The sequence below is a fragment of the Ursus americanus genome, chromosome 17 (assembly GCF_024610735.1).
Source record: "Ursus americanus isolate L20-20 chromosome 17, mUrsAme1.1.p, whole genome shotgun sequence".
NCBI classification, from domain to species: domain Eukaryota; kingdom Metazoa; phylum Chordata; class Mammalia; order Carnivora; family Ursidae; genus Ursus; species Ursus americanus.
The window spans coordinates 1,631,701-1,916,327 of NC_142143.1; the positions used below are offsets into that span (position 1 = coordinate 1,631,701).

Sequence of the window (284,627 nt, forward strand, 5' to 3'; positions counted from 1 at the left end):
CGGGAATATGATTACTTTATCCATTAATCTCCGGGCGTTTAGGCTCTGAGCCAACCAGGTCCCTGCTGGGTGGAAACCACGGGTGCGTGCTGCGTGGAAAGTGGGCTGAAGGAGCCTGACGCCCGGGCCACGCTCCAGCGGCTCCTTTAAAAATGATCCTGAGGCCCTCACAGCTCGCTCCCTGACTCCCAAACCCACGGACTTCGGAGCCCGGAGCCATCCCCACGCCTCTCTCACGGCTGAGGACACAGGCACCCGTCTGAAGGACGCGCAGCCTGCACTCTGGGCTCAGCCCGCCGTCCGGCCTGCGTTCTGCCCCCACACACCTGGCTTCCTTCAGCAAAACCCGTGCCAGGCATCAGCTGTGGCGGGTGCGGGGGTCAGCGGAGACCCTGCTCCTGGGGTTGCTCAGGGGTCAGGCGGGCACGGGGCGGGGGGGCAGGGGCAGCTCCCTTCTGTCCTGGAGAAAGCTCCCGTAGCAGGAGGAGAGGGGAGGGACGGGGACTGTGTCGCGACAGGTGGGGGGGGGCAATCTCACATGGGCTCAGGACCTGGGGCCCTGGTCACAGCACCAGAGGGGGCGGAGGAGGGGGTCCAGCAGAGGGGTGCGGTCAGGCGTGCGTGGGGGCAGCCCACCATCATCAGCCCCCGCAGAGATGCGTCTGCACCTGGATTTGGACGTGTCTGCACCACAGTCCCACCATTCACCTGCCAGACCAAGAGCCTGGCGCCCTCTCCAGCCCGCTCTCCCTCGCACAGTCCTGCCCCTGGTTGGCCTCGGCGGCCTGCCCCGCCAGCCCTCCCCAGGCTCTCCGCTCCAGGTGGCTGCTGCCTGCTGCCGGATTCCCGCAGGGGCCGTGGCCTGTTCCCTGCACAGAAGCGTCAGTCAGACCCCGCATCCCCCTGCTCAGCTTCCCGCAGCGAGGGCATCTGAAAAAGAGGGAAACCCAAGACCTCACATCATAGCCTGCGGGACCTGCCTGAACCCGTCGCCCCCTCCAGCTCCACCGGCCTTGTGCCCCTTCCTCTGGAAACAGCCAGATCCCCAAAGCCTCAGGGTCCTGCCCCACTGTGCCCCGCTGTGCCCGGCTTCCTCCTCCAGCCCAGCCACGTGACTTGCTCTTGCGAAAGTCATCTCCTCAGAGAGGCCCTCCGGGACTTCAGTACGGAATCTAGCCCCTCTGCCCCGCCGAGCTCCTCCCCCACTTTTTCTTTCTTTCCCGCACTTTGTCTTGTTATGTTCTTTATTTGACCTTTGCCTCACTGACCCAGCTGCTTCCCTCCTGTCCTACAAGCTGCAGGCGCAAATGGGCACGTCCACCCCACTCCGCACTCCGCTGGGAGCCTTCACAGGGGCTGCCCGGAGCTCTGATGGATGAACTGGATGAACTGAGCACCTGCCGGGGACTGGCACTGGACCGCACCGCGTCCTTGAATCGTGCCGACAAACCTGAGCCGGAGCTGCCTGCATCCGCGGATGGCGGCCCCCCCAACCTCCACCCCGCCCCTGCTCACTGTGGACTGGGAAGCCTGGAGACCCCGGGGGGAACCTGGTGAAAAACCCCACAGTGCGAGGCTCCTAGGGCCCCGAGTGACACATCCGTCTTCATATCACTCGGCCGACAGCAGTCCCAATGTCCCGCTGCGTGAACACTGCCGGGAATGCAAACAGGACACCAGGCCGTAATCGCTCCGTGAAATCCGTGTCCTCCTCCTGACATGCATTCTGACCACTCGACTAATCATTAACTGGTAGGTTGCTGCATGGAGATAATATCGCTAATATGTAATGCAATTTACAGAGCATAGAAAGTGCTTATGGACAGAGCAGCTATTGGGGTCAGTGACCCACATGGAAATTGATGAGGAAACTCCATTGCGGAGCCTGAAACAGGCGTCCCCCCCGCAGGCCTGGTGGGCGGCGTTTATCTATGCAGAAGACGTATTTGTAAATCAAGGAGAAAGGAAAATCGATGCATTTGCATCTTTTCTCTCTCAAAAGCCCATTAGATGTACTTTATTTAATGTGAGGCTTATTTGCCGTCCATCACTTTGCGTGATGCACACGGGTCGGGACCCACCAATAATTTTAATCTCCTAAAAGCACATTTCTATGCTAATTTTTAATTACAATTAGTGCCAATGTCAGCTGTTAGCTTTGGTGACTGACTTAATGACCCACCCGTGCTATTCCTCTGATGAGAGGTTCCAGGGAGAGGTCCCCGGAAACAGCCACGTGGATTTTAAGTGGCACGCATGACACAGCTCACGCACTTGACGTGGTGCCTCCGTGGAAAGGCCCGCACGGCTGGTCACCCCCTTTCCATTCTCAGCGCCATGCCATCTTCTCCTCGTGAACCCACTCAGCTTCTAAGGGGTTCTCGGCCCACCCTTGTCACCCGGGCCCCAAGCAGGACCTTGGTGATGCCGGCTTTGCTATGGGCCATGGCAGAGCCTGGTTCCGGTTCTCAGGGCTGGGCCCTGATCAGCCCCCCTGGCCTCTGCCTTTGCAAAGGAAAATCCAGAAGCAAAGTGTACTTCTAGCCCCTCAGCAGGTCACCGGGAACTCTGACTTGAAGCTGACACTGTGATGGGTTCTTGAGTGAAGGCCTGTCACGTGGTGGGTGGAAAGGGACACAACCTAGAGTCCAGGCAGATGGTCTTCATGGGCGCTCGCCTCCCTGCCCTGCTTGTCTGCTCGAGAGCTTGAACTACCCCTGCTCTGGCCTCTGGGCCAGCCGGGGACCTGCTACGGGCATGTGGTCAGTTGGGACCCAGAGCATAAGGAGCAGGGGAGGCCCAGAGTCTGGGGGCAGCCCATCCAGACCATCCGCAGACCAAAGCCACATGGACAACCATGCTCTACCCACAGCCGGGGCACCTAGGACGGCCCAGCTGCAGGTGCACTGAGCCCCGTGGGGTCAGCCACCCTACAGGCCGTGGGAAATGATAATGTGCCATGGAGTTTGTAGGCTCTTGTCCCCCAGCGTGGAAAGCATGAGGGGGACACTGCATGCCCGGGGCTCTGCTCCTCTGCCCGGATTCCTGCAGGGATGCCAGGAGAACACCAAAGTGGTGGAGACACTGGTCTCTGGCCTCAGATGCCGGGACGGCAAGGAGGGGGATAACAGTCCCCTTGCCTGCTCGCCAGGGCTCTGGGGGTGGGGACAGGCGGGGGGACAGCAGGTCGGCTCCTCCGCCATACCCCCCCCACCGCCCGGGCCAGCCCAGAGCCCCCCCACTCCCTTCAATATCTGAGGCTCCCTTCATAATGGAAGCTGACAGAATGCAAATGAGTTTCTAAAGGAACCAGCAAAAGTGGCAATTTTTCTCATTTAATCTTCGGATGAGCTGTCTGTCTCGCGGGCGCACAGTCTCATTAGAATTCGGAGATTAATTTTGTCCATCAACATGAGATTATTGGTTTGAGTGAGGTTTGGGGAGCGTCCTGGGGGTGAGGCCGGCTCCCCCTGCAGAGGCCGAGACACGGCCGGCAGAGCGGTCCTGACGGCGACGAGCCCCCCTTGCGGCGCCTCCGTGCGCAGGTCCTGCATCCACGGGAGAAGCCGCCTGACACTCATGGCCTGCCGGGCAGAAGCACAGATGCGCATGGGCCCGGGGTCCCGGCTTCCAGCCTGACGCCCCACAATGAGGACGGGGGACCCCAGGCCCACACCTCTGGCTCATCCCGCACCTGCCACGTGCTGTCTTCTAAGGATGGTGAGGGCCAGGGACGCAGACCGCCAAAGAAAGGCAGAGGACATCGGACCCTGTGGAGCCATGGCTCCCTGGGGGCCTTAGAGACCCTCCCACACCGGCTCATGGCCCAGGGACGAGGTGCAGCTCTGGGACCCATTAGGTGCCCCTCGTGGACTCCTTAGTGGTCGGTGTGCGCCAAGCATGTCACTTCCATTACCACGTTCCATCCACACAAAACCCTCTGCAGGGCAGCCCTGACCCCACTTTACAGAGGCCGAGACCCCGACTCGGACAGGAGCAGCCTCTCCAAGGGCGCCCGGCCCTTGTGGTGTGGCCGAGCTGGGATTCCAACCCTGATCTGTGTGATTCTAAAATCCACGCCCTCGGTCTCAGTGGACAACAGCCAGTCCTCAGTGCCGTGGGGCTCCCAGGGGAGCCATCGAGGAGAGAGGGAAGCTGGTCTTGCAGGACTAGTGTAGACTGCCTCAACGAGTGTAGACTGCCGTCATGGCACCGAGAGGCGAGCTGAGATCAGGCACCACGCAGGCCGCCTCTCACAGCACAGCCAGACCGTGGTGCTGAGCCCCCACCACGTGCCCCCAGCCCAGGGCTGCACTGTCTGTCATCTGACCGTGGTCTTCACCTGCACCAAGACAGTGTGCACACGCGGGGCTGTGGGCACGGCGACCCTGCACAGATGTCTCCCTGAGTAAATTCACATGCAACACGATCCACATGGGCTGAGAAAACTTAGCGAGGTCTGAGAACAGCAACGGTTCGTGGAGGTGCCAGCAAGTATGCTGCCGGGATCCACGGGAGGAAGGGGTGTTTACGGAGCACCTTCCACGTGCCACGGGCTCCACTGTCCAGGGATCACGCCGTGCCACCCCTGCAGTCCCCCGGGGGACACGGGCCATCATCCGCCAGGTCCACACGCGGAGGCCAAGTCATAGGAAGCTGCCCAAAGTCCCACAGCGGAGGCATGGCAGCACCACGGCCACGTCAGGACATGGCAGCCCAGTGGACAACCCACAGCGTAGGTTGCTGTTCTGAGCTGCTTCTTCAGCAGAATGCACGGAAAGGGTGAGATTTGTGGAATGTCTCAAAAAGCCAGCAAACCAGACATGATGACAAGGGTTTCCATTTTCATGAACACAAAAAAGCTGAATAACCTGGAAATTCTCTAACCACAGAGCCCTGGAGACACGGGGCAGAACAGCCGCATAAGTGAAAGTGTCTGTGGTCAGGTGGGATCCCAGTGGCAGTGTTGTTTGTCCGTCTCCAGGTTGCCCACGGAAGCAAACGGGCAGCTGGGTGTAACTAGGACAGCCACAGACAGAATCCCATGGATGACCTGAAATGAAGCCACTGAGCCGGGCACGTCTGCTCATCTCAGGATGTGGGTGGATGGCGTCGGGACCACATGTGCCTCAGGGACGCGTGGACGCAGAGACGGAGGAGGAAGGGCAGGGAGAGCCCGGTGCTCAGAGGCACAGATGCAGAAAGACACACCTGTTGACAGAACATTCTTTAGATGGGTCTTGACCTGCTTCCGAACTTCGAAGAGCAGGGCTGAGGCCCTGGGGGGCCCACCCAGCAGCGGGCCCGTCCACAGGTCCACGGTAGTATCCCAGACGGATGTGCACCCTCACAGCCTTGCTCCTGCACCTGGCAGGCTCTCAGACCCCCACCCGACACACACACACACACACACACACACACACACACACACACACACAGTGCTGTCGTCTTGGGGCTGGCGTGTGCAGGCAGCAGGCACACACGCACCGGCCCCCGCTAGCCCCCACACTGAACACATCCAAACATGCCCGACTGTGACCCTAAGAGAAGCCGGGGTGCAGGCACTCCCTGGGCCCCATTTGCCAGCACGAATGTCCACACCTTGGCCCGTCCCTCTGGCCGGGTCTCATGACCCCAGAGGGGGCCTCTCCGCCCTGCCCATGGCCTCCCTACACCACCTGGGACGAAGGGCAAATAGGCTGCTGGAGGGGCCGCCCTGGGTTACCGTGACGGTGGGTCTCACCCAATTTGGGAAAGTCACGAAGACCTCTAAGGACGGAAGTCGGTGGAGAGCGGCACAAACGCAAACATCTCCGAGTGAACGGGCTGGTCGGCTGGTCTGTGCGGTCAGGGGCTCCTGGAATCCTGTTCCGACAGCCCATTAAGGAGCTTCCCGGCCACTTTGCTGCATCTGAGCATTTTATTTTCCTGCCCTGATTGAGCCAGGCACTGTAGTTTCCCGGCTCGAGGCTGTGGCTGAGCACTCTGATGGACGGTAACGGGCAGCTGGAGGAGAGGATAATCTTTTAATGTTCTCCAAGAGGCTCGATTGAAACCCTGCTTTATTAATACACCCGAGGCGTCAAATCCCTGCTTATCCTCCATTCAGAAGAATGCTTGATGAGAAGGTTTTGTGACTGGCTCTGGGGGGGACCAGCAGGCATGAACCCAGCTCTTTGTAGAGGAGGATGAAGTGGCCCAGCTCAGGGGCCTGGGGGTCCGTGGGCCGGGCGGCGCGTGGGGTCCTGCCCGGGGTGGGCACGCGCCTGCGGGAGCAGACAGGAGGCAGACCCAGACTCATTCGCTGGGATCCTTGCGGCTCAGGAGTGGTTGGGGGCTCTACCAACACCTGGTAGCCCACAACGAGGCTCCCACCCACCCCAGGTGCTGGGACCTTTAACTCCTGGGAGGCTGAGGTTCAGACCTTCTCAGGACCGGGCTGATGAATCTGGGGAGGGACGCTTCCTGGAGGAGGTGGTACAGGCTGAGGGCCAGCCTGCTGCTGGAGGGCGCCAATGGCTGCCATGCCCTCGGCCAGTGCCCTTCCCCTCCTCGGGGATGGGTCTCAGGGGAGTCCTGGAGAAGCTTCTAGAAGGGTCTCTTGCTTCTTGTCCTCATATGCATTTGCTCACTGGGCAGGTGTGCGAGGTGGGGGATGCCCGCTGGGGGCGGCTCCCAGAATGCAGGGGTACCCGGCTGGGACACCCACCACGAGGCACTCCCAGACGGGGTGGTGGGGAAGGCGCTAAAGGCAGCTAACTGGGAATGCGGCAGAGGGAAAGCGGTGAGGCACGGCTGGGAAACCCAGAAGCAGCCGTGGGTTTTCAGATCATCCGGCCAAGCAGTATTTTAATCCCAGAAAAGCTGACTCACTGATGACCTTGGGCACGTCACCTTGTCCCTGAGCGTCCGTCGTGTCTCTTGCCAAAGCTGCCAACGGCCTCCGCCCAGCCATGAGCACCAGTCCCCGGACAGAGCCCAGGACCCGGCTGCCCTCCTCCTGCGGGCGGCACAGCCGGGGAGCCCAACGGCCCCACCCCGTCTCCCTGAGAGGCCCGTCGGCTGCCGCCGGGCTGGAGCTCTGAACGCACTTGGCCCGGGAGAAGACACTGGCGCGGCGGTGGGCCAGGGCCATCCATCTCCTTAATGAGCCCATTTGTCACACGAGGGGCTGCATTGTTCACCTGCCCGATGGAACGGGCCTCTTCCAGCCAGACGAGAGCCGCTGGCCCTGGCTGTTCACAGACACTTTGCAGGCTGGTCGAGGGGCTTAGTCAAGGCTGCGTTGCTGGTGGAAAGGGATCTGTTCGGACCCCTTGGCTTGCTCTAGACCACGGGGTTCCTGGAGGTGCCCCTCAAGGGTCTGCGGGTCCATTTGTCCAGAAACAATGTGGTAGGATTGGTGCTCACACTTTCCTCACACGGGGGTCCCCACATGCCAGGTCTGTTCCCGGCTGTCCTAACCTGCGGTCCGCAAGGACATCGGCTGAAGGCTGCCCCAGTTACCAGCCATGGGCAGGGGCCCCTAGGCAGGGGACAAGGTTTAGGAACGAAGTGGTCCCGCTGTACCCCTACCTCCATTGCTAAGCAACCTTGGGGAAGTCAGCCAGCCTCCTGGATCCTTCAGAAGGCTCTGAAGGGCATAGCGAGGGGCCCGCTACCTGGGGTGCTAAGATGCTGAAATGTCAGCCAACACGAAGGGCTGTGTCCCTTCACTGAGCTGCAAGCAACTCAGGCCAGGGACCCACCCACATTGCAGGGGGAGGCCTAGGAATACATGGGTAGAAGCCTCAGTCCCCAAAGCGGCCTCCCCCTAGAGGCACCGCTCCCGGGCACCTGCCAGGCAATTCCACAGGGAGTGTCCAGCTGGCCCTGCACGGGCAGACTCGCAGGGAGCGAGAGAAGGCAAGGTCTGGGCAGTGCCGGGTGGGGTAGTCGGAGCAGGAAGTGGCCCCCGCCTAGGTGGCCGCCGGGCCCTCGGGGGATGGGCAGATGGGAAAGAGGAAGACCTTGTCCCTGAATTATGCATCTTCTCCCCGCCCCTCGCCATCCTGCCCTCCTCCTCTTCTCCTGGAGGATGGCCGGGCCCCCCAGGGCACGGGGGGGGGGGGGAGCAGCTCAGGTAGCCCAGAGAAAGAGGGATTTGGGATAAAAAGAAACACAACTGTGTGCAGAGTCCCTGCACGGAGGCGCTGGGTGGCTTGCAGGGGTGAAGACCGGTTCAGGTCCTAGCTCCACTCCACTGTCCCCCGTGTCCTGGAATCAATGGGGTAGGACACCCCCACTGTAGCCGGACCGGCCTGGGGCTGTGGCACCCAGACTCATGTCCCACTCTGCGGTCTCAGCCCCTTCCTGGGCACCTGCCGGCCCACGCTTTAGCCAGGCTGGTGTCCCCAGGTGACGGCCTCACAGGTGCACAGACGCCTCATCTCCCTTCCCAGCTGCCCTGCTCAGAGACCCTCCAACTGAGCAGAACCCCCCACTGAGCAGAGCCCCCCCCCCCCACTGAGCAGGGTCCCCAGGGGCTCTGCTCCAGAAGATCCTCTGCATCTTGCTCTTCTCAGGGAGACGCACAGATGCTAAGGGCCCATGAGCCATCGGGGTCCCTGTCCCCATTTCTCCTGAGTCTCCTTCCCCGAGTGTCTGACCAATCAGACAAGCCTCTGTCCATGGCTTCTTCTCTGTCCCCGGGGAGCATGGCCTCTCTCTCAGGGCCACTGAGTGGGGATGCCGTGCAGTGATAGCCACATACTGAACAGACCACGCATCAGAGATCAGCTCTTGTCGCCTCCAGCAGCTGGCCACGCAGCTGGACATGTGGGCCAGGAGAGGGGTGCAAAGGGTTCAGGGCCGTGGTGGATGGACGGGGGCTGCTCGGATGCTTAGGCAGCCCCTCCTGCCCGCTGGACCCGCCTAGTTTGTGACGGGCAGTTCCGGCTAACTGCTGGCCATTTGCTGCCCCAGGCTGACGCTCCGTTCCTGGCAGCCCCCAAACTAGGCCAGACCCCTGGGGTGCACATTTTGGACCTCTTATCTGTGGCTCTCTATAAACCCCATTGTTAGCTTTTCCCAGCACCAAACCGTCCACCACAGGGGGCTGCTGGGCTGACCGGCTCACCCCACAGCGGCTCTGGGCCCCACTCAAATCCGGCAGCCATTAGTGTCACCAGGCCAAGGGCTGGAGCCCCTCAGTGTGGGGACCCCTTCGGAGGGGGGGTGCATGGTGCAGTGACCTGATGTTTACTCAGTGGGGTGGGGTGCGGAGCCAACCACCTCTGGGCCCCGGGAGCTCTGGTGTAGCTGGCCCTCGAGCTGATGTAGGGTCTGTCTCCCGACGGCCAAGGCTCCCATTCTTGTCTCTTTTTGTCCATCCAGCCCACGGGATGGAGCCATGGGATGTTCTGGGTAAAGCCCAGGTGTTAGGACAGCAGGTAAGAGTTTTCCACAGCCCGGGATTGAACTGTGGTCCATCCCAGTGACCAGATGGGAACTGTCCCACGGCTCCTTCCTGTCGGTGCTGGGACAGATGGCGTCCACAGGAACTGGACAGGGACCAGGCCCGGCTCCTCTGCCCCTGGTAGCCCAGCCCTGTGACCGATGTGGCCACCTGACAGAGTCTGTCTGTCCGTTGTCAACCCCGGGGACCCATCTGGTCAGCCAGCCAGACTGGACAACGGAAGAAAGTGTGTGGGGAGCACCTGGTCTCAGGTCTTCCGTTAGGAAATGCAGCACGTCCCCAGCGGGCTCTGTGGCTCCTTCACCTCGGTGGTGGTCTGGGGCCTGAGACAAGGCGCTGACCCTGGGGTAGGTGCTGCCTTGCACCCCTTTGAACTCTTCAACCACTGTAATTTGCGGGGGGGAGGCCATCAAGCAAATTCTAACTCTGGATCTGTCTGATCTCTGGCGGGGACAGCCTGTCTCCCGCAGGAGTTTCGGGGTGAAGCATGTCTACTCTATCTGCCCTCCCTCCCCCGTGACCTTGGGGTGCCACGCGGTGTCCCTTCTTCACATCAAAACTGTCTCCACTCAGGGCCCAGACTCACTTCAGTTTTCTTGTGTCTGTGAGGTCAGGGACCCTCCCCAAGGCGGGGTGCAGCTTCTCTCCCTGCCCGGGACAGCCCCTGGGGGGACAGCATGCATGGCAGCCTGAGCCCTTCCCACAGCCCCTGTCCCCACGCCCCGCACTGCCCTCAGCCGCAGACTCTGGTAAGTATTCCGAGCAAACATCCCACATTTCCTGCTCACGGTTTTCCAACCTCCTAATGCAGAATGATGTTGTTTTCTCCTGCTCAGCACCCTGAACCCAGAACCCCGAGTTCGCTCAGTCTGTCCCCCAAATCCCAAGTAGCCCTCCACACACCCGCACGCACAGCCATCTGTCAGCGACTGGCAGCCAAGGAGAAGCGATTACCAGGAACCGTTAAGAAGGAAGGAGAGGGCGCTGTCCCAGGAGCGCGGAGGCTCTGGGAAGAGAGCTTCCCGTCCCAGGGGCGGCCCACACTTCCCACGTCTGTCCCGCTTGGGGGGCCCCGGGTGACCGGAAGGGCCCAGGCCCAGGGTCACACCGCGTGCATGCGTGCCTGATGACAAGCCCCTACGTGCATGCCCCCTGGACTCAGACCCAGTGGCGCGGACACGCTGTCCTCCCATCCCCCATGCGGTTCCTGGTGCAGCCGTCTCCCTGGGATTGTCCTTGGCACGCTCTCTGTCACCCCCCATCCTCTCCCCTTCGTCCCTTCACCCCATTCTCGCCGCCCTCGTCTGGGCCCTGCCCTGGCCCGCTGCCCCGCTGCCTCTCTCAGCCCGCAGTCCATTCTCCCACAATCGCTTTAAACTGCAATGTAAGCCTGATCAGTGCAGCCCCCAGCTGAGCCCGTCCACACTCGGCCCTACAGGAACGCATCGCACCCCCACACCCACCGCGCCCCTGGCGTCCCATCAGGATGCCGTCCGTCACACTGGGTCTACGTGACATTGGGCTCAGCTCCCATGGCCACTGGCCCCTTCCTGGTGGTCATGCCCAAAACACAACCAAGAATTTGGGTGCCAGTGATGTTCCCCTACTGGAGGGGGGCTGGACAGCTCCGGGTGGAACAGTGTGTCCCCCCCCCACACCCGCATGGCCTGGGGACGTGGACTCCAAGCCTGGGGGCTGCAGCCCAGTAGTGACCCACCCCCTAGGGCAGCCAGGAATTTCCCAGGACCTTCTTGCCCTCACCCCCACCACCCCCCAGCTCCAACCCATTCCTCACAGGCTGGTGTGGATCTCCTCCCTGAGCAGAGGGTGGTCTCGATCAACACAAAATCTCTTCCCAGCCAACCCCCATGAAAGCTCCAGCTCCCAGCTTGGTTTGGGAGGCCCATGGTGGGGTTTCCCTCGGCAAGAGTCATAAGACAAGACACATGCTTTGTCCGTGGTCGTTGCTGGACGGTTATGCTGCCACCCGTCATCACCATGCCCCGTGGTTAATCTGGACACCTTGCTGGGCAACCCTGGCCCCCACAGCCTTGGGAGGGTGATCTGCCAGCCAGGCGGCTCGTGGGACCCGGCACTGTGCTTCCTGTGAGAAGGAATTCACGGGCCAGAGTCCCAATCCCGGGGTCTGCTCTCTGCCAACTCAGCAGGAGTTCAAAGGACACAGTGTTAAGGCTGCTGGGCAGCAATTCACAGCCTTTAATTTAGTCTTCAAAGCACACTGAGGTGGGTTCCCAGGGCTGGGGACGATGGGGGACAGAGAAGCCCAAATCAGGGCCCATGGGAACGTCCCCAGCACGCTCTCCACAGGAATGCTCTTCCTTTCCCGGGGGACAATTGTTTCCTGTCTGGGCTTGGGCAGACACACAGACTGAAGCGGACAGATGGGCCCGTGGACTGAGCCATGAGCAGAGGGACTGGCAGGGGATGGGTGTCACATGCCTGCACGTCTACCTGCCTCGCAGAAAGCGGTGCCTCTGAGCACCTTGGCCACAGCTAATTACTTGTCATCGGAGCCTCCTTACTGTGTTAGCATGTTTCCTGAAGGGAAAGATAAACATTTGCCCTACTTCATGGAGCGCGTCCAAGGCAACAATAGCAGATAAGATGCTTCCCACATCACGTGTCTCAGCGGGTTCTGTCCCCGTGCTGTGCAATGCAGCAGGCTCCCACCTTGGGCACCCAAGGGCCCATGTGACGCCCCGTGAAGCCATGCTCCATAGGCTCAGAATGGCACAGGGACCAGGGAGGAATGCGCCGTCCTCCTTGTCTTGCGCAATGAGCCCTGACCCTTCAAAGTTGGAAACAGAGAGGAGAGACATCTCAGAGAGAGAGGGGGACTTCCCATCTTCTCGCTGCCAGAGGTGATGTGTCCTCCCACTCGGCACCCAGGACCCAAAACACCAAACTCCTCATCCTCTCCCAAGCCCCAAGTAGACCCGCATGCAGGTGAAACTCACAGTCCTACCTGGAAAACCATGTCCCCTGTACATAATGAGCTGTGCCTCTCACAGGATAAGGCCCAATGTTATGTCCTGGGGGGCTCCTGTCTATCCCCAGGGACCCCAACTGAAGCAAAAGTCCTTTCTGAAACTCTTGGGACTAGAGATGCCTCCTGAGAGATTTGCTCAGATTTCAAATGTTATGGTTTGAATTGCATCTCCCCCAAATTCATATGTTCAAGTTCTGATCCCCAGAACCTCAGGATCTGGCCTCATTTGGACATAGGGTCTTTGCAGTTTGCAGATATAATTAGTTAAGATGAGGTCATACTGGAGTAGGTGGGCTCTAATGCAATACAAGGGAGGCCTTAGAAGGAGAAACATTAACACAGAGAGAAGAGGGCCACCTGAAGACAGAACACGTGGGGTAGACTTGGCCAGAGTCAGAGGTCAGAGGGAATGTTGGGGGTCACCAGACTCCGAAGGGGCCAGAGGAGGGAGGCTGGACCTGCTGAGGCCTCCAGAACTGTCCAAGGACTAGTTACTGTGGTTTTTAGCCATCATGTTTGTGATCCTTGGTTACAGCAGCCCTGAGAAACTAGTACAGACACTATATACAAGAACCCCACATGTGAGCAGCGTGTAACCCAAGGACGGCCCTCCTGGAGACGCACGCAGGAGAAGTGTGCACATGTGAGGGCACACACAGCAGCATGAGCCTCAGAACAACCTGAATCAGCACCAACAGAAGGAACAAAACCATAGCATGTGATGACTACAGAGAAGACAGGAACCACGGCCACACACAGCACGTGGAGATTTCACCAACGGGTGCTGAGGAAAAGAAGCCAGACATAAAAGAAAGACGCTACATAATTGTATTCATATAAAGAGAAGGCAAAATGGACCCCAGTGTCAGAGGTCACGGTGTTGCAGACTTGCAGGGGGCATCGCCAGCCAAGGTGCCAAGTGCCCATGGTGCTGAACTAGTTACTTGCTGGAAAGACATAAAACACACTGAGCCAGGGGCGCCTGGGTGGCTCAGTGGGTTGAGAGTCAGACTCTTGGTTTCAGCTCAGGTCGCGATCTCAGGGTCGTGGGATTGAGCCCCACCCTCAACATGGAGTCTGCTTGAGATTCTCTCTCCCTCTGCCCCTTCCCTCACTGTCTCTAAAATAAGTGGATAAATCTTTAAACACACACACACACACACACAAAACAGGAAATGTGGCTTTACGTGGCCTGAGGGGTGGTTACACGGATCGGCCACAAAACCTCAGCAGGCTGGACTCTTGAGCTCTAGCACCTTCTCGGATTAAATATTTTGACCCCGGCCCTGAAAAGCACCTGTGACCCCACCTTCTCCCTCCCTCCACTGACTATACAGTCTGATGAACAGCAAAGTCTTATTTACTGGGCCTCTAAAAACCCTGACCCCAACGTTAAATCCTATAAAACCTGACCAAAAAAAAATACAGGACAGAGTCTGATCAGCCCTGTGTCTGGTGAGGGGTCTTTCGATGGGACACAGAGAGCATGGACCTCCAAGGAAAGGTTGTCAAGTTAGACTTCACTCAAATCAAAACTCTGTTCTGCCAAAGACACTGTTAAGACCCTGAGGAAGAGATGCCGCATGCTGGAGGACACATTTGCAGAACACATTCTGATAAAGGACTCGTATCCCCAATACACGAAGAATTCTTGAACTCAGCAAGGAGGAAACAACACAGCTGAAAATTGGAAAAGGATCTGAGGAGACTCCTCGCCAAGAAGACGCAGGGATGGCGACCAGGCATGTGAGCAGAGGCCCCCAACGCTTGTCTTTAGGGAATCTCGAAGCAACAAGACAATGGGACAATGACGTCTGTCGGTCCATCCATGATGGGGTCGGGAAGGGGACGCATACGGTGGTGAGACCCTAGCTGTAGGATGGCCGCGTGACACTTCTCTGGAGCGGCCATGGGGAGACAGGTGCAGAGCTAAGAAAGTGGGGGCGGGGCTGCGGGAGTGCAGGCTACAGGCAGAGGAGAGCGCCGTCCTCCACCCGGCGAGGCCGTGTCTGTGGGATAAGGTGAGAGACGTGAACTGTGAGCACACAACTGAGCACACAGAGGCAGGCGGGGGCACAGCCTTCCCCCCGCGGTTGCAGGGGGAGGTTACATCAGCAAGGGCAGAGGCCGGAGCGATCCACGCGGTGATGGACTGACCCATGTGGAGACACAGTGTGAACTTGGAGTTATCCGAATAGACATGAAGACAGTCGCGTACATGCGTATGTCTGCACACTCATACCTCCTCGCCCTGAGGGTACCTGCTGGAAGCAATGAGACCCCAGTAACAGTAAGCTCACCTAGACCTCAAATTCTAGCTCCTTTCCCCACGTAGAGGAGCCAGAGTGTCCAGGGGAATGGTGGGTTGCGGGATTGGGGTGGAAAAGAGTCAGTCTACAGCATCTTGTAGTGCAGGGAAGTAAGGAGGTGATGAAGAGGAAGGAGGGAGGGGGAGGCAGAGAGGGAGGGAAGAGGGAGGGAGGGGGGAGGGAGTTAGAAGGGAAGGAAAGAAGGGGGAGGGAGGAAGAGGGGAAGGAGGGAGGGAAGAGAACAGGAAGCGCAGGGACGAGGACACGCTAAGGGACACAGGACACAAGGGACCGGGCACACAGTGGACAAAGCAGGTCATCGTGAGCAGCCCCGAGAAGCCGAGCGGGACCGGACCCGAATCTAAAGCAGCTGTCCGTGGATTCACAGTCTAGTCAATAGATGACGAATAAACACATGAGACAATGTCGTGTGCACAACGACAAGTCATTTCTGCAGAAACCCGCCCCAGGAGCTGGGGCAGACCCCTCCCCAGTGTGGGCCGGACACACGGATGCCCTCCAAAGAGGACGGGATGCAGAGCACGGAGGCCGAGCTTTGCGCCAGGAAGGCCGACAGAGGCGCGTCAGCCACGTGACAGGGCAGACACCCCAGGAGAAATCACGTGGACGGCGCACACTCTTGGTGCAGTCTCTGCGGGCTCCCCCCAAAGTAACAGCAGCGCCAGTGAGAACAGCACCAAATTCCGGGAGATGCCTGCGGCACAGAACACCTGCCCCGCAAACCACCAAGGTCGTGAGTAGCAGGACCCTCTGAGAGGCTGTCCTGGCCAGGAGGAGCCCAAGGAGACAGGACACGCGTGTGTGCGCGGTGTCCCAGGTGGGGCACAGGCAGAGACAAAGTACCATCAGTGGAAACTAAGGACACCGGGATAAAGCACAGCCTTTGGCCCCTTAGAAGGACCGTGCTCAGTGAGGGGACCTCAGCGGCCCCAGGCCTCCCCGTGTACCCGTGGGATCTGGGGCCCTGTGGGACTCGGGGAAGCTGCCCGTATCTGGGAGGGGAGCTCCAGAGGGTCCCAGAGTTGGCCTCCAGAAAACCCTCCCTGCCCTGGTGTTCACCTTGTCCCTCCCCCCATAAGGGACCTCCAGCTCTTCCCACCACCCCGTGAGCCCCAGGGCCCTGCCCGCCTCACCCCTGCCCTTTCTCCCCCTGCACAGCTCAGACTCCAATCCACAGTCCCAGCAACATCCAAACTCCTTCTCCATCTGGTTTTGCCCAAGCCCATGCCCACCATCCCTGTCACCACCACCGCCGCTAGCTCGCTAGCTCCTCCTTTCCCAGGCCTCACCCCTCCCTCCCCACTCTGGCTTTGCTGCCTGGTGGAGCCGGAGTCTTGGCAGGTGAGTGGCTGGCCGCCGGCCGAGCACTTCGGAACACCTGGCCCAGCTGCGCCTCTTGGCAGAGCATCCCCATCCCATGGGGCAGGGACCCCCTCCTGCTCCTCTCAGGAGACAAAGGCTACACCCCACACTGGGCACGAGGCCGGCTGCGTTCATGGCGGAAGCCCCGCGCCTTCCAGCCACGGAGCAGAAATTGCACCCAGGTGGCGATGCGCTTGCCAGGTTCCTCCACGCGGTGCGTTCCGTCCTCGCTAATTGTCTGAGCTGCTAAAAATAAGAGACGGTAAAGGACACAGTGCCAGTGCCCGCGCTGACAGCGGGCTCCGGGCAGGGCTGAGGCACAGGATCGGATCCTGGCTGCGGGTGTGGGATGGGGGCAGCACCGGGTGCGGTCCCAGGAACACGTGACCTCCACCCCTCCACTGAGGGGCTGCTTCTGGTGCGCCCACCCCCGCCGTCCAGACAATCCCCAAAGCTCCAGGAGGCCCGGGAGAATCGGGTCACCTCGATCAAGCTCCCGTCCCGCAGGTGGAGAGCATCGGAAGCCAAGGACACAGCGTATGGATGTCGTCAGCCAACCAGGCCGGAAACAGTCCCTGCCACTGGGAGGCCGTGCCCTCACCGGAGACAGAGAAACAGCGGGAAGGACGCGTCCCCACGGCAGATCCAGCTGGGGAAGGAGGGGTGGTTAGAACTCAGGCTTATTCCTCCTTTTATTCCTTCATGGGCCTCGGGAGGGTGGGGGCACGGCCACTTCCAAACCCAGTACGGGAAGCCCCTGACCTCCCGTCAAGGTGACGTCAAGGAAGACCAGCACAGGCGTCCCGAGGAGTCCGGCTGCCCACCCTCATCCAAGGAAGAAACTCCTCCAGCCCACCCTGTTCCTCCCCCAGGGCTGTCCCTGACTCCAAGCACCTGGCTCCCCTACACGGCCAAGGCCGGACTCCAAACATGCTGTCTGTTCCAAAACAGAAGCATCATGTCGTCATGATGGTCGCGTGTTGACCGTCCCTGGGACAGGCCCTGGCTCTGTGCCCGCTGGTCTCGCTGGGAACGGCTCCACTGGGGGCCGGGTGTGGTGAGTCTGTGCGTCCTCTGTGAATCCCACATGCAGTTCTCACCCCAAGACGGTCAGCACACGTCTCCAGTTGACAGACGAGGAAACCGAGGCTCATCCTACATGTAAGTCAGCCAAAGCCCCGCGCTGTAGACCTGACTTCACGTGTGGGCTGAGTGTCAACCCGGGGCTGGGAGGGAGGACGGGAGGGAAGGGAGTGAGGACCAGGAGCCCACGAGACAGAGCCACAGGCACGGGTCTCTGACGCAGGGGAGAAGAAGGAGGACGTCCAGGAGGTCGGGCAGCACAGGACCTGCCGTCTCACAAGGAGTCCTGGGCCTCGGCATTTATAGACCAAGGGGACCAAGGGCACAGGGACACGCTGTCTCCACGGCAACCATTGTGGACTCCTGCCATGGACACCACACCCCCTCCATGACTTGGCTCTGCTCCCAGGGTCAGGGGCACGTTCCAGAAATAGGGTCACACTTTTTCCATCAGCCCAACAACACTGTGGATTTGGGTCAGATCTTGCAATGAATGATAGAAAATAAAAGTTATATTCATGCATAACTCACTTTGCGGACTGAGCCCTGTACCCCTGAGAGAGAGAACGTGTGTGCCTGTGTGCACGTGTGTGGGTGTGTGTGCACACACGTGTGTGCATATGTGTGCAGATATGGGGGTATGTGCACCCGTGTGCGTGCTTGTGGGCGTGTGGGTATATATGTTCCCATGTGTATGCGTGTGTGGGGGTGAGCACCTGTGTGCACTTGTGAGGGCGTGTGCACGTGTGTGGGCATGTGAGGGCGTGTGCAGGTGTGTGCACAGGCACACACGGGTGTGCATATAAGAGGAGACAATAGCCTGCAGGCAGTGCCCCGAGAGGTCAGAGCCCCCCAAGAAAACCCCCTCACCCCCACACACCCTGCCCTGCGTGCTCGGCTCTCGAGGCCCCTTCTGGGAGGAGCCTCAGGTGAGAACCACAGGCCTCTTTCCTCGTGTTGCTTGTATTTGGAAACTTGACTTTGTTCCATGTGGACTTTTCAAGAGGCTGGCGTGTTGACTTCTCTCCACGTTCCATGTGAGGGTCAGGCCTCTCTGACCTGGGCCCGGCCTGAGTGCCCTGGGCTCCCACCCCAACGTGAATCCCGCCCTGGGACCACGTCCTGCTGAAGGGCACCTCCACCTCGACGGGGTCCTAGGCCGCTGCCTTCCTCCCGCGTGTGAAACCACCCTTCCCTGGGACCTTCGTGAGCCTTCCAGGGATGGAGCGAGGACGGCAGACCTCGGGGACACCCACCCGAGGTCACTAGCCTCCCGGTGGCGTCCAGCTCCTGGGGACTGAGGTATGAGTCATCCAGAACCCACAAAAGTCCTGTTCAAAGAGGGAGCAGGACCCCCAGGGACAAGTCTGCTGCCAGAAAGGAGTGGCGGGGGATCCACTCAGGCTGGCGACCTTGGCAGGTGGCCTGGACTGGGCAGTGGGGACGAGGGACTCACCCACAGGTGCTCAGGAAGTGCTGACCCTACAGCACCTCTACGGAGGGCCCCAGAGCCCTGTCTGGCTCTGAGTCCCTTCCCTGCCTGTGCCTCAGTTTCCCCAGCTGACAGGGGATCAGCCCCGAACACAGGGCGGCTTTAGGTTCCACCACCGCATCCGTGAATCCCTTTGAGCCAGAGAACCACCTGCTCAGCCCCCCCCCGCCACTGACTCTGTGGCTCGAGACAATAAAGGAAACCCGGTCCCCCCAGACACCCCACCCCGCTCAGGACACAGCATCTCCTTCTCCTGGTCGCAGGAAGCTGTGTCTCCTTCCAGACCCTCCACCCCTGCCCAGCCCACCTGGACCAAGGCTGTTCCTCCTCTCTGCGCCCTGCTCCTTCTGCGGTCTCCTCCCCTGCCCAGGCACCGCCCACCCCTGGAGGAGGACAGGAGCCTCCTGACTCCGGGCCCACAGCTCCCCAGGCCGGCCCTCCCCCACACTGCCCACTGGTGTCCTGGGCCCTGAGTCTGGTGCTCCTCCGTTCCCCAGTGCCCAGCGCCTGCCTCAGGGCCTTTGGACGGGCTGCGGCCTCTGCCTGCAAAGCTCAGCAGGGGACTTGGGCTCTGGCACCCGCAGCCCCGGACCGGTGGTGACCATGCGTGCGCTGGCTGGACACTCCCCTCGTCCCAGGCTCTGTCTTCAGAAGCAGCGTCCACAGGAAGGATGGCTCCAGGAAGTGCTCCTGGCGGAGCCCTTCCGTGGACGTCCAGCTCCGAGACCCACGCGAGTCAGCAGACAAAGGCCATGGAGGGAGCCGGCGTGGGCCCCACCCGGAAGGGGGCCCTGGAACTCTGACGAGTGGGGTCCCATGTACCTCACCGATGGCCGCGGGGCCTCGTCCCTCCATGTCTGGGCCAGGACGCCAAGGTCCTGCTCCTGGGGCCCCTTGGGAGGTCACTGACCCCGAAGACGGAGGGAGGCTCTGAGCTCTTGCATCTGGAGCCTGTCTGGGGGCTGGGAGGGCATGTGTCTGAGCCCCCTCCCCATCCCCGTCCCCCCCAAGGCCCGTTCTGCAGGTCAGGCCCTCCGGCAAGGCCCTTCGCATGGCTAATGTATACCAGCCATTGAGGGTGTTAAATGGGCCTTCAGGGCAGGGGTGACGGAGAAGATGAATCCCCTCCCCCGACGGCGGCCTCTGGGTGGGGACCCCTGCGGACCTGCGGGCCACCCTGCTCGCTTCCTATGAACGGCTCACTTTCAGCTCTGCGTAGGGGCGCAGCCTCCCAACTCGCAGTTACGGAAAATCCATACCCGGCACCTCTATTCTGAGGGGGCATCTCCTGCGCTCCTACGTAATCAGCAGAGCGCTGCTTCCGCCATAATTAACCAAGCTGGACGGCCCAGGCCTCGGACACAGGCCCCGTCCCGCCTCCGGGGGTCCCTAGGCCGCCAGCTTCTCCAGCAGCGTCAGTCGCCCCCTGCCTGGCACAGCTCCCTCATTACCAGCTCGTCAACTTCTGTCCCTCCTCAGGCTCGAGCGTCCAGCACCTGTGACCCTGCTTCCGGCGCAACGAGGGCATCCCGATCTCTGTCACCTGGGAGGCCCACGGGGGGAGGCCGAGAGCACCAGGCGCAGCCCAGCCTCCAGGAGCGCCTGGCGGGAGGGACGGGCACGCTGGGGGCCGCCATCCCCCACTGCCCTTCCACACCCCGGCCCCTCCTCTCCCCCTGTGCTTCCATTCCAGAAGGCTCATCTCGGAGCGGGTTCCCTTCCAGGAGCCTTCCCTGCAGACCGCCCCTCGCTGGCCCGGCATAGCCCCACCGCCCTGCTCGGGCCTCCCGGGACTCCTAACCTTGGCCCCAGTGCTGGGATGCCCTCCGAGGACACAGGACAAGGGGAGCAGTGAGGAAGGAGAGCGTTCTGGCTCTGAGGGCCTTTCTCGGGGGCAGACACACTCAACACGTCCAGTTCAGAAGCTCAGGGTCAAAACTCACAGCGTGGCCAGGGCTCCAGGTGAGTGGGGCGCCATTCACGGAAGTGGGGGCCGTAGGGGGCAGAGCAGGTGTAGGGAGGTGGTGAGGATTTGCTGGGGCAGGCTTACCGTGGGGTGACGCGGGGGACTGTCCTTTGGGCACAGTGCAGGCGGATCGCCCAGGCCGCGCAGCGTCCCCCTCACCCGTGTGGGTTGGGATGCCCGAGGACCGCGATAAACGCCGATTTCTCAGACGCTCTCGGAGGCCCACACCCCCACGGGCAATCCGTGTTCTGGCCGTTCACGTCCACAGGGAGGGCATTCCCAGCGCGGCATGAGATGGGACAGGGACCAGGGATGGAGTCTGGGGCTGCCGGCCACTCAGTCTGCTCGGGCCACAGAGAGATACCACAGACCAGAGTGGACACGTACTCATCCGGGTCTGGAGGCCACAAGTCCAGAGCCGAGGGCCAGCTGAGCGGGTGTCTGCTAAGCTCAGGGCCACCTTCTCTGTGCCCATGGGGCAGAGACAGAGCTACAGGCTCCCGCTCTTCTTACAGGGACACCGGTCCTATGGGATTGGGGCCACCGCCTCCAGACACGGTCACCCTGGTGTCAGAGTGTCGTGTGTGACAGGACTCAGCCTGTGACAGGCTGCAAGCCCACGGGACAGACGTGGGGGTGGCGGGGTCAACGGGGAGGGGTCGCCAGACCCAATGCCAGGAGAGAAGACCCCGTCAGCCAGCGAGACCGGGGACACCCACCCCCTGGGTCAAGCTGTGGGGCCAGCACCGTGGAGACGGGCAGCCACACACACCCCCAGCTCTCCAACACCAAACGGGCCGGCCAGGGGGCTTGTGCTGGCTGGTGTTTATTGGAAATAATGTCAAGCTTATAGAAGAGTTGCACAGACAGCACTAAAAGTAGGGGGCTCCCCACCCAGGGTCAGGGTGGCCATCCGCCCGTGCGCACACCCCTGCTCCCTCCCTCCCCACCCGCGGGCTCCTGTTTCCTGAAGCAGGTGCCAGTCCTCAGCCCCCTTGACCTGACATTCGTCAGTGTTTCCTGAGGTCAGCACTCCTCTCCGCAACCCCAGGTGCGACGGGGGACTTGGGGACATCCCATGAGGATGCGAGCCCTTTTCTGCTCTGCAGCAGCCCCTCCCTGGGTGGAAGGACATCGGAAAGCCCCAGCCGTCCCCTGGGCCCCGCGGAGTCACCTTCTCTCCCTGCCTGTGGGTCTGCTCATGCCACTGTTTTCCGGGTGTCTTCCAAACGCAAAGACCCTGATGGACAGTATGCGAGCTCACCGTCTGCCTCCAGCAGCGTCAGGCCCCAGGCCCCACGTGCACGTTGCCCGGAAGGCTGCTGCAGATACAGAGCTCCCGGCCGCGGCCCACCTGGGGGATGGGGGTTCAGGGCCTGGGGGGTCTGTAGGTTATCAGACCCCACCCCCCCAGCACCGACCTGGTCGGTTTGAGAACTACCCTCTTGGCCCTAACTGTGGTCCTCAGCCAGGAATGGTGGTCTACCTGTGGTTGGTCACCCCGGGGCCTGGGTCCCCAGGACATGTCTGATGCAGCCAATGAGGGAGACACTCTGGACCTGGAGGTTCCCTCATGGGAGTCTGGTCCAGGGCAGCAGGTCACAGCTCCACACGTGGCAGCCACAGAGCCAGTCCTTTGGGGGGACCAATGGCATTGCTGCCCCCTCGAGGTCAGGCCCAGAGGGACCCTGCCCTCTGGGCCCCCGAGGTTTTATAGACACTGGATGGGTTTTATGGACAGACCATGCATTTCATTGCTGGGATTATTATTTTTTTAAATTTTGGAATTAATAATCCAGGATTCCTCTACATATTTCATGAAAAGCCCTATCTTCCATTTAATGAGCTCTGGGTGACTAATCAGAAAATAAAACTCAAGAGGCAGCATGATTTAGCGGGTAGAAGGAAGGTGAAGTAAGCACGCAGGGCTGGCTGGGCCCAGGGGGGGTCAGGAGGGAGGGTCTGTGGATGGAAGGGAGGGTGCTGGGTGCACCTGCGGGTCAGGAGCCCACGGTGCCCTGGCGCAGCCCGGGGCTGCCTGGACTTCAGGGCCCTGGGTCCATCCATGCAGGAGACTGCGCAGCCGTCTGGCCCCGCTCTGAATTCGGGAATGGGCAGTGAGGCCCCGCCGCCACCCCAGCCGCGCACAACTAGCGGAGGAGGCTGGGGGAGGCCCACCGGAGGCCCTGGCCTCACTGCCAGCCTCCAGCATTTGTTTTTTGCAGATTGAGCTTTTAAAGGCTCCGAGCCGAGCCCCCTGCGCTCCTGCTGCTCTTGGATTCTTTAGCTAAGAGCAGAATCGCTGTGAAGGTGCAGAACTCCCAGAGCCCAGGCGGCCAAGTGGAGGTCGTCCAGCCATAGGACCCCAGGGAGGCTGGTAGGGGAGAGTGGAGGGAGTGGGGGCAGGGCACGGGGCCGGGAGGCGGGGGGGGGGGGGGGGGGGGGCAGATGGGGGGGGTGGTACTGTGTGGCCTGCTATGGGGGTGGTGTGGGGTGGTGCAGGGAGGCCTGGTATGGGGGCACGGTACCGGGTGGGGAGCGTGCTGGGAGGGCATCTAAATTGCCAAGCCGGGCCTCTGCCCTGGGCCTGGAGCCTGGCGTGTCCTCCAGCCCTGGCGCATTCGGAGCGCCCCTGATATCGGAGGCCGCCAGGCATTTTAAAAGGCTTTCCTAAATGCTGAAGACTTATTTACATAAATGGCCAATAAACATATGAAAAGATGTTCAAACTCAATAGGAATCAAAGATATGCAAATGCAAACAACACCGACTGGTACCTTTTTCTGTTTAGCAAATTGGCAAAGATGAAAAAGAAGATAATCCGGGGTTTGGGCAGCAGTGTGGGAAAGGCGGGCCCTCTCCCATGGGTCGGGGGCTTCTGAAAAGCTCCTGCTTTCCTGGAGGGGCGTCTGGCAACGTGCCCCTCATGTAGAAGCGAACGGAGCTTTCATGCTCCTGCCCCCCCAGTCCCAGCCAGGGTGGCTCACGTCGGGGGTCATTCCGTGAGGTGCCTGGGGTGGCGCACGCAGAGATCCACCAGGACACGGTCATCACAGCCACAGGGGCCGTGTCGGGGCGGGCACGGAAGGCTGCGAGCCCTCCCACGGGCCCTCGGCCACCCTTTGAAACTGCAGGATGCATTTCTATTTATTAACAGGGAACAAGGCGGAACACAGAGTCCACTGAAAAGAGTGGGTACAAGGCCCCGTGCCTCTTGCCCCACCATCTCCCCAGCCTACTGTGCGCCTGGAAAGTTCTAGGTGCAAGATCGCAGCAGAGGGCAGGACAAAGAAAGCTTTGGGGCAGGTGCAGACAGACAAGGTGTTGGCTCCCACTGGCTGCCCAACGCAGGGCCACAAACTGGTGGCTTACCACGCTGGGAACGGATTCCTCCATGGTCCCGGAGGCCAGAAGTCGGAGCACAAGACGTGCGTGTGCAGAGCGGGTCCCGTCCGAGGCTCCAGGGAGCGCCCTGCGCTGTCTCCTCCGGTTCCGCGGTTTGCAGCCCCTCACCCCAGCCTCTGCCTCCGTCTGCACGGGGCCTCCCCCGGGGGCTCTGTGTCGGGGCCTCCCCTCCTAGGAGGGCCAGTCACGGGGCTCAGCACCCGCCCTGCTCCGGTCCTTAGTGTGACCTCATCTGGCCCTGCTCAGAGCTGCAAGGGGCTGTTCCCAGGTGCTGGGCTCAGAACTCCAAGGAGTCCCTCCGGGAATGTGATCCAAGCCACACCAGCAGCTAATGGTGGCCAAGAGTCCCTGAGGACACGGCCGCCCCCTTCATCTCAGGAAGATCCTTGTCAGTCCCGGGAGACAGACCGGGGATGACAGACGGGGGATCTCAGACAGAGGTCAGGAGCTCACCGGGGGCTGCGGAGCCCACGGTGGTGGGTGTTCAGGGCTTCCCGGGTCTCCAGGCTCAAGGTGCAAGCAGGCCGCCCATCACACATCTCTCCCCTCTCCATCCCCTGCACGGCCGCCCTCCTGCCCCCGGGGGTAACCAGTCTCCTAGCTGATTGAGTAACTGGCTTGTTTCCCTCAGTGTCTACACCTCTGAGAAGCAAAGCAGAGCTTTGTGTCTTTCTTTTTTTTTTTTAAAGTCTTTTTTCTTTTCTTTTTTTAAGATTTATTTATTTATTTATTTATTTATTTATTTATTTATTTATTCGACAGAGATAGAGACAGCCAGCGAGAGAGGGAACACAAGCAGGGGGAGCAGGAGAGGAAGAAGCAGGCTCCCAGCCAAGGAGCCCGATGTGGGGCTCGATCCCACAACGCCGGGATCACGCCCTGAGCCGAAGGCAGACGCTCAACGACTGCACCACCCAGGCGCCCTGCTTTGTGTCTTTCTGAACTTTATAAAAATGAAAGCGTACGTCACGTATACTTTTGATGCCCTATTTCTTCTGCTCTCATTATTTAGGATCAATCCCTGCTTTGCCTAGTTTTGTGCTGAATTCCTCCTCATCACTAAATACACCACAATCCATCGATTCATTTGGCTGCTGACGTGCCGTTGGCCTGTCCCCACTCAGGGCCGTGACGGGCAGTGACACTGGGTGCCAGGACCCCTGTGGCCCATGTCCCCGACGTGTCGGTGCCCCTGCTCTCCGAGGTTGGGCTTCATTTCCTCCTCTCTATTTTGGAGGTTTGCGCACATTTCTAAACATATACTATTTAATAACGAAATTATTTTGGAATAATGTTAAGAAAGAAGCCGTATAGCGTGTGTTGACACGCTGGACCGGGCAGCCAGGTGGACAGTCCCCCACCTTCTGTCCCCGCGTGACGCCGGGCAAGTGCCGTGCCTTCTCTGAGCCGGGGTCCTCCCGGGGCTGCCTCGCGGTCGGAGGGGAGATGAGAGGAATCAGGGCGCACAAGACACAGATCGGGGCCCACTGTGCCTTCAGACCTGGAGCGGCTGGGCTTGTTAGCATCACAGAAACAAAGCCGTTTTCATTTTGGAAAAGTAATAAAGCGGCAGCAAAGAGCGGATGGACACACGGCCCGGCGATCTTTGTAGGTCCGACGCTGTGCTGGGATCACCCCCGGGGACTGTGTCCCGCTCTGTCCCCCCCCCCCAGCATGGGTGCCTCCCACCCTCACAGGCCTCCCTGTGGGACAAGGACAGCTCCCCCAGGGACAGCCCTGTCCGGGGTCAGCGTCAAGGTCAAGGTCAAGTGTCAGGGGCTGGCTGAAGATTTGGAGCTGCACCGAAGCCCGGGGTCTAAGGAGGCAACCGTGTGGCCACAGCGCCCGTCCTTCACATCATCCGCCTGCTTTCAGGGGCTGAGCTGGGCCCCCCAAATTCACAGGCTAGACCTCAGGCCGTCCCTGGGCTTGCTGGGGTCTTTACGGAGGTGATGAAGGTCAGTGAGCATGTGGGTGGCCTGGAGCCAACGTGACCGGTGTCCCTGTAGGAAGAGGGGACCGGGATGCAGACACACCGTGGAGGGAGGCCCTGGGAGGCAGCTGCCCACCCGCGCCTGATGTCGACTCCAGCGTCTAGAGCCGGGGAGGAGAGAGGACGCACCTGTGGTTGTCCCCCCACCCCCCTGGCGGCTTGATACCCAGCCCCCGAAACTAACACATCGGCACAACGTTCCTCTTTCAAGCTCAGCTTGAGGTTCAGCAAAGCGCTTCTGTTTTGGTCCCCAGAATAGTCAATCCAATCCCTTTTCTTATGTGTTCCTCTCTCTTCCTCTTCAAGTGGGTTCCTGTGGCCACTTTGTCGCTGGGACAGTTAACTTTGTGTGTCCAGATGACGGGGCCACAGGATGCCGGGAGAGGCTGCACACATTGTCCCAGGATCTGCAAGGGCGTCTCCCGAAGAGACGAGCATCCGAGGTCGTGACCCGAGTCCAGCAGCAGCCCTGCCCAGTGTGGACGGGCCTCATCCGATCCGGGGATGCTGTGAATGCCCTCCCTCTGCCTGAGCCCAGACCCCCCCCCCCCTCGGACCCGGGTCTCCAGCGGGCAGATTGGGGAACTGCCCGGCCTCCATAGCTGTCTGAGCCAGTTCTGGTCATACGTCTCCTCGGATTTAAACCTGCATGTCTCCTCTGGGCTCGGTTTTTCTGCAGAACCCTGACTGATACAGCCACTAAGCCCCTGTCCCCTCGGGGGAGGCCTGGGCTGCACTCCATGCAGGGGAGCGCAGAAGGTCACTGCAATCCAAGGGACTGGGAGCAAATCAGGGGCTCTGTGTGGCCTTGCAAGGGGCCCGCACGTCTCCCTAAACCTCTGTTTTCCTCCTCTGTAGACAGGAGGCCAGGCACTGTTCCCCGGACGGCTGTCCCACGGACGGAACCAGGTGAGTGCTGAGCCCGGCGCCCCGTGCACTCCAGCCCCGAGCACTGCTCTTCGCCCCTGACGAGATGGGGTCACCTCTACTGTTCTAAAAGCAAGAAGGGAAGCCAGCAGGTGCGCCCGCACCAGTCCATCTCGGGGTGTGCATCCCCCCCACCCCGGGGATCTGACGGCAACAGCTCAGCGGGCAAGAAGACGGGCGACTGGACTTGGGGCCCGTGGACGCCACTGAGCCAGGCATTTTGCTGATGTTCAGTTAAATTCCAAGTAAGTTATTCAGAGAGTTTTGCAAAGTCCAAGGTTATAGGAAAATAAAGGCAAATGGGCCATTTTATGATTTTACATCAGCCACCATCGCATGGTAAATGGGCACCTCACCGCGGGAACGGATGGATAAAAAGCCCTACATCCACATCTGTCCTGGCTCAGGGAGCAGCTCCCTGTCCTTTGTCTTCTCTCACCGGCGGGGGCGGGCGTCCCTGGCACTGGTCAGTGAGACCACAGTCCCGTCTCAGGGAACAGGCTTCCGGGGCATTCAGCTGGGCACACGGGCCCTGCCGCGCAGCTCCTTGCTCCCCCTGGGGGCCCCCCAGGGTCTGCGACCCCACACGGCCAGGGAGCCCATGAAGGCCCAGACGGAGCGTGCTGCTTCTCTGCTTCAAGGCCTCCCCTGGCTCCGTTCATGCAGAGTAACAGCCAGAGTCCTGCCGTGGTCCCCAGCCCCCCAGGATCTGTCCCCCATTGCTTCTCTGACCTCACCCCCTACTGCCCTCCCCTGCGAACCCTCCACCTGCCCACTCCCACCTCCTGGGTGTGCCTGGAGCACATAGAGCTCCCTTCCTCCTGCGGCCTTTGCACCAGTGCTCACACCTACCTGAGCCCAGTTATCCCCATGCCTCCTTTCCTTCGGGTCTTACGTACTGACCACCCCCCACCCCGTCTGTTCTATGTCCCCTGGTGCCTCTTCCCATCTGACAGCAATGGTGGCCTCAGGAAGGAGCAAGTTTGGGTCCAGGTAACCTTTCTTCTCCCTCAGTGCCTAAGACTGGGATGGCAGGGCCCCGCGCTGGGTTCTCTCCTCTAACCCGGAGTCCTGTGAGACCCTCTCAGGTCCAGATGGTTTCACCTCTCTAACACACCTGAAAATGTGTAATAAACACCCTCCTCTGGGGTCACCCCTACAGCAAGCAGGCTGCCTTCTCTTCTGATGCAAATGAAAAAAGGAGAATAGAAAAGAGGTGGGATCATAGTCTCCTGCAATGAGGAGGCATTGATTACTTTGGACTCCATTATATTTATAATATCTAATGACTAGGGGGGGCAGCAACTCGATGGGGTAAGAGATGACCCCCTCCCTTGCTTCTGCAGACTCAGGGAAACCCACACGGCACACATGACCTGGTTTCTGCAGACTCAGGGGAACCCACACGGCACACACCTACCCCCTTCTGCAGACCTCAGGGGAACCCACACGGCACATACGCCCTGGTTTCTGCAGACTCAGGGGAACCTGCACGGCACACACCCACCCCCTTCTGCAGACCTCAGGGGAACCCACATGGCACATACGCCCTGGTTTCTGCAGACTCAGGGGAACCCACATGGCACACACCCACCCCCTTTTGCAGACTCAGGGGAACCCACAGAGCACGCGTTTTCAAAGCAGTCAGCACACGGAAGGGCAGCTGCTCATGGGAAATGATACAAAGAAGCACTGCGCTGGCCACACAGGCTCCCCTGCAACTCCTGACACCATAAAGGGTCATAGCAAGAGGCCACCTTTGCAAGAGGCTGCCAGTCCAACACGTGATCAAAGGAAGGAAGATTGTAGGTGAGAAATGGCTTTGAAACCACTGATGTCAAGAGAGGATGTCCCGTGCAGACCAGTGTTGCTCACAACACCACATGTGTGCCCGCCCACACACCCTGTATTACACAGGGCTTAGCCAAGTGCACAATAGGCCCCTGGCCCACAGTGTCCCTCTACCGACATCTGGCTTGGACTTAGCACTCCTTGTTCAAATCAAAATAGCAAGAAAATTTAGGATTGATATAGAGAAGGAAACTAAAAATGTACAGCAGAAAAATTTGGCCAGAAAACCAAGAATAACAAATATTATCAAGGAAAGATAGTATCTCATGGATTTAAAGACCCTAGTTAAAAAAAACAAAAACAAAAAAAGTTGTGATGAGTCAGGGTCTTAAAGCCAAGATACAAAAGAACAATGGAAGTGATAATAAAAGAGAAAAATAAGATGAAAATAGATTACTAGACCTTGCCAAGGAAGGGCAGAGGACAGAAGAAATGTGCATCACTGAGAAGTCCATATTGAAAGCATCTTAAGGACCAATAGCCATAATCAGGGGGGAATGAGTGTGAAAAACTTGACCAAAATGAAATACGTTAAGTGTTTGACAATAATAAAGAATATGAGAGCTACATGAGACAAGGAAGATTTCCAATGTCCATATAGGTCTTAGCCCTCATGAGGAGGATGTGAGATCCCTGCATTTGTAAGATATCTTGTCCACCTATTCCCCCACAGATTTGGGGGAAATGTTGAGCTCTCTCAGGACTTCTCCATGGGAGCCTTCAATGTTGAAAGAGTGTGGAGCAACATCCACAAAGATGTCAGTGAAAGAAAATGTCACACAATAATTTTATACCCAGCTAAATGACTATTTGAGTAGAAAATAAAGAACAGGTCTTTTCTCGAATATGAAAACTCCCATCAACTTTGCTAAAGACCAAAGCTAGCCAGCAAGGAGATGAATAAAGAAGCTATGACAAAGTGAGCTGGTGATAAGCCCCTTACAGAACCTCATAAATTTAGCAGTAAGGATAGAACAACTGTACAAATGGTGGTTATGGGATTGTCAGTATTATAAGCTGTAGCAATGTAGAAATGGTAACACAACTCACCAAATGGTAGGTGGATGGGGAGGGCAACTAGAGATTGGATGAAGAGTGATCTCATTGTCAGTCTTGGTTCTGGAGACCACAGGTGCTCGGAAAGCTCATAAATCAAGTAACAGAAGTATGATCAAATTGTATGAGCACACAGTGATAACTTCTAAAATAAGCCAGAATAACTATGTAGCCAGCAATGCTGGATATCTTATCCTTACCACCCAGGCTCTTGAGCCCACTGGCTTGCAGCTGAATTTAGGCACTCGAGAGGGTCCAATGAGAGATCGAAGGAATGGAAGAGAGTGGGTTCAGGGGGCTTATTTCCCAAGTTTCCTTGCTTCAGGTCTCCTGAGCTGCTGTGCTCCTTGACACAATGCTACTGTCAAGAGGGGGCCACCTCTCAAAGTGGGGTCTACCTCGCCCATCACTTATTCCTCCCAGGTTCCAGGGAACTGTCCCTGTCCTGGTCCCTTTGCGTGTAGTGCTGGCTCTTCCAACATGAAGTTCACGGACACATACACACAGATCCTGCTTCCAAGAGAAAGAAAGAAGGGAGAGGAAAAAAGCAAAAAACTCAGATAAAACAGAAAAATAGCATGAGGAGTTTTATATACACAGAAAACATTCAAATATAACTAATTATGACAATATCGTGGTGCAAGGAAAACAGACATCTGACCTACCTACAACATAAGGGAGCAAATGTTGAAAGCGAAGAGAAGGACGCAGGCTTGGAAGCTAATGAGACAAAAGGTATCTTGGTGTAGCTGAGTGAAAAACGGAATAAAAGCTACCAGAAGTGAAGAGGGTAGCTGTACAATGAAAACGTGAAATTCATCAGGGAACATTAAAAAGTCCGAATACGAATGCACATATGTATCTCTGCCTTTTATAAAATCAAGGAGAGATAGGCAAACCCAGCCCCACACTGGAAGATTTTAAAAGCCCTTTCACAGTAAATCAAGATGCAAACATATTTATTGACGAGTATATAAAAGATTGAAACAACACAATTAACAAATGGATCAAATGAAAATATAGACTGCAAATCTGTGCACAAAACTGCAAGATACACTTTCTTCTTAAGTACGCACAGAACACTTACGGAAATTGACCTGTATTCAGACTATAAGTCAAATCTCCACACATTTCAAAGCCAAACCATTTTTTTACCTTGAAACAATATATTTTATAAACATAATTACATTGCAAACAAATGACAAGGTAACTCAAAAGCCCAAACATTTAGAAGGTCTAAGCAAACTGGGGTCCATCCTCACCCGGAAATACTCCTCAGCGGTGGAGGGGAACGGAGGGCTGGCCATGCATCTGCTTGCATGGGTCTCCAGGGACCTGTGTGGAGCAAAAGGTCCATCCCAAAGGATGGCATAGTATCTGAGTCCACGGACATGACACTTTTAAATGACAAAGCTTTAGAAACGCAGGAAGTGTTTGCCGGAGGGAGGTGGGCATGGTTAGAAAGAGCCGTGAGTGTGGGGACTGCTTGGCATTCCCTCTGTGCTGCTGGGTGTGTGGTGTTCTATGCCTGTAGGCAACAATGCCTAGAACTGAATGCACACACTCACTCATGCATGCACGTGAGTACAATAAAAAGGGGGGCGTCTGACTAAGATCAGTGGATTATGTCACTTCGTTGTCACATAGTGCCGTAGTTTTGCATGATGTTTTCAGTGGAGAAAAGGCAAAATATACACGGGATTTCTCTGTATCATTTCTTCCAACTCCGGGTGAATCTCCAATTATCTCAATAAAAATTTCAATGAAAATTTCTCTATATTAAAAAAACATAAACATACTTAAAATCACTTATTGTCCAAAGAATAAGTAGTAAGGGAAATTATACAATACATAGATCTCAACAGTAGGAAAACACTGTGTGTCACAACTTCTTGGGTGCAGCTAATGTAAAACTAGAGAAAAGTTTGTCGTCTGAAATACTCATATTGGGAAGAAGAAAGATTGAGAATCAAGAGTTAGGAAGTTAGGAAAAATAACAAAAACCAATGGTGTGAAAATCAAAAAATAAGAATAAAGGCAATTTAAAAAGTGTGGAACTTAATGAAATCAAAGTCAAACTAAAAACAGTGACGAACCTCAAAACCCGAAAGCTAGACTTTCGAGGAAAAAAGAAAGAATGATTAAAATTGACAACTTCCATGAAATTTATTTAAAAAAAAAACCCACACCGCCCCAAAACAAAAAGACCAGTGCATTGTCAGACAAATAAACCAACGCTAGGAATATAAAAGGATCATAACTATGGATGTAGTGTGGTCCTACTATCTCTTTAAAGATCAGACAATTTTCAGATTAAGATGGTAGAGCACACGTTCCATTTTTTTTTTTGCAACTTCCCCAAAACTTCACTAATACTGCATATTTTTTTTAAATCTGAAAATCTTTTCAAAAAATCTTAACAGATGGGAAGAAAAGGAAAAAAAATTAAAGCTGAGAAACAGACCAATGACCAATAACTAATTGAGGGAGCCTGAGAAATCTGAATCCCAAGCAGCAGCCAGGAATGCTGAGAACCAAGCTGATTATCTGAGAGAATTCAAGAGGGAGGAAGAGGGAGGGGGAGAGGAGGGAAGTGGAAGGAGGAGGGAAGGGGGTGGGGAGGGAAGGGGAAGGAAGGGGAAGAGGGAAGAGGAGGAGGAAGGGAGGGAAGACATCCCCCAGGCCCCGGCTGCACTGGCACCCCCTCCACCTTGGACCTGGGAGCTGAAAGGGGGCTGGAGGACACTGGCTGAGATCTGGTTGGGTGTCCAGCTTTCCGCTCCCACCTCATAGCTTCTCCTGGAACCCTGCTGGCATCTGGAGGTGTATTTTCTCTACAGGGCATAACTGAGATGTATAAGAACTACATAAAAACAAAAATAAACAAACAAAAAACCAAAACTGGCAGACACACCTTCCCTTTTTGGCAAAAATGAGAAGACAATTTTCTGGGGAATAAGAGTGACCCAAGAGGAAATATCGAAAGAACTGACACAAGGTGGGGATTTTCCAGCAAAAAGCCCATCCCATTCCTCTGGGAGCAAAATTCAAAGTCAGTGATTTCATCCATGTACAGAGGTTCCAAACAACATTCTAGACCCCTACTCTTCACCAGGAGCCATCCGTCAAGGGTCCTCAAGTGTAGGGAAGTTCTCCCACATGGAGGGGAGAAGACAAAGTAGACAGAGCCGCACTGCTGGAGGTGCTTTTCAGAGAGCGGAGATTCTCAGGAAAGTCATCCAATACCCCAGAGAAATAAGGAGAAGATTGCAATAATAAATCAAAGAACAAGGGCTATCTGCAAAACAAGAGCAGATTCTGACAGCAACAACAAGATAGCTATTGGGAATTGAAAACATGGCAGTCAAAATGAAAAACTCTATAGAAATCTACAAGACGAAGCTGAGATGACCTTATAAAAACTTAGCAGAGATAAAAACAAACAGATGAAATGGAAGAAATGAAATTTGAAGACCAGTCCAGAAGGTCCAACACCCAGATAATAGAGGTTATAGAAGAGATTAAGTCATCAAACATGTTTTTCAGACAACGTTCTCAGAAATAAAGGACACGGGTTGATGGGTTTGAAAACTGCACTAAATATGTAGGTCCACCCCCAGGCTCATCTTTGTGAAATTTTAAACCAGAGTACAGAGACACTCCACTTCAATCATGTTCAGATAAAAGGGTGGGGAATCAGAATGGCTTTGGGTTCCTCAAAGCAACACAGAAAACAACGAGACAATGAAACATTACCTTCAAAAGTCAGAAGGGAAATGGTTTCCAACCAGAATTTCTTTACCCATCCAAACTCTTCAATATGTTTTAAGATTCAATAATGAAATACATAGACTACGTGGAATAAAATTAAGCATTACTGTGGATAGGTGGGATCTCAAAACATTGCTTCTGATGAGCTCCTTCTAGAATGTGCACTGCAACCTAGAAGAGCAGACCCACAAAGGGGTGATGTGGGCTACGGGACACGGGGGATCCGACACGGGAGGACGGCGGCCGCCATGCTTGGGAGGCTGGTGAAGGATCGCCGTGTGTGGACAGCTATTCATCAGACACAGACATTAACCACCCAGCTGGCGCACGTCCCATGGACAGGAATTTTACGGTGAACCGAGAACCTTCGCCACCACCCTGCCTTCTCCTTCACCCAGGGCCACATGCCTGGGGGTGCTGTCACGGTTCTTCTCTGTGGCTTGCCTCGGCTGTGTGCTCTCCTCTCCAGCCCTGAATTCTGGGCCAGGTGTGGAGCCTGCATTCCACCCCACGGCTGCATCTGCTTTGACCTGCTTCTGGGAACTGGAGGACGTGGCCAGCCCATGTTCCTCCAGGCCGTGCAGCTGCCAGTCTATACGGCAGCCCCTCCACGTGCCCCAACCACGGTGGGCCCTCAGGTTTCAGCCCCATGCATGACCTGCTCCCAGGATTCTGCAGAAAGCTCAGATAGCCTCTCCAAGACCCCAAACCAGGCTTCCACCCAGAAATTCTCTTGCGTTTGTTTCCTTGGGCACCTTCACCCACATAGTGGAGATACGACTCTTGCTCATAAAGCCCGCTTTGTCTTTAACACTCACATTTCAAATGAAACAATAGAATGTTTATGGATACATTCTTAGAGCACAAAACTATAAAGAAACATAAGAAAATGATTTTCACGAAGTCAGAGCAATGATCCCTGGGGACTGGGCACGGGGCTTTGGAGGGACTGCCTGAGATCTGACACCTAACACAGGAAGGATGAGTGTACCATGTTTTACTGTCCTTCAAACCCTGCTATGCAATGTGGAATGCATGATAAATCTCACAGGAAAGACGGTGAAGATAGGAGAACTCTATAAACAAATTTGCACTGATAAATGTGCAAAGTTGAATAAGCTGAGAAAAAAATTGCTGGAAAAGTATAACCTCCACAAAATGACCCAAAAAGAAAGAGCAAGCCCACATAGACCTATAACCATTAAAGAAACCAGGCAAGTATTTTAAAGTCCACCCACACCATATTTTCAATTTAAGAAGAGGCACAGATGGTTTTATGGGTGACTTCTACCAAATAGCCAATGAACAGATCATTCCAATTTCATAAAGAATTTTCCAGACAATAAAAAATGAAAGAACTCATTTTATGGGGTGAGTATAATCTTGATCCCAAGCCAGGCAAGGACAGTATAAGAAAAAGAAAATTGCAGGTCAGTATAACTTACGAGCATAGATTTTTAAAAATCAATCAAAATATTAACAATTCAAATGCAGTAATCCATTAAAAATTACTCGTGACCACCTTGGGTTTTCTTAGGGGTAAAGGTGATGCATTAACACCACATGCTATAATTTACCACATAAACCTGTACAATTATTGGAAAAGATGCAGCGAAGTACATTTTAAAAAATTTAATCCCATTCTTGATAAAAGCTCTGAGAAAACTATCAAATCTCTTAACTTGATGTAGGTGATCTATAAACATTGACAGCCAACATACTTCAGGGTACAACTTGTAGACACGTTCTCTTTAAAACCCAGGGCAAGCTAAGGAGACTCTAATCTGGTGGAGTAAGACAAGAAAAATAAATAAAAGGCATAAAATTTAAACACAAAAACATTGACACTGTTGCCAACAGATAGGTTGTGTCAACAGATATAATATTCAATTAATAAAACTTTCTCCAAATGCTTTGTGTAAAAATAAAAGGGATAAAACCTTAAGATGCAAAAGTCTCTTAAGGAGAAACTAATAACATTGAAATATTGAAGGAATATGAGAAAATCTGACTAAATGAAGAGATCTATTACGTTAATTTATGTAAAGTCTCCATTCCTCAAAGATGCCAGTTTTCCCTCATTAATCCTTAAGCTCAATGCTTTCTCATCAAAATTCTAGTAAGATTTTGGTGGATCTGGAGAAACCGAGCTTCACACGTGCGTGCTCAGATACGTGCCGTAACACGTGACTTGTCTCAGTTACGCGCCAGGAAAGGTGCAAAGTAAACGGTAAGATGTCAACCCGAGGAACGCAGCATGACTACACAAACGACGCGAAATAAACCCCAGCACACAATAGTATTTGTAATAGAGAGGATCACAACATAAAGATAAAAGTTTTAATTTAATGATACAATACAGCAATATTTATCATGCTTAGTCTTAATAAAAGAGCTTCCAGATATATAAAGAAAGAAATGAGCAGATACTAATCCCTCAGGCTGGGGGGTATTTCAAGCCTCCTTTGTAAAGGCCAGGGGGAGAAAAGACCAGCAAAGACCAGATTAGATTTAGGGAGAGAATAACTATTTTTTCCAAGCACACATCAAAAAAAAAACCACAAAAATCCATCAGCACGAGGCCGTGAAGAGGGTCCCGATATCTAACTAGACAGATCCGTAATGCAGCACCTCTGACCACCACCCAATCGGGAAAATGTAAAAACAAATAGATAAAATAAAAATCACCTGTAACTTTAGAAATTGAAACACTATTGCTAAGTAACTCCTGCATTAAATCTGTTACAACAATTAAAATGGGAAAGGATCCAGAGGTAATTTAAAATAGAAATAGCCCATGTAAAACGCAGTGAGCACATGCTTCTGGTATGGCAGCGTGAGCCCCCGCAGACCGGTCCTATTGCTAAAAAGAACTACGAACCCCCAGCAAATGCAAAATGCAACCACCTGAGGATACAAAGAGTGAGTGGGAAGCAGGTGGTTGGTGCAGAGTCCTCAGAGCACGGGGAGGCCCCTGACACGGGAGAGCGTCTGGGCTTCGGTGCCTTGTCCTGAGTGTGGGCACGGCCACGGACAGGTGGACGCTTGCAGCTACAGCTCTTTCTGGCCTGGGAACTGGGAAAAAGTCTGGGGAACTGACACGAGTGATGGGTAAGGAGCCAGAGCAGAGGAAAGAGAGGCAGAAAAGGGGCCCCCAGTCGGTGCACAGCCCACGTGTTTCCGAGGAGACGTGGCGTGGGCGCCGTAAGTGAATGAGTGCAGGGGTGGCGACGTGAGTTTCAGATGACACGGGCTGGGTCAGCATTGCCTGAGCTAAAGACAGACCTCCAGCAAATGATAAAAGGGTCAATTATTCAGGAAAAGATAAAAAATATAAATCTGCATGATAATAACAGAGACTTTGGATACTGAAGCAAACATTCACGTAGAATCAAATGGAAAAATATACGCCCCACAATCAAAGTAAGGGACTTCACGCCGTCGCAGAGATTCATAAAGCAGCTGCACACGGAAACGGCAAAGACATACAGGATTCGAATGAGGGTATCGCACACTTCCATCTAATTAATATTTATAGACATTAAACAAAAAATATCATAATTAAAAGAAAAAGAGCAATTTCATAACCATGGTAAAGGGTGTTCACGTGTGTCTTCCAGCAAATTCATAGAAAACTTGGCAGAAAATCAGTAAAGACAGAATATTTGAACCTCCCCAACCACCTTGCTCTGATTGATATTTACAAAACACTAACCCGACGTTTCCAGAATGGACATTTATTTCAAATTAAGATAGTACGTGCCCCCAGATAGAGCATGTGACGAGCCACAAAGCGCAGAACGCCCACACACTTTTAAGGGGACCGAAATCACTGGGACACGTTCTGTCACCACAACTCCAGGTCTAGACGGCGATTATACTGACATACCCGAAAAATCCCAACGACTTAGAAATTACACAACACATTTCTGAACAATTCATGGGTCAGAAAGAAATAACCAAGGATATTAGAAAAATGTTCTGAACAGGACAATTATGAAAATCCGACAGATCGAAATACGGGTAATGCCTCAAAACCAGCACTCAGAGCGACGCCTACGGCTTTAAACACTTCTGTTAGAAAAGCAGAAAAGCCCAAAATAAAACCTGTAAACGTCCATCTCAGTCTTCCAGAAAACAAGAGCAGAACAAACCTAAGTGGAGGAGGGGATGGTGGCAAAGGTGATGTGAACAGAAAGATGGGAGCGAGGGCGAGGAGGAGGACGGTCCCACGGCGGTGGACGCGTTCCTGACCGTGGTTGAGAGACCCTCTAGGTCCCCCCAGGTTCCCAGGTCCAGGTGCCAACCCCAGTGTGGCAGCGCTCGGAGATGGCGCTTTGGGAAGTACGTGGGCTTGGACCTGGCCACAAGGGTGGAGTCTGGTCCCACGGTCAGTGCCTCCATCCCAGGAGATGCAGGCGTCTCTCCCGCCATTCGGGACGCGTTGATGGGAGGACATCCGGGAGGCAGGAGGAGGCTGCCAGCACCTTCGTCTTGGACTTTCCAGCCTGCAGACCCCGGGGGAAATGGATCCCTCTCATTTGAGGCACCCCGTGCATGGCGTTTTGTTACCGCAGGCTGAGCAAAGTGGCCGCGAGGGGCGTGACGAGCTGAGCTCTGGATTGGGTGCAGGTAATCACCTGTCAATCATAATTCAGGAAACAAGCCTCGGGCTTCGTTGCTTCCCTCTGTTATTCGAACGCTTTCCTTTTCATTGATGTGTGCTGTTATCTGTGATACATCTTTCTTTTTACCAACAGTTTACTCTGCTCTCCTTTTTGAAGTTGCATAAGGTGGGAGCTTACAACGCTCCGGACTTTCTATTGCTTTTAATAGACGCTTCCAAAGCTGTATCATTTCTCTAAGCATTAGCAACATTGCACAGATTTCAGTATTTTGTGCTTTTGTTACTTACCATTCAAGTCAAAATATTTAAATTAATTCAATTAAATATATAACATTTAAATTTATATTCTTTTTGTCTTAACCCATGGGTTGTTCAGAAGGGATTTCTGAGTATTCGAGAATTCGCCAGACATCATTTTCTTACTGATTTCTAACTGCCTCCCGTGTGGTCAGATGGTCAGAGAACGGACACTGCGGGATTTTCATTCTTTGACATTTTTTGAGACTTGCTTTGTGGTCTAATATTTGGTCTTAGTTCATCTTCCAGGTGTCTTGAAAAAACTGTGCAAAGTTAACAATGTCTGGATTCTAGAGTGGTTAAATTCAACAAAGACTGCTCGGACATAGGACGGCCACTTCGGAATGCAGTTTGGCAATTTTTGAAGACCTGTGCACAACCCCGTCATGTGTACCTGCTGTTGGCAGGTGCTTGCTCCTGGACCAGGGGTTTGGAATGTTCTGTGACTGTCTGCCACGTGTCAGCTCCTAGTGTCCGCGTCTCCGGGCACTTGTTGACCTGTCGTCTGCTTGTTCTGTCGGTTACTGATAGACGAGCACTGAAATCTCCACGGGAAGCGCTCACCCTGTCTGTCTCCTTTCCCGTCTGTGTGTTTTTACTTTATGTACTTTGTACGTATCCCAGGTATATACGTTGTACACATACTGTCACTCTCATTTTCCTGCTAAATTGACACTTTGTTACTGTGAAACGCTCCTTTTGTCTGTAGTAACCACTGGTCCTGTCTGAAAGTCCGCTTTCCCTGGCGCTAACGTCCACTCCAGACTTCTTCTTCTTTTTTTTTTTTTTTAAGAGAGAGAAGAGAGAGAGACAGAAGCATGAGAGGGCGACAGGGGGGAGGGCAGAGGGAGAGGGAGAGGCAGAGGGAGAGTCTTACACAGACTCCAAGCCAAGCACGGAGCCCGACTCGGGGCTCCATCTCAGGACCCTGAGATCATGACCTGAGCCGAAATCAAGGGTAGGACGCTCAACTGCCTGAGCCCGCAGGCGTCCCGCTCCAGACTTCTCACGCTCCAGGTCGTCCCGCTCCGTCTCCCTCCCCTCACTGTCCGGGGAGCTGCGCTCAGTGGAGAAGTTGCTGAGAGCACACGTTGTGTTCCTGCTCCTTTATCCCACCCGCCCGTTCTCGCTCCTGGACTGGAGTGTTTATTCCATTTGTACTGAATGTAACTGCCGACAGGCTTGGAGTCTGCGGTCCCTTCGTGATTTCTTTTCTCTTGTCTCATCTCGTTTTTCTGTCTACATTTTTCCTTTCCTGCTTCCTTTGTGGTCGTCGATATTTTGAGCGAACCACTTAACTTCCACTTTCCGCCTTTTACGTAAAATGCCCTCGCACTACTTTCCAGGGGCTATCCCTGCAATGTGTTAGGGTACCACAATCAGCTGAAGGTCAATATTAAATTACCTATTTCTGAAAAACATGGGAACCTTGGGACAGAATATTTTCTCTCTGTACCATTCATCCCTTGGGCTGAATGCCTGTATAACAGAATAAATAAAACCTCTGTACGCTTAAACCCAACGGCACGGTGATAACAGTGTTTCAAGCAGCCGCATGTTTTCTGCAGGAGGGGATGGCGCACACACGTATTTCTGTAATACTGCAGGAGATCCTGCAAGGACGAGCCCCGGCCAGTGACGTCCTCAGCTTTGTTTTACTGGAAATGTCTTTATTTCACGTTCTGTGAGGAGAATAGTTTTTGGGATACGGAGTGTTTGGCTGATAGATTTTCCCCTCCACACTTTGGAGGCAACTGCTCCATGGCTGTGGGCTCCGTGGCTCGAGGAGGGAAGCCCGCCCCTCATGGCATCCTGTCCCCTCTGCGGCAGGCGTCCCCCTTCTCCTGTGTTCTCGGGACCCCTGTCGTCTCCGTTGTTTGGCAGTTGGCCTGACCGTTCTTGGCAGCGGCTTCTCGTGTTTATGCTGCTTTGGGTTACGGGTCTGGATGGGTCTGGGTGGGTCTGGATGTCCACGCTTTCCCCAAATGTGGGAAGTCTTGGCTGTCACTTCTACATCAAATTCTCGCTTCCGTTCAGGGCTCTAATTTCACCGATCTTGGACCAGTTAGTGTTGTTCCAAGGCTCTCTGAGGCGGTGACATCTTTCTTCAATCATTTTTCTCTCAGGTTGGATCATTATTATCATTTTATCTTCAGGCTCCCTGCTTCTCTCGTGTTTTCTACAACCTGCTGTGGGGCCCACGTGGTAAATGGCATAATAGTAAGGGGCTGGTATCCAAGATCTATAAAGAACTTCTCAAACTCAACACCAAAAAACAAATAATCCAGTCAAGAAATGGGCAGAAGACATGAAGACACTTCTCCAAAGACATACAAATGGCCAACAGACACATGAAAAAATGTTCAACATCACTCAGCATCAGGGAAATACAAATCAAAACTGCAACGAGATACCACCTTACACCAGTTAGAATGGCCAAAATTAACAAGACAGGAAACAACAAATGTTGGTGAGAATGTGGAGAAAGGGGAGCCCTCCTCTTACACTGCTGGTGGGAATGCAAGCTGGTGCAGCCATTCTGGAGAACAGTATGGAGGTTCCTCAAGACCTTAAAAATTGAGCTACCCTATGACCCAGCAATTGCACTACTGAGTATTTACCCCAAAGATACAGACGTAGTGAAGAGAAGGGCCATATGCACCCCAATGTTCATAGCAGCAATGTCCACAATAGCTAAATCGTGGAAGGAGCCGAGATGCCCTTCAACAGACGACTGGATAAAGAAGTTGTGGTCCATATATACAATGGAATATTACTCAGCTATCAGAAAGAACGAGTTCTCAACATTTGCATGAACATGGATGGAACTGGAGGAGATTCTGCTAAGTGAAATAAGTCAAGCAGAGAAAGACAATTATCATATGATTTCACTTATTTGTGGAACATAAGGAATAGCAGGGAGATCATAGGAGAAGGAAAGGAAGAATGAAGGGGGGGTAATCAGAGGCGGAATGAAGCATGAGAGACTATGGACTCTGAGAAACAAACTGAGGGCTTCAGAGGGGAGGGGGTGGGGGAATGGGATAGACCGGTGATGAGTAGTAAGGAGGGCACATATTGCATGGTGCACTGGGTGTTATACGCAAGTAATGAATCATCGAACTTTACATCAAAAACCAGGGATGTACTGTATGGTGACTAACATAATATAATAAAATAAAATTTTCCATTTATTTTCTGATACTGTATTTTTTCACCTCCAGAACCACCATTCCATTAAAACAAATTCCACTTCTCTGCTGAAATTCTCTACCTGTTCATTCATTAATACCACATTTTCCTTTAATCATTTAGACATATTTATAAAAGCTGCTTTGAAATCTTCGCTAGTACAACATAAGGACTGGCTCAGAGCTGGTTTCTCTCCCTTTATTTTCTCCTAAGTACAGGGTCACTCTTAACTGCTCCTTAACATTTCAGTGGAAAGATCATCGTTCTAATTAGTATGTTGTGGACACTCGGAATGTCTGTATTTTCCGAGGGTTGTTGGTTTTTGTTGCAGAAGGGCCATTATCTCGCCCACGCTCACACTGTGCGATCGTCTTCCCTGAAGTGTGTAGAAGCTGATGTCTCTGCTTCGGGCTGCTGCTTTCTGGTTTTGGCTCCCGGCCGCCGCTGTTCTTTACGCCGACCCCATGTGTGCGCCCTACACCTGCATGGGGCGCCCCACGCCGGAGCATTTGCATGGGGTTTATACTTGGGTTTGGGGGCTCGCCCACTCTCAGGTGTCTTGCTTCTGAGATGACCCCCTTCACTTCCTTCGGCCACCCCGCGCTCTTCCTTTGACCCCTCAAACCGGAAGAACTTCCTCCCTCGGCTGCCCAGACGGGGCAGGTCCAGGGACGGACTTGACCCAAGGCACAGAGCTCCTGTGCCCATTGCCAGAGTCACTTCCTCTCCGCCCTCTGCCCCCGTGCCGCTCAGCCAGGGATCTGGGCAAAGTTCACACAGATTTGGGACCCTGACCCCTCTGTGCCCCTTGCTAGCACACGCCATCCTGACACCTGCAGCTGCCCCGCTGCCATGAGCTCTGACACCTGCTGCCTCTGGCCAGCGGGGCTGTGCTTTCCTACCAACGCAGCTGGGGTTTGGAGGGCAGTCCCAGGTAAGAAAGCACGAAATCGCAGTTCTTCCCCGACACAACAGCATCCTTGCAAAAGTATGTTCTCCTCCACTTCTTCCTGCCTTTATCCATCCGCCCAGAGCCTTGAATGGTTGTTTTGAAGATCTGGGTTCACACTGTGACCTGGTCCTTCACCCCTCACCTGGTCCTTCTTCCTCCAGCATCCCTGCCTCCGGTCTCCCTCTATTCCTTCCTGAACCTCCTGGGTTCCACACACCTCCTGAAGGCGGTGGGTCCTGGGTGCCGGGCCACTCGGATCTGTTGCAGCTCTGATCCTCCGTGGCCGCCGCATCCCCCTGCTTGTCCCGTCTCGGTGGGGGGAGGGCCGTCTTTCTGGGCTCTCATTCTCGATGGGGTGGCTCTCACTTTATGGAGAAGGAAAGGGGTGGACAGAGCCCAGGAGAGGGTGCTGTGCCGGTGCCCCTGTTTCTGCCGCATCCCACCGGGCTGTCCCAGGCATCGTCACGCAGACATGAAGCACTCCTGCGCGTGTGGCTGTGCGTGCCTCCGTCATGGGTCCCGTCTGTGCCCGGCAGGGGAGGAGGGCTGTCTGGCGGAGACGTGGCCTGAGGCATGGTTGGCAGGCATGGGGGCGGAGAGGCCGGCCGCGAGGAGCGGGCGTAGCTGCCTCTGGGGTCTCAAAGAGCTGGAGTGGACAGGAGGGCAAGCAGAGCTGCAAACTGTGTTTCCCGCATGTCCTGGGAGCAGGACATTGAGGGTGCAGCTTTTGTCTCCACGAGATGAGGACACATTCCGTACTGGGGGGCAGGGCGCCCAACCCCAGAGGTGCCAACGCTTCCCGCTTCCCATTGGGGCCTCTGGGGACCTGGCGGTCCCCTCCCCAGATCTGGGCCCAGTGCCCATCATGACGGCAGGAGGGGTCTGGCGGCCTGATTCCTGGGAAAAGACACTCATCCCACCTTCCAGCAGCCTGGCCAGGGCCGTGGGTGCCCCTCACCCGACTTGCAAGCCGCTGCCTCTTCTGCAACTCAGGCCCAGGGACACGGAGAGCAAGAATGTATTTCTGATGGATCTCCGTGGTAGCCGGCGCCCCAGGATGCCAAAGGCTGGGGCTCGTGTGCCCCTAAAGTGGCACCAGTGACTTTGCTAAAAGAGTCTGAGATCTGCTCTCAGCAAACACCAAAGATGGCATTTTTTATGCCCCAGCAGGGATCACTCAGACATTTATGAGCAAATGAAAGAAGACTGTTAGAAAGGAAAGCATCTTTCAGCCTCATCTCTGCCCTCGACCACCTCGCGCCATCTGCTGCAGCGTTCGTCCCGGCCCAGAGGACACGGGGTCAGCCCGGCACCGAGCGGGCAGGCGGAGCTTGCCGTACTACAGACCCCTGTCATCAGCGCACAGACTCCCTGTCGTAGGCCCGGCCCTGCCTCAGGGCCTCGGTACCTGCAGCTGCTTCCTCCAGAAATGCCCCTCTGCGGACACAGCCTCAGATCCCTCACATCCGGTCACAGAGGCCCTCCCGGCCGGCCGTATCCAAGGCAGGCTCCCCGCCCTGCCCAGCCCCCCCACCTTGGAGGCTCCATGGGCCATCTGCTTGTGGGTCGGCTGTCCCCCCGCCCTCCCAGCCGCGCCGCGTTGGAACGTGGGTTCCGCGCGCACTGCGTGTTACCTGCTCTGCTCCCTGCTGTCCCTCGAGGCCCGTGTCAGTGCGGAGTGCATGTCACCTGCGCGGTGGGCGTGTGCGGGAAGAAAAGGTGAGCAGTGAATGAATGACGCCGGCAGTCAGGGGTGTGCAGCAGATGCTGAGGAAGGCCTGAAGGAGGTCACACACCTGCTGGAGTCGCGGCCCTGGGAGCAGCCGGCCGCCAGCAGGAGCAGCGACAGCCCGTGGGGAGCGATGACCCCCCTCTGGCTGGCCCCCAGGTGCACCTGCTCCCGACAGACCTTCTCTCCAGCCACAGTTTCTTCTCCTTCTTTGAAACAAGAGTTCCTTTGGAAGCACCGGTTGGGCAATGCTCCCAGGGCTGATTCGGCCGCAGGCCATGTCTGTGAGGTGACTGCTGGGCGTGGTCCCCTCTGTGCCTTTTGGTTTGGGGACCCGTGTTTGGGGGACTCGTGGGAGGGTCCCAGGTGGCCACGTGGGGGGTGTGTCCTTGCCACACGCCCAGGCTGGAGCAGGCCAGGCCCCACCTCCTGGGGACGCGGCTGGTACGGGAGGAAGACAGGCAGACACTCACATGCAGAGACACAGACTCCTCCCAAGATCGAACTATCAAGGCTAACAGGAGAACAAAAACGTCTGTAACTTAATCTGGTAAAGCGAGGATCTGCTGAGGATATCCCAATTCAGTGGCTGCGGCCAATGTCCAACCACTCCCCCGGACCCCACGGCTGGCGTTTCCTGGAGCAGCGGGTAGCCTGGCCTGACACCCCCCTCCAGACGGGCCCCCAGAAGGGCTCTTTGCAAACAATATTGGCCAGAGAAGGGAGACACCTGGCTCCCCTCCCCCACTGAGAGCTTTGCAGAATGACATTCGACTCTGACATCATCTTTGCACCTGAGTAAACCTCAGCTCCTCCTGGGGCAGAGCCCACCTGCCCGCGGGCCCCTCCCCTGCTGGTCTTCACCAAGGGGTCCTGGTTCCTGCAGGCTGGAGGCGCTGGGGCTGAGGGCTGGGCCCTGGGGGCTGCAGAGAGAGGCCTGGACAAACCTCTCGGCACTCAGGTCCTGTGGCCTTTGGCCTTGAATACGGACTATTGAAACCAAGGCACCTGTGAGCAAAAGCAGACTTTTCTGGATAAAAGTGACCAGTTTTTCGGCGGTCCCCTGACCGCCTCCCGTAGGAGCGCAGAGAAGTCCCCGGGAGGCACCCCAGTAGCGTCCGCGGTGTCAGAGGGGTGTCTTCCCTCCCTGCCGGTAACCGTCCTCCTGTCTTCCCGAAAGCCGAGCCTGCACCCGCAGAGCGTGAGCGCGGACGGCCGAGCTCACGGCAGGAGCCGCCCCAGGGCTCCCCACGAGGACCCCGCCCCTCGGCTGCACCCACACTGTCCCCCTCGTGGCCCAGACTGGGTGATATAGGGGCTCTGCAGTCGTAATGAACGGGAAGTTTATGAATCCAAAGCAGAAAAGTAAGTTTAATTATTTGGAAGTCAGAAAGCTCATTCTCTCGCAGTGACTTACGACATTGGGCCTCCCAGCCTCGGGAGCCTACGTGAGGGTAAAATTGGGCTCCATTTTAGGAATTAAATTGATAACTTGACCAAATTGATTTCATTAGTGAATGTGTCATATTTGCAGTTAATGATGGCGATCCCCGAAATGGGAGCTGACAACCGCCCTTGAAAAACTGGGCGGATGGAGATTACATCAAGCCGGCGGCCATGCCATTCAGCCCTCGGCTGGGACCTGCCTTGGCTCTCGGCTCGCACCGCGGCCCGCTCTCCGTGCCCAAGCCGTCATCGGCCTTTCGTCCTACTGTCCCGGGTTCACCGGCCCAGAGACCGGGAGGAGCCTCGTCTGGGTCCTGGGAGGTGCCAGGGAAGGTGACAAGTTGGGGCCGCCCCCAAGCAGCACGGGGTGAGTCCTGAGGGGGCGTCCCCATCCTCCCCACAAGCACAGCCGCATCTCAGCTGCTCCCAGAAGATGACGTCATTTCTAGAAGACTCAGGTGCTTCCTTAGCGCTCACGAAACCCAGGCCCGCTGTGCCTTCCTCCCTCCAACCAGACTGGGCAGAAGGGAAGCCATTAGGTGGACACTGGGGGCTCCTGTTGGTGTCTACTGTTAGCAAGAGCTCCAGGCTCCCCTGGGCTTTCAGTCTGCTGTGGCCCCGCCATCTCTGGGACCTACCGGAACAAATCCCAGAGACCTGGGTGCTGGGGGCCTGTTAGCAGGTGGCGATGCTTCTCAGGGACCTGTCTGTGGGGGGACATGGGGCCAGGACTCTGCACGTGAGTCTAGGGCTCCTCCGAACCCTGGAAGGGAAGCCAGTCTGTCCCTTCTGCCCAGTGCTGTGAGGCCTTGTCTCTGCGGGTGGGTCCCGGGAACCACAGCAGTGTGGCCCACGTGGGGGGCATCTGGGCCAGTCCTCGGACTGGCAGGGCCCAGCCTGGACGGGCCCACCAACCTGCACTTGTCGCCCATTGGCTGAGGCGGGTTGGCCCTCCCAGGGAGGGAGGGAAGTCAAAGGCTTTGCCAACGGGCCGTGCGGCCACCCTCTGGCTGGGAGCCGACCTTGCCACGGTCTGCACGGTATCAGACAGAGCGTCACCCTCCTCCCCTCTTCTCTCAGGAGGAGCGTCCGAGCCTGGCTGTGACCACAGGCTCAGCACGAGTCACGCCACCCCCGGGGAGTGGGAGCTCTTCCTCGTCCTCTACCCCCAGGAGTGAGGCCGGGCTCAGGAGAAGGGCGCCGGGTCCTTCCGCGTGGAAGTCAGTGTGTCGTGTGTGAGGAACGCTCCCCTTAGCACATTGTAGTCAGGCTCCTGGGGACCCCGGCCCTGGCTAGGTGTGACCTGGGGCTTCCACACACCCTTGCTGAGACACTCCCTGCCCTTGGTGGCGATGCCCTCGGCCCCACCCTGAGGTCACAGGCTGTGGACCTGCCATCTGGGAGGGACTCTGGCGCCCTGTCCGTCCCGCGGCTCTCGTCCTGCACACCTTCCCTAGCATCTCTCAAGCACAGGCAACGCCGCCGTCTGCAGAGCGTCTGGGCGCCCTGGCGCTGGAGGCTTCCACGGGCTCTGTGTTCCACCCTCGGGATGGGACGGTGCGGCAGGCCTGGGGGCGCTGCCGGGCCAGACCGCAGGGGACGCAGGGCGATAGCGCCAGCAGACCCACCCACCCAGGAAGGAGACCGGTGCCCTCCCCGCGGTGCTGGTGGGAGAGATAAAGGGGGTGACGTCCGTAAAAGCAGAAAATAAATGTGCTTATAATTTGAGAGCAATTCCATGAGTCTGGGCACAGAAGGAAGAGACAAAGATACTGAGGATGCGGTGTATCCGCTATATTAGCCGACAACTGATGGACACGATACCCACGCCCAGGAACGTGGACCCGCCAGCACAGGGAAGGGGCACCTAAACCGTGGATGTCCACGGGACGTTTCCAAGGGACAGCTGGTGCCTGAGGCTGGTGTCCGGTGCTGGGCACGCGGACTGGGTGGTCAGATGCTGGTGTGCGGCCGGTGGGGGGCAGGGGCTAAGAGACAGACGGACACACGGACGTCTGGAAACAGACCACGAGGCTCAGGCATTAACCCCGAGAGGAGTGGCCATGGCAAACAGCATCAGCAGAGGGCCTGGGCAAGGCAGGCGGGAGGGTACGTGCGATCCACCCTACAGCCATGTCCCCCGTCTCCACGTGTCCCTCCCCACCCTGGGGGCCGGGGAGAGGCCGGGGGCAACACTGAGCAATGTGTGCCCTTGTGAACTTTCAATTTGGTGTGGGGAGGCCATCCGCGGGTCATGGCGAGGGGGTGAGTGCTGGGTGGGTTACATGGGGGGCCAGACACCCGATACGGGGACTTCAGAACATGTGTGCTTGGGGAGGGTGGGCTGCTATCCCCCGCTGTCCGGAGGTCCCAGCCCTGCTCCCACCCTGGCCAGTCCCTCGCCCATGGTGCCACCCCCTCCCCGTCTCCCCCACCTGTGCTCACCTCCCATGACCTCTCTGCTGAGTGGCAATGGCCCCTCCCTCACGCCAGCATTACTTCTCCCTGGATTGGGCCCAGGGGCAGAGGCAGTGGCTCAGGGGTCATCTGTGGACCCCACAGTGGGTCCTCTCCACAGCCACACAGGGCCCAGCTCACTGGTCCTGCTGGGACCTGTGACCACCTCCAGAGTGAATGAGCTGGGGCTGGGGAGGGAGGCACGGGGCCCCACCGCTTCTTGCTGAGCCCAGCACCCTGAGAATCTCTGGGTCTTTCCATCCACGAGGAGTTGTCAAGAGAAGCACGCTCCCCACGGGCACCAGCTTCTCATGGTGAGGGCAGCTCAGGACAAGGACAGCCAAGTGGTCACCTTCTGAATGCCAGTAGGATGGGATGCCCAGCAGGAGAGGATGCCGCCACGCAGGGTGGAGGGGAGGCATCTGGCGGGCTGGCAATGTCCACTGGGACAGCCCAAGGTTCTGACAGTGGGCCCCCCAAGGGAGAGCCTCTGAATGTGACCTTGAGGTCCCTGGCCACGGTGGTCCTGGAGGTCCGGAGTCGTGGAGGGCTCCTCCTTGGAACCCTGGCTCACAAGGTGCTCAGGACATGAGGGTAGTGGTGAGAAGGGCACTCGTGGACGCACACACGTGGACACACACTCAGGCACGCACACACCACGGATGCAGTCCATGCCCCTGGAGGCTGAGTGTGTCCACTCTTGGCCTGGCCGGTCCAGGAGCGAGGCTGGAACAAGAGGGCCCCCCTGACGGCTGCTACAGGGTGACACTCTGGCCACGGAGCCTCGCCCGACTGTGGCAGTGTCCTGGCAGAGGCCCCGTCCCACTCTCCCAGAACCCAGGCCGACATCAGCACCGGGTCAGAGGCAGACAGGGGGCCGCGGAGACCAGCCATTCACGCAGCTGCAGGACGGGGTTCTGCGAAGGGGGTGCTAATGCGTAGAGCCACCATGAAGGGGGCCACGTGGTGGGCTGCAGGAAGCATTTCTGCTAGGTAGGGAGGTCCTGTGTGCCACGCTTGCCACGACCGCCATCTTCCTTTATCTTCAGGAAAACCCGGTGAGCTCAGCACAATTCTCTCTACTCCACCAGAGAGGAAATTGAGGCACAGAGAGCAGGTGTGACCTGCCCACTCCACACTGCCAAATAACAACCAACCCCGCTGGGCAGCATCCACCAGGCCTGGGCCGTGTCCAGGGCAGCGTGACCTCTGCTGCGCCACTGCCATCACTCTGGCTCAGGCACCGGGGCTGGTAGGGCCGCAGGAGCGGCCAGTGCGTGTGCGGTGTGGAGGGCTGTCCCGCGTCCTCTCCTCCCCGTGGCGGCCTCCACACACCACTCAGCCCCTGCTCATGGCATGGCTGGGAGAGGGCCCCCGCCGAGGGAGTGCACACCGTGCAGACCACGTGTGGATGTCCTGCAGCAGTGGGGTGGACCTCACACACCTCGTTCGGGCTTTGGGTGTTCAAGCCAGAGAGGACCCTTTCCTCCGCCTGGAAGTGGGCAGCAATCGTGACTGTCCCGTTCGGTGCGTGAGCAGACTGAGGCCAGACCGCTCGAGTCAGCAAAGGACAGAGCCAGAGCAGGTGGGCTTACTTCCACACAGAAGCCTTTGCTGCTGGAGGCTCGGCGTGTCTCCCCAACCATGGAGATGGACGCACAGGCCGCTTCGCCCCACGAGGCACCCTGGCTTGGGACACGAGGGAGAGCCGTGCTTACGTGGAGGTCGGCCTCCAAGTGTCTGGGCTGTTTGTTGCGGCAGCGCGACCCAGCCCGTCCTGACTGATAGACCTCTGGCTCTGGTTGGAGGCCATCACGCTTATTCGTACAAACCCTGGCGGTCATGAAGCTCATTATCCTTTTCTCTAGCTTCATGGTGTGTGTATTTCCCTGCAACGCACCCAGAAGACTGGGGAACAGTGACGTCGGGCCCACAGGCTGTGCAAGCAGCTCTCAGGTGGCCGAGCCTCCCGGGAGCTCCTGCTTGAACCACGTTTCCTCCCTGTGGACAGACGCCACTCGGGCACCTCCAGCTTGTCCTTCCTCTGCATGGACGGAGGAAGGAGGCGTGGGGGCCCCTGTCCTGGTCACGCTGGCCTGCCCCATCTGTGCTCTGACGGCAGAGCCCAAAACCGCCCAGTGAGGTTCTGCTGTTGGGGTTCTGCTTCTCTGTGTCCAGGACTTGGCCTCTGTGTGGGAGGGGGTGGGCGCTCACACACAGGGCGATGGAGGCCCCCAAGTAGCTGGGGGCCGGGCGCTGCCCACCCGCCAGGGCCGGGCTTCTGGGAGCACCTGGGCAGGCCCGGGAAGGAGGTCCTGGCCAGCCACGCCTGCTACGGCCCCCTCCCAGGACACCCCAGCCCGTGAACAAAAGCCATGCTTACCAAAGGATTTTTTCTTTATTTTCATAATTTAGCTGAATCAACACAAAATTGAATACTGTAAAACAAGGAAAAAACGCTATAACATCTTAAACCTCCAGCGTCTGCCTCTGAAGGGGTCTCCACTTGCCGTGGGAAGACACAGGCCCAGGGAGGCGGCAGAGACCCTCCCGCGGCCGCCGCCGCCTCGTCCGCGCTGGGAACCCAGCGGCCGCCATGTCTCTCCCTCCAGGACACTCAGACTTCTGCACGTGTGGTGACAGGAAAGGTAAATTAAATACTCATGGAACTCGAAACGGGTCTTAAATAAATGGGTCTTCTCTCCTATCTTTAGTCTATGGGTTGCTGGGACAGCTTCTATATACTTATTATTTTTTTTTTCTTTCTTTTTTTTTTTAGTAGCATTGAACTAGCATAGCGTGCCTGTTAATTGGACCATCAGGTAGTATAGTTTGGCACAGACTCGGGAGGATGAAGGGACCCCGGGGGACGACGGCCCGGCCCGGGGGATGGAGACGCGGAATTGTCCCTTGCTCGTCGGACCCGGTGACCCCGTGCTCCAGGGAGGGCGCGGGAAGGTCAGGCACCTGCCGTGCTCCGCGGGGCAGCCCGCCCCAGCGACTCGGCCACCCGACGTGAAGACGGAGAGGGCACGGGACATCAACTGGGAGAGGAGGTCGGCGGCAGCGGCCTCAGGATCTGCCCATGGGGGAGGGTCGGGAAAAGGGACACGACATCCGTCAGAAGAGGTGTGACCGACAAATCGCACACCGGGTCTTCACCGAGCCGGGCCCGAGGCGGGTGAAGACGCCCACCTCCCCACGGGCACCCGCCGCAGCTCCCGTGGCCTCAGGCGCGTCCTTGGCTGCCGTCCCCAGCGTCCTGCCCTTCCGCGCCCGGCTCCCCCTGCGCCCACCCCAGAGCCCTTCAGAGACACCAGCGCTCCGCCCGCCGTGCGGGCTGGCCGGGGGCTACCACATTAATTGTTAAATAGGATTTTCTACAAATATACAACATATAAAAACTGTTAAATATATAACTTTAGGCTTTGCAAAATACATTTAATGATCTCTTTCAAACAAGTGTTACTTTAGGTTTCTTTAATTTGCTTTCTGGAGCTAAATGGTGTGTCGGAGCAGACAGCAGTCACGGGAGACCCACATGCTCTTGGCGAAATACTGGATTATCCCACTATCAGAAATGAGCTGTAGAGAGGCGTGTCTAACTGGTTAAAACAGAAAGTGATTTTAGTCGGTCAAGTCCATCTAAGCACAGAGGAGTAGGCTGTGTGCGGCGGTCTGTGTTCCCGGCGAGGGGCGCTGCGCGGGGTCTGTGTGGGGCATCGCCGGCCGGGCCGTGGGGCAGCCGCGGTGTCCTCCGCCGGCTCGGCCCCTCTCAGCGTGCCCCGCAGTGTCCGTGGAGGCGACGCCTCTGCCGGGGCCACCCTCCGCGCCCCACCGGGGCTGCCGGCATGTCTCTGCCCCCGCGTCCCCCCGTCGAGCCCAGGGACTCTGACGGCGAGGGCGAGTCCAAGTTAAAATAGATTTTGCTCTTTGGTCTATCGAGTATACTGAAAGGGTACGAAAATAAAAGTGATTCGGACAGTCTGGGGCACAAGGAGAGGCCACTTCTGTGCCCGAGGGCTGGTCCTCCCCCGGGCCCGGCGCTGTCCTCCTCTCCCGGGCTGGCCAGGCTGCAGACCCCTGCGGCCGCCACCTCGTCCTCCTCGGAGAGCACAGCCCAGGCCGTGGCCAGGGAGGGCGGGTGAGGCCAGGCTCCCACGGACGCCCGGTGTGTCCCAGGCCAGACTCCTCGCTGCGGCGGACACACTCAGTTCAGGATGCCAAGGACGCGGGCTGTCCTTGACAGGCTACAGAGAGACGGAGGGTGGGCGGATGGCGGAGAACAGGTGGAGCCCACGGCGGACAGAGGACCGTGGCTGAGGTGTGGACTCTCCAGGGAGCCAAGGCCACTCCCGGGGCCCCACTGGGGCTGCGTTTGTCAGGAGACCTGAGGAACAGAGAGAAGATAGTGTCAGCCCCACAGACACCAAGGGTCCTACTGGAAACGGACAAGCCCGGACATGTCCCGCAGGCTGGCCTAGCGCATGGGGCAGAGCGCATCCCAGAGGCCGGTCCTCATCCCTCCGCCGACTCAGGCCGGCACACCTGCTCAAGGACATGACCCTACACTTCAGGTCTACACCGGCCACAGGGAGTGGCTCCGGGAAGCACGGCCCTTCCTCTGTGTCCCCGGTGGGGGCCCGGGCTCATGCCCTGAGCACTGCTGGCTCAGGGCACCAGCGATGTGTCCTCCGCCCTGTGCTGGACAGCGGTTTGGCTCTGAGTCCCGCCCACCTGTTTCCCTAACACCGTCTCGCGCTGTACCATGTACACAGCAGGTGCTGCATAATTGCACGGTGACAAGCGATGGGAATGTATGTGTCACATCCCTGTGGAGCCCCCAGGAGGCCACAGAGGTGGGGTGGCATGCACATCCCTGGTTGATGAGGCCCGTGCATCCCAGAGTCCCAGGAAACCACGGCCACGAAGTGTGGCATGATGGTCCCAAGCCACAGCTCTGGGGCGGGGGACAATCCCACCCTTAAAAGAACGAAGGCAGAAAGGTGGGGGGCATGGTTGGCGCAGACCAGCACAGCCTCACCCCACAGGGCCCCATGACCAGCAGCCTGTCACACCAAGACCCCACGAGGCTCCTGTCTCACTTGTCCTTCCAGGTGGCCCCAGTCCGGGGCAGGGCCCTGGGGGCCAGATGAGTTTCAGGATCCCTGGGGCTTGGGTCAGGCGTGCAAGGGATGCCCCGACCCCCGTGCAGACTCCCCACAGGGGCCCCCAGTCAGGGGAGAGGAAAGTATCATGGGGGCTGGTCTCCCCACATGTGGCAGAAATGGAACACAGCATGGGGGTGGGCCTGTCCTTGGCAGGTGGCAGCCCAGGTCAGCCTCCTCTCGCTGTGCGCTGGCAAATCCCACCTCCAGCTGGTCCCCATCTGCACCCCATTTGGCGTGAGCTCCCCAGCCCCGTGGCTCTCACCACGCTCCCAACCAACCCTGCCCATGCCACAGGCCCCCGTCCACCCATGCTGGCCTCACCATGGCCCCTCCGCCTTCTCTCACTTTCTCGGTCCCACCAAGTTGGGTGTTAGCCATCCTGCTGCCTGGGCCTCTGCCCCCAGGTCTCCCCGCAGAGGGGGCCCACCCCAATGGTGTCCCCTGGAGCTGTTCATGGGGCAGTTCTGCTCATGCCTCACTGGTCTTCTCCAGAGGGCCAGCTCAGGCAGTCTGGACGCCTGGATCCACGGAGCTGCCCCGGCACAGATGAGGCCTTCTCCCGGGGACGGCCGGCTGCACTTGTCACCCTCAGCCCCCTGGGCACCGCTGAACAGCAGAGCCCTCCACAGCACCCAGCTCCCCCGCAGTGACCCTATTCTCCACCCGACGCCAGGCTCGCTCGTCTTCTCTGATGAAGGCCGAGGCCAGAAGAGGGAGGACCTGTGTCCAGCCCATGAGCCGCTGAGGGTGGGCTGCTTGCTTCTAGCGAAGCGTCTAAGCCCAGACAGAGCGCTGAGCCTCCCTCCACCCACGACCCCGACTGCCAGCAAGCTCCGGGATCGCAGCGCTTCCTGCCAGTAAAGCCGAGATCCAGCCCCCTGCCCCCTGCCCCACAGGCAGAATGGAGTCAGCTGTGGGGCCTGCATGCGCCGGGACCGCACGATGAAGGGGATACGACGGAGGTGCCTGTCGACCCAGACGCACACGCAGAGCTGGGCTCCCGTCCCAAAGACGCCGTGGAGCCCGGATGGGGGGCTGGTACCGACCAGGAGCCCTCACCCTTGAGAATCGGCCAAGCCCGTGGGGCCAGTGCAGCCTTGGGCTACCCATGTGCGTCGTCCCACCGTGGCCCGGACAGCGGAGGGGGGTGTGGCGGGGGCGAGCGGGGAGGCCACTGGCCCCGAGCACCTCAGCAGCCACGCTGGCCCTGGGGAACCCCCCCCGCCCGCAGTCCGCCTGTGCAGGATCTCGAGGACCGTGGCTCCTCGGGGATGTGACTCGACAAGATGGCCGGGGGTGTCTGAAAGCTTCAGAAACCCAACCCTGAAAGCGCAGAGGTCCCTACTCGCTGGCGTCCGGTCACAAGATTCACTCTGTTCCCTAAAGCTGTTCTGGGAGCTGCTCCTCTGTCTCGGTTCTTTAGTGACTGGTCTCTGCACTTTCTAGAAAGGAATAACGAGACAGGTCTTAAAGCAACACGCCCCCCAAGATCTGAGCCACAGTTCACTCCCTGCACCCTGGACGCTGGCCCCAGGGCCACCCGTGGCTCCCCACTCCCGTCAGATCCAGACCCCCCAGCACTCAGCCTCTCCTTATGGGGGCTCTGTCCGACACCCCCTTCCTCCACCTGAAGCCCCCTCAGGGTCTGGCTGTGGTCACCTCCCCTGAGGAGCCCGCCTGTGCTTGCGGCCTCCGGGTGCCCCTGTCACAGACACTCAGGACACCTCCCTGCATCCTGGCTCCGTGGGGAGTGTGGCCCATCCCTGAGCTAGGCCTGTGGGGACAGCATGAGCCAGGGGCTCCCAGGCACTGGCAGCCCAGACCACAGGCCATGCCCGTCCACACGCGTTTATCGGGTCCCGTAGAAAATGCGAGACAGCCCCTCCCCGACCGCTCCGACTCCTGGCCACAGACAGGGGCTCCCACAGCAGAATTCACCCTCTTGCAGTCTGAGGCCGGCATCTGAGAGCGAGGCGCCGGCGAGGGGGATCCTTCACGGAGTCGGCCCTGGGCCGCTCTGCCCGTTCTGGATGCCGTCAACCACTGGGCTCCCTGGCTCACAGCTGCATCTGTCCTGCACCTGTCACACGGCCCTCCTTTGTCCCCAACCTCCCCCTGGTCTCTCTTACAAGGACACCTGTCACTGGATTTAGAGCCCAGCCAGGTCCAGAGCAGCCCCATCTCAAAACCCTTAGCTTGCTCACATCTGCAAAGACCCCATTCCCCTCAAAGGCTTCACTGACCGTTCCAAGTGGCCACATCATTCTGGGGGTTACCATTCAACCCAGTCCAGCCCATCTGGGCTTTCCTTTCTTCAGGGCTGACCAGCTGCCCCAACTCAGCCCGTGGACCCTGATCCTGACTCTGGTCCACACCCTCCACCTCCAGCCGCCCCGAGCTTAGCAAAGGCCCCACTGTGCGCTCTGTGCCCAGCCCAAGAAGGCGGCTTGGTGGGACCCCCACCCGGCCTGGACCCCGCACGCCCACCGGTCCCGGATCCCTCCCCGCGCTGCCCGGAGTGCATGGGGGCCCTGCCCCCACCTGTGCAGCCAGGTCAGGGAGGGCAGGGGCAGCCCCTCCAGCACATTCACGCACGGGCCCCCACGGGGCTAACCAAGGAAGGACGCACCGACTTGACTCTTCTCTGTTTCTGGAATTGTACAGACCGCACTCCCCGGTGACAGGGGAACGAGAGAAGAACAGAACACAAAAACAAAAATCCACCTACACTTCATTTCCAGACAGAGGTAAATATTTTGAAAATTCCAGCCTATTTCCTTCCCTCTCCGGCAGCGTGTGCCCGCGGACAGGGCGGGTCCCGTACCGGTGGCCACGCACACGTCCTTGGGGCGGCCCGCTGCCCAGCTGCATCTGTCTCCCGCCTTTGTTACACCAGACACACGAGGTTGTTTTCACGCAGTGAGCACCGCGAGCTTTCCTCTGGGTTCCCCACCACTGCTTCCAGCAACGCGGTCGCTGCATACGTTCTAGCAGTTTCTTAGAGCCACGGATTCCAGCACATCTGGCATCAGGGTCTGGATTCTCCTGGGTGTAACAGGGCCAGAGCAGGGACTGCGGTGCCGGCTTCCTGGGCGGGGCCGCAGTGATGGTGACGCTCGGGGAGTGACCCAGCCCCCCCAGCCCGCCACGAGCCCACCACGAGCCCGCCACAGGCCTGACCCCGGAACCCTGTCTTTTCTCAGATCCTCCCCCTCGCGACGCACTCACAAGGTGCTAATTTCCATATGATCCACGCGGCAGGGGCTGCGGCAGCTCCTGAGAAATGCCGACTTCCGCGGGGCTGGAGGAGGAATCCCTCAGGGTCCCCAGCAACACTGGCCCCTCGCCGGTCTCCACAGCGGCCACTCTCCTGGGACACGGGGGACACCTGGCATCTCGAGCTTCCGTTATGAAGCATCATCTCCTCCTGCATTGCTCGCCACGCCCACGGCCCTCCCCACAGGCTGGGAGGGGGACCCCGCGGGACAGCGCTGCCCTGGGGGCCGTACCCCGTGCCGGGGGAGCCAGTGCACCAGTCCCCCGCTCCAGGAGCGCAGGCCGTGCAGCCTGACTCATGTCCTGTAATCCCCCCAGGACGCCGCCTCTCTCCCCACACCCCCACCCCTGCTAGCGCCCAGACACCTGACCTCACCTGCACGGTCATTCATTCACTCATTCTGCGGATTTCAACAGCAGCGGCACCCCCTTCCCCCCGCCCCGGGAACAGAACCACAGGAGGCTCAGGGCCCTTGTGGAGTGCTTCCCAAACTGGGAGGTCCCAGTGGCCGTGGGGTGATGCTGGGCCTGCCCACGGGGAAGGGAGGTGCCTCCGTCAGGCCCCACGTCCACCAGCACATGGAGCCGGCTCCACGTCAGGGTCAGAGCTCCAGGGGGCCAGCTGCTCCCGTGGACAGTGAGCTGGGGTGCTGCATGGCCGGGACACACCCTCTCCCCAGCCCCCACTTCCTCAAGGAAGGACAGGAATCGGGTTTCCCAGCCACGGAGACCAGGAGGGGGTGACAGTCCTCCTCGGGGGCCTGGGGGTGGTCAGTGCTGGTGTCCTGGCCAAGGCTTCCAGAGCATCCTGCCCAGACACTGAGCCGTGGTCCCAGGCACAGACGGAGTGCAGCGTCCATGGCAGCCCCGGGCCTGCCCACTGGCACTGGGGCCAGGCAGCTGCTGGACAGGGTGTCCCGGGGCAGGACCACCAGGACAACGGCAGGTGGATGCCTGGCCACCGGGGATGCTGGTGGGGCAGCGGGAACAGGGCCTGGGAACCCACGGATGCAGGGGGCATGTGGTGGTCTCAGGAACCAGGCATCTGCTGCCCAGCCGCCCTCCCCCACGTGGGGCCTTGACGACACAGCCATCACCAGCGGGGGGAAGCACGTCCTCCCCAAAGTTCCTGCCACTCGCTCACTCACTAACCATGGATTTCAGATAACGCAGCCCCTGGCCTCCAGCATTTCCAAGTGCAGATATTTTAATTAGCAAAATCGCTCTGAATAGTCCGGGAACCCAGGAAACTGTAGCAAAGTCACACTGAGCCCCAGGCAGAGGGGCAGCCGGCCGCCCTGTGTGGTGTAAGCCCGGGGCCCTGCTGGGGAAAGTGTCCCGGGAGGTGAGAGCCTGCGGTGGCGGGGGGCAGGTCCTGCCCGAGGGTGAGGCCACGTCTGACTTGCACCTGGCGTTCCCCGCCCCCCCCCCCCGATCTTGTACAGACACGTGGTTCCGTGAAGCCGGCCTGTCTCCCCTGAGGCTGGGCCTCGTGTCCTCTGAGACAGGACCTGGGCAGCAAGCTCTTCTCTCCTGGCTGGCGGGCCGTGTTCTGGAGGATTCTGAGGCCCTTCACAGGCTTGGTGCAAAGGCTGCTGTGTGTGACTCACAGCGATGGCCCTACTGCAGGAGGGAAGCCCAGGGGCATGAGCCCAGGACCTGGGGTGCTGTCTGCACCCCCAGACCCCCCTCCACCTGTAAGCCTTTGCAGCTCCATGGTCCCCACCCCCAGCTGTTCGCACACCAAAGCCTGTCCTGTGTCCGCATCTGTCTGTGCCGACTTCTGTGGACCCACCGGCTTCTCAGCAGGCGTGCCCAGCACTGGCCCCCACCTTGTCCCAGAGGACCCTCGGCCCCCAGCCGCTCCTCCCTGTCTTCCTCTGCATACCTGGCCTCCCACTTTCTGCTGCTGGGCAGACCATGGGACAGACACCAAGCACGGCAGAGCTGACGTGTCCCCAGGCGCCTGTCTGCTCGGGCCGGGCTTCCCCAGCAAAGCCCAACCCACACTGGACAGAGGAGCCCTGAGGCCGGCGCATCGGACAGACGCAGACGCAGGTCTGGCTTCCATCCTCAGTGTCCAGCTGTCCCCTTCCTCCTGCCTCGAGGCCCAGGGCAGGACAGCATGGACAGGGTGTGCTGCAGGAGGCAGAGCCTGGGTCCTGCTTCCCCGGCATCCGCCTGACCCCCAGGAAGGGACGCCCAGGCCACAGTTCCTCCCCAGGCCTGGTGACAGGGACTCACGCTTGCCGTCCGACCTGCGGCAACAGGGTCCAGTGGGGCCTGGAGGCAGGGTCCTCACTGGTGCTGGCAGAAGCCAGCAGAGCCCTTCCGGCCCCGGGGAGGCAGACGCACCTGCAGCTTGGGAACCTTCGGTGGCGGCCCATCTTGGGGCCCGTGCCAGCCACCGCAGCTCCACGGAAACCGACGGTGTGCGGGCCTCTGCCCCAGGAGGGACGCTGCTGCCCGGCTTCACTGGCCTCCGGCCCCCTTCACAGGAACACTGGCTTCTGTCACATCCTGACGTTGGCCGGCCCACCCAGGGGACGCGGGGAAGCCCTCCTGCGACCTGGCGGGTGCCCCTCACCTGTGGACCGCACGGCTGGGCTCCCGCAACAACAAATGTGAGGTGAGTCACACCCGCGTGAGGGGCCACCACCAGCTCAGAGACACGCTCAGCCTGTGTCCCCCGGCTTGGAGGGACCGTGAGGGCCATCTGACGCTCAGGCTGAGGGGACAGTCCCTGTGGATATCCCTGCCTCTCGAGAGCACGCCCTCGCTGGGGGACCCCTTGTCACCTGTACACAGCCCCTGGGTCAGCGGTCAGCAGGTGGGGTCCCTCCAGCCACGACCCCGTCTCCCTGGGGGAGGGTCCTGCGTGGGCGGTTCCTGTGGCCCGTCGGCCCCAGGAGGACCCGGCCAACGCTGGACACCTGCCTGCCTGCGATGGCGCTGGGGGCATCCCGGGGGTCCCTACCCAGGGGGTCGTTCCGCCCGCCCTGGAAAGCACGTGTTCTCCACGACGGCAGGCGGGCTTCTCTCAGTACTTGGACGCTACAAAGCAGTGTTTGAAAAACAAAACAAAACTTCCCAGCCTCTGTGAGTCCAACGAGGGCTGTTCTCTGTTCCTCATTAAAAGCTCGTGTGTGATGTTAGGTCGGGACAAGTGTTCTGTAGGAAGGAGCACGTTGTTCTGGATCGAGAGTCCTGAACAAAAGGTCCTAATAAACAGCAGACACATGGGCCCCGTGAGACGCGGAGGTGACGGCAGGCTGCTCTGACAGGCTCAGGACGACGAGAGCCGTTGCCATGGGAAAGATAAAGACAGAAGCAGGGAAGAAGCTTCTGGAAAGGCTATGCATCACCCCACCTGTGTCCTGTCATCCGTGTGGCTTCTTCTCTGGGACCAGTCCCTGAGACTGTGTGGCCGGTCCACGTGCGAGGAAGCCCGGACCGCACGTCCTCCCCAAACCCGAGCTCACAAGAGTGGCTGGAATGGCCGTGGTCTGCGGTCGGGTTTTTCAGAAAGACAAATCAAACAGCGTGACGTGGCCTAGGGCAGCTCCCTCTGGTAACCCGGCGAGTTCACGATCTCAGACAAGACCCCGCGCCCCCTCCTCTGACCTCTGAGCAGCACGGGTGCGTCTGGGCCGGGGGGCCTGCTCAAATCACCCCCAGAGTTTGCTCACTTGGTCCGCGCCCCCGTCCATCTGTCCTCCCGGCGTGTGACTCACTGCCTCCTGGGCTGACTCTGTGGGTACGGGGCTGGATGTGCAGTCCCGCTGGACGCGAGGTCTTGGCCCCGGCCTCTCGTGGGGACGGGGCTCCAGCGCTGGCCTGGGGGGCCCGGCCATGGGGATGGGAGCAGGTGGCCTTCCCAATGCCCTCAGATGACAGGCTCGGAGGTCCCTCCTGATCCAGCCCTAGAATAAGGCTGGACCAGCAGCCACCCCATGGGTCTTGGGGCCACGGCCAGGCCACTGCTTCCCAGGGCCTCTTAGTGCCAGGTGAGGGCTCACGTTCAGGGTCCCAACGCTGTTCCGCCACATATGATCTGGACATCCTGGTCACTTCACCGCTGCCTGCCTCAGTGTCCCTGAGTAAACACTTCCCCAGCTCAGGGGTTCCCGTTCATAAACTGTTCGAGCAGGTCTGAAGTAGAGCCAGCACCATGCACGAGTCTCTAACACTGAAAACGAGACAGTGTGAGGCTTTAGGTCCTCCGCATGGGCGGCGAAGAGCCCGGGTCCAGCGCACAGGGGCCTCAGCCAGCTCTCTGGCCGTGTGTGCACGTTGCTCCCGCCTCCTCATCTGGAGTGGGGTGGGGGAGGTCCGCGGGCTGTTTCAAGGCTCGAAGGGGAGGACCCATCCCTGGACCAGGCTCTGCCGTCCAGGGCAACTCCCGCCATTTGTGGAGAAGGCACCGGGGGTCCTGCCCCCCGGCCACGGGTCCGTGCACTCCCAAGCATCTGCAGAACCAGGCCGGATGCTGTGGGGTCCTCACGGTGAAACAAGGGTGGTTGGGAAGCTGCCAGGCTCCGCTGCTCGGCCCACGGCAGAAAGGCAGAACCCAGGAGGCACTCCTGACCGGGAATGGCCGGGACGAACTGTCCCAAGAAGATGCTAACAGCCCGGCCGGGTCAGCCTGGGGCCCCCAGGCCCGTTCCTGGAACAGCCCCTGCGTTAGAGTGGGGCTCAGCGGCTCACACCCCATGGAATTTTCCAGGTTCAGGTCCTGCTCACGACGCAGGCTCCCGTCCCCCGACGAGCATCCCTCCCTTCGGGAGAGTGGAGGCAGGGTCTCCCCACGGTGCTGGCGGGAGGAGGTGCCTTTGCCGTTACGCTGGGGTCAGTGGGCCCGTGGCAGGTGGGCCAGTATTCATGCCACGCCGGGCTCCCCCCACAGGGCTACTGCTTCATGGAAGCCACACAAATCGCCCAGCAAAGGAAGCTCCGTTGCCCCGAATTACCAATTGTTTGCTGAGATGGAGCGTGGAGTTAATTCTGGGACCTGGGTCATTCCCGCAAACGCCAGCATGCAGGTCCGTCCCCCGAACATACACAATGTGTGTCACAGCTTCGATGGCCTGCGTGCTCCTGACTGGGATGGATGACCACACGGCAGTCGTGCCCCGCGCGCCCAGGCTCCGAAGGGCGGGGCTCGCGGTCGCCGGCCCAGAGACGACACCACCCCCGCTGCCTCGCGGAGCTGCAGGAGAATCCCGCGTGCAATGTTGGTGGGCGAAGCGCTTTGTGAACGCTCACATGTGCGACTCTCGCTCTGACAGAGGGCGTGACTCTGCCCACCGCCCCCCAGAGGGTATTTACCCAAGGCCTCGGGGGGAGGAAGCCATGGGTGGGACAGGGGCTGGACTTGGCCGCAATCCGGCCGCCCTGGGCCTCCACCTTCTGTCTGTCCGGGGGTCTGACCTCCCTGGTCGTCCTGCAGCCTGGAGAGCCAGGGAGGGTCTCGTGGATAGGCCTCGGGGGCCTCAGCGCCAAGTCCTGGCGGCTTGATTCTTCACCAGGCATAGGAGCCCCTGGGTTGGTAGGGTGAGGAGGGAGGGTCGCCCCCCCCCCCACCGTGGAACAGGTGCCCCTCCCCACCAGGCCCTGCCCAGCATCTCCTGGCACTTCTGAGGGCAGCCGGAGGGCACGGCCGGCCCGGGAGCCGAGGTCGTGGGCTCCGAGCAGCCTCGAAGCCAGGCCAGGCCTGGCAGAGCAGGAGCTGAGCAGGTGACTAGAGCAAGGAGCCAGGCCCTGCTGTGTGTTGTCACCCCCAGAGCACAGGACAGGCCTGAGGAGCCAACGGGAGCGGCCGGGCGACCCCAGGGCCCACGTCCTCAGTCTACAAGCCCGTACGCCATCCAGCTTTCCCCGGGTGTGAGCAGACGGGCCGCGAGATGAGCTGCTCGCTGAGCGGGTTAGGGTCCAGCAAGAGGTGGGAGGACGGCCAGCGGCCCGCGCGAGGGAGGGAACGCACTGAATTGCAAAGTCGGCACGTTGGGTGATAATACGACTCCCACTTGCAGAACAGACCGGGCGGTCCAGGGACAGGCATGGACGCAGGGTCCCCGCGCTGGCGGATTCGGCACTCGCCTGCCCAGGGCACGGACTGCGGCCACAGCGCATGAAGGGCCTGAACCACACGGGGAGTGAAGGGCGGCGTGCGTGTGAATACTGGGGTGATAGCACGAGAGAGGGGCAGGACCCAGGAAATCAGGACAGGGAGGACGGGCAGCAAGCACGCTGGGCGCGAGCGGAGCCACCACAGGCCCCTCCCCCCACACCTGTCTGACCGTGGGTCCTTGTTGCTGCTACTGTGTCCAGCTCAGCCCTGCCCATGACCTCATGGCCTCCCTGCGCCCACCCCTTGCGCCCCGCTGGTCACCTTCAGCCCTCTGCCTGCAGGAGGACCGACTGGCCTCCATCCTCCCTAAAGTCTCGTGTGTGTTTGCAACGGCCCAGCTTGCCAGGTGGCTTTTCCAAAGGGCGTGTTGACAACTGCAGGACAGACCTCACTGCCTGGATTTCTGTCCTCTCTGTCCCCGCCCCAAGGCAGCGCCGGTTTTGAAGTCCGTCCCTTGGCTGAGCTAATCCAGGGCAGGTGCCCGCCAGCACCACCCTGGACCCCAGCCAGCATCAGAGCAGCCACGGCCACCTGCCGCCACAGCAGACCCGTGGCCCACGTTCACAGGCGCGCGGGATCAAGGGGACGCAGAGACGACAGGTGGGCGGGAGGTGCTCTTCAAAGACGGCACCAGAAACGCTCCGGCGGACACTGTGCCATCCGCAGTGGCGAGGGCGGGCCCCGCGTGCTCAGGGAGCTCAGGATCAAACCCCTCTCCCAGTCCCCTTCCTGGGTCCACTTCCAGGGAAGGTGGCCATTCACGGTGGGGAGGTCACCTCTGTGCGGTGTGTCTGCGCCTCTGAGCTGGACCAGGTGCTGCCTGCACCGGCACGGAGCCCTGCCAGGCCGCTGTCCGTCCGGGAGCCAAGGACCAGGTGGAAGACTGGCCACGAGGACAGCCCATCTTCCCGTCTGCTCGCGGCAGCTTCACCACGATCGGGGGCCCACATCACACAGTCACGCTTCCAGAGCGTGGAGGCCATGCCTTTGTGTAGCCAACGCCTCAGCCCGAGTGGAAGACTCGTCCCCAGGAGGAGCCCCGACCCGTCAGCGGTCACTGCCACCCCCCGCCAGCCCCCACGGCCCTCGGCAGACTTCCTGCCCCTATGGGGCTGCCTGTTCTAAACGTTTCCTGTACATGAATCACACTGCACGTGGCCTTTTGCGTCTGGCTTCTCGCCCTGTGTGCGATGCGTTCAGGGCTGGTCCACGCTGTGGCCTGCTGACAGTGGTACCGCTCATCAGCAGGTGGGCTCCGGGCCACTCCCACCTGCCGGCGGCTTTGCTTAGTGCCACGGTGATCCTGCATGCACGAGTTCTTGTGCGCACGTGGGCCGTCACGTCTCGCGGCTGGACACCCACGGTCCCACCAGGACAGCAACGGCTGGTCATGGGTGACTGCATGTTAACTTTGGAGCGACGGCCAGCCTGCCCTCCAGGGGGCCCAGGCATGTACTTCTGCTTCTCTTGATGCCTCTCCCCTGAGCACTTTCCAGAAAGATCGGCAAATCCACATTCTTACCCACACCCTTCGTGAGGCCTCGAAATGAGACCGGATGGAAACACCACCTTCGTGGGTCAGCCACCGCTCCCTGACCGCGAGTCTCTGTTCCTATTCCTTGGCTGTTTCCATTTGGAGTTTCAGGACCTCTCTACCCGTGGGCTATACTCCTCTCTGCCCGCGTGCCGTCCCTCCACCACGTGGTTCGGAACCAGCCGTGCTGCGTGGGCTCCAAAGATCCCGACCTTGTGACGTGGCCCTCTGTTTCCGGGAGGGCGGGTTTGGGAGATGGAGGTGAGTCAGGGCTGCCCGTGGGACACGGGGCCCAGCGTGGGCTCTCGGTCTGTGGCTGACTCAGAGCACGACTGGGCCCTCCGTGGCTCAGTGTCCTCGTCTGTAAGACGCGGACGACAGACGGCAGCTCCCGGCGGGAACAGCAGCTGAACAAGTGCCGTTGGCGTCGGGGAGTCCATGGTTACGCTGGGTTTCCCAGCCCTCTCCTCGGCCTGAACCCAGACACTCTCCCGCACTTTCTCCGCCGTCCCACGGTTTCAGGCGCCATAGTCCAGTCTGTAATCCCCCGGGAATTCAGGGTGGGACGTGGCTCCAACTTGAGTTGCCCCCAAAGATGAAGCCCCACCCGCTGCTGGGGACCCATCCCTTCCCCACCGGTCTGTGCCACTCGCTGCACCCCGCAGTCCATCCCCCCTGAGGCCGGGGTTCCACTCAGGGCCATGTGGTCTGCTCTGTGGAGCAGAAAGTAACAGCAGGAAGCCCAGCATTTTCTCAGGTTCTAAGTGGGTCCTCAGGACTTGGACAAACTCTGTCCCTGTATCAAGGACAAGGTGGGTACCCGGTGGGGGGCGGCCAGGGGCTCAGCCACTCACAAGCTTCCCCTGCACACCCAGGCGCCCACCAGCGGGACGTGGACACCGGGGAGGCCTCTGTCCCAAAGCCTTCCTACAACGTGACGGGTCTACACTCCCAGCTAAAACGTAAAACCACTTGTAGTGTTCCCAAAACTTCACCGGGGATCTGACTGAAACTGTATTAAACCTAAAAACTGTATCTGAAAGAAAAGACAACCGCACAGGGTCTGGGGACTCACTGACCTTATCGAAGTATGTGACCGCTTTCTTTTTATTTATTCAAATCTCTTTAATTTTCTCCTAGTAAGACTCTGCCATTATCTTTATACAGGTGATCAGCCTTTTCTTACGGAAGTGATTTCGAGTTTCCATACGTTTCCTGCTGTGTTTAGCGGAGACCTCGCCTCCCTTATTTACTCAGGTTTATTTTACTTACGTATTTTAATTAAACCATTACTCTTCTGAAACCTATTTGCCTGGAAGTGAGAACACAACTGACTTTTGTCGAGCCTCTCCTCCCTGGCCAGGTAGGCAAGTTTCTTCCTAAAGTCTGCCGGCGAGCTCACCTGTGTTCACCTTCAAAGTGACACATTCACCTGGCCGCTTATTTCGCGTCCTCGTGGGCAGGCTCGATGGACTTCCATTATTCTAGTCCGGATTTGGCAAACTCATGCTGCAAAGGGTCAGGGAATGCAGATTTCCAGCTTTGTGAGGTCTCTCCTGCAACTACCCAGCTCTGCATTGCAGCACCGACACATCCCTAGAGCGTCTGCAAGTGAGAGCACGGCTGTGTTCCAATAAAACTTTATTTATAAAGATAGGTGGGGGCCGGATTTAGCCATAGTTTGCTGGCCTCTGAACTAGAACATGACTTGTTTGTATCTACGAAAAATAATGGCTGAATACAGTAGAGAACTTTCTGTATTCATACTTGATCCAATTTAATAAACTCTTTAATTAGTTTCCAAGGCATTTCAGCTGCTCCTGCAGATTTTTGGAGGCACCTGTTTACCTCATCTGTAAGGAATAATGATTGTATTTTCTCATATCAAATAACGATGTGATTGCATTTGCCAGATCTTCCAAAAGGTCATCCCGGGGATGGCTGCAGGCCTGCGCATCCAGCATGCCTTGGTCCTGATGTGTACAGGGCAGGGGTCCAGCGATAAGGGCAATGTTGGCTTCATTTCAGGTGGACGTTAGGCTCCAGGGGGCCTGCCTTCTCCTCCAGGTTAACTTGGAGATCTGCTGGTCCTGATGCTGTTGCCTGATTGATATTTCCTTAGGAATATGTGTGGTGCCTGCCTGCTGCCTTTATCAACATCTGAATTAGAGCACATTTTTATCTGATCATCCTTTGGGGTCAGTCATCCTTCCCGATTCTGAAATACTAAAAATGTATTTTTCTTTCTTACATAAATCTACTTTTGTGTTGTTTTAAGGACCGCAGGATTCAGTGAACCGTTACTTTATGCAGGTATGGGTGACACTTGTCCCAATCACGCCTGCACATTCCAGGGAGCAGGGATTCCCCAGATGTAGCCATAACCTCAAAGCAATGTGAGGTACGCGGGGGACTCAAGGGCACTTTGCTGAACCAGTCCAGTGCCTGGCACAGTACCAGACCCATGTCACAGACTTGGAGTCTTTGTGGAACACAGTGTTTCCATGTGTGCTCTCCTACCCTTAGGGAGACTTCCAGCATCGGCATTTCGCTAGTCCCTAAATTGAACTGGGCAATTTTCCAGTATTTGGGGAAAGGACACCTGCACATTAATATTTTCAAGACTGTGCCTGTTAAGCCATTTCCGTCCGGGATTTCTACTGGAGGATGTTAACATCTTTCTACTCCTTAGTTATGGTGGTAATTTTTACCCCAGAAAATCACATATGTGATGAAACCCTGCAGATATAGTGACTGTTACACTAGCCATGCATGCACTCTTGAATGATCTGAGACCCCAGTACAGGCTGGTTTTCCCTCCTTCCTATCAGATTTCTTTCTTTTTTTTTTTTAAAGATTTTATTTATTTATTCAACAGAGATAGAGACAGCCAGCGAGAGAGGGAACACAAGCAGGGGGAGTGGGAGAGGAAGAAGCAGGCTCCTAGCGGAGGAGCCTGATGTGGGGCTCGATCCCATAACGCCGGGATCACGCCCTGAGCCGAAGGCAGACGCTTAACCACTGTGCCACCCAGGCGCCCCAGATTTTTTTTTTTTAATATTTTATATATTTATTTGACACAGAGACAGACAGCGAGAGAGGGAACACAAGCAGGGGGAGTGGGAGAGGAAGAAGCAGGCTCCTAGTGGAGCACGGAGCCTGATGCGGTGCTTGATCCCAGGACCCTGGGATCATGACCTGAGCTGAAGGCAGATGCTTAACAACTGAGCCACCCAGGCGCCCCCAGATTTATTTTCTAACAAAAAAATTTGCACATGACAGAGGTCAGAGGGCATTTTTATGGTTTTGCCAGACACACAGTGAATGATCACGTCCACGTCTCTCTTTTAAAAGTTCACTAATGGGGCGCCTGGGTGGCTCAGATGGTAGACCATCCGACTCCTGATTTCAGCTCAGGTCGTGATGTCAGGGTGAATGGATTGAGCCCTACGTCAGGTCTGAGCTCAGCACAGAGTCTGCTTGAGATTCTCTCCCTCGCCCTCCGTCCCTCCCCCCACCCTGCATGCAGGGGTGCACTCTCTCTTTCAAATAAATAAAATCTTTTTAAAAAAAGTTCACTAATATTCCTGTTTCGTGTTTAGTCTCTTTCTCTTCTCCTTTTGAGGGTGGCTTTTCCATAGCTTAGGCTTTTTATTTTCATTCTAAAATAAAGTTATTTAAAGACATGCGTATACCCAAGTCCATATTTCACTGTGCCTGTAAAGACACTGTGTGTTCTTCTCATAACATGCAGAATGCAATTCAACAATGAAGACACGTGGAGTCTATCATCCAGGACGTGCTGGCTTTGCTCTGATGGTGTTAGCGTTCTGACCCCTTCAATCCTAAGGCAGCCCTAGGAGGCCAGGAGCACCATTCTGCCCATTTTACAGATGTCGACACTGAGGCATGGAGAGCCAGGTGACAGGTGCTCCACCAGCAGACTGACTTCAGACCCCACACACTGCTGCACGAGCATGACTCCACACCTTATTTGACCACCACATTGTGGGAAGGTACTGGCTGCTAAGGTTATCGTTATTATTATTTTTTGTTACATCTTAAATATAATGTAAAATCCTGGAAAAGAAGGTTGCCACATTTCTCTTCTATGCAAGTTTGAATCATGACTTGGATTACGGATTCTTCTGCACAGATTTCATAAATGACGGGAAATTAGAAGCAGCCTGTTTGTACGTTAAAATGTTCAATACGTAGATGCAAAATCAGTCATGATACATTTGTTATTCAGAAGATCTATGTCCTGGTTCTTTTAATTGTTGTTATCAGTGGTTTTTTTTTTTTACTTGACCTTATTAATGCAGACTTAAGGGTTGTTTAAATTTCAAACTAAAAAGTGTGCTCCCAATCATTTTGTTAATTTGCAATTGAGCTCGCTTCATATAAATGGAGCTAATTCGTGCATAGAGGTTTCTGTGACACTTCCACTACTGTGAACTGTAACGTACCAATGTATGTCAAAGATCATATGCACTCGTATGATCTTACATGTATCAATATATGACCTGTTGTTCCAAGTTAATCATTTTACCTATTGATTTCCTTTTCCTCTCCTTGGCCTGGTATACCTTGATTGATTCTTTGCTTTAAAACTTTTCGTTTATAGAGATGCCCTTAGAAAACAACATATATTTGGCTATTTTAAAGGTCTGATTTACAGTCTCTGCTTTTCAGCAGTGGAGATTAACCCATTTACATTTATTGTCACCACTGGCACAGAAGTTCTATCCTAAGCAGGATATGCCCCGTCTTGATTTCCGGTTATGCTCCTTTCATGGATCATTTCTTCATGCACACACATAGCATTTCACCTGTTTTCTCTTCTGCCATGGTTTGAAGAAATCATGTTCTTATTTCCATTAGTGGCGGCCTTTCTGTTAATCAAATGTACTCTTAATGATTAAGCCATTTCTCTAATGACTTAAGTCATTATGGCTCCTTCTACTACACAAATAGACATTAAGTGGCTCTTCTCTTCCTCAGCAGCTGCTCCCCCACCTCAGCCTTTATTAACGTAGCCAGAGGTTACAAATCAGTTTACTATTACACAGAAGGCGTTTTTCACAATAAACACAGCATGTTACATAACACGTTATGGATTTTGTGTTCAGTGTTCTAACCAGAATCACAGGAATGATATTTACATTTAGCTCCATATATTTCTTGGTATCAATAGTCACCATGATTCTTTTCGTCTATGACCTTTTCCATCATCAGCCCCTGATTTTTATTTCTTTGATTGGCTTGAGATTATCTTTCTTTTTTTTTTTTTTTTCAGGAAAGCTTTGTGGGTGGTACAATTTCTAAATCCTTGCAAATCTAAAACTGTGTTTTTTAGTCCTTTGGTGTGAAAAACAACTAAAAGTAGGATTGAATTCGTAAGTGAAAGCATTTTTCAGCCGAATCCCTGGCTGTGATCCTTCCTTTCCTTCTGGTCCAGAGGGCGGCTGTCTGTGCCTTCATAGCTTCTGTGGATTCCTGTCTTCTTGTCTGAATTTCATTTCCCCAATTTAACCTGGATTGTGATGAGGCAGCTTTCTTTCATTCTTTCAAATCAAACACGCCCACGGGGTGTGTGGGTCGTGAAGCTGTTCTCTTGTTTTTAATTGGGGGTTTTCTTTCTGGTCCTATTCTCATCCTAACCTGATTATCCCTCCCATCCTGGTCACGGTGGTTTTGCTCCAGAGCACTCACTTTTTCAGATTAGGTATCTGCCCTCTGTCCTCCACACCTACCAACTTTTTTCTCTCTGACTCTATTTCTTTGCTTTCTCCAACGGTCCCTTGGCTGAAGACTCGCCCACATCACTGTGTTGCTTTTCTGCAGGGACAGTTCCTTCGTTTGCAGCTTCCAGTACATATCTCAATTCCACTCATATTTTGGGTATCTTAGTATCTGTTCCTCAGGTCACCTAGCAAACCCCCGGATGCTTGCCTTTGCCCCAGCTTGTCCTTTCTCTGTGGCTCCTGGCTCCCGGGTCACAGAAGTCACAGACCCTTGTAGCTCTCTGATACCAACAAGCAGATGCTCTCCAGACGTCTCCCCTGTCTATGGCAGAGGACTTTCAGAGCTAACTCTGCCTTTAATCCTTCAGAAAGTATTCCTTCCCATAGTGTGCATTTTCCCACAGGCTCATGTTTGAACTTTGGCTCTGATGCTTTTTTAATCCCCTTTAAACAGGCAGAGTCCCATCGGGGGCTGGAATGAGCCAACAGGCCCCACAGTGAGCAAGTCTTCATCCTTCGTCTCAGCTCCCGGGGGTGTGGGAAGCCCTGCCCCTCCAGGCTGGCCTGGAAGGTCTGGATGTGCAGGGACCCTGAATCTTCATGTGACCCCCAACAGGCTCTCAAGTGGGAGAGGGGGTGGCTCCCAGGAGTATCTTATCTCCCTTGGGAGGTCAGGAGCTCTGCCTTGGCTGGACATTCTCTTGAGAATGGAAAACGAAGTGGGTAATACAGGCCCCTGTGTGCCCCAGTCACCTTGTTGCTTCCTCCTGCCCACTGGAGGGGCTCTTCCTGCTAACTCTGCCCCTTCCCGTGAAGCACACCTCCGCCCACCACCTTCTCTCCTGCCATGGTGCTGGGAGTCAAGTCTCCGCAGTGGGACAGGGCGAGCTCCTGCTGGTCAGACCCCACCTCTGCCTGCTGCCTTCCCGGTCAGTGCGGCAGCGTCCAGGCCCTGAGGTCAGGCCCAGGCACAAGGAGGAAGTCTCAGCCTCCTTCTGCATCTCTGGAGGTCTTCATCACTGCTGGGGTTCACACAGTAAAGCAGTGGCATGCCAAGAAGGTGCCTCCCATCCACCTGTGACACGCCCACCGGGATGTTACCAAACCTCTGCATGTGTTTCTTTTCTTTGAGTCACAATGTGATTGCCAGTTGTTCTCATTTCCAAAAATATTTGGAATTGGAAGCTGGGCAGAGGCTGTGTGGCTGGCATAAGAGGTCCACAGTCGTATTAATCCAGAACACCAGGCCACGTCTTTACAGACTTGGTGGAAGGACCAGACTGTTCCTCTCTCCTCCAAGTGTCAGACCAGCTTGTTTCCTCACGGCAGGGAATGCCATGGTTGTGGGGAGGAGGGACACTACCTCCCCAACTCACCCGGTCCTATGACAACTGAAGGCACATGGGCTGTGACGACGCACAGTGAGATGCAGCCAGAATTCAAACAAAATGGAGAGACGCAGTAACACAACCAGCTCTCTGGGGCTTTCCTGGACGGGCAGGGGGCTTCCCGGAGAGGGCCATGGGAGTGGTTTCTTCCAGATGCAGCCACTGGGGATGTGAACACTCCGAATGCTCCGGGAGGGGCCACACAAGGAAAACAGCAACACTTTTACCCTCACAGAGACTCCCCTGGTCTTTCATAAACTGTTCTTTCCCTTTCCTACCACCCCAAGGACCTGTGAGGCCAGCCGGGGGGCACTCTTATGTCTTCCATGGGTAAGGAAACTGAGGCCACCCACGTGTGCACCAGAACTGTCACCCCGTGGGCAGGGACACAATCCCAACCAGGAAGTGGAGACGGCAGCCCCAGCGTGGGGCTTGTCATGGTGCAGGGTGCTGCAGGTGCGCTCACTCACCACACCTGGCAAGGCTGAGCTCTGTGCTCTGGCTCGGGGCTGGGGGAGGACACGAGGGGGGACCCATGCCAGAACCCAGCGATGGTGACGCGGGCATTGATACTACCCAGGACCTGCATCACCCAGTGTATCTCGAGTCTAATGGGGAGTTGACATTTCAAGTCATTTGGGTTGAGACACAAATCCTACTATTTCATTTTTAAAGACTCATCTCTAATAAACGTCCATGCCAAATGCCCTATTTCTTTCCCCATGCCATGTGCAAACACGGCTGGGAAGGGGGCCCTGCTCCCGAGTGCTCCCAAGCGCAGCGGAGCTGGGCTGAGAGCAGCCGCCAGACCCCAGCACATGGAGGACAGAGCACAAAAACACAGCAACAGAGACAGGCTCAGTGTGACCGGAACCTGGGGCGTGAGGGGCAGGCCGGGACACGGGCAGTGCACACAACCACCCACCCACCTCATGTGGATGCAGAACCGCGCTGGACGGGGAAAGATCTAGCCCTGGCGGCATCTGCGTTGTACGCGTGACCGGCTTCCTGCTTACGTGACCCTCCTTTTCACAGCACAGATGATGGGCTGTTTACCTTCGTCCTTTACAAGGAAACACACCCCTGAGCAATATCATCTGGAAGATCGTAAGGACTTATGAAACCACTAGGAAAAACATGTTTTTGACCACTTTGCCAGTATTTCTGCCCAATAAGCTCATGAAACCTGGAATCAGAGAACAGAATTAACTCTAACAGCTCCTCTGGGAACTCGGGATCACTCTGAACTTTCTCCATCCTTCTCAAACACTCACTGTTGACAAGGTGACCGCCTCCTGCTCGCGGGATCACAGGGACCCCCTTGACTTCTGGCGCAGCAGGAGTGCTCTTGGCAAAGGGACACGGCAGGGGGGTCCACGGCAGGCACTGGACCACCATGGAGGGCTGGTGGGCTGGCGGAGACGGGCAGCATGGTGGCGGCAGCCCGCCTGCTCGCTCCAGAATGGCTGTCCCATTCAGCGGGTCGCTCTTTGAAGGTTCCCCTACAGGGGCACACACTGTCCCAGACTTTCCTTAGGACCGCTGAGCTCTGGGGCCATTTGACCTTTTCAGACTCCAGACCACCACCCCGAGGATGGGCTGTGGGACATGGGTGCCTGGCCAGAGCCCCTGGTGGCGGGCATTCTCTTCCGTTCATTCAGGAAACACTTCTGACCTTGCATCTAAGCAATGGCCATGTGTGCAAGTGCAAAAGGCACCGCGAGCTGCCCCTCCAGGGAATCTCGGGGTGTCCATCAGCGGTCCAAGGGCCAAGGGCTGCAAATGTTTCATCCCTGCATCCCCAGCATCCAACATGGAGGCAGAAAGGACGGGGTGGCCGGGAACAGTGTTGGGGGAGGGGAGGGGGTGCTGATCATGGGACCCAGCTGCCCACGCAGGGCCAAGGGGACGGCAGGACTCAGCCTCCCAGGCCCCACGTGGGGGCCTGTCCCCTACCCCGACCCTGACGTGGTCCACTCGGCAGGCTGATGTCGTATCTACAGCATCAGGAACACCCACCCCCAGGTGGCAGGCTCGCCCCAGGACCACGGGCTTCTCCACTGCCCACGTTCCCTCCCAATTCAACCATTTGCCATTTATGTATTTAAAATGATTCAAAGAGCAACTGCTTTAACGAAAACGGAGACTAACACGGCGTCATTACCATGAAAAGCTGCCGGCACGGGATGCCTCCCGTCACGAAATTGGCCAAAAGTGCCCACGGAAATCACGCGAGCTTGGTCAAACCGATTTTTTGTTTCTGGGCTCATTTCTGCCGAGAACATGAAGAATGTCACCGCTCATGATCCTTGCTGATGCCACGCCGGCCGTATACGTTTTGTGTTTACGCACGGAATCTATTAAAACGTCCAGCTATTACCGTGGTGATGAATAGCGGTGATTCAGAGAACACAAAATGGACCGCAGACAGGGATCAGAGTAATGACTCGGTATTTTTCACTGTTTGTGCAGAAGAAGGAATTAGCGAGGTGCAGGCACCGAGCTACCTTGGGGTAAGTCCCCGCCATCTGCTCTGCCTCCCTCCACACTAATCCTAGAAACACGACAAAAGCCTTTAGTCCTTGGGAGGGCATCTATTCACTGCGGGGCTCCTTGGAGGGCAGGTGGGAGGGGCTGGTTTGGGCTGGAGTCTGCCCCAGGGTCCGCCCTCCTCCCCTCTTCTCCGGGGCGGGTTTCCTCACCAGCCCTGCCGCTGTGCCTCCTCCTGGTCTCAAATGCCTTTCTCCCCGGCACCCCTGGTCCGTGCTCTGTGCACCGTCCGGGCGCCAGTGGACCCGCCACCAACACCATCCTATCAAGGTCCACATGACTGATGGACAGCACCGCTGGCCCCTCTGACCCCAATATCCGCAGGTGGCAGGGGTGGCCGCAAGCGTCAGATGGGAGGGACGAGGTCTGTCAAGGACCCTCCCTGGGAAAGGCAGGCAGACCCTAGGAGCAGGGGCTGGGGCTGTGTGTCCAGGACCTCTGGTCTCCTCCTCAGGAGTCCTGTCTCTGCGTCCCCCCGAAGCCCCACCTGGCATCAGCTGCAGGAACAGAGAACCCTGAACAGACGTCAGAAAGCACGTCCCCATGGACGCCTGCAGAGTGGGATGGGCTCGGCAACACGCCCCCGCCACATGGATTCATACAGAAAATCTCCAGCTGAAAATCCTTTGTCCATGAGAGGCAAATCCAAGATCCCTCCCATTCTCGAGCCAAGATGTGTAATGTGTTCCACAAGTGCTGGATTGTTTGCTAATTCCCTCCACTGGGGCCCAGAGTCCAAGCAGGTGCTTCTCACGCAGCAGCAGGTGGGCTGGGAGATATCGGACAGGGCCCCGCGTCCCCTCACGGATGATGAGAGGTGTCCGAGGCCCCAGCCTTGCCCCCTGTACCCGCCTTCGATCCCTGCACCCTGCTGACCTGCACCTCCTACCTCGAGGCCCATGTCCTGAGTGCCCGCCAAGGTGCCGTCTCCTGCATCCCAAGTCCCCGGACAGGGGCCGAGGTGGGACATGGCCCGAGGTGGGACATGGCCCGATCTGCTCTGCAGGTACCTGGATGAACGGAGCCCAGACTCCCCCTCTGCCGCCAGCCCTCCGTCTCCGTGGCCTGGACCTGGAACAGCTCAGAGGAGTCCCAGAGCGTGTTCCAGTGAGGCCGGCCTGGGGCAAGGTCTGCAGGGGGAAGCCCAGTCTACATGGCAGGAGCCCCAGGAGGGGAACGTGGCCAATGAGCTGTCCCCCGAGGCTGGGCAGAGCCTGAGGGGCGGGGGGCTCTGCTGGGGTCTGGGACAGCTGCCTGGCCGGATGATGGAAACCCCAGCAGAGCCTCAGGGACCACTGTCTCCCTGTTCCCCACTGAGACAAGGGAAAACCTGCCATGAGGCAGCCAGTTGTGGCCTCTGGCCAGCAAAGCCCCACGGCGCCTCACTCGCGGCCCAGAGTCATTTTTCTTTTATTGGTTTTCAGAATGAGCCACAGAACGGCAGCTGAGGCTCGGCTCTGTAATAAAAGCTTCTAATTGCTGGGATGGCTCACTCGAGATCAGAGACAGACCCAAGGCCCCCAAACACCTCCAGGAGGCACTGTCTGCCGGAGCTCACAGCTGGCGGGGGGTCTGCTGCGCCCTGGAGCCCTGGCTCATGACACGGACGAGCAGCGTGCCGCTTCACGCTGGGGACATGGCCTGCGGAGCCGTGCTTGGTGGCGGGCTGGCCCGGGCATCGCTCAGAACCTGCCGGCTGGTGCGATGGGAGAGCAGGCCTCCAGCCGCCCGCAGAGCCAGGCTGGGAGCACAGCGTCTGGGGGGCACGACACACTGTGCCCAACATTCCCAGAAGTCCCAGAGTTCGGGAGTGAAGGAGCTGCTGGCGGCCGTGAGCATGGAGAGAGGTGTGTTCCCAGCAGCAGACCGCGGTTGGAGGACACACGGGGAGATAGAAAACTGGGGCACATGCCTGCCAGGCGCTGCAGAGGCCCCCAAGGCCACCCGTGTCAGCAAGGCTACGGGAGGGTCCTGTGGGAGGGGGCCCGGGGGGACCAAGGGTCTCCTTGCAGAGAACAGGGGGGCATGCACAGTGCACACCGGCTGGCCACTCAGTGGTGGATTTCACTTGCCAGGATGTACCTGGACTTGCCTCCATGGCCACGGCCACCGGCCTCCCCACTGGGGGCCTCCAAGCTGCCCTACAAGGATGCCGGGTGCTCTGGCACGCTGGCCTCCCTCTGACCTGTGACGGCCTCGTGCCTGCACGTGCGCAGGCCAGGAAGTGCTCACAGGTGCCTGCCGGAGTGACCAGGCCGGGAACACGAGTCCATCCCCATACGTGCCCCTCCTCATCTCTCCCTGCAGTACGCCAGCTGTCACCGAGTCCCCTCACAGTCACTGCGGAGCCCCCACTCCCTCCTCTCCAGCCACAGCTCTCATCTGCGGTCTGTCGTGGCCAGACTGACCTCACACCCATGGCCCCAGACAGCCTCCCCAAGGCAAAGCTCACGGTCCTCCCCAAGTTGCGCCCCCCCCCCCCCCCGCACACTCAGAATGGACGCTGGCATCTTCCATACGCCCCCGGGGCCCTGCCTCACTCCTGGAGAAGACCAAACTCCTAAGAAGCCAGGCTCTCTTGGGAGCTGGCCGCAGGGCGGGCGCTGTATGCTCCTATCTCTCTCCTGAGGGTCTCTGACCAGTTGAGACCAGCTGTCACCTCCCAGGGCAGCCGTGCCTGGTCACGCAGGTGAGGCAGACTTGTGCCCATCGGGGGTTCCCGGGGCCTCCCCGGTGGCAAGCGCACTGCCCCACAAATGCTGGGCTTACGGAACAGGTGTGGATGAATCCATGGGAAAAATTGCTGGATCAGCCCAAAGCCTGGAGACCCTACTGCGGCAGAGGGCTGTGCCGGGGGTCCCAGGGCCTCGTCCTGGACACGGAGCACTCATTACCAGCTTGGGGGGCGCACAGAGCAGGTGCTCTCCCTGCACCCCGGGGACCGTTCCTGCAGTCTCCGGCTCCCAGGCTGGCCATCCCCTCCTCCCTCGATGGAATCCTGGAGTTCAGGTCCGGGACGACCTGCTGTGGCTGAGCTCCGGCTTCGAGGGGCTCCGCGGAACAGCAGGCATGTTGGTGCTGAGTCTCTGTACGTGACCCGTTTTCCCCTCTGGGTTTTGGGAGGTGCTTTTCCACCTGCAGCCCCGCGCTGAGGGGCCGCGGATGGATCCGCACTCTCCCCACCCTCCACGGGCATGCGCCCTTGGAAACCCGCATCGGGGAGCTCTGGGAATTCTGTTTTTAAGTACTTCTTTGATAATCTCTTCTCCACGTTCCTCTATTTCTGGACCTTATATTCTTCAGAACTCCTGAATCGATCTTCTCGTCTATTTTTTTCCTTCTTGTCTTACAAAATTGACTTCACAGCTGAGACTTCCTCATTCGCCCAGATTGTGAACAAAATCTGTGACACTCACTCACGCTGGTGCGCCTGCACACAAGTGCACAGACGGGCGTAAGCTCACGCATGCGTGCCCTCAGCCGTGCATGCTTCGCGCACACGGCACACCTCCGTTCTTCCACACGCGGTATCCGTCATTTCCAAAACTGCTCTCGGTCCGAGTGTCCAGCTCAGGGACCTGAAACGACCATGACTCTCTTCCCACAAACCTGGGGCTCGGGGGCCCGGCAACCAGGGAAGGAAGGGCCAAGGTCGGGGATGGGCGGTCCCATCGGTGTGCCCTCCTCCTCCCACTTCCTGACCCCTCTGCTCCCGCGGGCCGCCTGTGAGCTTCACGGCACTGATCTGCGTGGCCTCCTCCCCCACCGCCTCCAGCGCCCCGTTCCTCCAGCTCCTCCGGCTTGTGGTCGGTGGCCTTTGGTCGCTCTCGTCAAGCAGTGACGCTTTGCCTCCCCCACGTTGGCAAGCGTGACATGAAGAACTGACGGGCAGACGGTCGGCTTCCCAGAAGGGTCCTCAGGCCCCAAACCACAGCGACGCACGGGTTTCAGCCTTGAGCTCAGTGAGTTATTGGGGAGACAGGACACCTCCCCAAATTCATGTTCACCTGGAACCTCAGAAAGTGACATTTTTGGAAATGGAGTCGTTTAAGATGTGATCAAGTTTGTGACACGGAATCATCTGTGATCGGGGAAGAGCCTGGATGGGACGGCGTCTTCACGAGGGAGCGAGTGAGAGGCCTGGCTCTCGCAGGCCCACAGCCGCGTGGTGACGGAGGCACAGGGGTGACGCAGCCACACGCCCAGGAGCGCCTGGAGCCCCAGAGGCTGGACGAGGCCAGACCCTCCCGCAGAGCCTCTGGAGAAGCACGGCCCTGCCACACACACCTCGGCTTCACCCAGCGAGAACTTCTGCCGCTGTGGGCCTCCAAGTGTGGGGTCACTGGTGGGGCCGCCGGAGCCTGGCAGGGCGCGTCTCCAGAAAGAAGCCGCAGCGTCCCCTCTGGGAGCTGAGGGGCCCGCGCGTCTCAGGACTTGGGTCTTCAGGACGTCCCCTCCGCTCCCAGTGTTGGTGTTACGGGGTCCGGAGTCTCCAGGCTTGTTCCCCTCGCTGCTGTGAGACCCTGGGGGGTCTGCCTGCCGCGGGGCCGGCTGGGAGGGCTGGGATCGCTCCTGCAGCCCCACCTCTAGGCCACCCAGAGGGGCCTGCACCCCAGTCCCGAGCACCTGACCGCGGGGCCGGACCAGCTCATCCACCGAGAGCGCCTGCTTCCTGCCGTTTCCTCTCCTGTGCGCTCTGCCTTTTCTCCTTTCCCTGCCCCTGTCACGTGAGAGGGGTGTCCAGATGGCAAACACGGGAAGCACATATGTTCTCTTCTTTTAACTGGGAGCCCAGAACAAGCATTTGCTAAATTTCTACGAACGGTCCCGTAAGAATCTCTGCACCAGTGTGTGGGGCTCAGATACAGGGCCCAGCATTTAGGGCTCAGCGCTCGGGGTCCAGCATTCGGGGTCCAGCGCTCCAGGTCCAGAGCTCAGGGTCCAGCGATCGGGGTCCAGAGCTCGGGGTCCAGCTCTCGGGGTTATGGGTATTCCTCCTGCACGTCCTCGTAGGTGTGTGCCTGGCACGAGGAACGCTGAACAGAGACTGGCAGAGCCAGGGACCCTGTGCTCCAGGTGCTCCCAGAGCCGAGGCCCCACGTGCCGCTCTCAGGGGCCGCTCAGAGGGTCCAGATCTGGCACGCTAGGCCCTCGGGTGGTACATTTGGAATCCACGAGCACAGAGACCTCCTGGTTAACCGGGCATGTGGACAAGGCGAGCCATCCTCAGGACGGGGGAGATGGGCAGTGGCCCCAGCCTGCCCCACGCTAGCTCACACATCCGGCACCGGGGCTGGGGGGACACTCAGCACGGCAGGAGATGCTCCTTGGCAGAGCCCAACAGGAATAAATGAGGACATAACCCACCCCAGCGTTCACCCACCGTGTGAACCGGTCTGCAGTGAGTGCTGACCTCTGGGACCTCTGACCTCCCAGTGTCGTCTAACAGAGACGCCCGGCGGCCCGCCTACACCTCCCCTGGCTGCGCTCCTGGGACAGGTGGGCACAGACGCTCTCGGGCCGCTGCGGCCGTGCCATCTCTCTGAGCCTGCTCTTGGGAAGTGAGGTTTGGGGGAAGTGAGTGTCCAGGAAATCCAAGTTCCAGGACAGAAGTAGTTGGACGCCCCACGGATGCTCCTCGCTCCCAACGGGGTGTTCCCATCGTACAGAATGCCGGTGTGGTGCGTAACAGCGCCTGGGAAAGACGGGCTGCAATCTGGCCGGTCCGCTCTGGTTTGGGAGATGGGACAGCAGCTCGCGTTGGGCACACGTTTCAAAGTGTGGCAGAGTGATTACTGATTATGGCGTCCGGATCGCCACCGGCACGTGCCGCTCGCGGCCTCAGCAGCTAACATGTGGGGAGGCCAGCCGCGTGTAGGCAGGAGGGTGCTCTGCTCGCGGGGTGGACCCAGACCGCGCGCCGTCAGTGGGCACAGCGGAGGACTGCAAAGCTCAGGGGAGACTATCTCTGGGGGCGTCATGGGAGGGCGCTGCTGTCACCTTGGAGGAGAGCCTGCGGCAGCCCCGCGTCTCCTTTCCTGGTGCAGACCGCTGTCCGCAGGGCCAACACAGTGAGGGAAGCAGAGCCCGGAAAGCCAGAGCGGACGCCAGATCCTCCCTCAAGTCCCCCCGGACGGTGGGCTCCCCGCGATTCCCCATGACCCGCAGCAGTCACCGCGTCCGGCTGGTGACCCTGTGCACGGGCATGAGTTTTACTAAGTGGGACTCCCCCTCAGGACACGGGATTCTTTGATATTTTTACTTAATTTCTTCTTTCTTCCCTTAAATGCAGATCATGATCCAGTAAATTAATTTCATGACCCACTAATGGGGTGAAGACCTGCCTTCTGAAAAGCAGCGCTCTTGGAAAGGCAAACGCAGCGTGTTCCCGGAGTCCCTACTCAGGTGACCATGTAATCAAGTCATCACACGTACTCACGTCAGCCCTGAGCGAGGGGCCAGGTGGTTGGTGGGCACAGAGATGTGAGCAGTGTGGCCCTCACGGAGGAGTGGGGCGTGACGCGGTAGGCAGGGGGGCGCCACTGCAGACACGGCTGTGGCCCCTGAGGTGGCGTGGGCTGTCACGTGGCCAAGCAATCACGAGGGCTCGCAAAGTCCATCTCACAGAAGACCTGCTCGTGGTGACACATGACACCGCAGCGCTAACCAACCATTGGTAACAGAATCGCGATGCCATCTTGAAGATGGGACTATACACCCCAGTTAGACGGTGTTTGGGTCAAGAGCTCGAGTGACCTTCTGCGAAAGCTTTGCAGACAGGTCCCCGCACTCCAGGACTGCTGTCAGAGCCAGAGATGTGTCTGCAGACCCCTGGGGAGACCCCGGGCCTCCAGCATCGTCACACAGCCCCCTCGCCGGGATGCACCAGCCCAAGCTCCGGCACACGTGCCCTCCACTCTGCAAGGGGCGCTGTGCCCCAGGTGTGCACCCCTATGGGGGGGCGGGGAGCCCCGAGAGGGGGTACTTCTCCCGGACTTTCCCTGGGGGTAGCAGGTGTCCTTCCCACGCCTGGACCAGCAGGTGCCTCTGCCGAGCCCCAGCCACAGCACGCCAGCTGCCCTCCAGCGCGGTCTCCCCTGAGAGCGGGCAGATGAGAGAGTCGCTCTCCAGAGCCCAAAGACACGTGGGTGCGTGCAAAGCCAGGCCCAGCGTTGGAGGGGGAAGGCCCAGCACACGGAAAGACCATGTCTGAACCTAACGCGAGCTGCGGTTTTCACAGCAGTGAGACCAGCGCGATGGTCCGAGCTCCCGGCCTGTGGGGCAGTGGGATTGACCTCGGCAGCAGGGACCGCATCAGGGAACAGAGGCTGCCTGCACACGCTGGGCCTGTGAGACGGGCCGCAGGGCAGGGAGTGCAGAGCACGGCAGTGGGGAAGGGCTTGGAGCCTCGGTTCAGCTGTAAGACCATGGGGGTGCTGCTGGGTCACCTCCTTCAGCGGGCCTGCCCCCAGCACCGTGTCCGGGGCCTGGAGCACAGGCCTGACCCCACGGCCACGCCGGAGGGCCACTGCAGTGGGTGGGAGGTCTGGACCCTCCCCCCACGCCTCCTCTCCTCCAGGTGCGCATTCGGAAGACTCCATCACCTGGCATGTCCTGCCCACAGGGCTGCCCTGGGCCCTGCGGGGAATCCACACACTGACGCGCAGGCCCCAGGAACAGGGGACGGCGACCCCGGCTCCTAGGATCTGCTTGTCCCCAGGTCTCTGCATTTTGGGAACGGCACACAGATGGGGACCCCAGAAAGATCAGCTGCCTACCTAGCGGGTGCCCCTGGAGTGGCAGCCACAGGTCAGAAGCCCCCCAGGCTCCTTCAGGGCCGCCAGGCTCCCCAGCAGAGGCCGGCCTGTGGGGACAGAGGAAGCAGGCGGGTTCTCCTCTGCTCCAACTCCGAGGAGCTGCATCGCGAGGAGATGCGGATGCCAGCCGGGCTCTCCGGATCCTTCCCTGGGGGCCCCGGACCTCCCCAACTGGACGTTCCCAAGGCACAGAGGTGGGAATCACGACCAAGAGATCAGAACCGGCTTCGGGTCTCGGTTTCTATGTGCGGCTCACGAGGAAGAGCTGGGATTGGGGTGATAATCAGCCGGGGGAAGGAGAGGCCACTGCCATGCGGACCGAGGTCTGCAGAGCCCCAGCACCAAACCAGTGGACGCAGGCGCGGATCCCGCGGCTCCCACCGTCGTGTGTGCGCCCTGAGGAACTTACCTTTAGAAAAGGAGCCTCAGAGAGCGGCCCCAGAACCCCTTTCCCGTCCTCCCCTCCCGCCCATGCGACAGCAGCCAGGGGACACGGGCTCCTGGAACAGCGGACGCGGTGTGCCCCTCAGCGGGATCTGGGAGGGACTGGGATGCCCTTGGGGGTTTTCAGGGTCTCTGCTCCGAACGGCCACTATGCGGTGCCCAGGGCAGGAGCCGACCTTGAGGACCACTGCCCTTCCCGATACTTGCTGTTTAAAGGGGCATCACCTGCCCTGAGGGGGTCCTAACCTGAGCTCCTGCCTGGAGTTGTGAGCACACCGTGCTCCCCAGAAGCGAGACGACGTTACCAACCGCCCTGCGTGGGCACCGAGCCAACTTCTGGGCGGACGCCTTCGGGGTGCTTCCGTCTGGCCCCTGGGCCCACCCGCCTGCAGTGACAGTCTGACAGGGCAGGGACAGCCCAGGGACAGACTGATCCAGCCCCGGAGGACGAGGGCGGTGCGGAGGGGAAGCGGCGAGCCTCGCAGCCCGTCCACACAAAGAAGCCAGCTGCCATTGTCCCCGTCACCGCTGACGTGGGGCCCACCTCCCCACAGCTACCCGCTGCCCGGGGCCTGCTCGCCCGCCCGGTGACGGTGTGAGCAGGGCCGCGTACGCACCGTGGTGGTCTTTATACGCCCGCCGGGCTGCGTGCACGTCCAGCCTGACCGGTTGATCAGCAGGTCACAGCCTTCACCCTCCAGACACGGCAGCATGTCACACCACTGCTTTGTCTTGATGATTCGAGCTGCGGGAGAGAAGAGAGCCATTCAGCCACTGCCCACGGGGGCCCCGGGCAGCCCCAGCCGCCTGACTGCTACACGGGGGTGGGGAGGTCCGGTGGGCAGCACCTGGTGCCCAACAGGGTGGCCGGGCCGCTATTCCTCCCTGGCCCCCCGTTCAGAGCTGCTCCCCAGGTCCAGCTCCAGCACCAGCCCCTCCGTAAGTGGTAGTGGGGGGTGCTGAGGAGTTTCCTCCCTGATGGAAAGGCCTAGAAGCAGGGGCTGCATCCTGAAATAGAGGATGACCGTATCCACGTAACCCTCCCTCAAGGACCCCGTAGAACAACGGGCTCTTCTCCGAATTAGGACCAAGTACGTGTCCTCCTAAGCGCACGTATGACAGATTGACTCACGATCATAAATCCGGGGCCTTTACAGAAGGGGGGTGATCCAGTTACGAAGTGTGGGCGCTCAGATCGGGTGCCCACCACAGGCCAGGCATTATTTCAGCTCAAAGCTATGTGGTCAACACGCATGCTTCCAAACACGGCATCCTCCCCACCTCCGGCCCGCTGCTGAGAAGGCACAAAACCTGGGACTTCCCAGGAAACGAGGATCGGAGTCTGGGTCCAGGCGTGTGAGGACAGATGCGTCTTTGGGTGTCTGTCCCGTGCTCGCCGCGCTGGACTGTCCTCCTAGGGGCGTCAGGAAAAGGCGAGCGGGCCGGGAGAGGGCTTGGGCAGCCACTGTGTGGGTCTGGGGGCCGTGCCAGGGATGCAACAGCTGGTCACCCTGACCCCAGCTCCTTTCTAGGCCGTGCCACCGACTGGACTGTGCTCCCCAGTCACATGATGAAGCCCTAACCCCCAGTGTGGGTCCTCGGAGATGGTGTTTTTACAGAAGTAATTCGGTTTAGGCGAAGTCATGAGGGTGGGGTAGGATCAGCGCCCTTGCGAGTAGAGACACCGAGCTGTGCGAGGCCTCCTGCCAGCACCTGAGCCGGCTGGCCTGTCCTCTCAAACGCCCGGCCCCCAGGGTGGTGAGAAGGCAGACACTTGCTGCTGAGGCCGCCCTGCCTGTGGCATCCTGTCCCCGCAGCCTGGCAGGCGGTGACGCGGGGGAGACCCACCACTCGGACATGTTTCTCATTCCGCTGGGAAGTCGGTGTGGCAAAGATGCCGCCGAGCACCTGTGCGGTTCCCCAGGGCAGGCGGGGACGCGCCGGGTTCTGCTCACTGGGCCACGGCCTCCGTCCGGCGGGGAGGGGGGGGGGCCTGGGACGAGAAGCTGGGTGCAGGCGGGAGCCCCTCCCGGGACCACCAGCGCGGGAGCTCAGCACCTTTCCCAGCGCATCCCAAGGGCCTCATTCCTCCTCTGCGCCTTATTCCTGCCGGACCCCGAGCAGTGTCACCTTCCCAGACACACCGTTTCCGGACAGGGAGAGGCGGCCCGAAAGCCTTGCTGTGCGCCAGCGAATCCGCCCCTAAAGCCCACGGGGAGGCTACGGGCTTGACGCACACACGGCCCAATCCCTGGAAATCCTACACGAGTGCCTGAGCCATGATCCTGGCAAGTAAAGGGGGAGCTGCTCTGGGATCAGCCATGAGGAGTGGGGTGGACGAGGCTGAAGGGAGGATGGTGGAGACTGCAGCCGTGCTCCCCCCCCCCGGGGCCGCACCCAGGGGAATGCTGTCAATGTCAAGGGCCAACGGGGTGGAACCTCAGCCAGCAGGGAGGCCCAGGTCCGCCCGGTCCTCGCCCCAGGGGCCGAGCATGGAATAAGTCTGTTTTGGGGACAGACGCACCCTCCCGTGGCAAGAGGCAATGAGGTCTGGAGGCAGGGAGCCCGAGGCTCAGCACTGCCTGCGAGGCCGTGCACGCTGGGGCCTGGGGCCTCCGGAACGGGGCTGCACAGACCCTGTGGAGGGCAGGTCCTGGCCGCGCTGGGCAGCCTGGTCGGCAGGACACGCGGTGACGCGGTCAGACACCCGAAGCCGGCGGGGAAGGCAGCAGAGCCAGGCCTGGGTTCACTCGTGCGGCGCCGTGTGCTCTCCCTGGTGCTCCGTCCTCCCGGGGACGCTCGGTGCTGGGGGCGGAGAAGGTGCCGGTGGAAGGACCCGGCACAGGCTCGGCCCGTCGGTGCGCATGGACACCCAGCCCTCACGGTCGGGCCACCTGCAGTCACTCCGACCAGGGGCTGTGAGAGGGACAGATGCTGACCTCCGGACGCGCCCAACTGTGGACGTCACGGCAGCCTCCTTCTCCCGCCAGACCCGTGGCCAAGGCCATCTCGTCCCGCGACACCACCCTCCGTGCCACTGGGCCCGTTCGCCTTTCTCGAAGCAGCATGGGGGCCGCTCTCTCCCCTTCCTGACTGTCATGCACTCAGCTCTGAGAGCTGGTGGAACGTGGGAGGGAGGGAGCACGTGGCCCCCCAGCACTGGGAGAGCCCCACAAGCACGGTATGACCACAAGCGAGTGGAGCCAAAGGTCAGAAAGGGAGAGGGGAGGCAGGACGGGGAGCCGGGTCCCCACAGCCTTGGGAGGGGAGGGGCCCAAGTCCCGTCCACGCCGCAGCCACGATATCTGACCACACATGTACACCCTTGCTCACCCAAACATGCGTGTGTGTATACATACACGGTGAAATGAATCAACATAGGCGAACATGCATGCACAGCACACGCACACAGACACGTACCCACCCGTGCGTTCACAAGTGCACATGCACAAGCAGGCGCACCGAGTTGCTCACTGCACCCCTCCCCCGTGCGGTGTGGCGGCCTGGGCGTGCCGGGTGCCAGGCCTGCGGAGGGCACTGCGGGGCCGCTGCCGAGCACACACGCCTTTTGTCTGCTGCTGGGCTTAGCTCACCCAGCCCGAGCCCACTTCCTGCTGGAGGCGGTGGGAGGCACAGCTCTGGACACCACATCCCAGGGACAAAGGGACCTTTCATGCCACACGTCACCACTTCCGTGACATTGAGGCAGCGCCAGCGCCGGGGAGGGTGCCCTCCAGGAGCTGACGGTGCACAGAGGGCATGAGTGACAGCGGCTGACTGCTGGCCTCTGGGGACAGTGGCGGCAGCCAGCCGCGTGCAAGGCCACGGGAGGTGCCTCGGCCCACAGCGCATCAGGGGACATCACCACGTCGCCTGTGCCTGTCCCCGGGCCTGAGGAGAGCAGGCCTGTGCCGACGGGCGCTGGAGGCTGAAATGGAGCAGCTGTACCAACCCCGAGCCTCTGACGGGGCGCCTGCCTGGCCTTGGGGTGGCGCCACTCCCTTCTCCCTGGCGTGACCCCACCTCGTGTCCCCACCTCGTCTATGGACCCAGAGAGGCCACCAGGCCCCCAGCACTCGCTCCTGCACTCCCCAGCCGGGGTCTTGCTCGTGAAGAGGCTTGCAGCCACAGTGCGGGCTCTGTGCACCTGCTGCTGGCCGGGGAGGGTGTGAGCTCACGGCGCCGCCTGCGTGCTCCGACCCGAGTGCTGAGGGCCTCAGGCTGAGGCCCAGAGTGGCTCCAGGCCAGCCCAGGCTGCCCTCCATGTGGACGCTGGGGCTTCTGGGACGGGGTCTCTGCCTCGGTCTCCTGCTGCTTCAGCCCACACATTTGTAAACAATGTAACGGGAGCCGTGGGCACTGAGCGGGTGGCCAGCTCGGGACACGGACGGAGTTGGGCGGGCCTTACGGGAACAGAGGGCCAGCAAGGCCACGGCCGGGCAGGGCCGGTCGCCCTGGCCTCGGCAGAGCAGCGAGTGGCAGCCGGTGCCTGGCGTCAGGGAGAACAGCCGAGAAGCGGAGAGTATGCGGGTCCCAGACACAAGCGTGTTAGGCGGCTCCGGTCCCTTTGCTGGAAGGCCAATTTGCCGGAACAACATTCAGGCAGGCCGTGAATGGGGCTGAAGACAGATTAGGGCAGCCCCAGAGTGACAGGGGCCTGACAGGGGGCAGCGCAGACACTTCCAAGAAAGGACAGGCAGTGAACGGCCTTCAAGGGAAAGGACAGCCCTTCGGAGACAGAGCAGGGCCGCGCCGATGCCCACTCACGCAGGGCGGTGGCAGGAGTGGAGGCAGGGTCCTCCCCGGCCCACCAGCAGCACGGCCTCGCCTGCCTCAGGAACCCACCTGGGGCACAGACACAAGGCCCTGGGGAAGCGCCGTCTTCCTACGGGGGACACAGGCGGCAGCGTGGCACCCAGTCCATGTGGGGCCTAGTGCCGCACGTGGTGGGGACCGCTGAACACAGCCAGAAACCTCTTCACGCCAGCCCCTGCCCCCAGCCCGACCCCGAGAGGGAGCAGCTGAGGGGGCTCCCTGCCCGGAGCAGGGCTGGGTGGGGGGCGGGGAGCTTCAGTGCTGGAGGGGTGGGGTCTGCATCCGCCACCCCAAGCTGGACGTTTTCATGACTGAGGGACATTCTTCTCGCCACGGAGCAGCCAGAAGGTTTCACCAGGGCGGAGAACGGCGGCGAGTCCAGCTGCGGAGTCCCTGGCCCCAGCAGGGGTGTAGTGAGGGCCCCTGCGCTCTGCCCCTCACACAGTGGCTGGGCAGCATGATGCACACAGCCCTCCCACCACGCTTCCCCCCAGTTTCCCCTGGGCCCCCCTCAGTGACCAGCTGCCTGAGACCCAGGGCTGAGCCGCTCTCCCTGAGCACTGACCCCCAGGGAGGAGGCAGAGCTCACCGGGGTCCGCTGGAGATGACCACTGCAGAGGGCCCAGTGGCGTCAGGGCCCCATGACCGTCTCCCACGAGAGTCCCGGGCTTTAAACACACAGCGAGGACACGTGCCTCCCTCAGCTACTTGAATGCCATCAGGACGATGCCTGTCACACATGGCCCTTCTAAGGCCTTTTCTAGAGAAAGTTAGGGACCTGCCCCTGCTGGGAATCAGCTTGGCCATCCTTTCCTGGGGGCACGCCCCATTCATACGGGTGTGCGCCCCACACTGGTGAGCAGAGCTCCGCAGGGCTTGCACAGGGAGAGGGGGTAGGTGCTAGGGCACTTCGTGTCACAAGCAGGCTGCCCCAGGGCTGTGGGGCGCAGCGCCCGGGGCCACGCAGCCCACGTGCGTGCACTGCTTGCTCCCTGCCTGTCTAGTAGGGAAGCGTGTGGCAGGGTACATGCAGGGCTCTGTCCCCAGTCTGTCATGATTGGGTCGTGCAGCGAGGTCTATGTGCACGAGCAGCTCGGGGCAGGGACTGGAGCGCCTCCGGACCACTCTAGGTGAGATACAAGGTCTGCTCATGACGAACAAAGATGCGCAATTATCAGCACGATTTCATACAACGTGCCCACATGACGAGCGGTGTCCCTACCCTCACAGCCTCCAAGCAAGTGCAGGAGCGAACCCCCAGGTATGCCTGTGCGGCCGGCCCAGCGCGAACGCTGTGTCTTCCCCAAACATCTGCCTTGGAAAATGAATGCTGCAAATTTAAATTTTATTGGTTTTGCAGTTTTGTTTGTGTTTAATTTGTAAATGGTTTCAGTTTATTCCAGTTTATGGTCTGGAGAGGGCTCCCAGCTTGGCGTTTGCTCATATTCCTGCAACATTATAATAAAAACGATTTAGGTCAATGGTGAGGGGCCCAAGGAAGGAGCTTTCCCTTAAAAGGAATTTTCAAGTGATTTAAGTCTGAGGAACACTGCTGCCCGCCCATGGCTAGCTGGTCAGAGAAGGAGGGAGAGCTGGTGCCTGAGACCGTCTAGAGAGGGGCTGCCTCGGGCAAGCCCTAGACATACGCGGGGCCTCCAGACCCGGCGGACCAGCCTGGGGCTGCAGATGGGAACCGAGGAGGAGCCTGCCCTAGAGCCCTCCACCCTCTCTCCAAAGGGGCTTCGGTCTCCTGTGACGGCCTCCTCTGGGGTCTCCTTGCTGTGCCCCCAGCCCAGAGACACGTGGATCTGGACGCAGGTGTGAGCAACGCACATGGACTGTGGGGTAGCCTTTGCTTCTCACTGTCCCTCTGGCCCCTCCCATGGGGGAAGTGTCTCCCCAGGATTCTAACAGATTCCACGTTTATCTCACATGCTACGTCCCTGGTAGCATCACACAGTAATTACAGCTGGCCCCAAACACCTTTAAGCACAGATCGATCCCTGGGCCCACCCCTCCATGGAGCCTGGTCAGCTGTTCGTTCTCCTTCCTCCCAAACGACCTGTGAAGGGCAGTGTGGAAAAGGGCACAAACGGATGTTGCCACACAATGGCACCATGCTGAGCCTGGGGGATGCTCAGTACTAGTTCTCCCTTTCCGGGGCACATTCCAGAAACCTCAAAGGCCCAGGGGTCTGGATGCAAAGTCTTCTCTGCTACCGTACCCTTACTCTCAGCAGATGTAGCTTCCTCAGGCTCAAGAGGCCTCCTCATCACCACCACCCTCACTACTACTACCAACACCACCACACCACCATCACCATCATCATCGCCACCACCATCATCACCACCACCACCATCATCATCACCATCACCACCATCATCACCATCACCACCACCATCATCATCACCATCACCACCATCATCACCATCATCACCACCATCATCACCATCAACACCACCATCATCACCATCATCACCACCATCATCACCATCACCACCATCATCACCACCACCATCACCATCATCACCATCATCACCACCACCATCACCATCACCATCATCACCACCACCATCACCATCACCATCATCACCACCACCATCATCACCATCACCACCACCATCATCACCATCACCACCACCATCACCATCACCACCACCATCACCATCACCATCATCACCATCACCACCATCATCACCACCATCATCATCACCATCACCACCATCATCACCACCATCACCACCATCATCACCACCACCATCACCATCATCACCACCACCATCATCACCATCACCACCACCATCATCACCATCACCACCACCATCATCACCATCACCACCACCATCACCACCACCATCATCACCATCACCACCATCATCACCATCATCACCACCATCATCACCACCATCACCACCATCATCACCATCATCACCACCATCATCACCACCATCACCACCATCATCACCATCATCACCACCATCATCACCATCACCACCATCATCACCACCACCATCACCATCATCACCATCACCATCATCACCATCACCACCACCATCATCACCATCACCACCACCATCATCACCAGCATCACATCACCATCACCACCAAAATCACTACCATCCCCATTGTCATCGTCACCACCATCGCCACCATCATCACCATCACATCACCATCACCACCATCACACCCCATCAACACCACCACCATCATCACTACCACATCACTACCATCACATCACCATCATCACCACACTGTCATCACCATCGTCGTCACCAGCACTACCATCCACCATCAGCAGCATCAGCAGCTCCTGGATTGAGCCCTTGCTGTTCTGGGCACACTGGCCCCTTCATTCCCACCAGAATTCTTGGTGGAAGCTCTCAGGAAGCTTTTTCAGATGGTGCAAGTTCTGAGTCCCCCTGGGACATGGAATCACGAGAAGTTGGGGTTCAAGCCTAGCGGTCAGCCTGTAACTGCCCCCTGTGGCCCTTGTTGTTTCAGCACAGGTCTCCCCTCTTTTCAGATCCTCCCTGCATGTCCCAGTCAGGTACCTCCTGTCTTCTGCCCACTGCACAGCATGGGCGAAGGCTGCTGAGGACTCTCAACCTTTTCCCGAGCATGTGGATAGAGGAGCCCCTGTGTTTCATTCCTAACCACGTCCAGCCTTCTTGGAGGACAGCTGATCTGAAGGCTGCACAGCTGAGCCTGCACACGGCTCACGCCCAGCTTCCTCCCGTCAGCAGAGGACGCTGCTGGACGCAGAGATGCCGAGTAGAGATGTCTGTGCAGCTGCAGGACACAGGGCCCCAGCCCAGCGCACCCCACACCCCGTGGTGAGTATGCTGCCATTAAAGGCGTGTGGGCACAAGGAGCCTCCAACCATCCTGCCCGCCCTGACTCGGCCTGCAAGGGCGTGTGTCCCCCCAGTCTGTGGCCTCTCAGGACTCACAATGGAGGCTGAGCAGTGCTGGGAGGCAGGAGGCTGGGTGCAGGTCTCAGCCCTGCCACCAGCTGGGCTCCTCGAGTCTCTCACCTCAGCTCCTGGCCAGTTTCTCCAAACAGATCGACAGCGAACGCACTACCCCTGGGGCTTGACGCTCCCTGGCAGGGCCTCCAGATGCCAGGCTGTGGGCCAGGCCTGATGCTCCCACCTTGTACGTCCAAATGGCAGCAGAAGGCAAACCCGTGTCCCTACCGCACAGCAGCCCCAGGGCCTGACCTGGAATCGGGGTGAGACAGTGACACCCCAGGTCAGCCAGAAACCTCACAAATGCTATGCCATGAGCTGCAGGCCTCCAACGTGCCAGCGAGCAGGTCCCATGGGGAGCAGTAAGGACAGTGTCCTGTGACCCCCGCTGCGAGTGCCAGGCGTGCTCCGGAGGACACCTGCTCCCACAGAGAGACAGGTGGGCACCGAGGGGGGTGCGCCAGCAGGTGCTCAACGAGCACTGAGGAAACGCCCACACACACGGACGAGGCAGCCACAGCCGCTGAACCAACATCTAACGTGTCAGCGGCTTGCTCAAGTGTCCGCAGCGGCCGCACGGGACCACCGGATCCAAGCGCGGACCTGCCTGCGTGGCCCGGAAACCCCACGAGAGTACAGCGCCCGGGAGCCCAAATTCTGGCCTCCTCATCTCCGTGCAGCCACCAGGACTTTCTGCCCTAAGCGGGATCACAACTTCAGTCCACCCGGCCTCCCAGGCCACCCTCTCTCCTGGGCCCTGAGCCCACAGGGCCACCTGTCAGGCCCAGTGGGTCCCCCTTCCCCGGAGACAGCCCGCGGATGCCCTCGCTGCCCTGCAGCAGCTCTGTAGCTGGGCTGCACCGGCACTGGGGCCCAGAGCCCTCACCAAGGGCACCGCGATGCCTCGGAGCTCAGCTTCAGGGGTGCATCCGAGTGCACAGAGCGCCCCCTCCCCCACTTCCACCTGTCCCGTGGCGTCCTCCATCAGAAGGCTCACTTTACAGGCAGGAATTAGAGACCCGAGTCCCGGAAGGCATTCTTGTCCCAGGAATACACGTGAGCACAGCCTGCCAGGAGCTCCCCAGCTGCCCCCCCGGGTCTCCCCCGTGAAGATCCGCCCCTGGGGCTGGGCCAGGAGCCGGGCTCCCGGGCAATCAGGCTCTGAGCTCACTCGGACTTAATAACAAGCAGAACGCCGAGGCATTTGCTGAGTTCATCTACGCTCCAGAAGGGTAATGGTGCTTTACCCACGCGATTTCTCACGAATCCTCCAAACGGCCACATCCTTCTCCAGAAGGCCCAGGAGAGTTTTTTTAATCAGCTAACAGTCCTTGAGCACTTGCTGTGTGTGAGCGTGGCGTCCGCACCAGCTCCTGGGACAGCACCGTGGCCCCGGGGGTGGCCCTCGGCCAGGAACAACCCCCTCCAGGCCACGGCTCTGAAGTTGTCCGCCAGGAAGACGACCAGTGAGAGGCAGGAGGAACGCTCGAGGTGATGGCATTGTCTGGACAAGCACGTAAGGTGAGGCCCCGTGAGGAGGAGAAAGAGGAAGAAATGCCATATGGAGCCCTTGCTAATAATAGGTAACTTGTATCAATGACCTCATCAAGCCCCAGAGCCCTCCTTCAGGGAGGGAGCACAAGCCCCTTTCCTAGACAGGAAGACTGAGGCCTGGGAGCTTCTGTCTTCTGGCTCCTCTCTGCACCCCCGGGTGAGCACTGCCCTCCAAACGGGCCCCCCACCCCGCCACCACCACTCCCATAGCCCCGAGGAGTCCAGGGTAAGGGGTCGCTGCTGGTACCTAGGTCTAGACCCTTCTGAGCTCTGTCCCCCCACCCTGCCCCCATCTGCTCTAGCAGCAGAAGTCCCACCTGGTTCCCCGACGCCCCTGGGGGTCAGACCTTCCAGATGCCCTGTCCCCTTACTCTTCTGCTCCCCAAGTCTTCTTCCCCCCATGCAGGCATCCCCTCTCCTGGAAACCCTTCTCCGCCACTCCCTCCCACTCCACCTCTTCCTCCAGGACAGCCCAGCCCCCCCACCCTGCTGTCCCTGTGGTGGGCTGTGGGGGTCTTCTGTCAGACAGCCCCGGACCCAGCGTGGTGCAAGACCACCCACAGCTCTGTGAAGGTCCCTGGGGGAAGGAAGGATGATGGATGGACGGATGGAGACACAAAGGACTGGAAGGCCTCTGGTCCACTTGGCCCAAGTGGTCACGGCTACACAGATGCTTAGAAACACAGAGTCTGTGCAGGTGTGGACCCAGCGTGGTCTCGGCGTGAGGGCACAGGGTCTGGGGCCGGGCAGCCTGCTCGCTTCCCCTCCCCGATGGCACCGGCCCAGGACTGCTGTAACCGTCCCCTGATTTCACTCCTCCCACTCCTGCCAATCAGGGGTCCACAGGAGGTGGGCATGAGGGTCTCAGTGGACCCCAGTTCACCAGAGCCACGAGCACTTCCTATGGCCAAGGTGCTCATGCATCACACTGTCGACCACGTGTGTCCATAAGTGAGCTGGGCGGTGTAGTCGTGCGTGTGTGCACACACACGGGCACACAGACACAGGAGGTGCTGTGGACACGTGTGTATACAGTGCACACACGTGTGCCAGCATGCAGATGGTGTGCGTGTGTGCATATATGCACATGTGTGTGTGCACCCCTGCGTGTGCTGTCTGTGTTAGGAACTGAGCGGCACGGGTGGGAAACATGGAGTCAGCAACACCCCTGCCAGGTGGGAAGGACCTGGAAGTTCCTCCTGGTTTACTGCACAAATGCCCCTCAGAGCAAACCCTTTGCAGGGAAGCTCAGAAAAGCACGCCAGCAGACTCCTCGCCCACCCTGAACTGGAGGGACGGCAGGCGCAGGTGACCCGGAGGGACCAGAGCGTGGTCGACGGCAGCGTCCGTGGACAGGGGTGGCAGTGGCCAGCATGCCACCGGCTCGTTTGGACAGATGGACAGGGACAGACGTGCTAATTTGCCTGGGGACCGTGGAGACTGGACTGCAGCACTCGACGCCAGGCTCTTCGCGGCTCCTAAACAGCACGGCTCCCTTTAGAATAAACTGTTTCTTCATTTCCATTAGCATATGAATCTGCTTACTTTACTCAACAGCCTGAAAAAATGAATCATCCAGAACAAAGCCGGTGGGGCTACAAGGAGCTCCGGCCATGCTCTCGGAGGCCATCACACACGGACCTGGTCCCGGTCCAGCAGGTCTGACCCAGCCGTGTATGGCCCCCAAAGCCTTCCAGATTCTGCCAGTGACACGGGGTCAGGCCACACGCTGGGAAAGGGGCGCGGACACTTAATACATGTGCATACGTACTGATTACAGGTACACACGCACACGGACCCACAGGGGAGCGACGAGGTCAGCACAGCGCACCCCACCAGCCCAGGCGCTGCAGACGCGCGGCACGTTGCAGTTACTGGAAATGGAGTCGGACCGGGGAGCATTTGCAGGCTTTGCAGTAGACAGACAGACACGGACCTGGAGGCCCCCCGCGATGGGAGCCCCGGGACCCCAGACCCTCATTTACCACCCCCCCAAAGGCTTCCTGTCATGGGACAGCGCAGGGCTGGGATAAGGCGCCACTCGGGTGCTGATGGGGTTGGAGGGGTGGCCCCCACCGAGACCGCCCCCGACCCCGTCCCTGTAGTCCTGGGTCCCTGCAGTGACGGAGTGACCACGCCCTCTGAGGAGCCCCGGGACCGCTGTTTCTCGTGTGTGATTCTCAGATTGCCAGACACTGCTCTGTGCTTAACGGCACCAACTTCCACAGCAGGTCAGGATAAACGGGGGAGGGATTTATGCAGCCCCAAGGGCGTCGGAAGCTGCCCTGCGACCCTCTCTCCTGTTGACACGCGCCAAGTGCAGGACATGGCCAGGGCTCCTGTGGGAAAGACAGGCGTCCGCAGACGTGTGGCGGGCCTGGGCTCCGGGTCCAATTCATTCCATGCGCCGTGTGGCGGGTCACGTCCAGGGCCACGGAGATGCTCAGCCCCTTGATCTGTAGTTCCGTCCCAGAAATCTGCCTTGAGAAAATAATTCAAACGAAGGGAGGACAGGTGTGTTTACAGCGGCACTGCCGCGGGTGCGCAAACAGTGAGAATGCCCGGCCATCAGCAGGAGCCGCGTCCGGCCGAGGTGCGGCGCGAGGGGGGCATCCGCGGGGCCACAGAGCTAGGGGGCAGGAGGAGCTGCAGCGTGAGACCAGGGGAGCCTGCTCTCTTCCTGACCCCCATCTGGGGTGGGATGTCCCGCGGCTGGGCTCCACTCCAGCCTCGCTCTGGGGTACGGTCAGTGCGGCTACCACTGCATGGACCCCACGGTCTCCATGGACGCACCTTGCACAGATGGCCCCGCGAGTGTGTCCGCCGTGTGAGGGGGCTGCAGGAACCCCCACCCACCGCCAGCCCTCAGATCTCAGGTGGCCCAGGTCACCCGTCCTGCAGGGCCGCGTGCAGACGTGACTCTCTGGCCAGAGGTCAGTGCCGGCCACATGCTGTGTCTGCACGGACGGGGGTTTGTGGTAGAATCAGGGAGCGCTGTCTTGGTGCAGCTTTTGAAATGGACAAGTCACCCTGTGGGCTTCAAGCTGAGGGCTCTTTACACAACACGGGGGGAGCGACGTCTGCCCCAGTGTGGGGGGGTCGCTGCGCCGTCGTCCCCGGTGGGCCCCGGCGCTGGTCATCGGGTGTGGCCCCACCCCAACCGCAGGGCTGCCGCGGGGCCGGCCACCACCGTGTGCGACATTCAGTACCGTGCGTGCGGCGACCTGTCCACCGTTGAGCACGAGGGGCCGTGAGGAGCGTTGACAGACGGCGAGCTGATGTCCACGCCCACCTGCCCGGTCCTCCCCGGCCCCGCCCTGTCGCGCTGTCACTCATGTGGCAGGTGGGAAAGTGGGGCGCAGAGAGGGCCAGCATCTCCCCTCAGGGCCCCGCCGCGGGCGACCCCACCGGACACGGGCCCGCAGGGCTGCCTGCAGACGCTGTCCTGGGTCCTTCCTTCAGCCAATCTCCCTTTTTCCTTCCGCTGTGTCCTGGCTGTTCCGCTCTTCTGGCCGTGGGAGCTGGTTGGCGGGCCCCTCGAGGATCCCGTCCGGGGCCTCATGGACTACAGAGCACGTGGCCCTCCTCCCAGCTTTGCAGAATCTTCTGTGACCTGGGCCGGGCTGGGTGCCCCTGTAAACACATCCATCGTTTCCATCAGCGGGTGCCTGAGAGCAGGGGCCTCTGGTGGGTCACTGCCTGTCCACACTCACCACTGCGTGGGGCCCCATCTCCCCAGCCCTCGCTCAAGACGGGCACGGAGGTGAAGCCAAAATCATCACGGGAAGAGGTGCATCCGTATGTCCGCAACCTAGTTCACAGTGTCCTGCAGACCCCACCACACAGGGTCCTCAAGGGGTCACGGCAGGAAGAATGCTGGATGAGCAAGGTGAGGCCGCCCCCGTGCGAGCCCACGAGCCTGCAGGAGCAGCTGGCCTCGCCTGGGGGTGGGGCCTGGCCCGAGTGCCCGACCTGCTCCGGTCTCCTTGGTTACAGGAGCCGGAGGAGCTCGGCCGCCAGCGCCCATGCAAAACGAAACATCTCAGATGCACAGCTTGGTTGCTCACAGGCAAGTGCCACTGGCTGCCTTCCCTGCCTCCTCACGCACAGTCGTAGGGCCAAATGCAGGAGGCCCAGGAGCTCTGGCCCGGAAAAACCCACCGGGAAAGCAAGGGGGATGGGAGCCGCCACAGCTCGGCCTCCGGGACCTCTGAGCTCAGGTGGGCACTTGGCCTTCTGGGCAGAGAGGGCCACAATCACTCACTCAGCCTCCACCGAGTGTCCCCGGCCTCCGAGACACAGGCCTGAGCTTGGGAGCTTGGAGCCAGGAATCCAACAACAGGTTCCACTAGGGAAAGCCCTGGCTGTGGGATGTCCACAGGAGGCCCTGGGGCCAGCTGGGAGGGCTTCTTGGAAGAGGCGAGGTTCAGGGAAAAGGGAGAGAAGGCATTGCAGGCAGAGGGAGGGGCGCACAGGGAAGACCCCAGGCAGGTGTGCGGTCACTGCGGTGAGCTTGGGGCATCACAGATGCAGAGGACGCTCCGTTGTGTTCAGAGAGCTCCAGAGGCCACTGGAGTGGACGCTGCCGTTGGGGTGGGGGCAACACACTGGGTGAGCAGGCCCCCTGTGCAGCTTGGCCACCCACCAGTTTCTTAGAAGGGCCATGGTCCTCCAGGCCTTGCAGGGAGGTGGGCAAGGGTCTGAAGGCTCGTAGTCCATTAGCCAGAACCCCACTCCGGTCCCCCCAACCTGCCAAACCCAACTTGGACCCTCAGGCAGCATGTTCCAGAAAATGCTGCCCATTGCAGGTGGGTCCTCTGAGGGGTTCCAGCACACTCAGCACCCGGTCAAGGGCTCAGCCAGCCCAGGCTCATTCCCTGAGAACTGGGCGTGGGGTAGGGGAGGGCCATGCCCAGGAGCCCCGGCTGGGAGCCCCCACTTTGTCAGAGAGAAGGGGGCTTGTTTGGGCAGCTTGCCCGGCCTGCCAGCCCAGGGACAAGAGCACTGATACAGCATCTGCGGGGCCAAGAGGAGGGGCGGCCCCCACACCGACCCTAGCTCCCCGTCCAGGGAGGTCCGTCTCTGGAGATGCGGGCAAGGGTACCGTCCCCCTGAGGGCAGTACTGGACAAGAGTCCCTTGGTGCCAGGAGGCTAGCTTCCGGACGGACGGCGGCTCCCCGGGAGCGTCTCGCAGGCAGGGTGATTTCCCGCGGGATACTCCTGCGCCCCGGCCCCGTGGCCTGGAGGGATGGGAGCCCAGGGCACGGAGGACCCTGCCAGTGACAACAGGAAGCATCTAGCTGGACAGGCTCTGAGCGCCTCTGTGAGCACAGGTCCCAGGAGGGACACCGAGGGTGGGGCCGGGAAGGACTCGCAGCAAAGCCACATGCTGGCCAGCACACAGTTAGGCAGGACACACCCATAACCGTGTCTACAGTCAGGACACGCTGCTTCCCAGGAGTTGGTGACGTCCGGTCTCCTTTTAACCCCACACGCTAGGAAGGCAGGCAGGGAGCTCCAACCCCTGGAGCAGCCTGGGGGTTGCGTGGCTCCCAGGCCTGCTTGCTCAAGGTCACGGTCTCCAAGGGGAGCGAGGGCCTCGGCCTGCGTGAGGCTGGCCCTCCACACGTCCGGGCCCGCCAGGCAGGACGGCTCTCCCCCCGGCTACCCAGCGTCGATTCCTTTAATCACTCAGGAGAAGAAAAATCTGCAAAACCCAGATTACATCTTAAAATTAGACAAAATTTTCTTTCTACAACTTCTAGACAGCATAATTTAGTGAGAACAGTCTTAATAATTATTTTTTCCTTAAATAGTTACAGTAGACTGTATTAATTTTCAAGATGGTTTTCTGATTAGCGTGATTCACTAGCTGCCTAGGAACCATCCCCCAGCACTCTGGAGTGCAAGCCTTGCTTTTTGATGAGTGTACCGTAACCACACCACCAGAAAACACTCCACATTTGGGTAATCAAACTAGACTGAGAAGAAGAAGGGGAAAAAAAACACAGTTGTCATGAGCTAGCTGTTTCATTATTTCATTAGGATTAAGAAATGTAAGTAGAAGAGAAAAAAAAAAACCACTCTAATCATTTTTCTTGGGCAAATTCCCACGAATCGACAGGAGCCACTACACAGGGAGGACAAGAGGGGTTGTAATCTCAGAGAGAAAAGCATCTTCCCCCGGCTCCAGGAAGCAGAGGGGTTCCTGCTGGCGGAGCCGCTCCTGGAGCCTCATGGTGTGGGGACCGCCCCCCAGTCCTTTACTCGGAGATGGGACATCCCTTCACTGAGAGAGGCCATCTCTGCGTTAGTCTCTGGGGAAGCAGGGGAGGTGGGGGGCCAACCACAGAGGTGTGGCCCTGCCTGTACAGGAGAGACCCAGGCCACTGCAAGGAGACACTGAGGCCAAAGACACGGACTGCTTCCTCGGGCCAGGCAGTGTCCTGCTAGCACTTGGACTTACCCTACTCACGGGGATTTCACTCACTGTGGAGCCCACAAAGTGTTGAGAAAGCCATCCTCTGTCCATCCCTCATCCCTCATCCCTCCATCCATCCAACCATCACCCAAGTACATAACCACCCATCCATCTGTCCACCATCACCCATCTATCCACCATCTGTATGTCCGTCCATCCATCTATCCACCATCACCCATCTATCCACCATCTGTATGTCCATCCATCCAGCCAGCCATCACCCATCTATCCACCATCTGTATGTCCGTCCGTCCAGCCAGCCAGCCATCACCCATCTATCCACCATCTGTATGTCCGTCCATCCATCTATCCACCATCACCCATCTATCCACCATCTGTATGTCCGTCCATCCATCTATCCACCATCACCCATCTACCCACCATCTGTATGTCCGTCCATCCATCTATCCAGCCATCACCCATCTATCCACCATCTGTATGTCTGTCCATCCAGCCAGCCATCACCCATCTATCCACCATCTGTATGTCCATCCATCCATCTATCCAGCCATCAACCATCTATCCACCATCTGTATGTCCATCCATCCATCTATCCACCATCACCCATCTATCCACCATCTGTATGTCCATCCATCCATCTATCCACCATCACCCATCTATCCACCATCTGTATGTCCATCCATCCATCTATCCAGCCATCAACCATCTATCCACCATCTGTATGTCCATCCATCCATCTATCCACCATCACCCATCTATCCACCATCTGTATGTCCATCCATCCATCTATCCACCATCACCCATCTATCCACCATCTGTATGTCCGTCCATCCAGCCAGCCAGCCATCACCCATCTATCCACCATCTGTATGTCCATCCATCCATCTATCCAGCCATCACCCATCTATCCACCATCTGTATGTCCATCCATCCATCTATCCAGCCATCAACCATCTATCCACCATCTGTATGTCCATCCATTCATCTATCCACCATCACCCATCTATCCGCCATCTGTATGTCCGTCCAGCCAGCCAGCCAGCCATCACCCATCTATCCACCATCTGTATGTCCATCCATCCATCTATCCAGCCATCACCCATCTATCCACCATCTGTATGTCCGTCCATCCAGCCAGCCAGCCATCACCCATCTATCCACCATCTGTATGTCCGTCCATCCATCCAGCCAGCCATCTCTCTGTCCACCTGCCCACCCAAACCTTTAGTGTGCTGAGCACCGTGAACCCCTGAACTTGCTTTCCTTCCCTCAACGGTCAGAGATGTGTGGTAGCCTTAGATAGGGTCATGCCTGCTGGAAGGGCCGATGAACCCACCCCTCACGGATACCTCCTCTCTTCCTGTCCTCTGGAGCGAGCCTCAGAAGGAAAACGAGGAGGCTGACATCCCCAGCCGTGTCGGCCACACCCCGTCTCCGTCTGACTCCGCAGCAGGTGTGGCCTGTGCGCTGTCAAGACCAGACTCCCAGCCCCTCCCTCCTCTGAGCTTGTCCTGCAGTCCACAAGGAAGGTCCGTGGGCAGTGATGGAGGGAGCGGGGGCAGCCCACGGGCTCCACAGCTTCTGCCTGTGGCTCCTTCAGCCTGGCTGGGAGCGGAACTGAGCGGGTTCACCTGTGGAGGTGCAGACGCGGGGCCCACGCGGAGCTGATGTGGGACAGACGTGGGGCTGACGTGGGGCTGACACGGGGACGACGCGGGACAGACGCGGGGCCAACGCGGGGCAGACATGGGGCTGACGCGGGGCAGACATGGGGCTGATGCGGGACCGACGCAGGATAGACGCGGGACAGACGTGGGGCTGATGTGGGGGCTGATGCAGGGCAGGTGTGGGGCACAGGGGTGGGGTCTCCACTCTAATGGGGGGAAACTGTTCCGTGTCCATGAAACCAGAGACCCCAGTGGTTCCTGGAACATTTCCACCAGGTCCAGCCTCTCCATCTTCCAACAGCCCTGCCCTCTCCGGCCAGGTGCGGGACTGAGACCATGTGGCCTGACCACCTGGGGGACCCTCAGGCTGACCGGTTCAGGACACTCCAGAGACACAGCTGTCCCCTCTGGGGCGCAGGGCCGACCTTGCTCCCCTAGGGAATCACCGGTGCCCAGAGCTCCGAGCAGGAAATGGTGCCACATTTCTGAACCTTCCTTAAGTCGCACCCTGAGACAAGCAGGCTGTTCGCGTGGAATGGTTCCCGGAGAGTTCCCGGAGCCCACCCTGCTCCCTCTTCCCCAGGAAGGCAGGTAACGGAGGGTTTCTCCAGCCGACACCCCCGTTTCTGGGTTCAACGCTGCCTGTTTCCAGGTTGCTCTGAACCCAGCTGCCTGGCCGCAGGAAGCCCGTGGCTCGCTGGCCCACAGGCACCCCTGCCCCCGCAGACACCTGCGAGGGGCCACGTCCTGGTCCCCTTCCTGGGAAAGTAACTGCTGCTTTCAAGAATCTATTCCAGGATGAGGAGAATCACGGCTCCTGGAAAAATGAGAAAGTCGAGGGAAAGTCTGACACTCTGTGCTTATTTGAAAGCGTTCTGTGATACAGAGCCCTAATGCAGCAAGTTGGCCCGGCTTGGGGAGTGGTGGCCCGGGGCGGATGCCTCAGTCCTGGCTGCAGGCACGGGTCAGGGTGCGGGCCTGGACCGGACCCCAGGCCCAGCTCTGCAAACAGCCTCGCGGCCTCACATCCTGGATGGCAGCGGTGGCATCGGGTTGGTCCAGACCGAAGGAGCCTCTGCAGGTCCAGCCCCTGGCCTGGGGGTGCACAGGGGCCTGCGACCCGTTCTCTCCACCGCCAGCCTCCCCTCTGTGAGCGTATCCCCCTCAACTCTCAAGCAGCACTCTTGCTGGTCTCTGCAAGCCGCTGGGACAGGCCTGAGGGACGTGGCACATGCCAGCTCACATCTGCGCCCGGCCGAGCTCGCCGGCCCACCAGGAGGGTCGGTCCCGGATTACGCCAGCCACGGTGCAATTCCACTGAAGTTACGTAAGTCGGAAAGCCCCAAGGGAAGGGGGCCAGTCGTCACTCCCCTAAGCCACTAGCCGCACGTCATGGAAAGATCCTGCCGTGGGCTCAGGCGTGGACGAGGCAGCCTTGAGAGGTCAGATCGTCGCGCCGGTCCCTCCGTGACACCGGCACGGGTCCCCGAGGCCGTGACTCTGGTCCCGACACACACGACAGAGCTGTGGTGGGAGCACCAACGCACAGACCACACCCCAATCCAAGCCCCCCGATGTGTCCCCACGCACAATACTCATGCAGAGCCTTTGTGGTGGTTTTCCTGACCCCTGGCCAGGTCCTCGGGGGCCGCAGGTGGTCCTGACAGTGTGCGGTCTTCAGAGGACACGGAACATACAGCAAGGAAGGAGCAACCCCAGGCGGCGCCCGGCGCAGAGACGCAGAGGGGTGCAAGGCCGCCGGCCCTCCCAGCCAGCGCCTGGTCCGGGTGTAGCTTCGGGGTCCAGCGCTTCTCACGAACTGGGCAGCGCAGCTCCACATGGCGGGTATGGTAACAGGCGCCTGAGAGGGGAAGCCACTGGCTCCACAGGTCACGTCTGTCATCCTAAGGCCAGACTGTGGCAGAGCCGGGGCTCCCGCAGGCTGTGGTCTCAGGAACCCAGGCTGCTGGACATGTCAGGAGGACAGCACTGGGCAGGTGACACTTACTGTCCCCAGAGACTGGGACCAAGGGGAAACTGAGGGCTGCTCTGGGAGCCACGGTCACGTCCTGGAAGCTCTGAGGGATGCTGGGGCCATCTCCGTGCCTGGGGTAGGGGTGGGGAGCCACGGCTTGGAGCTGGGCCTCCTCCTGAGTCTACACACAGACCAGGTCTGAGGTCAGGATGAGGAGGAGACACATGGGGATAGGGAACAACCTCCAATTCCCCGAGGAGCACGGCCACATAGCGAGCTCAGGTGAGCGGTCAGCCACACCACCTGCAAGGGAGTTCTCACAGCGGGCACTCATTCTGTGGTGCTGTCGGACGAAGACAAAGCAGGTGGACGTGGACAGGTTGGAAGGCGGCGCCATCGGAGCGCTGTGTGCAGATCCCAGGGCCCAGGCTGTGGCCACGCCTCCAGCAGTGGCCACGTGGGGCCCTTGGAGGGGCAGGAGCCAGGGCTGCCACGGAGGAGCAAACTTGTGGCCCAGGTGCCCCGTGGGTAGAGCCAGGATGGAACCGCTGGGAAGAGGTGGGGCCAGGGCACCTCATGAGACAGATGTCACGTGCCAGGGTCCTGGGGCCACCGTGACAGAGTGCCCCATGCCGATGGCCCAGAACAACAGGAACTTACTCTCCACGGCTCTGGAACGGCAAGTCTGAGACCAAGGTGTGGGCAGGGAGGGCTCCCCGAAGGCTACGGGGGCGGGGGTTCCTCTGTGGCTCTTCCAGCTTCCGGTGGGGCAGGCATCCTCAGCCTTCCTTGTTCCTCGACCGCCTGTCTGATCTCTCCTCCGCCGCCCTGCAGCCTCCTCCCTGCGTGTCCCCGCCTTCACAGGGCGCTTCCCTCTTCTTACAAAGATTCAGGGCCCACGTGAAGGGCCCCAGCCTAACCCAGTTCTCCGCAAGCCCGCAAGACCAGATCACGAACTCCAGTGCATCTCTCTGGTGAATTTAACCCCACAGTCACCCTTCCTGAGGCTCCGAGCACAGAGCGTGGTGCAAGCCACGTGCCACGTTCTGTGGCCGATGTCTAGTAAAAGGCCCGTGGCTCCGAGAAAGTAGACTGAGCTGCGTGCGAAGTTGCTCAGAATCCAAGACCAGATCCGCCGGTGTTTGATCAGGCCTACGTGGGAGAGGCTGTGTTTGGACAACACTCCGGGACCCACCGTGTTTGCGAAACGGATAGCCGACTCCAAACCAAATCAAGCAACGTGATGTGCGTCTAATCCTGGAATCGGAGGCGGGTGTCTGTATTGGAAGCTGCCTGCCTGGGTCTCGGACTTCACGCAGCTCGATTCAGCGGAGCTCAGGATCTCCCAATCATCTGTCTGCTCGCTGCTGTGATGCCGGTGGGTTCTGAGAGTCTCCAATCTGGGAGTGAACTAGGTTCTGGACGGTCCGTGTGGTTTCCTTGGTGATGGCTCGATCCACGGTCGCCCTACCTCACCAAAACTCCGCACCCAGGCCGGCCCGGAGGGGACTATGCCGGCCTCACCGATTTTCTTGCCGAGAGGCCCACACGATGGACCCTGTGCTGAGGTGTCTGGAAGGCTCTGCCCATGTCCTGGGCCGGGCACGTTGGAGAGAAAGGGCCCCAGAGACCAGACACGCGCTCCCAACGGCAGCTTCCATGGACCCTAAGACCATCTGCTCGCGGGTCTGAGCCTGCGTGGAAGTGTGGGGCAGTGCACCACGTGGGCCTGGCGGCCTGACCCCTGCCCCGCACTCTGACCACAGAGGAGGGCTGACTCAACTCCATGTGCCCCCAACGTGGCCCGTGTTGCTGCCGCACACTGCGTGATGAGTCCAGGGTACCGGATTCCTCCCCAGCTGGCCCGCAGTCCCTGCAAGGTGAGGGCCACGCCGGCTGCGACAGAGCCCCGGAGGACCTCGGCATGCGTAGCTGGAAACTGCCAGCCCGGGGTGGCTGCTGAACCAGGGCCGGGCCACGGCGGGGCCTTCCCTGGGGCGGCGTCTGTCCCACATGGCCCTTGCTCCCTGCTCACGGGGGGGGGTGCTTTCCTTACTGGCAGGGGCGGCCCTGCCCCCCTCCGCCCGGGGCCCCCTCACCCTCCCTGCCCACCTCGGGCCGCCGAGGACTTGAATAGGGATCCGGTGCACGAGGATGCAGGCAGGCAGGGGGCAGGGGAGGCGCTGCGTGCAGGAGGCAGAAGCTGAGCCTTTCTGCGCGTCCTTCCCTTGCTCCGCTTGGAGAATCAGCCACGGCGGGCGGCCACCTGGGCCTTCGGGCCAACGGCTCTCCTGCCTGGCATCCACAGAGCCGCAAACTCGGAGTTATTCACAGCTCTGCCCGCAGCAAAGGCCGGAGCCCGGGTCTGCGATGAAGCCGGCGGATCTGCCACAAGAGGAGTGACGTCCTGCCCCCGTGCACACGGCATCTGGACACAGCTCGGCGGATCTGCCACAAGAGGAGTGACGTCCTGCCGCCATGCACACGGCATCTGGACACAGCTCGGCGGATCTGCCACAAGAGGAGTGACGTCCTGCCCCCGTGCACACGGCATCTGGACACAGCTCATTCTCGTGGCAGAGGCCAGCAGCCTCCAGCAGCCTCCATGACTCCATGATGGCAAAGTCCTCTGGGTCTACGAGGGGAAACTGAGGGCCTGGGGTCAGCTCAAGGCCACCTGTGAGAAAGGGGCAGAGCAGGGGTGGCGGGGGGCGTTCCCCACATGCACGGTCCGCACTGGGGGGCAGGCAGGGGCGGGCTGGGGCCCCAGGGCAGGGGCAGCACTCAGGGACATCTCACTTTCTTAGTGAAGTTATTTCCTCAGTGCAGTTCCTGAAGACGGGGACAAGAGACCTCCCTGTGACACCACAGCTCAGAGACAACCTTCGGACCCTTGAGGGGGGTCTCTGGGCTCCTCCTTCTCGGCTTGCTCCCCACGTTATCAGGATACACAAACCTACCTGCTGCTTTTCACTGTTCTTTTTTTTTTTTTTTAAAGATTTTATTTATTTGATGGAGAGAGACACAGCGAGAGAGGGAACACAAGCAGGGGGAGTGGGAGAGGAAGAAGCAGGCTCCCAGCGGAGGAGCCCGATGTGGGGCTCGATCCCAGGACTCTGGGATCATACCCTGAGCTGAAGGCAGACACTTAACGACTGCGCCACCCAGGCACCCCACTTTTCACTGTTCCTTCTTTCCTTTCCAAAAGTTCAAGCCTGTGTGTTGTTTCCCACATCATGACACTTCGTTCCAGCACGTTTTCACCATGTCCAGGGTTCGACGCCATGTGTGATGGAAGGCCCTGGATTGTCCCGGGACCAAGACCACCAGGCCCCTTGCCCGCTGGCCCCCATCCCCGCACATCCCTCAACACTGACAGCAGAACAAAAGCACGGTTTGCAAACTGCGATTTGGTCCAAGAAGCCTCGGCCCCAGGTGCTCTCAGCCCAGCTCTTGGTCCCCAGAGCCAGCTGCCCTTCGCGCCACGGTCTTCATGACCCTATAAAGCCCCTGGGTACACACCTGGGCATTGGGGTCCGAGCCCCACGGATGGGGCAGACCAGGGACGAGGGCAGGAAGATGGCCCAGGAAGAGTCCTGGCAAACAGACCGAAGCCGTGATTCCACACGCGGCCGAGAAGGTCTGCCACACAGCCTGTGCTCTGGGGCAGCACATCCCGGACTCTCCACCATCCCCTCAATCTCCCGTGTGCGCTGTCCCACTCCTGATAAATTTCAGTGAAAGTAGGACTTTCCAAAGTCATAAGAGCAGTTTTCTTTGGAGTCAAAAAAATTCTCCCAACCTCTTCTTCAAGCTACATCGTCCTCCACTGTCCAAATCACCTGCTGTAAATATTGAGTATTTCACGCTGGTTTTAACGATCGGCATTAAGACAAAGCGGACAATGGCATCGGGGCCAAGACAGGCAGCGGGCCTGTGGGAGGGAGGGCAGTTTCCCTCGAACCAGGTCTCCAGGAACCAGCAGGGGCGCGAAGGCCCGGGAACCAGCTGAGAAATTAGCAAAGAACAAGGTGTGCACGTGGTCGAGGGACAGGGGACGGAGAGTTGTGGGATGGACGTCTGTGCCAAGGCCGAGGCTGATAAACTCCATGTGATGATATGTCCCCTCTGGTCCCTGACGCAGGCGTTCCACCCACTTGACAGATGAGAAAATGACTCAGAGAGGTTGAGGGGTTGCTCTGAAGACACACAGCCACTAGCTAACTGCAAGACACACAGAACCCCAAAGCTGATGGCTGCACGTGCTGGGCTGCTCCCTGGAACCACATTGCACAGGTCTTGGACCCGGGAGCTACGTCCATGTCACGGTGAGGCCTGTTCCCGGGGCAGCACCAGGGGGGAGCTGTTTGCTCTCCGCCCCAGTCGTGTGTCCGGGAGCACGTGGCCATCCCGGAGGTCACGGCTCTCCTGTGCTTCTGCCGAACACGGCTGTCAAGAGCGTGATTTAGGAAGTGTGTCCGAGCGGCCCATGCAGTCCTCCCGGGCCGGCTACGTCCTGGAATACAAGAGATCCTCCGGCATTTCCTAATAAATACCTGGGGGTGATGTTTCCCTCTGGCCTCCTAATTTATGGGTAATGAGCAACGACAGTTTGACTTAACAAGGGTTAGTATTTTAATTCAAACAGATAAGTTAGTACCAACTGTCCTGGCCTTTGGAAATGGTGCGTCCCTGCCGTATTTATGACACAGAATATAGTCACTAGAGGCCCGTAAAGCCTGCTGGAGAGACGCGGCCGTTAATCATGGTCCCCATCATGTAAAATCGCCCTCATCCAGCACGGGAGCTGCCCCCTGGCCGTCAACGCCGTGACAGAATGCCTCGGCCCAGCGATTTCCCACATCCTGATGAGACGGCACATTTGCAGGGCTGCGACCTGGTGGCTCGGAACTCCGCCCCATGCCACCAGGAGCTTCGACCTTGGGCTCTACTTCCCCGGCCCAACCCGGCCCCCTGAGTCTCATGCAGGGTCCGGCCGGGGCGCGCTCTCAGGGTCTGTAGTTGGAAGCCCGGCTGCAGCGAACATGGCCTCGAGCACCTTCAGTGGCCCGTCCTCCCAGCGACCCTCCAGCAACGCCTTCCTTGAAGAGAGCATTCCAACCCCCCCCCAAAACCAGACAGCAGTGACCTCTCCCGAGGAAGAGCGGCCTTGACGCAGAAGTTGTCACAAACACTGCATTTATGCACCACGAACACCACAATTAAAGACGGCCATCCCACCGAGGGCACAGGCCTTTAGCAGCCAATTACAGGATTACGGGCAGCGGGCGCCTGCCCCTTGAGCAGACCCGGATTGCAGAGCGTGGTCAGGAGGGGATGCCCGCGCCACCCCGTCTGGAGGACGTCAATGTGTCGCCCGAGGTCAGAGCCCATGCTCTGTGCTCTCCATGCCATCCCAAGTCTCTGATTCGCACGGGTATGGATAGTGGGCAGGACATGCCGCCAGGCCTGAGCCCACAGGGGATGAGCCAGAGGTCGCATCTTTCCATTCCTAACTGAACGGAGAGGCAGCAGGCAGCCCGGCCCTGGGGTCTGCGCCATCCGGGTCCAAGGCCTGGGCTTGGGAATCTGGCAGCAGGGGCAGGTCGGTGCGGACTCTCTCCTCCAGGCGGCCTGAGCCAGGGACAGCCGGTGACAGCCATGTCAGGGGCGGGCCCCTCCCCCACTAGGATGCACCTCGCGGGATGGCCCACAGTCCTTCTGCAGAGGCACATCTGGCTGGGCTCCAAGTGGGGACCCGGGGTTCCTACGGCCTGACCGGGTCTTGGGTTCGGTGCAGACAGGGCTAGGTGTGCTAACATGCGGGTCTTCCCTTCTTCTCGGGGGCTCTGGAGACAGATCAAGCCCTCTTCCAAGCACCTGGTCTGTTCTCTCATTTCGATTAGCCAGGGAAGACTGACACCCCGGCCTCCCGCCTGCGGCCTCGCTGGGCCAGAGGGTACAAGTCAGGGCAGCAGGAGCTCTGCGGCCCCAGCCACTGCAAGCCGATTGCTTTTGTCAGCAGTCAGAACACAAGAGAAATTGAATTAAACGGGCGTCGAGTTATAATGCAGTGTGGGCATTCTGGGAGCATCAGTATTCAAGCAAAGCCCGCGAGATAAATAAACATGAACGGGAGAGCGCCTGCTCAACAGCCGGGCGCGGTATTAACGTTGAAGACGCTTTACTAATATGCGATACCCACATCGGAGCCCATCAGGCCACAGGCACGTCAAGAGCACAGCTACGGCTGTGTCAGGAAATGTAATGTAATGTAATGATGTCATTACAAGTTGCCAGTCCTTTCCCGAGTCGGCCACCTGACTGGGAGCCGCCGTCCCTCTCACTGCAGTACGTACTCCCTCATCGCGGGCCAAACACGGAGGAACAATCACGCCACTGGGCAGCAGTAGCCAGCCCGGCCAGGCCTGATTCTCACGCACAAGCAGGCCCACTTGGACCCCAGAGCGCCGGTCACTGGAGAGGGTGGCCTGGGACCCTCCCCCGCACCAAGCTCCTCACACAGGGACTGTTCCCCATCCCCAGCCTGGGATGCCCCAGCAGAAGGTGGGCAGGAAGCAGGGGTCTGCCCTGCCTGCCTTCTGTGCCCCCAGTCCTCCGGGGTTCATGTTTGGGCTTCCCCATCAGGAAAGCCAGTGGGGATGGAAGCATCTGGAGACTGAGCTCCCCCAGGCATTTCTGCAGTAGGAGCGGACTGCTCTGGGGGACGTGGGGGCAAGCAGCCCAGGTGCTGTTTTCAAGGCTTGACCTCCCCTCAGGTTGCTGGCGGCCCCTCTGTAGGGTCCCTGGATGCCCCAGGTCACCCCATCCATGGGCGTCTGGCACCAGCTCCGCCTGCACGACCCCCACGCAGAGGCCCCCCAGCAAGGCCACCGGAATCAGCAGCTCACCTGACACCGGCTACTCCATGGGGGGCGGGAGTCTGGGAGGGTGGCCTGCCCTTGGGGGCGCTCACCCAGGCCGGCTCCTGGCCTCCCGCCTCTCCGCCGGCCTGGCTGCCTGGCGTGAAGGGACAGACAGGAAACAGAGGCAAGAGTGGACTCCGTGCAGCCTCTCTGGTGACCTTGAGGAGGAAGGTACCGGCCGCAGGCAGGGACCCCAGTGCCCGTCCCCCTGCCACAGGGACCCTCCCCAGCCTGGGGAACGGCCCCTGCTTGGATGGTGGGTCTTAGGACAAGTGTTCTGTGGGGTACTGACATGCTCAGTCCGTGATGTGATACTTGTAGCAAAACCCAGTCCGTACAACACGGAGACTGAGCCTGATGTCGACTGTGGGATCCGGCTAGTACTGGGTGTCCACGCTGGGCCCTCACGTGTGACCCACGCAAGGTGCCAGTCATCAGGGGCACTGCATGGGGAGGAGGGATGCGAACCCTCTCTGCTCCCTGCTGTTTTCCCATCAGCTAATACTTCTCTAAACACAAAGCACATCAATTAAAAACAAGCAAACAAAAACGGCTGCTCCAGCCAGACCCTGTGAAACAAGACACAGGCCCGTTTCTCTGCAGGGACAGGAGGAGAGCGCGTACCCTCTGCAGAGCTGGGCCCAGGGCTGCCCTGCCTGGCGCCTGACCGCACCGGACAGAGGAGTCCCCGGTGTCTGTGGGGTGCAGCTTGGCGGCCGTGAGCAGGCCGACAGCCTTGGATTGGGGAGCATGCCGCACGGCTCTTCTGCCCGTGTGCCCTGCCCTCGTGGCGAGGGTCCAGCTGCCGGAGGGGCTGCTGGGAAGACCACCTCTCAAGGCGACCAGCACCCACCCCGCGGCAGGGCCTGTAGACCGGGACTAGGCTGGACACAGCGTCAGGGTGTCGGAGGACATGGGGAGCACCCCTTATTTCCCCGCTGCAAACTCCCTCCGAGAGTTCATGAAGGCGGAGGAGGGGCAGGGAGGCTGAAGTTTGAGGAGCTTAGTATCCGCAGGGAGGGGGTGTGAGTGCAGACCGTCCCTGGTCTCAGCTCCAGCAGTCGGCCGCGGAGACGGTAAGAGATGATTAGCTAATTAGGTATAATGTAATCATGGATGAGACCCATCTCTTCCATTCTGCCTTAAAAATGTATTTTAGAACTTTACATAAAACCGTTACAAGTAAAAAAGGATAGAACTTTTCAATAAATGATGCTCGGCCTGTCGGATATCCATGTGCGGAGAACAAGACGAAATCTGAAACTGATCTCAGAGCACATGAAACATTAATCAGAAGCGATCACAGGCCCCCACGTGCGACCCACAAGGGCAGCGCTCTTGCGAAAGCATGAGAGAACGCCCCGCGACCTTGGGAGGACACACTTCTTTAAACAGAACACGGGCCGTGTGACCTGAGGAGGGAAGATTGATAACTCAGACCAGTTAAACCTGAGGATTTCTGCTCGTCCCAGCTCACCGGCCAGCAAAGGGAAAGGCCAGCCATGGAATGAGGGAAGAAATTAGGAGAACACCGCCGCCAACGCAGGACTGGGATGCGGAATATGGAGGAAGTGCTGGCAAGTCGCTTAACAAAGACAAACGGCCCAATAAAAATGGTGGGAGCCTGCGACCCAGCTGCTGGATGAGACTGAGATCCTGCTCGGCGCTACGCTCAACAGAGGACGGGCATGGCAACACCGCCAGGAAACACCGCCACGCACCCAGCAGGACGGCTAACGGAGAAACACTGGCGGCGGCAAGTGTTGGCAAGGACACTGAGCGAACGGCGCTTGCGCACGCGGCTGGGGCAGGTTCGACGGCATGGCCGCGTGGAGGAAGGGCCGGGGGTGCCTGCCGCTCCCGGGAGAAATGAGCGCGCACAGCTACGGAAACACATGCACACGCGGGTTCACAGCTGCCGTATCCATCGCAGCCAAACGTCAAGAGCACCTAAACACCACCACCTTCTGCTGAACGGACAGACGAAGGTACCACCAGACGGTGAGATCCGAGCGCAGGAAAAGTAACGAAATATCGCGACTCTCACGGACGATCTCACAGACACACGGGGAGAAGCCAGGAGCAGAAAGCCCACACACCGTCTGATTCCACGCATGCGACCCTCGGGAGCGGGCGAATCCGCGGTTACAGAAGCCGGGACTCTGGGCACCCGACGGGATGGGGCCCGCGTGGCTCGGCAGGGCCGCAAGTGCACAGGCTTGCACGTACGGTGGTGTGCCGTTATGTGTGCTGTATCTCTGAGTCTTTAGAGGGAGCAAACACCTGCTCCAGGTTTCTAAATCCTATGCAGGGCCCTGCATTCCCTCCTGAGTCCACACGGGCCTATTTGTGAGCGTGCGTGACCGTGCAGGTGTGGACGCACAGGGCGCCGAGCCACCCGGTGCTGGGGAAACACCTTTCATGAGCCGTTGGCTGCGTGTGTGCGGCCTGAGGTGTTGGCGCGTTTCCCGGGCGTGTTCAGCTTTGAGAGGCAGTGTTCAAAAGGAGACGTGTCTGAGAAAACACGCCTGTGACCTGCGTTCACCGCGGCCAGGAGGTGGTGGAGCCCACGTGCCTGTAGGCAAACGTGAATCCCTGGACGGTGTCTGCATTCCTTCTCTTCCCATTAATCTCACGAACCCTGGAGCTCGGGAGATGGGGCAGAGGGTGGGGAGGTGACCAGTCCAGGTCCCTTGGGCAGCCAGGCCCAGGGGGACGGGGCCCCACCATAGCGCCCTCGACCTGCAGCCCCGCCTGGCCTTCGGGAGTGGCACCCTGCTCGCCTGCTTATGGCCTCGGAATGTGAATACCGTGAACACCGCACCCTTCCCAGTTACAAATACCATCTGTGTTCAATCGACCGGCTCAAGAATGTGCCAAGGACACTTAAAATGGCAAAAGTAAAAGCCCAACAGGAAACAGCCGAGTTCCAGGCCGGGACCCTCGGGCGGGTTCTGCAGCCCTCGATCCTAGGAGCCATGCGCCCCGCCCTCAGCTCATCAGGCTCCGGCGGCGAGCTCGGCCGGGCCCTTCTCTCCCATCAGTCAGGTGTCACTCCTGCATGAGCCACGGCCGCCGGGACCCTGCCAGACATCCTGAATAATTAAAGGAGTCCTCTGTCCCCCCTCAGCTCCTTCCTCCCACCTCGCACAGCCCCCAAGGACAAGGGAAGGGAGGCGCTGCCCTCTCCGGCCCGCCTCGGGCTCCTGGAGCACGGCCACCCTGGCACACAGCCCTGTCCTGTGTCCTGAGCGGCGTTCTCGTCCCTCCCTGCTGACCTGCTCACCTTCACTCCCACCCAGGTGCATCGTCCACCCACCCTGGCACCCACACACAGATCGACAGGTGCACTCGCACCTGCCAGGGTGGGGCCGAGCGCTCCAGGCACCTGTCTGCACTACCAGTCGGTCCTCCAGCCCCGGGTCAGGCACTTGCCCTGCCCCCACAGCGAGTGACACCACCTCGGCCTCCCGCACCGCCCATCCCCATCACTACCATCACCAGGCCGCTCTCTCCCTGCGTCCACTCCTGCTGCCCCAGATTGACTGACTGGAGGCAGAGACAGAGTTTTCCAGAAGGCCGTCAGCCAGCATCCAGGCTCCCAGCACACAGGAGTCAGTCCCTGCCCTGCAGACCTTCAGAGCCTGATCACAGGGACCTGCCCCTCCTCCCTCCACCGCCCCAGCCTCCCTGGAAGCACCCCAGGAAGCTCCCCAGGGAGCATGGGGAGGGGCAGCTGTATGCAGGGGTCCCCACAGCGACCAGCGCTGCCACTCCACCCATGCACAGAGCCCCAGAACCAGCAGGGCATGGGGGCAGGCACGCTCCCCATCACCCCGATATCCCATGATCAAAGCCTCTCCCAAGATCAAAATAAAATTGGTTTGTCTAGAATCTCCCTGGCTTTGATTTTTTTTCTCATCACGCAGTTTAATTGAGTTTGAAATCTCCAATAACATCAAAGACAGAGGGAGGGTTCTGTGTTCATCAAAGGCGGGCCTACTCTGGGAGGCGCAGATCCTGCCAGTGGTCCCGGCCCCCCAGCCCCCAGCAGAGCCCCCACCACACGCGGCCAGGGAGGGATGCTGCCCCACAGGGAAGACAGCAGCCCCTGAAGCCTCATACAGCACGGACAGGGCGATCGCAGGGAGGGAAGGAGGACAGGGTGGGGACGCCCGGGCCCCACACAGCTGGTCACCTCCTCCCACAGAGGCCCCCGCCACACCCACCCACTGTCCAGGCTCCGTGCATGACTGCAACAGTACCTGAGTCCGTCTGCTGCTCTAAGCGGGGCTTCCTGAGAAACGGTCTCTGTCCGGCGACAGGGACAGGGCCCGCGGTGTCCAGCTTCCCCATGCCCTTCTCCCTTGACTCAGCCTGGAAGCGGCCAGTAGGGCTGCGTGCACCCTTCTCCCTCCACGAGGTCCCCCTGTAGTCCCAGAGCAGGGCAGACCATGGCGGCTGGGGTACACCTCTCCGCTGGCCTGCAGCGCAGACGGGGACCGAGGCCATGATGCTGAGCACCTGTCCTGGGCCTGTGCATGTGGACAGGGGATGCATAGGAAGCAGGGGCCGCTGCCTGTGTCCCTCCACTGCAGCTGCCACACCCAGGAAGACTGGGGGCCCTGGCACGGCTCTCAGACTTGGCCCACAACTGCAGCTGCTGCCCAGCAGCCAGCAAGTGCCCTGGATGCACTGCCCAGTGACGCCCACCTGCTCCTGACAACCACGGCCCCCATCATGGCTGCACATGTCACCTCCTCCAGGAAGCCCTCCCTGGATGCTGCAGCCCGAGTCTGCACCCCCCACGCAGATCAGCTCCAGAGCAGGGCGCCCTCATGCCCTCCTTCCCAGAGGAGACAGAGCACTCAGCAGCCTCAGAGGGGGGCCTGCCTCCATCAGCCTGCGCAGAGCCCCGTGTGCCAGGATCTCACCGGCCTGCGATGACGAGTGTCTGCGATGTCCCTGAGCCGAGACTGTGGCACAGGGTGCAGGTGGCCTGTGGATCTGCGTGGGGATCGGTGCAGACCCCCCGCCCCTTCCCCAATTAATGCCACGCGCGTCCCTGCTCATGGTCCCAATCAGAGCACGCGGGTTCCCGCCACATGCTGGGGCCCATCAGCTCCTGGGTTCCTGGAGAGAATTTCCCCAAAGATATTCCTTCTCACACATGCTGATTATTCTCAGACGCTGATTAAAATGTATAAGACGAGGGAAGTGACATTATTAGCACAGCTCTGGTTTACAGCTTTCCGCGCCTGAGTCTGGCACTTGTTACGTCTCTTCTTGACTACTGGGGTTTTCTTTGAGGTAACTGTAAATGGAATTGTTTTCTTAGGATCATTTTCAGATTGTTCACCACCACTGCAGACAAACTCGATTTTTGCGTATCGATCTTGTATCCCGCGACCTTGCTGAAAGCCCTTCTTAGTTCCAGGCGTGTGTGTAGATTCCCGGAGATTTTACTTACAGAAGATCACGTCACCTGTGAATTGGCCGCTTTGCTTCTTCCTCTCCCACCAGCCTGTTCCTTGCTTCTCTCGCCCAGCTGCCCAGGCGACAGCCTCCAGGACGACGCCGGAGAGAAGTGCCGAGCACACGCCTTGTTCCTGAAATCGCGGCGGAAGCGTCCGGTCTCCCTCCACTGAGGACGAGGTTGCATGCGGGCATGTCCTATGTGCTCTTTGTTGATGCGGAAAACTCGTTTTTTCACAGTTTGTTGCATGTTGACACCACCCTACGGCGTCGGATTCCATTGACCGCATTTCCTGCAGCTACTGAGATGATCACGTGATTTTCGTTCTTGATTCTGTCTGTGGCCTCCTGCACGGAGTTCCAGATGCGGAACCGGGCTCAGACCCCGAGACGAGTCCCACTTGCTGGGGCCGTGCAGCCCTCCCAGGGCAGCCCTGGGTTCCACTGGTCAGCAGCATGTTGAGGACGTCTGCACAGACACCCAGGAGGCCTGTAGTCCCCCCAGCCCACCCCCGATGTCACCGGCTGATGCCTTTGGTGTGACGGGAACGCTCGTCTCACAGAGCAAGTCAGAAGTGCGTCCTCTTGCATTCATGCTTCTGGAAGAGTTTGAGAAGGATTGGCGTTAACTCTCTACACTTCTCCGAGTCCGTGTGCGTGTTTCTGGGACCGCCGCTTCATCCGAGTTACGTGACGTGGGGGCACACACTTGTTTCCGGTGTCTGTTAGCCCCCCGTATTCCTGTGAGGTGGGCGGTCCTCTCCTGGATTCGAGTGATCTCAGCCTCTCCCTTCCTCTCTCTCTGGTCAGTCCAGCTAAAGGTTTGCTAATTCTGCTTATCTCAAAGACTCCTGGCCTAGCTGGTTTTCCTCGTCTCTTCGGTTCCCCGTCCCACGTATCCCCACTCCAGCCTTTATCCCAGTCCGTCTTCTACAGGCTGTGAGTTCGGCTTGCCTTTCTTCTTCCACTGCCCCAAATGGATATCTACGTTTTGTTTCTCTTACAGGTTTTACTGGGGGTGCGGGACCAAGGGAGCAGGAGATAGCAGCTCAAGCAGACTCCCTTCTGAGCATGAAGCCGACACGGGACTCGATCCCAGGACCCCGAGATGATGACCTGAGCCGAAACCAAGAGTTGACGCTCAACCAACTAGGCCACCCAGGTGCCCCTGGATAGCTTTCTTTTTAATGTAATTGACTCACGTGTATTTATAGGACTTAATTTTTAATACTGGCCGTATGTAACAGTCCGCTCACGAGGCCCCTGAACGCTGAACACACGTGCTCCCATGTTACCGCAAGCCTGCTCCAGCACCCCACGGGGGCAGTGCCGGGGGACTCCACAGCGCGAGCAACACCGCAGAAGGAAGGAGGACGTCATCGCCTGGCGAAGGAGGCCTGGTGGGGCTGCGTCTCCTCTCACAGCTTCTGCGGCCCCTCCACCCACAGCTCGCAGAGCCTCGGTGACCTGCCGGAGGGCCCCCGGCTGCCAGCTACACGCACACACACACACGTGCATGCACACACACAGACACACACATATACACACGCATACTCACACACGTTTCTAACTGTACTTGAATCCCTACATCTGGCTTTCTAGGCACTGAGACACATAGAAGCTTTCCCCCCAGAGCACCGAGGCCTGCTGTCCACGCTGCATCCCACCCAGCCCTTCAGAGGTTGTTTCCTCGCAATGAGTGGGGCTGGGGCTCCGGACAGTGCTGGGCCTGGATGTGGGGCACCCTCTCTCTCATGCCTGCGGCTGGAGGCCCCTGGGAATCTAGGGCACAGTCCAGGGAGCGGCCGCAGGCCTGTGGTGCAGAGCCCATCAGGTCCGTGCTGCCCCGGGACAGCCCCTCCTCCTATCTCACACCTCTGTCTCTGCACCCGACCCTCAGCGCTCCCAGCACAGCTTCAGGGAGACACGGGTGGTCCCAGCTGGGCCCTGCTTCTCCCCCCTCCTGGGAGGCACACAGGTGCTGCTGGAATAAGACTTGTTCACACAGCCCGGGGTCACAGCCTGGGGTCACAGCCTGGGGACACAGCCTACCTAGATCACAGCCTGGGGACACAGCCCAGGGTCACAGCCCGGGGTCACAGCCTGGGTCACAGCCCGGGGACACAGCCCGGGTCACAGCCTGGGGTCACAGCCTACCTAGATCACAGCCTGGGGACACAGCCCAGGGTCACAGCCTGGGTCACGGCCTGGAGTCACGGCCTGGGTCACAGCCTGGGTCACGGCCTGGGGACACAGCCTGGGTCACAGCCGGGGTCACAGCCTGGGGTCACAGCCTGGGGTCACAGCCTGGGACACAACTGGCCGGGTGTGCCCACACCACTTTGCTCAGCGGCCGCCAGCGCACTCTCTCCCCTCCTCTCAAGGCCTGGGAAAGCCCAAAACTCCCCCCAGCCAGCTGTCGTCTGTGACACAGGGCTCTCCGGTGAGTGCTGGCACCCCTCTCTCCTTCACCCAGGCCCGTGTGTTCTTGGGGCTCTGCAGTGGGGCACCCCAGCAGAGTCTGGGATGGGAGAAGAGCCCCCCCAGCCTCCTACCTGATGAAGAAACGAGGCACCAGGCCCACTTCTCAGGCCCAGACCTCAGGCCTGGCCCACCCCACTCCGTCCAGTCCTCCTAACAGGGAGCTGCCCTCCTCCTTGGGGCCCCACACACTCAACCCCATCCTGGGCACCGGCAGCCAGCTCCAGCCGCCCTATCCTCTGAACCCCTCCTTCCCCTCCACCAGCTTCCAAATGGCTTCAGGGTGCTTCCCCTTTGCTTTTGCTCCCGCGCCCCGGGCCTCCCTTCCCCTACTCAGCCCAACGGCTCCCCAAGTGCAGGCTTGTGCTGCTCCAAGTGGGCCTGGACGCCCGGCTGCCTGCATCGGGGAGGCCGGTGCTGAAGGGAGGGGCACCCAGCCAATCCAGGGTCTGCTGCATCTAACACAACAGACATCTACTTGAGTGCTTTCTGAAGGCTTGTTTTCCCAGTGATTTATTTTACCGTGTCTCGCAAACGTCAGCCCTTCTCCACCACGAGCCTGGGAAACAGCGGTCTACACTAGCCCCTCCCGGCCGACCGTCTCCAGTCTGAATTCCCGCTGCACCAGGCTGCAGGACAGCCCCCGTCCTACCCCTCCGTCCTCGCCACCAAGGTGGACTGGGCAGCGCTGGCCCCGAGCCTCCGCCGGCCCTGCCAGCCCACGTTCCTCCCGGAAGGCGGAGAGCGCCGCCTCGACGTGACTCCCCGACCCTCCAATTCACCCCCTTGAAGTGCGTCGTCCCGTAGTCCTTCGTGTGTGCACGGAGTTGTGGCCCCACCAGCAGCTGAGAACACGTTCATCGCCTGGACAGCAGCCCCGCGCTCCCCGTCCCTCCCACCCGCCAGCGCCCCCGCAACCACTCGTCTGCTCTACGGATTTGCCTGTTCCAGGCATTCCTGTCAACGGACTCGTGCCGTGTCTGTCCTTTCCTGTCTGATACCTTTTACTCGAGGTCCCTCCACATGGTGGTGCAGGTCACTTCTTCTTACGGTTCAATCGTGTCCAGTTACACAGACACACCGCTTGGTCACTCATCCACTGATGGACACTTGGGGCGTTTCCTCTCTTGGTCCTGCAGATTTACGCTGAGAACACTCGTGGGCAAGGGTTCGTGTGGACGCACGCTCTTCCGTCTCTTCAGTGGGCACCTGAGGTTCCACGAGCGATGGAACTGCCCGGCCACGTGACAGCGTGACATTGAGCCGGACCGGTTCCCAAAGCAGCTGCACGGTTCTGCTTTCCCACCCGCGGCACGTGAGGGTCCTGTGAAGTGTCGTGCTCTGTGGACCTGGTCTGCCTCTTCCCGACGACCAGCCCCACCCAGCACCTTCCGTGTGCTCAGCGGCCGTTTGCACGAAGACCTTTGAAGAGGTAGCTACTACTCCAATCCCCGCCGGTCTCGTGACTGGGCTATCTGTCCTCTCGTGATCTCGTTACAGAAGTTCTGCAAATGTTCCGGAGACGAAGCCATCACCAGATACGTTACGTGCGAATCCTCTCTCCTCTTCGTGGGCTGTCTCCTCGCCTCCCGACGGCGTCCTCCGAGGTACACAGGCTTTTAGTTTCGGTGAAGTCTCCATCCATTCTTTCTCTCGTTGCTTGTGCTTTCTGCGTAGGATCTAAGAATCCTCCACGAAAAGCAGGTCGTGAGATTCACCGTTTTCTTGTAAGACGGCTGCAGTTTCAGTGTCTGAGCTGCATGCCGTCAGCGTCCGTCCACGGTGGGAGAAGGGGTCCGGCTTCACTGCTGTGCACGTGGCTTCCAGCGGTCCCGGCCCCTCTGTCACAGGTCAGCTCATGGAACTCGTGAGGGTTTCTCTCCGGACCTCTCCCTCCCCCTGACGGAGGACCCCACGCTCCTCGGAACCGCAGCACCGTCTGCACAGAAACCTCCCAAACATTAGCCCCTGCTCTGCGTGTCGTCGGCAGGGCACCCAGGCCGCGGCTGAGGCGCATGTCTCGCCCGCTGCTGGCAAGAACGGCTGGGGGACGCTGGCGCCCTAAGCTGGGTAGGGCAGGCGGCGTTTAGAAAAGGCGTCTCCGTGTCGTATCTCACGTGCAGAGCCGACAGCGTCCCGTCTGTGGATGAAGACGGGGGCCCAGCCTGCCAGCACCGCGGGCCAGCACACAGGGGACTGCAGATGAGACCTTCCACTCCGTCCCCAGGACTCCCGGCACCCCGGGCTCCCCTGGGGCAAGAAGGGGTATGTTATAAGTTCTGAACGTCCCGTCCGGGCACACGACGTGCTGTATTCTCCGCTCAGGAATAAAGGGCAAGCTCACCTAGGAGACAGGTGGGCTTCTCGGCCAGGGGGTCCTGGCAGAGCCGTCGGAGAGCCTGGCTGGCCCGGCACCGACGGACCTGTCACTTACTTGAGCCTCTCCAGACAGCGTGCCAGTCCTGGTCACCCTCCCTCTCCTTGGGGGGCTGCGGCCCCCACAACAGGCCGGCGTGGAGCTCAGACACTGGCTCCCCCACCCCAGGCTCCCAGGGACACCTCTCCTTTCGCCCCCATGGCTGGGGCAGGGCGCCACCTCCTTTTGGATTCCTTTTAAGAGTTTCATGAGAAGCCAGCTGATGGGAGGAAGAAACTCCACGTACAAAGACAGAGGCTGCTTCCGTGAGAAGAACCTCAGGCGGCAGTGGCTTCCTGCTACGCACCGGGCAGGGCTGCGGCCTGGGGCCGGGGCCTCGGTCCTCATGGCAGTCCTGCGGAGGCACTGGGCCTGCAGGTTCCCGCCGATGTGGGGAGGGGAGCTCAGGGCTTTGCAGAGCCACCGCCGTGGGTGGAGATAGCTTGGCCCAGTGCGCCCGGGCATCACGGACCATGGTGTCCACGACGACGACAGCCCCGGAGGCAAGCTGCAGCGCCTGTATTTGTGTCGAGGACACGCAGGCTTGCAGAGAGGACTGCGGTTTGTCTCAGAGCCTCTTCTCCCGACAGCTAAGTTGGAAGGACTCCGCGCAGGTCTGGTGGGTCACAGCACTGCCAAGTACAGGCTGCAGAGATGTCCGCCCAGAAACGCTTGGGGCTCAAAGACGCAGCCAGGAGTTGCCCATCCTTTCAGGAAGAAAAGCTTCCCTGGCAAGCTCCTCTTCATCCCTCAATACCCTGCTCAAATGATCCCTTGCAGATATAGTTCTGCCAGCACCCCAGACTCTGGGGTCCCACAGCCCCTGCCCCATAATCTGGGCCCCAGTCCTGCAGCAGTCAGTCCCCCAGGAGCACACACCATATCTGAATGAATAAATGAATGAGGGAATGAATGAATCAGCAAGAAGTCAATTACTAAATGAACAAACAGGTGCACAGACACAGGTGTGCTCCTCTCGCCCAAGCTCCCCTGTGGGGCGCACAGCAGGGTCAGCATTAACCGTCCCAGGTTAAGCCCGGCTCACACGGATTCCAACCAATGCAATGAGGCTCGAGTCCTCTCTTCAGCGGCCAGTACCACATGTGAGGAAACTTAGGCACACAGAGCAGGAAAACAGAAAAGCAAAATTTAAATCAGACGGCAGCCGGGAAATGCCCACCGTGCAGAACACGAGCCAGCCACTTTGTGTGGCCTCCCCCAGAAGCGGCCAGGTTTTGATCTGGGTCTCTGGGACCCGGCTCCTGAGGCGTGGGAAGGCTCGCTGGGGAGGGGCGAGGACGTGGGTTCAGGCGAGCAGACCCAGATTCAATTAGTTATCAGTTCTGACCCCAGCTCTCCCTGCAGGCTCTCGCGGGACTAATGAGGAGAGAAGCAGGGACGCCGCTGAGCGCGTCCGCCTGGGCCGCGCGCCCCTGCCCAGCCCGGGGCGGAATCAGCCAGCGTCGGCAAGGAGTGCGCTCACGTCACCAGCAGCCTGTTCTAGTTTTGGGGGCCGGACGGGGTGGGACGCGCAGGGGTGAATGCAGTTGCTGGAAGTCAGGAAGGCCGGCCCGAACTCACCCGGGATCGGGCTCGGCAGCACGGCGTTCCCGAATCCATAGCCGGCCTGGAGGAGACACACACCTGCTCAACCTTTTGCGGGACGCCGACGGATAGGTGCTTTTACTGAGGACGCCCAACGGTTCTTAAGAACAAAGGCAGCCTCCATGATGAGCTCCTCTGAACGCCAGACCCTCGCAACGCTCGCACTTGCCTCCAGGCCCCGCCCCCGCATCCCCAAAGAGCCCTTCAGGGCTGGCAGCGCAGGGGGGTGGCAGTGGCTGTGGGGGCCAGAGGCAGCCGACACAGGGCCCGGGGTGGGGGGTCAGCCGGGAGCCCGGCTAGGCCTCCAGGGCACGCTGGGTGCCTCCAAGGGCAGGCCCCCTTGGCCAGGCGGAGCAGGCGGCTCAGCCCCACATGTGCATGGGACATCTGGACCGGGCGTGGCTGGGCTGGGCCCACTCCCCACCACCCTGCCAGAGGCCCGGAGGGGCTGGGGCTCCAGAGCAGACCCACTGCCCCTCCATGTCCCCCGACAGTCCCAGGACGGGCTCATCGGTGATGCTGGGGGCACAGGGACTCCAATCCAATCAGACTTCTTCCCCCAAGGTGGCCTCGTGGCTCTACTCTCCCCATCCCTGGGGGCCTTTGGGACTTTGGGGACCACCCTGAGGCCCGCCTGGCCTGTTAGAAAGCCTGCCCCTGGTGCTGCTCGCCTTCACTCCCGAAGTGGCCCCACCACCACCGCTAGTGAATTTCTGAGCTCACGTGCTGAGCCCTGAAGATCTCCCAGTCCCGTGCTCGGCACCTGCTGTCATTCCTCAGGTGACCTTCACGAGGGCTGCGTGTGTCTCAGGGTCATAGGTCAGGAGGAGGGGGGCTCCCAAGCAAAGGCAGCCGAACTGGGGAGGACGCAGAGCCCCGCGCAGAAGCTGTTGGGGAGCGAAGGGCATGGCTGACCCCTGGGACCCAGCCACCTTGTCATGCTGTGACCACACCTCCTGCAGCCCCCCCTTTGAGGAACAAGACCTCAGCACATCCCTGTCTGGGGCCCCCACCCCAAGGAGCGGACAACTGCTGTCAGCCTGGCGACGGCCCCGCAAGGCTGCCTCCTCTGGTCACAGGGCTCTCGGCGGAGCTCCCGCCAGCCTCCAGCGCTCCCCCACCCGTGGGGAGGCCCTGCTGTGCACCGTGGGAGGCCAGGTCTCACGCCGGATGCCACAGCAGCCTCCTGGACCAGCTCACGCGCCCTGGATGGCGCAGAGGCCCTGACAGCTGTTGTGAGGGCTCCCTGTACATTTTCAGGAATATCTGTGATTCTGCTGCAAAGACAATCCCCGAAGGAACCACCTCACCCAAGGTGCCTTTCTGAGTTCATTCCACGAGGACGTTAACATGGCGCATCTCAGGAGTGGGACAGCCTGACTGCGGCGGCCGTGGGGACGCCGTCACCGCCTCCCGCCCGCCCGAGGGGGATGGGGCCCTGCTGCACGTCACCCAGCCTGGGGCCCACCCGCAGGTGCCTGACGCCTGCCAGACCTGGAGCAGGAGAGCCCAGCCCGCTGCGGGCAGCCTCAGCCAGAAGCCACAGGCGATGCACGTAACAGCGTCCCGAGCCACAGGCCATCCTGCAGACAGTGTGGCCTCCACCTCTCTCTGCCCATGGCAACACAAGGCGCCAGTAAGTCCCTGTGGGCCCGGCCGGGACCCTGGCTCCCTGCCACCCACAGCACCACAGACACCATGCATCCAGACAAGCCAACGCTGCCCGGGCGCCATCACCCCATCGGGACTGTCCAGCCCGAGGTCTGACCCAGAGAACAGGAGGCCTCCGCGGACGTCCCGGGCTAGGGGAGGGGTGGGGTGTGCTGTGTCAGGTGGCATCTCGCCAAATCTGCCTTCGACGGGGTCGCTGGGGGTGGGCTCTTACCGTCCACGCAGGCGGGCCGGGCTCTCGTGGTGCCTGCAATCTGCCCCTTTCTGCAGGCACAGCGAGCCGTCTGCCGGGCGATCGTCCTCCGAGGCTGGCTGCTGTCCCGGTCCAGGGTCACAATCTCACAAGTGCCGGCAGCCAGCTGACCTGCAAGAGAGGCAGAGACGCAGGCTGAGTGTCTGAGGCTAGGGACGAGCCGCCCAGCCCTCCCACCCTCGGAGGGGCCCTGGTGGCTGCGGGGAGGCAGGCCGTTTCCCCAGAGCGCATGTCTCAGACACCTGCAAGGACACCGTCAGAAACACGCTCCGTGAGAGCTGGCGCCGGGTCAGGCCCGTGGCCTCCACATCACACGGCTACACGGTGGCGGGCGAGGCCCCGCCTGGACAGGCAGGAAATTAAACGTGGCCCCATCTGCCGTGCCCGGAAATGAAAGGGCCGCGTCATGCCGTCAGGCGTCTGATGGAAGGAACTAGACTGGGCAGCATGGCGATCCGAACCCACGCTGGGCCCCTGGGTCTCCGTGCCCCCCTGGCCTGAGGGCGGTGGACGCAGCGAAGACCCTCCCCCGGGTCAGCTGACGGCGGTGCAGGCCAGCACATCGTGAGGGAGAAGCTCCCTGTCGGTACAGGGCTGGCTGAGAGCAGTGGGGACCTGGTTGTCACCCTCCACGCCGGGCCGTCCGGGGCCGCCTCCCCCACACAGGCTGGCGTGCACACACACACACTTACACACGTGAGACGCATTCACAGGCTCCTGGCTGTGCCCCTCACTCCTGCTTCCCCATGTGGACACAGCCCCGGCTCCCCAGAGGTCATGACACAGGACTACAGACAGTGGGGCGCTGTGGCCTTGGTCCGTCTCGGGCCAGCGTAGCACGCACAGACAGGACACGCTGACTTTGAAGGTGACAGGTCAACCAGTGAAGGGGCGTCCCCTCCCCCTCCTGTCTCCTAAATCACAGCGGGGAGGCCTGTCTGGCCAAGGGCCCATGGGGTCCACATTCAAGCAGGGGGAGAAGCCTGCCTTCCGTAGGACGTCCCTCTGCCTGGAACACTGGCATGGCCCCGCTAACTGCCGCATGCTGACTCGGACAGCAGAGACGGTGCCAGCTCTGGACGGAGGGCAGACCAGACGAAAACTGGCCACCTCACCCATGGGAGATGGGAGGTCATCCCTGCTCCACCATGCAGCACCGGTCCATCCCCGGGCCGGGCCCCCGGCCGCCCCCTGGCCACGGCCTCTACCTGCATGTCCACTCCGGAGAACCACCGGATGCCCCCTCACTCACGGCCTCACACTTCCATTCCCTCGGCAGATAGTAAGCACCTACTGTGTACTGTCCGTGATGTTGGACCCTGGGACCGCGATGCCAGCAAAGCAGATGGAGTGGTGCCCCAAGGGGCTCCCCCCAACTGAAAGAACGAGTTCATACAGATGCCCGGATGCAGGGCTCCCAGCCCGCCTGTCCCATGGGGGCCAGCAGGGAGACGGGACAGTGCAGGGGAGGGGGGGCCGCACCAGAACAAGGGAACAATGAGGAAATGAAGCCTAGCTGAGGGGCTAGGTGGGGAAAGGGGTCGCTCTCTCCCTGCAGAGGGAAAGCGGGCAGCAACCTGGGGCTCCTGGGCAGCGTTTCTCAGCCCTGGTGTCCTTCCTCGTCCACGCCACTGCTGTCGCAGCAGGCCCCTCCCTGGCAGACCGCTGGGTCCTCCAGGTAGCTTGCTGCAGGAGACTGTCCCTGCCTTTTTCTCACCTGTGTCACCTGGAGGTCCCCAGCCCAGCGAGGAGCCGGGTCCAAAGCAGGGATCACCCAAGTTGGCAGGATGAAGCACAACAGTAGCCACCCACTCCATCAGCCAGGAGCTGCCCAGGCCACCCTTGACCCTGGGGGTGATGTGTCTGGGTGAGAGCCGAGAGTCACGGGGGCATCGGTGGTGGGCATGGGCATGCCCAGACCTGGGCTCGGTGTGGACTGTGTGCAATGACCAGAGCCTGCAGCGGACGACACACAGGGCTTGCTGGGGGCACGGCACAGGTGCAGGGCAAAGACACCAGCGGGGGTCTCCCGGGCACCTCCTCCTCCAGACGCTGGGAGCCCTCCCCGTGCGGAGCAAACCCTGACCTGGGGGGCAGCGCCAGCACCACTCCCTGGAAGGCTTCGCCTGCATGCTTGGTCTTCCATGAGCTGATTGCACAAAAAATTACATACCGCCCAGAGAACGAAGCAAAACAAACAGGGTAAGTAGACAACCACATACAGAAGAGCGAAGAACGCTGGGATGGAGAGAACGTTGCTCTTGTGACAACAGTGGTTAAAGCCTCAAAGACGTGATTACAGGGAACCACATATGTAAGCTGGTCCGTAAGCGCACGATGAGGACGCTGGGACCCAGGCCCATCGGACGTTGTGATTTGCAGCTGGGAGGCCTCGGTCCCGGCCCCTCAGCTCTGCAGGTGGCCATGGGCTGCTCCTCACTGCCGTCCGGCCTGACTCCAGCCCTCTGGCTATGTCCGTGGGCAGCAGAGGCCCGTCTCCTACTTTCCTGGACACCGTGAGCCCGGGCTGCTAACTAGGCGGCCAACCAGCCACGCGACTCCCCACCGAAGGCATGAACCGGCCGGTGTTTCGGCACCAGCACCCGAGCTGTGAGAGACACCTGCCCGGACACATGGAGATTAGACCCCCATGAGTAAGGGGGTGGCCAGGCGGGGCCGCAGCGAGGGGACTGGCGGTCTGTACATCCCAGAGTGCCCCTCAGCCAGGCAGGGTGTAACCAACAGCCCTCAGCCTGACACCATCCTCCCCCGGGGGCCGCAATGCTGGACCACACCCTACGGAGCAGGGGTGCTGGGGTTCGGAATGACACAGCCAAGGGCCCCCCAGTGCTCTGCACCTGCATCCACACTGAGATGAGACCCAGAGCAGATGCCTCGGACAGCAGGTCAGCGTCCCGGGCAGCCGTGGGAAGGAGCCCCAGACGGGGGCCCTGAACCACACACGGTGTTCTCCCACCTTCGAGCGACCCCACTGCAGGGCTTACTGAGGTAAACGTCTCAGGTTACGAAGGGAGCCTCGTCCGTGCGGGCGTGCGGGGGCCTCTGCAGGGCAGGCTGTGGCCGTGGGCCCATTCGTGCTCTTCACCCGCACGCAGAGGACGAGCACACCCTCCCTGCCTGCTCAGGCCCCTCGACCTCCAGCTTGGCATCGGCTCCCCCCAGCAGCCCAGCTGTGGATGAACAGGCCCTCAGCCCGCCTCAGGGCCCTGCTGGTGGCCGAACCAACCCCGACTGTCCCCCAGCCAAGGTGGCCCAGGAGCCCAGGACAGCAATGGTCAGGGACGAATCAACAGGGCTGGAGATGCATCTGGGAGCCACCGGCCAGGACATCAGGAGCCCTGCAGGCGGGTCCGTCACATCAGGGCCCTGGAGGGCATGCCAGGACCGAGAGGACAGGACTGAGGCCACTCCTGGAAGTCGCGTCCCAGCTCCAGCCACTGCAGAACCCCGGGCCTCTCTGCTGCTCTGGCCGTGGGCTGGAGCCCAGCCGGGCACTGCACCTGCCCCCAAGGGAAGGAGCGGGGATGCCCACTTCGGCCCCACAGGTAAGAGCCCAGTGTCGGCCCCCCTCACTGCGATGGTCCCTCGAGGCACGGGCTCTGGGCTGGCCTGGCGTCCAGGTGCTGCCCCAAGGCCCCAATAGCTCCCTACACGGCGAGCACCCTTCGCTCCCCTCTCCCTACAGATTCTACAAAAACCGCTCCCCGAGGTTTCATCTCCGCTTGGAGCCATGATTTGGGGCCCAGGGACTCAGGGGAGGGACACCGCAGGACACACCCGTGGATCACGACTCCCAGGTGTGTGCCCGGCCCCTGGGGGCTCCTCGGTATCCAGGGCCCTGGCAGGCGTGGGCAGGAACCCCTGAGCTGGAACCCATGCGGGGTGTCCTGGCTTGTCAAGTCTCACATGCGCCGGGGTCACCCCAGGCTGGGGACAGGATACCAGCCCCTCAAGATCCCCAGCTCGGTCCCCACGGAGAGCTGTCACCACCAGACCCCGAGCCCAGTCACCAGAAGGACCACGACCGTGTCCTAAAAGCAAGTTGTGCCGAACTCTTTCTCAGGTTCACCGCGTTATTCTATGTAAAGTTGCTTTAATGGAGATTTATGGTTAAGGACCCTGTAAGCCGCTGGCCCGGGGCCTGGAGCCCCTTCCTTCTGTGGAATCCAGAATTCCAGGCCCCGAGGTCCAGCCCGGCCTGGTCCGCTGCTCCTGCAGGGCGTCTGCCAGGTGCGGCCACACCAATGACAGCGACAGACCGCTAAGAGCCCCAGTGGGACAGAAGCCCTCCATCGGCCCCGAGGAGGCAGGGGCCCCCGTTTCTCAGGAGGGGCTCGCTGGCCTGGAGAGGGCCTCAGATGGCCGTCCTCAAGCTGCCCCAGCCCTCGGAAGGCCACTGCCAGGGACTGGAGCCAGAGACTTGGGTCAGGAGCAGAGCGGCCAGCACCCAATCCCACCTGCTGGCATTCTCTCCTGCTGCCTTGGCCCGCACTGGCATTCTGAATGTCACGGATACAGGAGATGCAGCCACCACACTGAGCTCGACGCTGAGACTCCTGGAGTCGGCCCCGGCTGGCCCCCACAGGGCTACACCCCTGCCCGTGTAAGTCCACGGGGCAAACCCTCCCTCACAGGCTGGGGACAGACAGAAATGCAAGGACCAGTGGGGACGGGAAGGACTCTCCAGTCCCAGGGGACCTGGCAGTGACAGAGGAACACGGCCACCCAGGCGGAACCTGTGTGGGGCGACATGGGGCTTAAGGCCAAGACCCGAAGATGCTGGGTATGCCCGATCTGTGAGTCGACCTCTAGGGTTCTGCGCCAAGGAAGGGCGCGGAGATGCCAACAAGCGGCACAACATGGCGGGTCACAGCCTGTCACAGGGACACACCCAAGCGCGTGGAGTGCCCGGCACCTCGGGGGCGTGACCTCTGCCACCGCCCACCGTGGTGCAAGTTTCAACACGGACACGGGTGCCCTTGCGCTACGTTCCCGGGACGTTGACGGGTCTGCAGCCGTCACCGCCGTGGGACACCGGGGTGCCTCGGGACCCACGTCCCCAGATCTGTGAGTCTGTGCTTGGCTCCAAGGGCTCGTCAACGAGAAAATATGAGCAAAACCGCGAGGAGACACGACTGCAGGAAACCCCTGGTGAAGGACGGTAGCACGTCCGCGGTGCCCGACAGCGGGCTGTCCACCTGGCCTGGGGGCGGGTGGGGGCCGACCTCCGGACCCCCCCCCCCACGTTTCAGCGGTGCAGAGGCTTCATCACACCTCACAACAGCATAGATAAAGGCAGCACTCAGGGAGGGGGAGGCCACGCCGTGCTCAGGCGGGCGGAGGCGCTCTGCCGCCCTCTGACTCAGAGCCTCGACGATGGGATTGCTACCACCGCTGTTTGCGTTGGGCCGAGACCCGCAGCAGAATGGCCTGAGGCCAGGAGACAGGGCTTCAAGGCGGCAGCGGGAGGGGAGGCCCGGCAGGAGCTGCTCGGCGCCGGGGGTCTGGGGTCAGGGAGACACACAGGTGCACGCACGCCCCGCACACGTCCGCGGGCCCCGCCTCGCCCAGCGCGGCCCCTGCCTCCATCACCTGGGAAGGCCATCCAGGCAGGTGGAGGAGAGAAGGTGCGCGACAGGGACCACCCAAATCTGCCCGGAACTCCGCCGACAGATCCTGCAGACAACGACCTTTCCTTCCCGCCCCCCAGCAGCCCATGACTCACACCTCCTGCCCAATGAGGACCACCAAGTTGACAACTGGCTTGACTCACGGGTGGGCTGGCCACGTGACGCCACAGTGCCCCTTCCTGCCGCCCGTGGAGGATGGTGTAGACGGTGGCTCAGCCACAGCTGCAGCCTGAACCCACGTTGGCGCTGTCCCCACACTGCGAACTCTGGCGGGAGCGCCTGGGGTAGGGCCCCACCGGGCAGGAGACAGCGGAGGAGGACAGAGTCCTGGGCGTCCCCGCTACACACCCGCCTCTCCCGGTACAGAGCAGACACACTGCGTTCACGCCGTGACAATACGTGCCTGGAGGCGGCCCACACCCACCAAGCAAGTGACAGGCGGTTTTATCCTCATCACAGAGACAGTCAATAAGAGGATTAAAATATACAGAAAAAACTCAGTAAAGTCCGACAGAGTATTACAGCCTTGGGATCTGAGCTACAGGAGACCCCTCTACCTGCGGAGTGTCCCCTGCGAGACCCGCCTCCGTGGGGAGCATGTGCTCCTCTCCACTGCACCCAGAAACAAGTCCATTCCCGCTGTCCACAGGGCCTCTGACCACCCCACTGGCCTGAGGCTCAGGGGTCCCTCTAGGCCCTGCTTGCTTTCCAGCTCCCCCATGCAGGATGGCCACCTGTCCGACCACCTGTCCGGCCGGCCCCTGGAGACACCCCCATGACCACCCTCAGCTGTGCGCCTCCATCCTCCGAGCGGACAGCTCCCTCTGTCTCTGCGCGGGGGGCGGGGGCCGCCCTCTGGCTGGGAAGACGCCATCACGGCCTGCGCTCCCAGAGATGCCCCCGAAACAGCCCTGTGGGGAGTCAGAGGGCCCTCAACCCCGCCTGGCCCCTGGGTCCCCACAGCTGAACCAGCAGCTGGTCCCTGGGCTCAGCAAGACCTGAAGGGGAAGGGGAAGCAGGAATGTGCATGAGCCCAGGGCGCCAGGTTCCCAGGTGATTCCCAGGGACCCGGGGGTGGCCTGGCCCGTGTGCGCCTGCTCCTTCCTTGTTCTGCTGCAGAGTGTCCGATGGCCCACAGAGATCCTGCCCTGGCTTTGCCTTGCAGGGAACGTGTCGGCAAGGTCAAGGGCGGGGGCCTGAACTTGAGATAAAGGGGGTAGGACGTGTCTGCATGGATGGGCGGTCCTGCACTGCTCCCTTCTCCCATCCTTTTTTTTTTTTTAAGATTTTATTTATTTATTTGACAGAGAGAGAGACAGCCAGCGAGACAGAGAACACAAGCAGGGGGAGTGGGAGAGGGAGAAGCAGGCTCATAGCGGAGGAGCCTGATGTGGGGCTCGATCCCATAACGCCGGGATCACGCCCTGAGCCGAAGGCAGACGCTTAACGACTGAACCACCCAGGCGCCCCCCTTCTCCCAGCCTGAAGAGGAGCCCTTGGCTCGCCCCTGCTCTGCAGTACTGTCCCGATGTCCCCTGGCTGTCCCCACTAACACAACTCTGAAATATAATTATGGCTGTTTCCAGCAAAGTCAAACATCTCACGAAAACCTCCCAGACCGGGCCAACCTTGTCCCAGCCTGCTCCTGTCACCTGCTGCCCTTTCCCTCCCACGGCCATCCTTCCACCCGAGCCGCAACCCCTGCCCAGGCCCAGAAGCCGAGTGGGCGGGGACAAGAGGGGCAGACGGCAGCCCCCTCTCACGGCCGGGCACGCCCTTCCAGAAACTTCTGCCTGCTCACCAGCGACGCGCAGAGCCCCCTGCCCGCTGCCTGGCCTGTCCCTCAGCCACCCATGAGCTTGGAAGCATGAGAGACTCCGTCCCTAGGAGAGGTGGGCTGTGCCAGAAGGGAGGGACGAGCCCCTCCCCGCTCGCCAGCTCCGAGCGAGCCTCGGCTCTAAGGCGCGGGCGCCGGCGGCTACCCCAGGTGCTGCTCAGGCCGGCCCTCTGCAAGCCGGCTCTGGTCGGGGGACAAGCAGGTGCAGGGACTACCACAAAGAGCAAGGAAATGATCGCCGTGATTACTGCCACGAGGCAGGCTCTCGGGGCCTCCGGAGCCGAGATCAAAGCCTCTCTAGTTAAGTTCCCTCCGGTGGCCCCGCAGCGAGCCTAAATCCCAACCAACGCCTCGCCGGCCCCGCCCGAGCCCCTTCCTGCTCCCCCGCCTGGGGCTCACAGGGCCACACTGAGAACTGCGGGGTGTCCCACACCGGCCGACATGGGCAGGGGATGGCCAGGCTGGGCCGCGGAGCCTGAGCGAGCGGAAGCCACCATGTGGGGTTCAGGGGCCTGCCCGCCATCACCACCGAAGCTGTAGACGCTGCCGCGGACAGGGCGCCCAGAGGCGGTCGCTGGTCCTCGAGACACGGGATTTTGGAGCCAGCTACCACCTGGGCGGGGACGGCGGCTTCAAGAGGGAAATGCAGGAACCTGCCAGGGGCCCCGACGCGTCCTTTGCAGCCAACACCTGGGAAAGCAGCCACCTCCCATGGAGAAGCAGCTGTTTCTAGAAGGTTCATGACCCCTAACCCAAAGAGAGGAGGGTCCTGGAAAGGGGCAAGCCAGGGTTACAAAAAGCGGGCAGAGTGGTGTGGGTCTGGGCTCGAAGCTGGAGAAGGCTGGAAAGGGGGAGCCAGCTCCTCGTAGGACAACCTCAGGGCCCTCCTGCCGCCCAGCATCACCTGCCCCCCCTGGCTGCTCCCTCCCCTGCATCACCTGCCAGAAAGCACCTGCTCACCCTTCAGGTCCAGACTTGCTCCTCCCCGCTCACTCCCCAGCCCCTCATCAGAAGGACAATTGCTGGGGGGAGCCAGGTGACCCCACCCGTCACCTGCTCCTGCCCTCGCTGGGAGAAGGCAGGGGGGCAGCGAGAATGCCAAGGGCCATACAGCTCTCTGCCCCCCGATGTCAGCAGGCTGGACTCACCTCCCCAGGAGTATGTTCCAGAGCTCAGCCCAGCTGCCTCTGCAAACCTTACAAAGGAGAAATGACAGCAGTACTCAGGATCAAGCCTGGCCACGGGGGTTCCACATGACTTCTCCATCAAGAGGGGTGACCTGCGCCCTGGGGCCCTGGGTTCCCTCTGCCTCAATCCCCACCCTCCCCTGCCCCCTGTCCTCTCTGCTCATCAGCACAGAGCTGGGCAGAGTCTCGCCCCTTCACCCAATGCTCTGTGCTCAGGAAAGCCACAGCTCGGGGCCCGAGGGGGCTTCAGACCCACATGGGGTCACTGGCCTTCAGTGTGCACCTGAAGACTGGCGCCCCCACCCTCCAGACCCAACACAGGCCTCCAGGGACGCAACCAGACTTCATCCCTGACAGGGACATCCTCCCTGAGGCGTGTCCTCCCAATAGGGACAACAGGAGGAGGCCACTTAGCACTGCTGTGAACCCCATACTGGCCACGAAGCCAGGACAGAGCCCCCGGCAGCGGGAGCCCACACTCTTCTGACCGCGAGAACTCGCCTCGCACTACGGCCGGGGCTCTGGAGCAAGAATGACGCACGCCGCAGCCGCCTGCAGCTCCGGGGACAAGCCCACCTGCCCGCCCAGCGTCCCACTCTGGAGAGCAGGTGGCAGCCTCGGTTTCCCCGTCTGTACAATGAGCCAGTGGGACAAGCCCACATCCTTCCCTCTCTGGACTGAGCCACCACCGTGGAGATCAAACACTGTGGGGAGGAGGCAGTGGGTGGTGGCAGGAAAGCCCCCCTGCCGCGAGCCAGTGGGTGGGGGGCGGCGGGCCCAGCCCAGCACCTCCCCCCCAGAAGTGCAGCGGCCCTACGGGCTCTGGGCGAGAACGCGGGGCTGACTGCACAGAGGGAAGCTGCAGACCCAGCCTGAGGGAGGCCCACATCCCCGACCCTGGAGCCTGTGACCCCGTGGCCTTCCCCACAGAAGGGGATGTCACCTGCAGGGCACAGATGTGGACGAGCTGGGGACCTGCGTGTGCCCGGGTCATCTCAGAGTCCCTGCAAGAGGGAGACATGGGGCGATCTAACCACAGAGAGAAGACCGGGTGACACGGGACACAGAAGCTGAGGGACAGATGCCCTTGGAGACAGAGCCACACTCTGGGCAGCTCCGGGAAGCAGGGGCCCTGCCCACGCTCTGACTGTGGTTCGCTGACACCCCTTGTTGGACGTGAGGCCTACGGAACTGTGAGGGAACAGGTTTGTGTGGTTGGAAGTGTTTGGGATGCCACAGGGTTTAGAGCCTGTAGTGACGTCTCCACGGACAGGAGAGGAGCCGGGGTGGTGGCCGGAGCTCAAGGCGGGACAGAAGCTCTGGGCTGCACTGCCGGCCCTGGGTGGCCGGGGGAAGCCGGGCCTGAGTCCTCTGTGAGACGCAGACACACGTCGTGCCTCGCAGGGGCTGTGGGGGTTGCAGGGACCCACCAGCATCCTGCTCGGTGTGGGGCCTGGGACCACGCATCGTCTGATAATTACTATTGAACGTGAGCGTGGGATCCGAATCCTCTGAGCCCCGGGCCCAGCTGTGTGCTCTTAGAGGTCATCTCCTGCCGGCGGGATCAGGTGTTTCCCATGAGCTTCGGCCCCCCTCCGGGTGTGGCCCCCCCAGTTTGTGGAGGCAGCCCGGTGTCTGGGGCAGGCTTGGCAGCAGGACCAGCTCCATGCCGTGTGCCAGGCTGGGGGGCCCTCCAGGTCGCGCTCCGTCCTTCAGCAGCCCGTCCTGCCCGGCTGCGGCCCAGGACCCCAGGAACAAGCACCTGGCCGGCCTGCCCCGCTGGCGGCCCCGGGCGCCCAGTTACATGGACAGGGGAGCATGGTTTTGGGGCTCCCTCTGGCGGGACCTCCTTGGGCCTGGCTGCTGGTGTCGGAGCCCAGAGTCCAGGCCCGGCGGACGGCCTTTCTGCTTCCTTCCCTGGCGCTGGATTCACCCCGCAGGGGTTTGGGCCCAGGGTCTCCGGAGGGCCCACAGCCCTGCATCTCTGAACATGCAGGCATTTTATGGGATGACCGTAAAGGAGGCGCGGACACTTTTATTGTTCTCCTTGAGGCAGCAAACGCTGCCTGAGACGTCCATTACCGAGCACCTCGCCAGCGTCCAGCTGGCTCCCAGTCAATTATCCCGGTAATGTGCCTATTAATGAGGCGTCCCCCGCCTGGCAGGTCCACGCGGCGGCCCCAGGGCCCGTCCCGAGCCGGGCTGGAACGCGGCTGGCACAACATCATAAACACCGGCTAATTACGCCCAGTTTATGACTTCGCAAAGGTCAACAAAGGCACGCTGGCATCGCTCCCCGGAGCGGAGCATCCTGGGGCCGGCGGGGGACGGCAGCGGAGCCCGGGCCGGCTGCGAGCAGACGCACCGGAAAACGGGGCAGCTCCTCGGTCACAGGCTCCCGGCGGCCCCACCTCCTTAGAGTGAGCCCGCCGCCCTCCGTGGCACCCTGTGCTGGTCAGAGCCACGGCCTGGACACGGCATGGAGCCAGGAGGGAGGACGGCCCTCCCTGAGCTGGAAAGATCCCAGCCCTGCTCCGTGAGCTGAGCCCCTCTCAGAGCATCCAGGCTTTGCTGTGTCAGCTCCTCCCGGCTCCTGCCCCTCCCCCCAACCCACTTACTCCCAGGCAAGAGGCCCTCCGCCCAGGCTGGGTCTGGCTTCTCCTGGCCTTGCTCTCTCCATGGCAGACAATCGCTTGGGACCCCCAGGCCCCTGGATGCCAGAGGAGCCACCAGGGTCATGGTGGGGGAGTTCTGGATGACCTACAGAGCACGGAGGTCACGGCCATGACCCCGGGACACTCCCAGCCTGGGACCGGTCCTCACTCCTGTGACCCGGTGTCACTGTTGGCAGCAGCCCCCTTGATGACCAGAAGTGCCCCTGCTGGGCTGAGAGGTGGGGCTGCCTGAGCCCCAGGGTCTCCAGGACAGCTGTCTGCCCTCTGCCACAGGGGGCTGTGAGCCAGGCCTCGTCCTGGGGGCGCTACGAACGTCCAAGCAGATCATTCTCGGGGGCCGGGCTGTCCTCCGGCCCTTGGGGTGTTCAGGCTGTGAAGACCACACTGTCTACACAGCTTGTCGGATGCCTGCCCCCGGAGCCAGCACCTCCCCTGGCTGAGAACCCCAGCCGAGCAACCAAACCCGACACCTGCTACTGAAAATCGTGTCCCGCTCCAATCTCAAGTGGCTTCATTTGTCCTTCAGACCATTGCTGGATCCTGGGGACACAGAGACGAAGTGGGTTCACTGCAACCAGCAGAAGAGCCAGGGCCTAGGCGGGCTGGGAGGGGGCAGTAGGGGGCAGGACCCGAACTGGGAGGGGGCGGGAGGGGGCAGGACCCGAACTGGGAGGGGGTGGGAGGGGGCAGGACCCGAGCTGGGAGGGCGTGGGAGGGGGTAGGATGGGGTGCAGGGGGACCCGCCCCAGCGGCTCCATGTGCTGTGACCGTCAGGGAGAGGAGGGACCTGGGTTGTCCAGGCCGTCCATCCTTCCTGAGCTGGGAGATGGTCAGGGAGGGCAGGGCGCTTGCCTACAGCCCACAGGTGGTCTTTCAGGATGTGCAGGAAATGAGCCAAAAGGGTTAAAATCATGTTGGAAAAACCATGATTTCCACTCGAGTCAACTCAAAGGCCTGGACACCCCGGGAGTGCTGGGGTCCTCAGGTGGCATCGGGGCAGGCAGGGGAGCCCCCATCATCCAGGAAGGACAGAGAGGCCTGGCGGGAGCTGAGATGCCCACCCACACGCCACTGCTGAAGGGGATCCCACCGTGAGGGGAGCCGGCCTGGGGCCCCAGAGAACCCACACTCCTCATTCCCGATGATGGCGTTTCCTCCTCCGGGGGGCCTGCAGGACCGACATCCCCTCCCCAGGTCTCCCTGCTCTCGGGGGAGGGGCCCCTCAGTGCACCTGGGCCCCTCCCTGGAGGGCGCTGCTCCATCGTACCAGGCTGTCCTCCCCCCCGCCCCGTGCAGCAGAGCTGCCCCCCCCCCACCCTGTGAGGGCACGTATAGCTGTGTGAAGCGTCCCTGACTGTTCCGGGAGGTCGTGACTGTGGGTGGGCATTTTTGGCAGTGGCTGTTTGTTGTAGAAAGAAGCACCCTTCGAGGAACCAGAAAGGTTAACCTGGCTGGTCTCTCCCAGGCTCGGGCACTGGGAGGACGGAGCATGGCTGTGGGGACAGCTGCTTGCCCTCCACGAACTCATGCAGGGGGTGCGGTGCTCTGGGTCCAGGGGCCCAGTGTCCGCACCAGGCGGCCTGGGGTGTTTGTCCCCACACCCCACCCTGGGCCCGGCTCCAAAGAGGACATGGGGACAGTGCATCCGGTTCCTCCAGCATGGACAGGGCACCTGGGGACCAGCCTCTCTGGCATCGCATCAGCAAGAGGCCCGCGGAGGCTTCCTGGGTCTGCAGAAGGACCAGGCACTGCCCCGCGCTGGAGGCACCTGGAGGGAGGCTGGTGTGGGGGCGGGGGCTCTGTGCAAGGAGCCGTCAGCTGGGCCCGGGAGCAAGACGCACAGAGGGAGGGGGAGGGCCACATTCTGGAGGCCACGGGGCCAGGGATCCAGGGACAAGAGGGCCTGCAGTGGGGAGGAGCTCCAAGGACACCCTGGCAGACTGGGATCCAGAGGAGCAGAGGCTGGCATACCCTCCCCCATCCCTGAGCGGGCACAGAAGCGGAAGGTGCTGACCTGTGCTGACAAATGCCCCCTTGCTCCCTTCCTGACTGGCGTCCCCTCCCAAGCTGACCTCGACCACACGGAACCCTCCAGCACCGGCAGGCCAGACGAAGCCAGGTGGCAGCACATCCTGCCCTCGCTCTGGTGGAGGCCCCACCCTCCCTGAGCTTCCGTCCCTGCCTGGGCAGTGGGGGTGACAAGGTTAAGACCCCTCAGTGGGCAGCCTTTCCGCTCTGTGCCCTGGGGCTGTGGCCCTCAGGCGCCTCCCACCTGCGTCTCCCCATCAACCATCCTGTGTTGGGCGGACCCAGCTCAGGAGGCCCAGATGGTTCAGAAAGGGCGGGTCTTTCGTAAGCACATGTGGCTCCCTGGTGGGCTCTCTTTAGGCAGCACGGGTGGTGCCCACGCCAAGTTGCTGGTCAGAAAACCACATTTCCCAGCCGTGGCATGCATCCTCTGGACCACAGGAAGCCACGGGATCTGAGGGCTGGTTGCCTAGGAGCGGTGGCCGGGGTGGTCCACGCTGAGGGGCCCGGCCACAAGCCCTAGGACAGCGACAGAGCGCACACTGAGCCAGCTGGCCTCTGACAAAGCAGCGAAGGCAAGTCCACGGAGGAAAGATGGCTCTCCAGCAGAAGATGCTGGAATAATCGGGAGACCAACACGCAAAAAAGTAAATCAGGACTCAGACCTCACACCGTTCACAAAAATTAACTCAAATCGGGGATCTAAAAACAAAACCACAACGATAGGAAATTTCTATAAGAAAACGTAGGAGAAAACCGAGGTGACGTTCAGTTTGGTAACGAGCTGTTAGATAAACTGCCAAAAACGTGATCCTCGGAGGAAGGAAAGTGGTAAGTGGGCGTCTCTAACATTAAATACTTCTGCTCTCGGAAGGCGCCATTCAGGGCAAGAAAGGGAGAAAATCCTTGCAAACCGTACACAACTGACGAAGGGCTCGTGCCCGGAAGGTGCAGGAAGCCTTAAAACTCAACCGTGAGAGAATGAACAACCCAGTGAAACCACAGGCACACGATCTGAACAGACACCTCCCCTAGAACGACAGATGAGCACGTTGACACACGTTCAACGGTGTTTGTCATCAGAGAGCTTCAAACGGGAGTGAGGACACAGCGCGCGCTCGCCGCAGAACGGCTGACGCAGTGACACCCGCGGGAGAGCGCGCCCAGAGCGTGGGGCGGCCCCCGCTCCCCGCGGGACGGCAGGCACTTGCCGCGGCCACTCTGCAGGACGCTCAGCAACCAGACTTCCTTCTCTTCCCGCGCCATCGCGCCATCGCGACCCAGCAACCGGGCTCCTTGGTTATTTACCCTCATCGACGTTCACACTTAACGTCTTCACGACACACCGCCCATGAACGTTCATGGTACCCTTTTACTCCTCTTGCCAAAACCTGGAAGCAACCCAGAGAACCTTCTGCAGACGACTGCATTAGCAAAGTGGGTGCTTCCAGGCGATGGGACGCTGCTCAGCGCTACAGAGAAATGGGACATCCAGCCACGAAAAGACATGGAAGCACCTAGACACACATCCCTCAGCAAAGCAGCCAGGCTGCAAAGGCTGCTGGCTCTAGGATCCCAACTCTACGATATTCCGGAAAAAATGATAGAGAAAACAAATGAGGTGGCCGCCCGTTGGCGAGGAAGGAAGGAGGGAGGGAGAGGCGAAGCGCAGGGAGATTTTCGTCTGGGAAAACTACTCTGGGTGACGCTTACTGTAACGGCGACACATGCACCTGCCACAAGCCACGTGACTTCACGACACACGCAGTGACCCTGAACACACACACTTAGGGAACAGCGTCGGGACCCCAGGATGGGGTCCCGATGCTGTCGGGAGCGTCCGGCCATGACAGCTGTGTGACCCTGACTGCAGAGGGTGGGGACCCCATGCCGCCCTACACGGGCAGAGGCCGTCAGACCCGCGGCGGCAGGAACCAGGCAGAAGTGCCGTCTCTCGCTACTGACGCCGTTTCCCATGGGGATACAGGGGCACAGATCCTTCTGAATGTCTACACTTGAGTGGAACAGTGCAGCCCGTGGAGGCAGACAGTGGGGCCAGGCTTCACACGGTTACAGCGGGAGGTTGGACGGGCAGGGGCGGGAGGCTGGAAGGACCCACGCGGGGATGGGTCAGTCGTGTGAATGTGTGGTCAGCCTGCTACGGAGACAGGCAGCCGCCTACGGAGGTGTGTGTGTGCACCGGTCCCATCAGCTCAGAGACACCCCGCTAGCAGCAAGGACACCTAACACCTGATGCTGGTCTCGAACACACTGTCCATAAGGGACCCGGGTCTCCTTGGAGAAAGGGCTCATCTGGGGACTGGGTAGGAAACACGCAGCCTGCGGCGTCCCGTGGAGCGAAGAAGGAAGTGCTCAGCAAACAAAACCGCCGGCCGTGCGGGCATGTCAAAGGCTCCCGGAGTTCCCGGTGGCCAAAGCTGAAACGTTCGAGCAACCGCACAAAGTAGTGGATCTGACTCCAAACATAGAGAGGCTCTGTCCGTGCTGATGTCCACACGAGTGCGTCCATGATCAGGCGGGTAGAAGGAAACAGATCTCCACGATGTCTGCGGTCTGCCCTCGGGAACGGGGCTGCACGCCATGTCGTGACTTCCGTGCAAAGAAAACAGCGCGGAGGGAGCAAAAGAGATGCGCTATCACGGAGGAGCTGACACCACGGCTGAGCCATGTGGTCAAGGGCATCACAGGGGTCGGCCATGTTCACAGCGGGGGCCCTAATATGACGGGACGAGAGGGGCACTTCGCCTCTGTGGTGTTCCTCCCCCAGACCCACACCCCAGCCAAGCCTGACAGCAAGCCGTTCTGCAAAACACGCACCCAGCCCCTCAACATGCCAAGGTCATCGGACGCAAGGGAAAAGTCTGAGGAACCGCCCCGGCCGGGGAAGCCCAAGGAACCGGGGGGACTGGATGTTTTGTGGCGTCCTGGATGGGACCCTGGACCCAAAGAAAGGACGGTCGGCAGAAACGAGGGACTTCAGTTAATGACAACGCAATGAAACTGTTTCTTCGGTTGTAACAAGGGCCCAGACTAGGGTAAGAGTGACCCTACAGAGGAGAGTGGGCACCGTGTGTGTGTATGTGGGAACTTTCTGAACTATCTTTGTGATTTTTCTATGAACCGAAGACCTTTGTAAACACACGAGGTCTGTTAAAGTACCGTGGAAAGCAGGAGGGAACAGGCGTGCCACGGAGCCCGGCAGAGCGCGCAGCCCGGGGAGGCCGTGCCGGGCTCTGACGCAGAGACATGGGCTGGGACTGGCCCCACCGGCCTGTTCCGCCACCACGTGGGCCTGTCTCCGGGATTTCCAAGAAACAGGCTGAGCCCCGGGAGCTTGCGCTCAGCCTCGGCTTGGCGGTGAACGACCTCACTCCCTTCACCTTTCCAGCCCTCGGGCCCAGTGTCTGCACTTGTGGTCACATGACGTCTCCCGTACCCACACGCAGGAGCTATGCCCCATAATTAACCCACGGTGACCCTCGCCAAAGAGTCAGGTTCACAAAACAGGCCACGAAGAAGCCGGTGAAAATGTGCCAACCCTTCCCCAGTCCGTGAGCGCTTCCGCTGAGGTCAAAGGTGACCACGGCAAGGGGAGATCACCCCAGCCACCCCGGACAGCTCAGGAAACGGCACTTCCCAGGGGCTGGGCTGGCCTCGCGTGGGGGGTTACAGAGATTCTGAGCACCATCTAGAGATAAGATGCAAGACTGAAAACCACACTATCAACAGAGCAGAGTGAGTTTCTGAAGGCCCTGGCCATGGGCATCCCCCACGCCCACTGAGAAGCATCCCCGAGGGGCTCCACGCACTCCCTGTCCTCAGGACTCAGAGTCTGTCCCCATCAGCCAGCGCTGAAACATCACCCCGCCTGGCTGCACCAGCCAGGCCACAGCGGGACCGGACGCTTGTCTGCTGAGTGCAGGAGGCCACGCGGGCGGACCCTGCAGCATCCTGTCCTGCGTGGCCACGGGGCTGGGCCTGCTCCGTGCTGCGGTGTGGGGAACTCAGAGCCACCCGGGATCCCCTGAGGCAGGAGGGAAGCAGGGGCAGGAGTGCAGCATGGGGCCTGGAGGGCTGGTCTGGACAGATCAGTCAGAACCTTCTAGAACCTGGGCCCTGGGCTCAGGCCTGATGTCTGGCTGTGAGGGAAGCCTGAGCAACCCACCACAGGACAGAACGAAGGCACAGGGCAGGAGGGGAGAACGATGTTCGCAGGACAGCCAGGACACCGTGACAGGGACCACAGGGTGATGGGCGAGTGACGGCACTCTCTCCTTCCGTCCCACCCCCCGGCTGCCCTCAACTGGGGGTCAATTTTCTTTTTGTTCTTCTCCTATTGGGTTGGACGGTCGGCATTTCCGTAAGATGTCCACAGCTCTGGGCCCCAGAGAAGCCCGGGGCGTGGAGGGCAGCACAGCACAAGGCCCAGGACGTGGAGGATGCCGTGCTCGACACCGGGGGGCCAGAACGGGCTCCTCGCAGCACCGCGCCCCATCCCTGCGCCACCCCTCGGCTGGACGCTGGACACGCGCATCCCCGTGCGGTGAACGCTCTGCACCGTAAAGGAAGCATCTGCCTGGCTTCACCCCCGTCCTCACCACCGGGGTCCTGCGAGTCTGGAGTCCGCTTCCTGCCCGCGCTCCGGGCGCATCCCGCCAGCAAGGGAGACACGGAGCCTCCAACACCACACTCGGCACAAAAGGGAGGGTGGCGCGGCTCAATTTCAAAGGGAAGAAAGACAAGAAACTCCTGGCTGCCTCCTAAAAATAAACACTGGCTGACGGCAGATCGCGATCTTGGAAAGTCTAGCGGCTGACGGGTTTATCTGTCCCATGAATTGCTCCCTCGTCCCGAAGGACCACAAAGTCCGCAAAGCAGTCAGCTCAGGTCGGGAGGCGAGGGTGACGGAATGTGCACAGGGACACTCTGGAGCAAGGGGGGGGCGAGGCACCCACTTTGGCCACCGTGCCCTCTGGGACGCCCCCCACGGCCCAGCAGAGGCACAGGGGTCCCGATGCTCACACTGCCTGGGACCATGTGGCCCAATGACACAGGACGACCAGGAGGCCATGCCCATCAATTACTAACACCAAGCCAACCGTCCACAGTCTATTTATGAGCAAGTAAAGCCTGAGTGTCTTCCAATAAAGTATTTACGAGACCTCTTGTTTCCAAACTGCACGGATGGTCCTTTTCCAATTCCGTCTACCCTACGAAAGTAAACACAGAATTACGTGGTGCAAGGCCCCACCAGGGAGCATCTCCCCACCACTGAGCATTTCGGGCTAGGGAATCAGGGTGCCAGGGAAGGCCACTTGGTGCCCATGCCGGCCTGTGGTCGGGGCACGGAGTGGAGGGCCCTGGGGCCCTGCTGTGCCCGGTCCTGAGGACAGCAGGGCTACCCACTCCCATGCTGGAACTGCCCCCTGCTTCCGAAATTCGAGTGCTTCCTGCCATCACATCCTGTTTCCATGCGGCACTGAGGTCACGCACACAGCCCAGATTCACCGGGGTCACATCCTCGCTCTGACACTTGCCCGCTGCCTCGGTCTCCCTGTCTGACATACAACACCCAGGTATCGGGGCCCTCAGGACGACTGGCCAAGGTCCTTGCTGACCAAGTGCTCAGGACGGGATCCCCAGCCCAGCACGCCAGGCAAGGTGCACTCCAACACCAGGGAGCGGTGTGCCCCCAAGTACGGTGTCCTCGGGGCATCTCCCAGAACACAGGGCTCATTGGTCACCTGGACCCATCAGCAGAAGTCTCAGCAGCAGAATGGGCCAGCCCCGTGCCCGGGAGACGGTGAGTGCAGACTGAGTCCCACGGACGTGGTGATCAGGGAGGCTCGGGCACCGTGTTCTGGACCATGTCTCTGACCCCTGTAACACCCTGTACCACGGTCATATCGGCCACAGTCTCCTTTGACCTTCCTGCCTCCCCACCCACAGGACCCTTGTGACTGCATTTCAGATGGACGCAGACCTGGGGAAACTTCCCTCTCAAAATCCACAATCTCCCCACACCTGCAAAGTCCCTTTTGCCCAGAAAGGTAACAGGGTCACAGCTTCGGAGGGTCAGGACATGGACGAGGCTGGGCATCACCAAAGCTCCTGTCCGAGAAGGGGCTCAGGTCCCCGCGGAGCCCACGGGGCTGCTCAGGGCTGCTGCTGACCCGCATGGAGCCCGGGGTCTGTGGGGTCGGCCCCACGGGCCTTGCAGGCGTTCCCAGGGGTTCAGCTGCCACGGCCTGGGCTGGGATTCCCTCTGTCCTAGACCAGGGGTGGGAAGGGCAGAGAGAAGGCCTGAACATGACCACATCCCACCACGCGTGCCTCCGCGACGTGGCTCCTGGCTTCCACGCTCATGCATTCTTCGCGGCCCTGCCTGCCGGACTTCCCTCACCTCACGACACCACAGCCCAGCAGGGCACTCGGGGTGCTATAGACGGTCCGGACAGCCTGGATGTCCTGGATGTCCAGCACATAACCAGGTAAGGTCAGGATTTTAGAAAAACAGGACATCAGCATTGGCAGAGATGGGAATGAACGTAATCCCCTCTTCCTTTCGAAGCCAGCAGGCCTCTCCTCTATCACTGCCGGGTTGCCCCCAAGGATGGGACGCTCACTCCCGTGAGAGCTCACCCTGCTCCTGAACACCCATGTGGCTGCTGGGCCCTTGTCCATGTGTCCTCATGGGCCCTGCACCCACCTCCGCGGCCCCAGAGGACATGTTCATGTGATGGGCAAACAGCAGCATCCATCCACGCTGCCTGAGAGCACGCTTCCAACCACATCCCACCAACAGGAGTCCCGTCCATGTCCACTGAACCGTGTACTCCGTGCTCGTGGACGGGTCTCAGGACAGGGCCCTCCGCCTGTCACTGCGGTCGAGGAAGGTGATTTTATTACACTTGCTGGCACGGAGGGTGAGTGTGCAGGTCCGGCTAGAGGAGACGTCCGTCCCTGTCTCCCCCTCCCCCCTGCAGCTCCGGCCCCCAGGGAGGTGCCCACCTGCCTACCCCCATCGAGGACGGGCAGGTCCCACCGCACCGCGGTCCTCGATGGTGCCGACACACAGGGGAAGCAGCCCGGGGACGAAGGGAGGGCGGGAGGGAGGGGGCCACGCTGGGGACACCGCACACGGGGAGGTGTCCAAGGAAGGAGCTGTGCTGTGTGCGTGTGTGTGTGTGTGCACGCGCGTGTGTGTGAGAACAGCTGCATCCGCGTGCCCACGGTGTGTCCTCACACGCCTGCAGCCACGCTGGTGGTCGTGGGGGATGTCACCCTCCGTCCACTTCCTAATGGCCTAAAGAACATGGCCGGCACGCCCATCCCCGCCGTGCCTCAGCCTCGAAGCTGCCGTCTCTCACCGAGGCCTACAAACCCCGGCCCCGTCCTTTACGGAGGAGAAAACCCCAGGTTACGGCACAACCAAGGACGGAATATCGGTGCTGTTGGTAAAACACGGGATCCGGGAGGCGGCAGCAAGGCCAGCACGTGTGAGGACACGGCTGTCACCGCAGGACATGCGTGGCCAGCCGTGTGTGAAATTCAGTCACACACACGGAACACGGAGGGACAAGACCGGAGAACGTGAGACGCAGGTGAGCTGCCCTCGTCGGGACGTCCGGACGCCCACACGTGACGCCCAAACCACGAATTTAAACCGGACCCCAGCTCCAGGTAAAGGGCTACGAAGTCCCCGTGCAACAGCGGTGAGACGTGAACTGGGGAGTCGGAGACGCTCACCGTCTGGGGTGGAGGCAGAGAGCGGCTGCGCAGGGACACGCCGCCATCCGGCCACACTCCCGAAGCCTCTGCCGGGGATCGGATGCCCTGTGAGCCCGTGAACACTGCAGCAGAGAATTCAACGCGTGTACAAATGAGGGTGACCCGCCGTCCTGTCTCCCTTGGGACTGAGGAGGGCGTGGGGGGCAGGATTTTCACTCTTGAAGTCAGGAAATCTCAGGCCACCCAGAGCAAACACGTCTCCATGAATGAAGCGAATTTAGCAATGAGTTAAGAAGTCTGGGATTCACAGACCACATGCACGGGTGGGGACACGTGCTGTTTGGTGCACGACTTTTGATGTTTTTCTACCTACGAATGTTTTTGTACTGAAAGAAGGGTGAGCAGTGGTCTGAACCCCCCAAACCCATACCTAGGGGCACGGGGGTGGACACACAAGCTGGAAGATGGAGGCGGTCACACTTGCTGCAATAGCTGCCCTGGGGCGCTGTGATCAGCTGAGCGGCGCCAGGACCCTTCCCCAAGCATGGCGTGAAAACAATTCTTCATTCAGGGCTGCACAAACCAGGCCAGGGCAGGACTGGGACGGGGCAGAAACTCTGCTTCAACCAGGAGGTCTCCCGGGGTGTCAAGAGCACCCCCAGCACCAGGCGGGAGAGGAAGGAGAGACATCCGCACGTATGCCCCAAAGGCACAACCACCATCATGCAGCGGGACCTCGTGAGCCCCTGACACAACAGGTGCCCCAGGGGCTGGTGGGGCGCTCAGGGCAGGGGCGGGGGAGACAGCCCAGGCGAGATGCCCCAGGAGCTGGTGGGGTGGTCAGGGCGGGGTCGGGGGGGGTGAGAGCCCAGACGAGATGCCCCAGGTGCTGGTGGGACGCTCAGGGCAGGGGCGGGGGGGTGAGAGCCCAGGCGAGATGCCCCAGGTGCTGGTGGGGCGGTCAGGGTGGGGTTTGGGGGAACAGCCAGGTGAGATGCCCCAGGAGCTGGTGGGGTGCTCGGGGCGGGGGTGGAGGCAGCCCAGATGAGATGCCCCAGGAGCTAGTGGGGCGCTCAGGGCGGGGGCGGGGGGGACAGCCCAGGTGAGATGCCCCAGGGACTTGTGGGGCGCTCAGGGTGGGAGGGACAGCTCAGGCCATAGGCTGGGTGCGCAGGGAGGGGCGAGGCCCACAGGGCATCTCAGGGTGCAGGAAAGGTGTGGGTGTGGTTTGTGGAGGGGGAGGTGCCTGCAGGTGCTGGGAGCACTGCTGAGGTCAGGACAGGCCCCGGGCTTGGGTGCCACTGCCCTGCCTCCCCATCGTCCTCCACACCAGTCAGCCTGCTGGTGCAGCCCACGCCCCGCCGGCTGCCTGATGCCCAGGGTTCGAGGCACAAACATGCGGGGCACTGTGAGGCCTGCCTGGGGGCTCCTCCCACTGGGCACCTAACATGACCCCCTCCCACCAGATGTCCAGCACCCTGTGGAGAGAGGGAAACTGAGGCCCAGTGGGCTGGGGGCTCCTACGAGGTGACACTAACCATCCAGGAAGGGTGTCTCAAATCCCAACCCCAAGGTCCACTCCAGAGAGCACCTGCAGGGTCATGCCCTCCCCTCTCATCTGGGTGGGATGCTCTCCGTGTCCACAGTGTGTGGCCACCCACACTGTCCCTCTAAGGCTCTGGGACCCTCGGTCTCTCCTCCCACTGTCCTCGGCAGGCAAGCAGTCCCCAGATGCCCTCAACTGAACAGGTGAGTCTCCGCATGGCCCCCGTCGTGCCGCTGATCACATCCAAGATGCCCAGGTCATCGCACTCCAGACCACGAGGCCCCAGGAGGCTAGGCCCTGCCCACTGCTCCAGTGCACGTGGCCCAACACCATGTGACCGCAAGGGTGGGCAGGGCTGGGCGCTGCACGTCCTCTCCCTGTCTGCCTGCCCTCCTGACCCAGCACAGGTGCCCAGTAAAGACCTCACTGTCTGCGTGACCCTTGGCTGCCTACATGCCCGCAGTGCCCTGCACACCTGCCCTCCCCACCTGCAGCAGACGAAGCACCACGTGTCAGCGTGTGGACCCTGCTGGGAGCCGTTGGTCTGCTGATGGGAAGGGAAGGAGGCCCTGCCCCACCCTGGCAGGCTCTGTGCTCCTGTCCCTCTGAGACGTGAGGCCAGGGAGGCCTCAGCAGGTGACCCTGGCCACAGCCCCAAGGCCGTGGGGAGCACTGGATCCACTGACCCCAACCCAGGCTGCTCCCTGGCCATTAGCCCTCCTTCCTGCCCAGGTCCTACTGGTCAAGGCCCAGGGGCCCGGCCCACAGGAACAGTCAGAGCAGCGCCAGGCAGGGCTTCGGGTCTTGGGACACGGAGGGACCAAGAGCGACTGCAGACCCCAGCAGCACCAGCCCCAGTGTGGAGCCTCATGCCGTGCACAGGGTCCACGTGCCCTGAATCCACGTGCCCTTGGCCTGGCTCTGCGAGTCCTGACTCCAGAGAACAAACCCCGAATTTAAAGGAAGGAGATTTCCAAGGGGCGCCCAGGTGGTGTAGTTGCTGGAGCGTCCGACTCCTGGTTCCGGCTCAGGCTGTGATCTCAGGGTCATAGGATCGAGCCCTGGGTCGGGCTCCTGCTGGGCATGGAGGCTGCTTGAGGTTCTCTCCCTCCCTCTGCCTCTGCACACCACCCCCACAGGCACGCCCACGCTCGTGCCCTAAAATAAATAAAAAACTATTTGACAAAAATGAAAGCCTAAATAGAAGAACGGAGCTTTGCAGAAGCTGTTGGGTGTGCTGCTCCCTCGGAGCCGAGACACGGCAGCTGACAAAGCCCAGACGAGTGACAGCCAATGAGCAGTAACACCAGGTCCAGCGGGCATAAGACGCGCACGCGGAACGGAGCACAGAGAGACGGAGGGACAAGGAGGAAACTGAGGAACTGCGTCCCAGGGACTCGCTGACGGCGGGTGTCAGGCAGCTACCCGAAATCACAGGCACCAGCAGTGCACGAGCAGAGGGGAAAGCAGACAATGACCCTATCTGCATCCACACCCAAAAACGAGATACGTGGGTATAAACAAAATAGGTACATGACCCCCCTCGCTGCTCCATTCGGGATGAGGACCCCCCCTTCTCTGTCCTAAGGAACACACCCCCTCCCCACTGGGGGGCAGAAACCTCCTCTCCTGTGCTGGGGAGACACAGCTCCTCCCCCACCCCGTGCCAGGGGCAGACACCCCCTCCCTGTCTCCCCTGTGCTGGGGGGACACAGCCCCTCCCCCACCCCACGCCGGGGGCACACACCCCCACCCCACCCCTGAGCGCACCAGGGCACTACCTGATGCCGAAGCTGACTACATGCCCGGAGCACGGCCTCAGCGGCCCCCGTGATCTCTAGTCCGGTGCCAGCCACTCTCGGTGATGGACTCGGCGCGGGAGGAGCTGAGCGGAGCCCCACAAAGAGAAAGGTCAGGAGGCATCATTTACAAAGTGCGGGGTCCACATTGTGAGCAGCTCCCTTCAGGAACGTTCCTCCCCGGAAGCCTGGCCCTCCTCTGGAAGGTGCTCACCCCACCTCTGCCCAGGCCCAGTGACCCGAACTCAGCGTCAACCCTCTGGCCCCACCGGAGGCCAAGCGATGGCCATCCTCCACAGTCTGCTCTGAGGGGTGCAGGGCTGTCCCCAACAGGCATGTTGGCGTCCTGACCCCATGCATGGGCACGAGCCTTACACAGATAGAGGGTCCTGCAGATGGGATCGTGTTCAGACGACGTCATCAGGGTGGGTCTCAATCCAACGTGCAACCCTCTGCTAAGAGCAGCAGAGAGACGGACACCCAGAGAGGCGGCAGCCGCACAGTGAGGAGGACAGATGTGGGAGGGACCTGGGGCCAGCAACGGCGGGAGGAAGACCTGCAGCGCTCCCTGACCCCGGCCCCCAGAACTAGGAGAGAAGCCGCTTCTGTTGTGTGGGCTGCTCCGAGTGGCCACCTGTCAGGGTCCAGACTGTGGACATCAGGACTTGATGAGTGCATTAAGGGCTCTGACCTACATGCCCAGAGGCTGCAGTGTATGCACCCAAGCAGGGTAGCCACTCGCACCCCCGGGGCTCCTGTGCCCTCTGCCTGCCCCTGCCCTCCCACAAGGTAGGGATGGCTCCTTTCTCGGTCAGATGGCTGTTCCTTCACTGATGGGAGCAGTTTACTGAGAGTGGGGCCTGCCCTCCACCCAACCACCCTCCTCTATGCCCAGGTGGCTAAACTGAGTCAGGGCAAATGTCAAAAAGAGCCACCACCTTCCACAGGCATTGCAGGGAGTGCCACTCACGTTGGTGGATCTGTGCCATGTGGCTGCTCAGAGGGTGGCATGATGCCCACGGGTGTGAACTTAGAACATGGGGGAGCCCCCGAGCCCCACCTTCTACCCGTCCACTGCCCTTCCCAGGGTGCCAGGCCAGAGAAACAGAGCCCTTGCTCCCCACAGACTCTTCCCAACACACTGGGTGCGGGGCTAACTTCTGGGTGGTGCTTGTCCCAGGCACACGCCCTCACGCTGTTCTGACTCTTAATTGTGGAGCACTGCTGTTTCAGCTCTCCGTCATCGTGACGCTTCCACTAATGCTCTGTGAACTCGCAGGATTTCCTAACGGCGCTCCTGCTTTCCAGGCAGTGTGGGTTTACAATTTTCCAATAACTGGATGTGAAGCATTGTCTGCACTGAAGATCAAAGGCGAGACATCAGTACAGACCCTCCTGCGAGCCCAGGTGCACACGCGGTGCCTGGAGGAAGGGCTTCAGCAGACCCTCATACTCTTGTGCCTCAGGACCACTGGGCAGGTTCAAGTTCACTGCTCAATGGAGCCATACTCCTGAAGAGAAAGCTCGAGTGCCCACCTGTTTGGAAGTGATACCATCCTGATAGCAACCAGATGTGTCTGCGTTACTGCTTCAAAGCACTGACCCACCGTAGTTTCCCACTCCGCCTCTGAGTCCAGCTTGGAAGTCACCACCACCAGGAAGAACCCCCCAGACCCCCAAATCCAGATCAGCTCTGTGCTGCTCAGCACCTGTGTGTTCCCGCATCACACAATCTGTGAAACCAGATGTGCAGACATCCTCAGCAGGTGTGCCCCTCTGCATCCAGCCTGGACATGTCTGGGCCTAGACTGCACCTCCTGCAAGCTATGGGCTCGCCAGGCAGGGGGACCCCCCGCCCCCGCAATGCCCACCTTGCAGGTTGGGCACCTGCCTGCACTGCATTCCTCCTCTGGATGCTGAACCTGACTCCCACCCACAGCATGATGCCCATGCCACATAGGAGGGCGGACGTCCCTCCTGGGATCCACACAGAGTGAATGTGTGTGCAGTATGCACATGGCTCCAAAGCCCCTGCCATCTCCCCACTAGCTCCACGTCTTCGGACCTGCCTGCTCCAGGATGTGGGACAAAGACCTGGGACATGGCTGACTCCACTAAGCAGAGGAGCCTTGGGCCGAACACCCTTACAACCTTGGCTCCCTCAACCAGGCAGTGGAGGCCATGGGAGGGGTCAGCCAATAAACGCACCCACTTGGGACGCCCCTGATTCCAGGTACCTAGTTACTGCACTTCCAAAAACTGAAACTAAGAAAATAATCCAACCCAAAATAATCCAAACACCCCATGCAGGAAGAGTCCACCAGAGAAAAATGGCGGAAGGGCACTGATTATCTCTAGATCATGGGAAAATCAAAACTTCTTGTCACTTTCTATCTGTATTTCTACTTTTCATTATGAGCCTATCATATATTTAAAAGTCAATGTGTTTTTATTGGTAGAATGGACAAGATGGATTCCGGTTCTAAAATATCACACTTCTCTTTACTCATCCCTGCTTCAGATTCCAGAAGGAACCCTGAAGGTCCAGTCCCACCTGTTCTGCCCTCCTCCCAAAGAGCTGTCCCTCAAGAGCAGCTGGGATTTACGTCTTGCTAACTGCAGCCGAAGGGCTTACCAGCTCTCTCCAATATCTTCAAATTCATCCAAATCCACTTTCCTTGTACAAGTGAGTGCCTGCCACACGTAGCTCCTAGGAATGTCCCAAATCCAGTCCATGATCGGATATTCTGAGCCCATTCCTGAGCAGAACATAGCACCCATGCTGCTGTGGGTTGTGTCCTAACCACAGGGATGATGGGGAAAACTTTGTCATGTGGCACAGAGCACCCCTGGTGCTACAGGAGCTTTCCGTCTGCCAGAACAGAGGTTCCTGGAGCTACAGCTTCCTGAGTCACCACAGCAAAAACTAGGCTGCTTCCACAGAGGGACCTCCATTGTCCTACCACCAACATACACACGTATGCACATGGGCACACAAATACACAAGAAAAGAGGGATGGAGACAGAGCCAGGGGTAGGGAAAGAAGAGGCAAAAAGAAGGGGGGCTTAGAAGGAGATGCCAGACCTGACTCTAGGGCATCCTGTAGCAGGAAGGGCAAGTAGGGGGCAGAAGCTGTCCAGTGGGGTGCTGAGCTGGCACTGGGGCACTCACAGTTGGGGGGGAGCACCAGCAGAACCGGTATTCCAGCCTTTGAGACATGCGGGTCTTCTGTGATCACCCACTTACCCTGATCACCACCACCATCATCACCATCATTGCCATCATCGATCATTACCATCACCATCATCATCACCATCATCACCACCATCATCAATTATCATCACCATCATGATCACCAACCATCACCATCATCAACCATCATTAACCACCATCATCACCAACATCACTACCATCAACATCATCATCACCATCACCATTACCAACATCACCATCGCCATCATCACCGTTATCACCACCAATCACCACCGTCATCACCATCACCACCATCAACATCACCATCACCACCATCATCACCATCATCACCATCAACATCACCATCATCACCATCATCACCATCACCACCATCACCATCACCATCATCATCACCACCATCATCACCATCACCATCACCACCATCACCATCAACATCACCATCACCACCATCACCATCAACATCACCACCATCACCATCACCACCATCACCATCAACATCACCTTCAACACCATCACCATCAACATCACCATCACCACCATCATCACCATCATCACCATCATCACCATCGTCACCATCGTCACCATCACCATCACCACCATCACCATCACCACCATCACCATCAACATCACCTTCAACACCATCACCATCACCATCACCACCATCACCATCAACATCACCTTCAACACCATCACCATCATCATCACCACCATCACCATCACCACCATCAACATCACCATCACCACCATCACCATCACCACCATCACCATCAACATCACCTTCAACACCATCACCATCATCATCACCACCATCAATATCACCATCACCACCATCACCATCATCGCCGTCGTCACCATCATCACCGTCACCATCACCTTCAACACCACATCACCATCATCTGCATGATTACCACCATCACAACCAGGTCCAGAAATGGCAGCTTCTGGCCAATGTGGCTCTGAGCCCATTCCTGAGAGACCAGCCCTTCCCAGCTCACAGCTTCCAGGGCTTCTGGGCGCCTGAAGCCACCACCTCACCATCCCTCAGAACCCTGCAAAGGTTCCTCACGGGATAGAAGTCAGAGAGATGGGCACTACCTGCTAACAGAGACTCTAGACTGGACACGGCCCGTGGCTGCTGGACACCCTGACACCACCAGCCCCCAGAGAGGACAACTGTCACCTGGCAAAGCAGCCTTGCTGCCCAACTCAGGCAGGGCTGATACTGCACCTGCACGGCCACCTCCATCAGATGGACAACTAGGAAGTCAGTGACCCAGTGCCTCTGACCCCATGCACACAATTCCCCCCAAGCCACACCGAGAAGCGACAGCTACTCGGGACTAGGCTGGGCCCACAGACCCAGTCTCCACCACATCTGCACTGGGCGCCTGTCAGTGCCAGGCCTGTGTGGGGCATCTAATGATGCACGGCCACGAATAAGGCCCAGCGAGGAGGAGGACACACACCGTCCTCCAGATCTGGCCATCATCTGCATCCGAAATGCACAGGTGATGGTGCCCGTGTCAGCGACAGTAATTTTCTGTAACATCCGTGCGGAAATGAAGACGGTCCCAGAAAACGGTGAGCCCTGTGGTCAGGACATGGTGAGCACCCCACACAAAACAGCCATGATGATAAAGAGTAAGGGGAATAAAAGGACTCTGCTGGCCTCAGAAGAGAGGCGAGCGTTACACCTGCACCAGACGCCTGTCCACACCTGCTGGTTCTGGAAGATCCACGGGACTGACAGCATACACCGTGGGCACGGGCTTGGGGAGTCACGTAGGCGAACTCCTGGACGGGGTCCCCGGGGTCAGCCTCCATGGAGCTGTGAGCGAGCACAGACCCCCCGAGGGGCTGTGTGCAATGGCGTACCCGCTCACAGGGCCTCGGAGGTGAGCACAGCCGCTCTCGCCAGCACTCTCCCTGACAACTTAGACTCAGAGCATTAGTGCCAGCAACGGGGATCCATCCACGCGTCGGAGCCCATGCCGAGGAACACGACACAACCATCTAAGAGAACGAGGCCACTCGGCAAGCACCGTTCTAGAAAGAGCTTCAGGAACTACCGCTAACACAGCCAACCTGAGAGCAGCTTTAATAGCCTGTTCTCCCATGTGCATGTGTTCCTGGGGAGGGCAGGAGAAACGCACCGGGGCGGGGAGAACATGGTTGGCTGCTGGGGGTGCCGCGGGGTCACTGGGGAAGGCGTCACAACACACCGCCTGTACCTTTCAAAGTGCGGGCAATGCAAGGTGTCCCCTACTTGAAGATACATGTACACACACACACACACATACACACACACACACCTTCACCAGATTAGAAACAGAGTAGACGTGCTTCCCCACAACAGGGACAGGGGTGGCCCCAGGGGGTGCCAAAGACCCCATTCAACTCCCAGAGCCGGACGACAGCCTCTGCTCCGAACCCAGTGGCGGATGCCCCAGACCACACCTGTGCTGCTGCTGGGACCCCACCGAGACTGCCAGCCTCCCTGGGGTCCCCATGGGGTCAAGAGGGGCCCTGCCCAGGCATGCACCCCCAGCTTTGGACTGTCCCTGCAGGATGTGGCCACTCTAAGCTCCAGCCTCCCCAGGGCTCCTGACCCACCAGCCAGTCCCGGGGCTGTCACGGTCCCCAACATGGTGACACGCCAGCTGGGACAGTGCATGGAGGGCCCGAAGCCCAGGGACTGCAGAGCACCGAGACAGACCCCACAGTAACCTGCAGACTCTCGTTAACACCAGTGCCTCGATGTCGGCTCACCGCCGTGACCAACGCACCCGGCACTTAGAGAAGTTCATCAGGGGGACGTGGCGGGGGGGGGGGGAGGGCATGTGAGGAGCGTCTGGACCTCCTGCTCAATTTTTTCTAACCCTCAGCTGCCCTTAAAAAAGCCTACAATTTTTTAAAATGATAATATATGAACACAGTTCTTGCCCTTTGATGCAACTGAGAACGTGCCTTATTGTTTTCACTGTGGCAGGATGCAGGCCACGTAAAACCACGTTCGCCACTCCTAAGCGTAAAGCTCAGTGGCATCGGGCATATCTGCATTGTGCCACTGACACAGCCATCGGCCTCTGGAACCTCACCATCTTCCCGAACGGAAACCCCTTCCCCACGAAAACACGACCTCCCCATCCCCTCCCCCCCGGCCCCTGGGGAACCCCATCTGACCTCCGACTCCATGACCTGACTACCCAGGTCCCTCACGTGAGTGGAACCATCCAGCACTTATCCCCTCGTGTCTGAACTTTCACTCAACACACCGCCCGCGGGCCGTCCGCGCTGTGGCGGGTGTCCGAACGCCCTTCCTCTTAAGCCGGAATCCTGCCCACGCTCTAGCGACAGCGCGTTCCCCTCCACTCGCCTGTCAGTGGACACCCTGGAGATGCCCTCTCAGGACTCGGGGAGGCTGCTGCCCGGGCACACACGGGGCCCCGAGCCTGCAGGGACCAGGAAGGAACACACCCTCGGCCCCCCGAGCCCGCGTCCCCTCCGCCGCCCCTCAGTTTCTCTGAAACGACTCTATCTCGGGAACGTTCAGGAAAACAGCATGTTGTTGTTAATTAGATGAAAAAACTCCTACTGGCACAACAACCCTCATTTTCACAGATTAGTGAGTTTAGCAGGTCCTCGTGCTCCCTCCCTTGTTAAACCGTGAGACGCAGGCGCTGCCGTCAAGATACGTTTCAAAAGCCTTGGAACGCGTCTGCTGAACACAAAAGTTAAGATTTAAACATAATGCCACTAATTCCCCTGGAATCAAGCTTGAGTACGGCAGGACGGGAGATAATGAACGGCCGTAAGAACCACGAGGAAAGTTGCGTAATCATACTTAATGATTTTGTTTGCATAATCTTGCCACTTAATAAGGCTACAACATAGCATGTACCAGAAGTTTTAATTTATTTGGCTTGGAACTCGGCTGTCGTTGGAGACAGTCTCTGTTCTCAAAGGATCAGACCCGAGGAAGCTGGCCAGACACGCAGGCCGATTCACCAGCTCCCGGGACCCTCCTCGGCCCCAGAGGCTCGAGGCGGGTGCTCGACCCCATCAACTTTGGGCAGCAGCGCACGGTGCCGCTGAGCCCAATGCCCGTCCCCGAGCGTGTCACTTCTCATCCCCGGCACTGGGGCAGTCTCAGCGGCCCATGCTTGGCCTGCCTTGGCCCGGACAGCAGCTTCTAGCTCCCCTGCCCAGCAAGGATCTCGTCACTGCTAGGGGTGTGCTGGGCCACCGAGCAGGTGCACACATCGCTTTCCCCAGCCTCGTGTGTCCGGCAAGAGCACCCCTGCGGCCGGTCCTGCACACTCTGGCTGGCGCTGACGGTGGGATGGTGATCACCTCCGTCCACCCCCCCCCCCGGGGCCTGGAGGAACAAAGGGAGCCAGGGGGCGATCATTTTGGGAGCAGGGAGTCCCCCAGAACTTCGAGCTGGTCTCCTCGTGGGGCCCCAGGGTCGTGCTTCTGCCCGAGAAGGCATAAGGAGAATTCCTCCGCACTGGGGGCAGTGAAGGCTGGAGACGTGGGCATGCAGCTGGAAGATTGTCTGGGGCCCCAATGCCAAAGGGAGACTGGTGCTCACCACTCCACCGGGTCACGGGCTCAAGGAAGCACCTCCAGACTCACCGACGGACACACAGGGCTTCACTTGCCCAGAGCGGATGCGTACGGCTCACCAGGAGAGTCTCCAAGTGGTAGCAGCATTGCCCAGCAAGCCGAGGCTGCACTCACGGCGCTCGGGGGCCAAAGGACTCCTCCGGACAGAAAGGGTATGTCTAGGACGGGAACTCGGCTCTACCTGCCACGTCCGCCCCAAGGCTTAGGGATACGCTGGACCAAGGTTCCCTGGGCATGGTGGCCAGAGCTCCACATCGAGAGGCCCACCTTCCCATTGGTCTGTACCGCGCCGTCCGCTTGGAAACACCGCCAGGGCTCCTGGTCCGGGCAAGACAGCAGAAAGACAGAGACCACAAGCCACGGCCCAGCCCCAGACAAAGCGCTACGTTCATGCTCACAGAGGAGCAGGCAGCTGATGGGAATGGGGGGACCACACAGGAGCTCCCTGAGAACCATGAGTGGCCCCACAGCCCCAGGCACTGACTTGGACTTGGACAGATACACGCTCAGCATGGAGACTAAACCGCTCCGGTCGCCCGTCCATTGGCCACCTCCAGGGCATCAGACACACCAAGGTCTGCATGTCCCGGGCCCTCTGTAACCCCTGAGCCTGGCCGGGTCCCAGCTGCACTCCAAGGCTGGGACAGCCCTGCCACCCCGAGCATCCCCCAAGCCCCCGGTCCCCAACAGCACACACATGCACGCATCGCTCAGGGAATAGAGAAGCAGAGCTCTGAGGGCCCGGGAGGATCTGCGGGCCCTGCACGATGGCTGGGAGACGAACGTTTCTCCACAGTCTGGTAGCCAGACTCCGCCCCGGCCAGCCCCAGGCCGCATCTCCAGGCTCCCGCACCCCCACCCCCGCCCGTGCGGGCCCCTGGGCGCCCCACACACAGCCTGGAGCACTGGAGACACATCTGCACGCCCTCGGCCACACCCGTCTCCCAGCCTGAGAAACCATTTCCCCCAACACCCACCAACCCCATTAACGGGGACCCACGTGACCCTGGGCGAGTCACTCCCCTGCCCCGGGCCTCAACTTCCCCATCTGTAAGGTGAAGCGGTTGCACCATCCCACATGCTTCCGCAGCCCGTATCTCCAGCATCTGGGTGAGCGGATTCTGAGACTCCTTGTTATAAACAGACCGCGGAGGCCGCCGGGGACAGGAGAGTGGCCGATGCCCGGGCGCAAGGACTCACTCAGGAGAACGTGGCAGGCGTCCCGCAGGTGAGGACAGTCCACGGGCCGGCCACCCCAGTCTGCTGCCTTTCTAACTGGGTCACCAGGGGACGGCTCCCTTCTGTGGCTGCGGGCCGGGCCACCACTCTGACAGCCCCCCTCCTCGCTCAGCAAGCCCCGAGGAAGCCCCCAGACCCAGGACCCCGCTGGAGGCTCTGCAGGCACCGACCCGATGTCCTCATGGGCTCAGCCCTCCTGAGCGACCTCCCAGGATCGGCCCCAGAAAGCACTGCCGGGACCTCATGAATGTCCCCTTTGCTAAGTATTCCGGAAAATTCCATCTACACTTGAGTCCTCACCCAACACCGTGTTCTTCCCTCTGACAACCTCTGTCAAGAGCCCCTCAGAGCCCATGTGAGGGAGGGGGTCCGCCTGAACACAGGGGCAGGTGGGAAGATGGGGGGGCCGCAGGACCACAGTGGCTGGTCCAGAGGCCTCAGCCTGTGTCAGAGGACGGGCAGGCGGCAGGGTGCCCCTGAGCACCCTCCACATGCAGCTCTGACCCCTGCGTGCATGCCCTCACCTCTCCCTCACCACCACCTGCCATTGCCCCGCCAGGGGAAACCGAGGCACGGGCACACAAGGTCACACGACCGAGAGGAGCAACGACTGTACCCATCAGGCCACAGGAAGTGGGGTGGCTCAGTGACCAGTGGGCTGGGATGAGCCGGTCCCTGGAAGGGCGTTAGCAATGCCCCGTGCACAGGGCAGCTCAGGAGACCATCTGGGCCAGGAGACTTCTGCAGACCCCACACGAGCCCCCCACCAGGCATCGGGGGCTCAGGGCCACGTGGCTTCAGCCTCGCCCCCTCACCTGTCACATCTGGGGACACTGCAGAACACAAGCGCAGGCAAGGCATGCAGGGGGACTGGCTCCTCGACGCACAAAGCCAGCCAGGCTGCCCCCCATTTCCTTCCACCCAGCACGGCCCCAGCAGGCACCCCTGCCTTGGACCCCACCGTGGGGGCACAGTCCTGCCCTCGTCCTCACTCACCTGGACCCCTCCTCGGCCCATGTGTCCCATGTCCCCTCCCCAAGCAGTAAGAGGCTTCTCTCTACCGTGAGGTCCCCTCAGAACCTTCTGGACACCTCCGCGCCCCTCCCCCAGCATGGTGAGCCATCTCCAGGTGGTGACTGCATCCGGCCTGCCAGCCTGGGGGTCCGGGGCACTCGATGACAGTCTCTGGGAGCAGGAGCCCGGGGGCAGCCAGCAATCGAGCCTGGGGACCCCTCTCCCACTCCCCAAGCTTCTGGCTCTAATGGTGCTTCCCACCCAGGAGGAACTGCCTTTCCTTCTAGAACATTCCCTACAGAAAGTGGGTTACAATCTCCCATTCACACCCTCTCAGGAGCAACGAGGGAAAAACTCAAAACACAAACATTTGCATTTTGCTCTCATTTGCAAGCCACACGCTTAATGGGAAAAAAAGTCCAGTTCAACAGGAATTATGACACTAAGGAAAAACCAGGAATAAAAGAAGAAACACCAGAAACATTCTTAATAACCTACCAGGTAACCGTCAAATTGGCAAGAGCCTATTCCCATTAGAATCAAAAACGCTTTGGGGCAGGCCAGGCTCAAATGTCAAACTGCTTTTTACAATTTTCTTTAAAAAGGAAAGAAAAATTAATTTTCAAAGGGTCATGAGCAGGCCAGCTCCCAGGGTGGTCCCAGGTGCTCAACAGAGGCCCCACACAGCAGGCCCCAGGGTGGCGGGGATAGACATGGGCATAAGGGCGTCGGCACCTCCAAACTCAGGACACGGTGGACTCAGCAAGGAGCAGCCGGGTGCACGAGAGGCAGGAGTTGCCGTCCCCCCCCCCCACCTTCCCACCACCCGCCCACAGCCCCCAGGACTGCCGCAGCCCAAGGGACATGGACCGGAGCAGGGCTAGAGCTCACGGCTGGAAGGTCGGCCAGCTCGGGGCATCAGGCCAGGAGCAGGGGTGCATTTCCTTCCACCCCTAACATGATGGGCTAGCAGTGCCCCCCAAAGAACCCCAGAACGTGGCCTTATCTGGAGTCCGTGTCCTTGCAGATACGATTAAGGCTCTTGAGATGGGATCATCCTGACTCTGGGTGACCCTAAATCCAGTGACGGTGTCCTTGCAAGAAACGAGAGGGAGACTTGGGAGGGATGGCAGCCAGAAGCCAAGGAGTGCCCAGGACTGCCGGGACCACCAGAAGCAGGACAGGGGCCTGGGAGGACCGAGAGCCTCCAGGAGAAACCAGCCCACACTGTGGTCTAGAACGTGGCCTCCACAACCAAGAGGCCACAAGCGTCTGCTGCTTCCGTGCCCCATCTGTGGTCCTTTATGCCGGAGGCCCCAGGAAGCTGACAGGGACACCTGTCCATTCCGACGTCCATCACGGAGCCCGGGGCCCCCAGCTGAGAGCCTCTTTGTCCCCAGCCAGCCTGGACACCCGAGGAAGTGACCAGGATTCCTCAAGGGCACCCCCATGCCTGCGGAACTTTCCGGAGCTCCCGGCGCCATGCCGTCTGACCCCCGACCACCGCCCCTAGCCCCCCACCACCCTGTCCAGCGCTCCTTGGCCCAGACGACTCCCTGCACCTGGCGCTCAGTGGGCGCTCAGCTGAGATGCGTCCCACCTGCTCAGCGTCTCCCCACAGCTTGCTTGCGCCCGATACCACAATCGTATCCAAAGACACCCTTTCTCTCCCCTAACCAGAAAGCCAGTGCCACGGCCACAAATGGAAGGTGACCATAAAAACAAACACACACTATTAAGATGAAAAATGCCCATCCGTGCCCTGCATCAAGCCGTCTCGTGCGCGCGCCGACAGCAGGACGCGCCTCACTTTGGGAACTGCTGGCTTTATGGCGGGGGCGCGTTCGGCGTTTCCGGGCTGCTCCACCCCACCCCCGACCCGGGGGAGCAGCTTCCGCCCCCACCTGCAGCTCAAAGGTCATCGCTTCCGTGGCCCAAACACCCCGACAAAAAAACACTGCAAGCGTGTGTGCCGTCCAGGCCGTCCCCAAGCCGCGATCCCCCGCACCCCTGCCCCCCGGAGCACGCGTCCCGGAGCCCCCGGCACACACGATGTGACTCCCCGCGGCTCGGCCAGTGCTCCCTCTACCAGCTGTGTGCGGCCCATCCGTTCCCGGGGCTGCCATAACAAGTCACCACAAACACGGAGCTTCAAGCAACAAAAACCCACCATCCCACAGGCCTGGAGGCTAGAGGTCCAGGCGGGCAGGGCCACACTGCCCCGGAGGCTCTCGAGGAGGCCCCTCCTGCCTCTTCCCACTCCTGGAGGCTGCGTCATCCCACTGCCTCCCCCCCCATGTCTCTCATAAGGACACCTGTCATGGGATTTAGGATGGACGCTAACCCAGGATGACCTCGTCTCCAGACCCCTACCTCAATTACAGTCGCAAAGACCCTGTCTCCCTGTAAGGCTGCACCCACAGGTCCCGGGCAGGCACGCATGTTTTGGGGCCCCCACAGTGGTGCATTTCTCACAAGTGCACACACTCAAGTCCCTGCTCCCACTCTCCACACATTAGATCCCACCGGATCCCCCGGCTCCCCAGCACAGAGTCTTGGCTGGCATACAGCAGGCACTGGGCATGTGTTCCAGGCATGTCTATCAAGGCTGTCACAGAGGCAATGGGTCCTGGGAGCAGGGGGCTGGGCAGGTGCCCCCCGGGGCCCGAGGGCTGGAGACAGACGTAAGGTCTCCAGAACACAGGGTCATTTACAAGCAGCGCCCGGGCTCCTCGCTCCCTGAAGCAAACCAGAGGGCCTGGCTCGCTGCTTCTGCAGCTGGAGAAGAAAGTAATGAGTTAATGAAACCTGTCTTCTCCAGGCAGAAAGGACCTTGCTTTTTTTTTTTTAAACGTAGGAGCCCAATGCAGGGCTTGAACTCATGACCCTGAGATCGAGACCTGAGCTGAGATCAAGAGTCAGTGCTTCACCGACTGAGCCACCCAGGCACCTCAAAGAGCATGCATTTTAAAGGCAGAACAGCCTCCCCTAAATATATGTGGTTGGAACCCATGGGGCCGAGGGTGGATACGGGCAGTCTGGGGCCAGGCATTCTGGCAGGGTCCTCGGGCAGCATCCCAGAGGGCAACTCACTTGAACCTGGAGCCTCCTAGAACCACCCTCCCCACCTGAGTTGGGGGCACCTGGTAGCAGGGGGCAGGGCAGAGGGAGCCCCGTCGGCACAGCCTACTGCAGGATCCTGCCGTCAGACTCGGAGACCAAGGCCCAGAACAGGCCCCTGGCGTCCAGGGGTCTCCGCTCAATCCCGGTGGCCGCACCTGAGTGCACTACAAAGTGGGGGGCTCCTGGGCAGACAGACAGCTTTGAGGATGACGGCACCCTGAGCGTGCCCGTGGGCCCCCTCCTGCACAGACACTGCCGCAGCTTGGCTTGGCTTTCCAGGATGGACACCTGTGTTCCCACGCAGAAAGGGAAAGTGACACACCCGCGGGGCGACCACCCGGCCCTTCCAGGCCCCCTCCTGCCCGTCAGGAGTCCGCGGCACGCAGGGGAAGTGAAGGCCGGCAGCTGCCACCCTCCCTGCGCCCAAGGTCCACCCCGTCCCAGCAGGTGAGAGCCACTGCTGCAGAGGCGGGGCCGACACTTCCTCCACAACTCAGGTGCTTTGGGAGGGATGAGTCCCAGGGGTCCAGGGCCCTGCTGCTCCGAAGGCCTGAGAGACAAGTCCAAGTGCGTGTCTGTCCTCACGCTCCCGGAACCAGCGTGCACGGCGCTCAGCACCTCCTACCTACATCGTACGTCCACCTACCAGTGGCCTCCACCGTTGAGGGACAGTCAGACAAACAGAACCCAGAGTGACTCGACATCCACTCGGCAAAGGGGAACCACACACACACACACACACACACACACACACACCCCTGCGGCTTAGGCAAAATGGCTGGCGTGCCCGCAACCGTGCGTGACCACAGCGGCTCTCGCACCAGCCCCGCGGGAGGTGGGCCACTGCGGGCATGCACCGCGGCTACTCCGTACACATAGCCCAGGCCAGGCACATGACCCACGTGCCTGCTGCCCGAGTCACAGGTATCAGTTCGCCAAGAGCAGGCTATGGTGCCACCGTGATGCCACGCGGATCAAGCCCAGGCGGCGGTCTGAGTCTTTGACACACAGGACGTCAAGACTGGAAAGGACCTATCAGTGGGGAGGACCAGTGTTCTCAGACCTCTCTGCCACGGCTAGGAGGGGCCGGGGCACGTGGGTGGACCTCCATCCCACTTGCTACAAAACTGCACAATGGGGTCCCGTGCTCTCGGGGATCGTCTGGAAGAGGCTGTGGGCACCGTCAGGGTCTCGCAGCTGAGCATGGCAGGTGCAGGTTGGGGACGGTGGCCTCAAGGACACCCCACGACAGGGAAACCAGTCTGTGTACCCCGACTTCTTCCCTGGGCTCAGTCTAGCATGCCCTGCAGGCAGTGTGGACGAGGAAAGAATGATCCGGGGAAGCCAGGACTACCAGGAGAGATGCTCGCCCTCCTCCCCACGTCCCCTTCCAGACAGGTGGCCCCCCAGCACCGGGAAGGTGTGTCGACAGCGAGGGCCTCCCACCTCTTGGCTCAGGCCCAGCTCGGGCCGACACCAGTGAACCTCCCTCCCTGCCTGCAGCCGTGGGCCTCCCGTCAAGAGCATCTGCAGGGGGACGTCAGCAGTGTCCCCTAGCATTCAGTAACTAAGTAACGGCCAGAAAAAGCAGGTGGCTCTGGCTTTCCTGCACCTGACTCACCAGGTCTTAGAAAGGACGGCCCCTGCTGGGAAGAGCAGAGCATCAGCCCAGGCTGGGGGGCAGGCCTGAGCTCATCCCATGTCTGCGGCCACCCCAGCCCGGGCTCTCAGGCCCAGCCCCCTCTTCCCAGGACCCTGGCCGGGTCCCAGGGTGGACCTTCGCAGATCGGACTTGTCCCCCACCCTCGGCCACATCCCGCCTTCTGCTGGTCCTGACGCTCCCTCCCTGTTGGGAAGTCCCCTCTGGAGAGACAGTCCTGGCAGGTCTGTCAATCCATTCAGGGAGGGGACAGACACGGGCCAGCAGTCAGCGCCCCCAGGAGGGAAGGGAGGCCTTGCCCTTCCCCACGGGACTCCCCGGAGCCAGGGCCCAGAGTCCTGGGAATGCTGGCGACCATGGCTGAGGCCTCCCATGCTGAGAGCAGCTAGGAAAGTACGCTGGCTCTCAGAGGGGCAGGGGTGGGGATGGACGCAGCAGGGTGGCTGCGAGCACCTGCCACGTTACGGACAAGACCGGCTAGCATCCTCTTCGGTTACGAGTCTGGGCCTGGCGTCTGCCCTGTGCACCGAGCCCACGCCACCATCCCGAGCACCACACAGTCCGGATGACATAACCAGGGGCCGTCTGCCCACGTGTGCTGGCGGATCCCGCACGACTGGCAGAAACCGCACGGCTTCCAGGGCCTGGCGTGGGCTTAGAGACCCATCGGTCAGGTGCCCCGCATGGCCGCCCTAAGCTTCAGCTTCTCGGACCCTCTCCTCCTGCCCAGGAGGAGACGGAGGGTCCCCGCTGTCCAGTGGCCTGCCTGGTGTCACCGTGCAATCCGGTGTCCTCATCCCAAAGGCCACGCGCACAAGCGTGCGTGAACCAGGGCTCAGGCACAGGGTCTGCCAGGACAGCACCCAGGATGCATGAGGACAGTGAGCGTGTGGGTGTGCGAGGAGCCCGGGCGGCTCCTGTTCGGCCTCAGGGCCCACGCAGAGAAAAGGAAACCGTGCGCACACACGCTGGTGCCTGTCCCGCTGACCTCTGACCTACCTGGGCCTCCTCTGTGAAAGCAGCCCTTCCACAGGGTGGAACGTGGCCACGCAGGTGTGGAACCTCCTAGAGAGGCTTGGCCACGCACCATGTTGGGTATCAGGGACGGAACAGCACAGACCTCACCTTCCACCACCCCTCGTCAGGTTAAGAGGCTGCAGGTGTGCGGGGTGTGTGCACGTGTGTGTCCACGTGTGAGAGAGAGTGTACGTGTGAGCAGGGGTGGGGCTGTGCCGTCCATCCCCTAGAGAGGCTGGGTCCAGGGGCGGATTAGGTCTATGCAGAAGGAAGAACTCCCAAGAACTCCTGGCCGGTCGCTGTACCAGGCAGCCACAGGGTCACCAACGTCCACCCAAAACACACCTGAATCCGTTCACTGAAACCCGCGTGTAGGGACAGACGCGTGAGCACCAGCTGCGTTCCTGTGCGTGTTCACCCCACGACTCCCTTCACACACGTCACGGATGCTTAGATACCTGTTAGCTCTCCGTGAAGAAGGAGGAAAGGCGTGGCTTCCCTGCGCCCCGGTCCTGGCGCCCTCAGAGAGGCGCTCTGCCCCCGAGGACGCGGCTGCATTTTAAACCAGGTTCACGACAACCGTCGCAGGTTCCAGAAGCCACAGGACCTTACGGGTCACACAGACACACATGGGAACGTTCCAGTAATCCAGCCACATGTTACTTACTAGTCACTAACACAACCACCAAGGGAGGGGACGGGGCCGCCCCGACTGCCCCCTGCACCCCCGCTGTCGCCAGACCGTGCTGCGTCCCCAGGGACGGGCACACGCTCTGACATGCGGACCCAGAGCGAGGTACCAGACGTCCCGGCTTGGCTCTCCCACGCTGTGCCGGGGACGGGACGAGGTGGGAGGCTGCTGCCCCGTCCGTGGGATGTCAGCCTCAGTCGGCCGCTCCGAGTGTGCCCACGTGTGCGGCCCCTACACGCGCTCCGTGGGTCCCAGGCGGCGCACCCGGCCTCCGCGTGCAGCCGCCGTCACCCAAGGCAGTGCTGAGCCCCGTCACATCTGAAGCCTCCGTTCCCAGTCCTTCCTGTAACTTTGCCGGCTGTCACTCAGCACTGAGATCCCATGAAGGTGAGTGTGGGCTTTATTTAGATTCTTTGTCATGCAAGAAATGATAGTAAGTGATAAAGGAGCGGGTTGTTTTTAACGCCTTTCGATCCCACCCGTCCCACAGCCACGCACACTCGCAGGGCCCTCTGGGAGTCTGCAAGAGAGCGGGGGAAGGCACCCCTCGCAGGGAGAAGTCACCAGACCTCGGGTGAGGTCAGGGTTGTGGGGACACGGGGAGAGCGCTCGGCGCCCCGGGCTGCAAGTGCCCATACCCGCACCCCTGCCACTGCGCCCCGACAGCCGTGGGCACAGTCCCCAACCCAGAGCTCCCAGGAACAGTGTCCCCACGTGCAGGACTCTCACAGGGTCCACCAAGCCCTCACCAACCCACGCCGGCCTCCCGCCAGCCCCCGCCCTGTTCACGGCTTGGGGACACCCGCCCTGCTAGAACTGGGAGGACCGTTTCTCATCAGCAAATATTTCCGATGGACTCCTGGGTTCAGAAAGGTGCTGTGTTAGTGCTAAATTCTCTGTCCATTGTTTAAAATTAGCTGATGGTTGTAACAAACATGGGAGCGCTTGGGGCTGATGGCTACTCCTGTGACCATGACAGCAATTAGTGACCAGCACACAGAGCCGCGTCCGAGAACAGGAGGCCAGTAAGGGACTGGACGGGGTCAAGCACGCCCCATCCCAGCCTTGGGCTCGCGGTTAGCCTTCCCTTTCAGAGTAACTGGCTCACTCAATGTGTGAACGTTGAGTCTCGCTGCGAGCCCTGGAGCAGCTGCTGAGGCCTCGCTGGCCGGGCGATCGGGGCTCTGGGAGCCCGGGAACTGTGGCTGCCGACCCGGCGCTCATCTCCCCGGGCGAGCACTCCGCAGGCATCGCGGGAGAGGCTGCTAACACCGTGCTCGCCCGTCCCACACGCTCCCCTGCCACCAGAAGGGCTTACACAAATGGACTTCAACCTCCCGTCCACGTTCCAGCCCCGCTCCTGCCTCCTCCGCGTCCCAAAGCCCCCAAACCTCGCCGCCCAAGTGGCCTGGCCAGGCTGGGCGTCAGCTCTCACGTCTCCCTGTTTCTTTGTACTGTTTTTGTTCTTCTTCCTGTTACTCAAGCACCAACACAAAAGCCGTTAATCTGCGGGAAGGGCCGTCATCTGTCGAACGAATGAAAGATGGGAGAAAGCTCTGAATGTCTCCTGAAGAGGAAGGTGGGAAACGCTGTTACAATCCCAGCTGTTTCCTCACCCCGGTCTTCTGAGACCAAACATGACTATGGAGATAAAGCAGCGGCTTCTCTCTGCCGGGCCCTGGCTCGGCATCACAGACACTCTCTGCCCCCCAAGTAAGCAGCTGTATTTCAAACCAGCTCCCGAGATCCCCAAACGCACATGGGCTCGCTGCAATCAGAAGCAGAACGCGGCCTCCTGCATCCCGGAGGAGGGTCAGGGTGTCCCCGGGAACAAGCAGAGATGCTGCCGTCCAGGCCCCAGTGCGCCCCCGCATCCCACACAAGCCACGGCACGTCCAGCAGTTCTCTCTTCGGCCCTCCGGCTGCCCGAGCCAGGCAGGGCACAGTGACCAGGCCGTTCCTACAAAGGCTGGACCAGCCAGGGCTGCAATTAGGGAACCACAATGCGCGTCCCTCTCCGGTCACAGCCCCATTCATCTTCCCAAACACTGGGAGGCAGACTGGCCAGGGGGGACCGATCCGCCACAGAGAGACCTGCACCTGCACACAAAAGGTGAAGTGTAAAAAAACGGCTCCCCGTGTCCCCCATTCTTCATCCCTGAAACACCAGATTCATGGAAACGGCTATTTAAACAACTCTTCCCCACTCGTCCGCAGACAACGAGTCCCAGCTGCCAGCGGACCCGCCTGGCCGCCTCCCTCCCGCTGGCCCGCACGCTACTGGAGGAATGTGGGCCGGGCCTGCAGCCTGTGAACCCAGAACAGCCCTGTGTCTCCCATGTGAGGAGGGGCAGGTCACAGGACAAGGATGGTCTCCGCTGGCCCCCAGACAGCTGGTGCCACCATTTCAAGACCAACAAACAGGACTTCCAAGAATCCTGGAGGCAAACACAGACTCCCCCAGTCTGTCTAAAGGAAACGGTGGCTTCTGAGTGCACACCTCCTCCGCGGCCCCACGTCCTACCCGCCCTGTGCCCACACCGCCTTCCAGAACACTGACTCGTATGTGTCTCCTTCAAAGTAAACGCCGAGATGTTCTGTGAAGAGCTCTCAATAACCCATCCACACAAATACTTCACTCCGTGAGCCCGATGATTCGCTTAAATGTGGACCTGCCTGCACCCGGCATCTTCAAACCCAGGGATAGCAGCTCTCGCCTCCTGACCCGAAGATACTGTCTTTAAGACTCGAGGCCTCAGGAGGCTGGTACTGTCCCCCGAAGAGCCCAGGACCGGTCAGCTCCCACGGGGCGAGCGGGAGGGAAGCATCCAGCCACACGCAATCAGAGCAGCCGCCAGCTCTCATCTCTTACTAAATCACAGCTTTGAAATCAGGGACGATCCCCTTCATCACAGAAAGTCCCCACATATGCGGGCACTTTCGACCTTGGAGAGACGCGGTGAAACTTTAACATGCTTTCCAAAACGAATCCGCCCCAAAAGGAGAGATCCGTTGGAAGAGTGAAGAACTTAACGCCTGAACAAAGCTCAGCTGCCCAGGGACCCTGCGGCCACTTGGTGGGTCCTCGGACCCCCTGGCCAAGGACACAGCTGAGAACAGCCCTCTGGAGACTTGCCAGCCCTCCGGGACGAACCCAAGGCAGAACCGCCCACTCCTGAAGCAAGTTAGGTAGCCAGCGTTGGGGGAAGCTGGCCTCCAACGTCAGGGGGGACTCATCAGGCCCCTGCAGGGGAGGGCAGGCCTGCAGCCAACTCCTGGGATAGCCACCTCTCCCTTCGGGGCCTGGACCCAAATTCAAGGGAGGGAAATAGACACCGGGCCAATGCAGGAGGTCACCCGGCCTGGGGCTGGCCTCCCACACCTACCTGCTTCCTGGGAAGCCAGCAGCAGCTCATTAATTAGGCAGGGAAGCAGCTGAATGTTGCAAATCCTTCCTTTGTAGGAACCCAGAGCTAATGAGGGTCTGCTGGCATTACCCAGCCACACCAGCTCCTGCCTATGCTTCATGTTCCCTGCTGGCCAGGGGGAGCACCAGGCAGCACTGGTGGCAAGGTGCCTGAGGGCAAGGGCACCCGACAAGCATGGGCAGTGTGTGCAGCTGGGGGGCCAGGAGTGCCTGGGTCTGCTGTTCCGCCAGGGCCAGCGAGACTGAGCCCCGGCTGTACCAGGACCAAGCTCCTGGGCTGGGAAGTTTCCAGAAGTGCCCACCCAACCCAATCAGGACTCAGGGTGAAAGGCTCCCCTGTCCCAAAGAACCCTCCAACCACAGGGGTCCAACCACAGACGGGTGCCTAAACCAAGTCCCAAGAATGGGACCCAAGAGCTGCTTGCTTCAGCATGCTCTGGGAGAGCAAGGGGCTGCGCACTCTGGCGGCCACGTCCCCTTTCCCCCAGCCCGCAGGTCTCTGATTCCGCCCCAGGAGGCAGAGTGGGGACCGGTGTGCTGCGCTCAGGCCTCTCGCCCTGGCTCTTGACGGTCCTCCAGCCCGGCGCCCGCCCGGGGCCCGCCAGCGTGGAGCGCGGGTGCCATCTACCGAGGGCCCGCGGAGAGCCGGCGAGCGCCGCTGCCAACGGGGCCGTGTGGGGCAGGGGACCGGCACGGCAGCCTCAGCGAGGACTGGGGCTCCGGGCGGCTCGAGGGCACCGAGGCCCCCGCGCCGCGGGTGAGCCCCGAAGGGCTGGGCGCGGGAACGTCCGCGCCACGGCTCCCGGCCCGCAGTGGCGCTCAGAGAGCCTGGCGAAGCGCGGCGCCCGCGGCGGCCGAACGTGCCGCGGGGACAGCGCCCGGGAACCGGCCCGCGCCGGGGACAATTACCTTCTTTGAGGAACTGCGCGTGGATCACCAGGACGAGGAAGCAGCAGAGCGCGGCCCCTGCGAGTGCCCAGAGCGCCTTCGGGAGCTGCATCGCGGAGTGCCCACTCGGCCGACGCCCCCGAAGTCGCGCAGCGAAGGTCCAGGCGCCGCATCAGCGCCCCGCCGGGTGCAGCCGCCGCGGCCGCCCGCTCGCGCCCCCCATCCGCCGCCACCGCCGCGGCCGCCGCGACTGGAGGCGCCACTCCGGGCTGCGATGCGCGTCTTTCGGGCAGGGGGAGGGGAGGGGCGGGGGGCGCCGGGGAGGGGCGGCGGGGCGGGGAGGTTAGCAGAAAGTCTCCGGCCGCGGCGGCCGCCGCTCCGACCACTCGGCCACCATCGCGGGCTGCGGGGCGCCGGGGGCCCGGGCGCGGAGGGGCGGCCGCCGCGGCCCCATGAATCAGCCCCGCCGCCGCCCCCGGAGCCGCGCCGCCCGCAGGGCCCGGACGGCGGGCCGCGGATTGCGCAACGGCCGGCGGCGCGGGGGGGTCCTGTGCGCCCCGGCCCCTCCGCCGCCGCTCGGCGTCGCCTTCCTCCCCTCCTCCTCCTCCTCTTCCTCCTCCTCTTCCTTCTCCTCCTCCTTCTCCTCCTCCGCCGCCGCCGCGCCGCGCTCGCTCCGGCCGGGGCTCAGGGGGCCGCGCCGCCGCCGCCGCCGCCACGGAGAGCCGGGCTCGGGGCCGGGGCTGCGCGCAGGGCGCGGGGCTGCAGCACCATCGCCGCCGCCGGGGCCCGGCCGAGCCCGCCGAGATCCAACTTGCGCGGCCCGGGGCTGGCGGGCCAGTCGCCCCGGACGGGGCCGGCCTCCGCGTTCCCCGGAGCCCGCGCCTCCGCCGCTGCGGTCGGACGAGGCCCGGGCCGGCGCTTCTGCGGGCCGCCCGCTCTGGCCGGCGTTGCCCGGGCCCGGGCCGGGAGCAGGGCCGGTGGCGGGGCCGGCGGTGGTGCCGGTGGCGGCGGCGGCCGCGCCGACAGGTGGGGCCGGCGACGCTGCGCGCCTCGCCGCCCGCGGGAAGCCGCTTCTCCGGCCCGGCGGCGCGTGCCCGCTCGCTCTCTCGGCTCGGCCCCTTTTGGGGAGGCGGCCCGCGCGCCTCTCGGACTCCGGCCCGCGCCTGCCGCCGTCTGCGCTCCGCCCGGTCCGCGGAGCCGCCGATGCGCACTGGGCCGCGCAGGGGACCCGGGGGACCCCCCGCCGCCCTGCAGCGCCCCCGCCTGGCGCGCCGGCGGGTCAGGCGGGGCCTGTCCAGCCGAAAACCGCGGGTCGGGCTCCACCTAGGTGCGCAGGGGCCTCACTGCAGAGCCTCCGCGGCGGGTGCCGGAGCGGGGCGGGCAGCCTCCAGCGCGCCCAGCCCCCTCGCACCCCGCAGCCGGTGGAGGGGTGGGGAGTACCCCGGCAGAGGCCTCACTGCTGCCCAGGGCTGACCCACGGTGGGTTCTGGAAAACGGCACTTCTGCCCGGAAACACACACACACCCCACGTTCAGGGCCTGGTATGTGAAATCCTCCAGGCCAGCTGCTCGGCGCCCAAGCGTGGGCGCGCAGTAGATGCCCAGGGACTGCTCTAGATGAAACAGTGGGCACCTTCCTGCCCCGCCTCTGTCCCGCCTCTAGGCAGGGCAGGTATTTCTTTCGGGCCAATTTTCCTCATCTTCCCGGTGCCCTGGACCAGGAGCATCTGCGGCCTGTTAGGAGCAGCTCCAAGCGCAGAGGCCCGTGGGGTGGGCCTCAAGGTGGTTTTGCCTGAACTGAATTCAAATAACCAGCAAAGAGCTTTGGGTGTGGATCCAGGGCCCTGGGAGCCTCCCGCCCTGCTCCAGGGGGTGGGGGGGGAAGGGCCCCCCAGGGGCAGAGGGTCCTTGTGAGTATAGGGCAGGCCTGGAGACACAGTGCAGGGCTCGCAGGAAGGCGGTTTCGTTCCTGCCCAGACATCTGTGCACCAGGAAGGGAAAGAGGCCAGACCTGGAAAGGGCTCCTAGAGGTCAGCTAGGTCTAGCCCCTGAGTGTGCATGTGGGGAACCTGGAGTCCACAGCGGCATGGACGCTGGCACCCAATCCAACAATAAAGAGCAGGCCAGGACGAGTGCCCGACTGGCTACTGGCTGCCTCCCACGGTTCCCCTGTGCCAGCCCCTGATCAGAGAGGCCGTGGCAGTCAATCCCACACCTCTGGAGGCGTCCCTCCGCAAGGCCCCCACCCTCCTGGGACGCCGTAAGAGAAAGAACGCCAGTCCAAACCCTCCCCTGGAGAAGTGGCTCTGGTCTCACCCAGCCAGGGACTTGGGACCTCAGAGAGCGCTGGCATTCTGCAGCGCCTTCACAGAGCCCCATCCTGTCTGGCTCCTCTGCCTTCACCCCCAAGACACTTTCCAGTGATGCCCTACCTGGAGCAATCACTCGGGGAGCCGCCCTGCCCGGTGTGCACGGCCTGACCTCCTTCAAGGTCATTGCCTTCATTGCTCATGGGGAGCAGAGCTGTCCACTTCGGAGGGCGTGAGGGTGACCAGGGTGCTTATTGCACACCCGAGAACCCAGAGGCACCTCCATCAGGAAACAGAGCCCACCTCTCACATCCCCTGTGCTCCCCATCAGGTGCATATTATTGCAAATTTTGAAAATCGAAAAATATTTTAAATTCACCAGGGGAACTTTAAAAACTAACCACTTAGAGGATCCTTCTATAAAGAGAATTAAAGGAAGTTTGTAAAGAGAAGCATGTGGGCATTTGTTCTCAACAGGCAGAATCTGCTGTGGGGACCAGAGCATCCCCTTCCTCCGGGCCCCGAGAACGTCTACCAGTGAGCATGTGTGGCGTTGCTTGTACTCTTAGAGGAGGTAAGGGAGAACTCAGGGGACCGTGCGGCCGGCGCCCACAAGAGTCGGTTAACGGTGTACATCACGGAGGCCCACGGTGCCACTGGGAAGTCTGTTCAAAGGGCGGTGTGGGCAGCAATGCGGACCTGGGAAGGAGACCTCCAGTTCTGACCAGAAAGACACGTTCAGAAGCGATAAAACTGTAATGCTGTTGGGAATCAAGAACGAGGACGATCTGTGGGTCAGAAAGGGTGAGAAATTCTGGAAGCAGATGCAGGAAAGGGGCTGCAGCTGGAGCGGCCAGAAGGATGCCCAGGTCCTCCCCCACCAGCCCCCGTGTTGCCCACGGAGGAAGCACCACATCCAAGAGGCTCGGGCACATGCTCAGCCAGCAGACACTCGCTGGAAAAGGTTGTGCTTCCGAAGCGTGGGGCCCACGCCCATGCCCCCGTCACACACGGCTGGTGTCAGACAAATCCAGCTCAGGCCTGAGAGAGGGGAATGCTGTCCAAAGAGAGAGGTGGCCCTGCCCGGGGAGGGTCCCCGCAGTGCCGGAAGCATAGGACCCTGAATGGAGAAAGTGTGCATTTTATTTCATGCGTCTCTAACTTACAATTGGCATTCCTTCCATTGGGCACGTAGGCAGGAAACACAATAGTTTAGGTATAACTGTCATTCTGCCACTAACAGAAATCATAGGGATCTTCAGATCGCATTACAGCTCTTACAAATATTGCGAAATAGCATTTATGTTCACCCTGACTTCAAATTACAGTTGTCCCACTGCCAGACATGTTTACGTAACGTTTTAATAAAGCAAACATATTACTATATCAAAATCCACTTTCCAACATTTGATAAAACTCGTTTCGATATAATTGGTTTTCTTGGTACCCTTACGTATTTCTGTGTTATTCTGAGAAGGGTCCCAGTGGCTTCCCAAGATGAGACAAACAGGACAGGGAAACACCCTCCACCTCAGAATCTCCCAGTCAAGCAAGAAGCCTGCTGGGCTCCACAAGATACAGGTGGCCTACACTGACCGGCCACCGCACACGCCTCAGCCTTTATTCCTGGACGGAGAGGACACGGCAGGCAGGCAGGACCGCCAGAGAGCTGCGGAAAGGCTGTGGCGTGACTGGAAAGGAAGGCTCGGGATGCTGATACTCCACACCTGACAATTAGGTGGCAGAGATCAGAAATGATTCAGGGAAAAGTGAAATCACGATAATCATTCTAAGTACCATCATTCAGGCTATTGGGAAGAAAAGGAAACGGAGAGCAAGAAGGAAGTCTGGAAGTGAATGTGCTAACCAACTTTAAGCTCTGGGGCATCGCTGAAAACCAGGGTGCAGAAAACATGCCAAAGGCGTGTCCAGAATAGAGCGCAAGGGGAAAGAGCCATGAGATGGTAGGCGAAAGTCGACACACGCGGGGTATATCCTGGGTGCCAACCTTTCGCTCACAAGAAATTGTAAAGGAGAAAAATAAAGGCAACAGAGAGGAGAAATAGTCAAATGAACACACATCTCCACATAGCAGGGGCCCCCAAATTCTGAACAGACCCAACGGGCAGCCCCAGACCCAAGAAATGCAAGAAACTCTCAAATCAGGCAGAATAAAAGAACACTGACAACAAATAATGACTTGTCATCAGCAACACCAGCTTCTGGGAGCTGTAGGAGCGGGGTCTTTAAGTTCAGATGGGAAAAGATATGGAATCTGGAATTTTATACCCAGCTGAACTGTCCACACAGCAACACACCGCAGGGCATCTGGAAGCTCACTTTCCCAGTGTCAGGACCCTTTACAAAAAGCTGGTCCAGGAGGACCCTCCAGCAGCCAAAGGAATCCAGAAATGGGACGTGGGAATATGGGATCAAGGAAAAGGTAGCCTCTTTGACTCTTCAGAAGTATAATCAACTGTAAAGAAAATGCACGCGGATACACTCGGCCCTCCCACTTGGAAGAGCCTCCTTCCACCGGCAGAAGTCTTTACAATAAACTCTTTCTCCACAGAGCTAGCCACAAATCTGATATCTGCCTAAAATTTGCGGAGCGATACTGTAACCGTCCTTTTTTCATTTTCAAGTTTTAAAATCAAGATGTAGATAAAGCTCAGAAAATTATTTATAGTAGAAAGATAACTAGAAATTCTTAAATCTTGTTTCTTTTTAATTATACAGAAAAAGTTAGGTGGCAGGTTAAAGCGGAGCGTGGGCTTGGTGCCCTCTTCCCCGCTCGGAACGCAGGGGGCGGGGGCGGGCCAGCGGTGACGAGTCACAACATGTCAGTATGCCCCTGAAATCAGAAGGTCAGGTAAAAAGAAGTAAGTAAAAATTATAGTGGAAGGGCCAGAAGGGGGAAAGAGGACACTATTAACAGTTTTGCTCCTGGGGAAGAGGTCAGGGAAGCAGACTCTTGGTTTTCATTTCAAACCTTCACTTGTTAACTCGAATTTTTTAACTTGCAGGTCACGCCATGTTCTGTGATTCGAGAAAACCTAGTATCGCAAAGATAACGTGAAGTGTGTTCTATCCACATAATGTAACAGTTTGCACGAGTCGAAGAGAGTGAGATGATTGTATATACATCCACGGGTATGTGTCTGCTTTGCACACACATGCTAACAACCAAAGGCAAGAGACTAGATGGGGCGGGGCTTTGGCCTTGGTTAATGGGGAGAAGTCATCTAAGTGGAGGAGAGTCAAGGTGGATCCTCGGAGGGAGGAAGACAGGGGCAAATGCAGGAGGTAGGGAGCTAGCCGGCAGGCTTGGGGAGCAGACAGCTTGAGTCCAGGATTTGAGGACAGGAGCAGTGTTCAGGCCAGCATGCCAACCCAGAAGGCCACAGCCTCGGGGAGGCCTTGGGCACAGGAAGCCATGTGGGAGTGGAGCTGGGGATCAGGACTTTGGGGCAACCCCAGCATAGCCTTGAGGGCCTACAGACACCCCTAGAAGGCCCTGAGCAAGGGAGAGGGTAGGAGTCCAGGATGGGGAGGGGGCAGAAGGGTAGTGTCCTCGGGAACACCTGGAGGGGAGGCTCAAGCCCCCTGAGCTGTGTGCCCCCTGCCCCAGGGTCAGAGCAAGGGCTTGCAGAGGCTGCTGGAAATGACCACCCCTGCTCCCACATGGGTGAGCATGCATTTGCATGTCACTTTGTGAGACCCAGCCCCCACTTCAACAAGAACAGTGGCAGGGCCTGACTCTGGGAAGCGCAGAGTTTCCATGGAAGCCTCAGGTGTACCACCAGGACAGCGGAACGAGGCTTGTCTACTGAAGCAGGGCCGTCCTACCCACAAAGGACACCTTGATGCCTTGATTACAGCCATACTCGCAGGATCCTTGGGAGGTTCCGTCCAAGGACAGACAAGCCAGCCTCAGGCCACAAAAGAGAAAGCCTCCCAGACCAAACGGTGACGTCCACATCACGTGGTCACCCGTGTTCATGCAGAGTGCGTTAGAGGTGAGGGGAGAGGGTGGGTGGGTTGGCAAGGATGGGACAGGCAGGGAGGACCGGCCACTGTGCCGGAGTGCCAGGCTCGGCCCCTGCTGCACCAAAGCAAGGCTCACAGAGAAGAGACCCTCGGGGCAGGTGCTCCCGGCCCGCAGCGGAACACCATGCGCGAGACCCGCATCTCTGGTGTGAACGGAACCGCAGCGGGTGTCCTAGAGAACAGACCTCTGGGGCACTGTCGAGGAAGCAGGAAGGCCGGGTGGGCCATCCACAACCCAGAGCAGTGGGAGGCAGTGGAGTGGGCAGACCTGGGCAACGACTTAAGGCCAGTTCCAGCAAGATCTGCGGAAGGCCTGCGTGTGGCAGGCGGTGGAGATGTGCCAGAAGCCTGCTGTTGGGGCAGCAGTGCAGATGGGTGTTCAGTGTCCAACGAGTTTGTGCCGTCTAGAAGGTAAGGGGAGGTGGGAGTGGACAGCTGGTGCCAAGAGTCTGGAGTCGAGAGTGACGGTCTGGGTGCACAGAAAGGAAACACAGACCCAGAGTGGCCCGTGAGCACCTGGGAGGAGCCCCAAGGCAGGAGCCCCGCGGCAGGAACCCCGCAGCAGGAACCCCACGGCAGGAACCCCCTGGCTGGCTCCCACACTCCCAGCACACCCGGCGAGAGGCGTCCGGCAGGTACCACGTGAGCCCACGGGTCACCGTTGCATGGGCATCCGCAAGCAGTGTGCTCATGCAGCTTGTGTGTGCAGGGAGCACACATGGAGGCATGCAAGGGACACGTGCGCCCCACCCAGCAGTCCACACGGGGATGGGGCGCACAGACCAGCTGCGGGAGGGCACCAGCAAGATGCAAAACAGTGGCGTGATAGTCACACAGCACATGTGACTGGGCACACGCACCACATGCAGGGGAGGGACGTGAAATGCACACGACAGAGGCAGGTGTGACACATGTAATGGGGCCCGTGTGGCATGCATGCCACTGACATGGAACACACATGCCGAGAACATGTGATGACACGCTCTGGCGCCACACTGAACACACGTAACAGGTGCACATGACCTGTACAGTGGAAGGCACACATGTCACCGGTAACAAAGGGGGACATGTGACATGTGTGACCCCATCGCCGGGAAAAAGTGAGGCCCAGGACACAGGAGCCACCATAGAAACACAGAAAGTGTCATAACGGGCAGTGTTGGCTCCTCCACGTGTGTGCAAATATGTGTGTGCGTGCTTACACACGTGTGTGTGCCCATGTTTGTATCACGTTTCTGGGTGTGTGTTGTGTGAACATGTGTGGGTATGTGTGCACACGTGTGTGTGCATGTGTGCATGTGCGTGCATATGTGTGTGTGTGCATGTGTGCGTGTGCGTGCATGGCGCGTGCACGCACCACCTCTGGAAATCCACACTGCACAGGGTTCCGAAGGAAAGACGTGTGTTCCCAGGGGACCGTGCCCTTTCTTAAAGCCTCAAGTTTCAAAGACAGGTTTGTCAACATCAGTGAAACAAATCCTCGCGCAGAACCCCTGCTTCATCAGCACACGCACCACAGACGGGTGCGCCAGGCCCCCACTGCCAGGCTGGCTGTGCCACGTGGGCTTCCTGGGGGAGGGGAGGGGGGGGAGGGGAGGGGGTCCAGCTTTTATTTTAAATTCTGTTTCACCATCTGGAACGTCTTCCCAGCTGGGCTGGACTTCAGGAAGCCAGTATTTGTTGTCATTATTTTTAGTATTGAAAGGAGAAGAAACTCACTCTAAATCTGCTATTTCTGAAGAACCGGGGCTAAAGTCTTGCATTAAATCCCCAGTTGGAATTCTGCCTCACCGGACCCCGTGGACAGGGTGCGGCCGCTGACCAGGAGGCAGAGGGACTCTTCAAACCTGAAACCGTGCTGGCGGCCCTGCCCCGGCCAGGCTGGAGCGTACCCGGGGGGGGGGGTGCCCCAGTTGTGGCGGCCTTCACTGACCTCACACCCGTCCCACCCGGGCAGCTGCTGGCCCCCCACCCGCAGCACCGGGGCTGGGCGAGCCCTGCAGGTTCCACGAACTGGGCGGCCACACCCCCAGTCCTCTGAAGCAGAGCTCTGTGCGCCCACCGAGCACGGCCACACGCCCACCGTTCCCTGCGGACCACTGCTCCTCCCAGTGGCTGTGACCTCGTCCCAGACTGAGCACATTGAATCCTCCCCAACTGCCCCGTTTCACAGAGAACACTGAGCAGTTGGGGGCACAGCTGTCCACGTGAGTGCCCAGAACCCACTGGGGGGCAGGCGGGATGGGCCCCCACCCCAGGCCCTGCCGCTGCCGGACGCCCCCAGAGCGGGGGGTGAGGACTAACTGCAGCGCGGTGAACCTGGGGGAGGGTGATGGGGGCGGAAGGAGTCGGTGGGCAGCCGGCGGCAGCGCAAGGACTCTGGGTGGGAGGGCCACGCCGCAGGCCCCAGCCCGAGCCACAGGCTCTGGAACCACTGGCCCGTGGTTAATCCCTCTGCAGCCCCCTCCCCCATCCCTCATTTATGCTCAGGGCCGGGATTAGAGCTCATGGGGCAGAGCGCAGTGCACGTAGCTGGCCCCCAGCCAACACGATCTTCTGTCCTCTCCCTTGTGCGTGCAGAGAAGATGGCGTCTTCCTCCAGGGAGCTCTCCAGGGCACACTGTTAGGGGGACACCGCCACCAGCCCTCATCCGGAATCACCCCAAAATGGCATCTCTGTCTGAGCTCAAGGTGTGGTTCTTCATAAAGGGCAAATTCCCCGGCAGGGCTCGCTCTGAGCTGTCGTCAGTCCTTTACACCCCAGGGTGAATGGGCTCCAGGTCCTTTCTCCAGAGCAGAAGGACGGAAGGGAGTAGAGCATGTGGGGGGCGGAGACCGAGAGAATAGTAAAGGGAAAGGCCACCGGCTGAGGGAGGGCAAAGGGGAGACCAAGGCTCAGGGCTGGGAAGGCCTGTCCAGGTCTCCGAGGATCAGCTGTGCCGCAGGACAGCAGAGCCCAGCCAGGCCCGAGGGCTCGTTCACACCGTGAGCGCACGCCTCTGCTGGCCTGGAGTCTTCTTTTACTGCCACCTCTCCGTGGCCCCTCCTGCACCCCAAGAACATCCAGGCAAAACGTCCCGTGGGATACCAGCTGGGACCGATCCTCCACCTGGCACTCGTGGCCGCCCGTGACCGGCCCTCACCCCTCACCAGCCTCGTCTCCCTGCCCTGGGGCACACGGACCCCTCAAGTCACACCCGCCTCTGCCGGTTCCCAAGCCCACCGTTCCGCCAGGCTCAGCCAGGAATCCCTGGCTAAACCCTCATCCCGCGTGACCCACTCTGCACCATGGCATCCGGTCCCTGTGCCCCCACGACAGCCCTGGCCTGGGGCTCCAAGCCAGCAGGGCCGTGTCTCAGTGCCCCGCACCAGGACCTCCCCATGCCAGGGCCGAGGAAGAGGAGGAGGAGGGAGGAGAAGACCCACTGCCCCAAGCTCACCACGTGGAGGAGAAGGACGCCGCTCCCGGCATCCCCCGCCCCACTAGGCCGGCATCTGCTGTGACCCGGGCCAACATAGGCTGCTGAGAGCCAAGCACAGGATGGGTGGGCAGTAAGACAGGGGTCTAACATGGCCAGAGGGCTTCCAGAAGGGAAGATCTGGGAACGACAAGGCACAGAAAGGCCTCCATCCGAGGGAAGAAATGCCAGCTTCTGCTCAAAGCGGACGCTGCAAGTCGGGTCGAGCTGAGCAGTGCTGGAAATGGTGCAAGATCGGGGGCTCTGGCCTTCTGATTATTTCTTTAATGTTGCTGGACGGAGAATCACATGCCTTTAATCCTGGACCGGAAGCATCCCCATGCCCCTGTGGGGCTAGGAACCTGCTATCTCCATCCAGCCCACTGCTGGATCTGGGGACATCTGTGTCCTCTCTCTTCTATGCAGCCTTGGGGGAGCCACTGCTGGTCCCCTGCAGCCTGCATCCACGCAGTGCCCCCCGGCCGTGCATTCTGTGGGCCCAGGCCCCCGCCCGCACTCGGCCATGATAGCGGGTCCTGCATGTTCCTGGAACCCACCCCATGCCTGAGCCTGGTGCCCTTGCAGGGGCCTGAGCTCCTCTCCCACCTGCCCCTGGCCATGGCTGTGGCCTCCGGGGAAGCTCCAGCTGGCAGGATCTGGTTCCTGCTCCAAGCCCACCCCGCCACCCCAGGCTCCCGCCACCCCAGGCTCCCGCCCCTGCCGTCCATCCCGCCGCAGCCACTGGTGAGGCACCATGGCAGAGGGAAGAGCAGCTTTGTCTCCCAAGGTTTCCATTCTCTGCCCCTAACTCCCTTCACGGCTGTGGATACAAGCTCTAAGACTCAGTTTCCCCAGATGTCTCCTCTACATGGCCGCCCAAAGGATTCACTGTGGCTGGGGGCTGGGGGGGGGGGGGCGCACGGTCCTGGGCTGCCATGCTGACCCCGCTCCCGTGGATGACGGCTATTAGGGGCGTGAACCGGCCCCAGGACATTCCCTGTGACCGATGGGACTTCCGAGGTCCGGACTCCACATGGCCGGCCTGCAGGCTTTCTGCAGCCACCGGACAGGGAGGCCAGAGTCCTGGGGTGCCCACGCCCTGCATGGCGGCAACGTGCTCCTTCGAAGCTTGGCAACACATGCCCACCCCTCTCACCGTGGCCCATGGCTGGACTTCCCCGAGTCTGAAGTGGGCTGAGGAGCTGACCCCTCAAACGGACTCCACATGACAGTGGGATTCTGACCCTCAGCTCTGTGCCGGCCACCAGGGAGCCCAGCCGCCCCCCAGCAGCCTGCAGCCCCACCGCTCGGGGCTTGGTCACAGGCCAGCAGTGTCCCCAGTGTTGCTCCCACCCCCAAATCGGGACCCACAAGAGAGGCAAACACATGCCCGCTGGTGATGGGGACGCCCTGATGCACTGCTCAGCCACCTCAGCATCCCCCCGCGGCAGCACGGCGCCCCTGCATCCCCCCCACCCCGCGGCAGCACGGCGCCCCTGCATCCCCCACCCCGCGGCAGCACGGTGCCCCTGCACCCCCCCCCACGGCAGCACGGCGCCCCTGCATCCCCCCCCGTAGCAGCACGGCGCCCCTGCATCCCCCCCCGTAGCAGCACGGCGCCCTGCATCCCCCCCCCCCGCGGCAGCACGGCGCCCTGCATCCCCCCGCGGCAGCACGGCGCCCCTGCATCCCCCCCCGTAGCAGCACGGCGCCCTGCATCCCCCCCCCCCGCGGCAGCACGGCGCCCTGCATCCCCCCGCGGCAGCACGGCGGGCACTGGAGCCCTGCCTCCCTTCTCCCCATGCAGCCCGCCCCCCCCGCTGGCCACCAAGCCTCTGCCTGTTCTCCTCCCAGTGGCCTTCCTTTGTCCCTGGGTGGGGGGAGGGCAGCTGCCCAGCATGGTGACTTGGCGGCCACCACCCTCCTGCCTCACGTCCTCACAGCGGTTCCCTTGGGCCTCCTCAGTGCACCGCGTGCCCACGTGTCCTTGTCTTGGGGCTGCTCTGGGGATGCTGGACTAAGCCCCCTCCCCGGACGATGCACCTTTTGGAAAGAGAACAGTATGGGGGTGGGCATCCTGTGCTGACCCCACAGCGTGGTGGAGGGCAGGAAGGACAGAGCATCTGGTATGGAGCCGGACGTGGTCCTGGCGGGGAGGGGGCCGAGCCAGGACAGGGGGCTGGGAGCAAGGTCACAGTTAGGATGCCACCAGGCATCTCTGCCCCGGGGCTCTCCGCCCTTGACCTCTCGGCCCCACTGCCCTCCCCCCCACTAGCTAACCAGGCTCACACAGGACTTCGAGGTCCTGACTTGGCCCTTGAGGTCCAGGGCTGGGGTCCGGGCCATCCCCCCACCCCCAGATGAGACTCCGGCCTGGGCAGGGGGAGACATGGCTGGCCCCTCTGAGTCACAGACCACCCCGCTGCTGCTCGGCAGCCCCCGTGTGCCCCAGCACCCCACTTTCTAGAAAGGGGCCGGGGGAATAAGGCTCTGCAGTATTAACAACACCACTGATAGTGACAGCGGACATCCCACACTTGCTGGCCGGGGACACACAGCGGCCCTAATCTCTACCACAAGGAAACTGAGGCACGGAGCCCCAAAACCCGTGCCAGGGCAGGGGCCCCGAGGCCATTCCCCGAAGTCCACCCCACAGCTCCACCCTTGCCCTGCCGCAACAGGTCAGAAATGACTCTGGTCACCTGCCACTTTCCCAGAGTGTTGGAGGCCGAGGGCCCGACCCTGAGCAGGGACACCGGGAACCAAGAACACTTTCTTCGACGTAAGGTCAAAGCCCGTGTCAGAACGTCAGAAAACAGCTATTTGATTTGAAGACATGCGTGGGGTCACCGTCGGTGAGCGCGGTGTATTACCACCTGCTGGCATCTGGAACTTTCTATCAGGGATGCCGAGTCTAGGCTGTGAGCATCACTCCATAGGAACAAACGTCTGTCATTGGGGCACTGGAGAAGCGGCCGGTCAGGGCAGGGGTGACTAGGAGAGAGGAGGCCGAACGTTCTCTGCGCTGTTCAGTGCTCCCCCCTCCCCCACCCAGGGAGGGCCTGCAGGAGCCGTGAGGGACCCAGAGTCCACGGGCAGTGTCCTCCACTGACGTGGCTGGAAACACTGCCGCCGCCCACCACTGAACGCCGCAGCCCCCGCGCCTCCCCAGGGCAGCTGCACCGTCCACAGAACAGCCAGGGGCTTGAGGTACCCTGCACCACACCCACGGGAGATGCCGTGGTAGGAAACTCGCGCTCCCCGTGGGTCAGACCCACCACAGGCTCTGCGTCTCTGCCTTTAAAACGGGAAGGAGACTCGTGCCGGGCCAGGCCCTGAGCCCCCCATACACCCCCACGGAACCCCGAGGCACAGAGGGGCTACGAGCCACGTGACCTCAACGAGGCCAGCCCAGGTCACCCAGGTGGCTCTCTGGATGACATGGATGGGCGAGGCATTGTCTCATTGCTGCCACACAGATGCCATGCCACAGCTCAGGGCAGGCTTCGCCACGCCGACGGGGCAGGAGGCAGAGACAGCAAAGCTCTGGAAAGGCCACAGCCAGCGGAGGTTGTCTGGGGAAGGGTCACAGAGGCACGGGTGCGCCAGGTCATCCCCAGGCGGGGCCTCTGCCTCAGGATGGCCGCTCGTGAGGCGTCTGATCAGAGCCCCCAGCAGCGGCCCACGTCCCGCGCAGCCGTCGTCCACACTGAAGATCCACAGCTGTGGGAACGCGAGGGCCCCGCTGCTCCCGTCTGTGCAGGCCACCGGAACAACACCTACATATACTCTGGGGGTGAGAGTTTCGACATATCCGTGTGCAGGCACAGGACCCAGGCCACGGCGCCCACCACATAAACGTCCCACGGCACACCTGTTCCCACGCCGTGTCCGGGAGCCCGGGGTCTGGGAGAGGACGCCCAGAGGCGAGTCGCCGGGCCCCCATCTTTTGGGCCCACATCCACCCGTGCGTCCATCTGGACCCCATGGACGCTCGACCTCCCACCGCACGCCCCGTGCCTCCCTTCCCACCACCTGCTCCACGCGCCCGCTGGGGCCTGGCTCTCCCGCCGCCCCTGCACCGCGTCTCCACGTTCACGTCTCCAGTGGCCGCGCGTGGGGATGCTCATGCCTCCCGGCTGACCGGAGGAGTCAACAGACACAGGAACAAAGGGGCTTCTCCCCGAACCAGCGCCACACCTCACAGCCGCCCACACACCGCCCACGGCGGGACAGAGCGCGGCGAGGACCCGGACGGGCCCGACTCCATTTACTAAGTTCATTACTGGCTTTGAGGATGCGTCCCTGTAAGTACCGGGCAGCTGGAAGATGCAGATGATTATGGGCTAGAGACACGGGGAGGTGTGACGACTATTAAAACACGTTATGTCAGCTCCAGAGAGGGACACACTCGAACCAAGCTTTAATTTGTCCGTGTGTAAAACGCCAGACTTTAAGAAACACCTAGGGCAAGCAGCAAATGCGTGTGTGCCGCGGAAAAGCAGATGACGATTTGCCGGCTCCCAGCAAATTGAACATAAGCTCTCATTATAATGCAGCCACAGCGAGCGCGCGGTAATGACTACAGCGGGACGGTGGGGGCCTGGCCCTGAATGAGAATGAACGGCACGGCCCGGCTCTCTACCCACCCGGGAGTTCCTGACACCCGGCTGGCCCCGGGAGCCTGTGCTGACCCTTGATGTGCAGAAACTGGGGGAAACAGGGTGGACGCACAGACTGCCCTCCCTCGTCCCTCGTCCCTCCACCGATGAGCACCTGACACCGCGGGCTGCGCGTCTCCCACATCTGCTTCCCCCAAAAGGCAGGCGGTGGCCCCAAGGGGCGTGAGCACCAGAACTCGGGTATGGGCAGAACCTGGGGGGCCTGTTCTGGCAGGAACCCCATGGGGCTTCGATGCGGGAGAGTGACAGCTCCCTCTGAGCCCCGCTGGACCCCCTCACTGTGCCCGTTTGCTGGTCCCATAGTGTTCCACTTCTCCCAGAGGGAGCTCCGGGAAGGCCGCCTCCTGGAAGGCACCTGTCGTGCTTGGAGCGGCCCCGCAGTGTCCACTGGAAGGATAGGACCACTCTGCATGGTCACGGTGAGGACTCAGGGGGAGGACCCATGCCCAGGCCTTCCCCACAGTGAGGCAGGCATGCAGGACGGACAGGGGTTGGGAGTGCCCTAGGCAGGGCCAGGCTGGGCCCAGCAGAAAGGCGCTCGCCAAAGAGACAGTCAGGAGGCCGTGGCCCCTCTCTGGCCCTAGCAGGGGCAAGACCTGGAGGTAAAGTCTCGGGGCCATTCCTTGGGGCCCCCCCACGATCTCATGGTGGTGATGGCACAGTGATGGCTGCCCAAGGCCAGGGCCGCACCCACACTGCACTCGCGGACACTCCTGTCTCCCCCGCGGCAACCTTCCGGCGGGCGGTGGGGGGGCGTGGAGGAGTAGAAGAAGTTTGGGTCGTTTGCTGAAATCTTAAATCAGAACTGGGAGCTTCCTCCCAAGGTGCTCTCAGTCTGCATCAACGGAGACGACCATCAACCTCACAGCCAAAACCCCCTTTTACTGCAGCCAGGATCCTGACTCTGGTGCATCCCCCAGGTGCCAGGACAGGTCCTCTGGGAGCACGTCTTGATGCTTCTCTTCTCGCCAGCCGCGTGGTCCAGAGAAGGCCCTGAGGCTGCACCCCCCCCCCCCGGTTGGCACCGTGTGCCCTGGGGCTGGATGCTCAGGTGACTGGAGTCGGAGCCACGGGGCGCAGGGTGCGTGCTGCTCCTTCTGGACAGCCCCCAACAGCAGGGACGCCACTTCCGGGCACAGAGGAGCTGGGCCGACGGTGGAAGACGGAGGCTGGGAACTTGCAGCCTGGACGGTCTCCAGTCAAATCCTAGAAAGAGTCCCCTACAGGCAACACAGGGCAGTGGGGCCAGCAGGCCAAGGGCCTGGCCACAGCCGCAGGATGAGGAGGGACGGGCGCTCCCGGGTCCCCGAGGTGCCCCTCGACGTGGTCGTTCGTGGGAGCAGCCTCCCAGGGACCCCACATCCCGTCCACCTCGCCCTGTCCAGCTGTCTGCGGGGACAGCCTGGCCTCATCCGTGGCCGTGGCCCATCACACCCGCTGGGAGTCCAGGCCCCTGCAGTCCCCATGTCCCTCGCCACCACCAGCCCCTCCAGGATTCCCAGCTTCTCTTCACAAAGCAAAGGTGTTCCAACGCGGGCCTGCCCGCGAATCATCTCTCCCCGGATGAATACAGATGGCAGAGGCTGATTTAAATAAATCTATTAATTATCCCCAGCTTAGCCTGCGTGTGTGTGTGTGTAAGCTGCAACTCCTAAATAATGTGATTTCAAGAACCTCAGCATCTATTACATTTAATTACTTCTCCCTGCGGCGTGCGGGATCGAGGCACCACGATAACCGCGTAGGCCCCCCGAGCCGTGAGCCCCGCGGGGGCTGCTCTCCCCCACCTCCAGGGGCGCGGGGCTGGGAGCACTTCCTGCCGGGGACCCAGCTTCCCCGGGCCCCTCGGAGGCCTCATCTCCTCCGCCCTCAGCCCGAGAGCCCCTCCCCCCACCCCCAGGCTCACAGCAACATCACCTCCCACGAGGGGTCCCAAGGGCCACACTTGCCAAACCCCCAATCCGCCTCTTCCGCCACTGGGGCTCCAGAGTCTGCGGTAGTGGCCGGGGTGGGCCCCCAGCCCATCCGTGGACCCAGCCCCTGGGAGGTGGAGCGGGCGTCCCAAGGACGTGGCTGGTGCCCAGCCCCGCCCGTGTCCCAGGACTTGGCCTGGGAGGACCCTGCTCCAGGAGCGGTGAAGGTTTCCAGGGTGTGACCGGACCCTACAGCCCTAGGCCATCAGCCCCAGCCCCACTCCCGGCCGATGCCCTGGGGCAGGGTTCCTCAGGGCCTCCACCCCAGCGTCCTCCGCTGTGGCCCAGGGGCTTGGACAGGTGGTCCCGGCAAAGGTCACCCCCTGCTCAGAAGCCCTTTGGTGATGGGGTCACCGGGCGGCAGGAGGCCTCAGCCCACGGGGTGCCCAGAGCGTGGGGTGTTGCACGGCCCCAGCACTTGCAGGGTTAACCATTTCCTTTTTGCCCTGCCCCCCCGGCCCCCAGTAAGGATCTGAACTTCTGAAGACACAGATGTACTGGAACATCCGCTGTGTGAAAGGGAAGCTTCCAGACAAAAGCCACAGCAGGAGCTGGAGGGGGACGCAGCCTCCCTCGGCCCCGGCCCCGGAAGGAGCGGGCGCGGGCGCGGGCGCGGGCCCGGCGGCAGGGAGGGTGGCGAGGCTGGGAGCCACCGGGCCGCGGGGGCATGCTCCGAGATCACAAGAAAGGACCAACGTGTGCGAAGCAGGCCTGGAGCCAGCTGTGCCCACGGGAGCTCTGAGCCCAGTCCCCGCCATGCCCCACCCCTGCACTGCTCATCCCCCTCCACCCCTTCCCACCTCTCCCCGCCGCCGACAGCGACAGACTGCCCAGGGTCCCGCGGTCTGGCGACGGGATGTGCACCGTCTTCCTCCTGCTCCTGGCCCATGCTGGCCGCTACTCCTGTCTCGCTCCCGTCTCCACCCCAGAGCCTCTCCGGATCCTGGCTCGCCCGCTGCAGGGCCACCTTGGGGCCCTCTCGCCAACAGCACTGTCCAGCGATCGCCACAGAGGCAGAGAAGCTGCTCACAGAGGCTCTCGGGGACCCCCCAGCCCCCCGTGGATGAGACACCTGACCACAGGGATCTCCACAGAGACCATCCTGAAAACCGACGTCCAGGGAGCCGTGTGCCCACAGTGTTGGGAAAGCTCGCATCTGCAGGAGAAGTTTCTAGGTGTGAAGGGATCTCAGCATCCGGCAATTCTGAAATCAAACCCCAGACACCTGGGAAATTATGAAATAATAATAATTGGGAGGTCTAATCTGTTAAAACAATAGCTTTTAATATTCATATGTTACTGGCCATAAATGGCCATAATAATTTGCTGATTAAGCCGCCGTGACCTTCACGGAGCCTCAGTGGCCCTCATCTGCATTCTCATTAAATGACAGGCTCCCGCTCATTCTTTGAAATCCGAAATACTCTCCTTCCCAGAATTTCCAAAGCCTCCCTAAAGAGTAATTAACTCATATGATTAAAAATGTAATATGTTGGGAACATTTTTTACTTTACGAAGGTACCAGGTTAAAAGTTTTAATATGCACTGTATTAATCATAAATCATTTTGATTAAAAAAAAACCTCACAGAATAAGTAAATGGGAAAGCCTCATTGTCAATGTTGGATTATGATCATTTCTTTCCTAATTTTTATTAATGACAAAAAATGATGAACTAAAAACCAGCCATCAAAGTCCTGTACCTTCAGAGCCGGGGGCCCGGGGAGTCCTTCCAGAATGTCCTAAAGACACCCTGGCCCCAGGCCCCACTGGACTCGGATGGAAAGACCGTGGTCTACCCCGTGGTGTGTCCACTCCGGGGGAATTTCCACATCCTCTTCACATTCAGAGCACAGTGACCTGCACCCTCACGGCTGTCCCCACTCCCCAGCGAAGGACTGATAGCTGGGTGGGGTGCACCTGCCCAGTGCCCCGTTCCCGGCCATATTTGGGGCTCTGAGTGCCCTCCTGGTGAGGAAAGGCCTCGACAGAGAAGAGCATGGCCCCACATATCAGGGAATAACGGGGTCTGGCAGACGGGAGAGGGGAGCGCTGTCCACCAGGGACAGAGAGCCCAAGGGTGTCAGACCTGGACTGCGGGGCCATGAGATGTGAGCTCAAGAACACGGCAGGAACCTTCCAGAAGGCTCGCTGCACCCTGGAAGATGAGCAGGGCCCCCAGGCAGGGGAAGGCTCGGGGACAGCGGGTGGGTGGGTGTGTTACAGGACCCGAAGGGTGGCACCCACGGCTGCCTTGCCCACGTCACACACACAGCACTGGGGAGACGCGAGTTCTCCTAATTGCTCCTGTGTCTGTTGCCAGCCTGCCTGAAGCCCATCACCCAAACCTGTCATCAAGGTTGCAGGTGCCTGGTCCCCTGCCCCTGACCTTGTCGGCTCGCACCTGTCCCCCCTGCACCGTGTGGCCCCACCCTGTCCCACAGCCCCCGCCCCTTCTCACACTCTCAAACAGCACCCCGACGCTCCCAGGGTCATCCCAGGACCCTCTGTCTCCTCTTCTGCCACCCTGCCCTGAGCTCCTGTCGCCCAGCCAGACACAGGGTGATGGGGAGACGGGGACCGAGCCTCCCCCCGGCACCCAGAGAGCACGGGTGGAGGGCTGTCTGCACACCGGTCGCCCCCCACCTCCACCTGTCCCTCATGCTGCAGGGACCTCATGAGTGGCGGTCCCCGGTCGAGGCGCTGGGGATACAGCCCTGAGCACAGCAGAGCCCTGACCCACACCTGCCGGGGCTGCGCATCCCGATGCCCCAACCACGGTCCGTAACACCTGCTGGCTGTGAGTGACATCGCCATGGAGACACACTTAGCAGGGCAGGGACAGCACAGGGGCGTGGGGTTGGGGGTGCCTGAGTCACGCTGGTCCTGGGTGGCCACCCCCAGGAGGAGACACTGGGCAGAGACCAGGTCTGCACGGGTCCTGCAGAGGATGGAGGGAGCGCTCCAGGGGAGGCACGGAGGGCCAGCTCTGAGAATGTGCAAGAATCCCCAGGCTCTCAGGCACGGCACGGACCTCGGAGCGCCTGCTGGGAGGCAGAGCAGGGCCGAAGGTAAGGGGACAGGGCCAAGCAACTCTGCAGGCTGGGGACCCCGGAGGGGGGTCCAAGGCCTTGCCCGCGTGGGCGTCTCTAGTGTGTGGATCAGGCTGGAGCCGGGGGGCCTGTCGATGTGTCTCTCCCCCCTTCAGTCCACACACAGGGTGATGCTGGATTTGCTTCCTATCCCAGCACGGGTAGGGACTAGGGAATGTCCAGAGAGCACATGAATGAAGAGCATGTCTCCCAGGGAAGCTCTCATCAGGGCACAGCAAGGGGCCGAGCACCACCACCCCCCCATCAGCCGCAGGGAGCCCGGCAGGGGATGCAGCCCACCGATGGCCCTTCCGTGGCTCCTTCCCTCAGCGGGATCCCGGGGAAGCCCAGTGGACGCCATCGGGCTACTCCTTCTCTTCCCTGGGAGCCCAGGCAGACCCCCTCCGTGCACGATAAATATTTATTTAAGGTTTTTCCAGTTGTCAGTGTGATAAACGGACCCTTGACGCAATCAATGAATCAAGTAAGCGGAGTTAATCTACAGGAGGCCCTCCTGAGGGCACACCCCACTCTGCCCGCCACTCAGAGCACGGGGGTGGGGGGAACAGTGGACGGTGAGGCCCCCCGTGACATGCAGAGCTGGGCACCGCGGGCTCCAGGACAAGGACGGGGTTGAGGGACAGGGCCTGAGCAGGTGTCCGAGGAAGGCAGACACCCAGGTCACCGAGGATAGGGACACGGATCTCCTGCAAGACAGCATGGCCTCGCCCCACCTGCCACGTCTGCTGCCTGCAGAAGGGGACCCCACCCCAGGCCATCCCCAGGCCTTCGGGGCTGCGGTCACACCCACGTACAGAGCCAGGAAGCCCCAAGGGGGCCTGTCCCTGAAGGTGTCCGTGGCAGGGGCCAAGTTTGAAGCCTAAACCTCACCCACGCCGGCTTGAGACTGTGAGGCAGGAAGGGACAAACTAGCCCCATTCCTGAGACCACACCCAAAGCCCTCCGCCTGTGGCCTCCCACCAACGGGGCCCACTTCTGACCCAGGCTCTGCCGTGCTGGCCAGTGTCACTCACTGTCCCCAGGTGGGGACCCGTCCTGGACACCGAGACAGCCATGGGAACGCAGGCCTGACCTGGACCCTCTGGGCCCTCAGGGCAGCTGGCCTCCCTTCATGCCCACCCCAGCCAAGGCCAATCTCACAGGGGCACAGCCAGGGGCCCTGGGCAACCCCGGGTGGGCACCATGACCCGGGAGCCTCCTTCTCATGGATGGAACGCAGCTGTTTACCCACAAGGACCTTCCAAGGATCACACGCTTGGCTCAGCATCTGGCCCGCGGCCCCGGGACACTCGGCCCACGTGTGTTTCAGCCACAGGAGGGCTGGGGTAGTGGGGGTGGCTCTGGCCACGGGAGTGGGTGAGGCCGAGTCCTGGCTCTCCGGGACGGGGTCTTAGGAAAGATCCCGCCTGTGGTTCCCCTTACCTCCTGCATCTTCCTTCCCAGTCCCTCCTCTAAAACCTCAGAAGGTAAGAAAGATGGAGAAACATGGGCCGCCCTGGGCCTCCACGCGCACCCAAAGACAGCATTTTGTGACATACCTACCCCAATGGGTCTATATTTAGAACTGAACTTTAAGTCAAATATCAAGGAGTTCTGGAATGGAATCCTTGATGGGCTCGTCCCCTGGCGTGTGCTCAGAAAGCTAGTGAGCCGCTGTCCCCACCCACCCCCCCATAGGACGTGCGTGGCCTGCCCCTCCCGGAGAGACTGGCTCTGAATCACGCCGCCCTTCCACGGGGGATTCCCAGGGCTGCACTGCCTGCTTGATCAGACCTCACCCCTGCACTTTGGGGCTGTCGGGGGCTTTGGATGATGCTGAACCGGGGAGCCCGGAGCACCCCCGCTGAGCCGCAGGGGACGGTGCGCCAACAATGCCCACGGCAGGAACCTTTTTCCACAGCTGAGCGTCTCCTGCACCATGAGAGGGACGCAGCTGGTTCTGGGCACATTCAGTCCAGACGCACCCCGGTCGCCCCTGGGGCAGGAGGAGGTCAGAGAAGGTGTTTCCGTCAAAGGAGAGCGTCCTGGACCAGGTTCCCCGGGCGTGCTGGCTGTGTGGTTCCTGCGACGCCTCCATCCACATGCGGGATCACCAGATTCAAGTCTGGGCTGCCTTGGGACCATGAAGAACAGTCAGAGGGTGGGTCGGCCTTGGGACAACACGCTCCTCTTGGGCTGGGTCCATGAATCCACGCTGCAGGTCCCTTAAGCAGAATGCACTTCACCTTCCAGGGAAGTTTGGACGGGAGGGCATGGGAGCCCCGACCTCAAACACCCCACTCGCAGCTCTGGGGAGGCGGGAAGCAGCTTCTCCAGGGCTCCCAGTGTGCGCTCCGCTCTCCCAGCACCACCTGCGGCGGCCCCTTCTCAAGCCCAGGCAGGCGGGCTCCCACTGCACGTCGGCATCGCTCCGGACCCGTGCAGGGAGGGCGCCGACAGATGGAAGACAGCCACACTGGCCGCAGCCCTGTGGACGGAAGGGGAGACACCCAACTTTCCTGTGACCGTCACCCTCGGCGCCAGATGGGGCCGGATAACCGGGAGCAGAGCGGGATTCCTCATGGGCTCCCAACGGCCTGGTCCTCCCATTGTTTGGACACATCAAAGGGAGTGAGGAGCTGCACATGCTTTTAAAATGCGCGTCAAGCTTCAGAGAACTCATTCCCCAGCCCCCTGTTTGAATCCCCTGGAGGAAACCGGTCCAGCTCTCTGTCCAGCGCTGCAAGCCAGTAGGTTCCGCACTTGGTTCTGAAGAACTCACTTTGCTCCATCCCTCACCTGGTGCATTCGCACGCATCCTGCGCCATCTACGCGGCCTGGCCCGTCATCCCCGCGCTCAGCACGGGCAGGCTGACCGTCGGCCGGTCCACAGGAGCCAGTGTAGGCTGGTCGGCCCCAAGTCACCGTCCTCAGAGGTGTCCGCTCGCCGTCCGCAGGGCACGCGTGCACGAGGGCTCCACCATCACCCTGCGCTCTGACAGCCTGGGCTGGAAAGTAGGCAGTCACGATTCTGGGGCTCCCGGACCAGAGACCCAGGGTCCCATCCCCTGTGCTCGGGTCTCTGGCTGGCCCGGCGCCCACTGGAAGCGAGCGGACGCTCAGTGGGCCTTCTTACGCTGAGGTCGCTCTCCCCTCTCCTCAAGGCCACTTCATTTAGAATGTCATTTGCGACCGTGCCCTGGAGAGTTTCTGCCCCAGTCCTGGGGGCTGGGATCTTGGGGACCAGCTGGAGAAGCATCTAGTTCCGACTTTGACAAGTGGTCCCATCATCCATTCACCGCATGCTGGGTGGGCACGGGCTGAGTGCCAGGTCCTGAGCTGGACCCTGGGGACACGGGGCCAGTGACAAAGTTGCCCTGCCCTCGGGGGGCTGACGGTCATAGGGCCAGGCCACGCAGGATCCGGTGCAGGAAACCGGTGCATAGCTCGGGGAGGTCCTCGGGCCACTCGTGAGGAGACAGACAGGCAGCGGGTGACCCAGCATGCGGTTCCTGGCAGGCCACGCGTGGAGAACAGGCGGGGCCGCATGCGTAACGGGAGCGGGAGTGCAGACACAGAGCAGCTGCCCCCTGACGGCAGGGTGCCCAGCGGGCATCTGTACAGCACTGGGGCCACAGTGCCTGGCCTCTGAAACCAGTCAGGTTGTTTGTGACTCAGTTCCCCCTTGGGAGAAAGGAGCCTTGCTGGGACCTGACAGGGGGGCTGCAGCGACAAGTCACCCGTGTAAGTCACCCAGATCGGTGCCCGTGCGTAGCACGCCGTCAGGAAGCGCCAACACTGAGAACCCACGTTGCTCAGGGCGCACGGTGCCTCTAGGAGCGGCCTGGGCCTGTGAGTCGGCCCTTACACCTGGCAGGGGCACGTACTGCTATCCCCAGCACACGTGGGGGACCTGCGGCTCTGTCCACTGCCCCAGGACACCTAGGTCCTGAAGCGAGAGACGGACCCCGCCCCGATGCGGCCAGCCCCAAAGCTGCCCACGGCCTGGCCAGGTCCTGCCGCGCCCCTCCCGGGAACACGCCGTCTGAGTCCATCCTCTCCAGGAGAGTGGACTTGACACCCGCCAGCCTGGCCCCTCGGTGACACCTGTGCTGTTCTGCTGGAGTTCCTGGAGCCTGCTGCTCGGTAAGCCTTGGTCCCCTTCTCCAAATGCCACCACATGAATTCGATGAATAATATTTAAATCCAAATGAGGCCCCTTGCTGAATTGTGTGCAGAATCACTTGCTTGACCAAAGTTCAGGATTAGCGTGGCTCTGGGACTAGTAACCCACCTCCAGCTCCACGGCGGCCGCCTTCGCCAAGGTGACACGGTGGGCGGGCGATGCGGCACCACGCCGTTCACGGTGCTGCGGGCGTCGCGGTCGGCCCTCAGCGTGGACGCGCTGCTGTGCAGGTCAGGACCAGCCTGCTGCAGTGCTGAGCGTGTGCGGACCACGCGGCCACTCATCTTCGCTGACTGGGACGAGCGGAGGCAGAGGATCGGGCAATGACCCTGCAGGGGGAGGGGGCGACGCTCCTGCAGGGGGAGGGGGCGACAATGTTGCAGGGAGATGGGGCGACGACCCTGCAGGGGGACGGGGTGACACTCCGGCCTCTGGCTCACGCCTGGTGCCAGTCGACTAAGGGGTGACGTGTGTTCAGTCCCCATGTTTCCCACCCACAGACGATTGACGGTGAGACGGGCAGTGTTGTTTCATGCCAGTGAATTCACATCTTACGTTTAAGAACTCTTCTTTAGGTCAATTTGATTTCTGTAAAGAATTTCTCTTTGGCCAAAACCTCCGCGTGGGTGTGATGGCATCCTATAATCTCGTTCCCAGAAAGACAATGAATTCAGGGAACAATTGACTTTCGTCCAGCGACGAGCCGGGCGGGCGTGTGTTCAGCCCCTCTGCTGTGTGACATGTGATACAGGGAGCTGGACGGACGAGCTCAGTGAGGGTAGGGGGCTGCTGAGTAAATGCCCTCCTGGCCTCCGAGTCTGGCCTTGGCCGTGCGGCCTGCTTTAGCCGGCGGGATTTGTGACGTCCAGGGGCAAGAAGTGACTGTGAGCCTGGCACGTGCTTCTGAGGTTGGGCCCCTCGAGCTTCATGCACAGAGCAGCCCCGAACTCCACCCGCAGCCTGGAGCCCCTCCTGCCCACATCGGCAGAGCCCCAGGGAGTCCATACCGTGACCTGGAGCCCGGCACCCGGTCCGTCCAGCCCCGCCGTCGCAGACACACAGACGTGAGCGCCATGCCATGCCACAGAGTCTCGGGCTTGCTCCACAGCTCCGTGGCGGCAATGCTAATTGCGACAGGCCGCGGGTTCCTGCGTGCACTGGCTGGGGTTGCAAGCTCACACCACCCCTGGCGGGGGATGGGAGCGTGGGGAAGCTTTCGGGGATGTGGCGGCTGAGTCACCTCTGGAGACCCTGCGAGATCCCCAACACCTTCCCATTACCTTTCACTCGTGAGAAGGAGCACCCCACCAGGGATCCATCTCCCAGGACACCTCCAGGGCGGGCTCCCCGTCCGGCCGCACGTGGGGTCTCCTCAACTTCAGAGCCGCAGCACCAGGGGCCACGGCCCCCAGCCCTGGGGGTTTCAGGGTCCCAGGAGTCCCGGGATGTCAGAGGCTCAGAGAAGGAAGAGCATGTGGCATAACCACACGTGGGGCGGAAGGCGCGAGGCTTGGGCTCTGGGCGAGGACAGCCCTCCCCCCGCTCCAGCCCCATCAGTGCTAAGCCGTCGAACGCCGGCAGGTTAGTGAAGGCCGACTTTTCCGATTGCCCCACTTGTAAAACGGGGAGGGACCATTATCCCTTGAAGCAGCAATGTCCCGCGTGTGCGCACAGCAGACCCCAGGAGAAAGCGGGGAGAAACCGGCCCCGCTGGGAGTTCCTGATTCAGGAGGTCTGGCTGGGCGGAAGGCGCTCCCAGGCACGGCCGACTCTGCGGTCCTGAGACCCACTGTGAGACCCACCAGCTCGGAGGGAGCGGAGCACGTCCAAGGACGCGGTACTTGTGAAGTGGCTGACGGACGGGGGCTAGCGCGGGACCTGGAGGCTCCGAAAGCGTGTCGCTGTCCCCTCACAACCATGGGTGCTTAATTACAGTCGTCCTGGCCGCCCGGATGCTGGCCAAGCGACAGGCCACGGCCAGGCACCCTCGGCCTCTCAGCAGCACCCAGACGCGAACCTCACAGGCAAAGAGAGGGAAGCCCCCGGGGGGGACCGTGGGGACACCAGCCTTCCCCGTGCACAGCACAGGGGTGCCCTCCATCCTGCACGCGGAGGGGCTCGCGGGCGCAGGACGACCTACACGTCCCTCCCAGCGGAGGAAGACAGCCCCAGACCTCGTGTGCACGGAGCGCGGGAGGCAGGTGGCTCCAGGCCGTGGGATCCCCGCAAACGGCGGGGCTGGAGGGCTGCACTTTCCATTTGAAAATAGAGATACCATCAGCCGGTTTGATCACTTCTATTTCTGTTTCCACGCTTCGATTTTGGCAGCACTCTCTTGGGAGCCGGGTGGGGGGGGAACACATTTTCTCTACCACTTTTAATCTTCTTTTATTTATCAAACTTAGCTTCTCTTTTGGTGGATTAAAACAGACTTGGAGAGAGTCTGGAAAAACAAACTCTTTTAAAACAAGACAAAGACTGAGACCAGCCAACGGGCTGTTCTCAATCCTCATCAAACTGGGTGAAGGGGGCTGGTGGGTGGGAGCAGCCTGCCGCTGTCAGCCCCCCTCCCACGCAGGCGGCCGGGGGCCCGGGAGCCAGGAGAGCGTGACACGCGATCGCCACACAGACACGCAGTTTGTGACCCCGCACCTGCTCACGGCCCTGCAACCTGGGACAGGTGTGTGCACACCATAACGTGAGAAACTGCTCCAAGAGCACGGGGGGCTTTCCCTGTGGAGGAGGGCCTCGCAGGCGAGCAGCAGAGAGATGCCTCCAGGGCTGGCTGGGTGAGTCCTCCTCCAGGCTGTCTGCCAGGGCTGCCCCAGTGACTGAGAGGAGGAGGCCCCGGCCAGGACCTATGGTGCCCCCACACTGGCCGGGCTCCCTTGGGTCGGCCCTGCCTGAGGCCCACAGGCCCCGGAGACACCCGGTCCCCAAGCCAGCACATGACACAAGGCATTCACTCACTCATTCACTCATTCCTTCATTCATTCCCTGGGCAGACACTGGGTGCATATGCCATGCCAGACTCTGGGGCAGACCCTGCTGACACAGTGCCTCCAACAGGGTGGGCTGCAGGGACAGGGCTCAGAGCCTCACCAGGTGCCAGGACTGCAGTCCATGGGGCTCTGAGCACCTGCAGCACCCCCCCCCCCCCCCAGCCTGCAGCGGTCCTGCCCTGTACCTGCCTGGGCCTGGGCCTGAATCAGTCCTGGGAGTCCTCCCCGTCTCTCTGGGAGACTCAGCATCCTGGGGAGCAGGACGGATTTTGAGCCCCTCCTCCTATCCCTCACCAGCACCAGATGCCTGAGGATGCCCCACCTGGCTCCACAGGATGAGGAGGCAAGCTTTGCAGCCCCACAGACACTCATGAAGCACTTACTGTGTACTGGGCTCTCCGCTGGGCGTTGGGAACACAGGAGCCTGCGTTTGCTGCCATCTTGGGGATCCCGTTCTGGCCAAGGAGCCAAATCACACCAGTTACTATAAATTAGAAGTGAGTTAGGGCCGGTAGGTGCAGCCCTCACCGAGCCAGGGGCTACCGAGACATTGGCACAAAGAGTGCAGGTGGTCACCAGAAAAACTGGCCCCAAGAATTTTGGAGCCAAGCAGCATTAGGCAAAGTGGTGGCCCATGGGTAGAAGGACAGGCCTCAGCGAGCTGATGGAAAGGCTCGGGAGAAGGTGGGGAGAGAGAACAGGTGTTCTGAAAACCTGTTTCCCCAGGACTTGAGTCCTGGCTTAGAACCTCAATGTCGGGGGCTGATTTCAGAGGTGGCCGACCTTGTCATATCCAAGAGGCTTCTTCTACTGACTGAACTGCCGGGGGCCAGCCTGGCTGCTGCTCCCACCTGGACAGGAGGTCACTCAGGGGCCTGCCGCTGTCCTGATGGAAAATACACCACGTAAATTTCAATCCACACCTGACCTTGGGGGCTGGTCCCAAATCCCAGCACTGTGCCCGACCTCCTCCTGGACGCTCCCCCAGGGTCCTCGCGGCCCCCCAGACCACGCCCTTCCCGATCGCCATAAAGCTGAAACACAGATGCTTGACCAGCTGCTCTCCCCAAGGCCCAGATGGGGGATGGAGACGCTCGGGCCATCCCCTGCATCAGGGCAGTGGCCTCGCGGGGACGGAGCAAATCCTCACAGCTGGGACGTCGGGGACAGAAATGCAGCCACCGGAACCCAGCCGGCACCCTCTCCCCTGCAGCCGGGAGGAAGCTGGCGGAGCTGACGGAAGTTCTGCCGCGTCTGCACCCCTCCCGATGCTCCTTCGAGTGAAGCCCAAACTGGCATCGTGTCCCGAGGTCCTCAGGCCTCCATCAAGAGTCACCTTGTCTCAGGTCCCATGGGGCCGCTGGCAAACAGGACGGGCCTCGCGGTGAGGGCAGCGGCTGGAACCGTCCTCTCCCCTGCACCAGCCGCCCCCAGGTCCACAGCGGTGATGAGGCCCAGGACCCCCCCTTCTGCCTGCTGGGGGGCTGCTCCCATCGGATGAAGTACGGAGGGAGCCGTCAGGTCGGGGCCAGGAGTTGAAGGAAGTCCAGGCCCCCCCGCAGCTCTTCCTGCAGGAGAAGCCCACCCCGCCCCCGCCCCTGCCCGAAAGATGCCGTCGCCACGGGCCCTGGCCATCCCATTATCGCGTGCAGGGCTCAGACGTGAGGGGTCTCCGGAGCCCACGGTGCCAGTCCCACTGAGCACCCCGTGTCTGTGTGCGGGCTAGGCCGGCCACGCCGTTGCCATCCGATGCCCGTGGTGTAGGTCACCTGGGGCAGGACCTCTGCTGCCCACAAGCCGCCCTGAGCAGAGCCCAGAGCCCGTGTCAGGTCTCTGCGGGCTGGAGGGACCCCCATTCCCCTGCCGCCAGGGTCCGCTGGAGTCCCGGTGGGGGCAATTCCAACGGCTTAGGTGGAGAGGGAGGGCTCCTCCCTGGCTCAGGGGCCAGTCCTCAGCCAGGACACACCTGCCCGAGGGAAGCCACCCCTCTCCCGGCCCGGATGCCGGCCTGCCCAGCCTCCCACCTAAGTATGGGGTCTCAGGGAGCCCCGCCTGGCCCGGGCTGCGGACCCCGGGCTGACCCGCAGGCAGCACCAGCCCCAACTTCCCGCCTGTGGCAGCGGCTCTGTCTTCTCTCCAGACTGCGCTCGGCCGCGGGGCAACTTCAGAGCGAGCCCGGGCAGAGGGCGGCCCCGTCCAGGCCAGCCGGGCAGGAAGGCGATCTTCCGACGTAACACCCCACCCGCCCTCTTGGGTGACATTTCCTCCAGAGTGGCCGGAAAGGTCACCTCTCCTCCACTCGGTCGGCTTCATAGCCATGATTACATTTTATGATCCTTTTATGAAGATTTTTGTCTTTAAGTTCCACAAATGTTATTGCAAAAAATGACTCAGGTCAGGTCTCCCGCCCTGAGGGGGATGATTCTCTTGACCGATGGGTGTGTAGCGAGAAAAGTGAGTGGCGTTTGAAGTCCTTACTCCAGTGCAACTACACAGGAGGTTAAAACGGAGTGGACCCGACCCCACTGGCTTCCCTGGAGATACTCCCTGGACATTGGCGGTGCCAGGTGCTGGGACGAGGGGGGGGGGGGAGGGAGTGGGGGCAGGGCCTGCGGAAATGGATACAGACGCGCCTCCCTGCCTGCCTCCCGGCACTCCTGTCCTTGTGACCCCTGAAACCCGCCAGGGGAGGTGTGGCTGGGTCTCCGCGTCCCCTCCTGGGGGTGCCCTCCATGGGGGCCCAGCACACCCGCCTGCCCGGAGCCCCACGCGGGGCTCTGCTGCCAGCACCCCTCCCACCGCGCGGCTCTCACAGCTGCAGGACGTGGGCAGGGCACTGCCCCTCCATCTGGTCCTCGCGCCTGCACGCCTGGCAGGCTCTCTGGAAGCCAGGCCTGAACATTTGCTTCCTGCTCGTGGGCGGGCGCGCTCCTCTCCTGGGGACAGAGGAAGGGTATTCCCAACCTCTCTGTGGCGAGGCCAGTGTCCCCAGTGTGGCCCTCCCGGGAATGGGGCCATGGCCGGCCGCTGCTGACCGCTGTCCTCCCCTTCGGGCCGGAGCCAAGGCAGACCCACCCGGACCAGCACTCACCTCCATCCCCCGGGCCCGGGCAGTGGGCGTGCTGGGAGAGGGCCTGCCCCCTGGTCTGTGTCGGGAGGCACCTCACACTCCTGTGATGGCAGCTGGACCCAGTCACCACCCCTCACACCAGGGTTATATTCGCCAGGAGGGTGGCTCAGCTTTGTCTGAAACAATTCCTGCTACCTTCCTCCAAATGCACGCCTGTCCCACGCGAAGTATGTTTTTTAAGATTTGTTCATTTATTTGAAAGAGAGAATGCAGAGGCAGAGAGAGAGAATCTCGAGCAGACTCCCCGCTGAGCACAGAGCCCGACATGGGGCTTGATCCCACGACCCCAAGATCACGATCTGAGCTGAAATCAAGAGCCGGACGCTTAACTGACTGCCCCACCCCACACGCTATGTGTTCTCATCACATCTCCCAACAACCTGGGAAAGGTGGTGCTGGATGGGGACACTGAGGCACAGAGAGGTCAACCTGCGTCTCAGGGGTTGAATTTGTCCCCTTCAAAGGGATGTTCAAGTCCCAACACTCAGAAACCCCAGGTTTGGAAATGGGGTTGCTGCAGATGTCGTTAGTGGGGAGGTGGTCCTCCTGGAGGGTGCGGTCTCCGATGCCACCAGGGAAGCTGGGTCCCCATCAGGAGAGGAAAGGGGACAGAGAACTTGCCCTGAAGCCGAAACAGAGGGTGGGGGACACAGCCACACGCCCAGGCATGCTGCCCGCAGCCCCCGAACTGATTCTCCCTCAGAAGGAAGCCCCGTGCCCCCCAGGCTTCTGGTCTCCAGAATGAGAGACGACAAATGTCCTTGGTATTAAGCCGCCTGGTTGGTAATGCTTTGCTGGGGGAGCCCAGGGAACCCATGCAGTGCCCCAGGGCACACGGCTGGGACACAGCAGGGAACCCAAGCAGGCGGGTCTCAGTTAGGGGCCACACTACTGCCTCCCGGGCACGTGTGGGTCACCAGGCCACCCTGAGACACAGGCAGAGTCCCCTGAGCCCAGAGCCCGGCACTGGCCCTGCCTAGGCTGGGAGCACAGTCCTACAGGGGAGGGATGAGCCCAGAGCCCGGAGCCATGGGAGGGCGAGCCGAGCCCTCAGCACTCACCACCCAGCAGGCACTCCCCTCGCCGCCTCCTCCAGCCTCCCTACCTGGGAGATGCCGCTGCACGCGGCCCCTGACATGGACAAGAAAATGCCACAGCATGAACCACAGAACCCGCCTGACACTTCACCGGAGCCGAGGGTGGCCCGGAAGGCAGTCTGAGATCAAACATGGAATCTCAGGGCCAATCCTGGAGCCTCGGCCAGAAAGACAAGGACTTTCAGCAAAACTGTGAGTCCCTGCACACAGCCCGGGAACATGAGCGCTGGGAAGGGTCTCTGGTCCGCGAGCACACCCCAGGAAGCAAGGGGCAGTGGGGCCCTGAGCCCGTGTGCATGGCCGGGAGGCAGAGGCTGTGGGGTCCTGGGTCCCTGTGTGCACGGCCAGGAGGCACGGGGTCACGGGAAGGGCCACAGCTGGGCTTCTGGCACTCCAGGACCTGGGAGCAGGTGGTCTTGGGCACATCCCTCGGCCATGTCCCCATTTCCCTGTGTGACCCTTCTCAGGGTCCTCGCACACATGAGAGCTGGACACCCACACATAAATCACCCGTCAGGCCTGACACTACCTGGCCCCCTTTTAACAAATGGCTGCTTTTATGACTGGTGGTGAAACAGTCCAACGGGCCAACACAGAACACACCCGTTGCACTGAACCCCACAAATCTTGCTCTGAGCCTCGGAAGCTGAAAACCAGGCTGTGTGTTTCACAGCACACTAGTGACTAAATTCTACATAATATCGTCTTGTGAAGAAGGAATAATTGGCAAATTATGAGATTATTTTAGGGCAGTAACTTGAAAAAGAAGAGAAAGACGAGAACCAAGGCTTGGATCCGTGTAAAGAACAAAGAATGTGTTCGAGGGACAAAGGCGAGCCTGTGCAAGTTGCACCGACTTTTCGGCTGGAGGTGGAGGGCGACCCTGGAGGTCAGTGGTGCACACGCCCCATCGGACGCCAGAACCTGCAAACGCAAACGTGGGAGGACCCGGGCACTCTCTCACGGGGCGCGTGAGCCCTCGGCATCAGGATGCCCCAGACAAGTGGCCTCTGAAAGGGGCTCTGTTGGGGGCCAGCCAGCATCTGCCCACCCAGCAGCTCGTAATGTCCACAAAGCCTCCTCTCGGGGGACCACCAGCTCTGGGCAGCCACGGTCCGGGGCCGCCGGTCCATCCCCACTCGATTCAGCCCATCGGCACTTTCCACTCTTCCCCAGGGGCAGCCCGATGGGTAAGAAAGGATTTTGACCCATGAAGGTCCAGCCTGGACGCACCTCCACCTGCCGCCCGGAAGGTGGGAGTCAAGTCTATGCCCGGCGCTGGGGGGAGGAGGGCCCAGCCCCGGGTGCAGCTGGTAGGCTCACTGGGGCGCCCAGTGAGCCAGCCGGAGAGGGGCGAGGGCCCCAGCCGCCCAGCAGGCCCTGCGCCTGGACGCTCGTCCCCAGTGGCCCCTTTGCCCTTTAAGCCGGTTTGGTCTGAGCTGTCTTGTCACAGGCAACCAGAAACATCTCGGCTGCCCTGACTGCCTGGGGCTCGCTCCAGCAAGTGCCCCAAGGTCGTGGGCACCCCATTCCCACCACGCAGCACTGCCACCATATACCCTGACGCTTCCGTCAGCCTCCCCCCAGCTCCCGTTTGCACTCCCGACCCCCCGCCCATGACCACCCAGCCGCCACCAGAGCCTCTGGAGCCGAAGTCAGACTCCATCTTCCTTCTGCTTCCTTCTACGTTCCAGAGTATTCCGTCACATGTGGCATCAAACAAAACCCTCTCCAGCCCCCACAGCTCAGGACTGCGCATCTGCACCCCGTCCCCCAACTCTGCCCAGTGAAAGGCCAGTGCAGGACTGCTGCAGATTTGGGACTTTGCAGTGTGCCCACAGAGAGGACGTCCAGCTTCCTGCTACCCCGCACACGGCTAAAATGTCACCTCCTGGGAGTGACCCCCACCTGCAGGCTCCCTGCCGATGGCAAGCTCCCGGTTGCAAGGACCCCCTAGCTACAGGATGTAAGTGCCGCGTACGTATGCATTAGCTCACGGCCCCTCCCTTCCCCGGAGCAGGGGCTCACCGCCGCGGGCCAGGACAGCCAGGGCCGGTGTCCGGGCTCTGAGAAGCGGGGACACAGACTGAACCCCACCAGGCCCATCTCATGACGCACAGAACAGAGGAGAGGGAACAGAGAGCCCTGGCGGCCTCGAGCACCTCCACAAACCGCAGCCTACCCTTCCCTCCTCACCGCCACCTAACGGACCCCCACCTTTCACATGCCGCGCCTGCTGAAAACACACACCCACCACGGCAGGTGGCGAAGGGTAAGCCGCATCGACACACTCCACCATCGCGAGGCAACTTGGTCTTTCGGGAAAGAACCTAGTGATTCTCTTTGTTGCAGACCAGGTGCCAAAAGGGAAATCAAACAGCTTTTCCTGCCTGGGAAACAGTCACATCCACTTCAGAGTGACGGCCGCCCCGTCCCTGCGCATCCCACGGGGGCCGGGCCACGCGCCTGCCACACAGGCGCCCGTGTCCTATTACAGCACCTTCTCTGCCTCCGATTATCTGGCAAATAACCCAATTTGGGGGCCCACCAGGGTCTCTCTGGACGCCTCCCCAGGGCCCTGGCTGAGCCAGCCTTGTCTTCACCTCCGTAGAGACAGCATCCGCCGTGAGATGGAGAAATGTCATTATTGACCAAGAAAGTGAGGTCTGAAAATGGCCATGACTCGGGAGGTCAGCAGAAGGCCCCGAGGTACTGCGCTCACTGGAACCCGGCCTGGCCCCGTCCGAGCTGGAGGTGCAGCGACACTCTGCGCCCGAGGTCTGCAAACCACGGTGCACCACGTCCCATCACTCTACAGAGATGACCGCGTGGCCCTCTCTACACGTACTCAGGCCAGGACGCATACATCGACTCGCACCTTGGGAAACATGCTACATCGGGAGGACGGGGTACACAGGACAGAGCTCCGGTTTTTCCGTGGACCCTGGTGGGGTGTCTCCATGGCTCCCAGGCACCGTGGAGGCCGCCTGTGGTTGGACCTTGCAGGGCACACAGTGGGCAGACTGGGTTCCCGGCCCTGGAGACACTGGATTGCCAGGCGACTTCCTTGGGCCAAGCGACCACGAGTGGGTGTGACCCACGCAGGAGCCCCATGGGCCTGTGTTTTCACGAGAAAAAGATGCTGGGAAGTTGCTGGTCGAGACAGCGTGAAGTCCCATGAAGACCTGAGCTCCTTGTTCCAGGCACACGAGGAGCTGCTAGCTGTCGGGAACTCACGAGAACCCTGTGACTTTACCTTGATGTCCAGCTGCCATGATTCAGAGGCCACATTTGCCCGGGGCCACGCCGTCGGAATGTGGCCGGGCCAGGATGTGAACTCAAACCCTGTCCTCCAGCCCATGCAGCGTCTCCTAGCATGCGCACGTGGCTGGTCTGGGCATCCCGGCAACACCCACAGTCGTGAAGAGTGGACAGAGGCGAAGGAGGGGACACCACCAGGACTCCCCACTTCTCCCCCACGACACCCCCTCCTGGAAAACACCTAGGGAAATGTGCCAGGGATAGAGCAGAAACGCATGTCCTCAGGTCTCCGGGGACCAGCCACATGGCTGACAGAGGACACAGAGCCCACGGGGGCCACAGAATGGCCCGTCTCATCCGCTGCCACTGCCCAGCCTCTGGCCCACGTCAGCAGGGCCCTCCCTGCTGTCCCCAAGCATGGCCCACTCCCAGCCCCGCCAGGACAGGCATCCAACACGGGAGGTCCCGAGGGTCCAGGTCCCGACTTCCCCTGGGGAACTGGGCCAAGCCAGGCCCTGGTGGCCACTTCTCCACTCCGGCCAGATTCCCCCCCAGCGCCCGGCCACATGCACGACACAGGTGGGCACCCCGTCTGCGTTAGCTCCACTGTCCGGCACCACAGTGTCGCCGTGTCCCCGTGCTGCCACCGCGAAGAACAACCCGTCCCCTGCGTGCTGTGGACACGGACCCACAGGAGTTAAATGTTCCTTGGGCGGCTTTGAAATGTCAGATTTTGATAAGCAGGTGGGACTCCCTGTCCCTGCACAGCGAACGTCAGCACAACAAGCCCCACCACGGGTTCCTGACAGCGCGTCACCAGCCCCACATCCCCCTCGCCGGCGGGCATACTCGTTACCAGGCGGGCTCCCCGCGCTGACGCGCTGTCACAGCTGAGACCAGGGCCTGCTGAGCGGCTGCTCTGGCGTGGTCACGACCACGTGGGCGAACAGAGGAAACCCACTTGTTTCCTGGCTCGAGGAAGGGCAGCCTGGGGACGGACCGCACTCTTTCTCGCTTCTCTGCAAAGCCTGGGAGGCCAGCACCGGCCGGAGCCAGGGCAGGAGGGCATGTGGTCCACGCGGATGACCTGACACACGTATGTGTGCGTGTGTGTGTGTGTGGAGGACACGCTTCTGTGAGTCACACACATGGCAGACTGCGTCTTCACACAGGCTGCGTCCCATCCTCCAGGAATCACCCACGCACAGAGCCAGAGTGTCCCCGTCCGCCAGAAGCCTGGCCGGGCCGGGGAGGGAAGCCGGAGGGGTGCACGTGGCACCGTCACAGGCTGCGGGACAGATCAGCCAGGGGACCGGCCACTGGCGAGTGAGAGCGGGAAGCACCAGGGGGCAGAGGTGGCCACCTAGGCCCAGCGGCCAGCACCCTGGCCCATCCCCTTGTCCTCCACAGCCCAAGGGCCCCGCCGCTGCCCCTGAACCCGCCATCACTTCACCCCACCTCTCCCAGCCACACGCTGCCTGGATTTGGGCCACGGCCACGGCCACGTCCTCTGTGCTGGGTCCCGGGGCGCCCTGCCCAGCCCTCTGCTCTGAGTGAGTGCGGACCCACCTCGTCACCTGACCACGGTGGTCAGCAGATCCAGGCCCCTCCCTGAGCCCACGGCCCCCAGCAGGCTACACACGGTCTGCACCTCCTCCAACCTCCACCTAACACGTGAGAGAGGGGACGTTCAGACCTCTCACCTGTGAGACCCGTCCCTGCCCACCGGCCCCTCGCTCCCCTACCCGCCAGGTAGACATGGCCTGTCCTCTCCCGTCAGCCCTGAAGCAGACCGCGCAGGGTCACCTCCACAGGGACCGCGGGCAGACCGGGGAGGAAGGCCTGGCCGCCTGCCTGTGCCCGTCCCTGAGGGAAGGAGGACAGTGGCCCGTCAGCGCTGCCCGCCCTCTCCAGGCAGGAACGCCAGCTCGAGGGCAGATGTGCTCAGCATCGGGGTGCTGCCCCAAGCCCACAGACACGGCTCCATCCCCGTGCTGTCTTGTCCCCTCCCTCCACTAAGTGGGGATGAGCGCGCGCGCGGGCTGGGGCCACACGCCCTGCTCCAGCCGGGCATCCCCGCGTGGTGGCAGAATCTGGGCACGCGGGGTCTGGCGCCGGCTACGTCGGGCTGTCTTCTCCAGGCCCGCAGCGGCGGACGCACTGAATGGGGCCGCTGGGCTCCGTGCACAGACGAAGGACGGGTGCCATGCCCCTGGCTTGCACGCGGGGTGCTCACACGGGGGACCGCCCCCTCCGTCCCCGCTCCTAACCTCTCCCAGCCCACCCACGAGCCTCAGCGACGTGCCCCCGATGCCGACGTGCTCCCAGAAGCAGCCACTTATATTCATGCATCATTACTGACTGACCCCAAATTCGTTATTTAAAACCCTAACACCCAAACCCCAGAGTCCTGGAAACACGATCAGCGTCTGGTGAGCATGTGAACACTTGTGGGACTGGGGGTAAGGAGCTGGTCTCTTGAGGTAAGACCTCACCTGCTTCCAGAACGGGGCTTCCCCAGAGCCTGGGCGAGGCGGGAACCCCGCAGGAGCTGCCAGGGGTGGCCACGGCCCAGGCGGGAGGAGGCAACTGCTCCGGGGTAGACTCAGGTCCCCAGAATCTCTCACGAGCCCTGGCCACGCAGGCTCGCAGGAGGGGACGGCACCAGCTTGATGTCTGTGGATCAGCCGAGTTGATGGCCTTTTTAACAGGGAAGGAAAGGCGGAGACCTCTCTTCTGTCGGAGAACAGAGGGCACAGTGGGATCCAGCTCCCAGAGAAAGCCACCTGCCACCAGCTCGGGGACAGTGGCCACTGCAGGGCTCAGCCCGGGGAATCCCATGCATCCAGGGGCCACCCAGCCCCTCCGTCAGATGCAGGGCCTCGTCTCCCACCTGCCCTTTGAGGCCAAGGGCATTGGGGGCACCAGTCCTGGGGACGTCCTGGAAGCGCCCCCCCCACCCCGTGCACATTGCTCTCTGTTCCCAGGTCTCTTCCGTGGTCTTGTGGCTTCCCGTGCAAGGCTGAGGGCCTGTAGAGTGGCTTGTGGGGAGCTCCCACTATGACCCCCAGGAACAGGGCTGAAGCCAAGGGTCCAGGGCAGCAGCACCCTGCACGGAGATGGCCGTTGTGGGGACACAGAACTGCCTGCCCCCACTACACCCCGATGAACTGGTCAGTAACCGACCCGTACACACACCTGCTCCAAGACAACCCCCTCGGGGGCTCCAAGGTCACCCCATCCCAGGCACCTGCCAGGCACGTGCACAGGAGAAACACAGCCCGCTGCCCGCTCGCTCCAGGGAGGGCGGTAAGGCCAGTACCCTCAGGGCCTGCCCCCCACTCCCACAGGACAGGAGGCAGCTCCGTGAGGGACAGCCAGGGGCTGGTCTCTGCTCCCTGGAGCCGCGCATCCTAGTGGAAAGGCCACCAAAGGCTGCCAGCACCTCCCAGCGGCAGACACACTGTGTGCGGCCCCAGGCTCACCCGGGCCGCGTTCTGGCTGTCCCTTGCCCTCACCCACAAGCCTGAAACCACCTGCGCACGCGGCCTGACTCCTGGTGGACTGATGAGGAGCCTGCGGGAGTCGAGGGGGTCTCGGCGCACGAAGCTCAGGGACTCCAGGCACCACCACGATGCCATCGCCATCGTCACCTGGGGCCCGGACAGCTCTTCTCTCCTGGCGTCTGCACATGCTGGGTCATCCCCCGGCCCCACACCCCCTTTCCTGGAACTCCCTCCACTGGAGGGTCGGGCTGGGATGGGGCGGGTCTGGAGCAGACCTCACAGAGGACAGTGGGCCCTACGCCACGCAGACTAGTCAGGAGGGAGTCGGGGGCTGCTGGAGGCAGGCCCCAAGTGGAAAGGGGGAGGCCAGGAGCCAGTCAGGGGGGCCTCTGGGTTTCCCATCCCACCCAGCAGCGGAGGAAGGAGACAGAAGACCCCTGCCAGCCCTGGGGCCGACTCTGAGCCTCGGTTTCTCTCCGTAAAACAGCATGGGTTTGGACGAGATGATCCCAAGCTCCCTGGGCGGGGCTTCGCGGAGGAGCAGAGACTCATGAAGGATCCCAGGAGAGAGCTGTGTCTGGCGCCTGGCCCAGGCGGACCCTCGGGGCCCAAGCTCTGATGTCCGAGCGTTGATTCGGGAGGTTTGCTTGGCCTGTGTCCTCGTGGGGAGACACAGGACAGCAGGGAACACAAAGGCTCGAGAGTGTCCGTTTGTCAGGTGTCCTGCTTGGTCATCACGGGGCAGAGAACACACACTGGAGACTGGCCAAATTCCTCCTGCTGCAAAAATGCAGATGCGGCCCCGCCCCTCCTCTGTTGCCATGGTGACCGAGCCGGCTGAGGGGTCAGCAGCAGGAGGAGCCAGGGCTCCAGGGCCTGATGCCTGAGGACGTGGGCGTTGAACGGCCCCCGTGGGCCTGGGAGGAGAAGCCAGCCCCCAGCTGTCCTGGACACCCTGACCCCCATCTCGCCCCAGGGCTGCCATCGCCTCCGAGCATGCATGCCTCACCCACGGGAGACCCGACGCCCACCCTGCCTCGTGCCCGGCACCCACTCTGCCACCGACTCTGGTGGCTGACCCCCCCACTTCTGCCTGGACACCCCCATTCACCTTCACACGGGCCTCAGACGCACGGAGCCGGAGAGCACTCTTACAAACAAGCAGGGTCTAGCCAGTCTGCTGGCCACCCTGTTGTGACCACCCCCCACGGTGGACGGCTGCCTCAGTGCTCCTGGCCCTGCGAAGGGCAGCCCAGTCTCCCTGCACGTTCCCTCCAGGGTCGCATGGAGTCGCTGCCCCCTCGCGCGGATGTCCACTGGGCTGGGGGGTGCTGCTCGGCCGGCTGATGCCTCCCCCCTGCCTGCTGAGGACCCGCGTCTCCCTGGGAAGGACGGAGCTTTGCCAGGAGCCTCTCGGGAGCATGTGGCTCGACCTCCATTGTTCCCCCCTCCCCCGCTGCTGCCCCGGCCAGAGTGTAGGTGCCTCGGGGGTCTGGGAGACCCGGGCCCACGGCAAAGGGCCGACGTAGCTGCAATTTCAGAAAGGCGCGGGCAGTGCCAGGGGGCCGTGCGAGACCACAGAGAAGCCGCCTGCATGACAGCCCTTCGTCCATGCTGGGGCTGGAGTTGGGGTCTGCACAGGCGATTTGGAGAAGGAAGGGCAGTCCTGTCCTCCACGTTCTCTCTCCTGGAGGCTTGTGAATCAGCAACCACAGCCAGCGGGCCTGAAGGGCAGGGCTGAAGGCAACCAGCCGGGGACGTGGGAAGGGGCGTGGGTGGAGGGACGGAGCTCGGATGGAGCTCTGGAGCCTGGGGCTGAGTCAGAGCTACTAACCTGGGCAGCCTCTTCCACAGTCATCCTCACACACATGCACACATGTGTGCACTCATGCATGCACATACGCGTCCGCAGTCACATGTGCACTCACACAGCCACATGCACACTCGGGCATGCACACTCACACATGGCCACGGCCACACTCACACACGCACACACACGGCCACAGTCACACGTGCACACACATGGCCACATGAGCACTCACGCATGCTCACTCACACATGGCCACGGCCACACTCACGCATGCACACACATGGCCACAGGCACACATGCACACACGGCCACATGCACACTCGGGCATACACACTCACACATGGCCACGGCCACACTCACGCATGCACACACACGGCCACATGTGCACTCACGCATGCCCACACACACATGGGCACGGCCACACTCACGCATGCACACACACGGCCACAGTCACACGTGCATTCACACGGCCACATGCACACTCGGGCATGCACACTCACACATGGCCACGGCCACACTCACGCATGCACACACATGGCCACAGTCACACGTGCACTCACACGGCCACATGCGCACTCACGCATGTCCATACACACAGGCCCATCACACACGTGCACATACATGGTCACACACACACACTCGCCCTCACATGCATGCACATGTGTGCACTCACAACTAAGCACACATGTACACACTCAAACAGGTACATACAACGCACTCACACAAATCCCCGTGCACACTCACACGCATGCTCGTGCAAGCAAGCACACACTGGGTGGCAGCTTCCCCGGGGCAGAAACCCCGTCTGTCCGATGCTCCCCCGCCAGGCTGGTGCCCTGAGTGCTCAGGAGGCCCGTGTGGACTTTGCACGCGTGGGTTGGGGCGACCCGAGAGGGGGCGTCTGAGGCTCCATAGAAGCAAGAGCCACACGCCCACGACAGGGAAGGCTGCTCTACCCACTGGGCCTCCTAACAGCCCCTGCAGCCCGCGTCTGCACCAGAGTGCCGCCCAGGCTGGAGGAAACGGTGCTCCGAAGCAGCTGCCCAGCCGGAGCCCGGCCGCGTGTGCAGCGGCATCAGGGATCCCGTCTCGGGTTCGGCCGCAAAGGCAGCCGTGGGAAGCGGCGGGCTCCCCTCCACTCACGGCCCAGGCCCTCCGCGGGCGGCCCCGGTCCCGACGGACACACGGAGGAAGAGGGACGCTGCCCTGCACGGCTCCCGTGCGGGTCCCCAGAGATGCAGGAGGGAACACGTCCCCTGCGCCCAACCCGTGGTCAGCCCTCCTGCACGGGGTCGCCAGGGCTCCGGTGGGGCTGGGGTAGAACTTCCAGATGAGGCCCAGGGGGACCCGAGCCCCTTCTGGAGGGTCTGCATTTCTCAGCTGTTGCACAGCGACGCACGTGCCCCCTCAGTACAAACAGAATTACTAGAAGGTACAGTCCTCGTTCTGCTCCCGGGGAGCCTCTCTGCGTAACCGCAGGCCCCGGCTGTGGACACCTTCCCAGGCACCCCTCAGGACGGCCAGCTAGAGGTCGCGGGCTGGTACCAGTGAGGCTGTCTGCTGCTCATCTCAGGCACGCTGAGGGTGAGGGCAGCGGTCCCCCACACACACACACACTCGATGCCTGTGCCCCTCTTCCCTCAACCACACTCTGGTCTGTGTTCTGGAAGGTTCTGGGGCCCAGTCCCCGGCTGATCTATCCTCCAGGCAGGAGGGAGGAGGAGGGTGAGAGGGAGGACCGCTGGGGGCTGCCATCACCGGGGCCCCAGGGATTTCCAGGGTGAGCACACAGCCCTCCCCTGCTCTGGTCCTGGTTGGCTTCGGGGCCTCCCTGGGCTCCCGGACGTGCGGCCACAGCCCTGCAGCCCAACCCGGCACATGGGCATCATTCATTCACCCGCTGATGCGGACACACCCTCCTTCATGGCATGTCACGCCATCTGTTCCCAGGCGTGTTTTCTAAATGTCCTCTGAGGGCAGGACTGTGCCAGGCTCCAAAATGCACCACTCCTTCGGGGAGACCCCAGAGGCAGTGAGGGGCCACGCTGGGCATGCTGCCACCGCAGCCCACCTCCACGGGCTCAGATCCCAGTGACAGAAGACCCCCACCTCCTGCCCCTTGGGCCCCCGGGGCTGGACTGGGCTCCCATGGTGGGGGGAAGGAGGCAGCACGGGCCTGGGGGGAGGGCACTGGGGCTGGACTGGGCCCCCGCAGGGAGTGGGGAAGTACTGCTGACCTGGTGGGCACCGGGACCCCAGTTTATAGGATCTCATCTCTGATTTCTCCAAATGCACACAACTGACTTTCACAAAATGAAAAAAAAAAAAAGTTCTGATGAGCCTGCCTAATGAGAAATATAATATTTAAAGGCAAAGAAATCATTTTTCAAAATTGCAAGGACAACTCCACACCCCCTTCCCAAGGATCTCAGCCCGTCCCACAGTTGACGCCATTGTTAATTTTTCCTAATGACACATTCAAGAAACAAAGCAAAACAAAAGAACCATCAACTCAGCATTTAGAACAACATATTTTGACAGCATATTTTTAAACTAATTCCCCTCTTCCAATGAAAGTGCCATCTTGCAATCTTTTTAAGTCTATTCAGTATATACCAACATGATTATCTCATTCTTCTCTCGATAAAAACTCCGAGATGCATAATGACAGCGTGATCAACATGCAAATGCATCCGCGGGACATTGTCTCTTCTTGCAAGGACCAGGAAGGAGGAGACAATGCGCGACGTCCCCCGGGAGCTCCCGTGCAGCGGCGTCCTGTGTGGTCAGCTGTGCAAAGCCGCTCGCACAGAGTTGGGGGAGTGAGTGGCACTCAGACGCCCATCCCGTCCCCTCCTGGGACAAAGGCTCCAAGGACAGGGACTCCGTGGGCTCCCACGCTGCCCACAAGGACCCCGATATCCCTGCACAAGAGCCCTGCGTCGGGGAGCTCATCTGGGCTCCTGGCAAGAGTGGAGGGGACCTCCCTACAGGTGCACACAACACGGTCACGGTGTCCCCCTTGCCTGGGAGGCCATGGGCTGGGCCCTCACAAGGTGCCCTCTGTCCCCATCAATACCGCAAGGCCAGTGGCATCTCGCCTCCCACCTGCTAGGACCGTGAGCAGCATGGTACAGAGGGCCCTAAACCCACAAAGGGCCACCAGGTGTGCGTTCTCTATGTCTTTGTCAGGGGCCCCCTACTGCCCCAGCCTGGACCTGCTGCGTCAGGAACCAGATGGGGACAACAAGCTCACTCTCCCGAGCCTCCAGGGACCTGACCCGTGCGAGTCTGAGGACCACTTGGAGAGCAAGGTGGGACGCGCCCCACAGCACGGGTGTCCGGACGAAGCTGGAAGGGATCAAGGCGGCTCCCTGACCCCAAGGGATCAGCCAAGGTGGGACCCCACCACTCAGTGTGTGTGCCAGCTGCATAACGCCCCCAAACAGGACCTCATCCTCGGTCTTTGTGGACGTGACAAAGTTGTGGGTCTTGACGTGGGGGGATGACGCTGGGTTTCTGGGGGGCCTGGTGTCCTCACAAGAGGGAGGCAGGGATCTGGAGGTGAGAAGACGGGGGGACAAAAGCAAGATCGAGGAGAGAGCAAATGCCGCTGGACTGGTTGTGAGGTGGAGGAGGGGGACTCGGGCTCCTCCAGAGGCTGGAAAGGGGAGGACGCAGCTTCTCCCTGGAGCCTCCAGAAGGCACAGACCCTGTGGGCACCCTGACTTCGGCGCCAGGCCTGGGGGTCTCATTGGAGCCATTCCACCCACCTTGCTCAAATGGACTGTGGTCTCAGGCTCCAGCACCCGGCAGGAGCTGCGCATCGGGAGACCCATGTCCCTGGAGCAAAAGGGCAGCATCCCCCGCCCCGAGAAAGCGGCTGACCCACCCTGAAGCCGAGCAGGGCAGGGACGGACCTGGACTCCAGAAAAAGCTCACAGGGACCCCCATACACAAGAAGGGGAAGAGGAGTGGTTTCCAAACGTCTGCGCCCACCAAAGGAACCGTGTCTGCTTCCTGGGCCGTATCACCCCAGGGACCCTGGACAGTGAGGAGCCGTGGCAGACGGCCCTCCGCTGGAGGAGCGCTGCACGGGGCCTTCCTCAGCCAGAAGGCGGATCCCCACCTTCCCCGCATCAGGAGGCTGTGTGGGGTTTGGAGGTCAAGCGGACGAAATCTTCAGGTGGCGGCTGGTCGCTCACATCTCTGGCAACGTTGTCAGGCGCTCGGTCTTCTCCGCAACGTTCACCTCTGGGAGTGCCCCACAACGGCCACACTGGGGAGACCGAGGTCAGGGAGCGAGCATGTGTGCTTGGTGACTGCGCGTGCATGCACGTGCACCGTGTCTCTGTGTGCACGTGTGCACTGCCCACGTGTGCAAGGTTTGTACGCACATGTGTGCACCATTGTGTTTGTGCATGTGTGTGACCAGTGTCTACACGTGTTGTTTGTGTGTGCGCGTATGTGAACTGCCCACGTGTGTTTGTGCACTCATGGGTGTGCACTGCGTGTTGTGTCTGTGTGCGCATGTGTGCACTGCCCACGTGTGTCTGTGCGTGCATGTGTGCACTGCGTGTTGTGTCTGTGTGTGCGTGTGTGCGCTGCCCACGTGTGTCTGTGCGTGCATGTGTGTGTACTGCATGTTGTGTCTGTGTGCACGTGTGTGCACTGCCCGCGTGTGTCTGTGCATGCATGGGTGTGCACTGCGTGTTGTGTCTGTGTGCGCATGTGTGCACTGCCCGCATGTGTCTGTGCGTGCATGGGTGTGCACTGCGTGTTGTGTCTGTGTGCATGTGTGTGCACTGCCCACGTGTGTCTGTGCACTCATGGGTGTGCACTGCGTGTTGTGTCTGTGTGCACGTGTGTGCACTGCCCACGTGTGTCTGTGCACTCATGGGTGTGCACTGCGTGTTGTGTCTGTATGCACGAGTGTGCACTGCCCACGTGTGTCTGTGCGTGCATGGGTGTGCACTGCGTGTTGTGTCTGTGCACACTGCCCACGTGTGTCTGCACTGTCCGTGCAAGCATGCACGCACACTGTGTGTTCATTCTGTGTATTGTGTGTATTGCAGGTGTGACTGTCCCTCCCGTCTTTCCAGGCAGTGGGGCTGTGATTTCTGGCTGGTCAGTGCCCCTTGCTGCATCCTGCCCTCCCAGCTGCGTCCACCCTGCTCTGCGCTGGCCCTGAGCCAGCCCCCACCCACCCGTGGCTCCCCCTCTGTGCCGACCCCACCGCCCCATCACTGCTCCTCAGCCCCTGCCCCCAGCACACAGAGCTCCCAGGCCCCCAGGGCCCTCCCCTCCAGCCACCACTGCAGGCTGCGCCTGAGGAAGCTAGGTGCTGGGGGGGGCTCTGCGCAAAGGCCCAGACTTGGCCCTTCCTCCTGACGGGGAGACAGGGCAGGGCGGGGGACAGTCGGCTGCCAGAAGTGGCCAGTGGAGGTGTGAGGGCATGTGGCGCTCCCGCGGGGTGCTGCACGGACAGGTGACAGATGGCCGGGTGGACGGAGGCTGTGAAAGGCAGCGGGCTCAGGACCGCGCTCAGGCAGAGTGGCCAGTCTGCCCACCGACCAGAGGAGGCCGGGACCGCCGCTCTTCCGTGCAGGACGCACTCATCTTCCAGGACCCCGGAGACAAAGTCCCGCCGACAGGCGGCTCCCTCCCCTCTCTGGGGGATCAGATCAAGGTGTCGGCACGGCTGGTCCTTCCGAGGCCTCGAGGGAGACTCTGTGTCGCGCCTGTCCCAGCTCCTGGGGCTTTGCGGGCATCTTGGTGTTCCCCGGCCAAGCCCTGCGTTCGGGTTCAGTGCCCGTCTCCCCGTGGGAGTCGTCCCTCTCCAGGTGGCCCTGTTCTTGCAGGGACACCAGTCACGCGGGGACATGGCCCGCCCCGCCCCAGCACGGGCTCATCTCCGCTGATTACATCTGCAACGCCACTCTTTCCAATAAGGCCACACGCCAAGGTTCTGAGGTCGCGCTCTGGGGGGCCCAAGCCAGCCCAGAGCAGGGCCTCGCCCATCTGAGGAGGGACCTTCAGAGCAGAGCAGCCCTGCAGGCCCCTACCTTCTGGCTCGTCAGAGAAACGGCGTGCGGCCGCTGACCCGGGTGTGAGCCGGGGAGCTGCACGAGGAGCAGCAGGGCAGGGTGGGGACCCCAGGCAGCCGCTACGTGGGTGGTCGTCGGGGGACTGGGCACTCTGGAAGCAGGTCGTTGGGCTGGGGGTCACGGGTGGGCGGCACCGGGCAGAGAGGATGGGGGGAGAGGATACGGAGGAGAAGGAAGGGGAGGAGGCTCAGCGAGGGGAGGGGCGCACACGGATCCCGGTGACAGCTGCCCGCGGCCCTGGACCCCGGGCACCGTCCGCTTCCTTCCTAGGACTCCCCGTCCCAGAGCGGGGCTTCCAGGGGCAGAGTTCACGGCTTTAGTGTTGCTGTGGCCGGGGTGCTCAGAAAGTGCTCGAGCCACACGACCCAGCGGCCAGCCTCAGGCTGCGTGGGACGTGGTCACCGTCCGGTGTTCCCGTGTGCCTCTTGCTTCTTCGTGAACAGTGGTCTGACCCGGCCCCGCTCGCAGCACCATCAGTCCAGCTCCGTGCCTCCCTTCCCCGCAGACCAGGTGCAGCCAGGCTGGAAGGACTCAGCGGCTTACATGTGGACAGGGCGACGCCCCAAGCCCCCGGGCTCTCCCTCCGCGCTGCCACTCACAGAGCGCGGACGGCAATTCCATATCACACCAGAGAACAGGATCGCTGGAGAAACGACAGCGGGGGTTCACGCCGCCACCGCACACAAAAGCTCACAGCCCCATTCACAGGGAGCCCCGCCAGACACGGCCCGATGCCCTTCAAGGGGAACGGGTGAACGCCAGCACGGCCGCGCTCCCAGGACCACGACTCAGCAGCAAAAAGGAAGAGACTTCTGGTGCCTGCAACCCTGCAGGCAAACCTCAAGGGCTCCAGGACAGCGCAGGAAGCCCGGCTCCAAGACTGCACCCAGCGGTCCTATTCTAGGACATTCTGGAAAAGCAAGAGCAGACCAGCAGTGGCCAGGGGGTGGGCTGGGGTCACACAGCAGTCTCAGGCCTGGGGAGCACTCCGTGTCCTGACCGTGATGCTTACGGGAACCTCGGCATGGGTCACACCGCGTAGAACTGTGCCCCACACAAAAGGGAATTTCGTTGTGGGTAAATATTTTTAGATTATTAAAAATGATCCTGACCCATCAGATTGATTTTACATCAACAGGGGGTCATAAGCCACAGTCTGAGAAATGCTGGGCTTGGCCGATGCCTGGAGGAGTCTCTGCCGGGGAGAGACGGGGACTCCTCCATCCTGGGTGCCCAGACTCCTGGACGAGCAGACTCGGGGGACCCTGGATGCCGCCACTGGTGCTGACGACAGAGATGATGGTGGGAACGAGACACAGTGACAGAGAGAGAGAAAGGGAGACAGAGACAGAGAGACACAGAGACAGAGACAGAGAGAGACAGAGACATAGAGACAGAAACAGAGAGAGACAGAGACACAAAGACAGAGAGAGAAAGGGAAACAGAGACAGAGAAACACAGACAGAGACAGAGATAAAGGGAGACAGAAACAGAGAAACACAGACACAGAGATAAAGGGAGACAGAGACAGAGAGACACAGAGACAGACACAGAGACAGAGAAAGGGAGACAGAGAGACACAGAGACAGAGACACGGAGACAGAGACAGAGAGAGGCAGGGAGGGGCTGCGAGGGAAGCTTGCTTGTCTATGGAAAGATCACAAGTGCAAAGACTAACGCCCAGAGGGCCCCACGGATGGGCCAGGGCAGGCGGCAGGGGTGCAGCACCAAGCCTCCCCGAGGGGGTCAGTGAGGGCTAGACCGCCCGGACCAGCAAGACCGCCCTGGCATCCAGCCAGGCTGTGTGCGCCCCCTCCCGCCTGTGCCCACAGCACACTGTCGCCTCTCTCCGACCGCGTCACAGGCCCTCCGTCACACAGACCACTGTAATCCGTTAAATCACACATTCGGTCGGCTCCATCAGGAGCCAGCGGCGGTCACTGGGCCAGTGTAAAGGGGGCCGAGCCCATCACAACCACCACCTTCCAGACCCTGCTTCACGGCCGTCCAGCTCCTGACCGCAGTGCTCCGCAATGCTGCTCCTCGTGGACAGACAGACACACTCCCAGCAGACACAGCCTCGGCTGCAGGAGCAGCAACGGGTGGGGAGCCCGCGGTGCCCCGTCCGGCCCTCCCTCCCGGCACTGCCGACGGCCGCCTGGGGCCGGGGCTCCGTTTCTGCAACAAAGTCCGCTCCAGGCGGGGCCCCTCAGTCCTCCCACAGAGCCCCGCGGCCCCGGTTTGCTGTGGGGTCTCGTCCTCCCGGCGAGGGCAGACGGACGGTGTCCCCGCGGGCCCGACTGCCAGAAACTAGCCTGCTGCTTCCACCACGAACGCAGCACGGGCCGGCGCCGGCAGGCCGCAACGCCACCCTCGCACCCGACCTGCCCGCGCTCCTCCTGGGCCGGGAGCCGCCCGCAGCCACGCGGCCCGGCCGTCTCGGGGAGCCCGACGCACCCCCGAGGCCCCACATTTGTAATACACACGCTCATCACAGACACGACGCCCGTCCTGCAAACGGTGCCTCCGGATTTGTTTATCCCCAGCTTAACGATGACTAATGCCCGGGTGACTCTCCTGGGCTTTTTCCGTGTGGCGCTGGGAACAGACCATCAGGGCCGCAGCCCAGGACAGGGAGCGCGGGACAGAGGCTGGCGGGACGCAGGGCCCGCGGTCAGACAGGAGCAACCTCAGCCTCACCCCGAGGGTCTCCAGGTCGCGGTCTGCAACCTTCCACTCCTCACTGTTTGATGCTGCAAAACAAAGACCCCAGATCGGGGGAAGAGCCCCCCAGCTGCACTATCGCTGCGTTGTAAGGTGCCCAGGTGTGCACTGGAGAGCAACATCCAGAGGGCGACGATAAGGGGATAACTGGTAAAACGGGCCGGGGGGGACCCGTTACAGCCCTGCCTTCCATGCCCTGGATCCCACACTGTTACGGCCGTGGCGGGAATTCACCAGGCAACTGACTTCCACAGACAAGTCCGTGCGTCCAATCCCCTACAACAGACACGTTTTGAACGCAGGCGGCCACGACCCACCCACTGGGCTCTTCAGGAACTGGCAAGGGAGCTGTCTGCTCATAGCATGGACAGGGGCGTGACCCTCCTGCACCCTGGCCCTCCCCACGCTCCCCTGCACCCACCACAGACCCGGCCAAGCCCCTACCTCGGGACCCTCTCTGGCCCCGGCCTGAGGGACATTCTGGAGCTCGGGGTCTGCAAGCAATGGCAGACCTGTCCTGATGGAAACTTCTAGACCGGAGCCTGTATACTGTCCTTGGAGATGTGTCCTGTCCACCTGCCCCTGGCTCTCCAGAGAGCTCTATTCACCCTCTGTGGCTGGGCCTCCACACCTGCGGCCATTCAACAGCCCTGGGGGAGCCACAAGACACTGAAAGGGGCCGTTCCCTGTCCTCACTCCCCAGACCAAGGGAGGTGGTGCCACGGCCCAGGACAGGTCGGGTGGTCCAAGGGCCCAGGGAGGGGCACGGCCCCCGTGAGAGAACCTCAGAAGCAGCACGGTGTCCTCAGCAAGCCCGGGCTCCAGGCCCCCAGCAGACAGGAGGACACATTAGCACTTCCGGGGGACCGTCAGGGAATTCTGCCACGCCCCTGAGCCCACGGACTCTGTCCGTCTCTGTGTTCCTGTCCGGGCCCCCTCCTGGGCTCTCCATTCATCTACACCCCGCAGGTCACCCACTGGTCATTGTCCAACCCCAGTATTGTGTCCAGGGGATGCCCTCGGCCCCTTCGGTGGGTGCTCTGCTCCGACAGCCCTTCCCGGCCCTCCACGCCTGGAAGCTGCTTCCCCATGCTGCCCAGCACATGGAACACCAGCTGGGCCTGCCAAGGTCACCGTTCCCCGTGCCTGGCCCCACAGAGCTCAGCCGTGGATCGGTGCTCAGGGCAGAGAGGTGACCGGCCGTGGCCGTGGGCGGGAAGGGATGGAGGTGGTGAGTCAGGTGCCACCCGGGGCCCACATGGTCTGGGGGCCGTGAGGACACTGGCTCGGGGCTCTCTCACTCCTACCCCAAGGGTGGCATGTCACGATGTGGGCACTTTGGCAGATGCACGGCCTTCCCTCCCCACCCCTCCGCGAGCAGGGAAACCGTCACAGCACAGACAGGCCGCTGCTGGTGCTGATGACAGAGATGACGGTGGAAACGAGACACAGAGAGAGAGAGACAGAGAGAGACAGAGACAGAGAGAGGCAGGGAGGGGACGTCACAAAGTGCCACAGACTTAGCCGTTTGCACGACAGAATTTCATCCCTCCCTCTGGAGGCCAGACATCGAGGTCCCGGTGTGGGCAGGGCTCGTGCCTTCCGAGGCTGCAGGAGAACCTGGTCCCCGCTTCTCCCCGGCCTTCAGCGTCTATCTGCGAACGCTGGCGCCCCGTGGCTTGCAGACACACCCCCGTGCTGTCTGCCTCGCTCTCACCTGCCTGCTCCCCGCGTGTCTGAGTCTCCGTGTCCCCTCCTCTCCTTACAAGGATCCCGGTCACGGGAGGTCAGGCCCACCTGCTCCAGGGTGACCACACCCTAACCCTTACATCTGCAAAGACCCTACTTTCAGACACGGCCACATTCTGAGGCCCAGGTGGACTTGGGTTTTAAGGGGACACTATTCAGCCTCGTAGAGTGGTGCCACTCTTGTCCCTGTTCCAGCGAGGAGCCCATGCACGCAGAGAGGCTGAGGACGCGCCACGGCTGTGCCACGGCTCCCAGACTGGAAGCAGGTTTGGCGGAAAGGCTGCAGGGGTGCAGCCACTCGGGCCCAGGCCATCCACGCAGCGGGTGGGCACACTGAGGCCCCGTGAGGGCCGCAGCCTGCCTCCGCTCACACCGCGCGTGGGCCGAGCTGCTTCTGGGACCGGGCCTGGAGCCTGCCTCTCCCAGGACGGTCGGGCTGCGCTCGGCCCCGGAACGGCCGCCCTTGGAGACATGGGCCCGTGTCAGGCATTCCGAGAGGGTTTCTGGGGAGCGTGAGAAGCACGGCCCCTGCCACACGGTTGCATAATAAACAGATTAGGGCATTAGGCACCAGAGTTATTAAAAGTGAAAGATCCTCCGAGAGAAGGCGAGGGATTCTTGGAGCCTCTATCTCCTACAAATATGTAATGAAATTTAAATTGAATCTGGTTTAAAATCATTTACCTTTTGACATCATGTATCAGTGCGCTAAGCATCGGCTGAGAAAGCAAATAACCTCTCAAGCAGAATGAAAAATTACTCTGTCTCTTTTGATTTCATGTTAATTTTCAAATTTAAACTAACCTAGAGCTCTCTGCTTGGGGTCAGCCCCTAAGAGCCTGTTGATTGCACAGGTCCGAGCTGTCCCCAGGCGCCCTCCCGGCCTGCACCGCGGCCTCAGGCCCGCCCTCCCGAGCTCCTCAATGACTCCCGGGGGAAAGGCAAGTGCGGGGAACGCGGGAACTCGGGGAGCACAGCGGTGGCTTCATCCCTCCTGTTGGGCCCTGTCCCTCCTCTGGGTACAGATCTGGCTTCAGCACAGGTGAGAGCAGCTCCCAGGGCAGGAGGTGAGAGCATCAGCCCGTCTCACAGTGACTGCCCGCACAGTGGACACGGAGAGCGAGCCCCACAGCGTGACAGCGTCCCTGGGGGAATGGTTTCCTTCCGAGAGGGTATAAACTGGCTGTGACCACCCAGCCCGCCCGCCCCAGAGAACACCAGAGCTCCAAGAGTCCCTTGTGGTACGTGGAAGGGACCCCCCCTTCCCCGCACGATGAGGTCCCAAGCGGTGACGACGCAGAGAGATGGGGGTTCTGGGTTCACTCCACGTGTACAACCCACTGAGGCCTCGCACTCAGCCTTGGGGCTCAGCCCTCCTCTGCTCCCACCCCCATCACACAGACCAGTAAACAAGGCCCCCAGGGGCTGAGCGGCTCATCTGGGCCGCGGTCACTGTGCGTCCAGCCGAGAACGGGACCAGCTGCAGGAAAGCTGTACGAGCCCGCAGCCACCATCGGTGTTGAGGTGGCTCCCATCAGATTCTCGGAGGTCAGAACGCTTTCATTCCAAGCAGACGGACCCTCAGCTGCATCCCCCAGCCTCGGCCACGATGGGCGAGGGGCAAACACGGGGGGCCTTCAGACAGCCCTCCATGCCGGGCACAACCCCACTGCTCGGACGGTCGTGGGCAGGAGGAGCCTGACCCCCCAGGGACAGTCCCTGAGGGGGAGCCTTGCATGAGAATCACTGTCCATCGGTGCACACGTGCGGACGGGACCGGGGAGGAACACGCCTGGGGTCAGGCAGGGGGACTGCACTCCAGCTGCCCCTTCCGTCAGTCCCCCAGCAAGTGCAGAGCCCGCAGTCCCGGTCTGGGAACCCCGGGCACGGCTGTGCAGTGACAGACCAGAAGCATCCTCAGCTTCCGGAGCCCCGCACACACGCCGCGCCATCAGTGTCCCATTTCACAGACTCAGAAAGCCGAGGCCCCCCCGCCCCCGGCCCGGGCCTCCCAGTGCAGAGAGAGAATCAGGGCTCCCCTTTGAGTCCCTGGTGCCCAGACGCTGGGCCCACTCCCAGGCTCATCGCCGCTTCCCCAACTCTAAAGGACAGCAAAGCGACGGCGTGCTGACCCCGGACTCGCCCCCGCCACGGGAAGTAGCAGGACGCTCTGCTGGGCCCGGGAGGTCTCCCCTGAATCCTCCCCAACTGCTGGATATGCTTGTCCGGCCCCTTAGGACCATGGCCGACTTCCAGAGAGGACGTGGAGCCCGGGCCCCTTTCGAGGCCTGCTGCTATTTCTTAATTAGCCAGAATAAACAAAGGGGCTTTTCATGAGGACTGTCCCCTGTCCTGTCACATGTGAGCGTCACTGGGCTGGAAAACAGAGTGGGCTTTGCCAGGACTGCACCCCCACCGAGCCTGCTCAGAGATGCTGGGCGGGGGAAGGAAGAGGAAGGGGAGAGGGACGGGGAGGGAGGGAGGCCTGGCTCGAGGAGCCACAGCGCCGTGGCCCGGGGATCACGCCCTCCAGCCTCCCTGCTACAGCTGGGGGAAGGGATCGAGGGTCCAGGCAGTGGATGGGGGGGGGGGGCAGGAGCCCACACTGGGGTTGGCGGCTCCCCTGCCCAGCAGTGCTTTTCACCAGGACACAGTTCGAGGCCTCCGGTGGCCCAGAGCCAAGGCCTCGGGCAGAAACCTCAGATGTCTGTGTGTTGGACAAACCGGCCTGCATCGTTCCAGGCAGAGTCCAGAGTTCACTCCTGCGCCGGCCACGTCTCGAGCCCAGGTCCACACACAGTCACATAGTAGGCCCTCAGACAGCTGGGGGAGGGCAGGGGGAGCTCACATCCTGGCGGGTCGGCGGAGAGGGTCGAGGCGCACGGCTTCCATCACTGCCCGCCGTCCACGGAGCACCAGGCCTGAGCCCAGCCCCCCGAGCCGAAAGCGCCGAGCCAGAGCGGGCAGCAGCCTGCTGAACGTCCCCGCAGAGCTGTGTCCCGGGCTCTCCCCCGAGGTCAAGCATGTCTGGGAGCCAGGCGGCCGGGCCCCAGCCCAGCCTGGAGCAGAGCCTCTGTCTGTTTCCCTGCTCGCGGAGGGGCGGGGCGGGAAGACCACGCATCTGCCGAACGTCCCCCTGCCCCATCCGGGGGGACCCCTGGGCCTTGGCCTCAAGGACTGTGAGGCTGGGGTTTCAGGATGGGTGGAGGGGGAGGGGCAGTGACGGCTTCACCGGCCGGGCCTCCCGGGGGAGATGGAAATGTTGGTGAGCTCGAGGCGGCGGCGGCACCACCGCGAACGTGCCAAACACCGATCAAGTGCGTGCTTCCAGTGGTTATTCTGTCGCGTGAGCTTCAATAAAAACATGAAACACGTACATTTTTTAAAGGCAGCAAGTGCAGCCAGACTCTCGGCATGAGCAGGGGTGAGGGTGCCGGGCTCGGAGAGCAGGCCCAGGAGCAGGTTGCATGGGCCTCCCCAGGGGCTGCCCCAGCCCTGCCCGCCCCCCACACCAGGGCGCCCCCCGTCCGACTGTGCAGCTGTCTGCGGGCCTGGGGAGGGGGACCCAGCTCGGCCCGGCCCCAGAAAGTGAGGGCGAGTGGGGCGTCCTTGAGGGACCTGCCGCCTCTGAGCCCGGTGCCCTCAGCCAGGGGCACAGTGATGACGGGACAATGGAGGCGGGCAGGCCATCCTGCAGATGCGGGCTGACCCTGCAAAGCCACGGTCACACCACGCATCGCCACGGAGACGGCCCTCCGACAGGGCCCGCTCCGGCCTGGGAGAGGTCCGCGGGTGCCCAACGCCAGCCGGGGGTCAGTCCCCGCTCGACGGCGGTGATGTCGGCCTCAAACACGGAGCTCGCCTGAATCACACCTAAAGCCCAGGCCCGAGGTCCCCGTGACAGAGAGGGGACCACGGGGGGCAGAGTTGTGCTGACATCACCGCGAAGGGGATGGGGAGAAGCTGTTAATATGTAGTTAAACGTCCTTAATCTCCCCCAGCATATGCTGTTGCACCTAATTTTGATCAACTTAAATGTAAAACCGTCTCTGTGCCTCCACTCGGGCTCCACCGCCATCTGGTTTAATTAGTCCTTGGGTAGCACGCCACCGAGTTAATGGCGGAGCGTCGCCGGGCCCATTGGAGAGGCGGCTGCCGCCGCGTCCCAGCCTTTGTTTCTCCTCAACGCCTGACGGGAGGTCAAGGCCGAGGGCGCGGAGGGCGTGGCGGTGCACATGGCTGGGGGGTGGGGGGCTGGCAGCACGGCGGTCTGGCCTCGGACCCTGGACGACAGACGCCTGCCCGCAAAGCCTGACGGAGGTCTCCGGTGGCCCCAGCTGGGGAGCGCTGCTGGGAAGACCGGACACAATCTCCGGTCTGAACCCCGTCTTTCCAGGAAACTTCAGGATGACCCCCACCCCCCGCCCCATGGAGCCCAGTGCCTCACTCACTCCTCCCATCAGACTCCAGACACCAGTGCTCAGCACAGGGGTGGTGTCACGTAAACAGGGGACAGAGGCCACCCTGGGACAAGGAGGACCAGCGGGCATGGGGAGGGCGAGCACAGAAGGCTTTGGGGGTGGCCCTGGGGTTGGCAACTGGGATGGTGACCCTAACAAGCCCAGTGCCGGGAAAGGAGGGATGGAGGGCAGGGAGCTGATGACGGGCAGGGGGAGGCGAGTGTCTGCAGAGAAGGCCGGAGGGGAATCAGGGGGTCCCAGGGCAGGGTGGACAGGCAGCGGTCCTCTGGTCTGAGGCCAGGGCGCCGGGGGAGGCAGGGAGGCTGATGACCAGGGGCAGGAAGCGGGTTCCATTCCGTGCAGTGTCCAAGCACACCTCGACCCCGCATCAGCCAGCTCTGCTCGGCCGGGCGCCCCTGGGGAGGGCAGGCCTGTGGCTCAGGCTAGCCTTCAATCCTGCCACTGGCCAGGTGGGGCAGGCCCACCTTCGGGACTCGCGGTTTCACCACACGCATGGAAAGGACAGTGTCGACCCTGCGTGGTTTTGCAGGTTGGACACGACTGGCCACGGTGATGGCCAGGACGCGACGGCCCTGCGACCTCTGTCTGAACGTCCTCAATGGACAACGAGAGCCGCACGCCCAGTGAATTTTCTGTTTTGTCTTGTCCACCAGGAAGCTCGGTTTCAGGAGCTCCCTAGAGCCTCGGCTGGTGACTCTCATCTGGGATGAGTTCCCGGGCTGACGGTGGGGAGGGGGCTGGCCAGGGGGCTCCCACGCTGCCAGCACAAGAGCCATCTGGGGAGACCCAGGGGCCCTCCCCACGTTGCCTTGGAACGCTCGGCCGCACCCACGGGAAGGCAGCTAACCAGGCGCGCTTCTAAGGGGCCGGGGTGGCGGCCATAGCAGCACACACGTCACTGTCCACGGGAGAACGACGACCCCACGCAGATGCGCGGAGAGCCCACATTCAAAGGTCACAGGAAAGTTATCCCCCAACTACCAAGATTAATTTATTAAGAGGTAATGGGTTTTCAGCGAATTTATTAATCAATTTGACAACGCCTGGGGATTGTAATATAAAAATAATCAGTTGGTCTTTTCACCAACGTGAGATGCCAAAAGGTGTCGCTTAATTTTCAACGCCTACCACCACCTTTCCAAACTTAGCGTGACGTTGAGATGAAAATGTTGCAGTTTGGAACTTGAGAGGAGCGTGTGCTCACGGCGTCCAGAGCTGGCACATACGGGCAGTGACCCAGGGGTCCCCCCGGAGCACGGGGCAGCCCCCTGACACCAAGCTCCGGCCGGCACAGGGTTTCCGGGACGGAGACACGCTCCCTGGAGACCTACCGCCTCACAGAAGTGCCGGGAAACCGAGGGTGGGGTCTTCGGAGGCGGCGTCTTCCCTTGTCCCTGCCCCGCCGGGCAGCCCTGAGTCCTCGTCCACACTGACGCCACCTGGGCCGGGCACCCCTTCCTGTCCGGCCCCAGCACCGCCAGCCAGGACGCCAGAGCACAGCACTGATGAATTTCAGGGGCGGTTTTTAAAGTCATCTTGAAAGAAGATGTCTGACAAATCTGCAGAGGACCCTACCTCCACGGAACGCAGCTCTTTTAAGTCTGCAAGTAGACAGGGCAGGACGGGGCACCCTCCTCTTCCTCAGGGCAGCCCTCTGCACGGGAACAGCCCCCCGCCGGGGAAGAAGCACACGGCGAGCAGTGATGCTGGAATGAACACGTGTGCACGCACAGGAGGGTCACAGACCCCGCACACGCAGACACATGCTCACACGGACACACGCACACACCTCTGGGCCGCCCGGGGGAGGAGTGGAGTGCGGCGGGTTCCTGCCCTCCCACGGGAACGCAAGTCACAGTGTGGGTGGGCAGAACCCAGAGAGCTTCCTGGAGGAGGGGCCTTCCCCTAAACTTCACAGTAGACTGAGCAAGACTCAAGCGTACGGCTGATCTCTCCTCCCCAAGTACAGTATTGCTCCAAAAGCAATTCACAGTAGAAGCCCACTCCTCATCCCCTCTCCAATCTGAGACTCATCATTGCTAAACGGAGGTTTGCTCTTAAATTTCACTGTGAAGCTATCGTCACAACTGGTAATTTTGTTCTCAAACATGAGAACTGCTGAACTTAGATGAAAGAAGCCGCTGGCGCCAGGGCTGTGGGAAGCCGAGGGTCTGGGGCCTGCAGCCGGCCATCCCAGCTCGGGCAGCCTGTCCCGGGGGCGCAGCTGGGCCCTCCTCGGCTCCCTCGGTGGCCCGTCCGGGTTAACACTGCAGTGCTCCCCGGAGCTTTCTGTCTCACCCCAGACACACACCTCAGCACAAACGGCACAACGGTGACCCAGTGAGAGCTCGGCAGGGACCTCTGTGCAGCTCCCAGCGCACCGGCCCCACCGCAGGATGGCACAGACATCGGCCTCCGGACACGGGGCTGAGCCAGGAGGGCTGACACTCCCTGTCCGCACACAGGAAAGCAGCCGGCCTGGCTCACAAAGCTGGGGGTGCAGAAGGGAGCTCAACACGGACCCTCTGACCTATCGGCCGATCTCCACTCCTCCCCGGAGGCCTCGGCACGGGTATGGATCAGCCCTGACAGTCCCAGGAGGGGCTCCCCTGACACCCCAAATGCTTCCCGCAGGCCCCCCAGCTTTCCTCCTGGCCACTGGCTCCCATCTGCTTCTGCGGGAGTGGCTGGCCACCCTCGAGTGTTCCTACCAAGCCCCTGACCAGGACAAAACGCATCCTGAGTTTGGAGCACCCCCCACACAGCCCCTCCCCCGAGCAAGCTGCCTGAGGGGCATGCAGGTTTCTCACCAAGCCACCCGCCACCCAGAACCTCTCGGGGGCCCAAGACGATGCTGGGGCATGTGGGTAAGTCTCCCCTAGCCCCCAGATTCCCTGTGGAATAATCTCTCTTCCAGTGGCCGGCTGTGTGCTTGGTCCATGGGCAGACAGGCCAGTGGGGGACGGTGACCATTCTCGGCCGGCACAGCCAGCTCTGCACCTGGGAGGTCGGAGGAGGCTCGGGGGCGGGGGTGCAGTGTGGGGGGCAGCCCACCCCTGGGTCACCCCAGTACAGACCCTCGGCTCCGCCCTGCCAGGGGAGGACTGGGAAGGGTCCCCCCACCATCCCTGCAGCAGCTCCCAAGATTCTGGGAGCCCTCCCTGCAGAGACACACGTGGGGACACGGGGAAAAGCCACGGCCCAGCAAGAAGGCCCAGGAACAACCTTGGCGTGCTCACTCTGTTCTCTGAGCCACGGGGTACAAATGATTTTTATTGCCCTGGGTGTGAGTTTCACCATTTCATACATTCTACCACAAATGCATGTTTTGTCATTAGAGGGAAAAACAGGAGCCCAGTGAAGTCACATCTCAGAGCGCTGTGACCGTCCATGCCATCTCCAGCCCAGAAGTTTCGGGGAGGCGTCCAGGGAGCCGGCCCTCCCTGTCCTTGGACACTGGCTCAGGCCCCTGCAGCACCAGCGCTGACCACCCTCCCCAAGGGGCCCTCGCTCCCGTGGCCCCAGGCCTGCACCCCCGTGGGAGAAATCCCCATTACCCTCATCAACTCTCAAATGCTCCCCCTGCGGCTCCCATGGGAGGTTAAGGACAGGCACCCGCTTTCCCAGGAAGGACTTCGTGACCCCACCTTCCTACAACCTCCTCGCTTGGGCACTAATAGGACAGGTCAGTTTCGCTTATGGCTGTAAAACAGCAGCAAGGGACCCTCACCAAGCCCCCTCGTGCTCCCTTCTGCCCGTTTTTCAGAAACTGTGATCCGATCTTAAGTTGGAAACAGTAAAGATGGTGTCTGGGCAGCGTCTCCTCGCTGTCAGGACCCAGGAGTCGGAGAGGCGCCCACCCCTCTCTCACGGGGTGGTCCGGGGTGTCCGCCGCAGCCCGGGCACGGGTCTCCCTCACCTGACGAGGCTGGGGCCTTGAACAAGGTTCCAGGTTGGACGATGTGCCCCCCGCTTGGCCCAGAAGGATGGTCAGAGGATTCTGCTGACAGCTGGGGATGGAGGGACCGGCCCCAGGGGCTCTCGCCATCCCCCAGAGCCCAGCCTTGCTGCAGAGCCTCCCGCCGGGCGGAGCCACAGCCGCAGCCAGAAGCACAGGCCGGGGGCTCACGGTGCTGCTCCACGGCCGCCCGCCAGGGGACCCCGGCCACGTCCCTTACCTTCCCCGAGCCTCCTTCACCCCAAAACGAGAGCAGAAGCATCTACCTGATGCCTGCCACAGGGATTCAAGGGGAAACGGACACGGGGTGCATGGTGCTTGCTCGAGACAGATCCACGAGGCCGTGGCTGAGGGGCACAGCCACGCCAGTGCACACCCTTCCATCCGTGGCCCACGTGGGCCACGGGAGCTTGACTGCACGGACGAGCCTGGTGCCAGGGCCCCCGCAGCCCCGATGCGGTGGGGCACCTGCCCCTTCAGGCCTCAGACCCAGCCTCTGTCACCAAAGCCCCACGTGTAGGAACTGCCAGGAATTTGAGAAGCACGAGGGCTTCGGTGGTGACCCTGGATTCCAAAACCAGGACAGCGCCCTATGTGCAACGGGTGTATGAGGAGTCCCAAAGGGGGAAGACTCTGGGCAGTCGGTCCTAGTCTGGGCTACTGCTGGAACTAAAAGACGTGGGGCTGACCACAAGGACCCCTATGGGCCTTGCATGTGCTGTTTCTTCCTGCACTTAGCGGATCAGACTTTGCTCCCACCAGGCAGGTAGCGACACCTGCTAGAGCTAGTCTCCCAAGTCAGGGTCACAGAGGGTGAGACCCTATCTCCACATTAGCCCCTGGTTAGCCAATCAGCATCAGAGCCTCATTCGTACTCAAGTGTAAATGACTGACATGGACTGTCCATCCACGCGAGCATGCTCTGACCTAGCAGATGCAGAAAGTATGACAATGGAGAGCCCCCAGTCCACACCCCTGCGAGGGTGACAGCCTAGTGTCCACATAAGGCCCACACCGCGTGGACATGGAGGGCTTAAATCTCCTCCTGAATGGAGACGGGATGCTCTCCTCGTGAGCTCACACGGCAGGAAGGCGGCACGGGCTCCCGCTGACACTCACCGATCTCAGTAACTGCTGGGCTAGAGGCCCTCAGGTCCAACGGCGGAGCCTTCGGGAGAGCTCGCAGGACCGCAGGCCAGCAGGAGCCCTCCCTGGACTCCCGGGTCAGCTCTCGAACTTTCCACAATGCGTCATCTGTGTCACAGGGAGAACGCACTGAGCCAGGAGCTGCGCCAGCGGAAATCCGACCCACAGAGGCTCTGGTTACCCCGAGTGCAGAGTCGCGTCCCTCCTGGTGGCACCAGCTCCTCCAGCCCTGTGGCCTCTTCCATGTCCGGCAGCCCCGAGAACGCCATGGTTTGTGGGGGTGTCTCGGGGGATGGGAGGCACTAAAGCTGAAGTTATGTCTACCCCATCCCCGCTTTGCAACGGTAAGAAATCCAAGACCAACATCACAGAAAAAGGTCCTTCTGCAGTCTACGTAAACCGGAGACCTTGGCGGCACTTTTCACCTCTGACCCGCAGACACGCTGGGGCCCTGCCTCCTTTCCCAGCCACATGGAGAGACACCAGGGGACTCCTGTCCCTGCACGCATCACCCCTTCGCTGCCCAGGCCCCGAGAGGCTCCTGAGGCTCAGATGAGACACAGGCCTGTGTTTGCTCTCAGGGTCCCTGTAGCCCGTGCAGCGGCTGCCCCTGGCGTGACCGTACTTCTGAACCAGCCCCAGATGGGGGTCACAGGAGCCCCGGGCCTGGCACAGGCCCTTCCTGCCACCGTGAGCGGGAGCCAGGGCACGTCCACCTCAGAGCCCACATCCCCACCGGGGAGCTGGCCTCACTGGGTCCCAGCCCCACGCGGCAGGACCAAGCGACACCCCCCCACACACACGGGTGGCCTGGTCTACCCCACGGAACTTTCTAGCTCACACATCTGCTCGATGGTGCCAAATCTTGCTCCTCTGTTTCTCTGAAGTGCCCCCGCCCCATCACTGGCCCCAAGAATAGAGAGAGCAAACCGGATCTCAGATTTGGGGGGCCACCCCCCGGCTGTGAATACAGTGAGGAAGGTTCCAGGCCTGGCCTGTGGAGTGCGGGAAGCCTCTTCCCCGAGGGGTCCAGGCCCCCGTCAGCACACTCACCTCCCCGTACCCTCCAGGCCACGGTAGGTGATGCTGGCGTGCTGAGTGGACAAAGGTGCCCCCGGCTCTGGGGGTCCCAGCCACTTCCCAGGGTGCAACAGATGGAAACCATCTGAGCCCCGAGAGCGTGACCGTGAGGAGCGTCCTGCCGATCTCCATGACCGCGGCCTCCGACACGCGGCGAGCACATCTTCACCGGCTCGTGGGCATCGGGGCTGGAGGCCCCCGGCCCCCGGTCGGGGCTTCACGTGCCTGCCATCTTTAGGAAATGCTTCCCTTTCCACGTCGGAACCCCAAGATGAGGATGGACGCAAAGAACCAAACGCCGACCAGCACCGGATCGGCAAATGCATTTCTATGAACAACACACCAATTCTGACGACAGCGACATTGGAGAGGCTCGCGGTCTGTAAGGCGGCAACGACCCGTGTCTCACAAAACGGCCTTGAAAAGCCACCGGCCGCCCACCTACCTCCAATGTCCCAGGCGCTTTCCAAGGTAAGCTCCGCTCTTAGTTTGGGGAGCTCCCGTCCCACATCGGTGGTGCTCAGAAAACGTGGGGGCTTCACTAACAGCCTGCTCCCGAGTCTGGGTCTGGAGAACTTTGCGTGGAGTCTGTGTGGTGTGGCCGACGGGACAGCGGGGTTCCTGGCACCCCGGGCGCTAGGCCACGTTCTCATGACACCAATGACACGTTCAACCAGATGCCACCCCGGCCGGTTCTCCGGGTGACCCTCCCGGGGGAGCTGGGAGCTCCAGGTCGTGATGGGTCTCCCCACACAGAGCATTCCTCCAAGCAGCAGAGCCCCCCCCAAAGAAGCCGGTGACGAAGGAAAACACAGTGAGTGCATGGAAGCCCACAGAAGGCCCTGCATGGCTCCCGTGGCCCACATGCTTCCCCCACTGCCATGCAAAGCCGAGGAGCATAAATTAGCACCAATTAATTAACACGAGTCCTACACAAGCCGTTAATGGTATTTAGCTCTATCTGGGGAGGTGCTCTCAGGTAATGGATACTACGGGGGAAAAATAACTTAAAAATAGAGCCGAAGTGCTTTTTTGAAAGAGAGGCCACTCGTGTGAGTCCAACGGCATTTAAGACAGCTTCCAAGGGATTAGCATCTTAACGGAAAAAATCGCACTGCGAAAGCGCTCGACTGAGCTGCTCAAACCCCCCCACGGAACCCCAAAGCTTCGAGGTTACGGGAGTGCTTACACCAACTTTCCTTCACATTCCATCAACCCATCCAATCAGGTGCTGCAAAGACGGCAAACGCATTTCTCCCCGACTCTGCCCTGACTGTCCACAGGAGACGGCGGACCTCGGCACACAGCTCTGAGCCACCTGGTCTCCTGCCAGGCCGACCAAGCCAGGAGGACCCCGCCAGCCTGTGCCATCCAAAGGGCTTTCAAAGCCAGTAAGCGAACTCGAGACGGGGTCGGCCCGCTGCTCCTGAACTCGCAAGCAAACCACAGAAGCGAGGGCGTGAGAAATCAGCCCTCACGGCGGTCAGCAAGGACACGGGGGAGCCCCTGTGCGGCATGGACAGGGCCCCTCCGCCTTGAAGTTCAAGACGGGAAGACAAGGTAGGTGGGACTGGGTGGGATCCACTGGGGGAAGGGCTACCCCTAAAAGTTCAGAGCCTGCTTACCCCACCCACATCCCTGCAGCCTCTCGGAAGACCATTCTGGAGCTGTCAGCCCCTGCAATGCCGTGCTGGGGCCCAGCGTGCCCGGAGCGTAGGGGGACCCGCCGTCGTCCTGCCCTGCAGAGCCCACGAGGTGGCCAGCAGCACTGCTCCCACGGCCGAGCACACCGGCTTGGGAGCCAGCACGGGAGCTGAGGCAAGACGGGGCAGCCTCGTCCTCCTGTTCACGCCTACTGCTCCAGGGCAGAGAAAGGAGGCCCTCCAGACTCCCCTGCTCTGTCTGGGTTCCCGTTGCCCCGTCCAGGGCCACGACATCACCCCACCCTAGGGACACCACTCCCAGTGTGCAGGCCCACGAACCAGTCAGGACCCGCTGGCCACCGGTTAGATTCACCAGGGCCTGTGGGGCCTCCCAGCGCAGCAGTGAGTGTTCACCTGCACCTCCGACCTGAGAAAGGCATCAGAACCCTGCCTGCCTCGCGACCTTCCCGCCCCGGATGCCTCCTGCACCCCCAGGTGATCCTCTCAGGGGCAAAAAGAGGGGGTCAGCAGAGCTCAGTCCTCCACGAAGCAGCCGTGTGCACCTGTACCCCACGTCTGCTCCCACCTCTCCCTGGGCATCCCAGGCACCCCTTCCCTGGAGAGACGCCTGGACCAGAGGGCACTCAGAAGGCAAACAGAGGTGCCGGACCCCTTTCTATTCTATCGGCATCCGCGGAGCACTTTGAGCTGCAGGAGCTCGTATCAAGGGCGGTGGGTGTGAGCCCGAGTGCAGACAGTGCACAGAGAACGGCAAGGTGACCGGGCTGGGGGTCTGCTCACTGCTGGTGCAGGAGCCAGGCCCGGGCATACAGGAGGCCACGCGTGCTCCTCAGCACTGCTCCTGGAGCTGGGTCCTGCAGGGGAGGGGAGGGGAGGGAGAGCACCGGGGAGAAGGCAGAGCGGCCCAGGCAGGGGTGCCCCAGGCTCACAACCCAGGGTCGCAGTGGCCGGGTCATCTGGCGGGTGGGGGCAAGGACGGGGTGTGGCCTAGAGGGGCCGGCAGGGGAGGTGGGGACCAAATATCCCGGAGGGCCTGACTGGCTGGTCTGGAGCCGGGGAGCCCTAGGCGGAGGCCATGGGGTCAGAGTGACCGTGTGCCCTAAGGAAGGAGCTTTGGCAGCCAGTGGGACAAGACGGTGAGTCCAGACCCTCTACGCTGTGCCCCTGCCAGGACTCCAAGCATGTGTCCTCGTTTCTCCTACGCCCAGCACCAGCCGCCCCTTGGGCGGTACTGTAGGACCCAGATGCATCCCCTGGCGTCCCCCAGTCCGGTCTGTAAGGGGGGAGCCCCAAGGCGGCTGTGGCAGGTTGTACTCTGATACGGGGGGACGTCAGCCAGGCCAGGGACCAAAGGAAGGTGGGACCCAGCTCCCGGGGAGCGTTACTACAAGCCGCATCCCGGGTGACTCACTTCCCAATTAGCCACCTCGTTATGGGAAGAGCCTGTCATGCCTGCTAAGTGGCAACGAATGTTTTGACAAGGTTGACGCCCCAGCTCAGCCAGGGCGGAAGTGGGCACAGGGCTGGTCCTGGGCTCCCCTCGGCGTGAAGGGTCCCCGCACACCCACCCCGTGTGCTCGGGGATGCGGGACATCGGGTCCCCGATGTGCAGCGAGCGCTCTCTGCACCAGGTGACCCGAGTGACCCAGCCCTTGTTTGAAAGCGCACTGGAGCTGTTTGTCCAGCAATGGCCCTACTTCATTATGTGAACCACAAGTGAAATCCCACTGGTCCTCCAGCCACAGAGCTGAAGCCGAAAGCAAACAGCCCCTGTAATGTGCTGTTGGGGCCGGGGGGGCCAGGGCCCAGGTGAGCCTGCCCTGCAATCTTCGGCCTCCAAGTGTGACCCCGTGGCCCTGGGGACTCAGCTCGGCTCCTACGTGATAAATCCCCCACCCGGCACAGTGATGAGCAGCGTGAGCTCCGGGAGGGAAACTGAGGCCCCAAAAGGGGAGCTATAGGATGTGTCTGTGTTGTTTGTAGACACGTATGTGCACACAGCTGTGTGTACAAACACAGACACAGCACAGAGCGGTGGGGCAGGGGGAGTGGCCGGTATGGGGAGAGGGGGGCCTCCAGTCACTCCATCGCCCACTCCTGATGGGCCACACCTGTGGATCCTGTCTCGCAGGTCCAGAACATCTTTAGGAAGAGCCAACCTCGACCCTTCCTTGTCTACCAACTAGGGGGTCTCCCGGGATGGCTGACGGGGCAGGGGGCCAGCCACAGGTTTGGCTCAGGATACGCTCGGTCTGAGGGGGACAAGTGATGGGCACGCTGGGTCTGGGGGCTGCAGGGAAGCGCACACAGGTGTGTGTGTGTTTGCAGGAGTGCTGTCTGATACACCGGAATGCACATCTTCGCGGGGCTGCACCCACGTGAACAGAGCACACCGTGCATGTGAGCTAAGGGACTTCTCCGGGGCCACCTCATAGACAGTGGGGGGACTAGGCGGGGAGGGCTTATTTTCACCCTGAAAAGAAGGGAGGAAGAGTGTCGGGAAGATGGCGCTGGAAATGCTGACGTCCCGAGTCACACGGGCATCCTGGTGGGTGGTGGGTCTGCTTGCTCCTCCAGTGCGGGCCCGCTGACGCCCGGCGCCACTCTCCCTGCAGAGGGCTCCTGGGTGAAGCGACAGGGTAACAGAAAGGGCACGCTGGGGCCCCACCAGGGTAGCCGCCTCCGGCTTCCCCCAGAAGGACTGAAATTAAGGCATTTCTAGGCAGCCAGAGGTCCTGCCAGTGACAGAACATTCTGGAGGGAAAAGCACTTATGAAATTTGTTCCGCTGAGCTCTAGACAGAAATCTCTGAATCATGCCCAGGGACTGGCCCGTCCCTGGGAAAGGCGTGGTCATTAAGTAAGTGGGTCGATGTCGGGGAGGGTGGATGGGCTCCCCTGCCACGGCAGGATCAGCAGTGTGTCTACTGCTCCAAACGGCGTCATCCCCATCAGCAGCACAGCGACACGTGGAGAAGTTACAACGCAGACAACAGACTGCGCAGCGCCTGAACCCCGCGCCGGCTCTCAGCTCTGGAAAACAGACGCGCGGGGAAACTGCGGAGACACCTCCTCTCCAGGCAGACAGCCTTTCCAACAGTCTGGGCTCGGCTGGGAAGGGCCGGGAAGTGCGGCTGAGCAGAGAGGAGAAGTGGGGCCGGTGCACCTGCCGGACGGCGCGGGGCGGAACCCCCTCCCAGCCCGCGGCGCGGAGCCCGGCACCCCCGTCTTCCCGCACAAGCCAGGCCACCCAGCGCAGGCGGGTTGACTGGGGACCCACGAACTGGAGCAGGGGTCCTGGCCTGCGGGGGAGGGCCGGGGTGCTACCCGCCACCCCCGTGTCCGCAGGGCTGACCCGCACGCACAGGGCAAGGGGCAAGCGCCCCAGCAGCGGAAGGGCTGCTGGAGCCTGCAAAGCCGGAGCCAAGCGAGGGAGGGTCACGCGAGCGCTTCTGGCGACGGGCAGCCTACCGGGACCTTCACAGAGGACAGAGCGCTTCGTCAGGGTTCCGCGGTCTCCCCCCTTCCCCCTTCCAAATCCGTGTGATCGCTTCTAACACTTGAGGAACACATCGATTTTCAGACGTCTCCCCAGCCCCGCCCCCAGCCTTTGACCACACCTCCAGGCCTTCAACTCCGCCCCCGCCCTTCGGCCCCGCCCCCAGGCACTTGGCCACGCCCCAGGCCTCGGTGCCGCCCGGTTCAGGGAGCCGGGATCAAAGAGTTTGCCCCAAGATTCAGGCAGCCAGTCCCCTAGTGGCCACGAGTCCAGAGCTCAGCCTAAAACAGGAGGAAGTGAGCACGCGGGTGAACGCGCGCTGCACGGGAGAGGGGGGTGAGGCCCTGTGTCCAAGGCAGGCTGCCTGGAGGAGGAGGCTCTCTCGCACTGGGCCAGCTCAGGATTGCCGCGGGCTTTCAGCAGCACTGCGCGGTGTTACTGTTCGAAGGGACCTGGCCGGCAGTGAGTGGAACCTAGCAGTGAACTAGACAGACCGGGCCGCGCAGGTGTGAGCACGCACACCCCGCCCTCCCAGGAAGGGAGGCCCCACGATGGAGGCCTCTGGGCTGGACTCTGCCAGGCCAGGGCAGAGGGATGGACAGCCCACCGTGAAGGGAAGGTCCAGCCTTGGGAGGCCCGGAGTGACCTGAGCAGGGGGTCGAGTGCTCACCAGTGGGCAGGAGAGGAGGCACAGAGCTTCCACTCAATGGGCAGCCCCAGGTGGGGTCTCTGGGCAGCCAGCCTGGAGGCACAGGCACCACCGAGGACAATGCTGATGTGTCTAGGAGGGGCTGAGGTCACGGCAGCGAAGGCAGACCTGGAGGACAGCAAGACGCACTGGGGAGAAAGACCGTACATGTGGGCTAGGCGTGCGGACCGCCGATGCAGAGGCCCTGCTGACAGCTGGGCAGGAAAGAGAAGACTGCGGGGTAGAAGGGGGACTCGGGGCCAGACCCTGGGCTGCAGCCTGCCACCCTGACAGGCTCCCACCATTCCGAGGTTGGGACTGGCCGCGACCAGAGAGGGTGATGGTCCCACCACGACGGTGTGCCTGGCCCAGGCTGCATGTCCCCTTCGGCGCTCCCTCTGCTTCGTGCTGGCCGTCCCGCCCCCGGTGGAATGCAGGCCGGGGGGGGGGGGGGGCACCAGCACAGTCACCTCTCCGTTCCAGGGGCCCTAAGGCCCAGTTACCTGAAGCCACTGGAGCCCGAGTCCCCCGCCTCACACAGATGCCTGGGGCCTCACTCAACAGGTGCGGAAGGACAGCCGGTGCCGAGGCGGGGACCCCAGGACTTCCCTCCAGGCGGAGGCAGGAGACCGCCAGGGACGGAAGGCGGCAGCCCTGGGGATGAGCGCTCTCTCCCAGGGAGACTCGCCGAGCGGCAGCAGCCCACCAGGCCCAGGCGGCCATTCTCCGGGAGCCGCCGGCGTGGAGCGGGGCCAGGGCCTCCCCAGAGCCGGAGGCGCAGGGCCTTCCGCAGGAGTCCTGCTCGCCTAGCTGGAGACACAAGTGCTCGCACACGCGATCCTGGCAGCCATTTTCCTAAGTGCTGGCGACAAAGCCTCCGGAGCCCTCCGCGACGTTTGCCAGGGTGGACACACAACAGTCACCCAGATCTGCGGCCAGCTGCTCGCCGTTTCTGGAAAGCCCAGCCATCCAGCCAGCCCGTGCTGCCCGCCCAGAGGTTCAGTTCGCGCTCCTGGGCCGGGTCTGGAAAGCCAGAGTGGGCCCGAGTATGAAAGGCGGCAGCCTCCCCTACGAGAGCTGGCGGCTCTCCGTGGGGCTCTGGGGGGCCTCCAGGGCTGAGCGAAGCCCTGCAGAAGCCACGGGGCTCTGGGGGAGGCCTGGCGCCCCCAAACTCCAGCTCTGAGGGTCTGCGCATGGCGAGCAAGGCATTTAGAAAGGGACACCACCAGATTCCGTTAGCCTTGGGACAGCCAGGGACAGCCCCCCGCCCCAAATGACAGCTGGCAAGTGCACGGGCCCTCGCCTCCCTGCAGCTCCCCCCACAAGCAGGAGACCCGCATCCAGGTCCCCCTTTCACTCTCCCCCCCATCCTCGGCGTCACCCACGGCGCTCCGGCGCTCCGGGTGGCAGGTGGCATTCTGTGGAGGTCATTAACTCCAGAGCACCGCATTTTAATGCAGAAAGGAGCCCTTCTCTATGGGCGCAGCTGCGAAGCTATATAAAGAAATGGGGATTTTAATGTTTTGCTTTTCTTCCCTTTTCTAGTGCCACATTATCATAACATTTCCCTATAATTACGCCCATAAAAGTCACCTGAAAATACTTCATGCCACAAAAGTTGATCTACACACGTCATTCCATGGATGTCGAGTGGCGAGTCCCAGGCAGGATCCTCCAGGATGGGATTCAGCCAGGAGCCGGGTGCCGAGCAGACCCGGCAAGCCTGCGGTGGGATGCAGCCCCCTTTTGGGGATCTGCTGTCCTCTGTCCTCACTGGCAAGAGAGATGCTGGAGACGGTCCTGGAAGGCTGTGGGCTGCCTGTTCCCCAACGCCGCTCCCCAGGACCCTTCCCCCAGGGGTCTGTGCCCAGGAGCGCCCAGCTCAGCTAATACAAACCCCACAAACAGAGGTGACTGTGTTTATGAAGTTGAAAGAAACCAACACCACATCCTCTCCAGCCAGAAATTCATCAGATACAAACACACGGGAGAAAAGAAAAACAAAACAAAACAAAAACAAAGAGCCCGAGATGAGAGAGAAACCTCTGCATGGCATCACTTCATTAAGCCCAGTATTTTCGAATTTACCTCTCCAAGAACTCCAGAAATAAAATTTGAATAGCAGGAAAGCAGCATATTCTAATCTCTCCTAACTATGCAATAAATTCTATTTATAAAGAAAATGCAGCAGCAGAGAGCCCATGCTCGGTTAGTACTCTAATGGATCAAAAACAATTCAGAAGTTGTTGGTAACTTCCCATCGAGGGAAGTGAGATTTAACTCAAAGCAGCCGAGGGTGTGAGATTTAACTCAAAGCTACAAGTCCATTTCGATGGGATCAATTGGGGAAAAAATTCGATGTCAGAAATATTTACATGCCAGGAATGTCTGTCCGCCAAGCCCTTCCCAGTGGGGACAGCACAGAGCTCTCCACCTTTGGACTAAATACTGCACACAAGTGTCCAAGTCAAGGCCTGGTGTCCCACGACATCCCACCAGCTCATCGTGTTCTCCATCCCCCTCACTAGCGGGGGAGCCCCGGTGCTGTAAGCCAGCGAGGAAAGACGACCACATTCTCAGCAACGGGCACCCCGACACAGTCCCGCACCTCTGGCGGTCCCAGAGCAGCCCCAACTCCTTCTGAGAACCACATCCATCCACGCCAAGCCCTCTGCTCCTGATAGGCCAAGGGCCGACGGCACACACCAGCTCCTTCTAAGACACAAAGAAAGAGGTCTGTCCTTCTAAGAGACACAATGAAGGAGTTCCAACTTTCTCCTCCAAGCTCATCACCCCCAAACCAGCCCTGCTGTCAACAGAATGTCCACAGACCACCAAGTGTGCGTCTTGGAGAAAGCCATCGGGGACCCCCCTTCCTCTTTCTGCTTTCCCTGGCAATCCTTCCCCAATGGGAGAAAAATGACAAGACTGTGTCACTATAGCAACGAACCTAATTGGTGGACTGCAGGTCTCTCTCCAGCCAGAGGGTGGAGCCCATCTCCTTAACTATGAGTCTTAGCTGACTGGGCCCCGAGCAGAACATCCCCTAACTGAAAACCAGGCCAAGAAATAATCCAGTTTTCCTTACGCCGCGCCAGAAAGTGAACACCTTACGTGCTGCAGAGAAATGCTCAGATTTAATAGGGAGGATAATTGAATCCTGTATGATACGTATCAGTTTCCCTAATTAATATGATACAGATATATCTGCTCCATAACACAAAAACATTTGGGCTAATAAAAATCCTGACTGATAACAAAACCAATTTACAAACAAGGATGCTAACTATTCTTATTCATCCCAGATATATTGGAAAAGAGGACGGAAATCATAAGAACTGTTTCATTTGCATTTTATTTGCTTTATCAATTCTAAAAAAAAAGTGTTTTCTTTTTTCTGCAGGACTGCTGTTCCACGCTATAAATTATTATTATGTCTATTTTGTATTTTAGTAAAATGTTTTAATTTCTCCAAGTGCATTTCCGGTGAAATGGGGTGTGTCTGAAAACGGCTTATCTTATTGTCAATTATTCCATTACATGGAAATGGCAACAACCACGAAAATGTGGTTAACCCAAGCTTTCATTATTAATGATTTCAGCTCTTCCGAATAAGGCATTTTACCAAATGTCCTTGTCCTGGTGGAAGATTTGTTTCCAGAACACCAGGGAGGCTGCTAAGGATGGGCTGAGTGCGGGGGTGAGGATCTCGGGTTGCATGGTCTGTCTGGACAGCTGGCAGCTGGGTGGCTGCTCTCTGACCCCAGAGGGACCTGGAGCAGGTAGCAGTCCTGGGAGGGTGAAGGTGTGGGGGTGCAGGTGGTGGGGAGTGCAGTGGGCAGACCCTGTAAGCACTGATGAGCTGGGAGCCGGGGAGGCCCGGGCTGGCACTGGGGCTGTGGAGCGTGCAAACCACCGCCAAGGTGTCCTATACTTAACCATTAGTGGTTGCTCTTTTTCTCATCCAAAGGGCTGCTTCCCCACCCAGCTGCTGTCCTGGATTCTCATCTGGGACCCAAGGACCCTGTCGCCAGCACTGGCCAGGGACAGCAGCCCCGGGGGATGCTCAGGGAGCTAGTCCCCTTCCCAGCGCTGCTGACTGAGCCCCCCGCCCCATGCCACCAGGAAGAGCGTTCAAATGGCACCCAGGCGGTACCGAGACTTTATCTATCAGTGCTTTGCACATCACCAAGGAACCCTGTGAATGCCGCTGGAGGGCTGAGATGGCCGCGAGGAGCCCGGGGAACCGCCGGGACCATCGCTCCAAGCCCCGGCCCCCAGCCCCCTGCACCCGGCCCCGCAAGTGCTGGCGGTGCCCGCTGGGCAGCTCGGGTCACGACCCCGCTGGGGGCCTTCCCGCCAGGCATCCCCTCCCCGCGCGGGGCGCCAGCCGTCGCCTGCAATTGTAGGCAATGCACAACGGGGCTGAAAGAAGTAGGGCCATGCCTGCTCCGGCACCAGTCTCCCTCGCGGTTCCGGCGGGCTGGGCTGTCCCAGGACTCCGCGACCGCACGGCCGCCCGGGTCTCCGTGGTCCACTGTGGTCTCGTTCTGGAGGCAGCGGAGGGTTCAGACTGAGAGCGGGGAGGCCAGGACTTCGAGGTGGTGGCGCGGGAGCCAGGCGCGGCACTGGCCTCTTTTTTTTTTTTTTTTTTTTTTAAGAATCCATATTTTTCCATCACCTCCCGCGCCCATGGCAGTTCTCCATGACAGGTGTTCCTCAGCGCCCGTCCTCTCCTCCCGCTAGGATGGGAAGGGACCAGGAGCCTGTGCCAGGCGGCCGGCCGGGGAACCGACCAGCCCGCGCCATCCCAGCCCCCGAGCCCGTGCCCAGGACGCTGGCCACTCCCCGCCACCCTGGCGGGCTGCGACCGTGCGCCCGGAGCACTGACCACCCACCCCCACCGCAGCCCGAGGCTGCACCCGGGACTCCGACCGGCCCTCCTTCACCCAGCACCCCCCCCCCCCGCTCACCCCAATCGCCCCCGAGCCTGTCCCCATCCCCGGTCCCCCGCACCCACCCCAGCCCCGAACCCGCGGCCCCACGCCAGACCAGCTGGGTCAGCGGCTCAGGTCCTCGGACACGACTCCAGAAATGCCCGCGGCGGCGGCGGCGGCGGGCCCTCTCCACATACCCCACCCCTCACTTCTTTTTTTTAAGAAAGCGCCTGGCGAGTCTGCTTCCCCGGCAGGCAGAGGCTACAACCACGCGTCCGAGCCCGAGCCCCGCTCCCGCCGGAGGCACCCCGCTCCGGCGCGGCCGCCGCGTCGCCCCGCGTCCCCGGCGGGAGTGTCGCCAGCGGAAAGCGCTGGGCAGGGCGCTCCCCCGACATCCCCAGCGGTGCGGCCCGCCGGCCCCGGACCTGCCTCTGCCTCCGGAGCGCGCGGCTCGCCTCGGCCCGCCGGCCTGGGCCGGGAGCGGCGGCAACAGCACACCGGGCAGCCCGGGGCATCGCCGCGCCACCGGGGCCTGGCTCCCGGGCCCTGCCCCGGAGTCGGGGCGGGAGGCTCGGCGGCGGCGCCCGCTTCCGAAGTGCCCGAGCGCCGGGAGCCCGGGCGGCCCCTCTCCCTCCTGGCCCAGCGGGAAGCGGCGGGACCCGGGGACGGCGCGCCGCGAGCTGGCAACTCCGCACCGACTCCTGGCGGCCGCCGGGGCCGGGGCCCGGGGTGGGGGAGGGCCCGGGGCCGGGGCCGGAGGGCCGTGCGGGAGCCCGGGCCGCGCGGTACTCACTGCAGTAGGCGATGAGCAGGCTGGCCAGGATCATGAACGCCCAAAAAGTTGAGGACATGCTGGGCAGGGCGGTCGCATCTTGCCGGCTGCTGGTCCTGGGCGATGGCGCCATTGAAGCCGCGGCGCCCGCGCGGGGGGCAGCAGCGCGTCTCAGCAGCCGGCCCTGCCCGCGCCCCCGCGCCGGCCTCCACGTGCGGGCCCCGCGCGCGCCATCCTCCGCCGCCGCCGCCGCCGCCGCCGCCACCGCCGCGCCCGGGCTCCGGCCCACTGCGCCCCGCGCCGGCCCGCCCCGCGCCGCGCCCGTGCCCGAGCTCGCGCCCGCGCCCGCGCCCGCCGAGCCCGGGGACGGCGGCCCCGCGGCTCTGGGCGTCGCTGCGCGCCCGGGCTCGGCGCGCCCGGCCACCAATGGGAGGGGCGCGCCCGGTGCGCGCTCCCGACGCCGCGGGGTCCCGGCGCGGTCCCCGGGACTGGCGGGGGAAGCAGGCGGAGGGGACGCCGCGCCCAAGCCGCGCCTCTGGATGGCGACAGAGACGGCCGGGCGCGCCCGCTGCCTGGGCACCACGCGGGGAGGACAGGCCTGGCCAGAACGAAGTTTGTGGACTTGGGCTGCATGGCCCGTGGGCCCCAGGCGCCCCGACTCCTTTCCGCAGAGGCCAGCAACACCAGGTCCCAGAGTTTACTGTAAGTACAGGGTGTTTTGGGTCCTTTCCCTAGATGCGCCCTGTCACCCCTGTTCTCGGTTGTGCGATGGTGTCCCCGAACCCACAAAGAGACAGCCTTAGACCTGGGCAGAGTCAGCTGAGGTCAGCTCCCAAGAAGGCTCCTGGTCTCCCTAAGTCGAGCTCGGCCAGGCAGGGACACATGTCCCTAAGAGCACCTTCCTTGTCCTCCCTGTGGCGCCCCACCTTTGCACAGGGCCCTGGGCCTTAGTAAACTGTCTCCCCGCCCATCGCCTGACAAGGCCCCAGTCTTGTTTCTCCAAACTCCCATCCGGGGGCTGTTCTCCTCAGAGTGGACTTTGTAAGCAGGATAACAATGAGTATAATTCATTTTATTTGCGTAGTTAATAATCATCAGCAAAACTAATTCATTCCTACGAACGAGAGTGGATCAAGTATGTCCTTTGAGGTCAGATTCCCCAACCCCACTCCTTCCTCTCATGTCCCCCCAGCAAGACAAGCTCCCAAGACCAGATGCTCTCCAGATGGCCCTACCACCCAGGGAGGCTCTGGCCCCTGCGGTTCACAGCCACACTGCCCACCCCAAACGCTGCGTTCCTGCAGGTCAGTGCAGGTTCCCCTATGAGCTCACCCTTCCTGACTCAGAGGATCTTCTGATCCTGCACAAGGAGGGGAAGCTCCCAGGACCCCATGAGGTCTCACTGGAACCAGAGACCCTTTCCCAGGAGCCACTAGAGGGCCTGACGCAAAACTGGTCACCAGCTTCCCCCCTTCACCTTGGGCCCTGGCCGGCTGGGCCAACAAGGGGCCATGGAGCCTGTGACCACGGCTGCTGAGAATCTGCTGTGGGCACGAGGGACCTGCATAGGCACCGCACACGCACACGCACGCACACGCCTACACACATGCACACATACACCGCACACACCATACACGCGCAGTGCACACACGCACCACACACACCACATACACACACGCATGCACACACGCACATGCACACACATGCACACATACACCGCACACAGCATACACACAGAGTGCACACACGCACGCACACACACATGCACACATACACCGCACACACCACACACACGCAGTGCACACATGCACCACACACACCACATATACACATGCATGCACACACGCACACACATGCACACATACACCGCACACACCATACACACGCAGTGCACACACACACACGCACACACACACATGCACACATACACCGCACACACCACACACACGCAGTGCACACATGCACCACACACACCACATACACACATGCATGCACACATGCACACACATGCACACATACACCGCACACACCACACACACGCAGTGCACACGCACACACACGTACACATACACCGCACACACCACACACACGTAGTGCACACGCACACACATGCACACATACACTGCACACACCACGCACATGCAGTGCACACATGCACCACACACCACATGCACACATGCACACACGCACACACATGCACACATACACTGCACACACCACACACATGCAGTGCACACATGCACCACACACCACATGCACACACGCACACACATGCACACATACACTGCACACACCACACACATGCAGTGCACACATGCACCACACACCACATACACACATGCACACACGCACACACATGCACACATGCACATGCGGTAACTACATACCACACACACATCCCTTCGCTCACACGTGCGTGCACACACACACACCACCACACACCGTGCAGAGGAAACCAAGGCAGGCAGGACAGTCCCCAGGCCAGGCGCCCTCACCCAGGCCCGTGGGTGGCTCAATGCGGAGCCCTCGCCAGAGGCTGTAATGTGATTGTGTGCGGCATGGTTTTTTTTCGTAGATTTCCTATTCCTGCTTAATTAAAACAGTCTGCCTTCCCTTCTTGCTATCTTCCCAACGCAGCGTCCTGGTTCCCTTTGCTGGCATGCAGGTCTGCAGCCCCGAGGCTCCTGAGAACCTGAGGGAGGACGGGCAGGAGCCCTGGTCCCGAGGGTGCTGGGCTGGGGCTCGCCCCCTGGGCCAGGGAGGGGCTCTCTCGCCCAGAATCCCTGCCTGCCTCTCTAGCTCTCAGTCTCCCCCTTCGATGGATGCCTTTTATCCTGTTAAAAGGGATGTGACTTTTTAAAACCTGCCACGTTCCGTTTCATCCTGCCCGTCCTGGTCTCCTCTTGTGTTGTGGGCGTTCCTTCACCCCGCGTCTATTCCTTGAGCACCTTCTAGATGCTGCTGCTGGAGGAGGGGAGCTCAACAAGACACACGCTTTCTGTCCCCTGGAAATGGGCGCTTGGTTTGGGAAACAGATGAGGAAACCAGCATTTGCAGGGCGGTATGGCGGGCACCACAATGGGAGGGGCTGGAGGCCAGCAGGTGCCGGGCGGGGAAGCTTCCGCAGAGTGGGTCTACAGGTTTTTAGTGCCGTCCTTAGAACAAGCGCGCACGCACACACGCACACGTGAAATGACAGTTGCACAAAACAATACTTACCCTCTCAATACTCTGTGGTATTTTCCATTGTGTCCTAATTCAGGTCTTAAAACACCGGGTGCCCACTGGTGGTTGTGTTTACTGTCATTTTCTCCACTTGACAAGCGCTGCTCCAGGAGAGATCTGGTCGCGTTGAGTTTGGGAGGATAAATTGGAGCTGTCACACCAAAGGTCAGAGGGCGACGGTGATGGTGGGCAGTGGGGGCGCGCCCCAAGCAGAGGGAGGGTGCGGCGAGTGGGGCGGCCTGTGTTCTCTTGGAGCTCACACCACAAGACTTCTGTGGCTGTGAATTAGGGGGTTGACATGTTAAAGGAAAAAGTATTCAAGATGGCGAGGCAGGCCTGGTGCAGGGCCATCAGGACGGACAGAGGGGCCTTGTACGGGATTGTGCCGTGGGGGAGAGGCTGCGGGGTGAGGGGGTTCTGGCTACACCGGCCTGGCAGGATCGTGGCTGACGGCCGACCAGGGGACCAGACATCTCCAGGGGACAGTGGAGGATGGGGAGCCTGGGCAGCTGTTGAGGGGGGCAAGGCGGGGAGCTCTGGTTCAACTAACTTAGCGGGGTTCTTGCTAAAACTGGATCGCACAAGGAGGTGCACAGGTGGGCCTCGGAGAGGGGTCACGAGCCTGACCAGAGTTTGGTCAAGCAAAGAATGTGTGTCGGACAGGAACACTTCATGAATCTGGAGCATACCGACCAAGTTCGTGCTGGGTCCAGACAACCCTACCAGGAAGCGGAAAGAGAACAGAGCCCGTGGTGCCTTGGCTTGGAATCCAAGGACGGTGGAGAGTCTGGAACCCAGTGAGGCTGGACAGGGCTGAGGCCGTGGGATGGGAGAGCAGACTGATGAGTGCAGCCTCCTGACAAGGGGAGGACGGGTCACTAGAAGGCACAGCCAGGATGCAGGCCGGAGGCAAGGGCAGGTGCTGGTGGCGCCCGGGGGCTGGGGAGAGACCTCGATGGGAACTGAGGATGGGGGATGAGCGGAGCTCTGAGTTCTGTTGCTAGGAAACAAGAAAGCGCAGCTCAGATCCCAAAGCGTGCTGCCAAGTGACAGTGTGTCGTCGTTGATTGGCTGGTTGCAGAGACTGGCCACAACGGACAGCACGCTCAACTCTGAAACCCGATAAGTTTGGTGGAGACTCCGTCCCCACCCTCGTGCCACGCCTAGCTGACCAGGGATGCCGTCCTGCAGCCCTGAGCAGGTCCTGGGTCTCCCCGCACCCCCAGACACGTCATGGCCCACAGAGGGGGCATCCTGCATCCTGGATGGCTCAGGGGGCCACGGGAGCCCCAGACACACAGAGTGGCCAGTGGCAGAGGAGTGGCATGTGAGGGTGGTTGACCATGGCACTCAGTCCAGGTCTGGGCAGAGAAGGTCAGCGTCCCCTCCACGGGATATGTGTGCACCACTGTCGCTACTGTGTTTGGAAGCACAGGGACGCTGGCTGTGATTTTCCTGTTCTCCGCCTCCATACTGGGCGTGGGACTTGGTCGTTGAAGTCACGGGCTGCCGGGCTGACCGAGAGATTCCCAGCTGGACGTTTAACTGGGTGAGATTTAGGGGCGTCTGCTGGAGCAATACGGAGGGCAGTGTACTTTATGGAAAGGCAGGCATGGTTTTGTGAAGGAGGTACAAGGGTCCGTGTATGGCAGGCCGCTAAGGGGGTGGACTGTCGTGGGCCTGTCTGTTCCTCCTCTAGAAAGAGTTGCGGGTTTTCCTCTGTGGGGCTACCGCCGGCCACGATGTGCCCCGGGTGCAGTTTGCAGAGCCGCCCCCGAGCGCTGAGGGATGTGGGAGAGGGAGGGAGGGAGGCAGGACAGCCGTCCTCAGCAGGTGTAGAGGTCCAGGTGAGACAGGTACTGGCCTGGTGGGGCCAGGCGGGGCTGACGATGTCAGTGAGGCCCCTTCTTGGCAGGTGTTCGGGCTGATGGAGGACCTGCAGCCCCACAGACAGGAGGCATGACCCAGCAGAAGGTTGGCAGGTGCAGACCACAGACTGCAAGCCCCGTGAGGACAGAGGGGCCTGAAATTTCAGCACCAGCGACAGCTGTTCAGAGTCCGTAGCTGGAAACAGTGTGTTATTTTTAGGAGTAATCACCCATTTCATCCACTCGGTGTCAATGATGAGAAGTAGTATTTTTCTGTTCCGTAGTATGTTCCAGGCACCATTCCAAGCCCTTTGCCTAGAGAGAGGGAGCACTGGACTCCTGTGCTTAGGTGTGCACGCTGTGACATGGAGGGGCCGAGAGTGTGCTCCGGCGCCGGCCGCGGTGACACCTGGGGAGGTGGCTGAGGCTGAGGCCCGCAGCCCAGCTCCAACAGCGCCCCAAAGCCACTGAATTATGTTCGTTTAAAGACGGTTTTGTAAAATGGACGGACGAGACAGAGAAAGAGAACGTTCCTCCGTTGTGTCCCCAGAGTTAACCACACTGAGCATTTTGTTGGTAACGGTACTTGTTTTGTTCGCACATGGCGCCGTCGGTCTGTTGTAAACGGCGTCCTTTAACGGGGCAAGCACTATTTCACGCAAGTCTATGTTCTTCCGGAACACGGTTTTCATGGCACTGGGAGATTCTGTCATGCATAAATACCACCACTTATTTAATCAATATTTTGTTTGGACATTTAGACTCTTTCCGGAGTTCTGCTCTTTCAGACATTTCGGCAGTGAGCACTTGTCCCTAAGCCGTTTCCTACAGCTGTGCTTATTTGTAGGGAAAACAATCACAGAAGAAGAATCCTTGGGTCCAAATCCAGACACGACTTTAAGGCCTTGCTCTACGTTTGCAAAATAAATGTCTAGAAACCATTATATTAATGTACGTTCCTCCCAAGGGCCCCTGGGAGCAACGTTACAGGCTGCCCGCAGCGGCCCGGTTATTGTCCCCGATGAGAGAGCTGCGGACAGTGGCTCAGGTGACAAACAATTGTTATCATCCTTTATGCGATACGTGATCTGATGAGCGTTCACGATTTCCGTGCGTACGTCTCGTTCACATCTTCTGCGAACCCCTTTTGTACCCCCTGCCAAGTTTTCTCTTCATGGGTTTCCTTCTTACTATTGATTATTCAGAACTTTTTATTTTGGGAATAAATTCCTCTTCAACTTTTTGGAAATGTGAAAGTACAGAAAGCTGTAAGTAAGAGCACAGTGGGTGTCAACAACCTTTTGTGTCCATTATGCGCCATCCGCACACGGTCTTTGCTGCAGGCATCGCATGCCCATGTTTCCTTTTGGAGATTTGAATATGTTGTCAGTGGCATATGGGTGAGGGTTCTCATCTTGCTTTGTACCCTTTGTTATTTCTTACAGCTTTACGGAGGGGTATTGGCCAAGGTTCTCCAGAGAAAGAGAACCAACAGCGGTGAGAGAGAGAGACAGGGAGAGAGGGAGAGAGAGAGAAAAGCATTTTAAGGAATTGGCTCATGATTTGTGGGGGTGGGCTGGCAATTCCAGAATTTTCCAGGCAGGCCAGCAGGCTAAAGACCCAGGAAAGAGTTGCTATCTGAGCTCTGGAGGCAGAATTCATTACTCCTCGGGGACCTCAGTCTGTTTTCTGTGAAGGCCTTCAACTGATTGGATGAGGCCCACCCACATTGTGGAGGGCAATCTGCTTTACTCAAAGCCTGCCAATTCACATGCTCATCACATCTCACAAATACCTTCACAGCAATATCTGGTCTGATGTTTGACCAAACTACCGGGTATCATGGCCCAGCCAAGGTGACACACAGTGTATCAACACAGGAGACATAACTGGTTTAGAATTAACCACACCTACGTGAAGTGGAGCATTCAACGTTTTTACTCCGTGTATGCCCCTGACAGCACCGCCACGGGAAAGATAATGAACGTATCCATACCTGTCATCCCAACATGTTTCCAGGGGTCGTCCGTAATCCTCCCACCCCATGCCTCCCTGCCCCGCCCAGCCCCAGGCAACTGCTGCTCTCCATTGGTATATACGTTAGTTGGCATTTCCTAGAAGTCTGTAACATGGACTTGTACAGTACAGCCTCCTTTTTTCCTGGTTTGTCTCACCCAGTTAAATTATTCTGAGGCTCACCCATGTTACTGTAGGTATAAGTAAATTGTTCATTTCTTTTTATTGCTGAGCCTGGATCCACTGCATGGATACTGTGGGCTTTTCGTGAATTCACCTGTTGACGTACACGTGGGTTGTCTACTGGCAGGACTCGTACACATAAAGCTGCTACGAACATTCGTGGCCATGTCTGCGTGTGAGCTCACGTTTTCGTTTCTTGTGGGCGGATATCAGGGAGGAGCATGTCTGGGTTATAGCGTAGTTCTACACTTAATTTTCTGTGAGAGGGTCAAACTGTGTTCTGGCATGATTTTCCCATTTTATATCTACACCGGGTGTGGGAGCCTTCTGCACGCTCCATATTCTTACCGTGCCTTGGTGCCTTTTTTGTTACCATCACCCTAACTGCGAAGTGTGATCTTATGAGGTCTTCACTTGCATTTCCCTGATGACTAATGAGGTCAGGAATCTTTTCCTGTGCTTCCTTGCATATGTGCAAGTAGATGCTTCTATGGTGAGGTGCTCCCATTTTTTTTTATGGGGTTGTCGGTTTTCTTGATAGTTGAGAGCTCTTTATATATTATAGATACAAGTTTTTTTCAGTCAGACATGTAATTTGCAAATATTCTCTCCCAGGCTATGGCTTGTCTTTTTTTCTCCCAACAAGGTCAATTTGAACAGCAGGAGTTTTTAATTTTGATGACCTCATCAATGTGTTCTTCTAGGAATCACATCTTTCAGTGTCACAGTTAAGAAATCTTCCCCTAGCCCCGAATCATAATTCCTTCAGGTACGTTTTCTTCTAGAAGTTTTACAGTGTTAGGCTTTACATTTTGATCTGTGATTTATTTTGAGTTGGTTTTTGTACGTGCTGTGGGTTATAGACACAAATTTAATCTTTCTGAATATGGACCCTTGGTTGTCCTCACACCATTTGTGTGAAGGGCTGCCCTTTCTCCGTGGATGGTTCTCTGCACCTTTGTCAAAAGTTAGTTTGCACGTGCCGATGCTGGGCTCTCCGTCCTGCAACACTGACCTCCTGTCTACCTGGATGCATGCTGTCTTGGTCACTGTAGCTTTATACAAAGTCAGGAAACCTGATCGTGTCCATCCACTCTTTTCTTCTTTGAAAAAACGTTTTGACTTTTCTGTATTTGTGTTTCCACAGGAATCTTGGGGTCCGTTTGCCAATTTCCACGGCTGGGTTTTTAGCTGGGATTCCCTGGAGTGCAGGGGTCAGCTGGAGACCACCCACATCTTCAAGTACGGCGTCTTCTGACTCCACGCTCTGTGGGCCTCTCCTTCTAGGTCTTACTGAATGTCTCTGAGCGATATCCCATAGTGCTCCGTGCTCGTGTGTTCCTCATCTTTGGCCGTATTTGTCGTATTTTTGGTACTATTTTAGATGGCATTTCGGGTATTATTTTAAGTGCTCTTTTGGTTATGACTGTTCCAACGGCACAGAACTCCATGGGGTGTTTAAGTTGCGCTTGTACCCTGTGCCTTTGATGAACTCAGACATTACTACCTCTAGTAACGTTGTTCACTCCGTCGCATTTCCTAACACCTGTGAATAAAGACAGATTCACGTCTTCCTTTTACACCCAGGTGACTTTCATTTCTTTCTGTGGCCTCCCGCATTGGCCAGACCCTGCGGCACCAGGTTGAGAGTGAGTGGGGGGAGCAGGGACCACGGCCTCACTTCTGATTTAGAAGGAAGACCGTCCATCCCCTTCCATGCCATCAGGAGCCCTGTCGCCTGCTGTCCCCACCGTGGCCGGCCGTCAGGAGCTCTGTCAGCTGACCCTGCATCCCTTGGGCCTTCTCTCCCCAGTCCAGGGTGTTTCTTCCTTACTGCTCTTATTACGTATTTTTAAATCATGTCTTTATCCGTCTATCGTCCTGTCTGTACAGCGAAGCAGCTGCGGGGGCTCCCCGAGTTAGGGTCGCCCCAGGAACATCACGCCGGCTGACCGTTCAGAGAGGCAGGACCGCCTTCCCATAGACGACATCCTACTCCCCACGGGGCTTTCTCCTGCTTTATGAGACGTAATGATGTATAACATGTGTTAGCTTAAGGTGTTCAGTGCGCGGACTTGTATATGCTGCAACGTGGTCACCACGATCGCGTGCGGTTTCCTCAATCAAACTAGAGCTGGCACGCGATCCAGAAATCCCGCAGGTACGTTAGGAATACGTCCGAAGGAAGTGAAATCCGGTCTCAGCGATGTTTGCAGCCCACGTTCGCTGCGGCTTTGCTCACCACGGCCGAGACGTGGCCGCGGCCTCGTGTGTGTGGATGGAGCAGTGGATGAAGAAGAGGGGTGTGTATCCGCAATGCACGTACCAGTGGGTCATCACGCAGCTACGAGACAGGAGGGAATCCTGCTGTTTGTGACACGCGGATGGACCCTGAGGGCATTCCGCTCCGTGAAGTAAGTCCGACACGGGCAAATAGGGTGTGATCGCGCTTATGTGTGGAAACTAAAACAAACAAAACCAAGCTCCCGGAAACAGCAGATTGGTGCGTTTTTTCTTCTGACGTGGCGGACTGAGACCCCAGAGCCCCAGCGGCAGGCCCCAGGTCGGGCTGCTGGGCTGCTGCCCTGGACCGCTCTGGGCGTGGCCTTCGGGTAAAGTCTCCAGGTGCTTTTATCTGGATGCTGACTTTGGGGTGACCTCTGCTCTGTCGTGGTTTCTCCGTGTGACTGTTGGGAGGAGGGCATATTACCAGGTTTCACCATGTTTTCGGAGCCCTGGGGGTTTGAGGACAAGTGGCTTGGCCTCCGGGGCGGGGAGGAGAGGTGGATTTGAGCGTGAGCACCACGCCCTCCCGTCTTCAGGGCGTCTTCGGTTTGCTTGGAGCTTTGAGCATCTCCACGGGACTTTCCTGGAAGAAAACTCCAAAGCCACAGGCCCGGGCGCCTCTTCAAGGCCTCGGCCACGCCACAGCGGACGTCTGTCTCCTTGCTGCCCAGCCCTGGTTTCCGCTGTCACTGGATTCCCCCAAGGAGAACGGAGCACCCTTCTTTACCCGCGTGTTTGGGGAGGGGCTGGTCTGTCCCCTAACCCGAAGTTAGCAGGACTCCCACCAGGAACCAGCTCAAAAGCTTCTGCAGAATTCCCGGGAAAGAAGGGCCAGCACACGTCGGACAGACGCCCTGAGCTGTCGAGAGGTCAAGGTGGAAGGCTCCTGCCTGAGTGCTGTGTCACCCAGAGCCCACGGTCGGGGAGGCGGAGAGACCACGGGTGACCCCGGTCAGCCTTTGGCCTCGGAAGTCAGACTCATCCCGAGAGAACTTTTTTTCCCCCAACATTGCAAATACATTCCCCTTTAGGAAGAAGTGGGTCAGAGTGCAGTCTTTCCCTCCCAGGAAAAGATTCCAACCACGACAAGGTCACTGATCCCCGGATTTGCTCCAACACGTGGTGAGAGAAACCCGGCAGCCAGCCCCTCGCTCACGGGGTCCCGGCCTTGTCGACGAGCCTCTGCCCCTGCTGGCCCTGCCACCCTGGTCACTGCCCACTGTGGTGACCTATCCTGCCCTGTGCACGGCTGGACATGACCGGCCGGGAAAAGTGACCATCCCCAAGCGCGGCCGGGTCCCGCCAGACCGCCGTCCCTCGGGGGAGATGGACCCCCAGGCCCTGACCACGAGGACCCTGCTCCCCCGGCCCTGGCCTGGAACACGTGCTCAGGAGTCTGTTCCACTTCTCGGACTTGGAGACCAAGAGATTTATAGGCCCAAGTGTTTTTCAGGGGAGCTGTCTTTTGAATTATCGTGTAATTAAGATGCTAATGGCTGTTTATAGAACCTTCTCTTCTCAGCCCAACTGCTTCGTGAATAATACGGAGCGTCCCCTTTGTTGTGGTGGAGAAGAGCATGGAGAGCAAAATCTTCCATTAAATCACAGGTTGTATGTCCTTTTTTCTCTTACACTAAAAAGGAATTTACTAATGCTAGTTAATTTTTCGTTGTGTGAATAAATTAACAGGGGACTCTTTTACTTATAACCCATTTCCTTCCTAAATAAGGGTAAACGCCTTCATCCTTGTTGGGGTGCTGGAAGGCCCCCGAAGAGGACAGATTCGAGTCAGACCCTTCAGGAGAAACACTGGGCCAGCCTCCTTCAGGAACACGTTTCAGGAGCTCTGCAAGATCGGGGTAAGCGTCCCCGAAGCCCCCGAAGCCCCAGCCCAGGGCCACGCCCGCTCACCTGACGGCGGGGCCGAGGCCCAGCCTGGCGCAGCCGCCTGAGTTCAAGGTGACCCCCAGGACGTGGCAGCCTGGGCCGAGAGCCAGGCCCCGTCCTCCAGCGCCGCTCCCCGGCCGCCGCCTGAAACGGCTATACTGTGTGTTGTATTCAGAGCAAAGGTGCTCCTTCCAGCCCAACCCACGGCGGGGGAGGCAGGGCCTGGGGGGTGGGGGCGTGTGCAGAGCACCTGCGCCCCTGCAGGTGAGGGCCCCCCCTCTGCCCCAGCACTGCTTCCCCACCACCCGGAGACCAGCAAAGCACCTCTGGGGTTGTCTCTCTGCAGTCTCCCGACCCGGGCACCCCCACCTGCCTCCTGGACTCGGTATATGGGGTTTTTAGTGTGATCATAACATAACGGGGGGAAGGCGGGCTGATTCGGTTAGACGCAGAGGGGGAGGCCTGACAGGCCGCTGTCAGAACTGCATTCTCACCGACTCGCTTCCCGGGAGTATAATCTAAAACGTGCAAGATGGAATCCTAACGTCTGCCCTTTGGCAGGAAGAAGCCATTATTATTGTCTTACTGTGAAACCTAGAGTTTTGTCCTGTAATGGTTCAACGCCTGGAGACGCCCTCCTGACTTTTCTGTTGCCATTTGTGGCCACATGGGTCTCACCTCCTCCAGGACGGCCTCCAGCCTGTCCCGTGCATTTATGTCACTCTGGGCTCCCTGCTCCCAGGCTCTGTCCCCACTGGCACCTAGTGTTGTTGTCTTTTCTTGGGGACAAGGCCACACTGCCTTCTCCGTGGCTTCTGCACAAGGTACGTGGCAGGGTGTGCCTGACAGCAAACATGAGCAGACACCCTTCGTGGCCTTTGTTAGAACTCCATGGCTTGGGGCGCCCAGGGGGCACAGTCCGTTAAGCGTCCAGCTCTTGGCTTTGGCTCCGGTCCTGATCTCAGGGTCATACGATTGAGCCCCGCGTTGGGCTCTGTGCTCAGTGCAGAGTCAGCTTGGGATTCTCTACCTCCCCCCTTCGTGTGCGTGTGCGTGCCCTCTCTCTCTCTCGCTCTCAAATAAATAAATCTTAAAAAAAAAAATTCTATTAAAAAAAAAAGAACTTCGTGGCTTCACCCACTGTTTTGTTCAGAAAGCTTTTTTCCTCTTTCAAATGCTAATGTTTTAATTTACTTTTTTTTTTTACTATAAATGCTAGGATTCTTCTAATTGGTATCCCAACTGCCTGTAGACTTGACTTGTTTCTTGTAGTTAAGAAAAATCACCTAGTCATTAAATACAATTATTACTTTGTTCTTCTATCTCTTCAACCTAGCAAACTATTATAAACTCTTGATTATTGTAACGTTAGTCAAAATAAAAATCAAAGAGAAATGTATCGAGAAGCCATCCCGGCCACAAATAGAACATTTTAATCTCCAAGTTCTGTCTCAGGCCTTGACCACAGACATGTCTAATTCCCGCCTACCTTGCACTAATTCTGTCTTCTTTCCTACTTCATTCTAGAAAATAACCATTCTTTGTTCTGCTCTATAATCTTTATGATGTGTGTTTGTTTGAAATATTCTGAATAACAGGCAAAACTAGGAGTCATTCAGATTCCTGTCACTTAAAAACAGTTGCAAGATTTCCTGCTGAGACAACACAGCAAGTGGTGTCGCCACAGCGCCTTTCGCCCCACACGCACGGGGAGAACGGTCGGCACAGGAACAGAGGCAAGGCAAACAGAGTGTCAGGCTCAGAAACCAGGATTTGTGTCTCTACGGCCAGGAATGGAGAAGGAAACACAACTGTTGAGCGAGGTGAACGCCAAAGGTCAGGTGGTCTCTGGCCAGAGGTAAGCACAGGTGGACGAGGGGGGACAAGGGTGGACTCCAGACAGGTAACGGTTTACTAGAATATCAGACTGGAGCCAAGAGCCAGGCTCACCACCTGTAGCCACGGGGGGCATGGAGCACTGACCTCATGAAATAGGACCAGAAACAATTTGCTCTAGAATCCAGGCTCTCTAGTTTAAGGAAAATGCAGCCCTGGGAAACCAGCGTAGACAGATAGGACCATGTGACCAGGATTGCAAGTCAGTCCTGCTGGCATTGTGGTTGGGTGTGCAACGACTCCAGTGTCCCTTCTGGGACGTCCCATGAGCCCTGTGATGAGACCCAGATCTGATGGGCCACAGGGGCGTGGACTCGCTATCTTCAATCCGGGGGGGTGGGGGTGAGCACCGAGAGGAGGCAGGCGGGTGAGAGGGGAGACAGATTTGTGGAGAAAACCCCAATTCCTCCCACTCCTCTGGCTCGGAGGTCAAAACGGAGAAAGACTTACAAAAATATAATTCTCGGAACTATAACCTAGAAAATAAACTCCTGGAATACAAACTGACTCTCAGTGAAAATCATTCATGCCTTCATGTAAAGATGAAGCTTCAAATTAAGCATGTTGCTGTGTCTAAAGAGATAACTGAAGTTACAGTTTCATTTACAAATGAATTAAAAAACTGGGGGAAAAAACCACTAAATGCTAGGAGAACTCTTCTTTGGGAGAAAGAACGAGTTGGAGATCTGAAATTTAAATTAAAAAGGAGCCACTGAAATACATTTTGTGAAAAAGCAAGACGAGTGAAACTGTAACTTGCCCAAATGCAGTCAAACAAGAAGTTGTAGTTTGGAAGGAAATCTTCCAAAATTCAGTAGAGTTGAAGCCTATGCTGAAATAGGCTTGTTTCAGTTTTAGCTTAGACACAATGATAGTAAATTCTATGTTCCAAGCAGAGACCTCTGGGCAGAAATTTCAAATTCAGTGGTCAAGAGCTTGTGGGTCAATTCTTTTTTTTTTTTTTTAAAGATTTTTTATTTATTTATTTGACAGAGATAGAGACAGCCAGCGAGAGAGGGAACACAAGCAGGGGGAGTGGGAGAGGAAGAAGCAGGCTCATAGCGGAAGAGCCTGATGTGGGGCTCGATCCCATAACGCCGGGATCACGCCCTGAGCCGAAGGCAGACGCTTAACCGCTGTGCCACCCAGGCGCCCCATGGTGGGACAATTCTTAAAAGCATCACCAATATCAAGGTTGTGGAAGGTCAGGGAAGTAGAGGCTGAATGAGGAGGTTCTGGGGAGAACCTCAAAATTCCCCACTATGACGAATGTCCACTTCATTAGGAAATTAAGGTTAAAAAAAAGATCATCTACATATATCTCAGTGCTTATCAAGGTAAGTGTAGTCTTACTCCTGTGCACCTTTTTCACTGAGTAGCCTATGGAAGTGTGGAATCACTCTACTGTACACCTGAAACTGATATAAAAACGGTTACTGATATACTGACATAATATTGCTATAATACTGTGTGTTAACTACACTGGAATTAAAACTATTTAAAAAAAAAAGATCACCACAAGAGTTTCAATAAAAAGTACTGAAAAAAGGGGCGCCTGGGTGGCTCAGTCATTAAGCGTCTGCCTTCGGCTAAGGGCGTGATCCCAGAGTCCTGGAATCGAGCCCCACATCAGGTTCCTCTGCTGGGAGCCTGCTTCTTCCTCTCCCACTCCCCCTGCTTGTGTTCCCTCTCTCGCTGGCTGTCTCTCTCTGTCAAATAAATAAATAAAATATTTTAAAAAATTTTTTTTCTTAAAAAAAAAAGTACTGAAAAAAATCAAGATCCATTCAGAATTAAAAACTGCTTGCCAACTAGGAATTAAAAGTAACTTCTTAATTAGTAATAACTGATAACATCTTAAAAGCATTCTTTTTGAAGTTGGGAACGAGCTAAAAGCCACCTGTCACTGTTCTTTAACTTCCACTGAATTCAAGCCAATGCAATAAGGCAAGAAAAAAATCGGATTCAGAAATTATATATATATATTACATATATGATTATACAAGATAAAATTACATTTATTCACAGAAGATATGATTACATACACAGACAGTCAGAGAAACAAAACTACCAAGGAAGTTTCTGGATACACAACTTAAAAATATGTCAGTAGCATTCCAAAACAATAAAGCAAATAGAAAATACTTAACAGGACAAAGTTGCCATTTATCTTCCAAAACGTACTATAAGGTGTCAAGGATTTGCCAGGCCTCAATGGTGATTACAAGCCTCAAAGGACATAGAAATATAAATAAACGACTAGATAGTTTTGAATTGGATAACGTAGTAGTAGAAACAAGACGATCCCCCTTAAATCAGTGGGTAAATGCACTAGTATTTTACAGGGAACAAGACAAGTTGATGATCACATATTAGAGAAGGGCAAAGAGTAATCGAGTTAATTGGCAAGGAAAAGGTAGGCTTGTTCCCTGAATATCAATACATATTGGAGAGCTGTAGAGTTGAGACAATGGGATAGACAAATCAACCAGTGGAAGCAAATCGCCCAGGACAGACCGAAGGTGATGGAATTGATACAGTCTCAGTGAGAAAAATATAGATTTTTTTTCAATAAATGGTATTTGGACAGTTATTCATCAATATGGAAAAACCATACCATTATTACATATCATACTCAAAAGTAATATCCAGGTGGATTGAAAACTAAATATTTAAAAAGTAAAATTTTGAATATTTAGGAGAGAATTTTTTTAAGATTTTATTTATTTACTTGAGAGAGAGAGCATGAGTGGGGGAGCAGCAGAGGGAAAGGGAGAAGCAGGCTCCCCGCTGACTAGGGAGCCCCATGCAGGACTCAATCCCAGGACCCTTGGATCATGACCTGAGCCGAAGGCAGCTGCTTAACCAGCTGAGCCACCCCGGTGCCCCAGGAGAGACCTTTTTTGATAACAAGATAATGGATGAAATATTCTGTTATAATACTCCTCAGAATGGTGGGTATGAAGTATAAAGTACCTGCTTGTAAATGCTTGACTTTACTTAGAAATAGTAAGTGAAATCTTCAGAAATAAAAAGAACCAGGAAAAATGCAAAACCAGGCTCCAGAGACGTCAGTTGCCCGCACAGCCCCCAGTGGTTATGGGAACGTGGCTTCTGGGTGGTTAGCGGTGCAGGAGACAGGTTAGCACCCCTGCCTGTGTCTGCGGGCTCGTGGAGCTACACGCTCAGAGAGAGAGGAAGCCAGACAGACACTGGTCTCGTTGGCCCTGATTCTGGGTAGAGGGCTGTGTGCCGATCCCTCTGACAGCCCATATCTGAAAATATGTCAGTTTGGGGCTTGAATCTGTATTTTCCGTGTAGACCCCAAACACTCAGATACACTTTTTTACAGCCAGGTTCACTGGCCTCGAAGGTCCTGGTTGAAGGAAGTGAAATCTCTTCTGTAATTATACGCCGACAAAGCCGTCCCTGCCCAGCGCGTGCCCCACTGCAAACACCGCGGACGCCCAGAGACGTGGGCAAACAGGCACATCTGGGGTTGGCACATATGGGTTCTGCACACGTGTCCTATATGGCAATGTAAGAGGGGGTGTCAAACACGGAGAGGAAATAGGACACTATTAAAAATGAGGGCTTAATAAAACGCCGAGTTAATCACTAGAAATGAAAACTGTAATAATAACATTAAAAGCTGATGCAGAGGTGAAGTGTCAGAGCTTGACAAGTGGACGGCAGACCTGAAGAAGTCAGGGAGCGGGTCCACACGAGGTGACGCTGCAGATCTCCGAAGACACAGGATGCTGGCGGGGTGGGTGCAGGAGACGCTTGGGCCCCGCGGGGCTGGCGGCATGACCCCGCGGTGGCACCCAGGTGTCAGGGAGAGCAGGTGGCGGTGATAAGGGTCCGGAGAGCCCTTGGGGAAACCGAGGTAGCCTCCAACCATGGCTTAAAGTTTAAACTGCGTTCCTGCTCTGAACTGATGGGAAAGGATTCTCCACGCACCATCATGACATCTGTAGGGAAGAATCACTCTGAAGACCCACCATCAACATTTGAATTATTTACTGCTCCTTTGGGAAACGAGGGCATGGTTGCCTTATAAGCTTCATTTTGTAAAACAGAACATAAAATTATATTCATAGTTTATACATATTCTTAATGATAAAACCCAAATGAGACTTAAATAATCTGCTGTGATATTCCAATTTTTTATTCAGATTTTAAGTGAGTGGTCCTTTCCCCGAACTGGTGTTCCTTGGACACCTGGGCTGTCGGCACTGACCAGCGACCCGCCCGAGGGAGCTCCAATTCACATTCGGATTTCCGCCCCCAAGATACCCGCGTCCTGTCCTCCTCATTCTCATCACGGAAACAAACGGGTAAGTGACAGGCAATCGGACAGGCGAAAAGTGGTGCGGCTTTTTTTTTAGATTATTTTTATTTGAGTCCCATTAATTTCAAACAATGTTAAGCATCTTTTCACATGTTCAATGGACACACGTATTTCTTTTATCTGAAAATGGCCTGTGGTTCTTTGCCTGGTTGTCTCTTGGGTGGTTCATCTTTTACTTTTGGCTTGGACACGTTTATTGTAAGTTAAGGGACAGCCAGCTGTTTGTCATTTATATTGAAAAACATTTACCTCTCTTTTATTATGCTTTGTGGTTCTTTCCTGACATTTTTAATTTTGAAAAAAAAAAAAAGTCCATTTCTATGCAGTTAAAGTAAAAAGACTCTCCTTCACCGTATCTCATTTGCACTTTTGTCCAAAAAGATCAGAAGTTCGTATCATCGTGGTCTCATTCTGGACTCTCTCGACGGTTCCACGGATCTATCTGGACACCGTCATACCCACAGAACGCTGTCCTCGTTCCCGTATTCGGCTGTAAGAATGTGCTGATGCTCGGGCCTCGCTGGGCTCCCAGCACTGTGCGCTCCAGTTGGGAGGCCGCCCGCGCGTCCCCTCCCTGTGCGGTGGCAGTGACTGTCTCCGGGGACCACCCCGTTTGTCCCCCCCCACCTGTCAGGGCTCCCTGCCCTTCGTGCCCGGTGTCTTCAATGTCGTTTTCATCTTATTCTTTGTTGCTGCTGTTCTCGGTGAGAGGTCCATCTGGCACCTTCGCCCCATCTCAGAAGTGAGCATCCGCTCCATCTCTAATACTGAAATTCCAAGAGGATGTGACACCATGTAAAATGGACAGGCATGTGCCCCTACGGACATAAGGGGTGACGGAGAGAAACAGACAAGGCTTTGCTGCAGAGAAATTGCACACGTGGTAGCAAATACTTCTCCCTGCAGGAGGCAGAGTCGGGTGCCAGGGTGGGCTGGGCACAAGGGCTGGTTTCCAAAGAACAGGCTAGAAAAGGAGAAATGGTAACTGGACCATGGAGAAACTGGTGGATACCACGTAACCACGCGATGGAGGTCAAGAGCAGGGATGACAAGTCTCGTGGGTGTCCTGTGTCCCTGACATGATGTGTTGAGAAGGACATTTCTCTCTGTGCTATTATTTCCAGAAACCCATAACCCCAGTCTAATCATGGAAGAACAACAGGAAAACCCAGGCTCAGAGACAGTCTATGGAACGCACGGCTTGCCCTCTTCGGGGCGTTCAAGGTCACAGAAAACAAGGGAAGCCTGAGAAATTGGTGGACAGAGAATGGGGAGACATGACAACTCAGTACGATGTGGGATTCTGGATTAGAACCAAGGAAAGAAAGAGGACGTTAGTGGGAAAACTGGTAAATAAGCTGGAATTTCATTTAAAAAATGATCTGAAACATGGCCAACACCACAGGACACAGAGGAGAGGACTGGCTCTCCAGTAAATGGGGTGAGATCAATTGGGTATCTGTATGGAAAAAAATCATCTTGATCCCTACGTTTCACCTTACATAAAAATCAATTTCAGATGGATTAGTGGTCTACATGTGAAAACAAGAGAGCTTTTAGAAGAAAGCGTAGGAGCATATCTCTGTGGTCTTAATGAAGGCAGATTTTTTTAAACAAGACCTAAGCTGGGAAACCGATGAATTGGATTATATCGAAATTCAGAACCCCTATTTATCAGAAGACACCCTTAAGACAGCGAGACGGCAACGGCCAGCGTAGGGGAGACTTTCACTACACAGGCTTCCAACACTGGCCTTGGGGCCAAATATGTAAAGAACTTCAAATTAATGAGGAAGAAAAGACAATCTCCATAAAACAGGGCAACGTGTTTGAATAAACACTTCCCAGCAGGGGACTCCCACGTGGCCCGTGCACAGGCGCCACCCCCCTGAGCTGTCCCACCCCTCTGCCAGAACCAGGAAAACCCAACAGAGCAGGAGCATTGCCCCTGGGGGAGGTGACGTCACAATCCCTCCGGGAAAACATTTCCCCGTGGCTAGTAAGGCCCCAAGCAGGCACGTTCTGCCGTGGAGCTGTCCCATTCCCAGGACAGACCCAGCAGAACTGAGGACGTGTTCACCACGAGCCGCAGACCAAGAGGAGCGCGTGTCCTGACAGCCCCCAGTGGGTGGCCACCCGTGCACCCCACAGAATGGGCCCAGCAACGTCGATGGGGTCACATGGTGGAATCCTACTCGGTCACGAGAACGAAGAGACACAGCCTCACGCCACAGGATACAGAGGAATCTCGCAAACATTGCTGAGCAAAGGAAGCTGGACACCAAAGCCTCACGCGCTGGATTCCACTTACAGGAAGTACAGGAGGGGGAAGGAAGTCGATCCTGTTACAGGCGGGACTGCAGTACCGTTTAGGGTGGTCACTTGGCAGGAGCACCAGGGGTTGGGGGACGATCTTGTCCTGCTTCCAGATTTGTGGTTTGGTTACGTGGGTGTGTTAGCCTTTTGATACCTTACTCTCGTGCCGCAAGAAATTGTTGAAAGAGATTTTACTTCTTTTTTTTTTTAAAGTAGTCTCCATGCCCAACGTGGAGCCCAGTGTGGGACTCGAACTCACAGCCCTGAGATCAAGACCTGAGCTGAGATCAGGAGTCTGACACTTAACCGACTGTGCCTCCCAGGTGCCCCTAAAGAGATTTTACAAATGTCATATTTTGATTTGTTAAAGCAAGGTGGACAGTACAAGTATGTTTATTATTTCCCTCTATATTTTTGTTTCACATTTGAAATAATTTTAATAAAATAATATATATTACATATGTATTTTACATGATATACATTCCATATATATTTTTATATTATATTTCATATGCATTTTTTTAAGATTTTACTTACGTACTTGTCAGAGAGATTGAGCACAAGCAGGGGGAGCAGCAGACAGGGAGAAGCAGGCTCCCCACTGAGCAGGGAGCCTGACGCGGGACTCGATCCCAGGACTCTGGGATAATGACCTGAGCCGAAGGCAGACGCTTCACTGACTGAGCCACCCAGGCGCCTCACATATGCATTTTTACATAACATATAATATACATATACTTTATATAATACACGTTACGTACATAACATACATATATACGTAAAATGAGAACTGAAAATTTCTTCTATTTGATTCGTTGTCAGGCACCCAGGCAGGCAGACATTTGGGCCAGGGATGATTCCAGAAGGTCACGTGGGGCAGGGCGGGGCAGGCTTCAACGGGAGGTAGCCTGGAGCCTCCGCGGGACATGCACCTGTGACCCCCGTGGGAGGCCCCCCGCCCCTGTGTTTTGGAGCAAGTTCCTTAAACTCCGCAGGCCTCGGTTTCTTTCTTTCCTTGAAAAATGGCCGTCATTCCACCTGTCTCTCTACCCACATGGCCTTTGCAGGGATCAGATGGGATGCTTCGCCGACATCTCCACGGAATCTGCATTAGACTGTAGCCCCAGCATCCGCAGCAGCTTCGGACAGAGCGACGTCACTCTGTGTGCGTGTGCGTGCAAGCATTCCTCACTCTACTTACTCTCAGCTAATGATCCCTTCTCAGAGTTCCTAAGGAGAAAACTCTGTGCTCACTGAAACCGCAGCATGCAGACAGCTCTCTGGACGTGCCCCCCGCCCCGGGAGCCTCCTGCAGAGGCCGGCGGCCTGCACGTCACCGTCTTCACCTCCTTGCCATGCAGCTGCTGCCCCGAGCTGACACTCGGGGAGCTGGGTGTTTGAGATGCAGGGTTAATTCCTGGTACACAGGGTCTTCCCTTATTCGGGCAACCCTGGGCGAGTCAATTAACCTCCCTGGGCTTCCCTGTCTTCATCCGTAAGACAAAGGGGCCGCAGGAGATGGCGCGTGCCAAGGTCTCCGAGCCCCTGCCCTCCTTCCGTGCTCTGATGCAGGGGTCCAGTTCGCCAGGGTGCACGGATTCCCGATGTCGACGGTGCCAACGAGAACCATATGTGAACCATTTCGAACGTGAAGATGTTGTCATAAGACTAATATGTATCCTCAGGTAGAGAATAATTATAATCTTCAGTGAACAAGAAAACTACCCAAAATTATAACAAATTGAGCAAATCCCCTTGATTACAAAACACAGAATATAATTCAGATGCAGCTCTCTGTGGCTGCAAAATGATACGTTATTAAGGTCTCAGAGTAACAGCAGAGATTTTTCATCTTCGACTGTGTGCGTGTTGGAGGGACGCTCTGTGCCACAGACGTCTTCTCGCCAGCCTGCCGAAGGAGCTGAACGAGAAGATGCTTAATACTGAACTGTAATAGAATTCAGGGCTCATTATTCAAGAGCAGGCACAGGTTCTGGCCCATGGTAATTATTAAAATCATGTTTATGCCAAGTAATGCAGTGAACGTCACCTATTTTTGACCCGGCTGCGTGCAGAAGGTGGGGGAGGCGATGTTCTACATCTTACCAATTGGATTTAGAACGTGTTTGTGCTGCGGCAGGAGCACGAGGGTTGTGCACGGTGATTAACGGCACAGCCCGCGCACGAGCGGCTGTCAGGCTGCCCATCCCGCTCGGGTCCAAGGGATCCCAGGGCCAGAGAGACCTGGGGACTCGGTGTCTCAGCAGGGCCTCCTTTTAGCTCCTTTGATCAGAAACCCTGATTTCCTGGCCTGGATCAAGGACCTCCTCGGCCGGGCCCCACCTCGCGTTTGGTCAGCGGCCAAGGAGATACTGATGGTACAGCACAAACCCTGGGGCCGGAGGCAAAGGTGAGCTACTCGGGGGCCAGCGTGATGCTCGCCAGGTGGTGGGAGACTTCGTGAAGTGTGCCCCAACTTCCAGCAGACACCTCTCCTCTTTCTTCAGCCAGTGGATGGGGGGCTGGGTTCCATGATGAGGAAGGACCCAAGTGACCCCAGCTCTCGCTCCACCTGCACACCCGAACCCCTGTTCTTGCGTGGCCCACGGAGCTGTTTCTGGAGTCCACGTGCACAAGACTCTTGCCACTGCCTCACCCCACAGCTGTTGGCACCACTGTCCGTGCCCATGACTGCGGGCTCCTGTGTCTGTCTCCTGCTGCGGCAGCCGACCCGGGAGGTTCAGAGGGAGCTGTGTCCCTGGGGTCTCTGCAGGTGTTGCACCCGCTGCCTCCCCAGGCCTGCTTCACCTGTGCTCAGCAGCTCACGCACTGGGTGGTGAGGGTCAGCATCCCGAGGCAGGCCTGCTGTGTGCATGGACGCTCCCAGCAGCCAGACCAGGGCCTGGAGACGCCTGGGGAGAGAAAGGAGGAACACGCAGGCCCACGTATCTACAGAGTGGCTGCCTTCTGATCCTTCTCATGGTGCTCTCAGGGGTGCCTGGGATCTGGCTAATTGTTGGAATCTTCCCCAGAATAGAGAATGTCCTCCAAACTCCCATAAGGCGCCACTCGAGGCCGTGAACACGTTGTTCTCATTACTTGCCGTAACAGCATATCTTGATAAGTGCAAATAGATTTGTTTTCAGCTGAAAATCTGCTATTCCAAATTTCTTAAAGCTCATTCACTGCTCTGTTTCAATCCCTCTGCCGAATGCCTTTGCAGGAGGAATTCTGACTGCTGTGGGTGATCTGTGGGCTGATGAAGCCGGCAGATTGGGAGCCGGGTGGTAGAGAGTGGCGTTTGTGCCTGCTGACTCACTGGGGAGGAACAGACAAGATTGGAGGGCGTAATTAAAAATCCGATTGAAGAACATTCCTAATTTATCGTGCACGGTACCAGACTCCTCACGGGTTGCGGTCGGTAAGGTCATTCTACCACCCATGTGCACGTGTGCACGTAGACACACATGCAGCTTTTCTGTTTGGGGACAACTGATCTGTGTCACTTGCTCGTTACTTTTGTAAGACCAGCTGGCAGCCCTAGATGGAGGTCCCTGAAGCTCGGGTTCGGCAGTGTGGGGGATGACTGGGAAGGTGGAGGGTCCCAGAGGGGGCGGTGCCTCGGGCTGGTTGGAAACTGGGAGCCCGGGGCTGAGGGCTGGGGTCGTGAACAGGTGGTCTGACCTGCTGCCTGTGGTCACTGTGCATGGGAGCTTGGGTCCAGGCTGCCGGGCAGGGGGCTCTGGCCCTCGGGTGCCCCCAGCAGAGGAAGCTGGGACAATTTGGAGAGGGGCTGATGTTGCCGCTCCAGCAGCCCCATCCCTGCCGGGGTCGGGCTGGTGCCAGAAGCAAGGATCCTGGGGGAGATGCACGAGGAAGGTGCTGGACGGCAGAGGGCAGCTGGGTGTGGATGCTGAGACCCGGGGACCCCAGAGGGAGCAGTGGGTGCTCTGCCACAGGGACATGGGCGTCCTAGGGCATGGAGGCGCTCGGTGAGCCAAGCTCAGCCTGCAATGCCCCAGGCTCCTGGAGTTCTTCTGGTGGACCAGTCACCCCTTGGGGCAAGAGTTAGCTGCCGCCTCTGACCTCTGGGCGGGCACCCTTGGGTTCCTGACCGTGATGCAGGGGAAGAACTACAGAGCCATCCATGGCTGCTGAGTGTGCACCACAGCGGGAAATCCACAGGACCCGTCCGGCTTCCTCTCCTCCCCCAGCCTGGCAAGACCTGGCCAGTGGCTCTCTCCTTCTTCCCTCTGACCTCCCTTTGGAACATTGTGCCTATGATGAGGGAGACGTGAAAACCAAGCATTCCAGCCCAGAGCTGCCACGGAGCTGGGACACAGACTCCGCCGTCTCCCGGGGGCGTCCTTAGCCTGGGAGGGCGGTCACCTGCGGCATCTGTCTTCGGTGCACCCGCTGAGTTCCCACAGCCGCCCCAAGGGACGCAAGCATCCCCGAGTTCCCCTCTCCCCTGGCCGTCTGTACGGGCTGAGCAGGTCCCCCCAGGATCACGTGTTGCCATCCTAACCTTGAAGACGGGGCCTTTACACAGGTGACTGAGGACACCTGGGGTCACGAGAGCAGCCCTGATCCAACCTGACTGGCATCCTTATAAGAGGAGGAGGTCAGGACCTCCCCGTAAGGACATGGGAAAGGACAGTGTCCACACGCCCAGGAGACACCAGCCCTGCTGGCACCGGGATCTCGGACTCCTGCCTCCAGGGGCCCAAGGACAACGAAAGCTTTCACTGAAGCCGCCCGGTCTGTGGCCGCCGGAGACGAATGACGAACCACCTCGGACGGGGTCCCGTCACCTGCATGGTGACCTGCATGGTGACCTGCTTGGAAAGACCGTCAGGCATGTGAGGCCGGAGCAGGTGGCTCGCAAGTCCAGGAAGTGGGCGTTCCAGGGCAGGCCTGGGCCGCACACCTGCCCACATCTGGGCACGTCCCGGCCTCCCACCTCACACCTGCTTCTTGCAGAGTCAAGGCCCGGGCCAGCGACAGTGCCCCCTTCACGCCCCCCTAACTATATGCCGATGGTTTCGTTGACCCTGACATTGTTCCTAAAGTGCTTCTTCCTTCCCCGTGGAAACTTTTAATGGGAAAAAAAAATCAGATTCTAACTATAGAAATCAGATAAAAAGGGAAATAAAACACCAGAGCTTGTTGCTGATCAGTAAAAAGTTCAAAAATAGATAAATATTATACATTCCATCAAAGATTTACAATTAATTACCATTTTCATACCATTGAAGTTGTCAACGCGTTTGATTACTATTCTCAATTATAGACTTTGCAAACCCCCCCTTCCCCAAGTACAAGTGACATTTCTAATTGCTGATCTAAGAATCCGCTTCCCAAAATAGACCGAGAAGACAAACATAAGTGTGACGGATGATGAAGCTTCAGGACGCAGTGCTGAGCTGTGGGCCACGGAGGCAGCGTGGGCGGGGGGAGGGGCGGGCTGGCCGGCCAGCAGCCACAGACCCAGCAGGGAAGCGTCCCCAAGCCCAGCCCTGTCACCACGCGCTCCCCCCTTCATTTCTCCGTTCCTAAATCGGGACACGAGGCAGGATATGTGGCAGGTGCCCCCTGGACCCTCAGCCAGAGGCAGGTGGCTTGGGAAGGGAGGTCACCTGAATTGTCTCAATGCTCCCGCAGCTGAGAGAGCACAGGTGACCTTCCCAGGGAGGGAGCGAGCCTTATGCCGAGCCTCCAAGTGCAGGGTCGCTGCCCTCCCCATGTCTGCCTGCAGCCACAAGCCCCCTCCTTCGGCAGTCTGCAGTGTGGCCCACGTGGCCAGAGTGCAGAGAGACTTCCCCAGCCCCCCATCCTCCTTGGCAGCCCCGTCCCGTGGCTTCCCTCTGCAGAGGACCCTCAGATGGCAATTTCTGGCACAGTCGCCCCCTTGAGCCGTAGACCCACATCCCACACTTCTGGCCATCTGCCCCCAAATTGCCTCTCAGATGCCTCATGCACGAACAGGCACGCTTCCCTCCTCCCTCCGCACGCCTCTGCCCCATCTCGTGGCCCCTGCGCGGCTCCCGGTTCTGCATCCCAGAATGCGGCACACAACCCCCCACGCCAGGCCCCTACGCCCACCCCCACCTTCTGCACGTGCTCAGCCATCCAGGCCTGGTCCTTGAACCCCGCGAGCAGCTGTGGCGTCCACGCGCCCTCCCTTCACCCGCTGCGCTGGGTCATGCCTCTGCCGTGCCTCTCCGAGGCGCCTTTCCTGGCCTGTCCCCGTCTCTGGGGGCCAAGGGCCTCTGAGGTCAGAGCTGCTGGCCCCATGTACACAGAAGCCACATGAGGCTCAAGGACCTGCTGCAGGACACAGACGGTGGGTGGCAGAGCCGGAGGGAAGCTCGCCACCCCACCGGCTGTCTCTGTGTCTGTCCTCCCCGCGAGGACGTGGACAACCAGACGCCTGGGTCCACGTAGGCGACCCCAGAGCATACAGAGGGCACAGAACAGCCTTCAAAGGATGGGGGACGGTCCAGGCTGTGGGGTGACGTGCCGTGGGAGGGAAGATGGGTGCTCAAGCAGCTATGACACAGGCCGCCCCAGGTGAGGGTCCCACGCGAGTGCAGAGTCGCCTCAGCTGGGCCCGCTGGGCTCTGCCCCGGCAGCCCCTAGCCATCTTGGGCAGGTGACCAGATCTCTGAATGCCAGCCTTTCACACCTGTGAACCGGGGCTTTGTGGCAGGTCCGACTCGGCTCCATGGCCATCACTAAGTCGTCAGATCTGTCTGTTTCTGCTCCTTGCCGTGGTCGGCAGGCCCTCCCGGAGTACCGAGCAGGTCCGAATTCCCGTCAGTGCTGCGGAATCGGGGAGCACATGATGCCCCGCACGCGGTGAGTGACACCATGGTTGGGTTATTCAGATGGAGGAAATCCTGGGTGACATCTGAAAGCAAGGCCAACCACACCCCAGGCACCGTGCGCTCCACGTGTGAACAAACGTGCAGGAGGACGCTCTCGACGACCTCGCAGCCGTGCCCCACTCGCTGCTCCCCACACGCCGCCTCACTCATCCCTGCTGCCCTCCTGCACCATTGCAGGCCAGTGCTGCTTTTCGGGGGATGAGATGTGGCCGTGGAGGGGTCAAGCGAGTCCTTGCAGCTGGGCGTGCGGTGAGAAAGCCCCACCGTCACCTCGGATGGCGTGTGGGCCACACACGCTCTGTGTCTGGTATGGAGCCCGGTGTGGCAGGAGCCCCGGGAAGAGGTGTCTGGCCCCCCCGCCCCCATCCGGCCGGCGCAGCACTGAGAGTGAGCTGAGTGTGGGGAGGGGCTCAGGCTGGAGGCGCCTGTGGGGCATCTGTGCACCGGCTCTGGGCGCGGGCACAGCGCTCCTGCACTTTGCCGGGTGTGCACCGGCTCTGGGCGCGGGCACGGCGCTCCTGCACTTTGCCGGGTGTGCACCGGCTCTGGGCGCGGGCACGGCGCTCCTGCACTTTGCCGGGTGTGCACCGGCTCTGGGCGCGGGCACGGCGCTCCTGCACTTTGCCGGGTGTGCACCGGCTCTGGGCGCGGGCACGGCGCTCCTGCACTTTGCCGGGTGTGCACCGGCTCTGGGCGCGGGCACGGCGCTCCTGCACTTTGCCGGGTGTGCACCGGCTCTGGGCGCGGGCACGGCGCTCCTGCACTTTGCCGGGTGTGCACCGGCTCTGGGCGCGGGCACGGCGCTCCTGCACTTTGCCGGGTGTGCACCGGCTCTGGGCGCGGGCACGGCGCTCCTGCACTTTGCCGGGTGTGCACCGGCTCTGGGCGCGGGCACGGCGCTCCTGCACTTTGCCGGGTGTGCACACCACGCGGGTTAATTCCGTGTCACGCGGCGCCTGAAGTTTGGTAAATATCATTTGCGTGTGTCTGTGCAGTGTTTCTGGATGAGATGAGCTTGTGAATGGTGCACTGAGTAAAGCCGGTCACCCTCCCCGGTGTGCCGTCCACTGCGGGCCCAAACAGAACCAAAAGTCGAGGAAGGGAAAACCTGCTGTGTCTTCCTGATAAGTTGGGACGTCGGTCTCCTGCCCCAGACTGGGGTCACACCATCAGCTCTCCTGGGTCCCCCGCGGGCAGACACCATGTCCTGGGATGTCTCAGCCTCTGTAACTGCGTGAGCCGATTCCTATAATAAACCCCGTCATACGCACATCCTGCTGGTTCCCGCTAACAGGCCCCGAAGATCTGCCGTGCTCTGGGGGCGGGTCTAGCTGGCACCGAGGTTCCCATTAAAGGACACAGGCCCTCTGTCTGCAGGGCACCATGGGACTCGGAGGCCACCTGCTCTGCCCCTCGAGGGGTCTCGGGGGCTGGGTAGTGGGCTCCGCAGAGAAGCACAGAGTCCTCACAGCTGTCCCTGGCCGTCACAGAATCGGGAGGCGTGGCTGTGTCGTGAGACCCAACATGGGTCTGCAGAAAAATCAGACAGCATCTGATTTTATTACTCAGCCTGGGTCAGCTATTTCATTAAAAATTAGAGTTCCTGCTTAATCATTTGTGTGGCTCTGACTCATATCTGATGAGAGATTTTCATGATCACCCATAAATTTAAGTGCTTATTTAAGAAAAAAAAAATCAGTGGTGGAAATTTATGATCAATCGTGTAAATTTTTAGAACCCAACATTGAGCTGCCAGAGGCCACAAGAAGTCTCCCGGCGTGGGAGAGCCTCAGAGAAGCAGAGCCCCCTCTGGGAGCCACCGTGTCCCCGGCCGCGGGTCGCTGTTGGTCACTGACGGGAAGACCGCCCCCCTGATGCTGCAGGTGACATGCTTAGGCTGTGGCATTGTTTAGCCAGGGGAGCAGGGAGGCCCAGAGCCCCCCGACTTCCAGCGTTCACGCCGTCATGCTCCACGAGGAGTGGGGCCAGGAAGGGACACGTCTGTGTCTCTCAAGAGCCCGTGGACCCATGTGCCGTAGGCAGGCAGCGCCACGGTGGGCTGCATGTAAAAAAAAAAAAAAAAAAACGGAAAGTTTCACTTCCTCGTTTCCAGGAGGGTTGCCCGACATCGTGGTCCTGGAGCGAGCAGTCTGCCTCAGGGCTGGGCACGTGCCCTTCCTCGGAGATGCTCCCACCTGCGGAAGGCCGGCCGCTCCGGCTCAGCTGCCCCAGCCCCGGCCCGGGGTAGCCCCGCAGCTCTGTGCTCAGAGCGGGGGCCAGCCCAGCCCCCCAGCTCCGCCGGTGCCCTGGAGTCCGCTTCCCACCACAGCAGGACGGGGTTGGTGTGTTCGCTTATCTACCTACAACTTGATTTGGACTTCCATCGGCTTGAATCCTTCATGTCTCCTGTGGTCCTGAATCGGGATGGCCGACTCGTCTCCGTGTATCCCAGACTTGGCTTGTTTGAAAATTGAAGGTCCCCGATCTCGGGAACTCAGCTGCCCCCTTCTGCACGCAGGGGTGAGAGGGGACGTGCTAGTCCTGGACAGACGTCCTGCGTGCAGACGGGAGACATGCGGGAGACACACGGGAGACACGCGGGTTCCGTCCGGGCCCCACCCCCCACAGGCTGCTGTCCTGAAGAAGACCCTGACTTTGCCAGGTTGAGGTTTTCACGTGTATTTAACGGGAGTGAGTAAGAGTTACAGTATACACGCTTGCCCACTGCAGACGAACCACCACGAGCAAGCCAGCACACTTCTGGTCGGAGCTGGGGGAGCAGGCGGGGGTCCTGGGGCAGCTCCAGCCACCATACCAGTTTCCCACAATCTGCCCCAAGACCACAGTCAGGGAGGACCGGGCACTGGGCTAAGCGGGCGCTGGGCTCCGCGGGCACGCTCCTTGTGTCAGGGGCTGAGGGCGGGTCCTGGATTCTGCAGCATTCATGACAACACCACTGATAATACAGGGTGGGTGGCTTTGCCTCCGACGGGCCAGGTCACCTGCGGCAAACTAACATTGTGTGTCGCATTGGTATGCAAGGACAAACAGCTCTGCCAACCCGAAAGACCACGGAAAAAAGCAATACAGTTTTGTTATTCATGGGCTGAAGCCATGCTCCCAGAATATTCCTCATTCTGACTTAAATGTATCTTCTGCCCACTCAAAGCAAATGCAATTTTCCTTTTTATGACTATCAGTTATTTACATGTAAAAATTTTAAATAGAGCTGAGCTACCAACAGCCACGGCTCTCACAACCTGGCAGCAGACAGACTGCGGGGGTCCCGTCCACATGCAGGACCCCAGAGGCGCCGAAGGAGATGGACAAGGCGGGGGACAGAGCAGGGGGAGGCTTGGCTGGACTCCCTTCCCTCTGCAGGCAGGGGTCTCGAGGGCGGGCAATGAGTCCTGCCCCTACCCCCCCCCCCGGGCCCTCTCCCATCCCTGCCCCTCCCCTCCCCCCTCCCCCTGTGGTCACTTGTGTTCTGTCCTAATGTCATGTCCATCAGGCATTCCTCTGAGCTGTGGGGAAATAGGCAGGAACAAACAGTCCCTCCACCATGACATCGCGCACTCACAGACGACCTGTCCCGTGGGATATGTCTGTCCGTTCCTCCGTTCACGGCTCCCGGGTCAGGGAAGTGGTGAGGACAGGAGACACAGTCTCCGCTCAGCCTGGAGCAACCACGGAGGCAGCGAGGGGTCACCTTTCACAGAGGGTGCACTGGGAACAGAACGCACAGCTCTGCCCTCAGTTGTCCCGACCTTCCCCGTCCTGAGTTCCATGGCCAGTACAGAGGAAGGAGGGATGGACACATGAACGGGAGCCTGGCTCCTCCCTTCCAGGCCTCGAGGCCAGAGCTGGCCATGGAACCACACTGAGCCCCAAACCATACTCATCTTTAAATGGGATAGGCATAGGAGGCACCCAGCTGGCTCAGCAGGGGGAGCACGCCACTCTCTATCTCGGGGCTGTGAGCCTCCCACATTGGGCGTAGACATTACTTTAAAATTAAATGAATGAATGAATGAATGAATGAATAAATAAATAAATAAATAAATAAATAAATAAATAAATAAATAAATAAATAAAACGGGGTGGTCACTGCGCTTGCCTTGGGGGCTGTTGCAATAATTCAGGAGAAGGGGAGAAATGGGAACGGGCAAGGGTTTTATGTGAAACACGCGAGCAGATTTCCCTTGCAGGCCCTTGCTGGCCGTGTCTACACTGTCAGACAAAGGCGTACAGGGCTCAGGACCAGGTCCCAGGCTGTGCCCAGCGTTCTCCCTCCCAGGCTTGTCCGGGGTTGGGAGGATAGAGATGAATGGTGGCCGCCCTGGCCATCTCCTGGCACTGCGCCCTCTCCGTGTCTGACCCGGGCGGCTGCCCGCCCTCGGCCAGCGTGGCTGTCGTGTCTGGGAGACAGAGGGAAGCTTACCACCTGCTGCCTTGGCGTGGTAGTGATTTTTGCTCTTGCCGTCACTAGGGTAATGATGCCAGTTACTCATGACGTGGTATTGATACAGCATGACAACCGTACATATCAATAAAACAACACGGGGGCATCCTATCATTACGGAGCCCACGCGGGCACACGTGCCAGAGCTCTGAGACTTCCCACTTTGTTTGCCGTTGTGCCTTGGACTCTGGCACCTGCTTGCTGAGGGCCCTCCAGTGGGGAAGGCCTCTGTGGGCCCTTCCCTCCGGGGAGCCTGGGGGACGGCCGGCGGGGCCTGCTGGCTGGAATGGCTGGTGTCAAGGACAAGGTCTTGCCCTTAGGGCCCTTGGGACCCAGGTCGGGAGCAGCAGCAAGTGTCAATCACTTAATGACGCCATCAGGAGACGTCGGGGGGAGGGCCACGAGCCTCTGCGCCATGGCGGGGAGCCCGATCTGTGCCACAGGGGGACGGTGCTGGCTGCAGCAGGCGAGCTGAGGGAGGAGCCCCTGCGGAGGGACAGGAGGCTTCCGAGTGGCAAAGGGGGCGCGGGGCCGATGGGAGGGGCTGCAGTGGGCCTGAGAGGGATGCGTGTCCCTCGAGCGTCCTGTGGAAACTGAGCAGGTAAATCGGAGGAGACGGCGCTGGGAATGGCGAGACGGGCGGGGACGCTGCGGCTGATGTCATCACACCCTCATTTGTATGGTCTCTGGGGACCCCAGCGACGCATTAGCCCCGGGACCCCTTTATAATGCCGCTGCAGAGAGACGATACTGCCATTCGTGCCCGTCAGTCAAACAGTGAAGGACACGACTCCACGTAAATTATATCTATTTTACTCTTAAAAGCCACTTTTGGAAGAATGCGTGATGAATGTATGTGCCTCCCTCAATTATGCTGATAAAGCCTCCTTGGCCGCGGCACAGAGAGATCTGGAAGGGAAGGTGTCAGATCTGTGATGGGCTTGACGGCACACGTGTTCTTCTGTAGACCTTAAACTCGGTCAGATCGAGCTGTCTTATGTGAACGCAGAGGATGAAAGGCAGGGAATAGGCCATTCTGCCACGTTCTACACAGGAAACCCAGGACGAGGCCAGTCTGTTGCGTGGAAAGTGAACACTTCACCCCATCAGGATGACTTGGGACTGGGAAGGCCTGAGCACCGGGATTCGGAACAGGGCAGGCACACAGCGCTGTGGAGGCACAGCGGCTGGGGGTCAGCTGGAGGGGACGGGGGGCAGATGGTGTGCTCGCAACAACGTGGCTCGCAACGTGGCGTCGTCAGCGATGACGGGAACAGATGGAGCGAGGACAGGTGCTGGCCATCCACTGCTGTGTGTGGCCCCAAATGCACATTTCCTGCCCAAAAGCAGTTCCAAGAATGGCGCCACCCAGCGCAGGAAGCTGAGTTCTCATTGTGGAGCCATGTTTCACCCCTTGCTCCCTAAGCCACCCCTGACCTTCCTCCTGCAGCAGCTCCCCTGGCCACTCCCTCTCCCTTCTGCCCAAAGTCGGGTCACCCGAGAGGCATGCCTTCTTCATTGTCCGCGGCACGAGCGAGCGGCGGGAAGACAGGTGGCCAAGAACGGACCACCATCGGGGGCTGAGCTGCGTGACCCCAGTTCACGTGTGGAGTCCTCACCCCCAGGACGCGGAGCAGGACTGTACTTGGAGACGGGGTCTCTACGGAGAAGAGGGACGTAAAATGAGGTCATGAGGGTGGGCCTGAGCCAACCTGAGCCAATGTTCTTCTCATGAGACACAGACATGCACACAGGGACGGCCACGTGAGGACACAGGGCGAGATGCCACATACATGTTGAGAGGCCTCAGGAGGAACCAGCCCCGTCCACGCCTGATCTCAGACGTGGGGCCTAGAAACGGCAGGAGAGCTAACGTCCATAGTTGAAGCGGCCAGGTTGTGATATTTGTTACGCGCCCCAGCTGACTGCCACACCCACTGTTCACCCACCAGGGACAGCAGCCCCGGCCCCACACACCTTCCTGCAACTGCTCCCTTTGTCCTGGCCGAGAGGGACACCGCGAACGCAGGGGAGAACCTTGGCCCGGAGTAGGGAGGACAGGAGGGGAGGACAGGTTCCTGCTGAGATGGGCTGGGAAGGATCTTCTGATGCGGCAGGAAAGCAGATTCTGGGGAGCAAGTCCTTTACCTGGATGCGTTTCCAGGGACAGGCGGTGGCAAGAGTCGCCTGAACCCTGTGCATCGACAGACGCAGGTGCTCGTCCCCAGACTCAGGCTTCAGAACGTGATCCGAGATGCACTCGGAGATTTCCATGAAAAGATCCTCACGCCACCAATAGTCCCTCCTGCACCCACGTCTGCTCACTAGCTATCTGTCCCCTCCCCCTGGAATGTCACTCCAGGACACTGGGACCTGATCTGTCCCTGATGTCCACCCCACTCCTGGGCCCCCATCCCATTCTCCAGCCCCCACCAGCCCCCACCCCACTCCTGGGCCCCCCTCCAGTTGCCGGGCCCTCAACCTGTTCCCAGGCCCCCCACCTGCTCCCCTGGGCCCCCACCCCATTCTCCAGCCCCCACCCCACTCTAGAGCCCCCACCCCATTCCCGGGCCCCCACCCCATTCCCGGGCCCCCAACCTGGTCCCCAGGCCCCACTCCATTCAGAAGGCAGCACTGAACGTGACCATCCCCGTCCCTCCCCCAAGTATCAGATGGGGTTGAACTAAACCATTCCCTTTTAGTTCTAATATTCTTTGAGTCTTTTATTTTATTTTTGGGTAAAATTAGATGAGAAGAAAGCTTCCTCTGTGTAACAGTCACTTCTGAAGAAAAGGAAAATTAAATTATTCCTGTGGGGCTGTGTCTCCTTTCACGTAAGAAGAAATAAAATTTGTACAGAGCGTTTCCTCCCCAGGACCAGACTTGCATGCTGAGGAAGAAAGGCCTTTCGTTCATTCACTGCAGGTGTCGATGGGACGGCTGTCTAGGCCCGGGGGGAAAGACGTGCCCGTGTACGAGTGTGCTCACTGCACGTGTGTGCATGTGGGAACATGTGCACTGCTCGTGTGTGCACATGTAGGGCCGTGATCACTGCACATGTGTGCGTGTGGGAGCATGTGCACTGCACGTGTGAGCATACAGGAGTGTGCTCGTGCCACATGTGTGTGCATGGAGGAGCATGTGCACTGCACGTGTGTGCATGTGGGAGCATGTGCACTGCTCGTGTGTGCACATGTAGGACCGTGGTCACTGCACACGTGTGTGTGTGGGAGCATGTGCACTGCACGTGTGAGCGTACAGGAGTGTGCTCATGGCACATGTGTGTGCATGGAGGAGCATGTGTGCATGTGAGTGCGTAGGCGTGTGTGAGCATTTTATGTGGAGGGGCTCCGTCATTTCAGGAAGGGTGGGGAGGGACCTGATGTCTGTGGAAAACAGACCAGAGAAGAAAAACCAATGGCACAAGTTTTGTGTTTCCTGTTGAGCAAAAGAACAGAAAAATTCCACGTGTTTCCTTGTTAAGGTTAGACTCTAGCACATTTCTTATAAATAGAATAAACATACAAGTGAAATGCAAACGTCCACGTGCAAACACCCAAATACATGGAGGGACGGACCCTCGCAGCCCCAGCGGGCTTGCCGCCTGGCTGGGACTGCAGCCGCTGCTCCACGGGGGAGCCACCTGCGGGACACAGAGCCCGCATTCTCCCCAGAGCCCTGGGCCCTGCAGCAGCCGGTGCTGGCGCCAGAGGGGTTCCGCACATGGCTCTCCTAGCCGGGTGGAGGGAGAATAGGGTGCCCTGCAGCCCCGTTATCGGGCCAGTGGGTTCTGGGCAGGGCCGTCTGGCTGCAAGGGTCTTACGGGGACTCAGGCCAGCTTGAGTGAAGGGCAAAGGGGTTTGCATAGGACAGCGTGGGGCACACCTGTCGGATTATCTTCCCAGAATCCCTTTTCTGGGGAGCATGCCCCCTCCACCCCACATCCGTGAGGCTTCTTGAATGGGGGTGGACGGACACGACCACCTGGTGCAGGGGGTGGGTGTCACAGGTGGCTGTGTCCCCCTTCCCATTGCTGGGATCAAATCCCTGTGGGCCTAGAGGTCCCGGGTGCATCCTGAAATCCATGCTGTGGTCCGTGTGACTCCCCATTCTGTGCTGGGGTCCTCCTGCTTCCTTCTCTCCTCCCCGGGGCTCCAGGTGAGCTGTGGCCCTTGCTGGCCTCGCACTCCCTGCCCCCTCCGCCCCCGGTCACGCCCCCCCGGCAGCTCCAGCGCCTCCGGGAAGACCTCTGCCCCTTTGCTCCTTGGATTCCCACCCTGAAAGCCGGGAAGGGCGTCCGGAGGCTCTCAGAGCCTCTGGGTGGCTCAGCCCCTGAGGAAGCTTCTCCTCATCACGAGGGATGTTATTTCTGTTAAGTACATCTGCAAAACACATCTGTTAATTTTCTGTATTTGTTTATCCACAGTAAAAATCTGAATTAGTAACCGTTTCACACTGTAGCTCACAAATAAACATGGAAAAGACAACAAAACGGAAATAGTCAAAGATGATGAGCCCTGGGGTTATCACGCAGGCGGGCAGTCCGGAGCGGGGGGTCGGGACACGCCGAGGTGGGCGCCCAAGCCCGCATTCCACCCCGCGACGGCCTGGTTTTACAGGGCCTAAGAGCCTGAGAGAGGAAGGACGGCAGGCAGAAGTGACCCCAGAAGTGACCCCCGAGCTCGGTCCTGGGGCAGCTGGGCGATAACCGCCTGTCACAGCGAGGGGCGAGTCCCCGCTCCTGCAGGCCCCTGAGATGACACCTGCTAGTCTGGGTGTCCTGGCGCCCCGCAGGCCCTGAGCGCCAACTTCCCAAGTGAGAAGGGGCTGCGCCTGGATACAGCCACTCTCTGTCCTGGTCGGTGCGGGAGCCCTGATAGGTGCCACTGGCATGAGCTTCCCACCGTTCTGGACACCGGGGGTCCAGGATTTGGGGTCCGGTGAGGCTCTCTTCCTGAGCTGTATGTGAGGCGACCCCTCGTGACCTAATCTCCTCCCAAGGCCCCCGCCTCCTGAGCCCATCCCACTCGGGGGTTAGAGCTGCAACCTGTGACTTTGGGGCCCATTCAGTCCATGGCACTTTGCAATCCAGAAGTTTCCGTGCGCCTGTCAGCTAACTTTTCTCTTAATTCTGCAAAGCAGACAGCCTCACCCATCTTATAGACATGGACACCGAGGCTCAGGGAAGAGGAGCTGTGTGTGCACGCGTGTGCGCGCATGAGTGTACACGCGTGTGCAAGCGTGTGACCAGAGCTGAGTCAGCCTCACAAAGAAAGGTCCCCACGTATGTAACACCCAGATCACGAGGCAAGAAGAGGGAGGGACCGGAGGCAGGAGAGGGAGGACGCCTCGGGGCCTGGGAGATGTTGCCGCCAGAGGACCCTTGGCAATGCCGGGGGACATTTTTGGTTGTTACGACTCGGTGGGGGGTGTTCCTGGGCAACCGACAACCCGAGGGACAAGCAACACCCCAGCTCCGAAGGTCACAGTGCAGGTGAGAGCCCGCCGTCACCTCAGGAGCCGGGACCCCGGGAGGGAGAGGGGCGCAGCCACAAGGAGGCTGCCATCCCCAGCGAGCGGCAGAGCCCCCTCTGCACGCACCCCATGGTGGCCAAAGGATGGAAGGATCTCTCGGTGAAGGATTACATATCTCGAGAGTTTAATTACGAGTCCTGTCATCCTCAGATTAATGGCAAGGGGGTATTTTGTTTCCTTTTCTTTCTTTTTAACTTCTAATGATTGCAACCCAAGGAAGTATTCACCCAGTGACCTCTGGGACCTGAAGGGGACAGGCTGGGTTCGGGCGACAGGACCCTCCTCTCTGAAGGGCAGAGCAAGGGGGCAGGATGGGTGGGCAGCGGTGGGAGGAGGCCGCGGGGCACACCGCTGAGCCCCTCCCTGCCCTGGGGGAGCAGAAGGGATGCAGGGGGGGACCGCTGTGCTAACAGCTGCAGGGGCCAGTTGTTCTCCGTACCTCGGCTCTGCCGCGGGTGGGAGGCTCCTCTTGCCCACGTATCACAGCAGAGCCATCGGCCAGCCTGCCATGAGTCACACAGCAGGATCCCGGTCACCCCCCTGCAGGGCCAGGACCAGGCCATCCGTTTTCCCAGGCCCTGTCTTGTCTGGCAAACACAGGTCTGTGAGTCCTGTAGCACCGGTAAGTCGGGCATGTGACCTCCGCCTGGCCCGGGGTCCGGGCTGCACAGAGCAGGACCTTTCTCTGTGCACAGCCTTGGTCCTGCCTCCCCTGGCACAGGTGCCAGGAGCGGGGAGCAACCGTGGGGTGGGAGAGGCAGCGGGGACCGGGGCAAAGGCCGCATCCACTTGTGGAGCTAGTCTACCAAAGACCACAGATGCGGTCACTTTGTTCTCTCCGCTCTGGAGGCTGGAGTCCCAGATCCAGGCACGGCTGGGGCCCCTGTGTCCTCACACGCTCGTCCCTGTGTGTGTGTGTGTGTCCTGAGCTCCCCTCCTACAAGGACACCAGTCAGATTGTGCTAAGGCCGCCCTGAGGATCGTGGCTTACCTGGACCACCTCTGTAAAGGCCCCATCTCCAAATACAGGCACAGTGAGGTCCTAGGCGTGAAGACCCCAACATATGGATTTAGGGGGGCACAGTCCAGCCCCTAACAGGACTTGGAGGCAAGAAGCATCCCAGATGGCACTGGGACCCGTGTTGTTCTCAGAAGCAGGATGTGGGTCCCGCCAGCTCTGCCAGTCCCGGCGAGGGCACAGGGACGGCGTCCACGTCCGGCTGAGGACACAGGGCTGGCTGGTGTGGCTCTGTGGGCTGCAGGTTCCTGAGAGGCACAGAGAGGGAGAGCTGGGGAGGAGGCCCGAGGCCCAGTCCTTCCCTGGGGAGTCACCCAGTCCCCAGGGAGAAGCCTCACACGCAGCTCTTCCCAGGAGCCACGGAGGGAGCCTGAGCTTGGTAATTACGCCATGACGGCTCTGAACTTGGTTTCTCCAACAACATCGTATTTGCATGTGTGTTTAATAGCAGTCACTGAATTACCAGATTGTAATATTATATCTGGCCCCTGTAGAGATCCCATTATCCATTTACATAAACAAATGGCAAAGACTCATTAAGATATTAATATCTGACAAAGGCGCAATCACCGTGCTTACATCCTGGAACAGATTTATGACAATTACAGCCACACGCCCCCAAGAACCATGCACACGGGGACGTGGGCAGCGTCGGGAGCGGGCCGGCCCTGACCTCCGCTTCCCCAGAAGAAGCCTCTCCCTCAGGTCACGCTTGCCACCGGTCTTGCCCGGGAGCTCAGCACATCCTGCAAACGGCGGCTTCCCCATGGCAACTGCAGTGGCTCCTGTCCCCGGGATTTGGTGGAGCGGGGCCCCATCCACTCAGATTCCTGTGTCCCATCGACCCGCTCTTTTGTTGGCTGTGAGTTTGTGGCCAAAGTTGGACTCACGCCCACGAGCTGTCCACAGGAAAATTGCAAAGTGCGTGGTCCTCAGGGCGCTTGAGGGTCACGCACACGAAGTCAGGCAGGCACTGGAGCCCGGAGGTCATGAGTGGGCGGATTGCCACGTATCAGGGCCTGGAGTCACGTGGAGGTGCGCGCTGATGGAAGTGGGGTGTACCCGGCCCGTTGCACGTGGCCCTGACCTCCAGGAAGGCCCCTTGTCTGCACAGGAAGGTCCCCCACGGACGGTCCCACCCGATGCGCTACTCAGTCCCACGTGCACACACACTCAGTCCCACGTGAGGTCCTGGGCTGGCGGTTGGGGGTGCGGCTCAAGCTGGGCCGGGCCTCAGGAAGGGGTGCAGCTCTACCAGCACGAGTCTGCGGGGAGCCAGCTTCGCGGAGCCAGGAGCGGCAAGGCCACCCAAGCACATCCCTGGTGGTTTTCAGTCGCGGGTGTCCCATTCACAGCCTCTAACCGCCATTTCTAGAAATCTCCGAGGACTGAGCCTTTTCCCCTCCAAGCTGCTCCTTCCTGCTCAGCCAGGCCTCAGCGCACCTGCGGGCAGCGGCCGCATCTCCAGGAGCCACCAGGGCGCAGGACAGGCCCGGCCTCCGGCCTCATCTCCGCTGAGGTCCTGTTCTCTGCACGACGGCCCTGAGCGTTGCTCTACGAGGCTGGGCACGCCGGCTCTGACTCTGGCACAGCCCACGAGCCCCGGGGACAGAGCCCAGACCGACGGACTTGCTCTGTGAGCTCTGTGGGGTCCCAGCCTCTCCCACCTGCCTCCCTCCCGTTTCTTCCCCTGTCCACACACAAGTGTCTCCTTCGTCTAAAAATACCAGACGCCATCTTCCTATATGTTATCGGAACCTCACGAAACGACCAGGGTCTGTCCCTCTTTTGCGTTTCCCCAAGTAAATTGCCATCAAAACACTAACTTCCCGTCTTGCTGTATCTCTTCCACGGAGTGCTCTGTGCTGATGCAGGATTTTTCATGCAAATGACCCATTTCTCCGGGCTGCACGGGGTTTGTGGGAGCATCTGACGCCTCGTGAGCTGCACCCCTACACCGTGAGGCTCCCAGGCAGGACCGTGTGGCCAGGAGGCGCGAAGACCACCCCCATCCCGCCGTGCCTGGCGGGCTCTCAGCAAGGGAACATTCTTGAGACCCTCAAGACCGAAACAGAACAGTGTGCGCGGGGGAGCGTTGTCCCGTCGGCGCAAAGCCGCGGGCTGAGGCCACCAGCACGCACTGCCGAGGCCCGGGGAGGCCGCTTCCTCACCTCGCTCCTGTCAAGGAAGGAAGCTCATCTATCATCCTGCTTACCCACAGCGTAAATTTAATTACGCAAACCTGATCTAAGGCCTTAATTAAATTTTTAAAAATGTGGCCTGTTCTCTCTGGAACAACAGGGGTAGTTTCCACCCTGCTTCCTACGGAATTAGCTCATCTGTAGAGCTGGTTTCTTGGGAGGCGTTGGACACGCGCGTCACCGCCACCCGCCAGCCGCCCTCCTGGGCTCCCCCCGTGTGCCCCCTTCCCTGGAAATCTCCGCGTCCTGATTGGCGGGGCCCGGCGCGCACCTCTGACAGACACCCGCAAATCAGAGAGCGGAGCCCAGCAAACCTTCGCTGTTTGTCAATTTAATATCCTAGAACAAACAGCCCGAATCTCTGTCAACAGCCATTACGCGGAATCAGATTGTGTTTCCTTTTCTATAAATCCAGCTCATTACCCCGCTTGACGGATTTGGGCCCGTTCCTCTTGTTTGCCTTTCTCGGGTGCGGGTGCACCGTCCTCCCTCCCGGCCCGCGCTGATAGGCGACAGGTGGACACACACGCGTCTCCCTTACGGCTGCCGGCAAACCTGCCTCTCCCGGCTCAGAGAACCAGGGAAGGGGCCCTGGCGGGTGCAGGACACCCTCCTCTCCCACCCCAGGCAGGCGTGCCCGCGCCAGCCTGTCCTGCTGCTCGCCCAGCCCACGCAGGTGCGAGAGCCCCCCCCCACCCCCGGGAAGGCCGGCGTGGGGCCACTGTCTCCAGGGCATGGCGCCCTGGGCAGGTGCCCGTCCCTCAGGAGGGCCACATTGTCCTCCTCCTGAAAAGGCCTCGTTCAGGCCACGCGGGCTGTAACCACGGGTGCCACCACCGGGCGCGGGGCTTCTCCCATGTGGGCTTTTTGGGGTTCAGCTCTCTGTTCTCATTTCCCCCCTAACTCCCCTGGGAAGTGGGTAGGTGGGGCCCCAGGGTGCCTGGCCAACAGCGGGTTTGAGGGCGGGTGCAGGACACAGAGCTCATGGTGGGGATCGAAGTCGAGCTCTGAGGCGCTTCTGGGGCCACAAAAGAGCATGAGGTCCCTGGGGTTCCTGCTGCAGAGGGGTGAAAAGGGAGCAGTCAGAGGCTATGACATTTCCAAGTGACCATCAGGGGCATAGCATTACGGTGCCCACACGCACACATGCGTGCACACACACCACAGACTCACTCGCACCCCTGAGCGCACACACGCACTCACACCCCTCCAACGCCTGGGTGCATGGTCCTCATGGTCCTGGGGAGAGCAGGCAGGCAGCTGGAAACAGCGTCGACCTGCCCGGAGAACGTGCCGGAAGCCACACACAGCGCAGACACAACTCACACTCCCGTGGGCTCTGCAACAGTGCAAATCTCACCGACTTCCCAAGACGGAAAACACAACCGAGAGAGGCTGTCTTGTGCAGTCCCGTCCCAGCCGCCAGGCTCCCCGGCGCCCTCTCAACCTGCACCTGGGCACCCCGCTTGGAGCAGACGCTGCCCTGTGCACCAGGTTGAATCACGGTCCCCAGACTCCGAACTGCACACATACCCTGCGTGGCCCAGGGGCTCTGCAGGGGAAGGGAGGGACGTGAGATGAGGGGTGACCGTGGGTGATGTCTGTGGGCCCGCCATGGAACCACAGGGTGCTGGCAGGAGGTGGGAGGACCCCAGGCAGAGAAGGGGATGCTGGAAGCAGCAGGGCACAGGCAGGGAACAGGCAGGGGACAGGCAGGGGACCGGGTCAGCGCCCACAAACGCAGAACACAAGCGTCTCCCCCACACCCACTGAGGGAATTCCGCTCCCCTGTAGTGTTCCCGGCGCCTCGGACACCGTGTGCGCGCCGTCCGCGCCCAGCACTCCCGACCCGCAAGGCTGCCCCGCGTCAGACCCAGCCGCCGGGCAGCAGGTCACAGGGCCCCTGGCCGCTGTCAGTGCGGGTTCCCAGACGGCGCCAGGGGTTCAGGGACTTCCCAGGGCAGCTCGCAGACCTCAGGGAAGTCCACGGACGGGATGACTGCGTTTCCACAAGGATACAACTCAGGAGCGGCCGGACAGACGGACGCACCGGCGGGGCTCGGGGTACGGCCAACACGCCCCAGTGTCCGCGCGCGCCCCACCCCCAGCTCCCCGAGCCCCGTGCTCACGGTTTTCCCGCAGGCGCCCGGACCGAACCGCTGCAGCAGGCCACGGAGTCCACTCCAGCCGCTCCCCTTCCCCCGGGGGTCGGAGGTCAGAGGTCAGAGGTCAGAGGGTGGGCTGAACGTCCCAAGCTCCAATCAGGATCAGGTGGCTGGTTTCCGGGCAACCAATCCCCTCCCCCCAACCCCCTTAGGCCTTTGACCAGAGTCTGCTCATTAGCATATGCTCAGGTGTGGTGGGCGGGGCTGCTCCTAAATGGGGGCGGGGCCTGCTTTCTCCTTCCCGTCGCTCGTCCTCTAGGGAACCGCCCACATTCGGGGAGGTCAGGGCCAGGAAGGCAGGAAAACGAAATCCACATTTCTCAGTATAAATCCCATAGCGGAGCCCGGAGACGGTGGCCCGTGGAGCCTCCGGCAGGAACGCAGCTCAGGCTGTGATTCGGCCCCGAGAGCCCGTGCCTGACCTCTGACCTCTGACCTCTGACCTCTGACCTCCAGCAGCGTGAGGAATGAACCGCGCTGTCTAAGCCGCCTGGGTGTCCGGTCCTTGATTACCGTGCTGGAGCCAGGCCCTCCCCAGACAGCATCCCCCGAGGGCTAGCAGTCCTTCCTCAGATACAACCCTTCCTGATCAACGCTTTGTTCACTGCGTAATCACGCAGATCGGGGCCTTTGGACAGACCGTTCCGTGCTCTGGGAGGGCCGGACCGGGTTGAGGAGAGTCCCCCGGCCCCCGCAAGGGGTGCGTGTCCACCTGCTGGTCCCAGCCAGGGATTCACTGGGGTCACTGGCCTGTCGGTTTTTGTCACAGATTCCACCCCCCGCCAGGGCTCCGGAAAGAATGCTTCGTGCTGACCCATCTTGGACTCCTGACCTCCAGAGCCCCGAGATAATAAATCGGTGTTGTTTGGAGCCACTCGACCT

At 59.9% G+C, this 284,627-nt stretch overlaps 1 protein-coding gene across 2 annotated transcripts; it reads right to left on the bottom strand.

Moving 5' to 3' along the window:
* Positions 1-50,782: 50,782 nt before the first annotated feature.
* On the bottom strand, positions 50,783-241,619 carry TAFA5 (TAFA chemokine like family member 5). Of its 2 annotated transcripts, none has more exons than XM_087868606.1 (4): positions 241,465-241,619; positions 123,670-123,819; positions 83,078-83,205; positions 50,783-52,793 (listed from the first exon to the last, which is right to left on the bottom strand). In XM_087868606.1, the coding sequence occupies exons 1-4, from the start codon at positions 241,574-241,576 to the stop codon at positions 52,785-52,787; spliced, it is 399 nt and encodes a 132-aa protein (XP_087724732.1). In that variant the 5' UTR covers positions 241,577-241,619; the 3' UTR covers positions 50,783-52,784. The 2 variants fall into 2 exon arrangements, with proteins under 2 accessions (XP_087724732.1, XP_045671471.1); XM_045815515.2 differs by lacking the exon at positions 241,465-241,619 and adding an exon at positions 169,107-169,304.
* Between the last annotated feature and the right edge of the window lie 43,008 nt (positions 241,620-284,627).

Bases quoted from the DNA above. Each gene is read 5' to 3' on its own strand.
- TAFA5 (XM_087868606.1), bottom strand. From the start codon at position 241,576: ATGGCGCCATCGCCCAGGACCAGCAGCCGGCAAGATGCGACCGCCCTG. The intron at 123,820-241,464 runs GTGAGTACCGCG...CCTCTCTTGCAG, and splicing joins CCTGCTCATCGCCTACTGCA to GTCAGCTGGCTGCCGGCACT. The intron at 83,206-123,669 runs GTAAGAGCCCAC...TCTCTCCCGCAG, and splicing joins CCGGCCCGCCTGCGTGGACG to CTCGAATCATCAAGACAAAG.